The sequence below is a fragment of the Tamandua tetradactyla genome, chromosome 2 (genome assembly GCF_023851605.1).
Source record: "Tamandua tetradactyla isolate mTamTet1 chromosome 2, mTamTet1.pri, whole genome shotgun sequence".
NCBI lineage: Eukaryota > Metazoa > Chordata > Mammalia > Pilosa > Myrmecophagidae > Tamandua > Tamandua tetradactyla.
Window position 1 is genome coordinate 4,395,679 of NC_135328.1, and position 288,358 is coordinate 4,684,036.

Sequence of the window (288,358 nt, forward strand, 5' to 3'; positions counted from 1 at the left end):
ATGGGCAGGCCAGGAATCAAATTCAGGTCTCTGGCATGGCAGGAGAGAACTCTGCCTGCTGAACAGCCATGGCCCACCCCATGGTTCACTTTTTAATTAGTGGCATTTACAGATGCTGTAAAATATAATTTTTGCAGCTCTGTTCTTTTTCTAAATACAATCTTCATCCAACTTATTTGCATCTCTTCTGTGATGCAGATTAAATCACTGGTTCTTAAAAAGCAGTGTGCCTTACAAATACCAAAAAACTCTTCCCATACAGTGGCTCAGGCCTGATGCCAATCTATACCTGGTGATTCAAAAATTCCAGAAGTTTGTGTCGAGGGACTGTTGCCTTTGGGCATTATACATGATGCCCAGTGAATGGAGGTGGCTGAAGGAAGCACTGACTGAGAAACAGATTGGCGAATGAGGGTGTATACATATGGTTAAATATTGTGCTGCTACAAAAAGGAACAAAGGGGTGAGGCATGCAACATTGTGAATGAACCTGTGGGACATTTGGCGAGGCAAAATGAGCCATAAACAAAAGAGCAAATATTGTATGGTCTCATTTAGAAAATATTTACTAGGAAAAAAGGGACATGCATTGTAAGCTCTTACAGTAGTCCCATTTAGTCCAGAGTGGTAATTGCTATTTCTGGTTCTCGAGAGGCTGTTTTATATATGTGTAACCTTGTATTTAGAGAAGAACGAAGACGATCAGGTCAGTATTAAGGTAATTCAGCACACAGGGGTAAGGAAGACATTGTCTATATTTTAGAACCACATCTACACTTTGAGACTAAAGGAAGAAAGGTTTATTTTGTCTAGAACCTAAACTTTCTGTAGCACAATCTAACTCAACCTGTCTGGATAATGTGAGCAATCCAAACACAGGGAGCCCAGAATAAGAACGAGGGCCTTTAATCCTGTATAGCTTAATGTAATGCCTGGATACATCCCAGAGTATATGAAGCAAACAATAAAAAGGTATTGGCAAAGCCAGTTGAGGGATGGGAAAAAATATGAAACAATTAAACTCACCAACAGGGAAACTCTTGATACTGTGTCAAACATTAGGGACACCCAAATCAGTAGGCCTAACCCTTGGTCTTCAGGCATACTCTTGCGAAGCTTATGTAGGTAGCGGAGAAGCTTAGCTTACTTATAGATATGTTTAAAAGTTACTTCCCGGAGGACCTCTTTGGTTGCTCAGATATGGCCTCTCTCTCTCTCTAAGTCCGACTCTCCAAGTGAAATCATCACCCTTCCCCCTACATAGGCCATGACATCCAGGGGTGAAAATGCCCTGGCAGTGTGAGAGATGACTTCCAGGGATGAGCTTGGTCCTGGCACCATGGGATCAACAATGCCATCCTGACCAAAAGGGGGAAAAGAAGCATTATAAATAGGGTATCAGTGGCTGAGAGAGTTCAAATAGAGTTGAGAGGCTACTCTGTAGGTAACTCACACAAGCTTCAGTTAGACATTGCTACCTTGCTAACCCCCAACCAAAACCATTCCTGCCACTCCTAAAAAAACACCTATGGTCATTATATAAGATTCTACAAAGGTTCCGCACACTAGGATAACTTTCCAGGAACCTGCAACCTCCAGATGGATCCCTGGACCACATATTCCCTGAAATGCGGAGGGTCAGTCTCTCCAGAACATCAACTAGTTCCATCCCTCTATCCCATATTATCAACAGCCCCTCCCAATATGAAAAAGTTAGAATAGCCAGAGCCCAAATATCCCGAAGAGTGAGAGAAAGATCAAAGGTGATGGTGGGGTAATACAGAGAAGGTCGGATTTAACAAATGAATATGACTGCTGAATCTTTACACTGATATTTCTTTTTGTCTCCAGTATCTTAGAGCAGCTAAAAGTAAAAACCCAAAGTTGTGGAATTGTAACTCATACCAAACTCTGAAATCTGTTCTACAACTAATAGTTGTGCTGTGCTTTGAAACTTATTGCTTTCTTGTATATATGCTATTTTTCACAAAATAGAAAAAAAACTCATTGTGATAATAAAAAAAAAAATCCAGAAATTTGATTGACATTTACATTTAGGGTCAATGCTTTCTGAGGAAATCAGCATGAAGAACCTCTCCCTGATCTAACTGGGGAATCAAGATACAATGTGATTATAAAATATTTATATTTTACACGCCAGAGCATGAAGAGTAAAATAGAGGCCATTATAATCTCGGAAAAAGAAGCTTGATTGAAGAACCGCAGGCTTTCTGGCATTGATTGCATGGTTAATCTCATTTTCTTGTGATAGCCATGAAGTGGTTTGGGAGTTTACAAATGGGAGAGATGAATGGGGCTAGAGAATCCCAAGATCATTCACAGAGTGGCCATCTGAGCCCAACCATGAAGTTTGTAATAACAAAAACAACACACAGGTCTATCCGATGTGGCAGGCATGTACAGGAATTTAACGCGGTCATTTCTTTATGAATGTGTACAGGGGAGGATCTGATATGGGAAGAATATCACAGGCATGGATGACATTGAGGAGACAAGATCATATGGGGTTCGGCATGGGTGTTGGCAATAGAAAGAAATAAATCCTATAACGCAAAATAAGTTCATAGTGTGGTGGACACTGAAATACAAGGAATTTAAATTTCACATGAAGTAATAAGAGGCAAAAATAGTGGGGACGATAGAGAGATTGAGAGGTGCTGCAAAGGAGTATGAGTTCAAATAAAAAGGAGTATGGGTTCTCTTTTTCAGAGTAATAAAACCTCTAAAATTGACTGCAGTGATGAATGCACCACTCTGTGAATAAACTAAAAGCCACTGATTCTGCACACTGGATGGTTTGTATGATACATGAATATATCTCAATAAAACTTCTTTTTAAAAAAAGAGGCCACAATAGTGTTTTGGTTTGTTAAAGCTGTCAAAATGCAATATACCTGAAGTGGACTGGCTATGACAATGGGGATTTATTAGTTTACAAATTTACAGTTCTAAGGCCATGAAAATGTCCCAATTAAAGCATCAACAGAAAGATACCCTCTCTGAAGAGAGTCTGCGGCATCCAGGGTTCCTCTGTAAGACAACAAGGCACGTGGCCAGCATCTTCTGGTCCTCACTCCTGGGTTTCATTGCTTTCAGCTCCTGGTTCCCGTGGCCTCCTCTCTGAGCTTCTGTGGGTCCTCTCTTAGCATCTCTAGGGCTTTGTTTCTCTCAGCTCTCTCCAAACTTCTTCAGGTGTTTCTCTCTGAGCTCTGACAGAAAAGTCTTTATCCTTATAAAAGATTGCAGTAGTATTAAGACTCACCTAGAATTGGGTCGGTCACATCCCAATTGAAACAACCTATTTAAAAGGTCCCACCCACAAGAGGTCTATACTCACAGGAATGGACTCTTCTGGGGCACATAACAGGCCCAGAAATATAAATCAGCAGAAATAGGTTTATTTTGTCAGTGTAGAGGAAGAAGAACAGAGCACAGAGGACATAATGTTCACAGACAGATATTTGAAAAGCAGGAGACAAAGCTTGGAAGCAAAACTCATTCACTCAGCAAATATCCATTATAGACTCACGGATTAGTTTCTTACTTCTGCTCTAACAAATTACCACAAACATATGTGGCTTAAAATAATACAAGCATATTCTTTTACAGTTATGTAAGTCAGAACTTGGAAATCAGTTTCATCGAGCCAAGGAAGGGGTATCAGCAGGGCTGATTTCTTCTGGAGGCTCTGTGGGGAGAAATCATTTTCTTGTCCTTTTCAGCTTCAAATAGCCACTTACATTCTTTGGCTTTGGGTCCCTGCTTCCATCTTCAAAGCACATCATGACAATCTCATTTCACATTGCCTTATTATAAGGACACTTGTGGTTGCATTTAGGGCCCATCTGCTGACCCAGGATAATCTATTCAAACATCCTTAACCTAATCACAACTGCAGTCTCTTTTGTCATATAAGGTAACATCCACAGATCACAGAGATTAGGACCTGATTTCCTGGATGGTTATTACTCAGCCAACCTCACCTATACTTTGTTCTAGGCACTGGTGATACAACGTAAAACAAGGGCGACTAGAAGAAAATAATAGATGCCTAGGGAGTGGATGAAGTTTAGGAAGCACGATCAGCACCAATAAATTAAGCAGAAATACATTCCGGAAGGAAGTGGTGCCTCTGAAATGTACACATAGGGCAGGCAGAGAAGGCCGTATTGAGAAGGTGACATGACAAGATCTGAATGATCTATAAAAGCAAGTGTTTGTGGGGTATGTTTGAAGCAAATATTTACCATTTGGTGGTTTGTCTCATTTTGTCTTTACGAACTCGAAACCTCTTACAAAGCATAAAACTCTTCTTTGTAGATTAACAAACAGTATCAAGTGAACAACTATGGAGTCACCATCTAGACCAAGAAAGAGAAAATGACTGGATCTGGGAAAGCCCAGGTATTCTTTCTTGAGCACAATTTTTTCACACTTCCAGCTCACTTCTTTCAGAATTTATGGAAATCAACTTCCTTACTTTTTTTTTCCTACAGTTTCATGATCTATGTGTGCATTCCCCCCACCCTAAATACTAGTTGGCTTATCGTCTGCACTATAAAAATGGAATCGTACAGCTTTTCTATTAGTTTTTGTCTTGTTTCTTTTGCTCAACATTGTTCATCAACATGATATTCATCCATGCTTTGCTTGTAGCTCTAAGCTGGTGCACTCTCTTTGCTCTATGATGAAGATCCATGACATACCACTGAGGGCAGAACTGCCCTGATGTGAGATATTGTATTAATTTCCTTTTTTTGCTATAACAAGTTGCCACAGACATAATGAATCCAACAATACAATGTAGCATCTTAGAGCTGTGCAGGTCAAGAAGTACATCATGGGTTCCACTAAGCTAAAATCAAGGTGTCGGCAGGGCTGCATTTCTTTCTGGAGGTACTACGGCAACCACCCATATCCTAGGGCATTTGAGTTGCTGGAAGAATTCAGTTTCTTATGGTTGTAAAGACTGAGGTCTGTTTCCTTGCTGGCTGTCCCTGAGAGCTGTTCCAAGTTTCCAGAGGCCACTCATACTCTTGGGCTTGTGACCTCCTTCCTCTATCATCAAATCCAGGAATGGTTGTCCAGCCCCTCTCACGCGTCAATCTCTCCACTTTCTTCTCTGACTGGCTTTTCTGCCTTCTTCTTCCACTTTTAAGGGCTGAAGTAATTACACTCAATCCCTGTCCCCCAGATAATCCAGAATAATCTCCCTATTGTAAAGTCAACTGATGAGTAACCTTAATTCCCTTTTGCCATGTAATGTAAAATATTCACAGGCAGACCAGAAGACAAACATCATGGGGACCAAAATCCTGTTTACCATGTGGTATACCTATCTTTAACCTAACTGGATATGCCCAGTGATTTAAAAACGATCACACCAGTCTGCAGCTCAAGTGGATCAAAGTCTCTGATTCTTCACATCCTCATCCACTCCTGAATATGCCACTGCATTTCTGCCAATCTCATAAACATGCAATGGTATAGTTTCATTTTGCGTCTCTCTCATAACTGACTAGATTAAATAGCTTTTCTCATATTTATTAGGAACTTGAGATTTTCTCTTTGGGATAGTTTCTACTTAAGTCTTTTGCCCATTTTCTCGCTAGGTTGCCTCCCTTCTTCCACATAAAATTGCAGAAGTTCTTCATATAACCTGGATACTAGCCCTGTCTTGGTTCCATGTTTTGAAAATGAACTTTGCTACTCTGTGCCTTATATTCTCCTTTTATGATGCTTTTTGATGCCCACAAATTCTAAATTTTAATATAGCCAAGTTCCTCCATCTTTTCCTATATGTTTATTGACTTTTGGTCTTAAATCTTTCTCTATATAGAGTAAAAGGTTTTCTCCTACATTATCTTCTAAAATATTTACAGTTTTACCTTATAAAATTCAGCCTTTAATCTGCCCCAAACTTGGTTTCTGTTGTATGGTGAAAAGCAGAGTGTACAATGTCACTTTTCATATTAATAGTTTCTCCCAGCATCTGAAAAAGTGCCATTTTTTTCAATGAAAAAAAAAACTCATTAAGCATGTGTTTATTTCTGGGCTCTCGAATTTCACTGGCCTATTTAATTATTCCTAACACCTGTAACATTTTGTACTAGTTACAACAGCTTTATAATTTGTCATAGTATCTGATGAAGTTCTACCCCCTTGTCCTCCTTAAAATATGCTTTAACAATTTTTGGGCCTTTGAATTTTTGAATTTTCAAAAAAAACAATGTGATTTTATTTAGTAATACTGAACATATAAACACACTGAGAAGTGAGTTTTTAAAGAGAGACATCTAATCTCTGAACGTGGTATGTCATGCTATATATTTTTAATTTAATGTATTGATGCTTACTAAGACTTCTGTTTAGATATCTTGCATGGCTTTCATCATTATATTTCAAAATAGCTGAACGATAGCAGTTATTTCTTATACAGTTCTCTTCTTTCATTCAAAATAGGTTAGCTAACTCTTCTATTTCACTTAATTATCTTTATTTTCAGAACCACCTTCTGCTTTATTATTTATGCCTTTGGAATTCATTAATTTCTAACTTTAACTTTATTAGAATACTCTGCTCTGCTTAGTCTTCTTTTCATACTTTCTTACATTATAAGAGAAGTACATAAGATCACAATTTTCCCACTATGCATTGCTTTAGCTGTAGCTCAAAGGTTCTAAAATACATGGCTTTTCAGTTTTAAAAATGTGGGGATATTCCACAATTTTGATTTTGATTTACTCTTTGATCAAATAAATTTAAAAAAAAAATTTTTAAATTGTTTTAAAAAAATTACAGGAAAGAAACACAAACATTCTTAATATGTGATCATTCCATTCTACATACATAATCAGTAATTCATAATATCATCACATAGTTGCATATTCATCATCATGATCATTTCTTAGAACATTTGCATCAATTCAGAAAAAGAAATAAAAAACTGTGGCATAATTTTATTCTTGGCCTGGTGGCTTAGTCTCTTTCTCTCCCTCCCTCGCCATTTTGGCACGTCCGGTTCTTCTAAGCCTCTGAATTACAAGCCTCACCGGCGACTAGTGATGATGCAGTCTTGTCTCTCTAACCCTATTGGCCTTCTCCTTAGTCCTCCACCTACCCAACATCCTCTGCTACGGGTACACTCAGGAACAGCATCTCTATGGTCACAGTCACTCATCCGTCCTCCCTTTGTGATTGGCTACCCTCCCCTGGAGGCCACGCCCTAACTCCACCTCTCCTCAAACTGTATATAATCCAGGGCTCGCCGAGCCTCGTGGTCTTTAGCTACTGGCAGCCCTGGCATAAGCGTCTACCAACAATAAAGCTACCTCGCTTCATGCCTTAATTGACTCGGCCTCCAGTCCTTTAGACCCGCAGCGAGGTCTCCTGCGCGCGCCCCTTGGACCCAGACCCCCGGCTCGAGCCCCTTTTCTGCGTGCGGCAGTGTCGTCTAGCAAGCAGTGAGAAGCTGAGGAGTAGAGGGTCCCCGATAGTTTAGCGGTTGGGCCAAACCGCAAAAAGACAACAGAAAAATAAAACAAAAACAGAAAAAAAATTATACAAGATCAAGTAAGTTTTTAAAGACATATATTTTTGTTTTTAGATAGATAGGTTTTAAATTTTTTCACACTGTTTGCAATTTCCAATTTTCCTGAACTGTAATATTTCTACATTGTGGAATTTACCAAAATCTTTGTTTGGTAATTACAGGTCTTCTTACAGGTGCTAAATTGTAAATGCATAAAAAAAATCATAAATACACAGTTCTGGACACACAATATGCAGAGATTATTAATCATAACAAGTACAAAAAAAGCTGGGAGGATGAAGGGCTATAGGAAATGTATGAAATGTGTGTGCTCTTGAAGTCAAGTTGGTACCAAACAAATTTAATTGTTATGTATTTAGGATGTTAACTTTCAATCCCATTCATGAAGAAAACATATGAAAAATATACTCAAACAGATATGAGAAGAGACTCAAAATAGTACAATATGAAAAGTCAAATAAATATGAAAGGAGGCATTAACAGAAGAATTGAGAGACAAAAAAAAGTATAACACTAACAACGACTAAACAGTAAAGTGGCAGAAGAAAGTCCTGCATTATCAGTATTGACATTAAATGTAAATGGATTAAACTGTCCAGTCAAAAGGCAGAGGTTGGCAGAATGGATAAAAAGAATAACCCAACTATGTGCTGTTTGCAAGAGACTCACCTTCAATTCAAAGACATAAATAGGTTGAAAATGAAAGGATGTAAAAAATATACCATGTAAGCAGTAACCGAAAGAGCTGAGTAGTTATACTATTACCAAATAAGATAGACAAACAGTCAAAAACCATTATGAAAGACAAATATGGTCATTTTACACTGATAAATGTATATCAATTAAGCAGGATGATGTAACAACTATAAATATACATATGTGCTTAACTTCAGGACCCCAAAATATATGAAATAAATACTGACAGATTTAAAGGGTGAAATAGATGGTTCTACATTAATAGTAGGAGACTTTAACACCCCACTTTCAATAATGGATAGAACATCTAGAGAGAAGATCAATAAGGAAATACAAGACTTGAGTGATACACTTGATGAAGTAGACCTAACAAACACATGTAGAATACTTCACTAGAATACATATGCTTCTCGAGTACATATGGATCTTTCTCTAGGACTGGCCACACCTTAGGTCACAACAAGTCTCAATAAATTAAAAAATATTGAAATCATACAATGTGTCTTCTCCTACCACAACGGAATGAATCTAGAAATCAATAATAGGAGAACTGGAAAATTCACAAATTATGTGAAAACTAAATAATGTACTCTTAAACAACCAATGGGTTAAAGAGCAAATCACAAGGGAAATTAGGAAATATTTTGAGATAAGTAAAAATGAAAACATAACATACCTAAACTTATGGGATGCAACAAAGGAAGTGCTGAGATAAAAAATGTATAGCTCTAAATTCTTATATTAGAGGAGAAGAAAGATTTCAAATCAGAGCCCTAACTTCAAAACTGGAAGAACTAGAAAAAGAAGAGGAAACTAAACCCGAAGCAAGCAGAAGGGAAGGAAATGACAAATATTAAAGTGGAGATAAATGAAATAGAGATTAAAAAATCAATAGAGAGAATCAACAAAACCAAAAGTTGGTTCTCTGAAAAGATCAACAAAATTTTCAAACCTTTATCTAGACTCACAAGGTAAAAAGGGAGATGACACCAATAACTAACATTCAACTTCATTGAAATAAAAGGACTATAAGAAGATACTATGAACAACTGTATGCCAATAAATTAGATAACCTAGATGAAATGAAGAAATTCCTAGAAAGCCACAAACTACCTACACTTACTCACAAAGCAATAGAACTCAACAAACCAATAACTAGTAAAAAGATTGATCAGTCATCAGAAACCTCCTAACCCAGAAAACCCCAGGACCAGATGGCTTCATAGGGGAATTAACACTATCCTGTTCAAACTCTTCAAAATAACTGGAAAGGAGGGAACACTCCCTTAACTCATTCGACAAGGCCACCGTCACCTTTATACCAAAGCCATACACAAAGATATCACAAGCAAATAAAATTACATAACAATGTCTCTTATGCATATAGATGCAAAACTCAACAAAATACTGACAAACCGAATCTAAAAACACATCAAAAGAATATACACCATGACCAAGTGGATTTATTCCTGGTATGCAAGGGTAGTTCAATAAGAGAAAACCGATTAATGTAATACACCACATTAACAGAATGTAGGAAAGAAAAAACACACAACATCCTGATTGATGTAGAAAAGGCATATGACAACCCTTCATGATAGAAACACTTTAGGAATAGAAGGGAACTTCCTTGACACGATAAAGGGCATATATGGAAAAACCCTCAGCTTAACATCCAACTTAATATTGAAAGATTGAAAGCTTTCTTTATAAGATCATGGACAAGACAAGAAAGCCCACAGTCACCACTGTTACTCAACATTGTACTGCAAGTTCTGGCCAGAGCAATGAGGCAAGAAAAAGAAATGAAAGACATCCAAATTGGAAAGGAAGAAGTAAAACTTTTCCTTTTTGCAGAAGAGATGATCTGATGTTCAGAAACTCCTGAAAAATACACAACAAAGCTCCTAGAGCTAATAAATGAATCCAGCAAAGACCAACACCCCCAAATCAGTAGCGCTTCTATACACAAGCAAAGAACAACCAGAAAAAGAAAAAAACATTCTATTCATAATAGCAACTAAAAGAATTAAGTATCTCAGAATAAATCTAAGCAAGGATGTAAAGGACTTAGAAATCTATAAAACATTGCTCAAAGAAATAAAGATCTAAATAAATGAAAGGACATCCTGTGTTCATGGATTGCCTACATGACTAACCCCCATAAAACCCTGGACACCAAGGTCAGGCAAGCGTCCTTGACTGGTGGTACTGCTGGCATGTTATCACACATGGTTGCTGGGAGAAGGCAACTGGAAGTTTGCATCCGGTCTCTGCTGGACTCTGCCCTTTGCTCCTTTTCTCTTCGCTGAGCGTAGCTTGTATTCTTTTGCTATAGTAAACCACAGCGGCTCTTCTGAGTTCTGAGTGTCCTCGGAAGTCGCTGAACCTGGAAGTGGTCTTGGGGACGCCCCAAACTGCAATATCTTTTTAGATTTTATAGTTGTATAAAAAATTACTTATTCAAATTTATTTTTAGTTGACAGCTGGGTGTCCAGTGGGAGAAGCATTAAAATGGGTGAGTGTGTGTTCCCTCTACTCTCGGTAGCTAGAGAATGCTGCCAGCAGAAAATGCCAAGGCCCCACAGAAGTTCTTGGTTTCAGATTGGCCCAACTAGACCGCATTTTGCTCTTTTTTGATCAGCAGCCTCTATATTAAAACAAAATTTCAAAACTAATGGAACTGGAATTACTGATATAATACATAGAATAATGATATTAAAATCACAAAAGAATACTATGAACTAGGTTATGAAATGCATTAAAACAAATTAAACTGTTTTTATGGGAATGTAATGATAAAAATTAAGAAAAAACAGAAGTCAAGGATAAACCTATGAACATTTATTTAATGAAGTGACTCAATAATTGAAACTTTCAGGCGAAAACCCCTCACAAAGGCCACAAATAATACTTCATTATATAATTTATCAGAAAGTAAAGAAGCGGAAAGGAAACGGTGGGAAAGGATTCTAATTCCTTTTATGCCATATAAACTTGACCCCACTATTGGAATGGCACTTGAGAATAGAAAATTATAGGATGACCTAATTTGTGATTCAAAAATAAACATCAAAAAAATAGTATTAGCCAAAGGACAAAAAGCAAGTCACTATGCTCAATAGCAAGTAGGGCCTATACAGGAATTCAAGAATAAGTTGACATTAGAAAATCCATTATACCAACCCCAATATTTACAGATTAAAGGAAATTAGTTGAAGCTTTATTCTAAGATATAGGAAAAGTAAAACTCAATGCACATCCATGATTAAACTGAAATCTAAGCAAACTGGTATCTGGAAGGAGGCTACGCACCCTGACAAAGGTTATCTACCAAAAGCCAACAGCAAGCATCAGAGTAAACAGGAAAAGGGAATTGTCTATTCTCCCTCAAGATTGACTTGACCTATTTCTATTTCTCCTTTTCCACTTAATGCATGGGCCCTTACAAACTACCTTAATCTGTTACAATACAAAGTGGAGAATGAATACAGAGCTCGATGCCTTCTCGCGAACGTTCTGCTGGGGGAAAGAAAGAGGACCAGGGTCAGGAGAGATCAAACTTGTCCTGCAGCAACTAGATCCACCTCTCCAAATCCCGGCAGCTGGGGCAGAGCCTCCCTAGAGGAACACGGCCCTGTGGCGCTTGAAAAGCATGAGAATGTAGAGGCGGCAGCACCTGTGTCCGGGTGACCACCAAATAAGCCTGAGAACTGAGGACTGCAGTTTTTCCCTGGTTAAATACAAAGTCTTTTTCTATTTATTTAACAATAAGCTAGGTGTTCTTATGACTGATTAACAGAAATAACTCAGAAAACAGATTACTAAAATCAAAGCACACCAAAAAAAAAAAAGGCAATAAGCTACACCTTTATTCCAAAAGATTAGAAAAATAATTCAATATAATTCAATGCATACTCGTGACTAAGCTCAACTGGAGGGCCCTACTTACTCTTTCATTAAAAATTTACATAACAGAAATAGCATACTCAGGTTGCACCATTTATCATTTTTCCTAGCAATACTGTTTATCCCTAGAGTTAAAAGGTCCACAGAAGGCCCAGTAAAAAGGGTGGGGTGCTTTAAAGCAAAGCTTAAAAAAAATTGTTGTAACTAGAGTTGCAGTTTCTCAAAAGACTCTTAAAATACGATGCTTTTGGTAACTTACCTGTGAGAAAGGAATACGGCAGCCCTGTATTTTTCTCTTGGCTCTGTCACAAACACAGAGACTACCTGGACAAGTCACTGACTCTGTCACGCTCAAGTTCTTTAAAGCTTTCAAATGACTTCAAGCAGGTAACCCTGAAGAGCCTTCATGAACCATCACTGCGGGAGTCTTTAAGGTCGGGAAAATGGACAGCTGTCACCTGCGGTGCGGGCGAGGGGCGGGAGCAATGGGACAGGCGGACACAGGATTCCCCCTCTGGCCGGCTGTCCCTCCCGCACGGCCAGCTCGGGACCACGTGGCTTCCCCGGCCCCTGGCCTCCTCAGCGCACCTCGCTGCCCTTTGGACTCCAAGCTGGACCCGTCCCTCCCCCGCCACCCAGTCCGTCCGGTTTCTGACATCACAGGGCTGGCTCCGGGCAGTGGGTCAAGGGCTGACCGCGGATGTGCAGGGCAGGACTGGCTCCCTCCTGGGCTCTTCCCCTCTCCCGAGAGAAGCGGCGGGGAGGGGCGCTGCGCAGGCGAGCGGACCCGGCAGGGTCACCGCCCAGCCTCTCCGCACAGGCTTACAGCAGCCCGTCAGCGCCGCGGGGCCGGGAGCCTTCGCCCGCACCACGCCGAGGGGGTGCGGGAATCTCGGGGCACGGCCGCCGCGGGGCGAGTCCGGCCACGCTGTCCGCCACGGCACCGCGGGGACCCGGGTCGGCCGTCGGCTCCCGGCCCGCGCAGCCCTCCTCCTCCGGAACCGGCCCGCCCCGCCTCCGGGCTTCCGCGTCAGGACCCTCTCACCCAGGGACAGCCGCGCGGCTGACCCGCCTTCGGGCTGTCGTGGCGGGGCAGCGCCCGCGCCTTCCGCACCGCAAAGCCCGGGCACCTTCCCCACGCGCGGACTGCGCCCCTCCCCCTCCACGGGCGCTTGGTGAGGGGTGCCAGCGGGGTTCCCGGGTCTCCCCGCCTTCCCCACGCAACAGACAGCCCACCCCGCGTGTCTCCAGCCCGCGCGGAGCCCCAGCCCCTCCGTGCTTTCCCCACGGGGACGCAACAGGTAGCCCCGCCCCCTCGCTCCCCGCCCCCTCGCTCCCCGCCCCCTCGCTCCCCGCCCCCTCGCTCCCCGCCCCCTCGCTCCCCGCCCCCTCGCTCCCCGCCCCCTCGCTCCCCGCCCCCTCGCTCCCCGCCCCCTCGCTCCCCGCCCCCTCGCTCCCCGCCCCCTCGCTCCCCGCCCCCTCGCTCCCCGCCCCCTCGCTCCCCGCCCCCTCGCTCCCCGCCCCCTCGCTCCCCGCCCCCTCGCTCCCCGCCCCCTCGCTCCCCGCCCCCTCGCTCCCCGCCCCCTCGCTCCCCGCCCCCTCGCTCCCCGCCCCGCTCCTTCGCTCACCGCCCCTTGCGATAATCGGAAAGCACAGGGGCGGGGGGGGGGGGGGGGGGGGGGAGGGCTGGGCTGCCCATGCGCAGAAGGCTCAGAGAGGCCCCGTCCCCGAAGCACCGCGCCCGCAGCCGGCACGCTCCCAGACTACATTTCCCGTGAGCCTCCGCGTCCAGGTTCAGGTGTCTTTTGCAGCTTTTCCAATTTTTCATACGGCTGGAAAATGACAATGAAACTTGACTGTGGTCTGAGGGGTTGCGATATTAAGGAAAATTTTCTTCTTTCAATTATTTAAGTTATATTAGAATTAGGTAGAAAATTAAACTATTTTTAAAAGGAAACCCTACTGAAGTGTTTGAGATTGATGTATCTGTAATTTTACAAAATTTCAGTCAACAATTAGGTATAAACTGGGCAAAGTGTTGTGATTTTTTAAATGGAAGAAATAAGGATGCTTATTTCACTATTTTCTAACTTCCTATTCGCAGAAGTAAAAAGAAAAAGCAGGGATTTTTCTCACCAGTGTGCCCATTAAAGTCAGCGCTACCAAGAGAAGTCAGAGTCCATAAAGCATCGCCGAGGAAAAAGGCTAAGAAATGTAAATAAAATGGAGCACAGGACAATTCCGAAAGAATCGTATCTGTGACCAGCGTGTTTACTTCAGGAAAGAACAGTAAAAAGCTAGCTTTTCAAAGAGACATCGGCGAAACCACGAACCCAGGGACCACGAGAGTAAGAGCCGCACCTTGACGTCCTAAACCTCCGCGGGCCCCCGAGCCGGGAACTTCTTCTTACAGTACATACTTTGAGCAAGTTTAGGCAGTATTACCTGTAACCACGGTTTCTTCTCTCTCAATGATAAACAGGTAAGAACACCTACGTTTTAAATTAATATAATTGTGTGCCCCTGTTCACGCCGGGGGAGGAGAGGGGGCGTCGTAAGCAGGTTCACCCTCGGCGGCCCCAGACTCCGCCTTCCCAGTGCAGCGTGCGCGCGTGGACGGGGCTGGGCGGACGTGGCGGGGGCGGGCCCGTGTTGGTGTGGGCGTGGCAGAGGCTGGTGTGGACGTGGCCGAGGCGGGGGCGGGCGGGGGCGGGCCGGGGCGGGCCGGGGCGGGCCCTGGCCCCCTCCCGCCCCTCGTTGCGCGCGTACTCCCATCTCTTTGCTGGCGTGTGGCTCACACCGACTGCAATGGGTGCAGTCTCCCTGGCTGGGGAATCTCATCAGGTTGATCAACTCCGGGTGGTCTTGGACTTGCCCTCTTAATGGCACTGAATTTTCCCTCTTTCCAAAAATAGATTCCACTCGGCATAAAGTGGGAGTCTTTTGCGAAAGACAAAAAGGTGGAATTTTCATGAACAACTTAACAGGTTTACAAATATTCACATACCTGTCATTTAAAAAAATTTAATTAATTTAGGCCTAAGAGTCACCCCTAAGAGAGCCTCTTTTGTTGCTCAGATATGGCTTCTCTCCAGCCAACACAACAAGCAGTCTCACCACCCTCTCCCTGTCTACGTGGGACATGACTCCCAGGGGTGTGGACCTTCCTGGCAACCTGGGACAGAAATCCTAGAATGAGCTGAGACTCAGCATCAAGGGATTGAGAAAAACCCTAGAATGAGCTGAAATTGAGCATCAAGGGGATTGAGAAAACCTTCTGGACCAAAAGGGGGAAGAGTGAAATGAGACAAAGTGTCAATGGCTGAGAGTTTCTAAACGGAGTGGAGAGGTTATCCTGGAGGTTATTCTCACACATTGAGTAGATATCACCTTGTTATTCAAGATGTAAGGGAGAGGCTGGAGGGAACTGCCTGAAAATGGAGCTGTTCCAGTAGCCATGTTTCTTGAAGATGATTGAATAATGATACAGCTTTCACAATGTGACTGTGTGATTGTGAAAACCTTGTGTCTGATGCTCCTTTTATCTACCTTGTCAACAGACGAGTAGAATATATGGAATAAAAATAAATAATAGGGGGAACAAATGTTAAAATAAATTTAGTTTGAAATGCTAGTGATCAGTGAAAGCGAGGGGTAAGGGGTATGGTAGGTATAATTTTTTTTTCTGTTTTCGTTTTATTTCTTTTTCTGAATGGATGCAAGTGTTCTAAGAAATGATGAATATGCAACTAAGTGATGATATTGTGAATTACTGATTATCTATGTTAATTTTTATTTCATTTGTTGATTTTTTAAATTAATAAATTAAAAAAATTTTAATTAGAGAAATAACAGGTGAAGAGAAAAATCATGCATTTTCATATATGTGTATGGTCTATATCCCATATACCACCCTATTATCAACACCTTGCATTGGTACATTTGTTACAAATTGGTGAAAGTACATTTTTATAATTGTACTATTAACTATAGCCCTTGGTTTAACTTACGTTGTTTCATGGATTTTTAAAAACTTTTGTTTATTGTGAGATATATACAAAGAAAAGAAAGAAAAATCAATAACTTTCAACGTACACTTCAAGAAGTAGAGATTGTAGAGTTTCTTTTATGTGTCACAGTTCCACTGTTTCAGAGTTTTCCTTCTAGCTACAGCAAAACCCTGGAAGCCAGAAGAAATATCAGTGTAGTGACTCAGCAATCATACTCGTTTGTTAAATCCTATTTTTCTCTGTTGTAACTCCTCCTTCTCCTCTGATCATTCTCCCAATCTACAGGGATCTTTAAGCAATTCCTGTTTTGACTTTTTCATGTTGACAATGTGTATCAACACTGAAGGATGGGGGATGTAATTAGTTGATAATCTTGGAGAGGCTGGTCCTTCTGGGTTTCAGGATTTATCTGGTTTAGGAGCCCTCTCGAAATTATAGGTTCTATGAAAGGAAATTGTGTCATGAAACTCGTATGGAGTCTTGGTTTGAGCCCTAGATAGGAGAAATGTTAATGGGGTTTAGTGAACTGTAGCAATCAGCATTATCTAACTGAAGCTTGCATAAGAGTAGCCTCCAGAATGGCCTTTTGACTCTATTTGATCTCGCTTAGCCACTGATGACTTATTTTATTACACTTCTTTCCCCCCATTTGGTCAGGAAAGCTTTGTTGATCCTAAGGTCCCAGGGCCATACTCATCCACATAGTCAAGGAGACTTTCACCCCTGAACACATGTTCCATGGAGTGGAGAGAATAATGATTTTCCTTGCAGAGTTGGGCTCAGAGAAAGAGAGAGGCTACATCTGAGCAACAAAAGAGGTTTCCTGGAAGCAACTCTTAGGCCTTGTTGTAGGGAGTCCTAGCTTTTCCACTACAGAAATGTTTTGTGAGGGCAAGCCTCAAGATCAAGGGTTTGAACTACTTTCTTGGGCATCCCCAATGGTTGACAAGGTATGTGGGGTCTCCCAGATGAGAGAGTTTAATAGTTCCATGTGTGTGTGTATATATATATATATATATATATATATATATGTATATATATATATATATATATATATATATATATATATATATCCCCCAGTTTGGATCCTCAAGGGGCTCTACTGATATATATTTTTTGGCATGGGCAGGCTCCAGGAATCGAACATGGATCTCCTCCATGGAAGGTGAGAATTCTGCCACTGAGCCACTGTTGCACCACCCTCTACCAATACTTTTTAATTATCAGCCTACCATAGTCTGAGATGTATTCTGGTATTAAATTAAGCTATACAGAATTACAAGACCTCATTCCCATTCTGGACTCCAGGAGTTTGGGTTGTTTAAACAAACTATCCAGACAGGTTGATTTAAATTGTCTGTTACAGAAAAATTTAGGTTTTAGATGTAGAAAACCTTTCTGCCTTTGGTCTTATACAGTAGGTGAAGGGCTAGAGTATATACATAAAATCTTTTACCCTGTATTCTGATTTTCCTTAGTCCCAGCCAGACTGGCTTCATTTTTATCTCTAATTGAGGCCTGATCTCTTTTTTGGTTACTTTAACTGTTATTGTATTCAGCTATGCTAGCTTTCAGGGCTGCAGCCCTCCATTTCTGGGTCTTAGGTGTCACAGAGTTACTCAAAGTTCCAGGAAATACCAGCTGATACACATATAGCTCAGGGTCTCAGAATCTAGAAATGCATTTAAAACTTCAGACTAAATGTGGCTGCTAGAAGGGCTTATGAACCTAGGCCCCTGTTTTCTTATAAGTATTTTCTGAAAGAGACTTTAGCATATTTGTTTTTTTGTTTCTGGCTTATTTTACATGACACATCATCCCCAAGGTTTGTTCAGTTTATTGTGTGCCTCTTGACATCCTTCCTTTTTGCAGCTGCTCTATATTCCATCATATAAATGTATCATAGTTTACCATTCTACTTCATCGGCTCCTTCCATATTGGACATCATGGATAATGTCCAAAGTAAAGGCACATATCTTATAGCAGCAGCACTCTCAATTGTGGACAGTTTTCACTGGTCAATAGCAACAAAGAACCAAAAAAACACACCATCCTGTTAACTATTGGCCATAGCATGCATTTTTAGTTTACCCCATATACCCCATCTACTACTGACTTTTTGTCCATTATCAAATCTTTAAAACAGTTTATGTGAGAACTTATTTATAATTTAACTTTAATCATGGGATACATGGCACTATACAACCCCTTTCATCATGTTCACCTTCAATATGGCGGTGTTACTTATAACCCCACTAATAGTTACCACCACTTCTATCCATTCCCTTGCATTTACGTTCAACCTCGTTGGGTACCTTTCCTCCATCTCTAGCTTCTGTGTGCCTCTAGGTCTACTATATTCTATAGTGTAACCCCTGAGATTACTTTTACCAGAGTCATAATAGTGAAATCACACAGTATCTGCCTTTTGTGTCTGACTTATTTCACTCAGCGTTATGTCCTCAGGATTCATTCATGTTGTCACAGACTTTGGGGCCTCATTTTATCTTACGCTGCATCGTGTTCCATCATATGTACATACCACGTTTTGTTTATCCACTCATCTGTTGATGGGCACTTGGTTTGTTTCCAACTTTTGGCAATTGTGAATAGTGTCACTATGAACAACAGTGTGCAAATGCTTTCAGCTCTTGTGGGTATATACTGAGTATTGGTATTGCTGGGTCAGAGGGCAACTTAATATTTAGTTTTCTGAGGAATCACCAAACTGTTTTCCATAGTGGTGGCGCCATTATACATTCTCACCAGCAGTGAATAAGTGTCCCAATTTTTCCATATCCTCTCCAACATTTGTACTTTTCTGTCTGTTTAATAGCAGCCTTTTTTATGGGTGTGAGGTGGTATCTCACTGTCGTCTTTTGATTTGCATTTTCCATATACTAATGAAAATGTGCATTGCTTCATGTGCTTTTTAGCCATTTGTATTTGCTCTTCAGAAAAGTGTCTATTCATATCTTCTGCCCATTTTGTAATTGGGTTGTTTGTTCTTTTGTTGTTGAGCTGTATGATTTCTTTATGTACACAAGATATCAAGTCTTTATCCAGTATGTGGTTTCCAAATACTTTATCCCATTGAGTTGGCTGCCTCTTTACATTTTTTATGAAGTCCTATGAGGCACAGGAGCTCTTGATCTTAAGGAGTTCTCATTTATCTATTTTTTATTTTGTTGCTCGTGCTTTAGGTATAAAGTTTAAGAAGCTACCTCCTATTACTAGGTCTTAAAGATGTTTCCCTAGATTTTCTTCTAGGAGTTTTATGATAGTGGCTTTTACATTTAGGTTTTTAATCCATTTTGAATTAATTTTTATATAAGATGTAAGTTAGAGGTCCTCTTTTATTCTTTTGGCTATTGATATCCAGTTCTCCCATGCCCATTTATTGAAACTGTCCCAGTTCACTGAATTTGGGGGTCTTATCAAAGGTCCATAGATTTGGTGGTCTGTCTCTGCGCTCATGATTCAATTCCATTGGTCGACACTTCTATCTTTATACCAGTAACATGCTGTTTTGACCACTGTGGCTTTATTGTAAAGTCAGAAAGTGTTAGTCTTCCGACTTTGCTCTTCTTTTTTTAGGTTATCTTTAGCTATTCTGGGACTTTTTCCCTTCCAAATAAATTTGATACCTAGCTTTTCCAAGTCTTCAAAGTAGGTTGTTGGGATTTTGATTGGTATTGCATTGAATCTGTAAATCAATTTGGGTAGAATTGACATCTTGACTACATTCAACCTTCCTATCTATCAACATAGAATGTCTTTCCATCTATTTAGGCTATTTTAAAATTTCTTTTAGAGTTTTCTGTGTATAAGTGACATCCCTGTTTAGGCTTATTCCCAGACACCTGATTCTTTTGGTTACTATTTTGAAAGGATTTTTTTTCGATGATTTCTCCTCAGTTCATTACTTGTGTATAGAACATTATTGATTTTTGTTCATTAATCCTGTATCTCACCACTTTGCTAAATTTGTTTATTAGATCAAGTAGCTTTGTAGTACATTTCTCAGGGTTTTCTAAGTAGGATCATGTCATCTGCAAATCATGAAACTTCTTCCTTTTCTTTTTTGATGCCTTTTATTTCTTTCTCCTTTCTAATCACTAGGACTTTTAGTACAATGTTGAATAATAGTGCTGACACTGGGCATCCTTGTCTCGTTCTCAATCTTAGGGGAAGTTTCAATCTCTTTCCATTAAATATGATGTGAGCTATAGGTTTTTCATATATGACCTTCATGATTTTGAGGAAGATTCATTCAGTTCCTACCTTTTGAAGTGTTTCAATCAGGAAAGGATGCTGAATTTTGAAGAATGCTTTTTCAGCATCAAATGATATGATCATGCGATTTTTCCCTTTCAATTTGTTAATGTGCTGTGTTATGTTGATTGATTTTCTTGTGTTGAACCCCCCTTGCATTCCTAGTATAAACCCCGCTGGATTGTAATGTATAATTCTTTTAATGTGTCATTGGATTTGATTTACTAGCATTTTGTTGAGAATTTTTGCATCACTGTTCATTAGGGAGATTGGTCGTAGTTTTCCTTTTTTGTATCATCTTTATCCAGTTTTGGTAATAGAGTGATGTTAGCTTCAGAAAATGAATTAGATAGCATTCCTTTTTTCCTCAAATTTTTTGAGAAGTTTGAGCGGGATTGGTTTTAGTTCTCTTCAGAATGTTTGTTAAAATTCCCCCGTGAAGCCATCTGGTCCTGTGGGAAGATTTTTGATGACTGATTGAATCTCTTTACTTGTGATTGGTTTGTTGAGATCTTCTATTTCTTCTTGAGTTGGTATAGATAGTTTGTGTGTTGCTAGGAATTTCTCCATTTTCATCTAAGTTGTTCAGCTTGTTAGCATATAGTTGTTCATAGTATTCTCTTATGATTTTAAAAATTTCTTTAGGATCCATGGTTACGACCCCCCTCTCATTTCTGATTTTGTGTCCCCTCTCTCTTTTTCTTTGTCAGTCTACTTAGGGATCCATCAATTTACTGATTTTCTCAAAGGACCAATATTCAGTTTTGTTGATTTTTGTTGTTTTTCTGTTCTCCAGTTCATTTATTTCTGCTTTAATCTTTGCTATTTCTCTTCTTTTATTTGCTTTGGGGTTAGTTTGTTGTTTTTTTTTCTCTAATTTCTCCAGAAGAGCAGTTAAGTCTTCAATTTTTGCTCATTCTTGTTTTTTATTATAGGCATTTAGGGCAATAACTTTCCCTCTCAGCCCTGATTTTGCCACATCCCATAAATTCTGATATTTGTAGTCTCATCATCATTAATCTTCAGATATTTTCTGATTTCTCTAGCAATTTCTTCTTTGACCCTCTGATTATTTAGGAGTATGTTGTTTAATCCCCATATATTTATGAAAACTCTAGTTCTTTGGTGATATTTAATTTCCAGCTTGATTCCACTGGAATCAGAAAAAATGATGTGAATAATTTCAATCTTTTTGAAAATTTTTAAGATCTGTTTTATGCCCCAGCATATGATCTATCCTGGAGAACATTCTATGAGCACTAGAGGAGAATATATATCATGGTATCTATATATGTCTACGAGGTTTATTTTGTTTATCACATTGTTTAAGTTCTCTATTTCCTTATTGATCCACTGTCTGGTTGTTCTACCTATGGTGGAGAGTGGTGTATTAAAGTCTCTCACTATTACTGTTGGAACATTTATAGCTACTTTCAGTTTTGCTAATTTTTGCCTCTTGTACTTTGGAATGCAAATACCCTTCTTATTGATGGAATGCAATTTTCTATCTAAAAATCATTATACTTTTAATGTGGAAGTTAAATGTGTAATAAACTGTCAGTCCAGCCACATTTACTTGTTTTATGCAATCAGGATGCTCTTCTTTATTATATAGTGTTAGAAAATCATGGGTAAGCTTTATTATTATTTTACTTCCCCTTACATTCTGTACTGAACAAGTCTGTTAAATAAATGTTGTTATCCCTTAAATACTTTGATAGAGTTTTTCCTGCTTTGTTCTTTTTATGTAAATGCATTTGAACATTCACTTTAAAATTATAAACACATTTTCACCTGATCAGAATTCCCTAGTGTGCGCTGAAATAATGGAAGGTCTCTTTTCACTCTCTCTTCCACTTCTTGTACATTACCAGTGTTGACAAGGTTAATTCCTAGACTTTAGACACATTCATTTTGTAAACCACTGTGGCAGTCAAGCCAACTCATCTGGGACAGAGCAGTCTCTTCAATAAACGATGCTTGGAGAACTGGATATCCATATGCGAAAGAATGAAAGAGGATCCATATCTCACACCCTATACAGAAATTAACTCAAAATGGGTCAAAGACCTAAACATTAGAGCTAAAATCATAAACCTTTTAGAAGAAAATGTAGGGAAATATCTTATAAGGCTTGTAATAGAAGGTGGTTTCCTAGATGTTATATCCAAAGCATGAGCACTGAAGAAGGAAGTAGATAAATGGGAACTCCTCAAAATTAAACACTTTTGTGCATAAAATGACTGTGTCAAGAAAGTAAAAAGGCAGCCTATGCAATGGGAGACAATATCTGAAAACCACATATCAGTTAAGGTTACCCTTATATATACTTGAATATATATACAAAGAATATATATATATATTCTTTGTATATCCAGAATATGCAAAGAGATTCTTCAACTTAACCACAAAAAGACAAACAACAAAATTTAAAAATGGGCAAAATACATAAACAGACACTTCTCAGAAGAGGAAATACAAATGGTCAAAAGGCACATGAAAAGATGCTCAACTTCCCTGCTATTAGGGAAATGCAAATCAAAACCACAATGAGATATCATCTGACACCCACTAGAATGGCCATCATCAAAAAAACAGAAAATGACAAGTGCTGGAGAGGTACACTTATCCACTGTTAGTGGGAATGTAAAATGGTACAACCACCATGCAAGGCAGTCTGGTGGTTCCTCAGGAAGCTAAGTATAGAATTGCCATATGATCCAGTAATCCTGAATCCAGTACCTATTCAGAGGACACGAGGGCAAGGACACAGTGGATATATGAACATGTTTATAGACTCATTATTTACAATTGCCTAGAGATGGAAACAGCCCAAATGTCCATCAATGGATGAGTGGACAAACAAGCTGTGGTATACACGTATGATGGAATATTACACATCTGTAAGAGAGAATAAAGTCATGAAGTATGTAACAACATGGATGGATCTTGAGGACATTATGTTGAATGAAGTTAGCCAGAAACAAAAGGACAAATACTGTATGGTCTCACTAATATGAACTAACATTAATGATGAACTTGGAGAATTTCAGTTAAGGATACAGATTATCAGGAGAAAGAAATAGGGTAGAGATTGGGCAATTGCTGCTGAAAGAATACAGATTGTGCAACAAGACTGACTGCAAAAATTCAGATATGGATAGCACAACACTACCTGACTGTAGCACAATAATGTAAGTACACTGAATGAAGCTGAATGTGAGTATGATAGAGAGAGAAGGGCTGGAGGCATGTATGAAATCAGAAGGTAAGTTAGAGGATAAAGACTGAGATGATATAACTTAGGAATGCCTAGAATGTACAATGATGGTGATTAAATGTACAAATTAAAAAATGTTTTTACAGGAGGAAGAACAAATGAATGTCAGTATTGCAGGGTGTTGAAAATAAATGGTATATGGGGAAAAGTACAATCAATGTAAGTTATGGTCTATAGTCAACAGTAACACTGCAATATGCTTCCACTGAATGTAACAAAGGCATTATGCCAAAACTAAATGTCAACAGGTGGGGGGATTGGGAAAGGGGTATGGGTTCTTGGTGGAAGAAAAGGAAATGTCTTCAGATGGAGTATGGTTGTGAAGGCATGTCTATACACTTAGGCTGGATGGTATAATGTGTGAATAAAACTATTTAAAAATGGTCAGAGAGAAACAAGTGCTAGAGAAAATATGGAGAAAGAGATATACCTATTCACTGTGGGTAGGGAAGCTGAGAGGTGCAGCCCCTTGGAGGGCAGTGTGGTGGTTCCAAGGAGGCTAGGGGTGGGGTTGCCACATGACCCTGAAACCCTGTTGCTCAGTATATATCTGGAGGGAGTGTGGGGAGAGGAATGGACATTTGCATGCTCATGTTTCTGGCAACAGTGTTCCCAATCCACAATGAATGGAGGTGGCCTAAGGGTCAATGTTTGATGAGTGGAAGGGGGAATTGTGGTGTACACAAACAATGGACTACTGAGTGGCCACAAGAAGTTATGAAGTTGTGAGGCATGCAACTAGATGAATGAACCTTAAGAGCTGTATGTTGAATGAAATGTCAGGAAGAAAAAGACAAATAATTTCATGCTTCAATTATATGGACTAACTATAATATAAAAACCCAGTGAACTAAAGTCAAGAGCATGGGTTATCAGGTTGGGGCTTATTGTAAAGGGTATAGATTGTAAACTCTTACAGCAGTCACATACATTCAGGTGGTGTAATTGTTAATTCTAAATTCTGAGATACTGAGCTGTTTGTATTTAACCTGGTCTTTCCCAGAAACTTCGGGTATTTATGTGACGCCTGAGACTCAGAGTCAGAGCTGTGAAGCCATGAAAGTTAGCACTACTCTTATAGGAATGGTTCAAAAAGTTGAAAAAAGTGATCAGAGTTGAGTAGAGATATGAATAAAGCTGATCTGGGCAGGACTAAGGTATATCAGAAGTCTGGGTATACGAAGATATTGTCCATATCTTAAAACTTCAACTTTTGTGTGAGACTGAAGGGAGGGATGTTTATTTGGTGCAAAATTTATATTTTGGGTAGAACATTTCCTAATTTAACTTGTATGGTCAGTTTAATTGAATACCATACGTATGGGGAATCTTGAATAGGGCATGAGATTTTGTTGGTTTGTCCAGGGTAGTGTGATATCCTAATAAATCCCAGAGTGATTTGGACAGTGAATAAAGATGCATTTGCAAAGTCCTCTAAGGGGAATGGGGAGAAAGGGGGAAAGATTTAAGTTCCCCATTTGGAGAATTTCTGATACACTCACAAGCACTGAGGACAACCAAATCAATAGGCCAAGACCCTGATCTTGGGGTTCGCCCCTATGAAACATATTCCTGCAAAGGATAGGCTAAGGCTACTTAAAATTATGCCTAACAGCCACCCCCAGAGAACCTCTTTTGTTGCTCAGATGTGGTCTCTCTCCCTAAGCTGACATGGTAAGGGAACCTACTGCCTTCCCCTCCTCTGTGAGACATGACTTCCAGGGGTGTAAATCTCCCTGGCAATATGAGGCAGAAATCCCAGGATGAACTGTGACCCAACATCAAGGGATTGAGAAAATGTTCCTGACCAAATGCGAGGAGTGAGAGAAATGAGAAAAAATAAAGTGTCAGTGGCTGAGAGATTTCAAACAGAGTTGAGAGGTTATCCTGGAGGTTATTCTTATGCATTATATAGATATCCCTTTTCAGTTTGTCGTGTATTTGAGTGGCTAAAGGGAAGAACTGGAAACCGTAGAGCTGTGCTCTTGTAGCCTTGTTTCTTGAAGATGAGTGTGTGAAGATATAACGTTTACAGTGTGACTGTGTGATTGTGAAAACAGCTTGTGTCTGACGTTCGCTTTATCTAGGGTATGGACAGATGAGTAAAAAACATGGATAAAAAATAAACAAATAACAGGGTGAACAAAGGTTAAAGTATGTTGGGTAGATGGAAATACTAGCAGTCAATGAGAGGGAGGAGTAAAGGATATAGTACATATGAATTTTTTCTTTTTTCTTTTTATTTCTTTTTCTGGAGTGATGCAAATGTTCTAAAAAATGATCATGGTGATGAATACACAACGATGTGATGATATCGTGAACCATTGATTGTAAACCATGTGTGAATGTTTGTATGTTAAGAATGTTTGTGTTTGTATGTTGTTTTGTCAATAAAAATATTAAGAAAACAATAACTTTTTTGAGGGTTAGGAAACCTGGACTAAAAGTGAAATGGAAAGTAATGGGAATATTGAGATTGTAAAATAAATATTAAACCTCTCTTACTTTCTGCCTTTGAGCAAATATTATTATTATTATTATTATTATTATTATTATTTTTGCATGGTCAGGCACTGGAAATCGAACCTGGGTTCCTGGCATGGCAGGCAAGAACTCTGCCTGCTGAGCTACCATGGCCTGCCCGAGCAAATATTATTTTAATTAAATAAATATAAGAGAAAAAAAAAAGAAAAGAGAAGTGGAAGTCAGAGATCTTGTTTGGGGTTGTACCTATTCCCCGTTCCAGAACCGTCAGCACGAACTGTAGTCTTTCCAGGTGGTTGCATTGCTCTGGGTCTGATCAAGAGGGAAAACCACAGTCATTTCAACAGGGAAAGTTTAAATAAAGGATTATTAACTATAATAGGGGATTGGAGCAGCAAGGGATTGGCGAATAAAAAGTAAAGAGAGTGTGACGTTATCAAAAATGCCGAGTAAGGAAATCTCAGAGTCCATCCATCTCCAGAAACACTGAAAACCTGGTAAAAATGTTCAGACTCAACCTTATGGGAACTCTGGAAAGATTTACAGTAACAAAGCGAACACTTAACTAGGGGAAAGACCAGCTGGAAAGCTTTTTAACTTAGCCGTACCCCACATGGGCTCAAGGCTACAAAGGCATTTGAATGAACCTTGTTCCCAAAGATATGAATTTGTTTGCTTTGACCTCTCTGGGAGTTTCACGAAGGATGGACGCAAGGGGATTTCCTGTGTTTAATCTAATTTGGAATGTCGTCATGGCAGCCACTGAGCTGGCAGCCACCATGGGATGGTGCTAGATTAAGTTAAATGCCACAAAGCTCCCTTACTGTGGTTCAGCTGCTTTTCTTGATTAAGTATTTTACCTAAATGCTGCAAGTTTTTCATTACCAGAGTTCTCATCCAAAATGATTCTTTGACATTTTACTCATTGCTTCCATGGAGGGGTGCATTTTGGAGTTCCCTACTGCCACGGTTTTTGCTGACATCACTTCAGGCAGCATTACTTTTGATGAATGAGGTTATTAGGGAGACATGAGTCACAGACTAATGATGATGAGATTATTAAGGAGACATTTAATTTCGGCCTTCAGAGATGAGCTGAATTTCCTTAGTCCAGTGACTGGAGAAGCGATTTAAGGCCACGTAACTGATAGGTGAAAATATATGGACTTATCCAGTGACTGGAGAAGCGATTTAAGGCCACGGAACTGATAGGTGAAAATATATGGACTTACGTGTTCTCATTTAAAATATGAAACAATACAAAAGTGTGTTATCGTTCCCCAGTCCCACACCTCAGAGTGTGATTCTAACATCTGTCTTTTTATACATCGAGACACATACACACAATATATATACATGCTTATAATTATGTGCAGCTTTTGCTTTCACAAAATGAATCCCATTATAGATTTCCTTCTATGTCACTAGATCCAAATCGATGAATTTGTAAGCCATACCGCGGTCTGGCTGGACCGCCATGAAATTATCCTTTTAAATAGAATGATGAAAATAAATTTAATGGATGATTTCATTGTTCTCTCTGGTTTATGCACATCGGCACATACACGCTCATGTGAAAAGAAACCATCCAGGACATAGAACAGAAAGTGTCAGGCTTACCCAAGAAAACTCTTCCTTTAACTCTTTCCAGCCCAAGAGTTTTGTAAATTTGTTTCATATTTCATGTGCATCCAAGTCAGGCTGCCAAAGACTGAAAGAAAAAAAAAAAGAGCTGTAACTATTATAAGAATAAAACAGAAAAAAAAATTAATACTGATCTGTTAGAATCAGGAAGCTCCACTAGCACTGCACAATGAGATGTAAATTTGAATATTGATGAGACAAATAGATGGCATCTCTCATTTCCATAGCTTGTTGATTTTTATTCATTGTTATGGTAGAATTACTGTCCAGTTTCTTTAAGACATTAATTTGGAGGAAAGATTATTGAAAACTATGTCATATTTTCTTTCTCCACCCAAATCAAACTCTTGTATTGTATCCTAGTGACACCTACAGGCTTCTAGGATTTCGGAGTCACAGCAAAGTTTTGCTCATAAAACCAAATAGTATGTAAATGCAGTCAGTTCTTTCACAAAGTGGGAATTCGCCAAATTTCTACTCTTTTCTGTTAGGTTGAATCGTATAGAACTGCCAATATTCAATCACGTTTTGACCAGGAGAAAAGTGGCAGTTTTTTATGGTTCAAGGTAAGACATGTAGAAAAGCAAAAACTTTTAAAATTAAGGCTGTTTAACAGAAAATTCTGTTTTTACACATTCCAGTTAAGGATGTATGTCTAAAGCAGAACTTTGTAGAGAAAAGAAAGGTATCAAGCCTGCAGCCTAGTGCGCTTTTATTTTCAAAAGCCCAAGTACATGCACACTTTTATATTCAAAGCAGCAAATGTTCGTACATGAGACAAAAATATCTGGATGTGATAGTATCAAGTATATTTTCATTAGATAACAATGTTCCCTCTTAAGATAGTTTCCTACAATCAACCCGCAAACCTGCGGGCAGTTTCTAGTATTTGAGTCACCAGACATCGGCACTGGAGAGCGAAGGCGAAACAGCAGCAGCAACGCTTTACTTATCTCAGACACTTTGCGAGCCGGTGGAGAATGAACCAGCAGAGTCTCCCCCCGCTGCCAGGGCCGCGCATAAAACACGCATCGCTTTTGCAAGCTGGAAACCGCGCGGAGAAGGGGAACTTAGACCGCAGAGGGGCGAAGTGCAGGGTTTCCGGGCTTCACACTCAGACCTGTGGGGGGCACCTGTTTGGGGGGATCGGTGCGCGCGCCATGTCGGGGGTCGCGGCCACGGGATTGAACACCCCCCCCCCGCCCCCTTCCAAAGCGCAGGGCCCGAGTCTCAGGGCCCGAGTCTCAGGGCACGCGAAGCTGGGGGCTGCTGGCCTGCTGCGGCGCGCATTCCTGGCAGGCGGAGCGCAGACACGACTCTTCCCTACGGAAAAGCGGCACCGTGTGTGCTCAGTGCCTGGGGATTCAGGAGGGCCAGAAGACAGGGCTGGGGTGGGGGTGGCGCACGACTGTCCTAAACCGCAGCGCGCCCGATTTGCAGTATAAAGGTGCTCGATGCCCCATGTGCCCGGTAGCTAGTGGCCCTTTCTCCGCTGTCTCCTTCCTGCGGGGAAATGGCCAGAGACTGAAGCTCTTTTGTTCAGCTTCGCGTTAAAAGCAGAGTCGGGCTCCGCGGCCCGCCCCCCCAGCTTCACCCTGTTGCGATTGAACCCCTTCACCCCAAGGATCTCCGAGCTGCCAAGAGGGTGTGTCCAGCCAGCCTGTGGAGGACTCTGCAGGTTTCCACTCGCCTCCTGAGGTCATTCGGTGCCCAAGCCCTTGGGGCGCTGCGTTCACCTCCCTGGTGCGGAGTGCTGAGGCTGGGGACCTCCGAGGTCCTGAGAGGGTGGAGGGTGTGCCCACCCCACGGGCTTCAGAAAGGCTCTAATGATGGCTTGGGGATGTTGTCCATCCTTGGACTCGGGCCAGGAAACAGGGACATGCTTAGAACAGTAGAAAAAAGGTCTAGTCTGAACTCAAATATTTCGCCTGGAATTAGTCACCTTGTCATTGTGCTAAATTTCTGGTTAGAGATTCACTTGTTTAGCTAAAACTCTTATTCTCAGGCCCGTGGCCACTCCCACTCAGGTATGGTCAGTACGCTTTCCTGTGAACACCTCGCTAAGGCAGGGGTGTTGCTGGATGGTGGGAGAAAGGACGAGACAGAATGTTGAAGCGCGTGTGTTGGAGTCTCAGGAGTGGAGGGGGCCAGGGCTCAGTGTAATAGGTCAGTAGATGCCCTGTCAGGTGTGTGAAGAGAAAAAAAGAAAAGGATATTCAAGACCCTAACGAAGATAAAAGAACAAAGATTTACTTGGACATTTTGACCATTGTTAGCCTTACAGGGTTGGTAGCCCTAGCAAAATAACCAGTAACCATTAGAGGATCTGGAACATACATACCCAAAAAATTCCCAAAGGACCTAGGACCTGGTTCTGACTTTTGGCCCGAATTTCTCAGGTTCACGGCTGCCATTTGCAATTCAGCCACTAGGTGTCAGCAGAGCACTGCGCTCTATTTCCGCGTCTGGAAACCCGTGCGCTCTGCTCCTTATGAGCCTGGGCCCATCCGTTTTTTATTTTGCAGTAAGTGCTAGCAAGGTTTGGGGATTTCTTCCTCTCGTGGCGTGTTATCCTGTGTAGGATAAAAACAATTTCATTATTGTCTCTTCGTTTTCTTACTTGCTTTCTCCTAGGGGAAAGACCATCTTTCCCTGAAAGTGGATGGAAAGTTTATTTCCCTATAATCCACACTCTTGTCTCAGAAAAATGTTTTATTTTTAAACAAGATTATTTCCCCCAAATTTTAACACAAATTTAAAAGGAAAAATGTCATCAGCAGCCTAAGTATAAAACAGATGGGGAGGGAAATAAAATACATTTAGTTGACGGGGTTTAATTTAATTGCCCATAAAACATTTATTCACTTAACATGACTCAAGAACCTACTTTGAACAACAGGGCTTTAAAGAAATAACAATACTATTAGCTCCCTATTAGCTATTAATAGCCACAGTTAGTAAAAACTTAATGCACAATCTTTCCCCCATTACCCTTTAAAAAAAAATAGCTTTATTGAGGTACAATTTACCTACCATAAAATTCATCCATTAGACGTGGATAGTTTTTTTTATCACCACAAACATTTCCACATCCCAAAATCTCACATATCCCTTCGCACCTTTTACATTTTATTGGTACAGGAAGATGCATTTGCAGAAGATTATTTAAGATTTACTTTGTTTAATGTAAGTAAATGTTTCTCCTCCCTCTGGGAATGTGTCCCCAAAATACTTAGATAACATTGTTCCCAGCCCTTCATTACAGACCATTTGCTCTGACCGACAGATTTTTCTTGTGATCCCGCAGCATTGGGGGTTGATTCACCCTTCTGGGTCTTTGACAAAGACCTTTGTCCTTTGCCAAAGGGCCTCCTTGGCCCTGTTCACTGGCATATGTCTCTCCGTCCTCTAAACTGGGGCACACCACCTCCTGCAGGCCTCCTTGACTGTGCTCGAATGGGGTCTCACCCCGACGCCTTCTTAAATCTTCTCGTTTTCAGAATCTGTTTTCTAGGATCTGAATGCACTCCATTTCTCAACAGTTTAGGAATGTTCTGAGGTTGCTCATCAGATATACTCTTCTTCACCCAGTGTCGTCAACCTCCGGGCCTCGAGCCAATAAACCTGAGTTTGACCAACTGATTGTTGTGCAGCAGAAGGAAGATGGTTACGGGGCGGGGGTGGGGGGCAGTGGTTGACACTGCAGAATTGCAGCCAAGGAAAGTACAAAATTAGAGGAAGGAATCAATCTCCTGTGCCTACTGAACTTCTAAGAAAAAAAGGGAAAGAAATGAAATTTATTGAGGGACAATTTCCTAAACCATTTCTGCACATGTTATTTTGCATAATTCTAACAAATTTTCGGGTGAGAGACTCTATGCAACATGGCTAAGATCACGTTGTTTTAAATGTTGAAGTTCAAATTCAAACCCAGGTGTGTTTGACTGCAGAGGTCCGGCCTTTTCCGCAAATATGCCTGTCATGCCTTATATGTATCTTCCCTTTCGTGGAATTCTTCAGTCCAGCATGTCCCAAGTCACGGACAATCCTCAGTCATCCAGGAAGGCAGAAGCTAACCAGCAGCTCCCCACATGTGGAGTTCATTAGAAAATGAACCCTCAGAGGGCTGCACCTGAGACTGGGCTGGATGAGCTCACCCTTCTCTCTGCTCCAGAGGAAAGACATGCTGGGAATGAGGATATCAAATAATTATCAGCAAAATAAAGCAAGGTTATAAATGAGACTCAAATGCCGTAAGGATTCCAGGGAGAGAGAGTCATCTCTGATTGGAAGGAAAATGAAGGCTTCGTGGAAAATGAGGTGTTTTGGGATAAACCTTGACCATCGGACAGACAATTTAAGCAGAGGAAACAGTAGGTACACAGGTGACTGCAGGAGAAGTTAAAGCCGCGGCTCTGAGATGCTTTCCTCAGGAAATCCAGCTTGCAAGGTTGTCCCTCTGCTGGCATCTGAGAACTTCACTGGTATCAGTTCCTGCTACTGCTGTGAAACTTCCCTAAATGATGGAGAGGACTCACGTGCCTAGACTGCTTGTGCAAACAGAATGGCTAATGCGGAGCACCTGTTTTCCTCCTGAGGGGCTGGAGCTCTGGGTTATGCCCACACGGCCAGCCCTGGATACAATCCTTGGACCGTGACTCTCTAATGAGCTTTCCTGGCGAATAACATTTCATACATGTTGTCACAGCTCGTTGCGGAAGGAATTAAGTGTGTCCTGTGTGATTCCACGGGGAGAGGATTCTTGGAGTCTTGTATCATTTTCCTCCAGACTCTGCCCCATGTTCCTTTTCTCTTCCCTGATTTTGCTTTGTATTCTTTCACCGTAATTACTCTTAGCCATGAGTATGCCTGTCTGCTGAGTCCTCCTAGCAAATTATCAAACTGGGGGGAGGTCAATGACACCAGGACAGAACGGAAGAGTGGCAAGTCTTACCTGGAGTGCAAGGAAGAAGAGGATGGAGAATAGACTGAGATGATTTTGTAAATAGGCTCACTTACAACATCTGTCTATTTTTTATTTCAAATCACATTTTGGTTAGACAACCTACTTTGTACTATTTCATTTATTTTAAATATATTAATTTTTGTGACTTATGCTATTGTCTTTCTTAATGAATGTTCCGTATTCATTTGAGAAGAATGTGTGTTCTATTCTTGTTGGGTGCAGCATTCTAATAAATGTCAATTATGCAGTGGGTTAATGGTTCTGTTCAGTTCTTCTATATCCTCGTTGGTTTTCTATGAACTTGAACTGTCAGTTACTGAGAGAAGAGTTTTGAAGTGTCCAGCTTTAATTGTGGATTTGTCCATTTTCCTTTCAGTTTTATCAGCTTTTGCTTCACGTATTTTGAACTCTCTTGTTAGAAGCAGACACATTACGACTCTTACGACTTCTTGGTGAATCATCCCTCTTATCACTGTGTGATTAATAGTCATCTTTATCCCTGGTAATTTTCCTTACTCAGAAGTCTACTTTTTGAAATATTAACATAGTCTTTCTAGCTTTATTTTGATTAGTGTCTGCATGGCACATTGTTTTCTTTCCTCTTACTTTTAACCTACCCGTATCATTAAATTTGAAGATGATTTCTCATAGAAAGGACATAATAAGGTCATATTTTAAATCCGTTGATAATCTTTGTTTTAAATTGGTCTGTTTAGTCCCTTTTCATTTAATGTTGCTATTTGTATGTCTGGATTTGAGTCTACCATTTTATTAGTTATTTTCTTTTTGTTTCCTCTTTTGTTTATTTGCTTCACTTTTCCTGCCTTGCTTTTTTTTTTTGCTTTTGTAAAGGCAATTTAATAAGTTACAGTAGTTATTTTCTGTTTGTTCCTTCTTTTGTTTATTTGTTTCACCTTTCCTGCCTTGCTTTTTTTTTTTTTTTTTTGGCTTTTGTAAAGGCCATTTAATAAGTTACAAGTTTACAGTTCTAAGGAAGTGAAAGAAGTCCAAATTAAGGCACCAACAGGACGTTACTTTCACTCAAGAAGGGTTGATGGGTCAGAAACACCTCTGTCAGCTGGGAAGGCATGTGGCTGGCATCTGCTGGTCCCTTGCTCCTGGGCTCTGTTACTTTCAGCCTCTGTTTCCTGTGGGGTCCTTCACTTTGCTTCTCCAGGGCTGTCTTTCATCTCTTGTCTTCCCTTGGCTCTCTGCTGGTTCTGGTTTGTTTAACCTCTCATGGAGACGTCTGCTGGGCTCCAAGCATCTCTAAACATCCGTGTCTCTGTTCTCCAAGTGTCACCTGCCTTGTTTTTGATTATTTGGATATTTTTTAGTATTTCATTTTAATTTGATTATGGCATTTTACTATAACAGATTGTATAATTATTTTAGTGGCTGCACTCAAGATTATAAATTTACATGTAACATTTCACAGTCCACTCAGGATTACTATTTTATCATTTCAAGTTAACTGTAAAAGTCCTACCACACGGATTTCCCTCCCTGATTCATGTTGTAGCTTTCTTATGTATTACACCTATAAATGTTGACAACCCCATGGTGTAATGTTACATCTTTTTCCCTTTCAACCATAATACACATTTTAAAGGACATAAGAGACAAAGAGTTGTGTTATTATATTTACCCAGATATTTCCCGTTGGTGTATTTTTTCCTTCATACTCAATAATCTAAATTTCCCTCTGATATTGTTTCCTTTCTATCTGAAGAATTTCATTTAGTGTGTCTGCTGAGGATTAATCCATTCATCAGAGAATACCTTTATTTCACCTTCATTCCTCTAGGATACTTTTGCTGGATATAGAATTCTAGGTTGAAAGTTTGTTCTTTCAGCACTTTAAAGTGGTGTTGCAGCCTTTTTGTCTCCATGGCATCTGAGGAAACAGATTCTTTTCTTTCTTTTTCTGTCTGTACCCACTGTGAATTTAGCTTTAACGCAGCCTCCTCTGATTGACCAGTTTTGTTTGTTGCTTCATTTTACTTTTCAAAATAAGAAAAACTCTATGATTCTCCTGATGCTTTATGGATCTGTACTTAAAGATTAATTCTGAAGAGATTAAAGAAATGATTTATCTAGAAGTGAAGGAGCTCCAAATCAGCTACCTTTCTACCTGCCTTCTAACCATCTTTATGTGAATATTTCCATAAAATCTGAAATTTAGCATGTTCAAAGACAAAGGCATGAGCTCCAATTTTATGGAGGATGGAGTAAGCATATATGAGTCATCCTGTCTCTCCCACTTAAGCAGCTATAGACCCTAACAAAATGCATGGAGCAGCTATCTGAGGACTCTGAAAACTAAGTGACAACAGACAGATTGGGAAAGGGGACTGGAATTCAAAGTTCTATCAAAGCAGCGATAAATTTACCATTTTTCGCCTATGGTATCCCGTGTCCTGGACTAATCAGGGCAAGATGTGATAGTGGCATGGTTTATGGTGACAGTGATGCATATGAAGAGAAGTGGAGGATTAGGTAAGTTTTGTAGGTAGAATCCATAGGACTTGATGAAAGGTCGGATGGATGTGGAGGAGTTAGGAATCCAGGATGCCTCCTGCTTTTGGCTAGACAGCTAGTTGTATGGTCGTGCTGTTTTCTAACCCTCAGAAGCTGAAGGAGGCTTTATGCATTTGTGTAAATTTCAGCAGCCAATAGGACATATCATGTGAGATGGAAAGTAGGTTGTTATGTTTATATGGGTTTGTGGTTTAGGAAAGACATCAGAGCTTGAGATGAAGATTTTGGACAATTGAACAGATATTTCAAGTCATGTTATTAGGTGAGATACAAAAGGAGAGAGTGAAGAGGAGAGAATGGACTTAGGCAGAGCCACGGGGTTGGACCACATCCAGATGTATGGAGAAGGAGAGGTTACAAAGAAGGAGTATCACATAATGGGGCACATGTATTTCGAATTAGAGGGGTACAGATATTCAGAGTTCTTCTTTAGCGCACTCAAGGGCTCTCTGGTTTAACAGAAAGACTGTTTCGGATGGAGATAAATAGTCATCTCTCCCAACCAGAAACTTACTTGTACCTGGATAAAATTTGCAATTTAAAAAGTACTATGTTAGTTTAAAAAATCTGGACTTGTTATTTAATAGCATTTGTTGGTAAGGGTTGCTGTGTGGTGCTTATAAGGCCTCATAGGCTTCTTTTTTTCCCCCAAAGTAAGAATGATTCAAACCCTAAATATGAATGATAGGAATTAAGGGATCTCCAGAAGCAACTCTCAAATACCCTGACCTACTGACCAATTGCTGAGACGTCTTTAACTAGAAACAAAGCATTTCTTCCTCGATTAGAAATGAGATTTAATATAGAATTACCGCTGCGATGGGAAGCATTTTAATGTAAATTTTAGTACAACTTAGTAAAAGCAGAATAGTTTTTGACAAAGCGGAAGTGGAAAAGAACACAAAGGCCTGCGGAAATGAGAGATGGGCGGGAGTAGTAAGTAGAGGAGAGAGGCGGCCCAGGCCCTGTTTTTAGCCTGCCTCCACCCCGACTCTGAGACTTTGGGTCAGATTCTGAGCTGCCCTGCACACCCTCACATCCCCCCGGCCTGGCAACAACGCCCCTTCATGTGAGGACTCTTCCATCCATGAGCGCCCCTGGCGATGTCAGCCACAGTGCCTCACCTCCCATTCCCAGCACAGCACCTCATCCAACCAGGGGCCCCAGGGAGAGAATCCCAGATCAGCAGCTGAAGTGATAGGTCACGAGTGAGGGTGGTTTGGAGCTATGCACTCCAGGAGGCATGTTCTTATATTTAATCCATTCCTGTGTAAGCTGGACCTTCTGATGAAATTATTTCACTTAAGGGGTGTGTGGCCCCGCCCACTCAGGATAGGGTTTAATCTTATTACTGGAATCCTTGGTAAGTGGAATGAACTTAAGATAAAGAAATAAGCCCACAGAGGAAGCAGCCAGAAGCTGAAACCAACAGAACCTGGAGGAGAAGAGAAAAGCCAGGAGAGGCCACCATGTTCATTGCCAGGGGACAGAAAAGCCAAGACAAGGGTTGCCACCCTCCAGCCCCAGAGTGCTGGCTTTCAGGAAGAAAGTATCACCTTGTTGATGTCTTGATTTGGGTTTCTTTTAGCCTCAAAGGGACTAATAATTGTATTAGTTAGGGTTCTCAGAGATACAGAACCAGCAGGAGATATCTGTGAATATGAGATTTATAAAAGTGTCTCACGTAACCATGGCGATGCAAGAGTCCAAAATCTGGAGGGCTGGCCATGAGCTGGAGCACTGATGAAGGTGCTCAAAGATTCCCCAGGAGAGGCTGCTGCTGATGAGGAGAGAGATTCTTTCTTCTGACTTCTCCTTAAAAGCCTTCAGGTAATTAGATTAAGCATCACTCATTGCAGGAGACGCTCCCCTTAGCTGACTGCAGATGTCATCAGCCATAGATGCAACCAGTGTGCTGATGATTTAAGTCCATGAAATGTCCTCACAGCAACCGTTACGCTGGTGTTTGCTCGGCCAGACAACCGGGCACTGTCACGTGGCTAAACTGACACATGACCACAACCTCACAGTCCACCCCTTGCCAACTTGGCAGCTATACACATCACCTTGAACCATGCTTAATCTCTAAGTAGAACACAGTAACAGACTCATTTATTGTCCTGTATACAGCCACTAATGCACCAAACCTCCAGAATAGGGTGCAAGTCCTTGGGTAATATTCACTCTTAAACTTGATATCCTGGAACGTAAATACTGTAACATGAACAATGTAGCTTGTGACATATGATAACGGGGATAAGACAGAGAGGGAAACAAAAATGTTTGCTTTATGTACAAATACAAACATACTTGTTACAATGCAAGGAAGAGATATTCATACCATTTCAGTCCTCATTTCTGTGCTTGGCCGCGTGGCCGTAGTTCGTATTTATCACTACCTCCTTCGTCTTCCCACTCCATGTTCCCTTTAGCCTCAGCAGGCGCCTCAGCAGGCCGTGGTTCTTGGCCTGGGGGGGGGTGACCCAAACCTTCGTTCCTCAAGTCTCTGGGCCACTGGTAGTCCTGCCTGGATTGGGTCTTTGCAGTTTCCCCCCGACTTTAACCACAGAGCCTATGAGCTGGAGGAAGCCAAATCTGCTTTGTAGTCCAAGAAGCACAGAATCCTCATCAGCTGAGAGAGGAGAGGGGGAATAAATCTGGTGTGTGGAGATGGGACAGTGATGAAGAAAGAGAAGGTGACTTCAGGGCAATTCATTCTGGCCCAGTGACATGCCCTGGCACCAAGAAAATAAAATCCCCCTTTTTGACTTAAGCTGGCTCTAGAGTGGCTATTTCACTTTTAGCCAAAAGTGTCTCCTCTAACTCCAAAGTATACTTAAGGATGGTGAAAATTTGGGGGGCAAGTAGTCCCTGTTCACCACCCTTCTATAGTGGCTCCTCTGTTGTGGGTTCAGACTTCATACATCGTCACTGCAGCCCAGCACCTGGAACCCGATGTCCCTGTAGACGCATGGTGAGCTTTAGGACAAAACCAAGTCACAATTAGCCAACACTTGTGCCAACTGTAGAAACATAGAAAGGGCATAGCGCAAGCATTCAGTGCAATCTTATTAGAAAAATAAATATGATTTATTCTAACGTTAGAAAAACATGAATTAAAATGCTCATCATGTTTCTTACATTAGACTGATGGAAATAAAAGCAAATGTTGTAGAGAGCTTCCAGGTAGGAGGGAGAACTAACAAAAAAAATACATAGAGACACACACATTTATGGGATGAGGAATCCACGAGATGGTGGTATTGGCATGCATTATGCAATTCACATCAGATGCCCTGAAGAATTCAGTTACACGTTTGGTGAGGGGGAAGGAGGAAATGAAAACATGGAATTTCCTAAATGTTTTTCAAAATCCATCTTGTGGCTCACAGGAGAGCCAGTTTCTTAATGCTTTCATTTATTCCTATTTTGTCAAATGGAATGACATGATTGGGCATCTCCACTCCTGGAGGGATGTTTCCTATTCCAGGTTGCCTGAGCCATGGCAGTGTTTCCTCAGAGACATGAATCGTGTACCGTCAAATGGAGTGTGTCACCTCCAGGGAACATGACACCAACGACTCCTTCCTCTTCATGAGCTCGGATAACTCTTAGAAACCATGGAGCAGTGGCGCTGGCTGGGGCTGCTGTGAGTGAGGTCTGGTGGGAGACTCCATCAGTGCTTTGAGGTCTGAATGATGCTTTTGTCATCTCGAGAGTCAAGAAAATGGTAATAATCTGTGGTGCACTGGCTAGATTGGGGTCTTGAGAAGAAAACAAGAACTGTCCAGATTCTCATGCATTGTAACTGGGCTGCAAGTCCCTTGTTCATGTCCTGGTTTTCTTTGAGTTTATCTTCTGCTTTTCCGCATCTCTTTCCTTTTCCTTTAATCTGGGAATTGGTCCTGAGCATACTTAGCGTTGTAACTGGGCTGCAAGTCCCTTGTTCATGTCCTGGTTTTCTTTGAGTTTATCTTCTGCTTCTCCACATCTCTTTCCTTTTCCTTTAATCTGGGAACTGGTCCTGAGCATACTTAGAAGGGGGAAATTTGAAGCTCATTTATTTCTGTTAATTTTAAACTAGTTTTAAGGGGAGCAGTTGTCCAGGCATGGAGTGATAGTAGCTCAGTAAAGAGAAACTCAAGTTTTTTCCTGTTTGGGTGGCTTTAAAACACTTCCCACATACATTTTATTATAATATATGGCTGCTATTCAATTAACCTATTGAATAAATGGCTTGACTTCTTTACTCATTACTTTTGAATCGGAGATATTTTCCTGCTTTCTCCATCAAGGCATATATAGTTCAAAACAGAAGGAGTGAAGTCCTTCTTACTGTACGCAGTTCATTTAACTGGAAAAGTGTTTTTTTTTCTTAGGGTATTTGCTGTCATGTCTTAAAATTTTAGAATCTTATTGAAAAGCTTCCCTATTAACAGGCCTTAGATAATTTTGTGTAAGCTGTTCATTGTTTGCATCTAGATACATTGCTGCATATTTTTGCAAAGCTTTCTTTGGGTCTCACCCTATGAGACATATTTTTCTTTCATTGGCTCCTTCAGAATAATACCAGTTGAGTACAAGAACAGGACAGGGGCCTAGAGTGTGCTCTGCCTATAATATGACTTGTTTCACAGAATTTGTGAATTTTGGGGACTGAGAAGTTATAGAGCAGTGAAGTGTGGGAAAGAGAAAGGCAAGAGCCGGTTATGCCAATGTGTGCCCCTGGAGCCGTGAATCTGGTGATGGTGAAGTGCACTGGCTTTGGTGAAGATGGGGGTCACATTTAAAAGGGGACCTGATGTCCCTAGATTAGCTTGGCTCCCTCGTGAACGTGTTTTCACAGCACCTCTGTATTGCTGTCACCATGGATTGTTGATCTGTATTTATCGGCGTGATTGTTTGGCCATCCTCTTTCTCTCCCCCCAGGCTGTGAGCTCCATGAGAGCAAGCAAGGGCTGGGTTGGTTTGCTCACCACGTATCCTCAGCACCCAGCTCAGTGCCTGGCACAGAACAGGTGTTTATTGTGCTTGGAATAAAATACAGATCCTTTGCTATTGCCTACTCAGCTCCCCTCTAACTTCAGTACAGCCCTTAGAAATGACTCTAGAGGAAGTGTTGGTGCCTACATGGGGGACGTTTTCTTGCATGGAAAATAGTGGGTACCAGCAAAGGTGCACCTTTTATCAGATTTTTACCAAGAACTTTCAGTGTATCAGGCATAAGTGTGGCATTAACAAGCATGATTCCTGCTACACGGCTCCTGTTATTTTGGAAAGGACAATCTAGGGCTGGAGATGGCCCCAGTGTAATAGTTGAAAACATTATTGTATAAATACAAACTTAGGTCAGCCCTGCAAAATCAAGGCACAGATGTTTACAAGAGTATCTAACAGGACGTTCAGGAAACCAGGGACCGCTCTCCATAGAAAGTGACCTTGTGCTGAAGGCTAAAGGAAACCAGCAGGGGGTCTGAGTGGAGGGGGCGCTGTTAAAGTGAAGCAAAGTAGGCCATGATAGGTGTGTCGGTTATCCATTGCTGCACAACAAATTATACCCACACTTAGCAGCCTAAAACAATCACATGTCATCTCGTAGTTTCTGTGGGTCAGGAATTTGGATATGCCTTAGCTGGGTTTTCTACTTTGGGTCTCTCCTAGGCTACAGTCAACGTGTCAGCCTGGGCTGCAGTTCTCTCAGGGCTCAACGAAGGGGTGGCCACGACCAAGTTTCACTTACTTAGCTGATGTTAGACAACAGGTCCGTGTTCGATGTTGGCCAGAGACATCAGTTCATTGCCCAGCGGGCCCCTCCATGGGGTTATTCATAACATGGCAATTTGCTTTCCCTACAGCGAGGTAAAAGAAAGAGAGAAAGAGAGAGAGAGAGACGGAAATCACAATCTTTTTGTAAGCTAATCTCATAAGTAGCATCCCATCTCTTTTGCCATGTTCTGTTCATAGAAGTAAGTCACTAGATCCAGTCTGTGTTCAAAGGTGTGGGGATGACACAAGGGTGTGGATACCCAGACGCAGAAATCACTAGGAATCCTTTTGCAGGGTGCTGACTGCAGGGTGAAGAATTGATTGGAGGAGTCAGAGTGAATGCGGGGAGAAGAGACATTGAAGGAGTCCAGGCAAGAGAGGATAGGAGACTGCACTTGGACTAGACTGGGAGCACCAGTGATGGAAGGAAGGGAACATACTGGAGCAGTCCTTAGGAGGTAAAATGGATAGGTAGCAGATTAGAGATAGGGTGAGTGTAGAGGCTGAGGAAGAGAGAGATGGAATGGGGAATTCTTAGGTGTCTGCCTTGTGTGCTGGGGAGATGGTATCACATGGAGATTGGAGACATGAGGAGAGGACCAAGGGGATAGAGTAAGAGTTGAGGTTCCATCATAGAACTAATGCATTAGCAACCCAAGATTCTGGATCACCTTTGCGGACACGCTGAGTACCCAGGTGAATATTTACATCTGGAGCTCAGAGGCAAGGTCTAGTTTTAAGATAAAACATGGACTCCTTAGTATGAGATGCATTTGGGTGAGCACCACATTTCACAGTGGATAGGGAAGGCAGAGGAGGCAGGGCTGGACCAGAGAGTCAAAAGGGAAATTGGGGGTGGGGGTGGGGACATTTCAGAGGCCCAGGGAGGAGAATATTCAGGAAGGAGGGAGTGGTCAACAGCGTCAGAGGCTGCTGGGGAGTTGGGTAGGTGAGAGTCAGCGGAGGTCACAGGAGACCACCCCTTATCAGCAAATACTTTCTGAGCACCTGCTAAGCCCAGACATGGTGCTAGGCCCTGGAATGCAAAGGTGAATCTGTCTCCATCCACTGCTACCTTCCTGGCTCCCTCAGTCTAGGTAACAGATGGGAGCAGAACACACTGACACGCCCTTTTCAATTCCAAAACTGCGGAGTGAAAGCTGCCATATAAAATGTTTTCAGCTATTTTAAATCTGGTTTTCTCTGAGGGCCCTGTGGGTAGCTGGGAGGGGGTGAAGAGTCCCACATACAGGCCCTGTCTTGGCTGCACCAACATCTGGAGGTTTTTACAGGACAGAAACCTGAACTCCTAGAATCTCCCCGGGGGATTCTAAGCCAACTGGTCAAAGGGACCTAGGCAACTGATTTAAAAAAAGAATCAGCCCAAGGTTATTCTTATACACGGGCAGGTTGGAGAACTCCTCAGAGGCCTGGGTTGAATTCCAAGTCTCCCAAGTACCAGTGAAATGGGGATAACAGTCGGCCCACTAGGTTGCTGTGAGAATGCAATGGGATCCCGTTTGTAAAAGCGCCTGGGGAACGGCTCCAGAAATGTCCAATACTGGGTGGCTTAGGGGAGTGCTTCTCAAGCATATTAATGTGCAAATGAGTCATTTGCTGATGGTGTTGAAAATGCGCATTCTGGCTTAGAAGCTTCTGGAGTGGGACCTGGCAGTCTGTGTTTCTAAATATGCCCCTATGACATAATTGCTACTGGTGGAGGAAATACTCATGTGAGCTTTTGAATGACATCCAAGATGAGGTCTTCATAGATGCTGGCATGTGATGACATGACTACAAGCTTGTTTTCCTATTTGACAAATGGTATTGTCTGCAAGACTGTTACAGAAAAGCCGTATGACCCACAGGCCAGCAATTCTAGAAACAGTGAATCCTTCAGTTATACATATTCTGAACATGGAAACCAACAACCTGTCAGAGCACCAGCTACAGACAAACGGAACATGAGCTCAGACCTGTGGTTGTTGTAAACCACCGCATAAACACTGTATCTTGCGCAGGCATATAGATAAATCAACCCTACCCACTGCAAGTACAGAATATTTCAATACACTTTGTGTCAAATTCCTTTTGATTAAAAAGCTTATTCAAGAGATAAGTGTGAATTACCTCTAAGTGTGTTCCCTTCAGCTGGCTGCTGAGGAATCTAATGTTAAGGGGTTCAGCCTCTATCCATTTTATTTAGTGCAAGCCCAGGGATGCACTGTTTTCTTAAGCAGTAATTTTTGAGCATGTCTTTCAGAGCTGCAATTTTCAGCAGCACAGCCAGGGCTTTTAGGAGTGTGATCATGAGCATGAGGTTCAAGTGATTGAACGTGCTCACAATTTCAGGGGGGAAGTTTGATGTATGGTTCACAGCCCAGGATAACCTGTGTTGGATGCGCTTTAAGTGGATGAGATTTGCAACAATCTACTCTTTAGCAAGGAGGTTATACAGAGAAATAAGATACACACTGAAAGTATGCAGGTAAGAGAAACCAAGTTCTTATGGTTGTAGAAAGGGCTTGATAATAGAGAAATAAGAAAGCAGAAAGAGCAACTAGAGATCTCAAAGATGCTGGAATGGTCCCGACTTCAAATGGACAGCTCCACTGTCTCCCCAAACACCTGGCATTTGTCACGTCGAAAGCCAGGCGCTAATATTTATTTGTACTCATGTTATTTCAGGCACATTGTAGTTTTCCTCATCGAGTACTCAGAACAAGACTATGAAATAGGAACTATTATTAATTATTCTTATTTTGAGTTGTGAAACTAAGGAACAAAGTTATACGATTGGAAAGTAATAGAGCCAGGATTCGCTGTTGCCTGAAAAGCCTGTGCCACGAGTGTGACCCCAGCTCCATTCATGTATGTTTGACCAGAAATATAGCAGCACCTTGGCCAGTTTTGTCTTCATGTCCCTATTCTGCCTGTTGTCTCTTGTCACTTCTGATAGCTCAGCCACCCACCCTTCACCGAGGTCATTTCTTGTCTTGAGAGATGTCCTGATGTATTTTAAGTTAAAAAATGGAGTTTTGTAGAAAATGCATACAGTATGCTCTCATTTTTTGAAAAAAAAATCACCCTTAAGCGTGTGTGTGTGTGTGTGTGTGTGTGTGTGTGTGTGTGTGTTCCTGTATATGTTTCAGGTCCCTCAAAGTTTCACTCAACTCTGAGGAGGGAGTGAAGAAGCTGTCCTCATAAGGACAGAAGGAATTCAGGCCTAGGGAGACAGAGTGCAGAGTGGAATTTCATTTTCTGGAGAAAATGATGTGGCACTTTATGTCCAGGTTGGAATGTAGTTGGAACTTCTTACCAGCTGCATGTAAAGGGCAAGACTGAATGACAGCGTGAGTGTGTTCTCTAGGCTGGCTTTAGCTGGGCTAGCAGCCTGGACACTGAAGTCCTTTTCTGAAATCCTTCCTGTTTTTAAGGGGGCTACTGACTCTAAAAATCTTAATCATCCTCAAAAAGACTTAACTTGGAAAGGAATCCTGGAGGAAGCTGGAGTGTGCTTGCGTCTACATCCAAGATGACAGAGTGCTCACATCTTCCTTCGGGGCTGGTCTCCCAGGAATTCTGCCACATTTGGCTTTCTGAAACCTGAAATGCCATGAGGTAGAGGTTCCTTCCCAAAGCTTTGTTCCATTGTGGACATTTGTTCTTTGTAAGCATCTTAAAGCTGAAGTCTTGAGCTTTATCAGGACTTTTGTTTTGATAAGAAGGGTGAGGATTTGTAGGGAGGGGGAGGCAGAGCAGGGGGCCGTGAGTGCCTCAGAAGGAAGAGGAGAGGTCAACATGGGAAGGGGTGAAAGGCAATTCTTGTGAGCCCCGGGATAAACAGCTAGAGTCCTTTCTTCCAGATCAGAAAAGGAAACTTGGGCTAAGTTTGTATGGAAATAAAGAACAACCAATACTATATTTTATTGTGGTAGTGACAATGGAGGGGATTGGACTTAATCTGAGAGGTGAATACATTTTGGGGCCCGATTGTCACACTCAAATGGTTACTTCAGGGAACCCCAAAATAAAGCCTTTCTCTCTGCATCAGAAGAGTTGCTTTTGTTGATGTCTTTTCTAAAATGTGCTTCCCAAATGAGGGATGAATTTTGTGCACAAAATTCGTTGTCAGAAGCATCTTCCGAAGAGGAACATTAGGTAAAGTCAGCGGTGGTGGTGGGGTCTCCACTGGGTCCCCTCTGCTGCCCACTTGGGTTGGCATTCTCACCATCTTCATTTCTCGGGACCCTGGTAATGTATTACCACAACTGAACAGCTTTTAAAACGGTGGACATTCATTATCTTGCAATTCTGGGGGTTTGACGTCCCAAACCAAAGGGACCAAAGCTTCCTTTAAGGTCTGCAGGGAAGAATCTGTTCCACACCTCTCTAGTAGCTGATGTGGCTTGCTGCCAATTCACTGCCAATCCCTCTGCCTCAGTCATAACCTGGATTTTTCCTCTCTGTCTCTCTGCCTGTGTCCAAATTTCCCCTTCTTTTAAGGACACAGTCATGCTGGAGTAAGGAGCCACCCCACACCAGGATGACCGCTTTCCTACTTCTATCTCTAATGACCCTATTTCCAGATGAAGTGCCATGCTGAGGTTCTGGGGGTTGAGATCTCACCATATCTTTTTGGAAGACACAGTTCATCAGTAGCATCATCTCTTTCCTGTACCACTGCAGGAGACTCCCAACCCTTCCTGGTGTTGTCTCAAGGAGCTGCTGTGAAGACCTGCTCTGTTCCACGCAGCTGAATACTCAAGGACGCAGCCTCCTCTCACCTGTGGTGCTGTCCCGTAGAGGTCCTTGGTCGCCTCTCCACATAGCCAGGAGACAAGAGCAGAGAGGGGGGAAAGAGCTTGTTCCCTCCACGACCCAATTAGCAAGAATCCATTCATATGGCCCACTTCACTGTCACAGGAGATGAGAGACTGTGTCTCCCGTGCTTCTGGGGAGAGGAGGAGGGCGTGGGGCTGGAAGGCAGGAGTAGACTCCGCTGCAGGAGATGGGCCTTCACAAGCGGGGCCCATCCGGCCGTTTTCCTTATCTGCCCCCTGTCTCTGCCCACGGTGCTGCTTCTGTGGACAGTGCCCTTCTAACCACCTCTGGGTATGTTCCATCCAAGTTTTCCTCCCTCTCTCTTTAGAAACATCGCGTGTTAATAGGAGTTTACCCCTCCCCCAAATCCATAACCCCAGGTTCATCATGGAAAAAATATCAGACAAACTCCATTAAAGGACATTCTTACAAAATATCTGAATAATATTCCTCAAAACGATTGAGGTCATCAAAAAAAAGGGAAAGTCTGAGAAACTGTCACAACCAAGAGGAGCCTAAGGAGATATGACAACTAACTGTAATGTGCTGTCCTGGATAGGATGCTGGAACAGTGGAAAGGGACACTACGTAAGAATTAAGGAAATCTGAGTAAAGAATGGACTTTAGCTAACAGTCATGTATCAGTGTTGGTTCTTTAACTGTAACAATGTAACAATGACTCATACTATTGCAAGTTATTTATTAATAAAGGAAATTGAGTGCAATGCAGGGTATGTGGGAACTGATTATTTTCTCAATTTTCCGTAAATCTAAAACTCTTCTAAACAATAATAAAATACATAGTATTGATTTTTGATAAAAAGCTAAATCTCAGAACTTATAATACAGATTAAAAGGTCAAGACCAAACTAGACTTATTTGTTAAATAAATTTTGGACTACATTTAAGAACATAAGGAATTGGCTGTCCTTGTTCAGAAGCACCCTCCTCGTGCTGGATAAAGCACCACAGACCTGGGAGGGCCAAGGCAATAGTAAAGGACGAGCGTAAGGTTGGGGGACCCTCCGTGTTCAATTTCAAGACTTATACTAGGGCTTTACTAATGAGGACACTGGTGTTGGCATGAGGACAGACCCGTGGAGACTGGTGAATCCAGAGGTAGCCCCACACGTAGATGGTCACTCAATCTACACAAAGTCCCAGGGTAATAGAATGCTTTTGTTCAATTAATGATGTAAAACCATTGCATATCTGTAAGGCAAAAAAGTGAAGTTCGGTCTTCACCTCACCCCATCCTCAAAAACCAATGTGGGATGGATTAGTACCTCAATTTGTAGGATAAAACAATAAAGCTTCTAGAAGAAAATATAGGAGAATATTTTCATGACGTGGCATTAGGGAAGGAGTTCTTAAACCTGACCTGTAAGCAGTAACCATAAAGCAGAGATTCCTTAGACATGATCTATAACAACTGGTCATAAAGAAAAAATGATAAATTATACTTCATTAAAATGAAGAAATTCTATTTTTCTTAAAGTACACCATTGAGAAAGTGAAAAAGACAAGGTAGAATCTGGAGGAAGACAATCACAATGCATATCCTCATATTTTTAAAAAAAAAATTTAATTTAATTTTTTTTTTTTTAAAAAAAGAGTAAAGGAACTGTCCAGGTCACTTTAAAGGAACTGCCCAAGGTCACACAGGTCAAAGGGGCTGGAGCTGGGCTTCCTTCCAGCAGACTGACACCAGAGAATTCACCTGCTGCACACTGTTTCATTTTTCTACAAATTAAGCTCATTTCAAATACCAACCATGTTGAAAGTGGCAGAGCTTCAGTTCTGGAAAAGCTCGCAAAGATTTAGTGGATAAAAACCAAACAGATCAGTTAAACAAATCTGATTCCCTTTTATTAACCTTGGACTTAGGTAGCAATATTTGCTCTTAAAAAGGAGAGGGGCAGAACTTAGCAGATAAAGAGAACTGCAGCGTAAACACTGATGACATCTAAAACCTGTCTTCCTGATGTGTCCCAGAGGCCCCCCCGAGAAACTGCTGGGAGTCTGGCTTGTGTGAGAGCTTCCCCTCTGTGCTGGGTGTGGCTCAGGACGCTGTGACCAGAAAAGAGGCACTTAATACAGGGACTTTAAAAAAAAGTTTTTTATTAAAAAATCATGAAAAATAACATATATACAAAAAAAGCCAATAAATTTCCAAGTACATTTTAGCAAGTATTTATACAACAGATTTTAAAGTTTGGTATGGGTTGCAGTTCCATGATTTTTCATTTTTTCTTCTAGCTGCTCCAAGAGACTGGAGACCAAAAGAACTATCAATATGTTGATTTGGAAGTTTTACTCATTTGTTAAATCCTATCCTCGCTATTACACTCTCCTTTCTCTCTCTCTCTTTTTTTTTTTTTTGGTGTGTGAAAAATAGCATATATACAGAAGAGCAATGAATTTCAAAGTACATTGCAACAATTAGTTGTAGAACAGATTTCAGAGTTTGGTATGGGTTATAATTCCATGATTTTAGGTTTTATATCTGACTGCTCCAAGGTAGTGGAGACTAAAAGAAATATCAATATAGTAATTCAGCACTCCTGCTCATTTGTTAAACCCAATCTTCTCTGTATAACTCCACATCACCTTTGATCTTTCTCTCACTTTTTAGGGGTATTTGAACTACGGCCACTCTAACCTTTTCATGTTGGAAGGGGCCATCAATAATAATGAGGGGATGGAACTAGCTCATGTTCTGGAGAGGCTGGGCCCTTTGCATTTCGGGACTAATCTGGTCCAAGGACCCATCTGGAGGTTGTAGGCTTCTGGAAAGTTACCCTAGTGTGTGGAACCTTTGTAGAATCTTACATTTGGCTCCAAATATTCTTTTGGATTGGCAGGAATGGTTTTGGTTAGGGTTTGGCAAGTTGGGATCGGTATGTCTAACTGAAGTAAGAGTGACCTCCAGAGTTGCCTCTCGACTCTATTTGAACTCTCTCAGCCTCTGATATCCTATTTGTTACATGTCTTTTCCCCCTTTTGGTCAGGATGGCATTGTTGATCCCACGGTGCCAGGGCCAGATTCATCCCACAAGGACTTTCTATGCATATTTTTTTGGACAATATAAAAGGCAAGAAATGACAGAACAGTTGACACAAACTCAGCTCCACCATGTTTTTCTCAGTCCCAGAGAAAGAAATGCAATGAACATTGTATTCCTCGCAGTTAACTACATGAATGGTGCCGGCTTAGGCCTCTACTCATTTTCAACTTTATTTTCTATTCTTCTTCCAATTAATCCAATATCCTTTAAACATTAATTTTTTAAAAAAATTAAAGAAAACATATTTTACTTTTAATCAGAGGATTTTGTTGAAACGAAGCTTTTGGAGTTAAAATTTCAGAACTACCCTCCTTGCACTTAAGTTGCAAAATAGTCAGATGCACACTTCCCTGGTATGTTTCCATGCAATGCAATGCCTGGGCTCCTGGGTGAGGGCCACGTCTCCCTGTGGGGGGGGGGGTCAGAGGCTAACGGGAACACCTCTCTCCTTGGTCAATTACTCCTTTCTTCTCCTCCTCCCCTCTCCATCCTTGTCTGTCTCTTCCTTTGTCTTTATCTCTTTCTTTCCCTTATTCCATTTTTACCCTTGGAGATCTGGTTTATATTTGCATCAAGAAAAGAAGGACTACAAAAAGCAAAAATGTGGTTGAAAATTGCCGAATTTTCATATGGTTGGAATGTTTACTTGTTAACAAGAGGTCTTCCCATACCAGTGAAGATGGTTGGGCTATCAAAAGTAAGGCAACCAATGGATGGAGAAAAGGATGGCGTGGGGCTGTATCAGGAGATGGTACAGGGACTAATTTTAACCACCATGAAGACTGCATGAATGTTCCTTAAAAATGTGAAAGTGAAAAGCAGACCCTATGTTTGTTATAAACATGCTGTCACATTCTAAATATGGTAACATACAAAATTACTACTCAGAATCTTATTTCTATTCAAGTAGCAGTGACTGATTGTGGTAGTTAGATTCAGGTGTCAACTTGGCCAGGTGAAGGTGGCTAATTATATTGCTGTGGACATGAGCCAATGGCATGTGAACCTCATCTGTTGCTGATTACATCTCCAGTGGGCTAGGAGGCGTGCCTGCTGCAATGAATGATGTTTGACTTAATTGGCTGGTGCTTAAATGAGAGAGCTCAACATAGCACAGCCCAAGCAGCTCAGCATATCTCATCTCAGCACTTGCAGCTCAGTCCAGGCCTTTGGAAATGCAGAAGGAAATCACCCTGGGGAAAGTTGTTGGAACCCAGAGGCCTGGAGAGAAGGCCAGCAGAGACTATCCTGTGCCTTCCTACGTAAGAAAGAACCTCAGTTGAAAGTTAGCTGCCTTTCCTCTGAAGAACTAATGAAATAAATTCCCTTTTATTAAAAGCCAATCTGTCTCTGGTGTGTTGCATTCTGGCAGCTAGCAAATTAGAAGACTGATGTAAATGTATATGTTGCTTTTAGGGCTACTAATTGTTACATTATTTCAGCACATTTATCATGAGAATATTGCCACAGGCTATGACCAAGTGACACATTTTGTGCCTGATTTTTATTTCAGGACTGTATGAATGTACTATCCTAATAATTTTACTATTGACATCTTTTATGAGCCAGTGCAATAAGCTACACCCACTGTTAATTTGACAAGTAAAACATTCATAGTTTTTATTGTGGCTTAGGGACTTTTCTGTTTTGCAGTAGGCCATGTCTTGGTTTTCTATTTGGTAGTTTTGTAGTCAATACTTCATTATTTGTGAAAACAGGGACTAGAAACAGCATTGTACTTAAGGGACTGCATGTGCAGATGAAAACTTTACTTAGCTATCAATTTCGAATCTTTTCTCTACCTTGAAAAAGGGTTACTAACAACTCGTTAACTTACTCATTGCCAATGTGAAGATCTTGTTAACAGATCACAAGAGGTGAAGCAAAAGACTTGAAAAATATGTAAATAAAGAGTTAGCTTCTAAATAATCAAGAGCATCTTTATTAGGGAAGCAATAAAAAGTGTGCACCTTACTAATGGGACACATTAAAAAAATTGGTACAGCTGTCAGCAAAATACAGTGAAAAAGGCATTGGTGGAGTTAGCAATTGTAGGCAAGAATTTCACTTATATTGGTCTACATTTTCTCATTGTAAAAAGAGTGAATTGAATCGATAACCTGTAAATTCCTAAAATCTTCTTTAATTCCCAGTAGGTTAGTATTTTTCATTGTATTTCGGTTCTGCCAGCACTCAAATATGAATAAAACATGGAGTTACGGTGTTTCAGTTTGCTAAAGCTGACAAAATGCAGTGTACAATAATGGGTTGGCTTTTATAATTAGGATTTATTAACTTACAAGGTTACAATTCCGAGGCCATGAAAATGTCCAACAAAAGGCCTCGTCAAATGCCTTCTGGACCCCTCTGTCACAGGGAACAGGGCTGGTATCTGCTGGTCCTTCTCTCCTGGTTTCCTTGCTTTTAGCTTCTGGTTGCTCTGTCTGGGTCTTTCCTTCTGAGCTTCTGTGTGAGTCTTCTCTCCCAGCTTCTGTGACTTTCCTCCTCTCTAACCTTCCATGTGTCTTCTCTCTGCCCTGCGTCTTCTCATGAAGGACTCCAGTGAAAGGGTTAGGACCCACCCTGAATGAGATGAGTCACATCTCAACTTTAGATCCTCCTTACAATGGGTCCGTGTCGTTGGGAGTGGATTAGCTTTAAGAACGTGATCTTTTTCTGGGGTACATAAAGCTGCCAACCGTCACACATGGATATTCCAAAAGGGAAATTATTTGAAGTATAAGGATTCTAGTCCTGGTTCTAATAACCTCAGTGATCTTTGGAAAATTCACTAAACTCTCTGAGTCAATTTTTTTCAAGTGCAAGAAACAAGAATATATTTAATCCACTGAGCTGATTTGAATAGCAAATAATATCTTTAAAGTTATTTTGAGAAAGTCTAAAACACTATGCAATATAATAAAGTATTATCTGGTAGTTGAGATTTATGTGCTTTTGGCCCTAGGAGAGCAGAGACCTGAATTATCCATGAAACACGTGGGAATCCCTGTGCATTAAAGGGAGCAAGTTAAGGATGTAGTGAGCTTTCACTGTGTATAAACCTTAAGATTTAGAAGATAAAATGTAATTCATCATATCCAATCAGACTTAATTGAATTTTATTGTGCCAGGCAAGGAATATAATATTTGAATGTAATATGAACAAAACAGTGGATTCTCTATAATATTGATGAAGTATTTTGGCCATTTCCATGTAAATATTAGTAACATATGGGCCATATGTTACCAGTAAGTATTGAAATTATTTCAAATACTTGCTGACTTAATTTTATGCCAAGGCTTTTTCTTGGCATTCAATGTTCAAAAAGGATGACTTCCTCAACACCTGAGCATTTCAGTTTTTCTCTTTTCCAGGTTCTGTGCATATTCACAATAGTCTATGGTGAGAATCAAGTTCCCAGACCTTGAGTAACTCTCAAATTTGTGTCTCTCTTCCCTCACTCCAGCAGTAGGCTTAACCTATTTCCAGTTCCCTTTCCATCCTTCCCTGGACTCCAATTTTTTCTTGACTTTCCTGGCAGGGATGTTGAAGGCATGTGGGGCTGTAGATATACCACTGCTTAGCGAGAAGCCTTTGTGACCCTGTGAGATTCCTAAAATCCCCAAACCCCAGAGTGTCCTCATTAGCAGCGAGTGCCGGGTTTTCTTCTCTAGGAGCAACCAGGGCTGAGAACATCAGGGAAATGCTGGTGGACCCCTGACTTGGAGACAGGACCCTGAGGGCAGGATCATGCAGAAGATTCCAGAGCTGACACAGAATGGCAGGTTAGGGGCAAGGCAGGGGGAAAAGGTACTGATTCCAGAGAGGACAACCCAACAGCTCTTAAGGGGGCACCTAGTGACTAGCATTTGCTGAATGTCTGCTCTGTGCTAGATGCTGAAGCTGGAAAGGGCAGTTTTGTTGAGTGTTGGGAGCTTGGTGGCAAGAGAGGCGGCACAGATGTGGATTAGCCAACAGGCGCTCGAAGGGACTCATGCAAGTGTTTGGGAAGGGAGTGGAGGAGAGACACTGAAGGGGCGCAGCTCCTTCAGTGTTTAATGAAGGAGCAGCTGTCCTGAAGACAGAGCCCCAGCTGGGGATGCAAAGACAATCAGAAGGATCAGCAGTATTTCCAGCAGAGGTATGCTCAGTCCCCAAGCTGCAGTGTCTACAGCAGAGCACGTTCTGTTGTCTTATGTCCCCCTCCAGCACTGGCTCAGCGAGGGCAATGGCTGGGAATTTTACCTTGGAGTGAAGGCTGTGAATTCTCTGCACAGACTGCTTGATTGATTTCTAGTGAAATGTTTTCTGAAGCGGTTCAAGGCCTTCCTGCTGATTCAGAGATCTCCACTTCATGGAAACCATGCAGGGGCTTCATTTTTCTCTCTCCCATTCTTTTTTTTAGCCTAACTGTTATTCCAGGATGTCTTGAAACATAGCTATTACTCATTTTCTGGGAAAAAAAGGAAATTTACAAAGACTAGGCTATTTTTTGCTACTGTGTAGTATGATTCACTCCTAATCGTATGGCAGGTATAATAGACAGCAAGATCAGGATGGGACAACATATCTTCAAAAAGAGAATCCCTGCATGGAGAGGCAGATGTTGTATAGTTTGTTATTACTTTTTAGTTCAAGCACCACCACCCCTCCCCTGCTTTCTGTCCATAGTAGCAGTTTTCATGCTTACAATAAGTTCAAGGAGAAACTAAGGGCAGATTCCGTTTATTGACTCTTTAGTGTTTTTCAAAATTAAAGCAGATGAGGACAGCACATTTCCATCCATATTTAGTGGTTTGATCTCACAGCAAAGGCAGAGAGTGGCATTTTCTTGTGGGGCACTCATTCCTGGGAAGGAGGCAGACTCTTCTAAAGCAGTGATGGTCTGCAGCTCCCTGCCCTGTGCTCTGTGGAGCTGGACCTCCTTCCAGGACAGGGAGAACCCTGAGACTAAGTGTGTTAGTTAATAAACTGCTGGAATGTGATATTCCAGAACTTAAACAGCTTCTAAAGACAGGAATTTAATAAGTTCCAAGTTTACAGTTCTAAGCCTATAAAACTGTCCAAATTAAGGCACTGATAAGAGGTTGCCTTCACTCAAGAAAGGCCAATGCATCAGGAACTCTGTCAGCTGGGAAGGCACGTGGCTGGCATCTGCTGGTCCCTTGCTCCTGGGCTCTGTTGCTTTCAGCTTCTGTTCCTGTGGGGTTCCTCCCTTTGCTTCTCTGAGGCTGGCTTTCATCTCTCGGCGTCCCCTGGCTCTCTCCAGGTTCTGGTTTGCTTAACATCTCATGACAACATGGACTCCAAGCATTTCCAAATAATTGTGTCTCTGTTCTCCATGTATCTGCATCTGTGTCAGCTCTGCTCTGAAGTTTCTGTCATTCCTCCAAAATGTTTTCTCTTCTAAGAATTCCAGTAAACTAATCAAAACCCACCTGGAATGGGTGGAGTCACATCTCCATCTAATCAATGGTCACAGCCAAATGGGGCGCCCCACATCCCTGTCGAGATAATCTAATCACGTTTCCTAACCTATAGTATTGAATCAGGATTAAAAGAAACGATTGCTCCCACAAGAGTGGATCTGGATTAAAACATGGCTTTTCTAGGGTACATAACACTTTTAAATTGGCAGATCTAAGTATTAGATCATTTTCCTTAGTAGAGCATTTAAAGCTTTGTCAGAAGAGATTATAAACTGTCCCTTCATGGGCTCCAAGATTTTCAAATACTTTTTCATGGATTTATATTAAAAAATGAAAGAAATCTATGAAAGAAAGACATAAATCACTAAGTGATTAGAGGTTAGAGAACACTGGGGCGGGGTGGTTATTAAAGGACTCCAGGCAAACTCAAATTTTATGCAACTCAAGCTGTGTGGAGTGATTAGAAATCTAAATAGAAATGCGATTTTCTCATTTCAGACACTTCTGTTGAACTACTATTAAATTATAGATGAGTGAGAACTGGCGAGGAACAGAACAAATCTCCATTCGCTGAAAAGTCCAAAGCAGTAAATATAAAGAAAGAGATGAAAAGATGTGACTGATAGTAATAAAAGCCTGTTACTTCTCTCTGCATTACTCCAATCGTAATCTATGTTCCTTCAAAAAGTTTGGAGTTTTCACTACCACAGTTTATCAACTTTCTCTATTATTCAAACTTACATTGCTCTTTAGCTATAAATTATTAAGATCATAACAAAATAGAATAAATCAGAAAAAAATATGTTCAGGTCTTAACAGATTTATTAAAATTCTGAGACAGTTGTCTTGGTAAAATGGTCATTGATGCCTACTTTTGTGCCCAGGTGAGAGAGTCATAAAGAATCGGGTATTGGCATCTGTCTTGAGAAGGACCTCGGAAGAATGAACAGCAATGAGCCCCTTCAAATTAAACACCTGAGACCTTAGCATCTCGGCACATGAATCTCCTAACATGAGTAGACAAAGATCCCCAAGCAGGGTGGTCAAACCCAGATTATATTTTCTCAAAGGACCAGAGGCAGCATGAAGAAGTATCAACCAGGACTTGGAAAATGCCACAAATTGTAAATATATGAGATCAGAGTTAAAAGAAAAAGTGAATTTTGCTGGAAAGCAATTGATGAAATACTTGGTGGTAGAGATTCCAAAACTCCTTTCTTGTTATATCTTTTACAGGAGAAAACAATTAATACAGGAAATCAACTGTCAGGAACAATCAACTGTGCCCTTTACTTTTAGTGTGGTGACTGCTGGTGAGGACCAAGTTCTCCCCAGAATTTGTCTCCTTGATCTTCTTAGTGGGGTGAGGGGTTCTTGGGACCCTTCACCCTTGGGGAAATGACTTATTTCTAATGGCACGCTGGGCAGGGAGTGTACTGAAACCTAGAGAAGGAGTCAAGGAAGACATGGCAAGGGCACTTCCAAGTAAATGTCTAGGGGAATTGCAATCTAAAAAAAAAATTCAGGCTCACTAGAACCCATCTACTACTCCAGATCAATGGCTTCTTCCCTGCCAGAACCTCAGAAAATTAAGGAGGAAGAAGCCAAACTCAAATACCATGGCAGCCCCACTGTTGGAAAAAATCAATGCTGCTATGAACTGTCATGTTTCATGGGCTGACCCAAAAGTGATTTAATAATAATAATTGTAATAGAGGAATCAACTCTACTTGAATGTTCAGGAGCCGAAGAATAGCGGCATTCTGGCTTTGCCACCTTCTGTCCTTGTTTACATAGCAAATGAGCCTCGTATTAATGGCTCTTGGAAAGATGCCCTTTCATATTTGCCACTGAGTTCATATGGTACAAACTGCAAACCTTGAGAAAATATGAGTCTGTCCTCTCCAAGGCCACCCTTTATTACATACACATCGAGAAACACCCCCTCCCTTCCTTGTCCTTGCTGGGTCTGCGAATCACAGCTGCACTGGTAACCGTCCAGCTGAGCCAGCCGCTCTCTGGCCCACTCTTTGGATGGATCTGCATTTGCTTCTGAAATCTTTGGTAGCTGTTGATGGGCCCACTAGCCTCTCTGCCCACCCCTGGCTCACGTTAGGTCCTATGGTGAATGGGACCTTCATGCTAGATGGAGACCTGAGATGTCCCCTCAGCTGGTCTCCCCTGTTTGCTTCTCTGGGACCAAAAAGGAGCATCTCTAGCAGCACGGCAAACGGCCAACTATAAGGAAAATCAATCTGAAGTTCAACAGTTATGTCCACAGGGAACTTGTGTGTATTTTTTGCTTTTTTTTTTCCATTTGAAAAACTAGGATGATCCCAACATCTGCACTGGGGAGTGACAAGTAAATTGAGGTTTACTCTTTGAAGTGTTAAGTAGTTGGGACTCTTAAAAGTGCCCAGGTAGGGGCTTGCACATGGTGACAGGAAATGGATGCTGACATGAATGAAATGCTGAACGCTGAGCCATCTTAATTGATTATTAGGATTTTGGTGGACAGTCTTTAGGGTACTGGCCAAGTTACAGAATTATTATTCCCTTATAGACTTTGCCCCAATCTCATATCAGGGTGCCAGGAGCAGAATTCTTAGATTGTGAAAACAGTGAGGGGGCTAGGAGGTGGAGGAAGAAGCATAGTCTTTATTCATTCAACTGAATGGCCAAGTGACCAAGAGCTGGGACTCTAAAAGCCGTCACTACCATTTATGGGAAGCAAAGTCATATCTAAAGTCACACGGAAGCATGAACACATCTGCTGCAGCAATTAGAAAAAAATACATGTGAAAAATAAATCAGGCATTAAGTTGCCATTGTGGGGCAAGGAAAAGAGTGTGAGGTTTCACGCCCCAAGCCTTGGATTAGGTCCCAGGAATGGAACTAGCAAGTCTTTGGTCTTGGGTGAGTCACTGAAGGTCTCTAAGCCCCTGTGTCCCCATCTGGGAAGCGTGCATGTCAACAACATTCTCCCTCCCAGGGTTCCTGTGAAGACAATGTGATAATGTCTTTGAGGACACTTTGTAAGTGATAGATGCTCTCCTTTGAAAATTTATTGCATTTAAAGCTATGTGAGTTGGGTGTTGAGACATTTAACAATTCTTCACCACCAGCTGGTAGAGCTCGGAGAGCCCTGAATCACAAGATACTGCTTTCTCTGGACTATTTGACCAAGAGCATTGTCTGCTCCATGCATTGCTGCCACCGCTGCTAGGGCTTGGGCACCCCCTCTCTTCTCCTTTACATTTCTCCTCAAAACCAAGACCCACCCCTGCCACTGTAGCACAGACCTGTATCTTGGGCACAAGTAGATGAAACAGACTTCTGTGGTTAACTGATATACTTAAGACCCAGGCATAATTGGCCTTTCATGGGAAAAAAAAAGGATTGTAGAATCCAAAGAACTGAGAAAAAACCACATTTTTAAAGATCAGCATATTTGGAAATTGAGGGGTGCCTGGGTAATATTTTTCCATGTGTGGATGTAGCATGATTTTTCTGTCCTTTTAATTAGATAATATTCCAAGCTGATGGCAATACCCTGGCCAATGTTTAAAGCTATGAAGATCAACTGGCAAAATCGTGAAATATGAGTCCATCTACACTATTACTGTCAAAGTGTGATTAAACCGGGAGTAGAAGGGAGCTTCCTTGATGTCATCAAAGGTATCTATAAAAAAATCTGTAGATAATTATTACAGGTGAAAGCTTAGCATGCTCCCCCTAAGTTGAGAATAAAACAAGGATGTCCACTTGTACCACTTCTATTCATCATTGTACTGGGGATCACTCATGCAATAAGTCAAGAAAAACATTATAAAGATTAGAAAGGAAGAATTAAAAGTTTTTAAATAGAAGATGATTATATACATAGAAAATTCAAAGGGATCCACATGATGAAACTTCCTGAGGTGCTGAAAGTTTCTATATCTTCTTCTAGATGGTAGTTACACAATGTACATGCAAAAAGTCTCTGAACTGTACACTTGACTTGTGAATTTGACATTATATAAATTGTATCTGAAAATAAACTTTAATACTTGGTGATAAATGAGCTTTGGGCCAGGAGAGATAGCTCATCAGAATGGACATACCATACCATCAATGGATACCTGCCCCTACTCTGTAAGAATCCTCTATGTAAAAATGGAACCTTACTGTCAGCCAATCCAGCCAAAAACTTTAAAAGTATAAAAAACATTTGAATTTCTCTGCAATCACTGGTGGTTCTAAAATACGTATGCAAATTTTGACACTCTTCCCTTCAAAAGGTGGAGCTTAATTCTCCTCCCTTTGAATGTGGGCTGGTCTTAGCGACTCATTTCTAGTGAACAGAAGTGGTAGAAATGATGCTGTGTGATTTTTTTGGGAGTCCTTTGGTTTTACTTTCTAGAATAAAGAGTATAGGCATGGGTGGGCCCTGGTGGCTCAGCAGGGAGAGATCTCACCTGCCATGCCAGAGACCTGGGTTCGATTCCCTGTGCCTGCCCATGCGGAAAAAAAAAGTATAGGCATGGACCTTTTGATGATATCCTTTAAAATAACTTATCAAATGGCTTATGTGTTAGTTAGATTCAGTTGTCAACTTGGCCAGGTGAGCATACCTAGTTCTGTTCCTGCGGACACAAACCAATGGTACGTGAATCTCATCTGTTGCTAATTACATCTGCAGTCGGCTAGGAGGCGTGTCTACTGCAATGAGTGATGTTTGACTTAATTGGCTGGTGCTTAAATGAGAGAACACAATGTAGCACAGCCTAGCAGCTCAGCATTCCTCATCTCAGCACTTGCAGCTCAGCCCAGGCCTTTGGAGATACAGAAAGAAGTCACCCCGGGGAAAGTTGTTGGAACCCAGGGGCCTGGAGAGAAGACCAGCAGAGACCATACTGTGCCTTCCACATAAGAAAGAACCTCAGTGGAAAGTTAGCTGCCTTTCCTCTGAAGAACCAACAAAATAAATCCCCTTTTATTAAAAGCCAATCCGTCTCTGGTGTGTTGCATTCCGGCAGCTAGCAAACTAGAACAGCTTATTTCATGTCTCTTGATTATCAGTACTCCTCAGTGTCACTTTCAGACTTGATTAATTGGGTGAAAATTTCTGAGAAGCATAAGTAGCTTCATGACTGCTTCTTCAATTCCTGAGAATCACAATTATCACAGAAATATTGGATCTTATTATCATAAATATCTGGAAAGTAGTCAGGTTTGTGTATTATTAATTGGGCAAGGAATAGTGTCATAGTACAAGTAATTCTTGTAGATTGGCTTCCACCTGTAAAGACATTTTCTGAAAAGCATGGATATGTTAGGAAAAAAACAAAAAAAGAAAACTGACATAGACCATTGTCCTGCAGCAGTGATCACATGAAGCACATAACCTTTGTCCTCAGGGTTCCAGTGCAGTTTCTGGTCAGTATTGGTACCAAAATTGCCAGTGTACCAATTTGCTGTTGAGCAAATTGGCATGCTAATTGCACTTACTCCACACCAGAAAACCCCCACTGGTCTGGGCCAGAAGACTTGTTTGCCATGGATTTGGGGCTGCATTTGGAAGGAAAGGATGGGCTGAACAAACACATACAATGAGCTCAATACAAGGCTGGGTAGATCTTCACTGACATGCAGCAAAATTCATTGTTTTCTGGAAGTTTGCCACAATAGAAAGTCCTAAGCGACTCAGCAATCCAAGCACAAGGCCATCTTTGTGTAATCTGATGATATGATTTTCTCATGATCTTGCTTATAATGAACATAAATGACAGCAGTGCATAAAACTGCAGTGATATTTAACACTGCCCCAAACAAGCATTTTTCTGGCTGTACCAGTGTCACTGATACAAGGCAAAGCCAGGTCAATGTGGTGGAGAGATACTGCAGTAATAATGTATGAGAAGATAAAACAGCAACTGTCCAAATTACAAAGGCTGAAGGGAGGAAACTGAGGCCCTCAAGGTGTTCTGAACTTTCTAATATTCATCTCTGGCCACTCCTAGTCTGCTCCCATGATCCTGCCTGGGTGACGTGGCCCGTGACGGCTGTGGCTCCAGAGCCTGCCTGCAGGATGGAGACAAGGCGGGGTCCAATGCTACACGACTTTTGAGACTTGAGCCGTAAAATGGATGTAGCTTCTGCCTGGTTGTCTGTCTCTGTCAGCATGTTTCCTCTGTTGGGAAGCCGGCTGCCATGCCATGAAGACATTCAGGCAGCCTTGTGGAGGAGCTTATGTGGAGAGGAACCAACGTGTCCCATCCTCAACCAGCACCAATGTGGCAGCCCCATGAGTTGGCCAACATGGAAGTGGATAGCCCAGGTTCCAGCGCACTGCAGCTCTGACCTGCATCTTGATTGCAACCTCAAGAGAGACCCTCATGGCCAGAACCTCAACTGAGTTGCCCCTGGATTCCTGTCCCACAGGAACAGTAAGGGATAAATAAATGTTTATTGTTATTTTATGCCAGTAAGTTTGGGGGTACTTTGTTACTCCGAATTAGATAACGCTTGTCTTCAGAGTTAGTGGTTATGTTTGAAGAGGATACTTTAGATCAAATAACTAGAATGTCTGACATTCTTCCTACCTTATATTCTAATTTGGAAAATCAGTTTTGAGTGCTGTGCATTAAACGACAGTATTTAAATTAAAACATACCTGGGTCTGAAAATAAAAATGCAAGTAAAATTACAATATTAATTTTCCAGTTGTCTTCTTCTACCATTGGACCTCAGATTAACACCAAGCCTCCATATATTGAGAACATGTTTTCTATAGCCGTGGTGGGCAACACTGGAACAAAGTGAGTGTGTAACACTTACGACAGCGTCATAAGAAAGTTGCTCTCTGAGAAATTTAGTAGCAGACCAAGGCACAAAGACGGACCACCCATGTTTCACAGGTGACCAGGTGGGAAATGACTAGAATTTTTCTTCTACGATGGCCCTTTCCCTATGAAAAGATCTTAGCCGCTAACCAGTTGTATTTTGGTCTCATTACACTACTTCTCTTCTTTTAATCTAGATTCCAAGTCTCTAGAAATGATTTTCTTGTTTATGATTTTGAAATATCAAACAATCAGGTTTGTATTTGCCAAGTGACAAAAGATCTGGAAAGCGCAGAGTCGCCATACCCATGATTCAGAGTTTGGTTTCAGGAGCAGTTACAGCTTTGCTGATGGAACAAGACACAAACCATCCTATGAAGCATTTAATGATTATTCATAGAAAAGCACAGAAGTCTTCCTCTTTATTTAATACTCAGTAAACTAAGATAATTCAACTCCCAAGGAAATGCCATACTTTGTAGCCAGAGGATTTCTCAGAAAGGATCAGCTTAAAGAAAGCTACACAGTTGTTTATAACTCAGTTTGTTGTTCTTTCTCAATGTTGCTTTTCCATCCTTTCCATTTGTTCCATAATTTTGACAGCACGCTTGTTAAATGATCCCTTCAAAATACATGGTTAATGCTATTAAACTGGTTTAAACCGCAAATGCTAGAAACAAGTAAATACTCGACAATGGACAAGTTAGTCAAGCACAAGAATTTCACCTCTGAAATTAGCATTTCTCTATAACTGGTGGTTTTTTAAGGGCATCAGTTTTCCCTAAAAAGCAAAGGAATGTTTAAAGGACAAGAAAAATACCTGGATAGCCAGAGCCATCCTTGCCTCTGGGGAGACCATATCCCCAACATAGCCGTGTTCTTGAAACCTTTGTACACATAATATATCCTCATATTAAGCCATTATGTTAAAAAACACAGGCCTAAACACACAAACACATTCCTAAAGGGAAAAGTGAAGATGTACATATAATTAAGTGCAGAAGTCAGCAGAAAATTATTTTTAAGCTGACAACGTTAAGATTCAACAATTAAACCATTAAATTTTCATAAGAGAAAGGGTTTCATGTCAGGAGAGTTAATTTTATGCCAAAGGATGAGAGCAAACATCTGTGCTAAATAACCATTGTGACGGTGGTGATGATTTAAAAAATCATGAAAGTAACAAACGGTTCTAAAACCCTTCTAAAAAAAATTCTCCTGGAGGATTTGAAGTCCTGTCAGAACCACGGGGAAAGAGAGTGCCCCAACATTGTGGGCACATCAGATCCTGGACGTAAGAGGAAGGAGTCCTGTGGAGATTTCTTCCTTGAGTAGAGAAGCTTTGGTAAACTTGACATGGATGTGTACAACGAAAGCCTGGGGATGGTGTTTGTGTGTTGCTAGGCTATCTACATTTTGCCCAGTGGTAGCCTAGCAACACACAAACACCGGTTTGGAGAACGTCACTTGACACGAGTTTGGGCAACGGAAAGGGAAAGGCGACGCTGAGGTGACAAAGGGCAGATTTGGAGCGAAAAATGGGAAACCAAACAGGGAGATGGGAAATGCAGGAGCGTCGAACAGGGAGATGGGAAATGCAGGAGCGTCGGGCAGTTTGGACACTGGAAACTACAGCTCAGCGGGGCCAAAGCTGGTGGTAAGAGGACAGGTGTCAGCCTGTGACCTTTGAACAGGCACCACTCTCCCTTTCGTCACCTCCTGCGGCCAAGAGCTCGTGGGGTTATCGGAGCACAGCGCTGATCCCTCAGTGGGAGCACTACGCGTTTCGTTCCTCACATTGATCCAAGAGATTAGTGTGTTCTTCGCCGTGTTCTCCATGGAGAGGGTGAGGACAGGCTGGTTTAGAGGAGAGGAGACCTGGGCCCCCAGCCAACCAGAGGCTGACTTGGAAGCAGAGAGCATTCTAGTAGGTTTTTATTCCCCCAAGATTAAGTGAAACTTTGCAGAAAACCAGCCAGGCTCCAGCTCCAAGACAGTGCCTGCATCAAGATGCTCTCCACAGTCGAGGGTGATTCTGGGGGACCCAACAGAGCTCCAGGACTGTTAGGGTTTTCCCTGTTACCAGACAGTCCTGATCATCGCGCAGTGCCTCCTTCCAGACTTTGATCATCCGAGTGAACAACTATTTACTGAAAACCAGGGGATGTGCAACCAAGTGCAAAGGGTTTGATCATATTAAAGGGCCTCATAAGCACAAGCCCCATTTCTCTCTAATTCCATGGTGTTTTAGTTTGCTAATACTGCTGGAATGCAACATACCAAAATGGATCAGCTTTTATAAATGGGATTTATTAAGTTACAAGTTTACAGTTTTCAGGACTTAAATATTTCTAAACTAAGGCATACAGAAAAGGTATCTTGACTCCAAAGAAAGGCCAACGTCTGTCACATGGGAAGGCATGTGGCTGGCATCTGCTGGTCCTTTGTTCCTGGTTCTGTTGCTTCCAGCTTCTGATTCCAGAGGCTTCCTCTTTAAGTGTTTGTGGGCCTCCACTTAGCTGCTCTGGGGCAAAACCCTGGGCTTCATCTAGCATTTCCTGGGGATGGAGATTTCTTCTCTTCAGGTTCTGGCTACTTCTGTGAGTGCCTGCTTACACCCGGACTTTTCTGTCTCAATCTCCAAACATCTGTGTCGGTGTCAGCTCTGAACTCTCTTTCTCTGTGAGCTCTCTTAAAGACTCCAGTAACTTAATTAAGACCCACCTGAAATTGTTGGAGTCACATATCCACTAATCAAAAGGTCACACCCACAACTGGGTGTGTCACATCTTCATGGAAGAATTTAATCAAAGTTTCTACCCTAAGCAGTAGGTCTGCCCCTACAAGATTGGATTAGGATTAAAAGAACATGGCTTTTCTCAGGTACATAACAGTTTCAAACAAGCACACCAGGAGATCTTTATTTATGGCACTTCAAGTGTGCCATTATAATAGATGTTGCCTCTAAAAATTCTATGGTGAATGTCACAATGGAGCAATGTAGGGTGAAAAGAGCAAGAGTTTTGGCATGAAAACCTGATGCCAAATCTGGCCCATCCACTGGTTGAGGGAATCCGGGGCCAGCTACTTGCTCACTTGGCGATTGTTTCCCTTATCTGTAAAATTAGGACGATGCTGATATTGACACTTGGCTCATGGTGTTTTGAGTAGCACATAAAGTGTGAAGGGTCACGTGAAAGTCACCTGTTCTGGCTATAATTCAAGGTCGGAATCATTGCTGATGGGAAATCCCAGAATTACCCTGCTTGGCTTGTAGTTTTGCTTCTGGAGTTGGGTGTGACTGAGCTCCACATGAACTTGGAGAATGCAGATATACCTCAGATTTCAGAGAAAGCTCTCTCCATACTCCACGACAGCCCCGGGGGGATAGGAGGAGGCAGTTCTGCAGACATGGTGGGGCAGAAGCAGGCTGAGTGACTGACAGGCATATGCAAAATTAGCTCTACTTGATGTTAGTTTTCAGAAATTACAAACTGCTTTAGAAATCTGAGCTAGATTCACTAGTTTTGAAAACATAATGAATAGAAGCAATGGAAAAACTATTTGAAAACTACCAGGTGTTTTCCTCTTTTATGAGAGTTGACATTTGAGTTAAGAGTTGCAGGAAAATTGTTCCTCTGAGAAAAGGAAAACAAGAGATAACAAACAACTCATGACGGATTTTGATTTTCCAAAAGTCAAGACAAGTTTCTACTCTGGAATGGAGTCCAAGACCATGCTGAACTGCACTGTTTTCTAACAATGTCAGAGATGGTCTTTACTGTGAGTGGGATTGCATGTCTTCATTCACTCATCTACTCCTTCATTTCCCTAGTATGTCCTGAGTTTCCACTATGTGCCCCACATTCTTCAAGGCGCTGAAGGACACCAATCTCACAATCACATTGCAAAGTTCCGTGAAGCCAACGGAGGTGTGACTGGGGGCCAGGCCTGGTCTTGGAAGGCTGCCATGAAGAAGTGAATTTCAAGCAGAGATGTGAAGGATCAGCTAGCGGTTATCACCAAAAGAGGGTGGTGAAATGTTTACATTGCAGGCAGATGGAAAAGCAGGCACCAGTGCCTTGAGGGAAGAGTGAACCTGGGCTGCAAGTGCATTGAAAGGAAAGCCAGCAGGGCGGTGGGCCAGCTTTGGAGGGGGGAGTGGTTGTGGCTCCAGCCGAGGCCAGAGTCACAGGCAGAGGTAAGACCACCCAGCACCTGGCTATTGATCTCTGCCCTAAGACCCAGTGGGAAGTAATTAAAGGTCTTTACTCTGGGCAGTGACATAGTTTGTGTTTTAGAAAATGATTAGGGCTCCAGATGAAGAGTAGGTAGAAGGAGCAGAAGATGTGAGCTCACCAGCTTTAGCTAGGTATCTGAATTCTACAGGATAAGGATGGTTGCCACTTGAAAATTAGGAAGTCTAATGGCAAAACAGTTTGCTCTAGGGGTGAGGAAATGTACACGTGAGAAAGACCTCCATGTTTCTGAACGGTGGTGCTGTTGTCTGGGAGGAGAAGCACAGAGAGAAAGGGTTTGGAGAGGTGGGTCATGATTCTCCTTTAGGGCATGCTGAGTTGCTGGGCCTTGGGGAGGTTTACAGCTTCCAGTGGGGCTGGGGGTGGAGACCGGACGCACGCACCAGGCACTGGCTCTCAGAGCGTGTGCTACTTTCTGGCAGGGTCTCTGGTAAAGACAGCACCGAGTTATTCTGTGACGCATGTCTGTCACCAAACTTATAAGCATTCAGACCATTCTCAAGGGAAGACGGAGAGACCTCCCAACCTGTCTCATGCATCAGCCTGGCTTTCTCCACTGGGCAGCTGACAACCATACCATCTTCTGAAGGGCTTTTCCCTCAGAGGCTTAGGTTGGCTTAGTGTCAGACCGTGACGAAATGCATGGGATGTGGGGGGCGGTTGCCCGCTGTGCGCCCAGCTCTGGTCCTTTATGCCCAAGGGTGAGCAGGCCCCACAGTGCTTTTGAAATGCCTGCATAAAAGGGCAGATTCTGAGCACTGAATGATGGCAGTTAAATGTTACACCCATCATAGGGTCTGAGTTTCTGGGACAGACACCTTTTTATTTAACGATCTTGGGAAATTAAAAGCATATACCGTTGAGATCGACCCAATGCAGAAGTATAATTGTATTTTTGAGTTTCTCTCTTCCCTGCTCCTTGCTCTTTTGTAATTCCTAGGATCATCCCAGTCCCATTCTGAAGTAAATAACATTCTTTATGCATATTCCTCTAATGAAAGATTTGTAGAGGCTTCAATCGAACAATCAAATGTCAAGAAAACAACCTTTCAAAGGCTCCAGCTTTAGGGCATGCCATCCGGACAGCTAAGTATGTCATAAATGCCCGCAATTAGTCACACATGCCTCGAGAAGAAAACATTGGCTGGACTGAATGACAGCTTTTAAATTATGGCCATGAGCTGAGTCTGCCCACAGTGCATAGAGGTGCACAGGCCATATTCTGGGGTGAGTTCAGAAGTTTAGCTCTCCGAGTGGCTGGTCATCACGGATTTAAAAGTGTGTAAGATCATGAGGTAAACCATTCACAGTAATGACTCAGCCTCAGGTTTGATGGAAAATATGTTACTGAGGAAAATATTAATCTACCAAGATCAACCGGGATGACCTTGATACATCCTCCAGAAAACACAATGTGATGCAAGTAAGGCTACATTTTTTTTCTTTTTTTGCAAGAGCAGGCACCGGGAAATGAACCCAGGTCTCCGGCACAGCAGGCGAGAACTCTGCCACTGAGCCACCATCGCACCGCCCTAAGCAAGGCTACATTTAAACAACTAAATAAAGGCTATAAGCCTGTTTAAGGAACGCATTCAATTATGTCAATAGAAGGTATTACACACTGTATGACGGAAAAAGGGGTCAAAAAGCAAGAATGTTTGTGTTTTTGCCCCTCTCTATTCCACACTCACCCAGCACCCTTCTCTTTACTCATTTGGCTCTGCCTGCTGACTTTCCCGCAGGTGGAAGGAGGCACCAACAAGCTGGCGCAGCGGTTCTGGATCACCTAACCTAAATATTCCTTGTTGCCAATTGCCACCTTGTGATTCTGATCTAAATAAACTCCTTCACGACCCTGATTAGTGTGAGTCGGGTCCCTGGTCCCTGCACAGTTTGGATCTTCTCCTGAGCCCACATCTGGGCTGTGGCAGAACGCTGTAGATTTACCCCAGTACTTTGGTTTAAACAGATTTCTTTGAATTTGAACATTTAGTCTATTTAGAATCCCACTCCACATCTGGGCTGGTTTAAGATTCTCTTCGGCAGAAGCTCAGGCTTTCAGACATCACTAAGAAGCCCAGTCCTTGAGACGCCACTTCCTTTTTCCCTCTTTCCTAATACAAGTGTGAGCCTGCACTCAGGGCAGGGGACGGAGCCGTCCCTGTCCAGGCCTGGTCTCCTCTGGCTCTCTGCTGGGCCTCACCCCCAGGGAAGACTAGTTTCTCTTAACCTCATTTCAGTCCATGTGTTTTGCTTCTAGAGACACATGTGTCTTGGGAAAGACTCATAGGTACGTCCATTGGCAGTTTTGGTGACTGTTGAACCATTGAAACAGTATGCAACTTTCATTTTTAAGAATGAAAAATGTCTCAGGAGGTCTGAAAACTGTATATTTTTGCTGATTGGTGTCCGTGCACCAAGTATACGGGCTGTTACTCAGGATGAGGCAGAGCCAGGTGGTGCCAGCTCCCTTCTCTGATAAACGGATCCCAGGACCAAGCCTTGAGGAGGGCAAGGAGCTATTGTGAGCACTGAAGCCGATGCCTCTAGAAGACAACCCCTCCTAGCTCGTTCCTCAGAGGCGCTGCTGCTCCCCTCAGCCTGCTCCAGAGCATTTCAGGTCAGCAAGGAGCTGGCTGCCGCGGTCCTTCCTCCCTCCAGCGTGCAGCCGCCGGCATCGTCGTGTCCGCTCCACCTGCGGGGCCTTGGCTGCCCGCCTCCCCTCCGCAGCGGCGCAGGTTCTCACCCGAGGCTGCAGGTTAGAACTACCAGGTGAGGCTGGACAACATGCCCACGGCGGCCCCACCTGCAGAAATTCCAGGTAAGGCAGGCGCAGGTTGTCCTCCCGGACTCCGTGGGCGTGGCCTCGCGGCTGCACCTGCCACTGCGTCTCCCGTGGCCGCCCGGGCCAGGCCCGCTTTTTCTCCTCTTAGCTTTCCCAACCACCAGGAGAGTTGCCAGTTTGAAATGTTTCAGCCAGTTTGTCAGCTCCAATGAAGTTATCTTGAATTAATATGAACAAACCAACAATTACCCAGTTTATGAAGAACTCAACACTGTGAGAAAGGTTTTGCATGCATTTCGTTTTTAAAACCTTGCTGTTGTGAAATATGACCCACACAGACTTTATAAAACAAAACTATGGTGTGCATGGGTGTTTCAGTGGTAGAATGCTCGCCTTCCATCCAGGAGACCCGGGTTCGAATCCTGGACCATGTACCCCAAAAACCAAAAACAATGACATATCAGCGAGTGACTCTCACAAAGTAAACACCCACATAGCCATCACTTAAGGTTAAAAAGATACACAAAGTGGCTAAAACCCCAGAAGCCACTTCTACTTCCCCTCCTTCTACCTCCAATTCCCCTTCAAAGGTAGTCTCTACCCTGACATTTAAACAATAACAAGAAAATAATTTCTTTTTATTGTTCATCACCAAACATGTATGTCCGAAGTTAGTGTTTTGCCTTGCAGTTTGGGCATCTCACAGCATGTGCTCTTTTACGTCCAACTTCTTTTCCTCAATGTCACACTTGAGATTCATCTACATTGCTGCTTTTAGCTGTGATTCACTTGTCTTCATGGCTATAGACTATTTCATTGCACCAACAAAACCCATCTCGCTCCTCTATTGTTGATTGGCATCTGAGCCAATTGATCACTGACCTGGCACTGCCGTGAGCTCTCCTCTGTGTGTCTCCCTGCGCTCACAGGAACCCCTGGCCCATGGGCCATGTGCATCCTGCCCTCCACTAGACAGTGCTGACCATTTCCCAAAGTGGCTGTACCCACTCACGGTCCTAAATCCACACATGCGGTGGCCAGTCGTCCTGGTGAGTTGAACTCATTCTCATATGCTCAGTGCCCAGCTGGGCATCTGCCCTCAAAAGCGCCTGTTCAGCCCTTTTGCCCGTCCGCCCATCTGGTTATCTGCTCTACTCGCTCTTGGGACGTTCTGCACTCAAGGCCCCTCTGGCCAAAGCACCTGCTGCACTCCAAGGCCCGACCCCTCATTCTCCCAAAAGGTGTCCCCACATGCACACAGGCTCCAATACAAAGTACGCTGTGGGCATCTTCTCCTGTGATTCTTCCCACAATCCTGTGAAGTACAGTCACTGCTCCCTTCCTCGAGCTGAGGCTCCTGACGGTTGGATAATGTACCTAGTGAGTGATGGGCCTGAAGTTAGCTCCCGGCCTCCCAAGCCCACGCACTGCATCCCTGGCTCAGAACTGTGGAAGTGTCCCAGCAAGTGACATTTGGAGGCCGGAGTTGTCGATCTCTGTTCCTTCGTTAATCATTTTCTAACCACTGCATGTGATCTGTTCACTGCTTATTATTAAATATTTACTTTTAAAATATTGTAAATTTAATCCTGGGGAAAGTCTTGGCGGAGAGATATTATCAACCCACACTTGAGAAGAAAGTTAGCTCCAGTTAATCTCTGTTTCCTTTTAAACTGAGTTTAGCACTGAAACTCAATCCCTGGGCATGGTCCTCTCTGATCATAACCCTTGACTCGGGGAAAGACTAAACATGAGAATTAGGGTGTCACCTCTGTGACCCCAGCGTGTCTATTCGGCATCACCTGCAGAGCTGCGTCACTTTTAGAGCTTTGGATCTAGGGAAGGCTGAGATCTGTGCTCTGAGCTCCATTTGGGAGATCTTAGCTGGTCTGTCCAGGGCTGGCTGAGCCCTTAACAAGGAAAAGGGGGTCAGGGTCATCAGCGTTTCAGTAATCATGCCCAGGACACAGGAAGGCAGAGAACAAGTGAGTGGGAAAAGGGACACCAAGCAAACATCAGCCATAGGAAAGCTGGGGTAGAAATACTGAGAGAATAACTTGAAACTCTGTGGTTTCTTGGTTTCCCCCAACAGATATGTCCTTCCCCACGTGCCAGCCCCCTCGCCCAGCCTCTGGCATGCCCCGCCTTGCATTCTGACTTATTTTCAAACAGGCTTGCAGGCGTGTGCTTATGGCTCTTCTCTTCTGCTTATGGGCAAAGAAGAGCCACGCTCTGCCCTGACCTGGAGGCCTCCTGGGGGGGGCCACTGAGAGAAGTTTTGACTTTGACCCATCCTTGATGCTTCGCCATTGATTCTGAGGGTTTGCTCCAGGACCAGCTCTTTTCTTGAGTCCTTGGCTCTATTTTCAGTTGTCTTGATGACATTCTCAGTTACATCTCACATACATGTGCTCATTGACCTGAAAATGGACACAGATCAGCCTGAAGTCTCCACAGCTGATAGAGACTCCCTGGAGGAATGTCGGGGGTGGGGGTGGGGGTGGGGGGCTGGGTTTGGACCCGTCCCTGGTGCCCAGGCACTGGTGGCTTTGACAGGGACCCCAACAGCGATCTGGAGCACGGGTTGAGCTGTAATAGTGCCTGCAAAGAATCAAATGACAGAAAAGCAGTGGCTGACTTAGTCTTAAAAAGTCCAGCGTGAGCCTCCCCTCTCCCTTAAATAAACCAGAAAAAGGTATTAAAAGGAAAAAGAACTTACAGGAAAACATGAAGGTTTGAAGGAGAGAGGGAGAGAATCAATGTTTAAAATACTGATCCTTTGGAATAAGCTTGGTCAAATTCTGGGATGTGCTCCCCCACCCCCCCCATTCACTCAACTTTCTATCCTTGCGGTGGCTTCTGGAAAGGGGCTCTGAGGGTCTGCCTGGGGGTGTGGGGAGCAGGGAGGACACCTTTGCATTGCATTTTTTTACCATGGGTAAATGCTACTGTTTGAATTTTTAATATATTGAAGTAAATGTGCGACTGCCCACCACTGTTGGGCTCCGAGAGCCTAGGACAGGTCCACAGCCATGGCCAGTTTGGGGCAGCATTGGTTCCTGACCCCGGCATGACGCAGGCATCCCCGACTTCAGCTGCTCCAAAGCCACCAACACAGGTTTCACCACAGGCATACTGCCATCTGCCCGCTACTTGCTTAATATATATTAAAACAATATATATATGCTCACTATTTTTTTTACTTGAGTCAATGTACTTTTAAATGTAGCTTTATTATCTCAATCAGTTTTTTCCAGTATATGTGTGTAGAACGCGTCTTGATGTTAACCGCAAGGGCTTACCTATCCATGGCCGGAGAAATCCTCTCCCTGGGGTATGCCCACCAAGCCCCCAGCCCTGACTGTAACTCACCTTTGCCCATTATAACAGTAAACTCTCTGCCTCCGGGCAGAATGGACACACCCTTTTCTGAGCGTGTGACCTACGTGGAGGTATGTTGAGGTGTGATCAGGGACTGCATGTGATGAGACCAGTGAGGAAGCCCTGCTGCCTGCTTGCATCGGCCACCCAGACGCAGCCCAACCCCTGTTAAGGAACCACGCACACCTCCTTTCAGGGAGAAGGGCCTTTAGGACACGGTCCACCCTTCTCCATTCTTTGGCCGGAGACTAAAGTTCTGCTGTGCTCACCACATGGTTTCATTCTATTGGTGTGAGCGACACTGGACAGGATACCCAGAGTGGGTCAGTCACAACGCTGCCATCACCTGCCTGGGGACAGACATGCTGTCCAGGAGCCAGTCCTCCTGTGTCACATGGGGAATGATGCCCTGGGGCAAACAGGTGTCCGAAGAGATGGGAATTTTCTCCCTGGGAGGAGCTAGAATGTATTCTAGGAGCAAACCCAAATAAACAGTGTTTAGAATATGGTCCCCTTGGCAGGAGATCTCGGGCATGATGCCTGATAGGAACTTTTGATGGAGCCCGCCATGTGGAAATGCTCTTCTGAAATGCAGTGCGGACTGCAAATAGCTGGCGCTCCTGACCACCTTATCACAAGAACGCGTAATCCCTCCACATGCCCAGGCCTCACAGGGTGAGACTCTAAACACAAAGGCCATTCTGAAGGTCAGCATTTCAGAGACTGAGCTTCCAAGGGCACAAAATGAAAGTATCACAGCCCTGAATGGATTCCAGCCAAGAAGAGTGGCCACAGAGGGGAGGTCACTACCTGAACACCAGCACTGGGCCATAGCCCCGCCCTTGGCAGATGCTCTGTGACCACAGCTTACCCTTGAAGAACCTCAGCAGGGACTAAAGCCAGGTGGAGGCCAGAAGTCAAGGTCACCTTGGCTCTGGGCTGACTCCTTATCTGACTGCTTAACCCTCACCCTTCCACCATCACCACCTCTGAACCTGCCGCAGCAATGACTACAGACCATCATCCGCCTGCTTATTGCAGCTAGCCCTCCTTTTATCCCACAAAGGTGAGCTGGGGACGAGCTTCCCCAACCTCCTTAACATCTATTACAAGGAGAAGGGAGGGAATAGGACCAGGTTAAAGGACAGGGTCTCTAGGAGGGGGGATTGTGAGCCAGGATTTGTCTACTCTATGCTCCAACCCAGAACTCCAGTTCTTAGAGTTGACCCTAAGCAGATAACTAGACACGAGTATACTGTGAAAGGATATTCATTGCAATATTGCTTATTGTAGAGATAAATTAGAAAGCTTATCAAAAGGTAATTATTTAGATAAATTATTCACATCCAAATACTTTGAAGCCAACAAGCACAGATATTGATCTGTATTCATCAATGTGGAGATGCCCAGGACGTATTGTTGACAGGATAAACGGGTTATGAAAAATAATTTATGGTAAGATTTCATCTTTGAGAAATTATTCATCTATCTTCTTAAGACTGCGAAAAGAGAGATGGTAGTTTTCAAAATATTAGCAGTGCTTATTGCTGGGTGTTGGCGTGTTGGGTAATATTTGCACTCTTTTTATCTTCTTGAATTTTTACTACAGGCATGTGTACTTTTATAATAAACAGTCGAGGGGGTGCAAGGGTAGTTCAGTGGTAAAATTCTCGCCTGCCATGCGGGAGACTCAGGTTTGTTTCCTGGCCCATGTACTTCCCAATCGAACAAACAAACAAACAAAACAAAAAACCCACACAAACAAAAATTCAGCAAATGATGCTGCAATAAGGGGATACTCACATGGAAAAAGAATGAAATGTGACCCCTACCATACAGTACACACACGCAAAAAATTGAAACCAGGATTTTAAAAGGAAACTCATTATTTTCTAGGCTAATTGGAAGATTCCCAGGTTGGGAGAATCCTATCATCTCCCTTTTGAATCTGTATTCTGAAAGAAAATGTTGCAGTACCTGGGAACTCCTGGTCCCTACAGCCTCCTCTTCTGTCCTTGTCACAGCTCCTGGCAGGACCTGGCTTTGTGCCTTGCAAGCACTTTAGCAGCGGTCAGTTCTCGCCCGTTTGGGTGAGACGGCCCAGTGCTGTAAGCAGTCCTCTGGCTTACCCAATGGTCTTTGGGTGCCCATCTTCTCTCAATGCCTAGGACAGTAAATCTTTTCTAACCAGCTGCCCTCTGGCTTTCCCTCCCCCTCTGTCCACCTCCTCTGTCTCCAGCAGCAAAGCCATCGTGTCTGTGTCTCCCGGGCTGGGCACAGCATTTCAGCTGCCCGACAACAAGCAGGCTGAGGGCTCGGGAGTGGCTCAGGAGGTTTCACAGCACAAGAATGTGTCTCAATTTTACAGTTAAATTGCTTTGTGAAACTAGGGGCCGCTTTCTGCTTTAGTGTCTTCCACTGATCTGCAATCATTCTTAGTTGTCAGAAAGAAAAAAAGGACCTTTTCTTCCTATTTCTTGCCAAAGATAAATAAAGCTATGGTTTAAATTCAGTAAAACTATTTTGAACACCCTGCTAATTTGGCACAATGCAAGATTTTTCCATTTCCCAGTCAATATTTCACACCAAATTATTAAAGGAAAAGTGCTAATTAATTTTGAAACAAAAGGCTGGGCATTTAAAGAAGTTTGTGTGAGAACATAAAGCAAATTCGACATGTTTTGGTTCCCGCACTTTGTAACTGACCACAGGCTTCTTCGTCCTTTCATTCACCTTGAACAGAGTGGAGGATCACACAGGGGGTATATTTTCCAAATAAAGCTGTTGGGATAATCACCGTTTTAACAAAGACAATCCCTAACATCTGTAGAGTGCATTTTCCACTCTGCTGCCAGGGTCCTTTTACTAAGTAACTAAGACAAGTTCTTATCAAGTTACTGGCTGTTAGAAGCCTTTGATCATTCTCCATCGCCTTTGTGACAAAGTCCAAACCCCTTCATGGCCTTCCAAGGCCTTCCTCATTTAACCCTTTCCTTTCCGTTTCCCTTCTTCCATTCCCTGTGTCTCTGCACAGACGTCATTTCCTGCTCCCTCCTTCCCGCGAGCTGACCCCTCTGAGCATTAGGCCTTTCGTCCACTTCTTCAAGATCTCATTTCACCCTCTCTGTGATACCCCACTGCCGTCTTCAGGCGGGAGCCCCCATGGCACCACACGTGCCCCCTTACAGGCCTCACCCATTGACTTGCGCAAAACCGGTTTCAAAGGTTTGTCTTCTCCACTAGATTCCAAGCCCTCTGGGAAAGCACTTTCCAAGTCTGGCCAAGCACCAGGCTCCCCTGGGCGGCTGGTTAAAAAGACAGATTCCTGGGTCCCATGCCAGACTCACAGAATCTCTGGGAGGGGGGCCTGGGATGCTAGACATTTAAGAAGTTTTCTAGAGGCTTGTGACCCTCAAGCAGGTTGGGTATCCATCATCCTGAAAGAAGTTGCACATTTTCCCTGGGTCTCCTGCCCAGGGACAGCAAGGAGGAAACAGGGGTGGCTGGAGGGAGACAAGCGCTGCCATCGCCGAGGGCTGTCATTGGGCCAGGCACGGCAGCAGGGGACTTTACACGCGCCCATGTAACCTCAGCCACCTTGCATGTGAGAGAATATCATGCCCATTACTGCAGAAGAGGAAAACAAAGGTCAAGGGGCTGTGCATTTTGTCCAGCGTCCCCCTCTAAGTTGTGGAACTGTCAGCAGAACCAGCTTTGCTGCCTCTTTAAGGTCACTTTACTTAACCCAATGTTATGTACACATTAGTTAATCAAATCTGCAACTATAGGCTTAGAATCCCCATGCATGGCTCCCCTACGTTCAATCACCCCTTAAGACCTATCAACTCTATCTGCTCATCTCCATTCTCTGTCATCTCGACCTTTGAAACAACCTCCTCACTGACTTCTGGGCAGCCCCTGCTTGGATCCGTTTTCCCTGTGGTGGCCAAATGACCAATTAAACTAGCAAATCTGCCAAAGCTGCTCTGCTTATGGCACCTTTTTACCACATAAAAGCTTCTAATTTTTACTTAGGCACGTCTATCTTTTTTTTTCTTCTAGTGCTTTAATATTTTCAGACTTGATAAAAACGTTGAAGCTGGCCTTCCCTCCCTCTGGATTTATAATGCAAATGACACCAAAGGCTTTAAGGGTTCCAGCGTTGAAGAGTTTGCCCATACTGACATAGAAAGTCAAACCTTGGAAATACGGGCTATGGGGATGAGTCAATAATCCACAGGTGGGAAAATCCAACTAATGAGCAAATGAATGAAAAGGAACACCCAATCGCTAGTGATAAAAAAAAAAAGTGGTGTCACTCAGTGTCCACTAGAACAGAAAAGCTTAAAAAACAGCGATGAAACTGACTGCTGGTGGTGATTTTGGAAGAAGCGTGCACTCATAAAGTGCTGGGACACAGAATTTCTCTAGCCTTCTTGGAAAGCATGTTAGCAACATCTTAAAAACGACAGCTGCAATAGTGCTTGTTCAAATTTCCCACTCTTAGGAATCTATTTCCTAGTACAAAGACTCTGGTATTTAGAACCTGTGGGTAAGAGTGTTTGTTTGAGAGGCAAAAACCTGGAAATTGGGGGACTATCTATCTTTAAAAGAATTTTTGACTTTACTGTGGAACATCACACTGTGGTACCATCTGACACCATTAAAATGTGAATCAGAATGAATTTATTCTGGAAGCGATTTTACGAGGTACGGCTGGATAAGGGAAGCAAGAAGCAGAAAAGTGTAATATGGTTCTATTTTGTAAAATGGTAGCATGCAAATGCATTCATTAAAGTCCTTTAGTCCTAGAGAGTGTGTGTGTTTACGTTTATATGGTTCAGTGAGCATGGAGAAAAATATGAAAAGTATGGAAGGGTTCATACTGGGTTGTTAACGTGGGTTATTGGGGTATGAGGTTTGCAGATGGCAGGGGATAGAGATGAGAAGGGAGAGAGCAAGTTAAGACGAGAAAATATGGCTATAAAAACTAACGAAATCATATCAGCATGCATGATATTTATGCACTTATATCAAATTATATACACAGGTGTACACGCATTACAAAATTTGAAACGCTGTAATCAGTTCATGTTTCTACCTAAATCTGTCGATGGCTCCCTTGAGACTAAATCCAGACCCTTAAGCCTGGGTTTCCTCCTCAGCTCTTCACCCTTTCCTCCCTTCTCATATGTGCTGCAGACACATTCCTAGGATTTTCACCTCACTGTGCATCCCCTAGTCCCTGCACCTCGTCCCTCCGAGTGCCCTCCTCCTCCTCTGTGGCTCTTCACGCACGCTGCTCCCTTTCCTAGGACGCTCTCCCCCTTTCTCACTTCCAGGGTGACTCTCACTCATTTTTATGTTTCAGCTCTCAAACATCAGCTTCTCAGCGGACATTCCCTGACCCCCCAGACATGGTTAGTTACCCTCAAAATTATTCCCATAGTTCTCCATCCTTACTGAAATTCAATTTCATTATTAGCCTCCTTTACCAAACTCCACGTCTATACTCCCAGCTGTAGTTTGGGGCTTACTTGTCGCATCCCGTGTTGAATAAGAGCTGATGGCGGGGCACTGAGCCCTGCACCTTAGAGCTCATAGCTTGGGGACTGCCCACTGCCCTGCAGTTATCCCCCGGGCTAAGAGAGGCTAAAGTGAGGGTGACTTTAAATTCCAGGATTGTGGCTGAGGGCAGAGAGCTGACACTCGCTGTACGAACCAAAGGGGCTCCTGGAGAGGTAACCCAGCCCACACCCGTGAAGGCATGGCAACAAGTTTTATTCGCATCATCTTGCTTTCACTGTGCATTTCTAATTAGGCATATTTATGAAATTAAAAAAACCCACCAAATTTGGTAGGAAGAGAAAAAGAAAATTACTTAAGTTTATTTTCAAACCCTATTGTTAACAAACCCTTCTGTTAATAGTTTCATTTCTGCAAATAGTTGCATATCTGTATTCACAGAAAAGGTGGTGGTGGGGGGTGGACTTTCTTCCAGGAGACCTGGGGAAGCCCGATTCCTCTTCCAGATCATTGCTCTTGGTGGACTTGCATTCAGATTTCAAAATGAGAAAAAAATGTGGACATGAATTACGCTACATGCATCTCTGAAGCACGGAGAGTGCTAATTCCAAGAGCTTTTTATATTAAATGACCTGAGCTCCATATCCCATTTGCGGTCACCTTGTCCTCTGGGCAGAGAGGATTGAGTTGGATAATAACTGCCATTAGCACTAGGGGAGCTTTCACACGTAAATCCCCTCGCAAATGGGAGAGCAGATAGAGAGTGTCCTGGGTGTTATTTATTTATTTTTCACTTAGAAAAGTGCCCTTGGTGGCTCGTTATCTTTGGAGCTAATGAAAGCGCTCAGCCAACGACATCTGCCTGCTTTTCCTTTTCATCAGGATTGTCCAGCATTCTCAGCCTTTTCTCCAGCATCTGCTTCCATTCTTCTCTGAGCCTGAGAAAGGGACACAATATGTGTGATTGAGTGCATTTGTCTCCACATCTGTTGGTTCAGTGAAGTGTTTGGCTTTCAAAGAAGCACATGGCTTTTACACATTAATAAAGAAAAAAAAAAATCAGTAGACCAATGGGCAAAGGCTATGAATAGGCAGTTTCCCCTAAAATTTCATCCTTCCCAAATTAAACTACAGAATCAATGTGATCTCAATTAAAATCGCAGAGGGACTTTTCTGTAGAGTTCAACAAGCTGATTCTAAATTTTATATGGAAAGGGAAAAGAGCCAGATAAGCCAAAGCAGTTTTGAAAAGGAACAAATTGGGGGACTCACACTACCTGATTTTGAGACTTAATATAAAGCTACTGTGATCAAGATAGTGTGGCATCGGAGAAGGGATAAATATATCACTTGTACAGAATGGTGAGGCCAGAAATAAATTCACACAAAATATGGTCAATTGATTTTTTTTTAAACTTTTTTGTTTTTTTTGCATGGGCAGGCACCGGGAATTGAACCTGGGTCTCTGGCATGGCAGGTGAGAACTCTGCCTGCTGAGCCACAGTGGCCTGCCCCCAGTTGATTTTTGACAAGAGGACAAAGGCAACTCAATGGAGGAAATATAGTCTTTATCACAAATAGTGCTGGAGCAATTAGATATTCATATTTTAAAAAATGATCCTGGATCCATATCTCACAACTGAAACAAAATTAACTCAAAATGGACAATAGCCCTAAATGTAAAATGTAAGATGATAAAACTCCTAGGAAAAAACACAAAAGAATATCTTCATGACCTTTGAATAGGGAAAGACTTCTTAGCTACAACATTGGAGCTGTGATTCATCAAAGAACAAAAAAGAAAATTTGGACTTCATCAAAATAAAAAACTTGCTCTGAGAAAGCTACTGTTAAAAGAATAAAAGGCCACAAACAGGGGAAAAAAATCTGAAAATCAGATATCTGTGGAAGGAATTGTTCCCAGAATGCATAAAACCTCTCAAACTCAACAATAATAAAATAAACAACCCAATACATAATGGGCAAGAAATCGGAACAAACATTTTACCAAGAAGTTATGTGGTAACTCAGCATCAATAATCATTATAAAAATGTAAATTAAAACCACAATGAGGTAGCCAACCAAAGAAAGGACAGAAACAAAACCAAAAAACCTCCACCCAACCAAATAAACTGAGAAAACCCCAACAAAACACAATTCTAAGTATTAGTGAGAATGTAGAACAATCAGAACTGGTTTATATTGCTGGTGGAAATGCAACATGGTTCAACCAGTTTAGAAAACAGTTTGGCATTTCTTATGCAGTTAAACATACATTTACCATATGAACCAGCAGTCTCCTTCCTGGGTATTTACCCAAGAGAAATAAAAACTTATGTTGACGCAAAAACCTGTATGTGAATGTGTATAGCAGTTTATTCATAATCACCAAACCCAAGAAATCACCAAAAATGGGAAATCACCTAAATGTCCTTCAACTGAGGAATGTGTAACCAACCATACTGTGATATACCTGTGCAATAGGATACTACTAAATGAGTAAAAGGAATGGGCTCCTGATACACATGGCAACAAGACTAAATCTCAAATATATATTGGTAGGTGGAAATAGCCAGATTCAAAAGACTGCATACTGTACAATGCATTTAGGTGGACTGTGCTGGTCTGAATCTGTGGTGGACCCCAGAAAAGCCATGCCCTTTGATCCTCATTCAATATTGCTGGGTGGGGGCATTTTGATTCTTTCCATGAAGCTGTGACCCACCCAATTGGGGATGGTAATTTTTGATTAGATGATTTCCATGGAGGTGTGTCTCCACCCACTGAAGGTGGAGTTGCTTGCTGGAATCCTTTGAAAGAGGAAACATTTTGGAGAGAGTCCCTTTTGGTAGAGCCACGTGAAAGCCAGTAGACGCCACCATGTTCGCCATGTGCCCTTCCAGCTGAGAGAGAAACGTTGAACGTCGTCGGCCTTCTTGAACTGAGATATCTTTCCCCGGATGCCTTAAATTGGACATGTCTATAGACTTGTTTTAATTGGGACATTTTCTCGGCCTTAGAACTGTAAACTAGCAACTTATGAAATTCCTCTTTTTAAAAGCCATTCTGTTTCTGGTATATTGCATTCCAGCAGCTAGCAAACTAGAACATGGACATTCTGGAAAAGGCAAAATTATAGGGATGGAGAACAGATCATTAGTTGTCAGTGGTCGGGAACAAGGGAGAGGAGTGGATGAAAAAGAGCCAGTATGAAGGGATCTTTTTCAGAGTTCTGGAACTTCCTAAACCTTGATTGTGATATGGATTGCAAAACTCATAGAACTATTCACAACAAGAAGAGAAATTCATGCTTACAAACCAATTGAAGAAAGTAAAATTTATAGGCAAATGGAAGAAATCTATGTAAGTAGGCAGTTCCCAAAGACGAAATCCGAATGGCATCTATATTTATGAAAAGATCTCAAACAAAAGTGTAATTAATTAAATTCAATTTAAAGCAACGAGCTACCATCTTCACCTAGCAGATTAACAGTGGTTGAGAGTTTGGCAGCACGGTGGGAATGGGCACTCCCTCTGCAGAGCAGGAGTTAGCGTTAGTATTTTGAAAGCTCTTTCCTTTGCCTAGCAATTTCATTTCTGGGAATTTATCCCAGAATACTTATTCATATATGCAAAAATGTGGTTACAGGCGCACTTATTACCACATTGTTTATAAAGCCAGAAAACAAAAACACAACCTCAATAATTTTCAAATGTGATTGATTAAATACATTTTTACATAATTGCAATGGGATGCAATAAAGAAGAACAGAATGTGCTGATATGGGAAATTTCAAAGATACATTAAGTTTAAAATCAAGGTGCAGAAAGCGAGGAGAAGCATAGTTCCATTTTGCATAAAAATACAGGATAAATATTTATTTGCTTATTCAAACTGAAAATGTAGGAATAAATATACAAGAAACTATTGATGGCAGTTATCGCTAGTAGGTCTAGGAGACAGGGTAGGAAAGAAACTCACTTTTTATTCTTTTCCAATTTTTAAAGTAAATTAAATTTTTAAAGTAAAGTAAATTAAGTAAATTAAATTTTTATTCTTTTCCAATTTTTAAAGTAAAAAAAATACCCTGGTGACCTCTAATCTACTTTTGTCTCTTTGAATGTGCTTAGTTTAGTTATTTCATATAAGTGGAATCACACAGTACTTGTTCTTTTGTATCTGGCTTCTTTCATTTACATGATATCCTCAAGGATTAGCAGAACTTCATCTTTTTGTGGCTAACAGTCTATTGTATGTAAAGATCATGATTTGTTTTATTCACTTATCTGTTTATAGACTGAAGAAGTATTTTGAAGACAATACTTCTTGCATTAAAACAATGCTTTTTTTTATATAAGCCCTGTACAATTTCCCAACTTTATTTACAGGCTGGTCACTGAGAGTTAGATGTCCATGTAATGTATCATCTGAACCGAGATACTTTTAAACTAAAAGGAAGTGTAATCAATAATTACACCAGAATGATGGGTGCACACCCAACTATCCCAGGCTTGGCTTTTCTCAAATGGGCTCAATCAGTTGTTTACTGGCTCCAGATTTTCTAGGGACCCAACCCTATCTGTGCTGTGTTGCTTCTTTCTAGCTGAACTCAGAAAGAGTCAGGGGGTTTGCAGTTCTGAGGCCACCCACTGGGCTTGTGATCTGATGTCCAGAGCCTCTGCCAGTATGACCAATTAGCAGGGCAAGTGGATTCCTCCAGTCTGGCCACATTGCTCTCGGTCAGCGAACCCGCAGGCATTTGCTAGTGAATACGTCTGGGCGAAATCACTACTTCCACCCTACCAGCTTTGGCACAATTCCTTGCTGTGTTACCCCAGCATCGGGAGAGGGAGACAAGACACCAGGAGCTTTATTCTCCCATCAGCAAAGGGTTTGGAGGAATATCTTGAGGGTTTTGTCTTCTCCTGGTCACTTGGACCATCTCTTGATTGCATGATAGTTTGGATTGATCTTTTTTAGATGGAATGAAAAAGGGTGTGGAAACAAATTTTTAAAAAGGGTGTGGGTGCGGTGTATTTGCATGTGTGTGTGTGTGCACTTATGCACAGAAGAATTTGGGGAGGTGGAGCCCACAGAGCTGGAATAGGGAACAAGCGATTTCTGACGTTCATTGGTCTGAAAGTGCATGCCGAGGGATTATTACCGTGTTTCAAACTGTTTGCCCAGATCAGCAGGGATTTAAACAAATGTTCCAATAGTCTGGTTTTGATTTGAAAACATCCAGAGTCTCTTTTTCTGCAATATGGCTTATCTGGGATATGTGTGAGTGGTTTTATGTTTGTTTGTTAGCAAAAAATAAGAGCAAATCATTATGTTTTCATTCATTGTTTGCCAAATTCAGAAGGCTTTTGGAGGATTCTTGTTTACAGCCGATAAGGGTAACAGCTGTGGCAAGGGCGGGGGCCCAAGAGTGGGTGAGGGGATCACAGGAAATTGCCTTTGCTTAATTTTTTTTTTTTTTTTTTTTAAAGAGAGAGGGAGGAAAGGAAGGAAAGACAGAGAAGGAAGGGAAACATTTTTAAACATTTTCTTGTTTTATTATATTTTGTTTGTTTGTTTGTTTTTTACATGGGCTGGGGCCGGGAATCGAACCGGGGTCCTCCGGCACGGCAGGCAAGCACTCTTGCCCGCTGAGCCACCGCGGCCCACCCCGCCTTTGCTTAATTTTTACATTCTTCCTCTGCTGTGAACAATGCTGTAGCTATGTCCACACCTTAAAACATTTATTTAGGCAAGACAGTGATGAAATGTTTGATTTTATCATTGTGAAGCTTTCTACTCTTGGTTATAGAAGGAAAAGAAAAGTGCCCCAAACTTTAAAAGAGGGATTACTTCTGGGAATTTCTGCTTTTGTTCTATGGACCATTTACAATTGAGTGCCCTTTTAATAAAACTTGTTTCCTAATTACAAAATAGCACCATGCCTATTTCCCCAAATTTTGGGAAAAATAGAATGGCACAATAAAAAGGTCTGCCGTCCCACCAGTCAGAAAAACAAATGACAACAAAACCACTCAATGTCTTGGTGTATTTTCTTCTAATCTTTCTCTAATATATAAAGATAGAATGGATATAGTTTTAAAAACATTCTAGCAAAAATCAGATCATATTGCAAATCTTTTAATCCAGCATCCCAGGACTCCTGCAAGGGAAGGTACTGGTGAGCATTCACTCTGGAATCTGGCAGGCTTGTGGGCCAGGTGGGGGGCGTGGAAGATGGCAGCAACTAGGCAACTGACTGACCACCCCAGCTCTTCTCGGCACCACTGAGAATCTCCAGGACTGGATGTTCAAATATGTGACCCTTCTAGGATGTGGAGAAGGCCTGGCAGACAAGCGAGACGTAGCCAGAATGGTGGCAGAACTGTTCTCTGGACAGAAAGGCGATTTCCCCTCTGGAGCTTGAGAAATGTTTTTGGAAGTTACCATTGAGTTCAGCACATGTGAATCATGCATATTTTCAGCTCAGCCTGAATGGGCCAGATGCAGAAACATGAAATTACGGTGTCCTGCTGTCCATCAGAGCACACACCTGCCAGTCCACTTGGCGAGGGGACTCTTTAGTGGCCAGCCAGCCAGGTCCAGCTGTTCCCATTCTACGGACAGAGCACCCAAGCAGGCCCTAGAGCATGAAGCTGGCCTGTGGGCACCATTGTGAAGGCCAGCGCTGGTCCTTTCTTCCATGCAATATTGGCACACGAGACACTTGTCTTCTACCGACATCTCCTCTCAACAGATTCCTTTGACTTTGACAAGTCCACTTGCTGGTGAGGAGAGGACCACCTTACCCTCCCCTGAGAATCCTACTATGTATCATCCCAAACACAGAGTCTTTTTTTCTTTAACTAGTTTTTTACGCATACATACCTGTTGACCTAAACCCAAAATTCAGTGTAATCAAACGTGCCTGGGATTGCAACAGAGAAAATCTCTCAGGGAGAGATTTTCATTTCATCAAGATATGAATATCAAATCCTCATTATTGTTTATATATTAGAAAAAGGCTCGCCCATAACTATGGCTCTGTGTTTTTCAACCAGGGGTGGCCAGAAACGGAGCGGCTTAAAATAAAGGGGAATTTATTAAGTTGCAAGTTTACAGTTCTAAGGCTGTGAAAATGTCCAAATTAAGGCAAAGCTATGAAAATATCCAAATCAAGGCACCAACAAGAGGTTACCTTCACTCAAGAAAGGCCGATGACATTCAGGGTCTCTTTCTCAGCTGGAAAAACACATGGCAAACATGGTGACGCCTGCTAGCTTCCTCTCCAGGCTTCTTGCTTCATGAAGCTCCCATGGGAGTGTTTCCTTCTTCACCTCCAAGTTCTCTGGCTCCATGGGCTCTCCTGGTTCTTGTGGCTCTGAAGCTTTTTTCCAAAAATGTTTCCTCTTTTAAAGGATTCTGGTAAACTAATCAAGACCCACCTGGAATGGGTGGAGTCACATCTCCATCTAATCAAAGGTTAATACCCACAATTGGGTGCACCACAGCTCCATGGAGATAATCTAATCAAGCTTCCAACCTACAGTGCTGAATAGGGATTAAGAGATTTAAAAGAAAAGGCTGCCTCCACATGATGGATCAGAATTAAAACATGGCTTTTCTAGGGCACATAATCCTTTCAATCCAAGACAGGGTGGTGCTGGCATTTAGCGGGCACAGGCCAGGGATGCTGTTAAGCATAGTACAAAGTGCAGGACATCCTCCCACAGACAAGGTGTGTCTGGCCCAAAGGTCAACAGCGCCGAGCCTGAGAAAACTCTGTCTAGATGGCGGCAAGTTTCAATGCATGGATCATTAGAATAATTCAGTCTTCCCAACTTCACAGCTGGTATTTTATTGAGAAGCTTACTTTTAAGAAACACAGTAGGAAAAACAGCCCACGTACTTGCTCAGGGCACTTCTCCCACGCCGGTCTTCCTCCAGCTCTCGATAACAAGTCTGCTTGCTGATTTCTTTTTCCCAGAAGCTTTTGAGCTCGCGACACGTTTCACAGCAGAAGACCTCCCGGCGGTTGTATTGATTGTTCATACCCTGAAAAACAAAGGAAAACAAAAGCATATCCCAGTCCCTCAAATAAGACCACAGTCATTTTGGAGTGAAAGAAAGATAAGCCTTTAGATAAACAACCTGACTTTTGTACTTTTTGAGACTGTAGGCAAATACAGACACATAATGAGTCTTTTTCCTCAACTGCAAATGGAGATTATAATGTTAGAAAAAATTATGAAATGAACAAAAATAAAAGGATATTTAGTAAACCTTCCAGGTTATCCAATTCCATGAGGGCCTGCAATTTTGCAATTTTACAAATCTGTCAATTGCAGAAAAAATTATAGTAACACAAATGATTCTTGACCTTGGAAATTCAAAGAAGTTTTGTCCATTGGAGCACTGTGGATTATTGCCCCATGGACATCAACCAATTTTTCATCTACTTACATTCATTTCGGAATTGTTGATGGCCTCTATCAGTGTGTTTGAATTCTCCTTTGAAGCAGTTGTACATATCTGACTAGTATTCTCATTATTTACTGAGTTAAATAAAATCCTAGGCACATGTTCATTTTATGTTTGTATGAGAGTCATGATTTTAACTTCCTTAAAAAAATTATCCTCTGATAATTACTTCACAGTTCTGTACACGTATGTGTGCATACACACGTGTGTTTGCATATATCAAATGGGGTGGTACTTGCTGAGCTCTAAACAAAATGTACATTAAATTACAGGCACTCAACAAGCGTTATGCTCCTTTATCCTTCCTCACAGAGTGACAATAGCCCCCACTGTTAATTGAGCACCTAACGAGATAGGCATTTTAGACACATTTTTCCATCTGTACGTCACAGCTCTGTGAGATGGGTAATTCCACCCCCATTGTTCAGAGAGAATTTGCCTAGGGCCCCAGACATGACATGTCTGAAATCGGAAGAGCTGGGATTGATCCCGGGTCTACTATCTTCAAAATAGATGCTCTCTGCTCTGCGGAGCCTTCTCGTATGGAATGGCACTGTATCTGGAATTGGCTACGTCCGAACAAGCTCATTGGGTGTGTGTTTCCCACGAAAGGACACATTTAATACTCAAAAATGTTTGTTACATGGACATTGGGAAAAATGAAATTTATTATTTTGTATTTATAATATAGAATAATTTGTATTTTGCATCATATTTATAAAGATAGAATCTGACATCTGTGTCACAGAGACAGCACGGTTGTCCCACTTGGGGGGAATAGCACGTATAAAGGTCCTGATGTAGGAAGAATTTCACTTTCTGGAAGTGGGGCGTCCATAAGGATTTTACACATTTTCCTCCTAGACTCATCTTCCAATCATCTGCTTGTTTCCGTAGGTGGAGCTAGCTCTGGGCAATACTGTGCTAAGAGTACGTGGGTGGTGGCTGTGCGGATGAATGTAGGAGACTGTGAGGGGAGAGAAGGGAAAACGATATTCCACAAGTGTCTACTCTCCTCCAGGTGCTCTATGGGTGGTTTTCTACCATCATCACCAGCTCCACGGAGCCATGGTATTCTCCTTTCACAAATAAAACTGCTGCTTTTCAGAGAGGCTGATTGGCCTTGTGGTTGCCAGCTGGGCAGGGGTACAGCTGTCAGAGTCCAGGGCCTCTACTCTTCCCTCAACACTCAGACGCCTCCCTTGCAAGGAGGAAGTTTGACTTTTGTGCCGCCACCCCTCAGAGGTGCTCCGAGAACGTCCTTTCTCCACCTGAAGGTCAGGGATGTGAATGAATGACAGATGCTGAAGCATCTGCGACTTCTTAGGTAGGGTTTCCCAAAGAAAGGGGCTTGGTCCTATTTTGTGGTTGTTGGTTCTAATACATTGAAGCATATAATAGGTGTCCAGTTATTTGTTAAATTGAGTCAAATGACCTCTTTTCCAATTTTTTTTCTTCATAAAAAGAACTGATTTGGGAATGGCATGGCCCCTTTGGGGCATCTGGGACATTGAGGGAAGGTCTGAGAGAGGATTATTTTGTACTTTCTGGGTGACAGAAGCACTAATCCCTGTTGCCTTTTCTAGTCTTGCCAGGCTGGAGCTGTGCCCTGGAGCCTCTGGGAGTTCTCTGTGCACTCCCTGCTTTAGTTCTGAAGAACAGAGCTGGGTCTAGTCCTCTAGCCTGCCAAGAACGCAGGGTGACAGTGACCCCATGCTCCTGTCCTCTGTGTTTTTCCCACTTTCCACCCCCTCCCCACTGTGCTCGGCTAATGGATCCAGAGCACAAAATTCAAATACATTCCTAAACATTGCCATTGAAATAGAAGTCACTAACCAAAATGTATGAGATTATACCTTTTCATTCCTAGAACTGCAGTGTGGGATGTGCACACTCGAAGTAAATTAGTTTTCCTTTGGGTTTAGTTCAAACTTCTGTTGTATCTACAGTCTCTCATTTTCCCGACATGAACTTTGCCTGTTCAAATGTGACATAGGCTCATGGTACTTGTTTTGAACTAGAAAGCAGTTGTCAATGCAGAGTTTGAAATTTAAGTAGACAAAGGTTAATACCTCTTGCTTGCAGGGCTCATTCACAGATTCCTTTTATTACAAAGTACTCCGAAAACTTTCAAGTTTGCATTTAGTATCCAACATTTAGAGAAAGGATCATTTGGCCAAAGAGGTGCTCAATGGAGTTTTTTCCTTTCTTCAAAATTTGGAAGGGACATTTTATTCCAGAGAGCTTCATTAGGAAGCAAAGACAGCACAGCACAGAGACCAAGACGGCTCACTTCATCATGTCACTTCATATCCACTCCATTGGGGAAAAAGATGTACTTTTGGATAAGGATGGAGGATTTATTTTAGCAGGCACTGCAGTTGCACCATTACAAGCCAGGTTTAAGCTGAAAACAAGAGCAGCTTCCTCATACCCAAGGGTCTCATTAAATCAGGGTGAGTCCCACAGAAATCAGGCAGTTGGGCATTAAAAACTTGGTGCACCCTGGGTCTGCTTCCCATCCCTTCTGCGTGCTCCATTTTGGTGGGTGAGCATGAGTGCAGAGCTCCAGGCTGGATGCAGTCCCAGGGCTACCCAGTTGGCCTTCTTAAGGGACTCATCTCTGCTAAATTTTGGACTTACATCTTTCTCCCTTTACTTCCCTCATGGGACACCCTGAGCCATTTCGTTCTCTCTGCCTCCTCCTTCCTCCGGAGTCTCTCTGAGCTGCCCACTTTCCGGCCTCCACCCAAGCATACAAACACCATCAAGTCGGCCAGACCGGCTCTTGCTGTCCTCCCAGCAGCAACTGGGTTCTGGAGTCCTTCCCGAAGACTCACATCGCCCACACCTCCGAGGGGACATGGGGACACAGCTGCCCTGCCTGCCAGTGCAGCTCCAGTCCCCACCTCGCCCACTGGGCCCCGAGGCTGCCCCCGACAAGCCAGGATGGTGGGAACCGGGAAGGTACAAAGTGGGGAGTCACCACACAGATTGGCAACTGGCGACCAGTTAGCTCCCGACCTGGTCTGAGTCTCAGCTTCCTTCTCTGTGGCACGAAGATTCAAGGTGATAACAAAGAGGAAAACAACAAATGCACAGCCATTCATTCACCAGCACACTACAGGCTGGTCCAGAGAGCTGAGGCTGCCTACTGCCCGGCCCCACATCTACACCGAATTCGAACAATCACCTTCACAGATCCTGATGCCTTTAGTTTGTGCAATGCCTTGCTTTGTGTTGACTCAACTGATATTTGAGGCTTATTTATCTCTGTTGCTGGGCTATCAGAATTAGAAAGCCTTATACCCCAGGGATGAGATGTTTCCCGGCTCATCCAAGATCCAGAGTTGGCCCTCATACAGACAAGCCTTTAGCGAAAGCTTCTGGTGATGAGATTCACTCTCACGTCATTTAGGATGTTGTATTTGTGTGATCTCTGTAGGCTGACCCTATAATCTTATTTACTGAGCGACGTCCAGCATACTTAGGAAGTGACTATCTTACTAAAGTTGATCTTTGCCACCCTGCGAAAGATTGGACTCTGTCTATCCGGGTTATTGCACAGCCGAATTGTTTGCTTTACTGGAAAACCGCTGGGAAATTTGAACATCAGCTATTAGGATGATAACGCCATGCATGAACTTCTATAAGAGGAAACGCTCTTTGCTTTTAGGGGAGCTACGCCACTCCCTTTGTGTTTTGACTTGTTTGTCCCCATTTACTGTACTTACCAGAGCTGCCCTGTCGTAGCCGGTATCACCAGCTGTGTATCCACGAGAAACAGAATTGGTTGCAATTTTAGAAAAGGGTTTTTAGGAAAATATTAAAATAAAGCTGGAAGCAGAACATAAAAAGTATCCCTCTCTCCTTGGGGGAGCTGATGGGAGAATCTAAGCTGTGGTGATTCTTTCTGCTCAGGGCCTGGCTCCAGCGAGGAAAACCATCACCTACACGTTGTATTCATATGAGCTGCCCCTTGGGGCTCGAATGACAGCAGAAAGTGTTACTTTCTCAAGTGATTCAATGCCAGCCTGAAGGAAGGGGAACCCACTGATATACTATAGGATGGATCAGTGGCATATTTATAGTCAAGGAAGTAAGAAAAACGAAGGAACATGTAGGTATGTAAACCCACCAGGTATTTAAACCTCCTGAGCCTCTTTTGAAGATCTGAGTGATTAAGCTCCTGTTCTTTAAATAAGAAGCTCTTCAAAGTCAGGTGTCTCCACTCTGCTCTTGTACAACAGATTTTTTTTTTTTTATAATAAACCCAACTTTGGATCTTCACTTTCATCGTTCTAAATTTAAACACTCTACTTTCATCTCATGGTGTATGCAGACTGGAGGGGAGTAGACTTCTTGGGTGAATGTGCTTTTTAATATCCCTTAGTTCCCTCTAATCCTGCAAGTCCTTAAGAATATAGAAAAACTTCTATTTCTTGACACCCAGATAGCTACTATGTTGTCTCCCACCCCACAAGGCAAAAAAATCAGGAGCAGCAAATTGAAATGTATACTGTGGCCAGAAGTTCACCCAAATGAGTTTATCTGATTATTTTCATAATAAGCACCTAGGAATAGCATTGCTTTGCTTCTTTAAAAAAGTGTGTCAGCTCACTGCTTCTGCCATTTTGTTTCTCCAACATTTCTCTTCGTTAAGTCAGACAACAGGCTCAAGTGCATTGCTGTTCCCAACTGATGTTCAGCGTTGGGGAAACGACAGAGTGGGAGCGAGTTCAGGGGTGGGACAGACCTGCCCCTACCAGAGGGCCAAACAAAACTTGTAAGTTTTCACTTACTCCCTACAGGGCTGCTACTTTGTGATCTGGGTCTTATCTTTAAGCTCTTTACTGAGTACTTACTGAGTCATTCCTTTTTTAAAGTGCCTTGCATCTCACATCCAAGTCTCACAATAACCCTGTTCTCATTCACGTTTTACAGAGGAAGCTCAAGGAGGCAAGCCACTGCCCAAAGTCAGGTTGCTGCTGCAGAGCTGAATTCGGACCCAGCCCAACGCCAAGGCCTGCCCAGCTCATAGGAAGAACTGTGCAGCAGTATGCCAATCATTCATTGTCTATCATGGCAGAGACTGATAAATTTGTTTCCAAGGCTAGATAAACTTCCCCTATCTTATCTTATCTCTCCAATCCTTTCCACCAGAGATGCCCATTGTTAACAGTTTTAGGTCCAGCTCGATCAGGACTAAAACAACCAAATGAAAAGTGGGAGCACCGACCCCTGGCATCCAGCCCTTTGTTAATGTACCCTCCTAGCCTCCACCCAGTGCCATCCCATCACCTGCAGACGCTGCCTCTGGAGGCAACTGGGGACTCGGCCATCACTTCATTTCCTCTCAGGGGGTCTTTTTCACCCACAGAGAAAATAACTCTAGGACTGAAGTTGCCAGGTCTGGTTGCTAAGATGACCGCAAGTAACTCTGACCCTGAGTTTCTCTCCCCATCCCTCTTGCAGCCTTACTGGACAAAGAGAAAATTGAGTTGCTCTCCTCTTCCCCTCTAGCATGTCTCAGATGGAATTTGTTGTCTTAGGTAGAAGTGGTTCTCCTCAGTCCAGCGGCTTTTTTAGGAGCCATTGTTCTTTTACCCTCTCCTCCTAAATTCAGTCTGGCCATTCGAATGTAAGGGTTGCGCTCATCTCCCCAGCTTTCCCTACAATTTAGAACCACCTCTGAGTTTGTGGTATGATTTGGGTCTGAGGAAGAGGAAAGAAAAGATTGTCTGGGGCATTGCAAGTGAGTTCTTGGATAGCTGGGAATTTTAACCTAACAAGGATTTATGAGAGAAAACAATACTTATACAGAATGTGTGAGTGACAATCCAGGCACGTGGTTCCCCTGAGTTGGTTGAGATGACACGAAGTCCAAAAAAAGGACTGTTGTTAGGGAAGTAACTGTAACTTTGAGTCTGTGTGATTTTGGGAAACTTCTATAACCTTCTCTCACATAAAAAATGGATTGTCCCGAGAATTAAATGAGATACGGTAGCATGCGATGTACTTGACATAACACCTGACCCACGGAAAACACTCATCATCAGCTACATTCATATCAGAAATCTTCACTGGGTACAGTACCAAATGTTAGACTCAGCATATTGCGGTAGATGCTATTACCGTATTTACGGAAGAGGAAGTGACTTGGCCAGGTCAAATGACTTTCCCTCAACCCAGCGCTAGCAAGGGCAACGCTCAAAACCTCTCTGAAACGTTAGTTTTGTGGTGGTTTTAGCATAGAGTCTGCAGATACTTCAATACAAAACTCCCACGAAGAATCACAGCTTCATTCTGCTCGCCTTGATGTAGAATCACTTGGTGACCAACTTCTAGATGTCAGAAGGGAAAATAGTAACTTTAAGGTGGAGTGACATGCGAAGTCTCTCCTTGACCAATGCCATGGTTGCCATCATGTGTCCTCGGACATGGTGGCAGGAAGCCACCTCACCTCTGGGAATGCACTTTCCTTCAGTCCAGAAGCTCCAGACTGTTCACAAGGAAACGAGCGGCATTCCACGGAACACATACCACTGCCTGTTACCAGTGTCCAGGTCAAGAAAGACCAAAAATCAAAATGCTGTCACTGGTTGGAGACTAAGGATATACATCACATACATGTAATGTGGTATCCTGGATTGGTCTTGGAACAGAAAACAAGGACTTTATTGGAAAAACTGGGGGAATCTGAATAGTGTCTGCAGCTCATTTTATTATACCAACGTCCATTTCATAGTGTTGATAACTGGGCCATGGTTATGTAAGGTGTTAACATTAGAGAAAGCTGGGTCAGAAAGTTATTTCTGAACACTGGACTATCTTTGCAATTTTCTCTAAATCTAAAATTATTTCACAATAATAAAAAAGCCCTATACCAAGCACATACTTATCTTCCTGATGGTATTGATAGATATGAATTGTGGGCCATTCTCTTGCTGGGCAAAGTTTCCTGCACACAGAGAGATAGCCCCTCCTGAGCTTGTGGCATCACAGAACTCAACTCCTCCAACGTCATGGAAAGAGCCTGTACTGCGAGTTAGGAGAACTCAACATCTCATATGGGCAAGTTACCGCACTAAATATCTGTTGTCTCATCTGTAAATGGAGTAATATACACTTTCACAATATATTCTCTCACTCAACTTTCAGTTGAGTTTTCAACTGAAGAAGCTGCTTGTGATCCATGCTCCCAGTGGATGCAGTAAGTGCTCAATAAAATCCTGGGTTGTCCAATCTACATCCATGATGTTGATGGCTTACAGATCAGGGGCCACAGCCTGAGAAGCATGGGGGGCCCTGGTGTGTTTAGAGGACTCTGTGGGTGGCCCATTTTTAGGAAACACTGTCACGCATCTCCAACCAACTGTTGGCAGTGAGACATGGGCCACCTATTTGCAGCTATTCTGATTTTTCAAGAGAACCTGGAAATACCTATCTTTAAAAAATATATATAATCTCCTTATTTTAAAAAAATTGGCAATGATTTAGAAACATTTTGAAGCATTGTGATAACCATCCAAACATATCTGCGGGCCAGATTGGGCCTTCGGGTTACCAGTTTTTTAACCCTGACCACAAGAACTAATGGGGAAATCCTCTGAGTTCCCCATGGGACTCCCTGTAGCCCCATACAGCTATGCCTTAGATTCCAGAAGAAACACCCTGTGCCCATGCACAGTGAAAAGAAAAGCTCACAATACAAAAGCAAACAGAGTTTGGCCCTCCCTCGAACCCAGGTCACTGCTCACCACCACAGAGTTTATATTGGTTATATCTAGGCTGATTGCCTGGACTTCTATCACCTAATGGGGCCGGAAGGGAGCTGGGCAGATTAGTCTCATCCTGCCATGCCCAGAGAAGCCCCCGGGTCTGCCCAACTCCAGTGCTGCAGCAGGTCAACTCCACCAGGGCCAGGCACAGTAGGGACCAGGTCTGCATGCTCTGTGGCTTTGACCCCATGCCCTTGTCCCCTCAGCTGGACTGTACACTTTATGGGGCACGGCCCTGGCTTCACATGAACTGCCCACAGACCTCTTTGTGTAATGGAAACTGTCCCTATGATTCCCTCATGCTAACACCACTCACTTGGGGATCTGCCAAAGTTCCCCAAAGGATTTTGAGTTAAAAGTAATAACTTCTTAAGAACGTTTTATATTATGCTCCTATTGAAACCCTTAAAAAAAAGCATATTGGCTAAAAGACTAAATTTGGGTAAAATAGCATTTCTCCCCTTCCTTCCACAAACACCCAGCCTAGTTGCTCTTCGACTGTAAGTAATCAGGGTTAATTTGTTTTCTGGACAGAGAAACGGGCCATATATCCCTTGGTTGAAAGAAGGCTCTAGCCAGGGTCAAATTTCCCCAAATAGTTGGATTTCAAGAAGCATGTTTTCTCTTTTAGAAAATGGAATATCTGGAACAGAGTCTCCCTAATCATCTTTCTTGCCCTGTTGAGTGAGAATAAAACCACCGTGGTGATTGTCCCACATCCCTACACCACAGAGGGGCTTTCTAAACAACCTGGCTTCTTCTGCTCCACAAAACCTCATTCCTCAGAAACCCAAGAGTTGTGAAAGAGGCAGCTGTGTCTGAATGCCACGAAACTGAGAGGACTGTTGAGATGGGGAGAAGAAACAGTGAGGCCTATTGTCGAGGACAGCAGGCACGATTTGGTGGTGATGTTGTAGGAAATAAGACAAAAGCAAAAAGTATAGATATATCCCTTTCTCTCCCCAAGTATTTGGCAACAGATTTTTTTCTTTGTTTCCTTTTAGTCACGATGGTCCCTATTTTTCTGGGGGGTGCATATGAACATCATTGCATGGCATGATTTACTTGAGCGTTTTCATTAGAAAACCCCAAAACAAATTGGTCAAAGGATTTAAAGTTTGCACGGAGGCTCCTTAAAGACTGGATTTCATGAAAAAGTAAATGTGGTACATGCATGTGGTGAAACATTTCAAAAAGGACTGGAGGATGTAAATTAAAAGCAAAAAATTTTCTCCGCCTTCCTCACTGCTGTCAGCTACACTCACCAAAGGTATGCACTGCCAGTGATGTCTTATTTACAGTTCCATGTTAACAAAAATATACACATACACATGCATATATATATGCCTATGTAGAATTTTCTTTTATGCAAGCAAGACCATACTCTATGCATTGTTCTGCATTTGCATTTTTTGCTTGCTTCCTTACCAGTAGGTATTCTCTTTCGTGACTCCATAGTCACCTGCATATGGATATACCATTATTTATTTCACCGTTCTTATATTGGTGAACATTTAGATTAATTCTTGGTTGGGTTCATTCCCCCCAAAAATGCCATGCCAAATACACATACTTTGTTCACACTTATAAATAAATCTATAGCATAAACTCCTAGAAGCACATTTGCTACTCAAATGGCATATGCAATCAAATGTTTAACGTATAATTCCATGTTGCCCTCTGCAGTTAAGTGAATGTTGCAACGTTTATGGATTTAGGAGACCCCCTTCTATAGACATGCTCCCAAGCTCCTCTAGGGCAGAGAAGAGCAGGTTGTCAATGCATTTTGCTCTCAACAGAAAGACACAAGCATGACTTATGATCTTATACTCAGGAGAACATTCCTGAACGTCACCTAAGAGAGAACCTGGAAAATAACTGGCACTCAAAGAACATTTGCTGAATTAATAAATAAATGAATCATGGCTGTGCCGAAATGGAGGCAGTATGGGTTTCAAATCAACCACCCTTCAAACTTAAAAAGCACTCTTCATTTGAACAGGTTCACATAAACTTCAACCAGTTTTCTTGTATTCTTCAGCTAGTAGGAAAGATACACAAGTTTGGGTAAGTGAAGAGAAATGCTCTAAATCCCAACTGTAGACAGATAATTAAGTTGCAATTATCTTTCTGTTTCTTCTCTTCTCTTTGAAGGACATTTGGCTTATAATTATTTTGACTATATTGTTTTGAACATATAGTTATTTCTTGAATAAATGCTAAAATGCTTTTAATTTTATGGGTTTCATTCACTTTGTTAAAAAAAAATTCTTGGTTTGATTTTGGAGACAATGCTTCATTTCAGTCTCCTCATTGGTGAAATGAGGTGCTTAGACTAGAGGTTCTCTGAGGTTCTGGTTCTAGCAGTCCAGAAAACCTGTAAGCCCCAACTTCAAGGAAATAGTCAGGACTTTCAAAATTACAGGGCCTTTGCATTTCAGTTTCTTCACCTTTGAATGGTGAAGGGCAAATAGCAATTTTATTTCTCTGCATTACCTACAGCCCAGAATAGTTTTGACTAGATTTGGTATCTTTTGAGAGAATTAGTTTTATTTAAGGTAAGTCATGACCAATTTGGAAAAGTCACAATTCCAATGGCAATCCTTATATTTCTTTATGAATTTCATTAAGAAATGTCATAACTTACACATACTTAAAGAGTACTAGGGTTTACCACATCTTCATATCAACCTAATTAAACAACATTTATTGAACCTTGGTTTTATGTGAAGCCATAGTTATGTCTAGTACTCAACTGTATAAGCTAAAACAAAAGAGAAGGCCACGGTTTAATTTCCCAAGTCCCTATTTACTCAATCAAGTAAATGCCCTAAATTAAAGATTAATCCTTTTGACATACCAGTTTGTGAGTAGTCTCCTTGAGCTGGCATTATAATGAATGCTTCCTTGGGACTAAGTCATCTGCTAAGCAACATGAGATATTGTTTTTATTTTGTTTAATCTTAACAGAGTCTTGCTCAGTGAGACTGACACTAATTTCTAGCTTTTTGCACTCTTTATCTTGAAATTCATGCACCTTGAAATCAGAAATGGAAAAGATCTATTGGCCCAAGTTGTTCCCAAAGTGATAACAGGGTAGGGTGTTCAAAGTCAGGAGAAAATGAGCCCAAGTGTCAAAGGGCATGTTTCTAAGGAGTATATTTCTTTCAAAACCAAACCCAAAATGTGAGCTCCCATCCCTGACAGCACAACTCAACCCACTGTACCTTTAAGATGAATTTACAGGTGAACCGATATCCTCTGAGGTGCAAAGGAGGGCAAATATCACAGTCCTACTCCTGAGTCCACAGCTCTTTGATTTGTGAAAGCCGCAGGCGAGGTCCTGAAATCTCATTGCTGCAGCTCTTTATATATGGAGAAATCCCTCAGCCTTTCAAGATCAGTTAAGCCAAATCAGTAGCAGAATCAGACAATATCTTTCCAGGGACATTGCAGCCCTCCCTCGTGGTGAGAGATAGCTCTCAACAAATTCCATCTCTTGCTACCCCGCTTGCCCGGGAGTAGCTGAGCTTCTGTTTTGGCAGGTCCCATGAGTGCTATGACTTGACCTGTACCAGAGAGAAATGATTTAGAACATGTACGGGCTTATCCATGTGCCTTGCTCCCCTGTGACTTGTGAAAGGCTACACTCTGCCCCTTGGTGTGTAAAGGGGACTGGAATGGTGGGACAAGTCACACTTAGGTGTAATATTACAGGAGGACTTAGAAAGGCATCTTGTTCTTTGGAGCCATTAATCCTTGAATGGATTCTGGTGATGACATATCACGGTCTGCTTAGTTCTCTACCCGTTGGAACAAGAATCGACCCCTCCTGAGTGTTTTCCAATAAAATGCATCCAACTGAGATCGACTTCTCATTTTAGAGTGGCTCTTATTCCATTATGGAGGAGCACATTTTGTCCTCAGGACAAACATTTAGAATACTCGCTCATCTGATAACAGGAATAGCTCTGGTTTTCATCAGATCCTTCCATTATGCTACTAATTGCATACCCATTACATGGGTCAGTGGGTTATAAATGTATAACTTACATTACACAAGGAAATCTCATCTAATATTGATGTTTGAATTTTACATTGCTGAAGCGGCAATATTTGACATTGAGACTGTGGAAGTATTTTAATAAGCCCATTTGCTTTAAACTGGATGACTAATTTATAATAAAACCAACTCTTACAGTTGAGATTTTTTTCATAGAGAGGATTTAATTCTGAAGCCATTTTGCAGGATACCACTTGTACAAAGGCAGTATTTTAAAGAGAAAACAACTCAATAAACAGGTTTTCAAAGAATATGTTTATATATATTTCTGCTTGCCAAAGTGAATAATTACAGATGAATAATCGTTCCCTTCCTTCTCTTCCTCCCTCCTTCCCTCCCTCTCATCCTTCTTTCCTTCCTTCCTTCATCCAATACCCCCAAAGCTGTGAAAGTTATTTTGGTTACATGAGATTCCTCAGTCTATATTTTAGCCAATAGTAAGCCTCCAGGAGGAAGTGAAATATTAGAGAATATTTTCTGGGTGTAAAAAACTCAAACAAAAGAGAACTGTTTAGAATTAGATGTGAAAGTTTCTTTTTACCACCATTTCCTTCCATCCTGATCCCACTTTACTTCTCTCCCTAACAACGTGTTGAGTATCCTTCTGTTGCTTTATCTACACACAAACATGTAAATTATGTACACATATATTAATTTTCTTACTGAGTGGACTTATACTACCTGCTCTTAAATGTATATACTTATGCTTTTTCCACACAAATACTTACATAATTAGCACATTCCTTTTGCATTTGTATAGTCCACCTTGGTGTGGCTGCAAGAGGTTTTCAATGGGATGGAGACATTTTGTCTGCCACGTTGTATCTGTCAATGTCTAGAGACATTTCTGGTGATCAAAACAAGGGGTGAGGGTGTTTGCTTCTGGCATCTTTTAGGTAGAGACCAGAGATGCTGCTAAACATCTTTCTGTGCACAGGGTAGCACTTCTCCCTCCCTCCATCCCGCTGTGAGGCAAAGAATTATCCAACCCAAATGTTAATAGTGCTTAGATTGAGAAAGTCTAGGCTATAACTTAAAGTATCTCTTCTTTCTAGGCATTTAGTTTTTAAAATAATTTATCATACATCTGCTTACATCTTTATGTACATTGTGCAAGTCAGAAGAAGATCCAGGTGTTGTAGTATGCCTCTTACACAATACTGAAGTTGTCTTTAAGAATAAGATTATGAGATCAAAAATATAAAGTCACTGTGGTCCATGTAAGGGGACCCTGAAATTTAAGCTTCATTAGCTTCAGCAAAGAACTTCTGTTGTAAGTATTTCTGTAGGACAGACTCCTAGAGCTAGAAGTGCTTAGTCAATGAGCATACTCAATTATATTTAGGGAAATACCATCAGATTGCCTTCTAAAAAGACTTTAACTAGTTGTTCTTTCACCCCTTTGTAATTAAAAAAAAATTCTTCTGAAGGTAATTTGGAAATATATATCAACATTTTCCAAAACAATTTAATATATGAATCCCAATTCTGGAAATTAATCCCACAAAAATGAACAACAAGTGGACATAGGGATATATGCATAAGAGTAGTTAAAACAGCATTGGTTCTCATGCAAAGAACTGGAAGCCAACTAAAGTCTAGCAACATGACATTGGTTAAAGAAACTATGGCAGGAATTTACAATGCCCTAATATAGAAAGATTAGACATGTCAAGCAAGCTTTCTGCTTAGAGGGTACGTTTAGAGCCTGTAAATCTCAAAGTCTAATGCTTGGTAGCTTCACAACTGTTGGTAGACAGGGAACACTCTTGGTCCTAGAGAGCTGAGGGAGGACAGGTCTCCTCCCTGCCCCTTGGCTCTGAGAAGGCTTGTTCTCTGCCAAGCCCGTAGGATTAGAATCAGCTCAACTAACCATCAGTTTGCTACTTTCTGAGAGACATAAGTGTACTGGTTTTTGCAGGTATAGAAGAATAAACTGACAAAGATAGGACAACTTATTCACATAGACTCAGGAGCTTGTGGGAGCAAGGCTAAGCTAAACAAGCCCCTTCAATGGCCATGCAAAAGTTGTCCCAAGTTTAGCTCACCTCCCCTCATCTCCATCTGCCTCCAAGACATGCAAAACAAACCCAAAATCTAGGCAAAAACTGTGTGCCTGTCATGAAAATGCAGTATAATGTCAAATCCCTGGCCATCTCTTCCCAACCAGAGGCTGCCTCTAGTCAATTCCTGTGTAGAAATTATGGAGCTGCCACTGCCTGGATGGAACAGGTGGCCAGCCACCAGAGTCCTAAGTGCAACTGTGCAAAAAAGTAAGGAGAACTCTCAGGAGCTGCAACTATGGAAATGATCTGGAACTTACAAAAACATTACTCTGAATTTTCAAATAAATCAGTTCATAAGCTGAAAAAGAGCACGGCCACTGAATAGAACCGAACAGCTGCTCTGGATAATGCATTGGAATAAATAAAAATAAGGAGATCTGGAAGAAAATTTAGGTCATATGATAATATGGGGAGTCAGAAGGTAAAAAAGGAACAGATGGAGGTCAAGTAAGTATTAAGAATTTATGAGAAGGGAGTTTCCTTGACCTGAGAAAGTTTGTCTTTTGATGGGATAAGTCATTGTGCCCTGGGATGGAATTAATGAAAACAAAACCAAACTCATCCAGCAATATCCTGGTAAAATCCCTAAATTATAAAATATTCTAAGATTCCAAAGAGAAAGGTTAGGTTTTTTATATATATAAAAAGGAGAATACAACTAGCATTTGAACTGGTCACACATTTTTAGATCATTGGAGGAAATGGGCCAGGGTTCAGGGATTCCATGCCCATCACAGTGAAAGATGGGCATTCCAGTCACACTAACCCAAGTGTATACACTAACTGCCCTGAATGAAGAAAACTGTTGAAGAAATCTTGTGGAAAAATGGCCATTGACTCAGGAAAGTGGTCTCAAGGACGGGAGGATGAAGAGGAGGAGGGAGGATAGTGAGCAATGGATCTTGCAGAATGGACAATAACGATGACAGTAAAGATTAAGTCAGCAGTGACATTTACTCCAAGGGAAGATATAATAAAAGGAGCAAAATGAAAAATCACAAATTATTTCAGTAAAACCCAACGTTGAAAGAACTTCAGTCCTTCTGGTGGCCTCTCAGTAGTCCATTGTTTGTATACACCACAGTTCTTCTTTCCAATCCTCAGTTGCTGTACCCTTAGGCCACCTCCATCCAGTGCGAATCAAGAACACTGCCCCCTTAAACACCAGTGTGCAAATGTCCACTCATGTCCCCACGCTCAGTTCCTCCAGGTACACACTGAGCAACAGGGTTTCAGGATCATATGTCAACCTCACCCCTAGCCTCCTGTGGAGCCACCACATTGCCCTCCAAGGGGCTGCCCCTCTCATTTCCCTACAGTGAATAGGTACATCTCTTTGTCTGCATTTTTTCTAGGACTTGTTTCTCTCTGTTCATTTTGAAAGAGTTTTATTCACCACATCATATAATCCAACCTAAGAATACAGACATACCTTCACCACCATAACCTATAAGAAGACATTTCCTTTTCAACCGCAAAGAATCCATACCCCTCCTCCATGCTCCCACCTGTTGACATTTATTTTTGGCATAATGCCTCTGTTATATTCAGTGGAAGCATATTACAATGTTACTGCTGACTATAGACCCTGGCTTGCCTTGATTTTACTTTTTCCTGTATACCATCCATTTTCAACACCTTGCCATGTTGACATTCATTTGTTTTCCCTCATGCAAAAATGTATTTTTATTTTTACATTTAATCACCATCATTGTCCATTCTAGGCATTCCTAAGTTCCACCATCTCAGTCTTTATCCTCTAACTTTCCTTCTGATTTCATAGGTACCCCCAGTCCTTCTCCCTCAGCCATACTCACATTCAGCTTCATTCCGTGTACTTACATTGTGTTTCAATCAGGTAGTGTTGTGCTAACAATTTCTGAAATTTTACAACAGTCCTGTTGCACATTCTGTATTCCTTCAACACCAAATGCCCAATCTCTACCCTGTTTCTGTCTCCTGATAACCTGTATTCTTAACTTCAACTTTCAAAATTTATTCATTAATGTTAGTTCATATCAGTGAGACCATACAGTATTTCTCCTTTTGTTTCTGGCTAATCTCACTCAGCATAATGTCCTCAAGGTTCATTCACATTGTTACATGCTTCATAACTTTTATTCTCTCTTAAAGTATAATAATCCATTATATGTATATACCATAGCTTGTTTAGCCATTCATCCATTGACGGACATTTGGGCTGTTTCCATCTCTTGACAATTGTAAATACTGCTGCTATAAACATTGCTGTGCAAATGTCCTTTTGTGTCCTTGCCTTCAATTCTTCTGAATATATACCTAGTAATAAGATTGCTGGATCTTATGGCAATTCTATGCTTAGCTTCCTGAGGAACCGCCAAACTGCCTTCCAGAGCAGTTTTACCATTTTACATTCCCACCAACAGTGGATAAATGTGCCTCTTTCTCTACATCCTCTCCAGGACTTGTCATTTTCTGTCTTACTGATAATGGCCATTTTAGTGCATGTCAGATGAATCTCACTGTGGTTTTGATTTGCATTTCTCTAATAGCCAGTGAAGTTGAGCATCTTTTCATGTGCCTTTTAGCCGTTTGTATTTCCTCTTCTGAGAAGGGTCTGTTACATCTTTTGCCCAGTTTTTAATTGGGTTGCTTGCCTTTTGTTGTGGAGCTGAAAAATCTCTTTATTTATCCTGGATACTGAACTCTTATCTGGGTCTTCCCAGATAAGAGTTTAGTATCCAGGATAAGAGATAAGAGATAGTATCCAGGATAAGAGAAACTTCAAATATGGGTCTTCCATTGCATAGGCTGCCTTTTCACTTGCTGACAAAGTTCTCTGATGCATAAAAGTGTTTAATTTTGAAGAGTTCTCATTTATGTATTTCTTTTTTCAATGCTCATGCTTTTGGCGTAAGGTCTAGGAAACCATCTCCTATTACAAGGCTTATAAGCTATTTCCTTATATTGACTTCTAAAGTTTTATGGTTTTAGCTCTAATGTTTAGGTCTTCTGATGAGAAGTCAGCTGTTTGTTTTATGAAGGTAAGAGTCATTTTTCTGTTGCTGCTTTCATGATCTTTTTGCCTTTGCATTTTAGACATTTTACAATAATGTGTCAATGTGTAGATGTCTTTGTATTTATCCAACTTGGAGTTTATCGAATATTTTGGCATGAAATTTTTTACCAAATTTTTAAGCTTTCACCCATTCTTTCTTCATATTTTTTTCTGTACTCTTCCTCTTGTCCTTTTGGCAGTTTCATTAGGCACATGTTACTACGCTACATACTGTCCCTCAGTTCTCCGATTCCCCATTTATTTTTCGTCATTCTCGTTTCTTTGTTTCATGTCCAGCATCCTCAAATGGTTGCTTTGACTATTTCTTTTCCAGTTTTACAACTGTTTTTGGGGGAGAGGATTTGCCATGCTCCTTCCTTTACCATTTAGAAAGTCCACACACAACTATTTTTTTAACACACCCAAGGTGATTCGTGTGTGTATCCTGGACTGAAGACCACTGCTGTTCAGTGAGAGCTTCTCCAGGGTTTGGTCATCAATGGTGAGTAGCTCTCAAAAGAAAAACTCATATTCAAGAACCATCTGTCTCTAGAAGGTCCAATAAACGTATCTGAAATTAGTCCTAATAATATGTTTACAAACAGAAATAACCTTATTAAATGTATGCCAAAAGAAGGTTCTAATGTTCTTAAACAGGAAATTGTAGAAATTTTATTCATGAATATTTATCAAACCCTTCCTGTAAGGCAGACACTGAGCTAATAAATTCTCATGCATTATTTCATCTAAGTCAAGGTTATGGGCACCATTATTATATCCTTCCCTTCCACAGATGAGAAAATGGTGCTTATGTGACATGGTCAGCATGCCTCGCTGCTCAGATCTCACCGCATGATCCTTAATGCAGGCTCCCTCTTGAGTCCCGGCTGCGAATCAGGATTCCAGGCAGCTCTTAAACCTTCACATTCATGGGCCCCAAATCAGAACCTCTGGGAGAATGGGCCCCTGGCATTGCGGAGATTGTAAAAGCTTCCTTCCTGGTGCAGATGGGCATCCACTGCGGGGAGTCCCAGAACCTTTAGTTTATGGTGAGCTGAAGAATGTAAGGGGCCATGATTTCAATGAAATAAAACTTTACATGAGTGCCTCACCCAGATACAGAGCTGATACTAAACATTCTCGAGTTAGGGAATGTCAGTAACAATAACAACATCAGAGCATAAAATAGTGAATTCTATAGTGAAGTCTCCATTCAGTAGGGACTTTATGAACTGCCGTGTCTTTAAAAGGTGCTTCTCAAATATTTTTGAATGAATAAATAATAAAATAATGGCCAGGGCGCGGATTTGGTAAAGGTAGATGATCACAGGGGTCCTCTGAGCGCAGGTGCTACTTCTCTGGCTGGTTGTGGTGCAGAGTTCTCCATATGTCCTCAGAACCCTGGCCCCTCAGCTCAGGCTCCATGTGCTCGGGCCCCCATCAGCACAGGCATTAGCTTTGGGACTAACACAGACTCTATCCTACTCCAGAAAGGTCCAGAACCTCTCTCTTTCTTCTGTCCCCTTCTTCATGAAGTGGGTTCTGCTGTGTGGGCACCTCCAAGGACCCAACCGGTGGTGTTGTGACAGAGAGTAGCCACATTCTAGGTCCCTTCTGGCCATCACTTCTAAATTGTCATCAGGTCTTGGAGGCTGCAATCTTTTTGTACTTGGAGCCCAATATCTTTAATAGTGCTGCTCAGTTAAATCCCACTTGTTTATTTAGAGATTAAAGACAACCACCAGGAAAACCAGCTGCTCACAAGATGAGTTCTGATCAGCTCTTCAGGCAAAGTCCTCAAACCTAGTTAGGAACTTTGCATCCTGCTTCCTTCCCGACTTCTCACCCTCCTCACCTTCCTCTGGCTTTCCCTCTCTCCCTCTTTCCTTCTCTCCTTCCTCCCTCCTTCCTCTCTCTCCCTTCTTCCTTTCCTTCTGTCCTCCTTCACTACCTCCCTTCCAAATAGATGACTTCAGCTTCAACAATGGTTTGAAGGAATGTTTAATGAGAGTTAAAAAAAAAAGTTAATTTCATTAGGAAAAAGAGTAGCCAGGGGTTGTCCTGTGTAACTAACGACAGCAACCTCTCGCTTGAGAAAGCAGTATAACCCAAACAGGAATCAGTTATTATCTTTGTTTTTTTTTTTATTATTATTATGCTGGAATCACAATATTAGCTGGGCCTGCAGGAGAAAAAAAACATTTGGAGACAAATATAACAGTTCTCTCATGAGACAGAACATCTGTTTTTTCCAAAAATTCTCTATGCAATTTTTCTCATTTTTATAGTTTATCCCCATTTGAAAATGAGGGCAAACATTTTCTACTTAGTATCTTATTTGCATCTTTAACCCTTTGTTTTTTCTCATCCTGAACTTGGAGAAGTTGGGGTGGGTTTTCATGGCAGGGCTTCCCTGGGCTGTTCCCTGGCCTGTCAGCCCAGTGGACAGTGTCCTTTCCCCAGGATGCGGGGCAGGGGTGTCCCTTTGCCTCAAAATCCTGCTCATGCCCATGACAATGTTTCAGTGGCAGCTCAGGGGTTTGTGCTGGGGCTTTGGGCTGCAGCATTGCTGATTTTTCCTTCATCAACTTTGTATTTCTCTTCTCCATGGCTTTAAAAAATTATTGAAATGTGAGCCTGAAAATGATTAAGAATAAAAAGATTTTAAGAATATTTAATTCAGCTGAGAGAGTATAAATAATATATACCCTACAGTTTCCCAGTGGATGGTCTATAACCCCAAATGGGTTATAAGAAGAAGCCTGAAAAATAAAAAAAATTATTATTTTTTAATGACTGAAGTTCATAACATGAAATAAATATACAAGCAGCAATTCACATAAGCATACAACTCATCTTCAAAAAATATTAAAACTAATTGAACAGTTTATTCCTTTCATTACCTGTAGGTTTTATTGAATGTTGAAAGAGAAAGTTTTATCAAGGAGATTTAAAAACAGGCACATTCTCTTCAATTCGGAAGAACATTGATGAGTAAATTGCAATCTATTCCTAAGATTCTCTGCGGTCTCCCAGGAGCTGGTTGACCTTTGTCGTTACCTAATGTGGTGTTGTCTCCAGAACATTTTTCCAAGGCTGCTGCATGTATGAGATTTTCCCAGTGAAAGGTTTCCTCAAAGGAAGTTGCCTATAAGCACGTCTCGTATCTGAAGTTTCCTTCCCCAGACTCTGGAATCAAGGCATCAGTACAGGATGGAAAAGAGCAGAATCCCAGATACACTTTTCCTTCTCCCTGGACCATGGAGTGAGAAATGAAACGAGCCTGGGTGCTGGGATCCCAAGCCTTTTAGGGCAAGGTTGGGATTTGTACCCAAATAGCTCTCTGTCACTTGTGATAGGATAATAGGATGTCAACTTAATAAGAAATCTCAGGAAGAAGGGTTTGATGAAGGTGATGAGTCACCTTTAGTCTTTCTGCTCCCAAAAGAGAAGTTAAATAAAAGCCACCGAGTAGCTTTTCCTCTCCAACCAGTCACTCTCTCCCCACATAAACACATTCTTGTCTTGCCTGCTGATTTGTAGATTAAGACTATTCCTAACCATTGGGTATCTTTAGTTACGTGAAGTTAACTGGAAGTAACTGAGTGTTGGGAAATCTGCAGTGACAGATGAAGCAGGGAGCTATGTACTGTACTTCATGGCTCAGCTGTGTCTGAAAGCCCCTGGGCACTTGCATCCCTCAGCTGCTTCTATCAATTCAGGGCCACTCTGGTGCTAAGGGCTGCCTTGGCTCAGATTCCCTAGTGGACCAGTCCTGGCAGAGGCTATAAGGTGGCCAGAAGTTGAGGTGAAACTGGCAGCTGTTGGGCTTTGTGTAAGAGGTTGTGATATGAGGAAGAATGGTGTTTTAGGGTTTTCCAGAGAAACAGAACCAACAGTACATAAACACACACATGTATACACACATACATATACACACATATGAACTTGTAGGGTGGCAAGTTCACATTTCTTAGAGGAAGCCAGCAGGTTGGACACTCAGAGAGGACTGAAATGTGTGTTCTCTTACCTTTTTAATTTTTTTTTTTTGGCATGGGCAGGCTCCGGGAATTGAACCCGGGTCTCAGGTCTGTGGCATCACAGGCGAGAATTCTGCCACTGAACCACTGCTGCGCTGCCCTACAAGATGTGTTCTTGGTGCAGAATTTCTCCTTCTTCTGGAAACCACAGTTCTTGCTCTTAAGGCCTTCAGCAACTTAGATGAGGCTTACCTACGCTATGGAGGGTATTCACCTTTACCGAAATCCTATCTATGAAATACGCCCCAGAGCGAAGTGTAGGCCACTTTTTGAGCAAGACCAGTCAAATTCACACGTAAAATTATGGAGATAAACATAAAGGGAGTCATGGGAAGCACCAGCACCATTTAAAGTCTTTGTAATCTAAAATGTAGTCTCCTTTGGTAAATTGGGTGCTTTTCTTGCTTTCGTTTTTTCAACTGAAGTGTGAGAAGCTTGTTGGCTCTAACTTGCCTTTGTGAAACTCAACAATTAAAAAATAATATTTTCTAATATATATAATGTATTAGATAAATACCATTTCTGTGGGCAAGATGAGGTTCTCCTGCCCCAAGGGGCTAATATCGCTTGGGCTCGTCTCAGCACTTTCCTTTTCTCAGACAGCGATGAATAAACCTTGGAAGTCCCTGATCACTGGGCCTCAGGTTTTTAGGTTCCAAGCTGACTGTACCATTCAGGTAACGTATGACTTCTTCAGTCCTGGATGGAACCATTGTTAAATAATTGAAAAAAAACTTCAAAGCCATTCATACTTTGTTTGTTTGTTTTGGGCAGGCACCGGGAATTGAACCCAGGTCCCCGGCATGGCTGGCGAGATCTCTGCCTATTGAGCCACCATGGCCTGCCCTTACTTAGTTTTAAGATCTAGTTTGAACAACTTGGTTTTACAAACTTACTTGGTTTTACATTTTGTTTTCTCAAAACACAAAATGGTTACATTCCTGTGAGCGTTTGAATTGACTAACCCTAGTTGGATCCCTGCCACTTGTAGCTGTTTGAAGTTACGTAACTTTCTTAACTAGTTGAAGGCTTAATTTCTTTCTCAGTTAAATGTAGATAATACCTATTTACTGGGTGTTGCTGGATTGAATAAGGTAATATATGTAAAATACCTAGCAAAGTTCTAAGGCACATAAGTGGGACTCAATAAATGTTAATTCCTTCTCTAGCTCCATTTTTGAGGTCAGCAGTCTGGTTAGATTTCTGCTTTTCTATGCATTCAAGACATCTAGAGTTTTCTCAGTGTTTTCTACCCACCTTGAAGCAATGTTTCCATCTGTAACTTCTGTTAAAATTTTTAAGAAGTACACCTTTAAATGATAAATTTATTCAGTACAACTATGTTCTACACTTGAGTTAATCAGGGTTCTTTAGAGAAACAGAGCCAACAGGAGAGATCTGTAAATATGAGATTCATGAAAGTGTCTCAGGCAACTGTGGGAATGGAAGAGTCCAAAATATGCAGGGCAGGTTGGTGGCTCCGATGAGGGGTCTGGACAACGCCCCCAGGAGAGGCTCGCTGGCTGAAGAAGCAGTGAAAGAGTCTCTCTTCCCCCTTAAAAGTCTTCAATTGATTAGATTATCTTGTTTGAGGGAGATGTGCCCTAAGTTGAACACAGATGTAATTAGCCACAGCAGCACTCAAGTGACTGATGATTTAATACCCCAGCCTTCCAGTTTATCAACCAGCCACGAAATATCCTTGCAGCAATGGTCAGGCCAGTGCTCGCCTGATCAGGCAACTGGGCCTCATCACCTGGTCAAGCTGACACCAGAACCCAACCAGCACATACTTAGTGTATATTTTCCATTTTGCATTTTTAGGTCCCAGCACTAGACATCTAAGGACTACAAATTTATCTACCACATTTTATGTCTAACTATTTGAGTGTAAGAGAAAGATTCTAACTTGACATATCAGTCTCTACCCAGGGCGTCAAAACTCCTCTCATTCAAATAGTGCTTGATCATATGCTGGTTCCCCAAGGGTTAAAAAAGGAAAATTTTATTTTTTCCATTGCCAAAAGGAAAAGACTTTTTCCCCTCTTCCTTTTCTTAGAGACTTTCTTTGAGAAAACTTGTATTTGTAAATCCTTCTTTTGTCCGTTTGGTATGTGTATATATCTTTCTAAAAACTGAACAAGCTTGTGGCCCACTTCACCACCCAGGAAAGTTTTTCTTAAGAGTCTGGGTGGCATCTGTCTGAAGTTCCTCTCATCTCATTCCCTGCTGGTTGAGGAGATCCGTCTGCTCTCCTGCTGCCTCTTTCCTCTGCATTTTTCCACACTGGGTTATAAAGCACCTCCTGTGTTTAACTACTTCTCTCCCCGTCTAACCCTTGAACCTTCCAGGAACTGGTCTTCCACCTGTTTCTCCAGCACGGTTTCTGGCCCCTGCTGGCTGCCCTTTGCCTAAGTTTAATTTCATCTGTAACAGTCAGGAAAAATTGAAGACGATTTTACATATCAAGGCTTTGCTTTCTAAACCGCATGGTCACCGAGAAGATTGTTAAACTTCCCCCAGCGAGAACGATCCCAGAGGAAAGAAAGCAAAGTCTCATGAAAATATTCAAGCTCATCATAGGCAGTTGGGATGTTGGTTGGTTTTTAAAATAATCTGCCAGATACTAATAAGGTGTCTTGACACACTGTCTAATAACTGTTGTGCTGCTGATCCTACTCTGTGGCTAGGTGCTTTGACCTGCTTCAAGAAGGGAAACTCAGGTAAGTGGGGAAAAATCTGATTTTTAGCTTGCCAGGTTTGGGGCTCTTCCTCACCTGGATGTTGTCTTTCCTTTTAAATTCAACACATTTTTGCTGATAAGTTACTAAGTGCTAAACATAGAGACAAACACAAAGCTCTCCAAGGTCGGGTCCTGCCCTCCAGTAACAGCTCATGGGAAAGTATTTGCAAAGTCTCCTTGGGGAAATGGGGAGGAAGGGGGAAAAATTCAACATCCCCATTTTGAGAATTCCTGATATTCTCACAAGCAGTGGGGACAATCAAATCAATATGCAGAGCCCTTAGTTTGGAGGTTCACCCCTATGAAACTTACTCCTGCAAAGGAGAGGCTAAGCCTACTTAAAATAATGCCTTAGAGTCACCCCCAGAGAACCTCTTTTGTTGCTCAAATGTGGCCTCTCTCTATCTCTCAGATGACACGGCAGGTGAACTCACTGCCTTCCCCCTTCTCATGGGACATGACTCCCAGGGGTGTAAACCTTGGCAACGTGGGATAGAAATCCTGGGATGAGCTGGGACTCAGTTTCAAGGGATTGAGAAAACCTCTCAACCAAAAGCGGGGAGAGAGAAATGAGACAAAGTAAAGTGTCAGTGGTTGAGAGATTTCAGAGCTGAGAGATTATCCTGGAGGTTATTCTTATGCATTATACAGATATTCCCTTTTAGTTTATGGTGTATTGGAGTGGCTGGAGGGAAGTAGAAACTGTAGAGCTGTGTTCCAGTAGCCATGTTTCTTGAAGATGATTGTATAAAGATATAACTTTTACAATGTGACTGTGTGATTGTGAAAACCTTGCGTCTGATGCTCCTTTTATCTGTATGGACAGAGGAGTAAAACATATGGATAAAAAATAAACAAATAAAAGGTTAGAATAAATTGAGTAGATGGGAATACTAGTGGTCAATGATAGGGAGGAGTAAGGGGTATGGCATGTATGAGTTTTTTCTTTTTTCTTTTTAATTTCTTTTGCTGGAGAGATGCAAATGTTCTAAACATGATCATGGTGATGAACACACAATTATGTGACGATATTGTGAGCCACTGATTGCTTACCATGTATAGAGTGTTCGTATGTTGAGAATGTTTGTATGGTTGTTTGTTGTGTACAATAAAAATATTTAAAAAAATAGTTCATGGGAAAAAGAGAATGTGAGATTGACTCTTTACAGATGAAAAAAAGGGCTGGAGAGGGAGATGTCAATTCCAGACAGCTAATACTGATGCTGTCCAGACCTAGGAAGCTCGAGGCAGACAGACAGACCCTTTCAGAAGAAGTCTCCTTGGGATTCCCACTGTAAAGCACTTTTTCTGTTCCTTTTGTATTTGGTGCTATTTGAACCCTATTCTTACCTCTAAAATCCATTGAATACAAAATGAAGGAAGGAGACAGTGATGTAAACCCAGACTGCACTCAGAACTTATCAAATGATCTGTAGTGAAAATATATCTCACTTGCAAATTCTCCTGAGCCCTGTGAAATGTGTCCAGTGCTGTAGAGATGAGAGTGCAGTGACCCTGTGCTGCAAAGTGTTTACCAACAATTGTCTTCCTTGTATTTTCTTATAGACTTATTGTCCCCTTGGGTCAATCTGTAGGTTCCAGTAGAATGGGTCATAACCAAATCTTTTATAAGAATGAAAAAAACTCCTAATTGTCAGATGATATATTTATATTCTTGCCTTGTATTTTGGCTGCCTCTAGTTAGTTTTAAGTATCGGTTGGTGAATGATAGCGCATGTAACTTTCATCAAAGTCTGTATTTAGCACTCCACAGGTTTTCCCACAGGGCTGTCTTTCAGGGACATAATTATGCAGTTATACATACTGAATTTGGGTCCACAAATGTGTACCAAACACCTAGATGAGGGACTGCTCCAGTTACCAGAAGCAAGGACAACTGAGATACATCTCTGCTCTTGGGGATCTTCATATAACAACCATTGTAATCCCAAGCCTGGCTGTGACTGGTGTCAGGAGGTCTCATGATGGCACCTTGGGAGGACAGAGGAGGGAATGAGTGATTTGAGTAAGAGAGATAGAAAGTTCTGTGTCTCAGATGGAAAGGCATGTATGGGGTGGGTATCGTAAGAAGGGTGAGATCTTGATTAAAGAAGAAGAGGAGAGAGAAGCACTGCAGGATAGTGCCTATCTGTGGGTGTGCATTTTGGCCAGAGCATGGACTCTGCATTTGGTGGTGGGCAAGGGGACAATAGTGGGGGTGAGGTGGGAGGAGAGGAGGGGCGTTAAAGAAGGGTTAGCCAGCTCTTGTATGGGTTTGGTCATGGAGCTATGGAATCACACCTGCCTTGCAACTATGGGGACTTCGTAGAGGTTTGTAAGAGGGGGCTGACAACCTCAGTCCTGAGACAAGGGAGGATTGGCGGGGAGAAGTTTTAGAGTTGGGACATCAGTTGGGAGGCCCTTCAAATTGTGTGGATCAGCATCCTGATGAGGGTTGTAGAGCACTCAGGATATCTGAATACTTCTGTACTCTGCCTGCTGGAAAGGGAAGAGGCTGATTCAATTTTCACTTCAGCCATATGATTTCTATACTTAGCAAACTGTGATATACTGGAGCCCTGTGAAGTATTCTTGGTGGGGAGCTAGTGGAGTTGGGAAGTGAGGCACATGGGCCCCCAAACCAGCTTACTTGGGTATGAATCTTGGTTTCAGTCCTTAGTGCCTCAGTGTCCTCTTCTGTGATATGGAGAGGATCATAGCAGTCTCTACCTAGTGTTGTGAGGGGTGTATAATATAATATGATATATGATATGATATAATATAATGTAATAGAATGTAATATACAATACAATACAATATAATATAAAGTGTTCATGTGACATACAGTGAGCTCTGTGTGAGAGTTTGCTTCAATTCTCATGACTTTGTGAAGAGGGATGGCAACTCTGAAGTTTTGCCCACCCTGCCTGTGGCAGACACCAGTCAGGTGCAAGGCCTGAATTTTCAACCTCAGTGTTCCTGCTGTAACCACAAAGCAGATCACTGAAGTCAACGGTCCTCAGCCTTGGCTGCAGGTTGCATTCGGCTGGGGAGTTTTTAAAACTCCCAATGCCAAAGTTACCTCCCAAGAGACCAATTAAATTAGGATCTGAAGACATCAGTGGACCTAGATGTCAATGGATTTTTGTGCCTTCACACAAGTCCACCACCTGGCCCAGGATGACAACCTTTGCCTAAACTCCTTCATTCCTTTGAGAAACTTGGAGATGGAGCCTAATGAGTTGGTCTTGTCTTAATTTGCCAGGCGTGTTGGTTTAAACAACAGAATTTACTCTCTCATTGTTTTGGGGGCTAGAAGTCTGAAATCAAAGTGTTGGCAAGTCCATGTTCCTTCTTAAAGGGGAGAATTGTTTCCATGCCTCTCGCCTGGCTTCTGGTGAGTGGCTGCAATTCATGGTGTTCCTTGGATTGTGTTGGCAAAACTCAATCTTGGCTTCTGTTACAAGCCATCTCTTTCTATCTGTCTCTGTCTTACTAACTGTGTCCGAATTTCCTCTGCTTATAAGGACACCAGTTGTATTTGATTAAGTACCCACTCTAATCCAGTTTGGCCTCATCATAACTAATAAGATCTGCAAAGATCCTATTCACAAATAAGTTCATATTCACAGGACTAGGATTTGAACATGCCATTTTAGGGGACGTAATTCAATCCATAGCATTCCCATCACCTGGGGGCTTGCAGAATCTTGGGTCCATCCAGAACTATGAATCATAGTTGGCAGTTTAATAGATGTAGTTTGTATGCACATTAAAGTTTGCAGAGTTTGGAAGGTGCTTTGGGATCCATCGGTGCTGTGAGGCTGCATAGAAAATTTTCAGGTCCCTTCCTCCTGGCTCAGGAGATCAGGTGATGGTTGTTAACACTGAGTGCAATGGGAATGTTTTAGTGCTGTTTTCTGCTTTTGAAGGTAATAGGATGTATAATCATGGAGGAGGTGGAAAGACCTTTGAATTTAGAATTAGGATATTCAAACAGAGGTCTCAGAAATGTCTAAATAGCTCAGCGTCTCATAACCTATCTGAAACTCTGTTTCTTCAAACATCATTTAATGCCTGTCAGATATAAGAGCTGGGTCAGGTGTTGTGTAGCATACCAATACAAAACAAAATGAAACAACTGCACACACACACACTACCAACAACAAACAAGGCTCTCAGGAATTTTACAATGTAGGGGGAATGAGATACATAATTATACACCATAGAGATGAAAAGTCAAAGGACCTTGGGAAACAGAAGGCGGGGAGATATAACTTCTGCCTTGGCTTCATGTAGGACATGGTGTTTACATCTTAATGAGTAGACAGTTTTGCTTTTAGCAATGCTGAAGTTCTATGTGAGAAAAGGCAACTGTGTGAGAAGGTTAAGGGCATGTTTGAGGGAGCACAGTAAAATATTTTAACTGGAAAGTAGGATACCTAGCAATTAAAAGGATGAGAAATTCAAGTATTCACTCAATACTCTTATTCTTGAATAGCAACTGTGTTTGTGAACATCAGCTATGCAGCAGGCAGTCTTTTAGGTACTCTCCAATAAGCTGTGAAAAGATAACTGAGAAATTAGGATTTATGGGATGATTATGATTGCTAAATCATTATACAGATATTCCTTTTTGCTTTCTGGTAAATTAGAGTAGACAGAGGGAAATACTTGAAATCTTTGGACCGTAATCCAGCTGCCTTGATCTCTGATAATGATTGTATAGCCTTATCTTGTGCCTTTGTGATCATAAAAACCTTATGACTAATCTTCACTTGTACCCCGTTATCCAGTTTTTCAACTTTAGAGTCTTGTGATCACTAAAGACAGTCTCTAATGTTTATTAATGAAGGGTCTTGGGTCAGCCCAGAATTAACCCACCCAAATCCAAAGTCATCTTGATGGCCGAAGCTGGATCTAATCAAAATGGGCCCACCTGACATGCGACGTAGCTTAGACTTTAACTTGTAAGTGACCTGTACCTCATGATAATACTAAAAATCACACCCATCATCATATAAGGCTGCCACTTTCTTACATACATTCTGCAGCTAAGCATGTCATCAATCTGTGCATGCTCAGTAATTAGATCACCTCTAATTAATTAGATCACCTCTAGTTACATCACCTGGGGGCCACTGTGCTGATTATCCTAGAACCTGCCCATCTTTTGATGCTATAAAATGATCAAAATTACAGAAGTTTGTGGAGACAGATTTTTGGGCCAATAGACCACCTGATCTCCTGCTTCACACCTAACAATACACTTTTTTTCTCTTTGAAATCCTGGTGTCTCAGGAATTCCCTATATGTTTGCATCAGGCAAAAGAATCCACTGCCTTTGACAGGTAACAAAAATGCAACACAAAATTCCTTCCCTTGCAAAGTTTGCATTCTAGACAATGAAGATAGATTGTAAACCACAGAATAAGTAAATGCTATAGTATAATGGAAGCAGAATCTGGAGGAAGAACCTAGCAGGCAGAGGGAATAGCAAGTGCAATCCTCAAGGCAGGAGCATCATTACTGTGTTCAGAACAGGAAGATTTTCAACAGCTAGAATGAAGTTAAAGAGCAGGAGGATAGCAGGACATTAGCTCAGAGAGGTAATATCTGGCTCAGTTGTGTTGGGCCTTGAAGACATTGATAAAGATTGTGAGTGACGAGGTAAGCTACTGGAAGATTGTGAGCCAAAGATTGGCATAATCTGACTTAAGTTAAAAGGATCATTCTGGCTATTATATTAAGAATGGGTTTTGGGGAATACAGGGTGGAAGCTACTATAATAATCCAGATAATAAACAATGGGGGATTGGAAATGGTTACATTCTGGTTTAGTTTGAAGGACTGTTAAGATTTACTGCATGCAAGAGATGAAGTCAACCAAGGCTGACTCCAAGGATTTTGATCTGACCCTTTGGAAGGAGGGTGTTGTCATTAACTGAGACGGGAAAAAATGCAGGTGGGTTGGAAGATAGAAGTTCAGTTTTGGAAATACTATGTTTGCAATATCTATTAGAGATCCAAGGGGAATTCCTGAGTAGGAATCTGATTTCTGATGATGTACATTTTGAGAGTCATCAGTGTTTAGAAAGTATATAAATACCAAAGACTAGATAAGACCCCCAAGAGAGTGTGTGTAGATAGGACTGAGCCTGGGGGGAACCCAATGCTAAGAGGTCAGGTTGATGAAGAGCAGACAAGAAGAGATATTGAGAAGCCATGATCAATGAGAAAGGAGGTAAACCAGGAGCAACTGTGTCCAGGAAGCCAAGTGAACAAAGCTATTTGAGAAGGAGAAGATGATTAACTAAGGTAGACACTGCTGATTGGCCAACTAAGATGAGGCCAGAGATTGGGCCACTAGATTTAGCAATGTGGTAGTCATTATTTCCTCAACATGAGAAATTTCAGTGCAATGTGGGTTTAAGAAGGATGGGGAGAGAGAAATGGTAGACAGCTGACAATAGATATTGCTTCTGAGAAATTTTGCTGTTACGGGAAATGGAGAATTAGAACAATATCTGGAGGGGAGTGAGAAAGTCAGTCTATTTGGATTCCCCGAGAAGCAGACCCTGAGAGAAGGATTTGAGAGCCAGTGGTTCATTTGGAAGTTCAAGGAACATCTCTGGGAACTGGGGAGTTGGGGAAGGAAGTCAGCCCTCAAAGGAAGCCAGCTGTCATCATGGGTGAATTAAGTTCTTCCTGTAGGAAGCTTTGGGAATAGGGTACTCATGTACCAAAATTATACCTCCACCCTGGGGTAATGGAGCTGTGCTGATTATACACCAACTCCTGTCAGTCATTAGTTGAAAGCTGTTCCTGGAAGTGGTTAATTTCCTGGCGCTTCTGGATTGCTATGGGGAGGGGTAAAACTGAGTCTAGAAAAAGCAAGCCCTGGGTTGAAGAAGTACAGTTGCTGACAGGTGGACATAGACCTCATATGTGCTACAGAGTTAAATGAAGAGATATGGGCGAGGGAGAAGCAGTACCCATTCCAGACCCGGGGACGCTGGATTAGTCAGGTTCTCCAGAGAAACAGAAGCATCAGGAAATATATATATATATGTATTCCATGGGGCAGGCCACAAGCTGGAAATTCTGATAAAGGTGATGCTGAATTCCCTAGGAGAAGCGGGCTGGTTGAAGTAAAGACAGAAATTCTTCTCTCTGACAGCTGAAATTTTCATTTCCCCCTTGAAGGACTCAAATTGATTGGTTGAGGAGACTCTTCTCATTGCTAAAGGCAGTCTCCTTAGTAGATATCATCAGCCATAGATGCAATCAATGAGTGATGGAGAACAGGGAGGGAGAAATTGCTAGAGTGATATATTTAAGTACAAAAGCAAGGATGGGACCTGGTTCACAGGTGGAAGGGCTGGCTTGGGATAACATTGTGGACTGTCCATCTGCAGGAATCAGTGGGAAGGCAGCGTATATATGTGCAGATGGGTTGTTGGAAACTTGGATACATCCTCTTCTGACTACCTCTGTTTTCTGAATGATTAGGAAGTAAGGTCATGAGCTGAGCGTGAGCATGGGGTTGGAGGAGTCGGAGGTTTGCATAAGGAGGAGAAAGGGTGAAAGTCTTACCCAGCAGAGTGGGGCAGTGAATGAACTTGGGTCAGATAGTGTGATTCCTGGGTGGCTCAAAGGGGTCACATTAGAGGAACTGAGTTGTGACTTGATTGCAGAGGCCCCTGGACATTGTATTTAGAAGGTGAAGTGCTGTTTGCTGTGCCTAGGAGTTACCGAATACTTTCATTGAACAGGAAAGCAACTGATGAGACTCAGGTTTCCGAGCCTGGTGGTAGGGATGGAGGCCAACCTGGGTAGGTGGGGAGGTAGGAATCTGTTAGGATGCTTCCCCATTAACCTGAAAAAGAAAGGGAAAGGAGCAATGTGTAGGCAATTGGGCTTGACACATTCTCAGGGCTTCGTAGGTGATGAAATATTAGTGCTTCGTCGGCTTAATTGCTTGTATGCTTGCCCAATTAGTATTATCGTCAATCTTCTGTTTAATTTTTGGTTTCTGCTCAAGTATTTTTTAAAAACTTGCCTGTCTACATGAGTTTATTTAGCTAAAACTAAATAATAAGGTCTATTCATCCACTTAACTGGACACAGATAACTATGTTAAAATGCTAAAAGTGGAAAAAATGATGGTATTCCCACTCACATTTCCAGAAACCCACGGTACTGGGTATGTAACGTGATCTGACACAAGCAGGAGCAAGGGTCAGCATACATTTAAAATACAAGCAAAGCTAACATATATATTTTTTTTGATAAAAATAATTTCAAATAGAAGTTCTAATATGTTGTTCCCATACCTCATTGGATTGAAAATCCTGTGCCTTTTGCAGATTCTCTGGTCACCCCAGTGATTTTCCCAGTGGGATATGCATCACCCTGGAACATGAAAAACTTTTTATGGGATACACCGGGATGGATCATTTTAAGGAAATCAATGTCCCAATCCTCAACTTTCAGAGCTTCTGAAATAGATATATCCTGATATTTACCTGCAAGTGGTAAAAATTCTCCTTTCCTACCTTTTTCCTCCAGCTCATATCCACCCAGAGTCTTATTATGGAGCATTGCTCAGCCTATGAAATCTTCCTGGCCCTTCAACCTAAGGGCCAATGAAATAGCCCCTTTAATGCAGTCACATTAATCTCTACCCCATTCACTTCGTTAAGAGATCCATTTCCAGTAAATATCTGCTCTTTATGTTTAAAGATTACTTATCACAATGTATAATGTGCCTATGTTCTTCAGATCAAATGATTATGGTCTAATAATATCTGTCACAGTAATGTAATCCAGAAGAAAATTTAACACTCAGAGTCTTAGGGTCACAGGAAATAAAATCCATAAATTTTAACTTGTACATGCTTTATATATCTTATTGCAGAGAACTATGATAGTGATATAAATAAAAGGCTTTCAAATGTAAAATTAAATTGCATGAGTATTAAATGTCATGGAGGAAGTGAAATGAAAATACACTTTCAAAAAACAATCAGAATTGTTTAAGAGCTTTCTCATGTATTTTTTTAATGCATGCAGGTAGCTATTAATTCCATATGGTGTTAACATTTGATTAAATGCATTTAAAAGTGACATAGTTTAATTTTTTAACAGTGTTGTTTATGATATGTGAGAAATGATATTCTTTGGAACTATTTACATTTTTAGATGTCATCTTAAAACCATGTGAGAGAAATCATAATTAAAAATTCTTTTATGGAATGTGCAAATATCTGAGCTAGACTACTCTTTCAGAAAGATTTTATAAGTACTTAACAAAAAGTAGATGCTAGAGGGGCTCCAGGGTATAGGGAGACATTTTTAGTTTAACAAAAAGTAGATACTAGAGGGGCTCCAGGGTATAGGGAGACATTTTTAGTTTTAGCTTGGATTTTTAAGGTGCCATAGGTTTGAGAACATTTTATACCGGTGGGAAGAAAACCAATGTCTCTGTATTTACACTTAATTTTTTCAAGTCATAAGTCCCAAATTTAGACTTAGATATCTCATCCCATCTCAATCCACAGACCTGGAGCCACCTCAGTGGAATTGACTCTGCCCCCAAAGCACAAACGCCATCAAGCAGACTGTCTCAATTTTAGTTTGGAAGACGCAGAATGCAAGCTGACCTGGTGGGAAGTTCAACACTCTCCTAATTTCCATGTCTGACCTGAATTCCTGGAACTTTCCATTCCTGTGGTCTTTTCCATTTCCCAGTTAAAGTTCTCACCATCTCACGTCAGGTAGATCAAGGAGAGAGGGTGGGAAGAGAAAGGAGAAATCTCTGCTCTCTTCTCTTGAAGAAGAACATTGTGCTGACACATTACCAAAGGAAAACACAATCAGGTTTCTCTGGGCTTAAATATAGAAGAAAGAAGGTGCACATGCAACTTAGATAGGCCATTTTATTTGCCCCACCCGTCATTTCACGGATTCCACTCTAGTGGTACCATTTCGTATGTTAGAGAATGCCTTTACTTTTCACAATTGATTCTACTTTAGAGTTATTTTTGAGTTGTACCTCAGCAAATGCTATAAAGGTTGATTACATACCCTTAAGGAATTTACAATTTGAGTGAAAAAAACAAAACAGAACAGGTGCATCCACAAGTAATTTCTGAACTCAATTGATTTCCATAAATGTCCTTAATTATTGAGGTTCTACTGTTTCCAACACTGTGCACAGTGCAGATGATAGAAAGATGAACAAGATGCTGTCCTCATTGAATACGTGAACCCCCTGCCCAGGCCTTCATTTCCATGCCTCCTTAGACTAATCTGAGATTCTGCCTCCACATAGCAAGCCTGGGACTGACTGATACCCTGTCACACTGAAGGACTGCTGTTTCCGGGCCCCTTCTGTTAAGTCCATGCACTTCACCTCTCATCAGATGCTTCCTGAATAAAATGGCTATGGTTATGAGGATGACAATACTAGGTTCTCAGGATTTGTTTCCTCTGTAGAAATAAGTGGATTGAAAAACTGAGCAGTGGGACAGATGGTGGTTAGGGATTTGTTGAAATGGATGACAAACTGATAGGGATATGTAGAAGCAAATCAAAACCTTTAACTTGCTCTAGTCTTCTATGCTTTTGCATTGTAGTGTATGAATTATTAACTTTTTCTTATCACAACCTAGAAAGTAGATATCACCATTTAAAGTTGCAATTAGCAATAATACAATTTTGCTTGAATTAAATAATGCCTTTGAAGAGGCAGAAATTAGAGTAGTGTCTGAACTTTGGCTGAAAATGAGGGTCTTGCATTCATTGGACAAAACAGATTTACTTATCACCAGGGCAACATGACTGTGACTTTTTACCAAGGTAAGGTTATTTTATTTGCACTGTTGGTGATTTCATTGATATTACTCTATAATGGCACTATTTCATATGTTGAATTTACTAATTGATGTTCTATTAAATTGGATCCAAGGGAAAATTTCTCATTTAGTTGTTATGCTGCTGATGAGGCACAGAAAGTATAAAATATGATTGCTAAAATGGGAGAATTCCAGTGGATGAGCATAGAAAACAACCGGTTCCTGTTCTCTGTTGGCTTTTTAAATTTTAGGTTTCAGCATTACTGAAGGAAAAGCATATTTGTTTCTCCCTAGGATATTTTTTTTTTAATGAAGGTGGGTGGGTGGAGGGGAGTGTGACCCAAAGGCATAAAGACCCATCTTTCTTAAAATTTGTAAAAATGCCATTTTCTCCTTATCATTCCCTTCATCAGAAATGACGAGTGGCATTCCAAGGTTTGTGGGAAGCTGCACAAACTTCTTGATCTGGCATTTGAGATTCATTTTTCCTATTTCCTCTCGTAGGGCTTAACATAAGAGTATTTCTTTCCGAGCAGAGGAGGCAACTTACTGCCTCTTTTAATTTTTTGATGGCCCCACATTTTTCCCCCAGTGTTGAAAAGCCCAGGTTTTACCCAAGGGGTGGAGACTAGGAGGGTGGAAGTGCTGCTTTGGTGGGCAGGATGCAGAGGGATGGGCTGTTGGGTCAGAGCTCACTTGGAGGAGCCTTATCCAGGTCTGTGGATGAGTTGAGAGAAGGAAGTCAAAGTTGTCATCAGGAAAGAGCATTCCTGAATTTGAGAATTTGAGGAAAGACTTAAAGTGATAATGAATAAAGAACCACTTAGTAAGGTGTCTTGCATGTGAGAGATGTTCGGTGGGAACATATTATTTATGTGGCTTTCAAAGGTTGGAAGAAGACACAAGCCAGATGATTCCCATAGGCAGGGTTCTCAGCCTCAGCCCTGTTGATATTTTGGGCTGGGTTATTCTCTGTTGTAGGGCACTGTCCTGTACTTTGTTTCACATCTTCCCTGGCCTCTCCCCACTACATGTGACAGCCTAAAGGGTCTCGGGTCACTGCTAAATGTCTCAACCACCTCCAGTTGAGAACCACTGCTTTGAAGTAATCTTCTGTCACATTACATGGGCTCTGGCAATCTTAGAATGATGTTTCCTTTCTTCAACATTCCCTAATAAACAATGGCATCTTGTTCTGCAACACACCAAAGTGTTCCTTGCAACTTACAGCCTAATGGAACTGTCGCTCGTTAGACATAAAGGCACAAGGCAATTTGCCTGCTAAGCGATATACATCGCTTTCCCTCCTTCCTCTTTGGCAAGAGAAGTAGATGAGAAAATTGAATAGAAAAGCCAGCTGATTTATATATTTTCTGAGTGAGGGAATTTGTATCGATTCTTTGGGCAAATGAGTTGATCATTTCCATGCAAGTAATGGTGGCAAGGTTTGTACTTGAAATATATCACAACCTCACTGTGACACCACGGATAAGATCCAATATATTTTGCCTCGATGTTAATGGTTTTTCCATCCTTATGAAATATTCCTGTTGATTGTACTTAACTGGCTGACCAAGAGATATTGTTCCCTAAGACCTCTGTAGAATGCACTGCCTTACATGGACATTAAATTGCTCTGTCAGACTTGCCCTCTGGGCTCTCAAATCACTACACAACACACTGTTATTGAATTTGTCATCAAAGCAGTGGTTGTCCTGTTATTATTCATCTGAGTTCAGTTTCCTTCTCATTATTCTTTTATGAGACTTCACAATTGATTGATGCCCATATGAATAACTTTCAGCTGAATTTCTCTTCCATATGTTGCACTTGCTCACTGGGGAGAAACACATCATCTATCACTTTTATAGATTATAATGGGTTATTTACACTTAATATTTTATAATTAAAATATTCATTAAGCACATTTTAAATTATGATTTAGTCATCATGTTTTTTTTTTAAGAGTGTGGACGAAGTGAGGTCTTTGGTTTGGACAACTTATTTTTCTCACTGGCCTTTTGGGCACACGATTTTTCTAGGAAAGTGATGATGTATCTTTAAAACAAAATTTGACTTGATGCTCAAATGTTATAAAAGTCCTTCTTTTTGGAGCCCAAATCTGCCCTCTGGAGTCACTCTCTTGGTCCATTCTCTTGTTGTCCTCTGATGTGGTGATGCATAGATAGGCTCCCCCTCTACTTGACCCTCCTGCAAATATTCAGGGCATTATTAGGTTTCTGCTCACTTTGAGGGGCTCACACAGATATAACACAACAGGCTTCTTCCATTATTCCTTAAATGAATCGATGTTCAGAGGCCCAGTTCCACCTGCTGAAATCCCACCAATTCTCCCAGACCCAGTGGAACAGCTGGTCACCTCGTCCACGGGCGCCTGACAGCAGGAATTCCTGTCTTTCTCTCCGTGTTCCCACAGGACTGGTAGATTTATAGAAAAATTGCAAGCATAATACAGAGAGTTGCCGTATTCCCCATACCCGATCTCTCCTAGTACTCACAAATTACATTAGTGTGGTACGGTTTTGACAATTAATGAACTAATATTGATATGTTGTCATTAAGTCAAGTAAAAACTAACATCCTTTATCTGTTCTGGGATCCCATTTAGCACAGCACATCACGTTTAGTTTTCATTTCTCTTTAGATTCCTCTTGGCTGTGACAGATTCTCAGACTTTCCTTGTTGAGGTCCTTAGCAGTTTCAAGGGGTACTTGTCAGGTGCTTTGTGGTGTGTCCCTCAATTAAGATATGTCTGAGGTTTTTCTCACGATGAGACTGGGGTCATGTGTCTTGGGAAGGAAGACCCCAGAGCCATTTTAATCACATAATGACTGTTATCAACATGACTCTGCTATTATGTTGACCTTGATCACCTGGCCAAGGTAATACTTGTCAGCTTTCTTCACTGGGAAGTTACTATTTCCCCCCTTTCATATTGTACCCTTTAGAAGGAAATCATTACATGCAGCCCACACTGAAGGAGTCCACCTTCTTGAGGAGAGAATATCTACATAAACTATTTGGAATTCTTCTGCACGGGAGATTTTTCTATATTCCCCCATTTAGTCATCCATTTATTTAATACTTTATTTATATAATATGGACTCAAGGATATGTATCTCATACTTTAGGTTACTGAATAGATTTTAATGAAATTGAATTGTTGAATTTATCTCCCTGTCCATCCTCCTTTCTAGAGTTGTAGGGCATTTGCCCAAATTTCACAACGCTCCTAACTTTCAGAAAAAAAAAAAATTAGATGCCTCACCATTTCAAGGAGGGGACTTTTATCATATATGTATCACCATAAAATTCCTAATTTATATCTGATATTAGAGAATTATTGATAGTCACTGGCACCCCTATGCTCTCAACTCCCCTTTCACCTTAGGAGACTCAGAATCTATAGTCAACCCTCACAGGCAAAAATTCTGCATCTCTTATTCCTGAGTATTGAAAGTAAAGTGCATCCCAGCTGGCTGTTATAAATCAAATTATAAATCAATAAACTTTTTTTTTTTTTTTTTTTTACAGAGAGAAGGAAGGAAGGATAGAAGGAAGGAAGGAAGGAAGAAAGGGAAACATCTTTAAACATTTTCTTGTTTTATTGTATTTTGTTTTTCCGTTTTTTGTTACATGGGCTGGGGCCGGGAATCGAACCGAGGTCCTCCGGCATAGCAGGCAAGCACTTTGCCCGCTGAGCCACCGCGGCCCGCCCTCAATAAACTTTTAATGCAGTGAAAGACACACACTGAAGCATTTTACAGGATTCTTAAAATGTTGCATTTTTCTGTTAAAAGAGTCTGTATAGCCTTAAATGCTTAAACATCTTTTAGGTGCTGTTGGTAAAAGGTTAAGAAGAAACCATGGCTGAACTCCAAGTCTACAATGTTTTTGGGTGGCTATGTAACCCATTTTTCCTCTCACTAGCTCTCTTTCCTAACTTCCAGTTGCCAGATAAAATGCAGGATGCTTGGGTAAAACTGAATTTCAGATAAATGACAGATACAAAATAGGCTGAGCCCTCCATCTTGGGGTTCTACTCTAGGAAATTTCTTCCTGCAAAGGAGACGCTAAGCCCACTGATAATTAAGCCTAAGAGCAGCCCTCAGAGAACCTCTTTCGTTGCTCAGATGTGGCCTCTCTCCCTAAGCTAACTTGGCAGGTGAACTCACTGCCCTCCCCCCATATGGGACATGACTCCCAGGAGTGTAAATTCCCCTGGCAACATGGGACAGAATTCCTAGGATATCCATTTTTAGTTTATGGTGCTTTGGAGTGACTTGAGGGAAGTACCTGAAACTGTTGAACTGTGTTTCAGTAGCCTTGATTCTTGTGTGACTATACAGCTTTTACAATGTGACCATGTGGTTGTGAAAATCTTGTGTATTAGGCTCCTTTTATCCAGGGTATAGACATATGAGGAAAAATAAACACATAAATAATAACGGGGAAGGCTTTGGAGTAAAACAAATTGGATAAATTGAAACACTAGTGGCCAATGTAAGGGAGGGATGTATGACTTTTTTCTTTTTATTTCTTTTTCTGGCATGACTCAAATGTTCTAAAATGATCATGATGATCAATACACAACTACGTGATGATATTGTGAACCATTGATTATACATTTTGGATGGACTGTATGTGTGTGAAGATTTCTCAATAAAAAATGTTTTTTAAAAGAGATGAATACATTTTTAGTATAAATATGCCCCAAAGAGTGGATGGGGCACTTATCCTAAAAAAAATCATTTTTCTGAAATTCAAATTAACTTGATGCCCTGTATTTTTATTTGCTAAATATGGCAACCCCATGTTCATCACTTGGGACATTTAAAAAAAAAAGGTGCCTGGCTCCCATTTCCCAGCTATTGTGATATCATTGCTGCAGTTTGTGAATCGAGATTTTTCGGTACTTTCAGGGTTTCCAGTGTGCAGCCTAGGTTGAGAGTTGTGGCTGTTCTCGCTAGACAGGCGGTTATGATTAATGCAAGCCAAGAAGTCGGCCCAGCAGGAGAAAAAGAGAAAAAGGGAAGAAGCAAATGGAGCAATGTCTAAAGGTGAAGGTGGACACAGCTCACTAAGCATTGGACATCAACGATCCAAGAATGGATGAGGGCAGAAAAGACCACACTGCCCCTTCTCCCCTTGCTGTACATCACTCCATTCATGAGATGCCTTAGCATGCACAGCGGACCTCACGTATGATGCCTGGAGAACCCTGTGCTGAGTGTTTCCCATGCCCATGTTCATCTCTGAATGAGGATCATCTCTGCCCTGGCCACCTTGACGACTCCCAGATTCTTATGGCTCAGGTCTCTTCTCATGAATCCAGACTCCTAAGATCCCCTGAGAAAACTTCAGCCCGTTGTGTAACCTGATCATAGTTCTTGTCCATTCCTTCTACATGTCTCAGTTGCCTTAGTGGGTGGCTAGAATTCCCAGGCTCAGACTGACCCTCAGACACTGGTTCAATGGGCATTCTGTGCTGCTTTGGTACTGTAGGGACTCTGGTCGGCATCTCTGCAGTCTGGTTGGGAATTGGCTCCAAGTTCACCACAGGTGTAGAGTTCTGGAGATGGAATCACCTGGTCTGGAAAAGGTCTGAAATGCCTGCCAAGATCAGATTGCATGCAGGAGGATTCGGAGGAGGGCTACTTTATGTCCTAGTCATCAATGTACATATCTGGGAGCCTAGAAGGAGAACTGCTAGGAATTCTGGTTTTGCACCACTTTTAACATGAACGGTTAAAGGCCTCAAAGCAGGAATTGACCGTTGAGTAGAGCTGGCCTTGTGATGGGCAAGGAACTGTCCTAATGGCCAGGTGTCCTCAGATGAGTGAAGCCGTGGTTGTATATCGTGCTCATGATGTAGATGAGCAGATGAGCCCTAAATGGGGAAGGCTAAATAATAATAGGTCAGACGAACAGCAATCCAAAGATTCTAAAGAGTGATGGATGTGCTGAGGAGTAATGAGCTCTGTACCAGCTGGATTTAACAGATTTATGAATAATGGCTTATTTTACACACTCAGTAAAATTTCACTGTGTGTGGCTGATGAATGACTGGGTTTTGTTGATGTTTTTATCGTGCCAGTTTTCTCAGTGCAGAAGCCTCTGATTTAGTAGGGTTTTGTATAGAACCTGGAACATATTTTCCCATTGAAACAATATAGTGAATGGTGATTAAGCATTAGGAGCTGGCTTAATCCAAAAATATATTTGAAATATAGTAAATTTTCTACTTTATTTCCAGGGATTGAGGATGGTGGATCACAAATCACCTGCTTGTCACTTTTTGTCTCTAGAACAGAATCATTGCTCTATCACATTCCCCGTTTTATCATCACTTTCTTTCTCACAATAAGCGAGAAGGAACATTGATTTCTCTTTTCTAAGGTGTTGGTATCTTTTCCCCTGGATTCTCCCCACTAGATGGGAGAAGAAGGGTCTTTTGCTTGTCTCCTCCATCTCATATTCCAAAGTCCCATTGGACAGGTGGGGAAAGGCCAAGGTGTCTAAAACATCAGGCAAATCTGATTCTGGTCCTCTGCTCTCCCCTCCCTTCCTTCCTCCATTCAACGTATATTGATTAATAGAGCAAACAATATGAATTGCTTTTTTGATACAGCATGTTTGGAAGGTATTGATTCTCTACATGGAGTGCTGAGTAATCAAGTATTCTTTATGGATCAAGCATCAATATATTCAATTCTCAAGAAAGACAAGTCAGGGAATATGTTAAAATATTTGTCACGGAGTAGTGTATCAATTGCCTACTCATCTCAACAGGTTGGTTGAATATTAGGAAAGTGGAAGGCTGACAGTAAATGTGGCATGACAGGAAAATATCATTGGTAATATGTAATCAGACATAAGATCACAAACAGCTTTATATTTCTGAGACATAGGCTGGAACATTTCATCTTGATATCACCTCCCCTGCCCCCTATTGTTCTAATAATAGCAGAAAAATGAGGTTTTCAAAGCATGGCTGATATAACTGAAGTGGAGAATCCATACGTCCCCTATATGCCAATCATTTAGATTCTTTTTAAATGGGAACTCAATTAAGTGCCCAACCCATGTCTCCAGCCCTTATTGGTCTCTCTGGTACAAAGAACAGGTCTTAAATGAAGAATTCTCTAAGAGAGGATATTTAGTAAAACTCCTCACAGACGTTCAATAAATCTTCCTTTATGTTGGATTAATGGCCAGCTTAAGTAAGCCTTTGCATAATTCTACATTTTAAGCATAAGATTTTGGCTTTTATATTGGGTGACCATAGTTAAACTAAGGGAAGTAAAAGGTGAATTTTAAAAAGGAGAAGGGAAAAGAAGCAAGCTTAAGAGCCGTTTTGAACAATGAAGATCTTTTTCTCAATTTGGTACAAAAAACTGTAGAACACATATAAAAATCCATAGGAAATTGGAAAGATTTCTTATTATCAGCCTTGAGGTAATTTCAGATGCTTTTTGCAAAGCTGTTATACACTGACAAATATACAAGATGGATGGCATTATAACATATACCTAGTGTGAAAATGGAGCACAGAATGAAATGATCCATATCAAAAGGGGAAATATTTAGTTATAGACGGGCTAAGCATCTGCAAGATTTTTGAACAGCTTCAGCTCTGATATGAAAGCAAGCCCTGACTTTTACATTCATTTCCTTGAGGTTGCTTTTCCTTATTACCTCTCTCTCATGATTCTGTCATCCATGACAGCACTACCGAGTGCATTTTAAGGTGAGCACCTAACTTTGGGTAAAACATCTCCTTGCTTCTTTGGCAGATATTTAAGTGAATCCCCCTTGAAATGAATGTAATGCTACATTCGATTACATTACATTGAATGATAGTAAAAGCATTGATTTGTCTTTCCTTAGAATTCAAAATAATCTCCAAGAAAATGCAAAATTCTTTTGATCAGTATGATTTAGTTCTGTTCACGTTGGTGCCTGTTATGGGATGAATCACATCCCTCACAGCGACATTCTTAACTCTTGACCCCCAGTTCGTGAGAATAGGATCTCTGAAGATGTTCTTAGTTAAGGTGAGGCCAAACGGAATAAGGACTGGAGTCCCCACAAGCAGAGGCAGTATGGACCCAATCAGGTGAAGACAGGCAGGGAGATAGATGGCCATGTGAGAGGACAGGGATTGAATCACGGTTTGGTGCAAGCTGCGACCCAATGCTACAGACTTCTGAGAAAGTGTGACCCTGCCAACGCCTTGATTTTGCACATCTGGACTTCTAAACTGTGAAAGAGCAAATTCCTGTTGTTAAGCCAGGGCTGCAGTCGGCTCTGGATCTGTCCTTGGGAATATTCCCCTCTCCACCCCAAGTTCCTGCCCACTGATATGGTTGAAATGTTGAGGATCTTGAAGATGGAGTGCATGTGGGCAGGGGGGCAGAGGTCCCAGGGATAGCAGTGAGCCACAGACCCAGCCAGACCCAGCTCTGTACTGTGCTGGGTAGAGGCCTTTGGGCATATCTCTTCACTTACCTAAGTTCCCTCATCTCTGAAATGCCACCAAGAAAGCTCACTTTGCACAATAGCTATCAAGTTCTCATTAAATGATAGCTACAATATAGACAGTTTAGTTGTGAGTGTGGGAAAAGGTTTAGCTGATTTAAGTTCAGCTTTATTCTATCTTAGCTCTCAAGGGAGCAGGGCTAAATCTAGGAGAACTTCTCTTTGGATCAGAAGGGAGCCAGGATTTTTTTTTTACCACAGCTGGATCTTAAAGAAATTTTCAATCCCCACCTTAGCCAGTGAAGTTGTGGTAGTTAGATTCAGTTGTCAACTTGGCCAGGTGAGCGTACCTAGTTTTGTTGCGACGGACATGAGCCAATGGTACGTGAACCTTATCTCTTGCTTATTTACATCTGCAGTCGTTTAGGAGGTGTGCCTGCTGCAATGAAGGACCTTTGACTTAATTGGCTGATGCTTAAATGAGAGACCGCAACGTAGCACAGCCAAGCAGCTCGGCATTCCTCATCTCAGCACTAGCAGCTCAGCCCAGGCCTTTGGAGATACAGAAAGAAGTCACCCTGGGGAAAGTTGTTGGAACCCAGGGGCCTGGAGAGAAGACCAGCAGAGACCATCTTGTGCCTTCCACGTAAGAAAGAACCTCAGTGGAAAGTTAGCTGCCTTTTCTCTGAAGAACTAACAAAATAAATCCCCTTTTATTAAAAGCCAGTCCATTTCTGGTGTGATGCATTCCAGCAGCTAGCAAACTAGAACTGAAGTGTAAAATTATAAGTCATTTATTAATCTTGAGTTTCAGTTTCTCCCTATTTTAAATGGTGCTAATACTGACTGTCTTATCTATTTTATGGCACCCAATCTACCAAAAGGTTAGTAGAGATGAGTATTTTTAATAAGTGCAATGCCTTATTACTTACCCATTTTTATTACTATTTTTAATATGGTTACTTCTCAGTAATCATTACTTGCATTACCCATCTGTTTTTATATGTTGTTGGCTGTCCAGTTTTCCCATTAGAGTTCTTAACATATTAATCATAGTTAAATTCCCTGTCTTGCCATTCCAAATTCCCTGTCTTGTGTCATATTTGAATCTGGTTCTGATGTTTGTTTTGTCTTTTCAGAGTGTGTTTGGTCTTGTCTTTTAGCAAACTTTGGTAATTTTTTGTTGAAAGATGAACATGATGCGCTGGATAACTGAAACTAAGGGGAAACAGGCCTTTAGTATGAGGTCTTGTGTTAATATGACTGGGAGTTGGTCTAAGTCGAATGCTTGCTGTAGCTGTAGGTACTAGAAGTTTCAAATTCCTCTAGTGGTCTTGTTTATCTATCTCCTGTTGTTTTTGGTTTTCCCTAAGAACTCCTTAAACAGCACCTGTGCTTTGCAGCTCTTTCAGCTGTAATCTCTATGATTAGACTGGAGCCCTGCTGATGTGGTAGAAAGGACTGGGTGAGGAGAAGATTATGTAATCAAACTCTTAAAGCTCAGTCTTTGAGAGGGTCTGTGTAACTGGGCTGTGACCTTCACGATGTTTCTAAGCCCTCTTCTTCCTCCACCTTTGGTGAGACAAGAGGGAGCAGGAGTTGAGTAAATACCTGTGATGGTTTGAAAGGATGTATGTCCCCTAGAAAAGCCATATTTTATTCTAAATCCCATTTCATAAAGGCAGAATAATCCCTATTCAATACTGTATGTTTGAAACTGTAATCAGATCATTTCCCTGGAGATGTGATTTAATCAGGAGTGGTTGTTAAGCTGGATTAGGTGACAACATGTCACCCAAATGGGTGGGTCTTGATAAGTTTCTGGATTCCTATAAAAGGGGAATCATTTTGGAGAAGGAAGGAGATTCAGAGAGAGCAGAGCAGAATGAGGTAGTCACGAGAAGCGGAGTCCACAAGCCAGTGACCTTTGGAGATGAAGAAGGAAAACGCCTCCCAGGGAGCTTCATGAAACAGGAAGCCAGGAGAGAAAGCTAGCAGATGACGCCGTGTTTGCCATGTGCCCTTCCAGCTGAGAGAGGAAACCCTGACTGTGTTCGCCATGTGACTTCTCACTTGAGAGAGAAACCCTGAACTTTCCACCGGCCTCCTTGAACCAAGGTATCTTTTCCTGGATGACTTTGATTGGACATTTCTATAGACTTATTTTGATTGGGACATTTTGTCAGCCTTAGAACTGTAAACTAGCAATTTATTAAATTCCCCTTTTAAAAGCCATTGCATTTCTGGTATATTGCATTCTGGCAGCTAGCAAACTAGAACAGTGCCCTTCCCTGTAGTTGAGTTAAAGCTCTGGTGATGTACTTTCTCCTGAAGATGAGATTTTTTGTTACGGGAAATACTCTGGAATTATTTCAAAGTGGTTGTTTTTCCCTCTGCTAGGTATAGGAAGAGACTTTTTCTTTCCTCTTCACTTGATAACTTGATAGCATTCCTGGGTGTAAAACCCACAGAAATGTGGGTGCTCTCCTAAAGATTGCAACCCATAGGAGTTTCTTTCCCTCACACTAGTTCACACTCAACCTCCAAACTGTGGATGATGGTTTGCCTTGCAACCTCAATTCTCTGGAGGGTGCGAGAATAGTCATTGATTTTCAATTTGTTCAGCCTTTTTCTTGCAGTAGGGAAAAGAGTGACGACTTCCAAACTCTTTACATGTTGGAGCTGAAATAAAGTTTGGCTTGCTTTGGTAAATGCCTGTATTGCTGCCAATTAATTTGAATTACCTTTTTAAAAACATACCTGCTGTTTTATTTAGATATGGACCCACCAACATACCAGATGAGTAACTAGTTATTACAGATATAATTTAATTCCATTTTAGGAGCCCCTGGATTTATTATTGATGGCAAAGATCCATCTGAGAGATTCAATTCAATTTGCACATATATTAAACTTTTTAAAGCAATTGGGAATTCTGAAGCTGCCAAGAAAACAATCTCACATCTCCCCACTGGAATTGCTGGACCCCTTCCTGGGGTAAGCCATATGATAATGTGCACAGACACTGCACAAACAACTTCCTTCACTGATGCCTCCAGGGAAGACAAGGCAGTGCTGTTGCCTGAATTTACAATATTTTTCAGCCACAGTGCTTCCAACTCTCTTGCCAAAGCAAATAGAATATTTCCCTTGCTCGGTCTCATGTGCTAACGTTAACTATCTGTAGTATAGACAGATGTGTTTGGGATTTTTGTTGTCCTATTTGTTGTTTTTATTATTCTTTTGGAAAATAGTGCCCCCATATATTTAAAGTCCTTGCCATGCTCACGTTGGCCAAGTGTTGTTTTGATTATCACATTTGAAAACTTTTAATTTCTTTGTGATTTCTGTTGTTTATCTGTCTCTTTTAACAAAAGAATGCAACATTTTCCTTCTTATTGGAGCATGAAGGTGAAACTCTGGGGATAGCATAGAGAAAGAAATCAGCTTTACAGCACTAGCTTCACAACCCATGGATAGAAGGCCAGGTCAAGAACATGTCCTCAGACAGGACAATTCTTTGTGATAAGGCCAGGTTTTCATGTAAGTGTTTTGCTAGACTTGTAAAAATAAAATGGAGAATGCAAGTCTGAAAGAAAATCAATTAAATCAATTTCAAGGGACTAAAGGTTGCTTCAAGCAAGTTAAGAAGAATTTGGATAACACAAAAATTTTTGAAGCATCTTCTTTAAAAGGTCATGATACTACAGCTTTATTACCTTAGCCATTAAAGGAATGACCCAGGAGCAGGACTCATCCTGTGTCACCATTCAGCTATAGTCAGAAGGATCCATTATAGCAAGTTTAATCAGGAAGGGATTTATCACAGGGAATTAAATAGTTAGAGATTGTTAAGAGTTTCCAAAAGCAGTATGAGGTTCTCAGGACAGAGTGCCAAATTCATGTTGTGAAACTGGGTCATAAGGTACTGCTGACCCTGCCACAGTCAAGAAGCTCTAGAATCAAGAGGACACTGCTGGGGCTTCCAGCTCCTGAACTGTACAATCTCCATCTTGATTTGAAGTTAAAAATCCAGAATTTTTGATTTGTGAATCATTATGCCGTCCCTGCAGTGTTCTACTCCAGTCCAGATCCCCTCTGCAAATACCTGAACTGGCAAATACTTAATGTTAGTTGGAATTCAAGTCTTGGGTGAATGCATCTGATTGATGAATTCTGAATGGAACCTAGATAGCATCTGGGGTTCTAGCTGCCAGGAAATCTGAAGAATGGAAGTTTTAGCATTCCAAAACTTCAAAGAAAAAGTATGCTGGAAGAACCATCCATAGGATCGGCTTCTAGTGCAGGGGATTTCATTTGTCTTAGAAGCCCATGCCTCTTAGTTTCAAACTGCATTTCAAAATATAATATTTAATAGTGTTTTGTTTTCAAATTCTTTATTTTTATGAGATCTCTGCTTTACAAGTCATGGCTTTGACAATCACAGGTTTTTTTTCGTTTTGTTTTTTCAAGAATATTTTCTCTGTGGTTGGCAATACCATGGTACCACCATGGGAAGATAAGTTCAGTTTCCTTGGCCTACTTCAGTGGGCCAAAGCCAGCCAGCTGTCTGCCCTTGAATATAAAGTTTTCTTGGAGCACAGGCATGCTCATCTGTTTACATTTGTCCATAGCTGGTCTCACCCTGCAGTGACAGAGATGAGTAGTTGCAACAGAGAGTGGATGGGCTGCAAAGCTTTAAATATGTAATATCTGGCTATTTACAGAAAAAATTTGCTGACCACTGACAGTGGTCAAAAACAGACAAGAAAATTAAATCATGGAGCTAGAGGACGAGTGAGTAGTATAAGCAAGTAAGAGAAGGAGGTAGGCAAATACAATGTTTATACCTGGAAATGACTGTCTTCTCGTTACAAAGTTCTACCTCCATCTCTTGCATTTTACTGAGACCCAGAGAAATCGACTGACTTAGCTAAGTAATGTAGCTGTGTGCACTTTGAACCTGGCCTACAAAACAGATAATTGTGATTTCTAGATCACTTATGGACAGGCTCAAAAGAAATACCAGTAACTGAATAGAATTTTTGGAGATGATTTGAGGTGGAAATCTCTGGTCCTTCAATCTGAGAAGCTATAGTCTCTGTTAGCCAGCATCAATGTCCACCCCATGATCATGAGCAGAGAAGTCAATGTCCCTAGAAGTGGAAGCCACCATAAATAGCTGCCAGCTTATCTAACCCAGAACTCAGAAACTCAGAAGGGGGAAGCAAGAGAGCGCTGCTGGGTTTGGCTTCCAGGTTCTTAGCCATGACAGCAGAAAGAAGTCAAGGGCACAGCATTGCATAGAGTATGCAGATAGAAAGTTTATTGAACACACCCGTGAGAAGACTTGTGGGCACTCTCCCAAGAAAGGAAAGAAGAGAGGTGAGAGGCGCCTCCACTATGGGGCCATTTGCTTTGATAGTTAGCTTTACTTATTCCCCATCCCCCTTCTTTGTTCCAGGCTCTTTCTCCTACCTTTCCTTCTCTCCAGGGCAGTGCCTACTGTAGACAGAGCATTTGGGTGGGCTGACTGGCTCCACTCCTCTGTAGATGACTCACTTAGGTGGGGTCTTTTGGCCCCCAGGTGCTGTTTATAGCTGTTCTTCTCAGAGACACTTTCCTCCTTGAGGCTGAACCCCTTCTGGGAATTTGCTCTTTGCGCAGCCAAGCCATTGCCCTAATTCTAACCCCATCTCAAGAGAAGCCTCTGAAGGGTACCTGGTATGACTTCTTAACACAGCCCTGGAACAAAGCTTGGCTCCTTACCCTTCTGTCAGCCCACAGAGCTCTCAGGTTCAAGCAGGAATGCCACAGGTTATTCCTGTCCTTAACGTTGCTTCTGTCGCCCTCTTTGGGAGAAATGCTAAATTACAGGTCATACTTCCTCATGACAAGAGAAGAAAACATACTCTATGAAAGGAAATTTTTTAAATTTTGCATTGAAAAAATTTTCCAGCGCCTTTGCTATTCAAAGCTGGTTGCTTAGCCTCACCTGGGAGCTTGTTAGGCACGCGGCATCTCAGGGCTCTCCCCAGCCCTATGGAATCTTTATTTTAACAAGATCCCCAGGTGAATTGTATGCACATGAAAGTTTGAAAAGTACTGCCCAGTGTTATGGTACCGTCCAATTTTTTTCTTCCTTAAAGAATTACTAGAAGGTCGGCATTCTCTGGATAACAGTGTATATGGAATGTTCAGTCCATCATCGTATGATGGGGTCAATCATGGAGCCAAAGAAAAAGCAGGACAGATGTGTGGTTAAAGTGAGACAATTCCAGAATATTCCTTTGTTACCGATTCTGTATCATTTCCCTGTAGTTGCAGGTACCAGAGACGTGCCGGTAGCTGCTCCAGGTTGCATTTGGTTTTTCAGCCTTTTACATTCCCCAGGGAAGGACGCTGTTTTACATTTTTGATAGTCATTTTTACTAAGGCGTTTTCCTGATTTCGTTGAGCAGATTCCTAATGTATATTCCAGGAAGGAGAAGGAGGATACCTGGAGGAGAAGGGAGCATTATAAACACAACAGCTAGGGGCTGAAGAGATAAACCTTTTCCCTTGGAAGGGTTAGCTCACCTCCTTGTTCCTCAGTTTCCTCACTGCAAAGTGGGAATAATATAAAATAGTGCTTCTCCATGGGGTGGTTCCGATGATTTAATCAGACAATGAATGCAAGGTGCTAAATAAAGTTCCAGTAACATAGTTAGGGACCTCCAGACGTTTCTGTGCTCTCTGGACTTAGCACATGCACAGAGTAAAACATTGGAACATTACATTAAGGGGTCCAATGAAAAGGCAATCTTCCCCCATAACACCCTGGCAGCAGTTTGCTTTAGGCATAATTTCAGAAGAAAATCATACAGCTCCCTAAATGTATCTTTGTCTTAATATCGTTACCTGTGTCTATAGCATAAATTAATATGGGTAAATATACATGACAGAGGAAAATCCTATGTTCACTCTTCAATATTGTACTGAGAAATTAAGGATTAACACATGATTATGATTACCGAATCATTACACAGATGTTTTTCTTTCTCTATTGGAATACCTGAAACTACTGAAACTCAGCCAGTCTCAGCCCTGTGTATACTTCCTATGGAGATGGTAACGACTCCATCTTCCCTTGTGTGAGTCCGTAAAATCCTTGCCCACCTTAGATTCGGGGAGACAGATTTGGGGGCCCTACACACCCTCTGACCCCCTGCCGCGCGTGAAACCATAAACTCTTGCTGTGTTTGGGCCCCGGTGCACGGACTGGTGTTCTGCACGTGGGGCGGAGAACCCGCTTCTGTCCCGAGTCAGCCTCCCGCACTGCTGTGCGCTGTGAGGTCCTGGGTCGCCCGCTGGCCGGGCGGGGCCGGGCGGCCCGTTCGTGGTCAGTGGCCTTCCTGTAGGGGCGCTCGTCTCACTGGATTGTCAGGAGAATCACAGGGACCTGAGTCCCATGCAGCACTCAGACCACCGCCCCACCCGTGACAGGCACGGGTTATTATTATTACTATTACCATTATTAGTCATTTTCAACGGAATGCACCAAATCTCCTCATTCTTGTTAGCTCCTGGTTCCGGCTCCTAAATGATTTCAGCATGATTTTTACACCAGTTTTCCAAAGATTTTAGAAGTGAATTTAGTTACTTGCACATCAGACCCAGATTCTGCGGATACAGTTCCTGCCTGGGCCTGCGCGTCCTCAGCTTTCATCTTCAGACATCTGCCAGTTTGAAAAGTTTCTAGTTTAAATTTGCTTGCGTCACTGTGTGTGTGTGTGTGTGTGTGTGTGTGTGTGTGTGTGTGTGTGTGTGTGTGTGTTGGGAAGAGGCTGTGTGACCAGTAGGAACCAAACGGGAAGGCTCAGATCCCTCACAAAGGCGCAGGCTGGGTTCCAGGCGGCTGGCTGGAGCGCGGCGCGCGGCGGGACCCCCTCGGCGGTCACGGGCGCATAGGCGCGGAGTGTGGGAGGGACACTGTCCCAGGGAACAACACTCTGGCTGGTGTTAGGTGCTGATCAACACCTACATACATTGAGTGTATCCTTTCCTTTTTCCTCCCTTTTCTTCTCCTGCACGTGGGTTGTTGGTTTCCTAGGAAACGGTCCCCCTTGGTTAGGCAGTTGACCAGTTGCACTTGCCGTGGCCCGCTCACGGCTACCTCCTCCTTGCGTTGGGCTTTCCTTTCTTTCTAGTTTTCGCTTCTTGCTCCTCCCCCTTGCTACCTGGGATGGCACACAGCAATAAAATGATCGCACAAAAGCTCTGCTTTCTGAGGAACCCAGACTGGGACACTCTGAATAACATTTTCCCTTATTGATATCATAGTTTATAAACAGGGGAATGTTATTAGAATCGTTTTGGAAATGCTGCTTCCTGCAATCTTATGTAACAGTTGACCTTCAGCACGCCTTGGGTACTGTTGGAGTTATTAACTTAGAATAACTTGAACATATCTTCATCCTTTTCTAATATAAAATTCCTGTGGCCATCTAGGATGAAATAGTTCGAATGCATTCTCATCTGTTTCTCCCCCTCTCATTTCACACTACATTAATTCAGGTCAGGATCCTCTCCTGGAGGAGAAGGTATAAACTCTGACAGATACTAAATAAAAGCGAAAAACCTCAGCAACAGGAGCTCTGGGCTAGTAAAGAAAGAATGGTAAACATCGGAATAGCCAAAGGGTTTTCAGCTGTATTTTGTTTCACAGATAAATTTCCACAAAGCAGTTCAGGTTCTCTTTTCTTCAGCTTTGCCTCACGGCTGAAAAGTAGTCAAAGGTTCTTGGTACAGAGTGGAGGCGTGGTGACGAGTGATATAAAATTGCATGATGGTTTGCCCTTTCCTCATAACTGGGAAAATTATATAAGATTTTGCATTCAGCATTTAGAAAGGCGATGTGTGGTACTTCTTTGGTCGATTGCTAATACTATCACGCCATCCAGGTTGTATCGTGAGGCCTAAAATGTTGAGCGCTGCCTGCACATCCTGGAGCCTCACAGGGGCCCAGTGCTCTCTCTGGGAGCTCCCAGCTTTCACCAGACACACTGTGAGCCCCTCAAGTGCAACCCCCTCCAGGGGACCCCTTGTTATTCTGACATGACCTCCTTTGTCTTTCAGTGCTTCTTTGATATTTGGCTAAAAAGTTAACAGTTTTCATCATCCTTTCATTACCCAGTTCTGAATTAGCCATTTCTCTAAGAACTGACAACAGAGGATGATAACAAGGGTAATGAATGTATAACATACACAAAGTGTGGAAAGTGTGTTAGTATTCAGTGTGCAATTCAGTGAAATTTTACATATGTGTGTAGCATTTAATTGCCTTCCAGATAAAGATATATGTAATGGTTAAGTCCGTGTGTCTGTGACGGTTAAGTACATGTGTCAGTTTGGCTAGGATGTGGCGTCCAGCTGTTTGGTCAAGCAAGCATTGGCCTGATGGTTACTGTGAAGAATTTTTGTGGATTTAAATCGTTCATCAGTTGATTGCATTTATGGCTGATTACATCTACAATAGACAAGGGAGATTGCCTTCATCAATGAGAAAAGACTCATCCAATAAGGAGAAGGTCTCAAAGGGAGAGCCGATGATTTCAGTAGTCAGAAAGAATAATTCCTGACTCTACTACTGTAGCCAGAGATGGGGGATTCACTGAAACCTTCACTGGAGCCCCTGACTTGCAGCCTGCCTTATGGAATTTGGACTTGCCAATCTCCATGGTTGCGTGGGCCAATCCCTATGATAAACCTTTCAGTATTTACATTACCTAGAGTATAAATCCTTTGGTTCTGTTTCCCTGGGGGACCCTGACTAATACCTGGAAGAACTGCATACGTTTCTTTTACACAGAAACACGCTGACTTCTCTTCCAAATATCCCTGCTCAACCTACAAAAGCTCACCTTGTGGCCATCCATGGGGAATGCTTAGGTGAGAGCCAGACTGACATTTGCAGCTCACGCACACCTGTGCAGTGAGTAGATGGTGACATTAAAATAAGGGTGAATTCAGACACCAAAGGAGGAGCGTGATGGCCAGTCCTCTCACAGAAAGTGACTCGGGAGAGTGTGGGAGCATCTGGCACTTTGACGTTCATTTGAAATGACTGTGTTTGGAGAGTTCTTCTAGACTGAGAAGTTTTCTTTAAGGCAATTGAAATTTATAGTCAGTGACAAGGAAGGTTCATGCAGAAGGATTGTGACAAATACTGTGTGTCAGCAGAGGCCCAGCAGTGGGGCTGCCAAGAGGCTCCTTGTGAGGCGTTGGGCTGGAGGTTGGCGCAGATGCTCAAACATGCACCTACCCCTGCTCTTAGCCTGTTTAATGTTCTTTAAAAGAACTAGAAAACCACAAAAAACTAAGAAGCCTATTAGATACATAGAATAAAAGGACTTGGTGATGCTCTCTCTTGCAGATGAAATGGAGTGAGAGGCAGCACCCCAATTTCCCCCAACTGCCCTCTGGTTTCACGTCAGGTCTGAGCTTAAGGGGTTTGCAGGTCCACGCTCTGGAGACGGCCCAATCCCCTGCAGCCAGTGGCCTCCGTAGGGAGCTCTCTTTTGGGGCTGACCCTGGTTGTGATGTGGCGGGAGGGACATCTACCTTAACACACTTGTTCACTGAAGTAAAAGCTGGAACTTCCAGTTTTCTCAGTGGTTTATTTAAATCATTCCAGATCTTTTGGTCCTTTGGATAAAACATGACATACGAGACATCAAAGTTTTAACTATTGGAACAAAGAGACTGAATCATTATTGCTGTTAAAGTATATGATGCTACCATGTATAAAAATTTGGGGGGAAAAGTAAATTATTTGTGCCTTCTTCCTCCACTCGCCTGTTCACTGATCCTCTGTTTTCCACAGTCCTCCAGGAATGTCCCACGGGTGAGAGAGCCATCTGAGGTAAGGGTGGCCGGACTCCTTCCAACATTGGTCTCACCCCCAGGGCCCCTTCTACTTTGGCAAGCAGGGGTAGGATTGGCAGTATATCACTGGAGGGTGAAGAGTCCAGAACAAGTTGTGTGTTTATAGGCAACTCTGGTCTTTCAAAATGAAATAATCATAAGGGTAGGAAATCCAACAGAACTAGATAAAACAATATTTTCAAATAATAAAAGTTTGGTAAAGTGACAAGGAACAAGTTTGCACACACATGCACATGCACAAAGCAATTAGAACTTACACACCTGTATTAAAAGATATGATGGATACAAAGATGACAAATAGTATTAGCAAAAAAATGCAAACACTCAGGATTGATCAAAATAAAAACTATGTTGGACTAACATGGAGAGAATGAAAAAATGTTGCTGAAAGATCCAAAGATCCCATAAGTAATCAGATAGAAATGCTGGGTTGGGTTGAGTGATGAGCCAAGGGATATCTTTACCTGGAACCTGTAAATATGACCTTATTTGGAAAAAACATCTTTACAGGTATAATTAAATTAAGAATCTCAAAAGGAGATAGTCCTGGGTTATCTAAGTGGATCAAAATCCAGTGACACATGTCCTTTAAGAGAAAGGAAGAGGGAACTCTGAGACCCAGGAGTCACAGAGAAGAATGTGCTGTGAAGAGATTGGAGTGAAACATCAAAAGCCAAGGAACACACAGGATTGCCAAATGCTGCCAGAAGCCAGGAGAGAGGGATGGAATGAATGGATTCTCCTTCAGAGGCCTTAGATGGAGGGCAGCTCTACTGACACAGGCTTCTGGCCTCTCGAACTGTGAGAGAATGAATCAGTTTGCGAGATATCGTTACAATAGCAAACATGAATAGCAGAAAGAAATTTAGAAGAAAAGAGTAATTACGTATCTGAAGTATTATTAAAACAGTATGATAAGGAGCAATATAGGGCCATCTATCCTATATTGAAATAGGATGGACAGTCCTAAAACAGAGTAGGACATTTGATAAAGGTAGTGTCATAAATCAGGGAGGGTAGGGATGAATTATTCAATACAGCATTCAGGATTTTGGCTTTTCAGCCAAAAGAATATCAAAAAACTTTCACACTGAACCAGGCATGTGACTGATGCTCAGTCTTCTCATCTTTAAAATGAAAGGGTTAAGTTAAAGGCTCTCCATAATTTTCTTGCACTTTTAGTCTCTGAGCTAAAAAATTTTAAGGTGGGCAAATTATTAACAGGATGGGTAGATAGAAATTAGGCATAACCAAAAAGAAAAGCTAAAGTTATGGGGTTTTAGTTTGCTAATGCTGCTGGAAACGCAATATACCAGAAACAGGTTGGAATTTATAAAGGGAATTCATGAAGTTACAAGTTTACAGTTCTAAGGCCATAAATATGTCCAAACTGAAGCATCCAGAGAAATACACCTTGATTCAAGAAAGGCTGATGGTGCAGAACACCTCTGTCAGCTGGGAAGGCACGTGGCTGGCATCTGCTGGTCCTGTGGCTTCTGGTTTCAAGCAGATTGCCCTGGGACATTTTCTTTCTGAATCTCCAAATGAAAGAGTCCGCTCTGAGCTTTCTCCAAAATGATTCCCTCTTAAAGGACCCCAGTAAGGGGGCGAGGGCCCACCTTGAATGGGCAGGGTGCCCATTTGAAAGTGTTATGTACCCCAGAAAAGCCACGTTTAAATCCTGATCCAATCTTTTGGAGGAAGCTGTTTCTTTAAACCCTAATCCAATGCTGTGGATTAGAAAGCTTTGTTAAGATTATCTCCACAGAGATGTGACTCTGCCCCTTCCAGCTGGGTCTTGATTAGTTTACCAGAATCCTTGAAAAGAGGAAACATTTTGGAGAGAGTCAGAATGACAGAAACATCAGAAGCCTCAGGGCCGACAGAAAGTTCACAGTAGAGCTGACACAAATGCCATGGAGAACAGAGACATGGATGTTTGGAGATGATTAGAGCCCAGCAAACATCACCATGAGGTGTTAAGAAAGCCAAAAGCTGGAGAGAGCCAAAGGAAGCCAAGAGATGAAGGTCAGCCCTGAAGAAGCAAAGTGAGGAAACCCCACAGGAACAGAGGGCAAAAGCACAGAGCCCAGGAGCAAGGGACCAGCAGATGCCAGCCATGTGCCTCCCCAGCTGACAGAGGTGATCCTGACCCATCGGCCTTTCTTGAGTGAAGGCAACCTCTTGTTGGTGCCTTAATTTGGACACTTTCACTTCCTTAGAACTGTAAACTTTTAACTTATTGAATTCCCCTTTTAAAAAGCCACTCCAGTTCTGGTGTGTCACATTCCAGCAGCTTGCAGACTAACACACGCAGAGATTCCTCTCCATGGAAACCACTTAGTCAAAAGGTCCCACCCAAAACAATGGGTCTGCCTCCAAAGATTGGGTTAGGAAAGAGAAGACGGCTTTTCTGGGGTACATAACAGTTTTAAACCAGCACACCTGGCATACACATGCACACACTCACACAAACCTATGGGCTCATCTATGCAAAAATGGAGGGAAAAAAGTTGACCAAAATAACCATTCTTGACAAACACCAAATTGAGGTGACATGTCGTTTATAACCATTAAGCTCAAGCATTCAGCTTCTCATTTTTACCTTTTGGGTCCACTCTTCTCTGTTCTCTGAATTCTCAACTTCCTTTGTGATCCCAGTCTAGAAAATTGAGGGGGAAAAGAACAATTTGTCATAATTTAGATGCTTTCAGTGAGAGTTTTGGTGGATGTAAATTTAAAATGCCTCTTTCACAATCACCTATCAAATTGATATTTAAGACGTAAGGAAAAATAAATCTAAATATTGAAACTTGAAGATACGGTGCTAAATTGCAATAGACTCAGGGGGTGCAAGTATCTAACCTTTGAGAATTCTAAGTTGTTCCTTCTGAATGGAAAATGTGGACGCAGCTGAAGTCACTTCATGCAGGGTAATGCAAAGCAGGAATGAAACAAATTATAGCATACTGCCTTGCCTGGTGTTGAACTTCACCTAGCATCACGCATAATTTGTAGAAAAGTATGTGTAGAGAAATCAATGAAAGCCTTTTAGTCATCTGCAAAGTAGCTTCCCCGGAGGGAAGGAATGAGAAAGAAAACACTCTATCTCCTCACACAGCTTAATGCTGTTCCTGATGACAATCACCTGGGGCCACGTACAAAATGTGATGTAGTAATTTCGCGCACCCAAATAACTTCTCATTGAAAAGAAATCATTCGCATTAGTAATGGAATCAAGCAAAACAGGCACGAAGTTAAGCAGATAAATTTTATTTCAACTTTTAAGTTTCAGCCAAAGGGATAAAATGGGGAAGCCAGGCTGAGCTGAAATCTGGAGGCAGCTGGTCCTGAAGGGAGATTGGGCCAGTACTGGGTGTTGGGACTGAAGGTGACTTCACTCCATTTTCATCCATTAGCTGCCAACAGAAAGTCTAATTTCAGGTTTGCGTCTGCAGACCCTCGGCTAGTTAGTGCACAGATACTGAAGTGTCATTGGCCTTCTAGTTTCTTCAATTCAGAATGGCAAAGCCACCAAATCTGAAATGTCTCCCTTGTAAATGGGCTCCTGTGACACTCGTAACTAAGAAATTTCAGAGATATAATTTTACTGAGTGATACCTATATCTTACAGAAAAATGATCAAAAGTGTGTGCTCCTGCCTCCAAATAAAATTTGGCCTAATAGCTGTATTCAGGTAAAATACTTTGCTGCTCTCAGATCTGTCAGAACATATATGTTGCCTGGTTTGAATTATTTATGACATTTAGAAGAAAGGGAGAGAGGGAAAAGGAATTCAGGGGCTTTTGGCTACATCCTGTCTCAATCTGCTATGGAGGTGGGGAGGAGGGTGGTAATTGAGAGGCACAGATCACTTTGTACTATTAGTTTTTTGGACTGTTCATCTAATCTTAATTTCTATCACCCAAGGAATGGTTGGGAAGGGAAACATGCTGTATCATTTGCCTGCTGTTCAACTCTCATCTGTTTTAATTTTTCCATGGAATTAAATGGCAATGCACATCTCTGTCTTTCTCTGGTGATCTTGGAGGCCTCCTTGGTAATTAATTATAACTCTTCTAAGCATTAAAAATACCAAGAAAATAGCAGGGACAGATGCCAGGCAATTCTGTAAATGATAGATGGGAAGGGGATATAAGCTGGTGTATCTGATTAGGGTGGGGCTATTTGGAACTTTGAAATGGATTCATGCACTAAATTTCCTTAAATTCTGCTCTTTCAATGCCATAGTGAAAAGTAGACTTTATATTTTTAAAAGAGATGCAGCAGAGAAATTAAAGGCAGAGATTGTAAAGTTATGTATTCCTTTCACTCCCAGCCTAGCAGCTGTCTTGAATATGTGCCTTTTGATTGACACTTAGAAAAATGTGGGTAAAGAGTCCTTTTGGCCCTTTCTGAAATAGCCTTCTTCTGACTTCATATGAATTAGAGGCAAAAGCAACAAAAGTCATTGCTAGCAATATTGTATAAGCCTTCCAAATATACAATCTTCTATTTTTTTTTTTTTTAGCTCTTGACTCTAATAAAATCCCCAGATCTTTCTTCTCTATCCTTCTTTCAAAACACCTTTGTTATTTCCATCTTTTGCTTCTTTTTCTTGATCACAGTTCATGTTCATTCCTTTTTGGGAGAGATCACTGTTCTTCGTTTTACTTTTCCTAGCTTCTCCCGCCTTTAATTTGCCTTCCTTGCAGTTGGGAGCTTTAACATCAGAGAGAGAGATTTGGACATGTAACAGCGTTTATTTCCTCCCCATTTTGAAGAGGTTTCCAATTCTCCTTGGAAATTAAAGCTCCTAAATGTAGTCTTGGTGAGCTCCTTCATTTGTTCATCACTCTTAATATTTTAAGTCTTCTCTCATTCTCCAGTAGAGCGTTTCTAGTTGATATGATATCTGAATTTATATTCTCTCTCCATGATGAATTTCTGTATTTCGCGCATGCGCGCGCACACACACACACACACACACACACACACACACACACACACACACTCCACTCTCTTTTTCAGACACTCTGTACCCCTCCAGGCCCTCGACAGTGATAACTAAAAATGTCCCCAGACATTGCTAAGTGTCTCCTAGGGGGCAAAATCTCCCCTGGCTGGGAACCGCTGGGATACAGCACGGCTAAATTTCAAGACCTTTTCCAAAATGGTTCTCATATTCGCTTTCTACATTTCTCCTACTTGTTTAAAGCTCTAGGAAGCTGAGCTATATCAGGCCACTCTACTGTGGCTTCTCCTTATCATCAGATTTGTGGAATTTCCAGGGTAGCAGGCCTGGCCCTGCCCCCTGCCTCCTGCTTTTGTGCTGACGTTGTAAATTGACATTGTAAAGTGGCTCTTCTGCTCTTGCTGGATCTACTGCATCTGCTCTCTATCCATCATTCACTTCAGCCTGCTCTCCGGCCTTCCTTATCCCCACTTAGATTTCAAGTTCCTTTGGGCCAGTAGTATTGCACTCTTCTGTTTAATTGTATATAATTTCTTCCAAGGAGTACAGACTGAATAAAGACCTTTTAAATTGTAAAACAGAAACAAAATAAAGCAGCAACTTGTTGAAACGAATCAGAGCAGGGTGTTATCAGCATTTCCCCTGGACATTGTCTCTCTCCAAACAGTAAAACCAAGTGGTCACATTGAGTTTGGAGACTGAGCTGGGGTCCTAGAGTGGGTCAGTGTGGGTCAGTGTTTGGTTACCCCCGGCTCTGTACTCGGAAGACAGTGGGGAATCTGGTTAAGTAAACCCCATATAAGTAGATTTGTTCCTAAGTGTGCTAAGAAAGCATTGCTGTCACTGGACGAAAGCCATGGATTCTTCTGCCCGACACACTCAATAACCAATCCCTGAGACATCAGGGTCTCAAAGAGAGAAAGAGTTTACTACTAGGCACATAGTAGGAAAGCAGATGGCTTAGTGGTCCAAAATCTGTCTCCCTGAACTGCAGTAGTTCTGAAAGTTTTGTAAGAGAAAGATGGGCAGGTTTAGGATAATGAGCACAGTGGCCCCAGATGATGTAATTAGAGGTGATCTGATTACTGAGCATGCACAGATTGATTCCATGCTTAGGCACAGAACGTGTGCAAGGAAATGGCAGAATGAGGTCTAGGTGATGTGTAGGTTAAAGTCTGAGCTACTGCGCATGCCAGGTGGGCCCACTTCAGTTATATCCAGTCTCAGTTATCAAGATAACTGGATTTGAGGTGGGTCAGTTCTGGGCTGACCCAAGGCCCTTCATTAATAAACATTAGGGGCTGTTTTGAGTGATCACAAGACTCCAAAGTTGAAAAACTGTATAACTGGGTACAAGTGAAGGTTAGTCACAAGGTTCTTAAATCACAGGGACAGAAGAGAAGGGCTTTGCAACCATTATCAGAGATCAGGGCAGCTGGATTACAATTCAAAGATGTAAGGAATTTCCCTCTGTGTACTACAAAATACCAGAAAGCAAAATGGAATATCTATATAATGATTCAGTAATCAAAATCATCCCTTCAATCCTGATTTTTTGGTTACAAGATTATCTTTCAGAGAGTCTGAGAAATTTTTCTCAGTAAATCTGAATATATTTAATTTAATTTAACATCTCTTTGCACTGCTAATCTCTTCCTGAAGAGGAGAAAAGATTTACTTACACAGGCTGGAGAACTGGGGAGATTTCCCAAATCAGCCTCCCCGAAGTGACTGTTCAATTGGCTTTTATACCCATAAAGAAAAGAGAGATAATCATCTTAATTAACAGGTGTTCTAGTTTGCTAGCTGCAATATACCAGAAATGGAATGGGTCTTAAAAAGGGCTATGTATTTATAGGGTGGGTCACCGTGGCTCAGCAGGTTGAATGCTCACCTGCCATGCTGGAGACCCAGGTTCGGTTTCCGGTTCCTGTCTATGCAAATAAAGAAAGAAAGAAAGCAAAAAAGGGTATTCATTAAGGTGCAAGTTTGCAGTTCTAAAGCTATGAAAATGTCTCAATTAAAGCAAGTCAATAAAAAAATGTCCAAATTAAGCACCAACAAGAGGTTATCTTCACTCAAGAAAAGTCAATGAAGTTCAGGATTTCTCTCTCAACCGGAAAGGCACATGGCGAGCATGGCAACATCTGCTAGCCTTCTCTCCAGGCCTCTTTTTTCGTGAAGCTCCTCCAGGGGTGATTTCCTTCTTCATCTCCAAAGGTCTCTGCGTGGGCTCTTGTGGTTCTTGTGGCTCTCTCCTCATGGTTCTCTGTCTTTCTCCAAAATACTTCCCCCTTTAAAGGATTCCAGTGAACTAATCACCCACCTGGAATGGGTGGAGTCACATCTCCCTCTTATCAAAGGTTAATACCCACGGAGTCACATCTCCATGGAGATAATCGAATTGAGTTTCCAACCTACAGTATTGAATAAGGGTTAAAAGAGATCAACGAAATGGATCAGGATTAAAACATGGCTTTTCCAGGGCACATAATCCTTTCAAGCTGGCATGCCAAGGTTTGCAGAACTTCAGTAGTTTATCCTATCGAAGCAGGATAATATAGGACAACTGTAAATCCATGCTTTCCTATTCAGCTCTGAAAGAGTTAAAAGACAACTCCAAGTCCCTTGTTTCTTATCTAGCTTCTAAGGAACTGATACAGTGCTGCAAACTCCAGCTGCTGGGGCAAAAATTTCCCTAAATCTCTGAAACCATTGAAACCTCCCCAAACCATAAAGACTTGTAAAATTCTGGGCCCAAAGCAAACTCTTATTTAATAATAGGAAGGATAGGGTCATAAAGATTGTTAACTGTTTGCTCAAAGACAAATTTTAGGCATGAGACAACAAACCAGGAATTCTGCTAGCTATCTCCTAGAACAAAGAAGACCCTAGTATTCAAAGGTTACTATGGAAACCTGCTACCAACAAAACTTTCCTGTAAAACAAGCCGGCCCAGTCCACTCAGTGCATGTCCCTCCCTTGGGCATGTCCACGCTACCCCCTCTAACGTGTACTTTCTCTTTTTAATAAACTTGACTACTTATGCCCCCTGGCCCTTTCATCTCTAGATTCTTTTAGTTTCCAGACTAAGGAAACTGGATCGGGGCTCAACCAGCATGTCGCCAGCAGGGCACGGGTTACACTACTTCCTTCGGGATTTACATCCACTGGGACACTTGGGAAAGGTGGTTTCCAGTCTAGGGAAGGAGATGAAAGGCTTGTTCATATGTGGAAGGTCTGGGGCAATAGATGAAAGCTTACTGGGGTCTGGCAGCAGACCTCCATTTATTTGCACACTGCTGCAGCCCTTACATTTGCATATTGCTCCTTTGTGAGACTAAGTGCTCAGGTTCACAGCTTGCTTCCAGATTTAAAGTTACATTTAAATGCTGTTTTAAAGGTTACATTTTAAGGTTACTATTACAATTTCCAGCTTGCTTTTAGTTTCAAGATTATATTTAAAAAGTTACTGTTACCTGGTCAACCTAATAGCCACAATGGAGTGTATTTTCCATACATGCTGTTTTCAAGATCAAAAATCAAATTGTATTATAGCTTGAAGACAGCTTTACTAAATGATGTAGATAATGCTAGGGAAAAGTTAAAACTATTATGCCTTTCGGATTATTTCACAAACGAGACCTATTAGCGTGTTGAAACTACTGACCAAATGCTAATAGATGCTTTTATATTTTGCTTTTATATTGAGCCAGATTTCCTCAATCAATATACACTGTTCTGGGGAAATTACAAACTAGAATTTATGATTCAGGTGAACTCTCAGAGTATCTTTGTTTTATTGAAAAAATAGAGCAAATGAATTTTAGGAAAATAAAAGTGATAAAGAATTGGTCAGACAACTGATATTAATCCAAATCCCTCCTTTCTATGGTAGCATTTGTTGCTCTAAGGATTCTGAAACACTACTCTATTATTAAATATGATTGTTGAGACCTCAATTATTCTAAACGCTTAGGCAAGTGGGCAGAATACTAAGAATAATAACTCTTGAGCCTAAAGCAAACTATCGAAGGTGTCAGAGCGCTACCGGACAAAGGCCGTGGATTCTTTTGCCTGATGTGCTCCATGCCCAATTCCTGAGACACCTGGGTTTCAAAGAGTGAACGAGTTTATTACTAGGCATGTAGTAGGAGAGCAGATGGCCTAGCAGCCCAAAATCTGTCTCCCCAGTGTTTAGGGGGTCTAGGGTTTTTAAGGGTTTTAGCAAGGGGAGATGAGGTGATTTCAAATAGCAAGTTCAAAGCAGAATGGGAGACAGTGTTATCACTGTGGTTTCAAGGGGAGAACAGAAGTTGAAAGGAGGGGAGGCAGAGCTGTCGCTTCAGTACTAAAGGTATAAGTGGGAAGGAAGGGAGACAAGCTATCTTTCAGTAACAGAGTCCAGCTGATACGATTTATAAACGTCAGGGACTGAGGCTAGTTTTGGCTGACTTCAAAATCTGTATTACCATTAGAGCTTTTGCCCTACGAGAAAATGATCAGATAAAAGGAGTAACAGCTCTTTCCGTCTAAAGGCACAAGAAAAGGGATTTTACAGTCATGTCAGATATCAGGGCACCTGAATTATGGTTTAGAAATTTCACATATTCTCCTCTGTCTACTCCAATATACCAGAAAGCAAAAAGGAATAGAATGATTCAGTAGTCAAACTTATCCCTTAAATCCTAATTTCTCAGTCACAAAGGCGTGAAATAGTCCACTTGGAAATTTAGCTTCTTAGAACAACTCTTTCCTGTTAAGAAGTGTGCATTAGGGCTCCTCTCTGCTGGGGACTGTTCTAAACCATCTGCCAGGCCAGGATGTTTCCTGAGTCTCCTAACTCTGGATTGCAAGTCTCCATGTGAGGAGAATTTGTTTCTCTTGTTACTTTTGTGTTCATTTTACTTCAAATGCTGTCAAGGGCAATTCAGTCACTAGGGTTAAGAGTTTTATTATTGACAATTGAAAATCACGACGAAATAGCTTTTTCCTGTCAGTTTGACTTAAACAAAATAAATAAACAAAAAATAAAAATCCCAGTTTTGACCTGAGGCTGGGGGAAGAAAATCACTGATATAATATAAATCCCTAAACTTTCAAAGAGGAAAATTTGACAATAAATAATAATACATTTCTAGCAGTCTTTTACACCCATTGAAATCGACACAGAGATTGTACATGTAGGGATTTCTTCTAATAATTAAAAAGATAACCAAAGGTTTGGCTATTGTGGCACCTTAAACTGGAAACACGCCACATGGCCATCAAAAGGAGACTGGAATAGCAGCCAACTATGAAGGAATAGTGTAGGGGAATATTTAATGATTTAGAAAAATGTCTAACAGAGTGCTAACATGGACTCTTTGGTCCAGAAATCCTCAAAGATTGAGAACAAAACAAAAGAAGGCAAAATCCTTCATCACTATTGTTAGGCAGAACCCCTTCCCGCATGATGTGACCAACTCCTAACAAACATTCTGAGAAGCTTCCCCTGCCCATGATTTCCAGGAAACCCACTGACCTCACCCCTGCCAGGCAGCAGGCCCATGACCCCTCCTGCGTCCGTGCGGTGATCTGGTGATAACCACCCCCCTTCCCAGCCTCGGCCCCCTGGCAGCCACAACCCTGCATGACTGTGGCAATGAAGATCCACCAACTCCCCACTTATTCTCTCCACCCCCCACCCCCTGCCACCCTGGCTTCTAAACCAACCAGTGAGAACCTGCCAACGCCCCACACCCACGCTAGACGATGAAAATCCACCACTGCCCTGTCCCTACTTCCTGCCAACCATCCTCTATAAGCTGTGCCACTTTCCAGGCTCAGGGCTGTCTCCATCTCAGGCTTCAGCCGCCTGCACTTGGCCACGTAATAAAGCTCTTTTCATGAAGTTCCAGCTTTCGTCTCTTCTCTTCACAGTTAAAAGAAAAAACTATCAACTATGAAGTGTAATTCTCAGACACTTCTTTGGGTCTTGTAAAGGAGATTGCAAATAGTTTGGGATTGACCTTTAGCTCGAGTCATTCAAGGATGTCAGACAATACCCATTGAAAGGTTGGGCAGAGAAGTCAGGAGAATGTTGGATGCTATGGAAAGTCTTCTCTCCCACGGTCCTGCCTGGTGAGAGAGGTAATTGTGTGAGTTTGTAGAAGCTCCCCAGAATACGGTGTGTGTGGGGGGGGCAGCATAAGGAGCTGGTGCTTGACTCCTGCCTGTGAAGACCAAGGGCACAAGGCAAGCCGGGTAAGGAGAGCGAAGGGGGAGGAGTCTTACCCTCCCACCACATGGCAATGACCAGGGTATGTAGGTTCTCCAGAAGCTATACTGAAGGTACGTGGGCAGGAAGCAGCCGTCTGAGCTGGGGCAACCCCAGCCTTAAGGGGCTGCCCGGTGTGCTGGAGGTGATGCCCAAAAGAAGCCAGCAGCAGGAAATGCCCTGTCCAGTATGAGACATGTGACAGGGTGTACAAAAGCAGGACTCAGCGTGGATCCCACCACAGGACTCTGTTAAAGAAACAGCTGGTGGTGAACTTCTAACAGCAGGTCAAATAAGGCCTTTCCAGGCCCTTGTCTTTTCCTTGTGACCTTCTTCTCCCATACAGACGTGGAGGAGACAAATACTAAGTCTGGGAACCACGGGTGAGGAGAAAGAGGGTGGCAAGAGGAGGAAAAGGAGCTACAGGGGACGGCGCCCACTCTTCCTGACCCTTCCTACCTGAGCAGCATTGAAGAGGGCAGAGGAGAGCAGCTTTGGTTATTACATGGAACTGGACATGCTAACTATGGAAATCGTACTAGGGCTGCTCTCCACTGACCTGTGCTCGCATTGCTTATTAAAATATTAAAGGATGTTAATACTCTTGGTAAAGGGCCTGGGCCCAGGGCTCTTCATATCTCCCCTGCTCCTGGGAGTCCCTGTGGGCCCCGCCAGCACCCCTCCTGCCCCTCCCCTGCACCCCACCCCTGCAGTCCTGAGTGGGAGGGGCCACTCAGCGCCTCTCGAGACCCCTCATTGTTCTCGGGGCCCCTGGGGGAGCAGCAGTCTCCAACCGTCTCCTGTTTCAACAGCCTGTCTGTGTCTCCATCTGCGTCTCCCACGAGGAGGCCTAAATGCTAAAATAGTCCATGTGGCCACTTCAGGGGCCTGCAAGCTGGGTAATTTCAAACTTGTTTATTGGTGTTTCCTACATCTTAGGAAAACTGCTGCAGCACTTTAGAATGAGAAGACTAAACCCTTAAAGGGAAACCTGACACATCCTGACACACCTTTAAATTACAAAGCGCCCTCCCCCACTCACCTGCCCCCTCTCTCCCTCCTTTATTTTTCCCCAGCAGCAGTTATCATCCTCTAATTTACTTATTTAATTTGTTCCTGACTTGTCTCCCTCCAAGAGCATGTTAATTCTGTGAGATCCCCTGGAGCTAAGTGTCTCAGGCAGAATAGGTATCTAATAAACATTAGTTGTCTGGATAGCTTGAAACAGTTCTCTTAGCTGAGAAAGACGATAATGTGTAAATGATGCCTTGAAAAGCCACCCAAAGGTGTGGACAGGACAGGGCCTCTCCGTGGGGACTGGAGGCAGCCCAGGGCTGGAGACTTCCACGTGTGCAACACCCCACCACCACCTTCCCCCTTCCCGCCCCGAGCCCCTGGAGCAGTAGGCACGCTCTCCATTGCTTTCCTTCTCCACTGGGAAAATGGTATAACTTATTTATTCAAACCTTGAACCTGTCTTACAAGATTTATTCCTAGGTGTCTTCTTGTTTGCATAACTATTGTGAATGGCATTGTTTTTCTTATTTCACTTTTCTGACTGGTTATTGACATTATAAAGGAAAGTTCTTTTGTACAATTGACTTAATTCTAGTCAATGGAATTTTCTTATTAGTGTCTTATGGTGGTGTTTGAGTCAACTATTTTGAACTTTGTATGTTTACAGTCAGGTAAATGGTAATCTTGTCTTGTTTGCCTTGGTATTCATTTGGTTTTCTTTTGTGTTTTCTTGTCTGGCTGGAGAAACTAGAATTTTAAAAAAGATGTTGGATGAAGCAGCATTAGCAGGCCTTTCTTTGCTGCTGATTATAATGGGAATAGCTTTATTACAATTATTACATCATTTTTTATTCAGTTGTCTTGTTAAATTATAATAGTTCTTTATAAGTTCTGAATAAAAGACCTCATCAGCTTGTGTTTTAACCAATATCTTCTCCAAATCTGTGGTTTGTCTTTTCATTTTCTAAACAGAGTCTTTTGAAGAGCAGAAGTTTTATATTTTGGAGACCAGTGTGTTTTTAACGCCGCAGCGTGTGCTTCTCTGTCACTGCCCCCCGCTGAAGACGAGGCTGAGGCTGACACCTCAGGTAAGTTCAGGGTCACAGGTTTGGAGAATCCGGTCAGAACTTACTTGTCTTGATCAGATTTCCTCGAGGGCTTATTTTTCAGTAACCATTGACCCAAGCAGACCCGTTTACTCATGAGATGTTAGACACGTTTTCTCCCGGGAGGGAAGGTCTCACATGGTGTTATTTCCGGAGCCAGCACAAAGCACTGAAGGAAGCAGGGCCTTGGGCTTCTCCAAACCCCCCAGGTACAGTTTCCTCCCTTTCTGTGTGTACCTTTAGACTAACACTGCAGGAGTTCGGTGGGTTAAAGCTGCACTGTTACTGCTTCTGCTACCCAAGAATACCTAGTCATGCTATGTTTTTCCAGCGGAGCTTTCCTGTGCTTAACCTATTGGGGAGGGATAAGACAATGAGTAAGATCGGAGTAGATGCTGCCTTCACGATTGTGGGAGAGATGACTCCAGGAACAATGGAACTTATATTTACCAAAATGAGGCTTGCTTGAGGAGACAAGGTTTTTCATATGTCTGTGCATGTGTGTGTTATATTATCATATATTAATATGTATATAATTTTTTTTTTGCATGGTCAGGCACTGGGAATGGAACCTAGGTCTCCAGCCTGGCAGGTGAGAACTCTGCCTGCTGAGCCACCGTGGCCGGCCCTGTATATAACTTTTAAAAAAATTATGTAAAAGCAGTTCTCAAGTACGCATTGTGAGATGTGAAGGATATGGTCAGTGTAAACAGTGCTCAAGTTTTATTATATTCAAATTGTTAGCTGTCAAATCAAAATAACTTTTTAAAAACAGTACATGCAGAAGGAACTGGAGTCTTTATTCTTTTGTTTTAGCTGTCCTCAAAACTCTCCACTGCAACAAAATCTGGTAGCGACAATTGCTTTTCTTTACCTTACATTCTGTTCCGCATCCTTTCAACGTGACATCTGAATGTGTTGTGATTAAGGCGGTGTGGGGAGTGTGAGACCATGAACCAGAGAAGCCATAATTCCTTGTGTAGCCCCCCGCCCCCGTAAGTGCATCTTGAACACACGTGCATGCCCCTCAACAGGATGGCTGTCTTTGGTAGAACCACCCCCGCTACATGTTAATGGCCTTGCAGAGCCCACTTGGCTCTGTGTGTGCTTTGTTCTGATTTCCTGTAACCAGCCGGGCAGTGCAGAGTGTGACTCTGGGCGTCCTGTGGGTGCCCAGGAGCAGCTTTCCATTCTGTAAGTTCCCTGACTAGACCGTCACTATTTTGCTAGATGGAGCAGCCTGCTTCACTTTTCAGTTTCAAGTGTCCACCAAACGTTGGCAGAACTGATTCTGTAGGTTCATGACCAGACAGAGGGCTCGTGGAAAAAAAAAAAATCCTTCTGCTCCTGACTCAGCATTTCACTTCAAAGTGCCTATCGTCTTGCTAGAAAGGAGCTAGGATGTTTAGGTGTTTAGCTGAACTTTGATTTTCTTTATTTTCTACATTCCCTAAAATACCCAATATTTTCTTTGTTCAGCAGTTATAAAGCTCAGCCTGATCATCTACAAATGGGTCAGTAAGCCTTGTGTATTTTTTTTCTTGCTCCTTCTATTGATAAGTATAAAATGGATTTCAAACTGATGTGAATACATAGTTTATTGACTCACACTACCTAAAATTCCGGAGGTAGTTTGGAGTTCATGAACAGTTTAATCAGGGCTCTGTCTCCGTTTCTTACATCTTTTCTATGATTTGCTCTCTCTGCCCTCCTTTCTGGTCGACTTCTCTCAGAATTATCTGATGGTGCTGGCCAGCAGTAATTGGGCTTGCTCCATGCTTGCTCATACACACCAGAAGACGAGAGATTTGCTTCCCGTGGGCTTTGAACAAAAGCCCTGACTGGACGGACCCCTGGTCAATTCCTACAGTCCTAGGGATTCTGTCCTCAGGCCTTGATGGCTAGCTCTGTCAAAGGTGATGGGCTCACCCTGAGCCAGCTCTAGAGGTGGAGATTGGTATTAGTCTCCTTCAAACCACAAATTTAAGTTTAGAACATTTTCATCTCCCTCAAGAGAAACTCCACAACCGTTAGAGACCAACCCTGACTTCCTGCTTAAGCCCCACCCCCACCCTTAGCAAACACTAATCCAATTTTTGCTTCCATAAATGTGCCTATTCTGGACGTTTCATATAAATGGATGGATACAATATGTGGACTTTTGGGTCTGGATCCTTTCACTTAGCAAAAGGGCTTCATGGTTCATTGATGTGTTAGTACTTCATCCCCTTTTGTAGCTAGAAAGTATCCTGTATGGGATGTATCCCATTTTGTTTATCCATTCATCAGCTGATGGACATTTGTATTACTCTCATTTTTTTGCTATTATAACCCATTTTAACTTGTATACAGATTTTCTGATTTCTCTGCAACCTTGTCAGCACTTATCATTGTCTGTCTGGAATTATAAGTTTAAGGAGACTCACTACACTTGTCCAGAGAAATTGGGAAAACCACATAAAATAGAACCTCATGGCCAATTAGAGACTTTGGAGAATGAGCCGGTTCTAGTTTGCTAGCTGCCAGAATGCAATATACTACAAATGGAACGGCTTTTAAAAAGGAAAATTTAAAAAGTTGCTAGTTTACAGTTCTAAGGTCGAGAAAATGTCCCAATTAAAGCAAATCTATAGAAATGTCCAATCTAAGGCATCCATGGAAAGGTACCTTGGTTCAAGAAGGTCAATGAAGTTCAGGGTTTCTCTCTCAAGTGAGAAGGCACATGGTGAACACAGTCAGGGTTTCTTTCTCATCTGGGAAGGCATGTAGCGAACACAGTGTCATCTGCTAGCTTCCTTTCCTGGCTTCCTTTCATGAAGCTCCCCGGGAGACGTTTCCCTTCTTCATTTCCAAAGGTCGTTGGCTGATGGACTCTCTCTGCTTCTGGTGGACATGTCATTCTGCTCTTTCAGAATCTCCTCCTGCTTTTTCCAAAATGTTTCCTCTTTTATAGGATTCCAGTAAACTGATCAAGATTCACTCAAAGGGGTGGAGACATGCCTCTACCTAATCCAATTTAACAACCACTCTTGATTAAAACACATCTCCAGGGAGATGATCTAATTACAGTTTCAAACATACAATGCTAAATAGGAATTAGATTTTTGCCTTTACAAAATGGAATTAGGATTAAAACATGGTTTTTCTAGGGTACATACACCATTTCAAACCAACACAGGGTCATTTAGGACAATCACATTTTTCTTGTAAAAGTTTTTTCCCATTTAATTTGGTAAGATATTGTTTGAGTGATAGTGCAATCGAGAAGTCAGGGTTTAAGAGATAATTATGATTATTGAATTATTTTATAAATATCCCTTCTTACTGTCTGGTATATTCGAGTAGGCAGAGGGAAATACCTGAAATCTTTAAATTGTAACCCAGCTGTCTTGATCTCTGATAATGGTTGTATAGCTTTAATCTTGTGCTCTTGTGATTGTAAAAACCTTGTGACTAAGCATATACTCAATCTCGCATGCTCAACAATTAAATCAAATTATATCATCTGAGGCCATTGGGCTCATTATCCTAAATCCTGCTTATCTTTGAATGCTATAAAACTATCAGAATCACTGCAGTTTGGGAGATAGATTTTTGGGCCAGTAGGTCACCTGATCTCCTGCTTCACTTTTAGTAAAATAAGCTCTTTCTCTCTTTGAAACCTCCATGCCTCAGGAATTGGTCACTTGCATGTGCAGGTAGGAATCCACCACCTTTCTCCAGCAACAACAGGAAGACAAGCTTTCTCGCCCTGGAGTGAAAAGAAGTGTAACACAAGCAGGTCAGTTGGCTCTCCCAGGGACCCGAAGGCAGATGGTGCCATCATTTCTTGCTGTTGGAGGGAGTAGAGGCAGCACCCAGGTGCTGGAGAGACCGCGTCAGCACCTCCTGCCTCGGTGCCTCTCGCTGACTTTCTCTCTCTGTACAGATTGGCTTCCCCGTGGCAGAGGGTTTGAGAAACCCATTGTGGGCCATCGGTCCCATAGTCCATACACCTGCATTGTGAGGGTCATGGTCTTCTCCTCGGGCACGTGGGAGCTGCACCTCAGAGGTGAGCCCAGCCCACTGGGCAATCTGTCCACGCTGCCGTCTGGATGTTCCAGGCTTGTTACTGGCTTACTATTCATCATTCAGAGGCTTTTCTAAAATGCATTATAGACACTTAAATGAAGCATTCTGAAAACAATTTAGACTCTTTGTAATGATGTATTGTCATATTGATCTGTGTAGCAATGTCTGTCCATAAAACGTGATTCAAGATGGTTTTTTTTTTTTTGGGTCTGTGATATGGAATCTATTTTTCAGATTCCTTCTCTGATGTAAGATGTCACTCATCATTGGTGATCATATGCTTTCCCCTTTATAATTGTTCCAGTTTAGTTTGGGATTGAAAATCAAGAAACTCCCTTCTATATTTGTGCATAAACAAAGGGTAAGTAGATATTTTACTAAAAAGGGCATTCTTTCCTTTGAGAAAATTTCATGAACTTAGGGCATGGATTTTTACAACAAGCCTGATTGCTCAGAGATTTTGTATTCCTTATGATATTTTGTTCTAGGTAGAGTCAATTGTATAAAGATAAACACGGTCAGTATAATGTGGCTTCTCTGAGCACCCAGAGACATCATTTAGTTCCATGCCATGTTTTCTCTTTACGCAAATGCATTATGTCAACCTTTTGTTTCTAGGAGACAGGATTTTTGTAATGTTTGTGAACTGATGCTGATCTGAATGATTCCAACATAAGAGGCAATAAAAGTCCAAATATCCCTCATTTGATCAGTGGTCACATTTTACTTTATTTCCAGGACTTACTCATAGGTTATTGCCTTTATTTTCCAATTTGCTTTTCAGTTTGCCTTAGATTTTTCTCATCCTTTGTGTGGATTGAGTTGTGCACAGTATCGTGGTCATGGGGTGTATTGACCCCTGCTCCATGCTGACCTTGGAGTTTAGGCAGCTTCTCTGGTCTTTGTGGACTTAACATCTTTATGGCGAGTCCCGGTTTATTTCATGCATGAGCTTCATTGGCAGAAAGTCATTGTATCTTATTTCCCTGCTTAGTGTTTGGAAGACATGGGTTGCCTGAAGTGAGTCAGATGCATCTGCTTTAAACAGATATTGATGAAAGAGAACTCATGGAACCATTTGCCAACTCAACCCAACTGGAAGTCCGATTCCTACTTATGTCTTGCGTTCTACTTATTCAGGAAGTTGGAAGTTTTCCTGTACTTGTGTAAGCCCTTCAACTCAATTTAGATCTTTAAGAAGAATTGCAAACCTATATTTCATGTGAGTTTCTTATAATGTAGCTATATTTGTGTTTGACAGCATTGATGATCCTTCATTTTATTTGCCTTGCGGTCGATACTTTTCTTATAGTCCCTCTTCCTCAAGCTGACACTTAAACGTCACATCCAGGAGAAACTGAAGCATGTTAAAATAGCATTGTGGGTGTTGAACAATAAAATTTCAGCTCTTGAAAGTATGTTGAAAAATTCCTGTTCAATGTCACCATTTTAGAGAATGAAACTGAGGCCCAGAAATGTGAGAGAAAGTTGATAAGACCAGTGGCATGTCAAGAATTAGATACTTCACCTAAGAAAAGCAAAGCCATGTGATTTTGAAGTGAGTTAGGACAGGATGGCCATGGAAGTTTCCCATATAAATAGCAGAGACTTTGGAGCAAAAGTACCTCTAGGGGGCTGCATTTATTGGGTTTTAAAGAATATCATGATACCTCTGGCTAGCTAATAACATGCAGAAGAATCAGAACTGCTTGGTATTTCCACATTCACTGTTCTTTCTCTTCCACCTCGTTTGGTCTATCCCAATGCACCAACATTTTTACTCTGTGTTTTAGACCTGCTATGCCTTTTTGATAGTTTTCACATTTGATATTTTATCCATCATTGTTGTGCATAAAGAATAGAGGGGATTTTGGAAGCATGAATTTGCTGTGTTTTCTCAATCTGGAAGTACTTGCACCCTTTGTGGAAAAAAAATACAATAATATGGCATATGTTCATATATACTTAATTATTTACTTAAGTATCTCAATTGCCTTAATTTGTTCAATGAGGTCCCAAGACCTGTACTAGTTCCTACATTTTGTGACTCTGTGACAAACCAGAAGGAGTGTCTGCCTTTGATAGGAAGTTCCTTCTGGCTTTTCTTTTGCAGCTCAGGTGAAACCTCCAGCTGATAGGATTGTAATAGAATCCTGCTGTCACACTAAAAAACTTCTGATATCACGGGAGGAGGAAATATGACTGTAGAATATACAGTGTTGGAAGAATCTTCCTGACAACAAGCTAACAAAAGATACATGAAATTCGTCTTTTAATAGTACTTGCTTAGAAATTCAATTCAGTAAAACACATTTATATTTGGGCTCTTCTGTGTTGTCTACGCTAGCTACAATGCAGGTGCATTTGGAAGATGCATTTTTCTGGAGGATGCAGTTATCACAAAGCATGCACATGGAGCTGTGTACGTTTTACCTTAATGGTAAACCTACATCCTCTTTCTCCCGGGAAGAGATGAGGATCCACCAGCCCTTATAATCCTGTTTGTCTCTCTCTCCAGTCATCTGGAATCCTATCCCTGGTCCCCACCTCACCCCACACCAACTGTTGACCCATCTCCCATCTGAATTTCCCCCCCTAAATCTTTTCTCTGTGCCCTCTGGAATTCCTGATCTACAAACGAAACCATCTCCCTAGCCACACTGGCTCCCTAAACCTTCTCTCCTACCCTTTGTCTTATCTGAAAACTGGTCACCCATGACACCATTGCATTCCACCCCAGGTGGAAGCCACTTTCTGTCCAAAACCCTGTAGACCTCAAAACTATAATGAGTCCTCTTTGTGGCTCATTGTGACTTCCAAACCATCTCTACTTCTTCCACCTTTGATGCTCAAACCAAGGAGCACCATTACCTCCTCCTCCCTTCTATCTGCTTTCCCGCTGAACAGGAGCCTTTAGCTCCTCCTCCATTGCTCTTGGTAAGATCAGGACCCAGGTGGATGACCCGTCAAGGAACAGGTCTCCTACACCCAGATCTCATCTCATTTCTCAAAGCCACATTTTCAAACACTTTATGACATGACTTTGTGGAAATCTGTATGCTGAACTCTGGAGAGAAAAGAATGTTTCTGAGAAGTTTAAAATAACCAAATGAATAGTAAACACCTGATTTTAAAATTTAAATGTTAAAAGTTACATGATTTAGGGAAGGCAACGGTGGCTCAGTGGCAAAGTTCTCACCTGACATGCTGGAACCCCAGGTTTGATTCCCGGTGCCTGCCCATGCCAAAATAAATAAAAAAAATAAAAAAATAAAAAATAAAAATCTCAGTGGCTTAAAAGGGTAAAGGAGTGTTTCTCATGTTACATATCTGACAAAGGTAGATGGAGAGCTCTGCTCCCTGTGGACCCTAGCATGCCAGGCAGCAGAGGCTTTGCCCTCTTGTCACTGCCTCAGCTGGAATTCACCATCTCCCGTGGGTCACTGCAGCAGGGGAGGGAACCTGGGGGACCACCTGGGGGCTTTTATTGCAGTTGCCTCACGTCTTCCCATATTTCGCGGGTTAGAACCATGCCTGGGGACTGCAATCTTGCATGTGCCTGCAGCACCGATAATACCTAACCCAGTCCTTCTTAAAATCCCCCATGTTCTATTGACTGAACTCATGAGAGAAGAGGGAATAGGAGGAGAAAAGTAATTTGATCAGTGACATGAAGAGGGAGGGGTTGAATAGTAGAGCCTCAGGTTGGAAGTCAAGACTGTGCTGTAAGAAATCATGTGGAAGGAAAATTCTCCCGGGGAAAGAGACATTGACACGTTAGCAAGCGGGTTTTAGCACGGTTCCGTGAGCCGCTCTGCTGTGTAGTGTGGAGAACGAGATGCTGCAAGGTTAGGCTGGAGGCATGATGGTTCAGGGGGGGAGGCTTTCAATGGAAAGCTGTGCTGAATGTCAGGAGGATGAAGAGGGACCGGTGAGAGTTCTCACTGGAGAACCACTGTGGCTTCTGAGCAGGGAAGCACGAAGTTGGGAGCCAGGGTTGGGAGCTGTGATAGTTGAGGTCATGTGTCAGCTTGGCCAGGTGATGGTGCCCTGCTGTTTGGGCATTACTCTGAGGGTAATTCATGGATTCAAATCATCAGGCAGTTGATTGCATCTATGGCTGATAACATGTATCACCAATTAAGGAGACCTCCTTCAGCAAAGAGAGACATCTCGGCATCATCCAATCACTTGGACTGGTGATTATCCAATCTCCTTAAAGGGAGAATGAGCTCAGCAGTCAGGAGGAAGAATTTCCATCTCAACTTCAGCCCACCAGCTTCTCCTGGGGAATTCATCATTACTTTTGTTGGGGTTCCCAGCTTGTGGCCTCTGTATGAAATTTGGACTTGATGAAACCCCCAGTCATTTGAGCCAATTTCTGTAATAAATATCATAATATTTACAAATTATGAGAATGCTGATTAGTCCAGGGGCAGAGACTGTGATGAAGGAAATAGCCTGCTTTCCCACTGCTATGACAGGTTTATAGTTTCTTAATCACTTAATGAGTTTTTTGAAAGAATATCAATGAGAAAATGTTTGCCAAAAACTTTGAGAATCTCAAATACTTATTACAAATTGTGGTTTTCATTAGGCTGTGAGTAACTGTGTGTGGGCCTTTGGGACTTTGAAAGACCAATACTTATGTGACTTTCATAAATGTGTTTGGATGGCCTTTTGAAGGTCAAACGCACAATTATTATAATATTGGATCAGGTTTTGAAGAGGGTTGTTTCATTTCTTTTTTTTTCATTATTTAGAGAATAGTTTATTAGTTTCTGTAATCAAACCCATGTAGATGAGACCTTACATATTTAATACAGTGCATTACCCCTGTACAAATGGAAAAAAGTTAAGTTTAACATTTCTAGAACAATATAGCTGTTAATTTCTGTACAATGCCAACTCAACATGGTATAACTGGAATACTTTTTCCAAGGTCGACAACACAGGTAATGTTTCTGAAAATTCAAATTATATATATATGTATTTATATAAAAAAACAATAGCAGTATGCAATGCACCAATAGCAGTGTGCCATTTTGAAAGGATTTATGTTACCTCGAAAAGCCATGTTTTAATCCTAATCAGTCTTGTGGCAGCAGCTGTTTCTTCTAATCCCTGTCCAGTACTATGGATTGGAAACTTGATTAGGTTATCTCTACGGAGATGTGACTCAATCAATCGGTATTAAACTTGATTAGATGGAGATGTGTCTCCACCCATTCCAGGTGAGGCTTGATTACTTTACTGTAATTCTTTAAAACAGAAAGCATTTTGGAGAAAGCTAGAGAACAGCAGATGCGCAACAAGGCAGAGGCACGAGAACGACTAGAGAGTGACGGGAACCAGAACCCACGGAACCAGAGACCTTTGGAGATAAGAAGGGAAACGCTCCTGGGGGAGAGAGAGCTAGTAGATGTTGCCATGTTCTCCACGTGCCTTTTCAGTTGAGAGAGAAACCCCGTCATTGGCCTTCATGAACCAAGGTATCTTTCCTGGGTGCTTTAGATTGGACACCTCTATAGCCTTGCTTTAATTGGGGCATTTTTCAAGGCCTCAGAACTGTAAACTTGCAAGTTAATAAATTCCCTTTTTAAAAACCATCCTGATTCTGGTATATTGCATTCTGGCAGCTTGCAAACTAGAACGTAGTGTTTTTGTCTAACCATAAGGATTTTAGTTCTAAATTATATGCACTCAAGAAATGTGTGCACATATTTGTATATAAGTTCTGATTGAAGATGGGTGGCTATCGACAGAGCAGGTGTTGTATAGTAGGTGCAAGCTTGCAAACCCTCGTTTTTACTGGAGCAGCTGCTGTATGTCAGGGTAAATTGCTCCTATGTCCCCTGTGCTTCTCCAAACTCTGGACACAATGTCACAGAACAATTTACTCCTTTGGTTGCTGGCATTATCTGACTTCATTCTCCCTCTTTCCTCCCCATTCCCAACTCCAAACTCCTGCATTTGTGAATTTCATTCACTTGTTTCTTCTATTGCTTTCAGATTTATCTCTGAGAATGAACTTTACTTTAATACTCTTTTTTCCACAGCCTCAAAGTTATTCCTCAATCATTTTTGATATTTTGTGGAGGTCAAAGATAAAACTAATTGTCATGCATTTATAGACCTCACAGTGGATTTTGTCCTGAGTCTTTTTCCTTATTTAATCAATGCCACCAAATGTACCATCATATATTTTTAAAGGTATTTTTATTTGTTCTTCAGGCAACCCAAGGATGCTAGCTGCATTTGGTTGTTGGTTTTAGTTCATAAATGGAGAGTGATGATTCACAGAAATGACCTCATTCTGTGGTCACTTTAGACCAATTAAAATGCATCTGAATATATTTTATGTTTTAATGAAAAGAGAAAATGGTTCCAAACTCTTGTCTGGAATGTTTTTATCTTCAGGTTTTTAGAGTAAAAAAAAATCAGAAGAGAGAAAAGTAGGTTGAACTATGACAAGCTATGGGCTTTGTAAATGATAGAGAAATTGAGGTCTGTATTTTTTAATGGAAGTGTTCAACATTTGAAAAACCTTTTCTCTTATAATCCATCAATTTTTTGAACAAAGTTGAAAAAAATAGCCTGTTTCATATTGCTGTGCTAATTCCTTATTTATGCGATGCTTGGTATTATAGCAATTTTTACTGGCTTATTGATTTATGTCTGGTCTATTTTTCCTTGTGACAAAGACCTAAATTTGAAAAATGACCAGCATGAATTAGGGATGCACATTGTATCCAGGATGTGCAAAAATCTCTGGCTTAAATGAGAATCAAACCATTTGCCTCATTATTGTTAACGCAGTGCTTACATTCATTCACCTAACCAGATCCACTCGTTTAACTTAGCTGCCTATGAATTATTGCTGCTTTAAAAAAGAGGTATAGTGGCATAATAATTTTTAGAGTATCAATAGACTAAAAATGGTTTTCATTTATTTGTTTTTGGAAGGACTATAGCAAACTTGCTAATAATTTTAAATAATTTAGGGCAATACAAATGCATCGCCAAAAAGGAAGAAACAAGCTGTCAGATTAGAACTAGAAAGGAGTTAACATTTTCCCGTGGATATTACCATATGTATGGATTGTTGAGTTATATTATGAAATATCTTTGCTGAGGTGTATTTTCATAATCTGAACGAATGTGTTAGAATGGTACAAATGACACATGTCAGTGGGGATTTTTCCACAGAGCACTCGATTCAAGCTAGATATATCATAAGTGTGGCACAATTGATCTTGTTGAGGAGAAAGAACAGTCTGGTGAGAAATAAAGTGAACTGAGAAATGTTTTTTGTATATGTGTTTGGTTGATAAATTCTAAAAGCTGCCTCAAGATTCCATGCCCTAATCCCTCTGAGCTGGGGAGTATAATGAGATATCATCCCCATGATTGCATCTCGCTGTGTGCACAGCTGACCTTTAAGGCAGAGAGATGATCTGGGTGGTCCTAATGTAATTGCACCATCACTCACTTTGAGCCAGAGGGAGAAGGACTTTTCCTGAGGGTCTCCAGCCTAAGGAGCAGGGTTAGGGAGGTTAGGAGAATGGGACGCAATGCCAATCAAGTCACTTCTCTGTTCAATGCAGTTAAATGCTCAGTTTAATCTGGGCATGTGGGTGGGTCAAGGGGGGGACAGGAAAAGCATTGTCCTTCATTTCTGTTGTGAATCAAGAGACCTCCAGGAACTGATTCACAGTTTGGAGTTTTCTTAAATGAGACCCTATTACTAACGGTGATGAAGAGAGTATCTTTCACTTATGTCGTCCTTTCTGCTTTACCAATTAATTTCTCACAGATTTGTTTGATTCTCGATTCATATAATGTTGGTAGGGGTTTATGTGTTTTTTTAAGCTGGAGATTGTAAGAGGCTTCAATATGTAGGAATACAAATGCATTAAAAATTTATATATATATATATATATATCACAAAATTTCCTGTTTTATCCACTTACATGCGTACAGTTCAATGATATCAACCAACTCACAATACTGTGCCTACACCACCACTGTCCATTACTAAAAAGTTGTCATCACCCACAATGAAAACTCTTTACCCATTCATTGTTTTAGTTTCCTAAGCTGCTCAAGTAAATACCATGAAGTGGTATTTACTTTAATAGTGGGTTGATTTGAACAACGAGAAATTTTTAGCTTTCGGTATTAGGCTGAAAGAAAGTCCAAACCATGGTGCCATCAAAATGATGCTTTCTTCTCAAAGACTGTAGCATTGTGGGGCTAGTGATTTGGGTCCTTAGCTTGTCACATGGCAAGACATATGGTGGTGTCTCTTGGTCTCGCCTTTCTCTTCTGGATTTTAGATTCTTGCCTCTGTGGTTTTCTCTGTTTCTATCTGAATTTCACTCTACTTGTAAGGACTCCAGTAAGAGGAGTAAGACCCATCCTGATTGAGGTGGGTCACACCTTAACTGAAGTAGCCTCATCCAAAGGTCCTACTTACAATAGGTTCACACCCACAGGTATGGATTAGATTTAAGGACATGTTTTCTGGGTACACACAGCTTCAAAGCTCTACACCCATTAAGCAGTGACACCTCATATCCGCCTACCCTCAACCTGTGGTAACATGTAATCTACTTTAGTCCTTATGACTTTTCTTATTCTAGGTGTTTCATATACATGAAATCATACAGTATTGGCTTCCTTGTGTCTGACTTCAGTTACTCAGCATGAGTTTTTAAGTGTCATCCCTGTTGTAGCATCTATTAGAACTCTGTTCTTTTTACAGCTGGATAATATTCCATTGTATGCATGCGCCACATTTGTTTATCTATTTGTCTGTTGATAAGACACCTGGGTTGCTTCCACCTTTTGGCTATTGTGAAAGATGCTGCTATGAACATGACTGTACAAATATCTGTTCAAGTCCCTGCTTTCAATTATCTTGGTACTCCCCTGAGATAAATTTCTGAGTTATATGATAATTTGACTTTAACTTTCTGAGGAAATGCCAAATTGTTTTCCACAGTGTCTGCACCATTTTGCATTTCCACCAACAATGCATGAGGGTTCTGTTTCTGAGTTTCCTTACCAATAGCAGTTATTTTCAATTTTTTAAATCATAGCCATCCTATTGGGTGTAAGGTAATGTTGCATTGTGGTTTTGATTTGCATTTAACTAATGGCTGAAGATGTTAAGAATATTTTCATGTATTTAATGACCATTTGTATATATTCTTTGGAGACATGTTTATTCAAGCCCTTTGCCCATTTTTAAATGGATTGTTGTCTTTTTGTTGTCGACTTATAGCAGTACTTTATATGTTCTGGATATTAAATCCTTGTCAAAGATATCATTTCTAAATATTGCATAGGTTGTCCTTTCATCTTATTGAAAATGTTCTTTCATGCACGAAAGGTTTACATTTTGAAGTCCAATTTGTCTCTGTTTTCTTTTGCTACTTGTGCTTTTGGTGTCATATTTAAGAATTCATTGCTTGGTATAAGGTCCTAAAGATTATCTCTTATGTTTTCTTCTAAAGGTTTTATGGGGATAGCTCTTATACTTAGATTGTTGATTCATTTTGAGTTAATTATTGTATATGGTGGGAGGTTGGGGGCCAATTTCACTGTTTTGCATGTGCATATCCAGTTTCCCCAGAATCATTTGTTGAAGAGACTATTCTTTTTCCATTGAGTGGACCTGGCACCCTTGTTTGAAAATCAATTGGCCAAATATATTTGGATTTATTTCTGAACTCTCAATTCTATTCCATTGGTCTATTTGTCTGTCCTTATGCCAGTATCATACTGTTTTGATTACTGTGCTTTGTAGTAAGTTTTGATATCAGGAATTGTGAGTCCTCTATGTGCTTTTTCAAGATGATTTTTGCAATCTGGGGTCCCTTTGCATTCTATATGAATTTGATGATTGCCTTTTTAATTTCTGAAAAAAAAAGCTGTTGGAATTTTGAGATATTGCATCAAATCTGCAAATTAACAATGTTAATTCAATCAGTGAATATGGAATGTCTTGCCATTTATTTAGGCCTTCTTTCAGCAATATTTTATAGTTTTCAGCGTATGAATCTTTTATATCCTTAGTTCAATTTATTTCTAGATATTTTATATTTTTTAGATATCATTGTAAATCAATTGCTTTCTTATTTTCATTTTCAGATTGTTCATTGCTGGTGTATATAAACACAACTGACTTTTGCGTGTTTATCTTGTCTTGTACTCTATATCTTTGCTGAATTTCTTTATTAGCTCTAGTTGCTTTCTTGTGGGTTTTTCAGATTTTCTAAATATAGGATCATGTTATCTTTGAATAGAGATTTTTTTCTTCTTCCTTTGCAATTTGGATGCCTTTTATTTCTTTTTCTTGTCTGATTGCTTTGGCCAGAATTTATTGTACAATGTTGAATAACAGAGGTGAAAGCCAGTATCATTGTCTGGTGTTCTTAGGGTGAGAGTTTTCCATCTTTCTCCCTTGATTATGATGTCAGCTGTGGGTTTTCCATAGAGGCCCCTTTTCATTTTGTGAATGTTACCTTCTATTTCTAGTGTTCTAAGTATTTCTATCAAAGAGTACTGAATTTTGCCACATTTTCTGTGACAATTGAGATGATCATGTGTTTCTTTTTCTTCATTCTGTTTTTGTTGTATATTATGTTGATTTTCTTATGAAAAGGAACCACACTTCCTTTCCTGAGAAAAATCCCTCTTGGTCATGCTGAATAATCCTTTTAATGTGAGGTTGAATAGTTTTTTTTTCTAGTATTTCATCAAGGAGTTTTGCATTTATATTCATAAGGGTTATTTGTCCATAATTTTCTTTTCTTGTAATGATTTTATTTGGCTTTGGTATTAGGGTAATGCTGGCCTCATGGAATGAGTTAGGAAATATTCCTCTGTCTGATTTATTGGGGAAAGTTTGAGCAGAATTAGTATCAATTCTTCGCTGAATGTCTAAGAAAATTCACTAGTGAAGCCTTTTGGTCCTGGAAATTTCTTTGTTGGAAAGTTGTTTTTTTGTTTTCTTTTAAATTGCTCCTGTATCTTTATTTGTTATTGGTCTGTTCAGGTTTTTATTTCTTCTTGAGTCAGTTTAAGTAATTTTTGTGATTTTAAGTTTTTGTCCATTTCATCTAGGTTATCAATTTGTTAGTGTACAATTATGCATATCAAATAATCCATTTTATTTCCATAAGGTTGGTAGTAATGTCTCCATTTTATATTTTTGAATTTAATTATTTGCATCATCTCTGCTTTTTTCTTTGCCAGTTTAGGTAAAGATTTGTCACTAGTCTTGATCTTTTAGTTTTCATTGGTTCTATTGTTTATTGTTTTTCTATTCTCTATTTTGTGTATCTCCGTTTTAGTCTTTATTATTCCTTCCTTCAGTTCACTTTGGTTTAATTTGCCTTTCATTTTGTAGTAACTTCTTTTGAATGCAAGCATTTATGGCTATACATTTCTCTCAGAGCACTACCTATGCTGTAGCCCATACATTTTTATATGAGAATGAGACTCTAAAGCAGCCAGTAGCCCAGAAACTTCAATGGGCAGATTTAAGAAGTCCCAGGAAAAGCCTGCTGTCTCTGACCAATGGGCTGAGAATGGGACAGTCTAGCAAGATGGGAGTCTTTTAAATAACTCTATTGCCCCATTCAAACACCCTGGAGAAAAGAAGTGGCAGCACACCTCCAAATATAGAAATGGGCAACCAATTCATGGTTGCTGGGGGTTAGGAATCATGGGGAAGGGATCACACTAAAAAAGGGTAGCACTGGGGAGAGTGCTGTGGTGATAGAACAGTCAGTTCTGTGTCTTGATTACAGGGATCACGTGATAACACGACACCCAGTTGTACACCCATGTTGTGTCAATGGGAAAATCCTAGCCCTGATACAGTCCTGACAAATTTTAAGACTGACACAGACAACTTTGAAACATGAGGCAAAAAGAAAACACATGGAGCTCACTTCTGAATCATTCTCCAAGTCCCAGGTCCCTAGCTGGTCTGCCTTTTTCTCTTAACCTTTCAGAGTCTTTTTTATTCTTGTTTCATATACAATATTAATGCTTTAGTGGTACTTAGTGGGAGGATTAGGGAAAAGTATTTTAACTTCATCTTTCTGGAAATATGTTAACCTCTCTGTAATGAATATTTTAGAATATCTTTACATTAATCTACCAGTCCATTAATTCCCTCTTTAGCTACCTCTAATCTGCTATTAAATCCCACCTTTAAATTTTAGATTTCAATTACTGCATTATTAATTTTTACGTCTAGTTTGTTCTTTTTCAAATATGTTTGGTTGCTTTCCAGATTCCCATATTCTTAGCACTTATTTTATTAAAGTTGCATTTTATTCATGTAAACAATCAACTGTTTTAGTTTGTAAACTGCCAGAATGCAATATGCCAGAAATGGAGCAACTTTTAAAAAGGGAATTTATTAAGTTGCAAGTTTGCAATTCTAGGCCGTGAAAATGTCCAAATTAAGGCATCCAAAGAGACCTTAACTCCAAAGAAAGGAACTTACCATGAATTCAGGGTCTCTCTCGCAACTGGGAGGGCACAATGTCTGCTAGCTTTTTCTCCTCATTTCATAAAGCTTCCCCAGGAGCATTTTCCTTCTGCATCTCTAAAGTTCTCTGGTTTGTGGGTTCTGTCAACACTGAAGCTTTTTCCAAAATGGTTCCTTCTTAAAGGGCTCCAGTTAGCAACCCCACCTTGAATGGGTAGAGACACATCTCCATGGAAAGCATCTAATCAAAAGTTACCACCTACAGTTGGGTGGTTATATCTCCATGGAAACAATAAAAAAGCTCCCACCCAGCAATACTGAATGAGGTTAAAAGGACATGGCTTTTCTGGAGAACACAACAGTTTCAAACCAGCACATTAACCATAGTCATTTTAAAGTCTGAGTTTTATGCCTCTACTGTCTAAAGTCTCTGCAGGTTAATCTCTTCTGTGAAATGTTCCTGCCTGTTCTTGCTAACAGGTCTTTTTTCTTTTTCTTATTTTATAAAGTGGGGGTTCCTTTAAGTCTTAGATGATATCAGGTTTATCAAACACAGGATTTATGTTTACTTCTGCTGGGTGCCTGGGTTACTGCGAGTTTGGAATCTCTTTAAATTTGTTACTACCTTAAGATATTTTTGAACACTCCAAAAGAGAGAATTCATTCTGCACCTCTATGTGTGAGCTTGCTAATGATTCTAAATTCTCAGGAGTGAACTGCAAACTCCCCACACAATTAGTTGTTTTCCTTTGGGTCACCCGGGAATGACAGAGAGGGGAGTTTACGTTCTGATTTATATTTAGACTGAATTTGCTGCCATTGTGGGTTTCTAGCTTTGTGGAGGAAGGCTCTTTAGATTTTCACCTTGGGCAGACTCTGGTCTGTTGTCCTGTTTCTTCTACTGTAAGACCTTGTGAACTAAAGAGTTAGTTTAATTTTTTTACCACTGCCTACAGAGTAAAAAGTGTTTCTAATTCTCAACCTAAGCTCTGGGTGCCTTCCTTTCTTGGCCCACATCTTAAAATTCCTCATTTCTTATGAGCTCATCAAAGCTTTAAATAATATATATTATATATTAAATAGAGATTTTTAAAAAATGCATGTATTTTAATCTAGGATTTTAATTCTGATTCAGAGTGTCAGTCCAGGTGTTTAGCCCATAATACAACTGAGTTTTCCTCTGTGTATGTCTTCCCTAAGTTAAAAAAATGAATTTCTTTGCTTATTTTCAGTTTTCTTAAGCATTAAGGGGAGTATTTAAAAACAGAGATATTTCTTTTGTCAACTTCAGAACATTAAAAAAAATTAGGTTACACACCTAATAATAAAAATTATAAAAATGGTGTTTGGTACCACTTTTAGAGAATTTTTTACTGGATTAACCAGTAGGAAATTCCCTTTTAAGTTTATAAAGGTCAAGAAAATCCTCTATATGAGAAACAATTAAGCCTCAACTAAGTTTTATAGATCTGTAACAATGCTTGACTATAATATAAAAGGGTAAAATAAAGTGAAATGGGTTTATGTAATACCTTGCCATAACCTTCAAGTCAGAGTGTAGCTAAATATAAAAACATTGCTGAGTGGCCTTAATGTCTTGTCTGAAAAACTGGCATAAAAGCAGTGTTCAAGTTTTTGGCATCTGGCTATTTTGGCACATGTCAGGTAGGCTCAGTTACATTTCAATGATTTGAAAACTCAATAATCCGTCAAAGAAACAATTCAATGGTATAATATGGAAAAAAAAGTGTAGGGGCTTAATCTTAAAAGCATTGCCAAAAAACCCTACTTCTTATGTCTGCAAAAAATTAAGTGATTGACTCAAATCTTTTTTAAGGCATGTGTTTTCTTACTTGATGTGAAAGCAGAATCTTTTATAAATATTTAAATACTTTATTAAAGTTAGGAATAAGCATATAATTAAATACAACACAATATTCCTCAAGGATCAGGCTGCATTCCACCCACAGAATGAAAAAATTGCTGTAAATACTTGCTGATCAATAGGAACTTTGGATTTTATTTTTTAATACTTTATCTCAGTAGTATTTATTGAATGTCCAGCACATGATCTTGAAATGTCTACTCAATAACAGTGAGCTTACAAGACAGCTCAGAGTTCTGGTAATTTCCTTACTTTCCTCTTTGTGTTTAAAATAACGCCAGTGCTCTACAGTTTTCCGGTGGGTAAATCCCTTCCTTGTCTTTTGTCTTGTTTTCATTGTGTACATGTGTGCATATGTGTATGTAATGCTTGTAATTTTCTGCCCACTCAGGAATTTTCAGGTAGGGACATTACTCTTAAACAGTCTTCCAGTGTATATTTTCACAATGCTGCTCATTTCTCCAAATAATCATTATTACATGGCAAAGGAGAAGAATGATCAAATTTCACTATGACAACTACATCTGAGGGATGTTCTAGAGAAAGGCAGTAGTATATAAAAAAAATTTTCTCTTTCAATTTGGCAAAATTTGACTTCATAATTTTAAATGCCATCAGTAAGATATAGCACATATTAAATTAATTAATTAACAAAAGAAAGGTGACTAAGTACAAGGAAAATATTTGCAATCTATATAACAATGGGTCAAAATTTATAATATAAAAAACAGATACAAAACTATGCTAAAACGACAAATATACCTGTCCTAGTTTACTAGCAGCCAGAATGCAACATACCAGAACTGGAATGGCTTTTAAAAAGGGGAATTTAATGAGTTACTAGTTTACAGTTCTAGGGCCGAGAAAATGCCCCAATTACAAGTCTATAGAAATGTCCAATCTAAGGTATCCAGGGAAAGATACCTTGGTTCAAGAATGCCAATGAAGTGCAGAGTTTCTCTCTCAAGTGAGAAGGCACGTGGCAAACACAGTCATGGTTTCTCCCTCATCTGGAAGGGCATATGGTGAGCACAGCGTCATCTGCTAGCTTTCTCTCCTGGCTTCCTGTTTCATGAAGCTCCCTGAGAGGCATTTTCCTTCTTCATCTCCAAAGGTTGCTGGCTCATGGACTCTCTGTTTTGTGGTGCTGCAGCATTCTCTGCACTCTCCAAATCTCCTTCATTCTCCAAAATGCTTTCTTTTTTATAGGACTCCAATAAACCAATCAAGACCCACCCAAATGGGTGGAGACATATCGTCACTTAATCTAGTTTAATAACCACTCTTGACTAAATCACATCATTTGGGGAGATGATCACAGTTTCAAACATACAGTATTGAATAAGGATTATTCTACCTTTATGAAATGGGATTTTGATTAAAACATGGCTTTTCTAGGGGGCATACTTCCTTTCAAACCAGCACAATACCCATAGAAAAATGTTCAAATGATATGAAAAAATTCACTAAATGGCAGGTGAGATCTTTTTTTATTTTCTATTTCATAAACTTCTGTTTTTTAATATTTTACTTCTCCTTATTTGTTTCAATTTTTATCTAGCTTCTTGAGCTGACTGCTCAGCTCATTTGTTTTCAGTCTTACTAATCATCTAATAAATGCTTAAGTCTGTGTATGAATAATTATAAAAGAAGATTGACTAATTAGAAGTATTTCTTTTAATTGCAAAAGCTAGGATAATTAAAGTCTGAAATGGCATCTATAAATCTACAGATAATTTTGATGTTTGATTTTACAGACTCTTTCTTTTAAACTATTTAAGAAATTATGCATGCCGCATCCCAGCCCAACCTTAGAGAAGCCTCTTCTATTGGAATGAAGTTTGCTCAGTGAGGGGTGGAATTCTCAGCTGGTCTTTGTATCCCAAACTCTGTATTGGCACTTCCAGCAACTCTGATAAGGAAAATCACCTCCAGTCTCAAGTAGGGTCTTTTATAGCATAGCTTATTATAATTTTTGAAAAAATTACTTATTTCTTAAATGATTTAATAGAAACTCCCCAACAGTATCATTCCGTTCCACTCATATATTCACCCAAACCAGACCTGGTTAAACACCAACAGGGAGCCAGTCTTATGTTTGAAAAAATAAAAACACAGCACAACAAAAAAAAACTTGAGTCTGTTATGACTGGAGTTGTATTGTGTTAAATGATTTTAACAATACATTTTATAACAGTTATTTTAACCATGAGAATTCATGTTGTTTTGTAAACTAGTTTATTTTAGATGTGACTTCCCTGAAGTACAATTGGGAATATACATAATACATTAAAATAATAGTAATAACAATTACTCCTCTAGGCTGTCAGCACCAAGGAATATGAAATAAGCTTCTTTATCTCATTAAAAAAAAAATGAAAGTCTGATGAGGAAAAGTTAAAATGATTTTACCATTAAGCAGTACTATGTCCCCCACCCTTTTAAAAATTGTTTTTTCTTTTTTTTAAGATTTTGAAGCTTGTAGACTCCTTTTCCCCTCTTCCTCTTTCTAAGAGGGTCATTAAAGAGATGATAATAATAATAATAATGAAAATTCACATAGCTTCTAACATTAAGGCAACTAGGGAGAATAACACTAGTGGCCCCAGGAGGGTTGGTGTATATTTTGGGGTGAGAAGCTCCAGGAATGGCTAATCTTGGCAGCAAGAGAAGGTCATGTCCATGGATGACAAGGAAGGACTGTGCTTTGGGGTTTTCCACAGGAGGGAGCTCCCCGGACCCCCTCTGCTGGCAGGATTCCGGATGGGCTTTGCCATAGGAGACCTGGAGAGGCCGATCCCCAAGGACCGCGGTCTCAAGTGGGGGCGGGGGTGGCCCATGGTGTGACCTGCCAGGACCGAATGTGGTGGTGGTGGTGGGGTGTGGTCCATGGTGTGGCCTGCCAGGACCAAATGTGCAGCCCCTAGAAGTGCGGGACTCAGTGGAGACCAGATCTCCAGCAGTGATGGTGCCCACCACACAGGCACACCCAATCCTCCTCGTCCCACAGGGAGGGTGGGGAAGCCTGGTCATGCTGGGATAGCAGTTTGTGGCCTTCAGAGTCAGTGAGTCAGTTCAACTTGACTTAGAAGATGAAGGAGCACGCGACTCACGGCAGCCTTCTGCTGTGACTGAAGGGTCTCGGCCAGGACCCCTTGGGTGGTGTCCTGGGTTGACCGCTGTTTCCCTGGGCAGAGAGGAAGCTTCTTCCAGGGACAGGGTCTACAGCCCTGCCAGGGCCTCAAGTCCTGGTGTCCACCGACCAAGAACCAGTGGCCAAGCCAGGGCAGGCACCATCCCGTGCTGAGAGTTTTCTAGCAATTGCCTAAGCATTTGAAGAAAGAGTTGGGACGGATCTCACAGAGCCCCTGGGCTCTTGCTTCCTTCAACTCCTTTCCTGTTAACTCCTGAGGAGAAAACTCAACTTCAGTTTGACACAAGATGTTAAAAAAAAGATGTACAATGGTTCTTTTTAACGCAGGAAATCATGTAGATAATTTATTTCCCCTTCTCTCTATCTTTATTTTTCTTTGTATGTAAATTTCAGTTTAAAAGTTGAGTTTATCAGATGATATCACAGATATAGGAGACATATAAAATTACAAGGTGCCTTTTTTTAACATGAGAATTATTTTTCACACTGTTTTAACCAATGCAAGCAAATCCCAAATCTTTTTAAAGGACACAATTGCAGCCATTATTGCAAATTCAAAATAATGGGGCTGTAACTTCTCTAAGGATAAATATGTAAAACACCTGTTTTTGACTCATTGTGCAAAGTGGGGTGTAAATGGAGGGCCATGCCAGGCCTGGAAGAGGCAGGAATATTTTGAAAATTACTCTAATGTTGAATAAAGTAATATTCAACATCGACCTGTTCGATAAGATGTCAAAGTACAATAAGTGACAAATTTCCCTCTGGCAAGATAGAGTTTTCCTAGTGCCATTAGCTGTCTTTTAGCATATCAAGGACTCACATCCCAGTTCTACCAACATGGAAGAGGAAATATCCACATTTGCTATCAAGGCATGACTGGGAGTTGTGTAGATGGAAGATCTGATGGAGGGGAGCTAAAAGAAAGACCCACTCATTCCCGGTCCTGAGCAGGAATGTTAAATAAGTGAAGACGCACTCAATCTCGCTCTCCATTCATCTTTAGGCGTGGCTTCATGACCAGGACCCACACCCACCTTGGGCTTACATTTGGTGGCACAGTGGGTTGGGAAGTGGGAGGTCCTGGCATAGCCTGACCTTTGCCTCTTGGCCCCTGGGGACACATGTGGGATCTTCTTGCAGGGAAGGCTCAGCATCGGGGCTGAAGGCTGCCCACCTGGGTCAGATCTGAAAGGGGGAGGCACACTTGGACGCTAGCAACATCTTTAGGGAAGGAGAGAACCTGGTAGGGCCACTCAGCCAGGAAGGCCACTGAGTATGGACTCGGGCGAAAAAAGCCACCCAACGTCCAGCCCAGATTTAACTGATTTTGCTATTAGGGCAAGAAACACCTCCAAGGAGGGACACTGCAACCTCGGGCCTTGACTCTTCCCCTTTGGTTTAAGGTGCTGTAAGCTGGTTGCTTTCATGACGGATTTTCTCAGGACCATGCCAGATGCTCTCCTGCTCCAGGGCTTGTGAACCCTCTGGAATTCCTCTGCCTGCAGGACTGCTTTCCTCTGGCTGGCCACACCGCTGTGCACATCCCCGTGCCCACTTGCCACCTTAGCAGGGTGGCCTCCTTGAGCATGTTTCCCCAAATTATACTCCCTTCCCCACTTTCAGTATATCCCCCTTACCCCATGCTTGTTTTTCACACCTTTTACCACAAGACACATGTTATTTATTTATTTACTTTCTTCACCTCCTGCTGATTCAGAACAAGGATTTTGATATTTCATACACAGTTTATGTATAAAGTAACTGATATTTGTTATTGATGAGCTCTAGCGGCCGAGAGTTAGGAGTCATGGAGAGGATGGAAGACTGAGAAATCTCAAGAATCAGGTTTTTTTTTTCCCCCTTTAGAGACTGCACATTAATTGAAAGCCTGTTTAAATTATTGGAGTTAATGTTTCAAATCTCAATGGATAATTTCTCCTTATAACTAGTAGGGGCCTCTGCAGAAATAAAATTAGAGTAGTTATTAAAAATGGAGATATATTTTCCCTGCATATTTGAATGGCTGTTGTGAGTGCTTCTGCCTCACATGACAATCGAGTTCCTCCTTTGAAAATTCTCTCTGCACACAGTAAGATTCAGTTCTCGATATTTTCTCACGTCCTTGAGCTTCATTATTTGCACTCAGGCTCACTAGGGGACCTTTTGTCATTGTTTGCAGGTCCTCTAAGAACCCAAGTGTGGCAGCCCAACGGCCTAAAAGCCCATTACATTTAGCCAAGGACAATGGCCAAAAAAGTAAACAATCTCCCTGGAGGGGAGGATGTAATTTCAAGTGTAAAAATCCATTGATTGCATTTTAGTCTTAAATAATAAACTTGGAAAACATCAGGTCATAGGTCCCTGTCCTGATTATACTTCATACATATGTCTTTGCTCTGAATTTACATATTGCCTTGAGCATTTCTGTTCCCTTTGCAGAGCACTGACTTCTCAAACAGCCACCAACAGAAAAACCTTCTCCTGCCTATAAGTCCCAATAAACCCATGTTCACTTCTGTGCCTGGTGTGCTTTTGGTCCAGGAGCTGCCCCTCCTGGGCTCTGCAGGAGCTCGTTCTGGACCCAAACACCAAGCTTAGAGGTTTTCACCACAGAGAAAAGAGGTTATTCTACTGTTTTAGCTGGTGAACGATTTTATATATTTGTGAATGATTAAATACTTGCAATATATATATATATATGTACAGTCAGGACAACTTCCATAAAACTTGGAAAATCTAAGTGCCATAGAAATTTAGAGGTACCTCTTTCTTCTAGATTAACAACTTGATCATTTTCATCAGAAACTTGAAGGGTAAGAAATGATGATTGAAAGACTTTCCCCCTTTTTAAGTTTCCAGATGGTTTTGTTTAGCACTTATGTCCAAACTACTCTTTGCTCCCAAAAGAGCAATCATTTAGCATTTTAATTCTGTTGATAAACTTGGAATGGAAAGTGTAATGATCATATTCAAAAAGTTAATACTTGGTGAATGAGGACAAAGGTCTTAGTTTTACACAGTAGGACTTGTCATAGTGCTGATGTCATCCTGAGTATTTTATAAGTGAATGATGCAATTCACTTACTTGAGTGCATAAGACCCAATGCCTACCCACAAAAATTAGATGATAGCACTAATAACTAGGAAGGGCACTCAAAATAACTTTTCAGTAAGGACAAATCTGATGATCTGAAGGGAAGCCAGAATATAATCCTTATCTAAGAAAGGAGAACTCCATTGGAGCCCAGAGATCCACATTAATCAAATGCCCTTTGACACTAAAGTTATGAAATTTAAAATTTGAGATTCATAAAATGTTTACACAAGCAAAATAAGAACTGAACTTAAGTTTCAATGATTAACAGATTTTTAAAAATGTATATCTGCAGTTCCCCAAATATTTTATAGTAAAAATTAGTGAGGATACAATGAATGAACTTTGAAATAATCAAGTCTATATAAAGGACCATAATAATATTAATAATGTAATAAAACTGATGTATTACACCACTAAAAAGAAACCTCACGATTGGAGCTGTGCAAAATGTTATATACACATACAAGCAAATATATGTTAATGATATTCTACCTTCATAATTACTAACAACAACTTTTTCTTCTGATCATAAAATAATGCCAGTTCACTAGAAAATTTGGTAAATATACAGAAAACTCCTGGAATGGGGTCAGAGTCACTCATAATGTTAATATTGAGATATATTCACAATTAATAGTTTGGTGTTTGATATGTTGAGTTATACTATATTATATTTTTAAAATATTTTAAATTGTGAAATGTAATATACATACAAAAAATTAATTTCAAAGCACATTGTAACAAGTAGTTATAGGACAGAGACTTCAAAGTTTGGTGTGGGTTACAGATACACAATTTCAGATTTTTCCTTCTAGCTGCTCCAAGACACTGGAGACTAAAAAGAAATATCAATATCGTGATTCAGCAGTCATGCTCTTTTGTTAAATCCTATGTTTTCTGTTGTAACTTCTCCTTTGATCCTTCTTGCAATCATTAGAGGTATTTGGACTCTGCTCATTCTAACTTTCTCATGTTGTGAAGGGCTGTTGACAGTGTGGGATAAGGGAATGGAGGTAGCTGATGTTCTGGAGAGGTTGGCTCCTCTGGGTTTCAGGATTTATCTGACCTATACAAGTTTCTGGAAAATAATTTATAGTGCATGGAACCTTTGTAGAATCTCAGATAGAACCCTAGAACAAACAGAAGGGCAAACAACACAATTATAAAATGGACTAAAGATATGAATAGATATTTTTCTGAAGAGCAAATACAGACGGCTACAAAGCACCTGAGGAGATGCTCATTTTCATTGGCTATAAGGGAAATGCAGATTAAGACTACAATGAGATACCACCTCACACCTATAAGAATGGCTGCTAATAAACAAACAGGAAACTATAAATGTTGGAGAGGATGTGGAGAAAGTGGGACACTCAAGCACTGCTGGTGGGATTGTATAATGGTGCAGCCACTATGGAGGACAGTTTGGCGCTTCCTTAGGAAACTAAATATCAAGCCCCCTATGACCCAGCAATAGCACTACTTGATATATACCCAGAAGAGCTCAAACCAATGACACAAACAGACTTTAGCACACCGATGTTTATAGCAGCATTATTCACAATCGCTAAAAGATGTGATATATACTTAAGATAACAAAATGTGATATACACATAAGATAAATTATTAAAATCAATTTTACCTGTCTCATTTTATTTTTTCAATGTGGCTTCTAGAAAATTTCAAGTACACACATTGCTTGCATTATACTTCTCACATTGTAAGTTAATCTCCATAATTAACTTATAAATTCTGTAGAAAGTTGATACAATTTTCAGCGGTACACTTTGGAGGGAATATGGTAGGGTTCACGTGGGAGAGTAAATGGATGGTAATACCAAGGAATTACGAACAATTGTAACTTCTCAAGAAGACAATATGCATGAGCTTTTCCCATAGGGAGTGATGTGTGGCAGTGGCAGATATGGATAATGGGGAAAGATTGATAAATGTTCCATATCTTTCTCTATTTTAGGGATATGATCCTCCTGAAGGTTTGAACTACAGCATAGACTAGCCAGTATCCTCATTAGGATCTTTGTAGATCGTCTCCGTTAAAAATTCTTGTTTTCCTCTAATAGCTGCACATGTAGAGAAGCATATGTCATATTTTTGGTCACTTAAGATTGTTTATTTATTTTGGAATTGTCATATACTCTATTTTTTTTGAGATATATTCACATACCATATGATCATCCTAAGTGTGCAGTCAGTGGCTCACAGTATCATCATGTAGCTGTGCATTCATCATCACAATCAGTTTTAGAACATTTTCATTACTCAAAAAAAAAAAACGAAAATAGAAAAAAATAACACCCAAAGCATCCCATATTCTTCATACCCCTATTATTTATATATATTTTTGTCTTTGTTTTCTCACTCCACTATCCATCCACTGGATAAAGGGAGTGCCAGTCACAAGGTTTTCACAATCACATGGTCACACCATGAAAGATATATAGTTACACAATCATCTTCAAGAATCAAGGCTACTGGGTTATGGTTAGACAGTTTCAAGTATTGTCATCTAACTATTTGAATACACTAAAAACTAAAAAGGGATATCTATATAATGCATAAGAATAACCTCTGGATAGCCTCTTGACTCTGAAATCTCTCAGCCTTTGAAAACTTTATTTTGTTTCATTTCTATTACACCTTTCTGAAAGAAGGCTTGCTCAACACCATGATGCCAAGTCCCGGCTCATCCTGGAAGTTCTGACCCACATCACCATGGAGATTTACACTTGGGAGTCGTTCCCACCTGCAGAGTTGGGCTTAGAGAGAGAGGACACATCTGAGCAACAAAAGAGGTTCTCTGGGGGTGACTCAGGCATAATTATTAGTAGGCTTAGCTTCTCCTTTGCAGGAACAAGTTCTGTAAGGTCAAGCCCCAAGATCGAGGCCTTGAGCTATTAAATTTGTAGTACCCAGTGCTTGCCAGAACATCATGAATTCCCTAAGTGGGAAAATTTGATATTTCCACTTTCAACTCCATCCTTCTAGGGGACTTTACAAATACTTTTTTATTTTCTGCTCAGATCACTCTGGGATGTACCGGGGTATCACACTATCCTGTACAAACCAACAAGATCTCACACCCTATTCAAGGGTCCATGTAATCATGGTGTTTGAATGAACTGATTATACAAGTTAAATCAGATATTGCTCTACAGAAAATATAAATTTGTACCAAATAAACACCTCTTCCTTTGGTCTTTCACATAGATATTAAAGTTTTTAAACACAATCAATATCAGCTTTTTACCCTTTAGTCTGACTTATCTTGGTCCTAACTAGATCAGCTTCATTCATATCTATAATTGAACTCTGATCTCTTTTTCAGCTTTCTTTAAATGCAATTTTATTGAGGTATATTCACATACCATATAATCATCCAAAATATATAATCGATGGTTCACAATATCATCATATAGTTATGCATTCATGCATTCATCACCACAATCAATTTTAGAACATTTTCATTATTCAAATAAATAAATAATAAGAGCACCCAAAACATCCCACACTCCTTATTACCCCTATTATTTAGGTATTTTTTGTCTTTATTTTCTTACTAATCTGCCCATACACTGGATAAAAGGAGTGTCAGCTACAAGCTTTTCACAATCATCTGATCACACCATAAAAGCCATATAGTTATACCCTTATTATCAAGAATCAAAAATGCAGTTCAACCATTTCATGTATTTCCTTCTAGCTATTCTAATACACTAGAAACTAAAAAGTAATGTGTATATATATATATAAAATGCATAAGAATAACATCCAGAATGACCCCTCTACTCTATCTGAAATCTATTAGCCACTGAAATGTTTTTTTGTTTCATTTCTCTTTCCCTTGTTTGGTCAAGAAGGTTTTCTCAAGCCCACGATGCCAGGACCAGGCTCATCCCTGGGAGACATGCCCCATGTCAGGAGGAGGAGAGTGAGCATATTTGCAGAGTTGCCTTAGAGAGAGAGGTCACATCTGAACAACAAAAGAGGTTCTCTGAAGGAGACTCTCAGACATAATTTTATGTAGGCTTACCTTCTTCTTTACAAGAATAAGTTTCATAAGGGCAAGCCCAGAGATCAAGGGCATGGCTTATTAAATTGGTAGTCCTTAATGCTTTCCAGAATATCAAAGAAAAAGGTTAATATTTCTACATTTTCCCCAGCCCCTCAAGGAACTTTGTAAGCAGTTTTTTATTTTGTGTCCAAATCACTCTGGGATGTATTGGAGTGTTACATTAACCTGTGCAAAATAACAAGATCTCATTCCTTAGACAAAGTTCCAGGTAATTATATTGTTTGAATAAACTGACCATACAGGTTAAATTAAGTAGTTTGCTACAGAAAATATAAATTCTGTACCAAATATCTCTTCCTTGGTCTCACACAGAAGTTGACGTTTTAAAATACAGCCAGTACTCCTAGGGATGAGCCAGGACTCAGCATCAAGGAATTGAGAAAGTCTTCTTGACCAAAAGGGAGAAGAGAGATGAGACCAAAAAAAGCCTCAGTGGTTGAGAGATTTCAAACAGAGTTGAGAGGTTATTCTTATGCATTATACAGATATCCCTTTTTAGTTTATGGTGTATTGCAGTGGCTAGAGGGAAGGAACTGAAGCTGTTGAACTGTATTCATTAGTCTTGATTCTTGAAGATGATCGTATAATGATACAGCTTTTACAATGTGACTGTGTGATTGCGAAAACCCTGTGTCTGATGCTCCTTTTATCCAGGGTATGGACAGATGAGAAAAAAAATTAGGACAATAATAAATAAATAGTAGGGGGAGCTAAAGGATGAAAATTGGGTGGATTGAAATTCCATGAGTCAATGAGAAGGAGTGGTAAGGGGTATGGGATATATGAGATTTTTTTTAAATTTCTTTTTCAAGCATGATGCAAATGTTCTAAAAATGATCATGGTGAAGAACACACAACTATGTGATGATATTGTGAGTCATTGATTGTGTGTGGTTGGACTGCATGTGTGTGGATATTTCTCAATAACAATAGTTTAGAAATACAGTCAATATTGTCCTTTAACCTGTATTCTGATTTATTTTAGTCCTACCCACATTAGCCTCATTCATATCTCTAATTGAAGTCTGAGTTCTTTTTCATCTTCTTTAACAGTTGTGATGTGGGGTAATGCTGACTTTCAGAGCTACAGAACTCTAACATTGAGTCTCAGGTGTCACATAGATACCCAAGATTCCAGGGAACTACAAAGTTATACACAAAGAGCTCAGCATCTCCAAATTTAGAAATAACAGTTTCAACTCAGTAACAGATGTGACTGCTATAAGAGTTTATAATCTAGGAATCTTTACAATAAACTTTATTGAACATTCTGTACTCCTTAATCATCAATTGCCCAATCTCTGCCCACATTCAATTCTCAGAGTTTGCACATTGTTTAGTCCATAGGAGTGAGGCATTATAATATTTGTCTTTTCATTTCTGCCTTATTTATTCAACATACTAACCTCTAGATTCATTCACCTAGTTGCATGCCTCACGACTTCCTTCCCTCTTGCAGCCATTCAATATTACATTGTACATATACACCACAGTTTGCCCTTCTGTTCATCAGTCGATGTACCCTTAGGCTACCTTCATCCATTGCAAATTGTGAATACTGCCTCCATAGACACCATTGTGCAAATGTCCATTCCTGTTCTTGCTTTCAGCTTTTCCAAGTATACACCTAAAAATGTGGTTTCAGCATCATGTGTTGACCTTGTACTCAGCCTCCTACGGACCCACCACACCCTCCAGAGGGGCTGCCCCATTTTAACTTGCCTATGAACAGTTAATAGGTATCTCTCTCTCCCCACATTCCCTCCAGCTCTAGTATCTTTCTGCTTATTGTTTGAACAGTTTTATTCACACACCATACAATTCTTCCTAAGTAGATAATCACATAGTTAAATATTCACCACAACAATGCATACGAGGACATTTCCATTTCTTTTGCAAAGAAAGAAGAGGGAAAAAAAGAAGTATAAAAAATTAAAAAATAAAAATGAGAAACAAGCACAATACCATGAATCCCAGACCCTCCCTTATATTCCCCTCTTAATGACATTTAGCTTTGGTATATTGTCTTTGTTATACGTAATGAAGCATAATACAATGTTACTGTTCACTCTAGACCCTCGTTTGCATTGATTATATTTTTTCCATATACCATCTCATTTTCAACACCTTGCAATGTTGACATTCATTTGTCTTAAAACAGTCTTAAATTTGTACATTAAATCAGCATCATTTTCCAGTCCAGGTTTTGCTAAGTTATACAGTCCCAGGCTCTATCATCTGTCATGCCTTCTGGTGTCATACATGCCCTTAGCCTTCCTCTTTCAGCCTAATTCACACTCAGCTTTGCTCATTGTACTTACAATATTGTGCTACCATCAGATAGTACTGTGCTATCCATTTCTGAATCTTTACAGTCAATCCTGTTGAACATTCTGTGCTCCTTCAGCATCAGATGCCTGATCTCTACCCTATTTCTATCCCCTGAAAACCTGTGTTCTCAACTTTAACTCTGAAATTGCATCATTAATGTTCATATCTGTGAGGCCATATACTGTGTGTCCTTTTGTTTCTGGCATGCATCATGACTTTACTCTGTTCTCTTACTGACAGTCTTCATTTCTGCACTCTTCTACAAACCTCTTCCTCTTGTCTTTTTCTATCTATCTGTAGTGCTCCCTTTAGTATTTCTTGTAGAGCATGTCTCTTTTTCACAAATGCCCTCAGTGCCTGTTTGTCTGAAAATATTTTAAACTCTCCCTCATTTTTGAAGGACAGTTTTGCCAGATATAAAATTATTCATTGGCTGAATATTATTTCAGTATCTTAAATAATATTATACCACTGCTTTCTTGCCTCCATGGTTTCTGCCAAGAAATCCATACATAGTCTTATTGAACTTTTTTGGTATGTTCTGGATTGCTTTTTTCTTGCTGCTTTCAGAATTCTCTTTGTCTTTGACATTTGACAATCTGTCTTGGAGTAGGTTTATGTGGATCTATTCTGTTCTATGCTTCTTGGAGTAATTTTATGTCTCTCATAACAGATGGGAGTTTTCAGTGATTATTTTCTCCATTATTATTTTTTTGCACCTATTCTAGTCTGTAAGCTGCCAAAATGTGATATACCAGAACTGGAATGGCTTTTTTAAAGGGAAATTTATTAAGTTGCAAGTTTACAGTTCTAAGGCTGTGAAAACATCCAAATTAAGGCACCAAAGAGAGGTTACCTTCACTCACGTAAGGCTGATGGCATTTGAGGTTTCTCTCTCAGCTGGGAGGGCACATGGTAATGTCTGCTAGCATTCTGTCCTGGCTTCTTGTTTTATGAAGCTCCCGCAGGGTTGTTTTCCTTCTTCATCTCCAAAGATCACTGGCTGTATAGCCTCTGTTGGTTCTGGTTTTTCTGTCAGTTCTAGTGGCTATTGTGCCTCTTTCCAAATTGGTCCCCTCTTAAAGGGCTCCAGTAAGCAACCTCACCTCGAATGGGTGGAGACACATCTCCATGGAAACCAGCTCATCAAAAGTTACCACCCATAATTGAGTGGGTCACATCTCCATGGACACAATCAAAAAGCTCCCACCCAGCAACATTGAATGAGGATTAAAGAACTTGACTTTTCTGGGGTACATAACAGATTGAAACCAGCACACCCCCTTTTCCCTTCTCTTCTTCTTCTGGGACACTCATAACATGTATATTCCTGCACTTCATGCTGCCATTCAATTCCCTGAGACCCTGCTTATGTTTTTCCATTTGTTCCCTATCTGTTCTTTTGTGTGTAGAATTTCAGATGCCCTGTCCTCTAGTTCACTAATCCTTTCTTTTGCCTCATCAACTCTATTGTTGTAAGTCTCCATTGTGTTTTCCATCTCTTCTATCATGCTTTTCATTCACATAAGTTTGCCATTTGTCTTTTCAAGCTTTCAAGTTCTTCTTTTTGATTGCCCAATATCTTCTTTATGTGCGCCAGCAATTTTGCCATCTCTTCCCTGAACTCATTGATTTGCTTTTTTATTTTATTTAGCGTATATGCTTGAACATCTTTAATTAGTTGTTTCAATGCCTATGTCTTGTTTGTAGTGTTAGTTTGTTCCTTTGGGTTGTATCTTCATTTTTCCTAGTGTGACTCATATATTTTTGCTGGCATCTAGGTTTCTGATTTCCTTGATTAGTTTATTCTGGTGATTGCTTTTGCTCTTTTGCTTAGGGTTTTCTTGTTGGTTGGCTTTGTTCTCTCTGTTCTTTGGCATTCAGTTCAGCTTATTCAAGACCTCTAGCATAGCTTCTGTTTAACTGATCAGAATTTTTCAGCTCATGTTTTTCTGTTTCTTGTCCTGGGTATATGGAACATTTTTTTATTTGAAGAGGGACTCCCCACATATGATCACTGAAAGCAGTAACTATAGTTAGTAATGAATAAACCAATGTGGTGGAATTTCAGAATCAAATAGTTGATGAATTAAGGAATTCCTTCAATTTACAGCACTTAAAAACTACCCAAGGGATTCATGTTCTCAGTAAAGGACCAGAGTATGATGCTGCAGCTGGCTCCGACAAAGGGAGAGAAGAAAGAGTCAGGAGGTCTGGGTGAGGCAGAGAGTTGGGAAATGCTCACCTGGATCTTACCAGTGAGGGCTGATGGATGGGTTCTACTACTGATCCACCTAGAACCAGGTATCCAACAGCTGAACAATTAAAAGGTTCTGGAGGGGTGGGGGGCATGATGGTGAGAAAGTAACCAGGAAATGGATGCTGAATGAATCACTGAAACTCTTCAGCCACCCCATTTTTCTCAACTATCAGACTGATTTTCTGGAATAAAAAACTAGAGAGAAATGGAAAATACAATAAGAATGAGTGTTTAGAAACCAGTTTCAGAAGAATGATGCTGAACTATTGTATTTTAAGTGCTGTTGAATTGTGAACTGAAATCTTTAAAAAGCCTAAGAGAGCTAAGATTATTTAATAAGACATGCAAGTTTTATGTTTCATTAGGGGAAATCATCCTTTGTTTTCTAAAAGAAAAAATTAAATTTCCTATTGAAGCTGTGAAAAGATTTGCTACAAAACTCATTATGATTAAATACGCCAACTTATCTCTGATAACGCTGACTACAAAACAAAATTACTTTAGGGTATGAGGTTGTGAATGTCATAAGGACATTAAGCAAAAGATGTTAAAGAGAAACAAGGGAGTTTTTCTGATTTGTTTGGCTGAATCAAATTCTACCTTCCATTTTCTTTAATCATAACACCACCTATCTATGCTTGTAGTGGACATTGACCCATTTTTCATCCCCCAACCTATGACCACTTTCCAAAGCAGCTGCCTCCCTAATTCATAGAAGTTTCCATTTCTCTTTTCTCCCATCTTGGAAATCCCTATCTATACACCTCATAGAGACTTCTTGTTCTTTTTTTAAATTTTTTTCATTTTAACATTTGTTCCCCCTATTATTTATTTTTATCCCATATGTTCTACTCATCTTTTGACAAGGTAGATAATAGGAGCATCAGACACAAGGTTTTCACAATCACACAGTCACATTGTGAAAGCTATATCATTACACAGTCATCATTAAGAAACATGGCTACTGGAACACAGCTCCACATTTTCAGGCAGTTCTCTCCAGTCTCTCCATTACATTTTGACTAACAAGGTGATATCTACTTAACGCAAGAATAACCTCCAGGATAACCTCTCAACTCTGTTTGGAATCTCTCAGCCATTGACACTTAATTTGTCTCATTTCACTCTTCCCCCTTTTGGTTGAGAAGGTTTTCTCAATCCCCTGATGCTGAGTCTCAGCTCATTCTAGGGGTTTTCTCAATCCCTTAATGCTGAGAGAGACGTCTTGTTTTTAACAGCTCCAGCTAGACTAGCCTTAATTGGCTTTAACTGCTAAGACATGCACAATTAAAAAGAAAGTTAACCTAAACAATAACAACCACAAAAACCTTTGCCTAATTATAATAACAAAACCACACTCTCTGAACTGTGACCTCGAGGTTGTGCTTTGCAGATGCTGTGCTTGGAAACAGCACCCAACAGCTTCTGACTGATCTCACTGGCATCCCCTTATCTTGTTCTGCAACCCTGAATTTGGGTGTCCTTGCATGTAGCCCCTTAATGTTTAATAGACATCACCTCAGAACCAAACACCCAAGATTCCTAAACTGTCCTGCTGAACCAAGCCAGCACTAATCACAGTGGGCTGACCTGACATGCACAGAAGCTGAAACATGCAGTTACTCTAGGCTAGCTCAGTAATGAGGCTGTCTCTGACCTTGTCATTTCGAACAGCTTTGCTTATTATCCTAAGCCTGCCTGCCTTCATTTGAATGCAATAAAATACCAAAAGTGTCCCCAGTTTCTGGAGACAGATTTGAGGGGACCATCCTCCTGTCTTCCCGAGGCTAGCCTTTGCTAAATACATGTTTTCTCAAAATTCTGGTGTCTACTGATTGACTGTGTGCAGGGGGCAAGAACTCACTTTTGAACATAACCCCACCCTTCCACCAGGGAAGACACAAGAGCTTTTCTTCTGCAGACAAGGCCCCTGCTGGAGGCATTTCCTTTTGAAGAGACTTATTCATTTATTTATTTAGGTTTAATTACTAATCCATTATTCTCTTCCACCCGAAAAGGGATATCATTATCTACCTTTATATTATTTGCCTGGCTTCTGAAGACCACCTCCCCCAGGGCCCTAAGGAAGTGTGGATTTCTTATATCTTTAAAGACTTCAGGTAACAGGGTCCTGGCTCCATCATTTGCTCAGTGTTTGGCTGCCTGGGAATCAGGACACCCGTGGGCATGAGCCTGGGGGAGATTTTTGCCAATTGTCCCCAACCCCAACCCTCCTACACACCTTTGGCAATACCTGGACACATTTTTGATTCTCACAACGGGGAGGGGAGGGTGCTGCTACTGTGTCCATTGTGTAGAGACCAGGGCACCTTCCAAATTCTATAATGCATAGGACAGTCACCCACTTACAGCAAAATATTCTGTGGTCCCAACTGCCAGCCCAGCTAAGGGTGAGAAAAGCTGCTCTAAGTTTTTGAGACATGATGTGATGTTGAATGTGATGGCAATAAAAGTGGCCTGACCTAAAATGTCGGCTCCCTCCCCCCTTTTTAAACTTCTGTTTGATAAAGTACATGCACAGCCAACTTCTCTCTCTCTGTTTTCCTATTCATTTCTGATGCTTTAATCTTATACCTTTCCCTGAAATCTTTACATTTTAGTTCTTGTCACATTTATTGTAGTCAAACTTAGTTGAGGGATGACATGGCCAGTTTCTCAACAATGTCACTTGAATAACAGGTGTCATTATGTTGGCAATATCTGCTCTGTAGGAGCTGCAGACCTGTGCATTTTTCTGCAGCAACTATTTTGTTATATTTCCATTGCTATTGTTAGTATGAGTATTTTAAGATAAAATATTTGGAGAAAAAAAGTAACTAAAAAGAAATCCTGGATTTTGGCTATCTACCCAAACACAGTGATGTAAATGTGAAGATTCTAAAGTCCTTTAAATGCAAGAAATGTTGGAACTGGAAATAAGGAGACCAACAAGCAGTTATTGTTCAAGAGTCACCGGGACTGAAGGGAAGACTTAGGGGCATCCTAAGATGTTGCCTGAGGTGTAGATGAGAAGGAGCCTCCTTGTGCAGGCAGAACTGAGCATGCTGATGTCCAGTCTGAATTCAGTATCCTAGCAGGGCTGCTGCATAGACTGATTTTAGGTATCCACTGAGCATCACACCAGAAAATAGAGGCAGGTTCATAAAGAGCTAAATGTAGTTATTTTAGTTACAGTATTTATGAAGATGATTTTTTTTACTTTCACTGTAAAGTATGTTAAGTAATTGGACAGGTCAGTTTCAGGGCCCTCTTGATTTGAGGGAGCATGTGGTGAGGAGAGCATCTGAACTGGCTTTGTCCTGACTCAGAGACACCTAAATGTAGGCAAATCCTTAAATGATACTTAGTCCTACTACACCCCCAGGTGCAGGTACTTATTTTATAATATCTTTAGCAGTAGTTCTCCTAGAATCCACTTCAGCATTTCCAGTGATTAGAACTCCTGGTTTACGAGGCCGCCTGCCCCGTTACTGGGCAGCTTGAATGGTCACCACTGAGTTTCCGACTGGGTAGGGTAGGAAAATGTCATAGTCCTTTGTCACCTCCTAGTTCCTCTTTTATCCAAGTTAACATCTTCCCTTCCTTAGTCATTCCATACCTGAAAAGGTATCCCACCATGCTGCCTACCTAATCTTCGGACACTCTGAATTTGTCTGTGTTAGCGTTAAGGCCAGGACCTCAGAACAGAACATATTTCCTGAGATAATGTAACCGAGAAAGAAGAGCAGACCCGCCAAGTAATCCCGTGTGTTCTTGCAGTGCCGTGCCTCCTTCCCTGCTTTAATCCTGGCTGACACTGAGCTTGTGGTTAAATAGTAAAGTTTTAAATCTATTTTATTCTTATATTTTATATTATATTTTATTTTATTAAAATTATATTTTAATTTAATAATTTAAAAATTATTTTCAGTTGGGGAAGACAAATAGGTGCTTAGCATTTTGCAAGGACAGGAGCATACAAAGGTTTAATTGACATGGACACCTCCTTCTTCCATGCCCCAGAATTCACAACTTATTTGGAGAGAGATCAGTGCAGACAAGTGATGCGTTGCAGTCTAGTCATTGGGTAACAGGTACTAATGGGTGTTCGCAAATCAGATGTGTTAAAAGGAGTTCTCCGTTTTATCATAAGAGGTTCCCTGCTTCCAATAAGTCTGGAGTAAAATGTTAAATGTCTATCCGCTGAATCCAGGGCAATCTAATAAAGAGCCTTATCCCTCAGCCTCTTCTGCATTTCCAGCCCAGACTCTCCTTTATTAATCTCTCTGACTGCAATACGGCGAATCTTGAGTTCTGTAAACCCTTTGCTTGTGTCCCTCAAGTAAGGTCGCCAGATTTAGCACATGAAAATTTAAGACATTCTTGAAAGTGAATTTCAGATAAACTATTTTTTCTCATATAATCCCAAGTATTATACTGTATTTTATTGTGTTTTTTTCTGACAGACCCCCTCTCAGGCTTGCCTCCCAAACTTTCTATCTCCCAGCTCCTGTGCAGACCCAGGCAGGGAGGAGAGGCACCCTGGGCCCTCATATGGGTTCCCTGGGGTCCCACAGATTGTGCAGGTTGAGCCCCTCCCAGCCCCCTCCACGTGTCCCATGCACTCCTGGGTGACCCTTGTTTACAGCTGCCCTTTGCCATCTGCCCTCTGCCCGGTGGGGGCCTGGGCACCCCATTGCCATGGCAACCCCCAAGGCTCACAGACGCTAGATGGGTGCTTAGCAATGGAATTCACATATGGTAGCTACTTCCAAATAGGGAGAGGGCAAAGCAGACCAAAGAGGAGAATGGATAGCCATGTGTTTGGGCGAATCAGAACCCATCGTGAAATTATAAAGAGAGGAGATGGTCCTGTAGGGGGATTCTACTAGCTTCCTCTGCAAATGATCAACCTCGACCTTCAGTGGGGTCTTTTTGATTAAGTTGTTTCCATGGAGATGTAACCCATCCAATTATGGGTGGTGCCTTCTGATGAGATGGTTTCCATGGAGATGTATCTCCACCCATTCAAGGTGGGGTTGTTTACTGGAGTCCTTTAAAAGGGAACAATTTGGAGAAAGCTTTAGAGCCAACACAGCCTGAGACTTTTGGAGATGAAAAAAGAAAATACCCCCAAGGAAGCTGTTTGAAATGAGAGGCCAAGGACTCCAGCAGATGCCAGCCATGTGCCTTCCCAGCTGACAGAGGTGCTCTGGACCCATCGGCCTTTCTTGAGTTAAGGAATCTTTCTTTGGATGCCTTAGTTTGGACATTTCTATGGCCTTAGAACTGTAAACTTGCAACTTAATGAATTTCCTTTTAAAAGGCTGTTCTGTTTCTAGTAAATTGCATTCTGTCATCTTTAGCAAACCAAAACACTACTGATGTCCTCATACCACAATTTCGCTTTCTATCTGAAATGACCACATTGCAAATGATGCTCTCTTCTGATATGTTTTCAGCAAATATCATAGTCACTTGAACAATCAAACATGAACTAGTTTTATGGTTTGGAGAACAGTATTAGAAACAAGATACCTGCAATTAACAAATAAATCATTTCTCACTATGCTTGAGGGGTAAAATTCAGCATATTTATGTTGACTATGTGCCAACCAATGTGCAAGTTGAGCAGCCAGGGAAACATTATAATTTACTTATTCAGAAATAACTGTTGAGAACTTTCCATGTGCCATCAGTAGTCTAGGCATCAGAGAAGAAGCCATGAACAAAATAGACAAAATCCATTTCCTCCCCACCTGCCACCTCCTCCATGGACCTGTTTTCTAGCAAGTACAAATGATGCTTAAAGCTGTGAACACAAAGAGGCAGTGACACTGATTCCAATCAGGAGGCCAAGGGAAGATGTAAAGCATGATGTGGGAATCCAGCTGAGCCATGCAGGAAGGGGAGGCTGTGTATAGGATGAGAGGAAGATAGCCTGGTGGGGGAAATGCCCATTCTACATAGGGGAAGCGATAAGTGTATGGATACCTTTGGGAAGCCAAGAGAAGACTAGACATGCTGCAGTGTAGACATTTGAAATCTTTGACACATTCTTTTTGCTTTGGCCTCTAATATTACATTATAATGCTTTTTTCATTTGAAAGAGTGGTTCTGTAGATTGCATTTTAATGAGCTTACATCATCCAATTTCATAGATTCTAAATTTCCCACCCTTGGGTGCCATATGTGAATGTATCCACAAGGTGTTTGCCACATGGTAGGATTGCAATAAATTTAAATGATATTAAAAAGAATGCTTCTTTCACTGTTAACCTTGGTTTTACCATGAATCTGGGGTACACAGTCTACTGGGCAGGAAGGTTTGCTATATTAAGTATGGCTTAGAAGCTGAATACAAATATGTTTTGCATAATTCTGTGATTTCTGTTAGAGAAATATATAGTCAGGGTGCTTTGTGCAATTTCTCGGATGCAGCTAGCCTGAAAATTGGTTCTTCTGGTGGGAATTCATTTGACTTCATGAAAATTACAATGGGCTACACAAGCAACCAGTTTTGGGCTGCCCTGTAGTCCCTTGCAGAATTCTCCTAATTCTCTTGCAGAAGTCTCCTAATGGGACAGACTTTATTTTTTACATATTTAACAGGGAAGAATGTCTAATAAATTATCTTAAAATTGAAGTATGCACTTTTTAAAAATAGAGACAGTCCACACAGCCTTTCTCTATTCCAACTTAGAATTTCAGATGGATTGAAGCACTTTGAAAAAATCCAATACTAGACTTAGGCAGTTCTTTTAAGTGCTTACCTGCTTTTTAGGATTTCTCTGACTAATGCAGTACAGACTTTCCCTTGATTAGAACAATGATACTTGGTCTCAGTGACTGCTCTGAGAAGGTCATGGGCCCCTGACTGAACTCCTCATATCATGGAGGGCATTTCTCTTTAATCAGATGGAAAATCCATAGTCTCATCTTCAATAGTGTTTAATACTCATGTGCCTCATTTGTTACTTTGCCGATATCTCCACAAATGAAACATTCTGTGTTATTAAAATAGTGCATATGAGATTGATAGACATTCTTCTTGAGAAGTGGTTCTCCTTTAATATGACACTGAAATAAGGACTAGGAGATATTTGGTGACACCCAGTGGGAGACCCAGTCATTCAATCATTAGATCTTTCTACCTGAAAACACTGAACATCTGTAAACACCAACATGAGAGTCATACATACCTGCTGTGAGTTACCGAAGCTTCCGTTTTGAATGATGAGTGTCTGTGCAGTCTGAACGAAACGTTTGCCACCACTCTGGTGATGACTCCTTCTTTTCTTTCATAAAGTGAATGCAGATATTTGAGTGGATGTTGTTAGAACGCTTTAACTAGCATAGGAATTCACAACTAGGTTGCCGTGATCTGAGCTGTAATTTTTTTGTATATTGCAATTATTTTGATTTTTAAGACTGAAAATTTTCTTCCATTTAAAGAGCTGGAGAATTTCAAGGCTTGTTAGTACTAATTAAAATTCTTATTCCCCAAACACACAAGAATGTCAGTCCAGGTGCACAAACTGCCTGTCAATCAAATCTCATCAGAAGCTATGTGTCTTGGCAAGGGGACCGAACACGTAAACATTGTTTTTTAGAGAAGTTCTTTCATCAATTTGTGCTCTTTTTATCCTATCATATTATCACAATTCCCCTAAATGAAAACCACGAGAGGCACTACAACAAAAAATACACATCTTAGTACGTTTTAAAGATGATATAGAACATGAAACTTTTCTTGAGTCCTAAACCAACTTCTTAAACATCAGAGTTTATCAGAATCACGAAGAAACATTGCAAAAGAGCTATTGTCACCAGCATCATTGCTTAAAAGAGCCCTTTTGTGATGCCTATACTAAAAAGAACAACATAATATCATAATTGTATTTTCTACTTTCCCAAAGGATAAACCAAATTCTGTCAATGGTTGAGTGAACTGGCTCATGAGAGAGGAGGAGGTGGTTACTTAGGCAAAAGAATCTAGCTGAATTAGGGTGATAAAAACTTTTTCCTGCTTGATTTAATCTTTTAATCTATACTTATACAGACTTAAGCACAAGTTAACCTTTCTTTGTGCCTGCTTACCAAAATTTGGGATTTCTAAATGTATCAAGATAGACTGGTGAGATGAGGTTGTTTTTGTCATAGGACGTATTGCTATTTGAAGTTATCTTATGAACTTATTTATCTCGGCTACAGTTGTTGATCTTGTTCACAGCAGTATGTGGGCTATGAAAGTTAAGATCTTGTCTTGTCCTTGGTTACATGCCCAGTATGTAGAATACTGCCTGGCATGTAGGAGATGCTCAATAAATAATGATTGCAGGAAAGTTAATAAACAAATAAATGAATGGACTTTGGCACGTATTTGTGTTTTATTTATAATGAATTTTACAACTTTTCTGGTAAAGCCCCCTTCTCTGTTAGATTTCTGCAAAGGCAGTCGTCTCAGGCAAAAGAAATCGCAGCATAAACAGTTGAATTTGGAACTGTGTCCTGTAAGACCTGTTTGCTATTGCAGATTTAGTTCATCAGCCAGCTAGTACTTACTGGAGATAGCTGATTGCAGAGTTTTCTAATAAGAAGGGTAGTGGATTGGTTGAAACTTCATAATCTGACTCAATTCCCTCTCCATGCATCATTTTTTTTCACTAACTATTTACATCTCTCCCAGAAACAGGCAACACGATGTCCTAATGAACTGATTAGTTTTCAAATGTGCATAAAAAAATCACTTAGACTCCTTGGCTGGTTTTTTTGCCATTTACCTGGTTGCAATGAGTGAACAGATGCTGCCAATGGTACTTTAAGTGAATGTTAGGATCTGAAGTGTGAATTTTATTAATTATTCAAATTAAAAACATTTCTTTGAGATTTAAAAAAATCAGGTTGAAAATCTCTAGTAGATTCAATTAATATACAAAATTTATTTTCTATATATTGAAGGCTCAAATCTAATAAGTCAAGTCAAACTTCTTGACATTTGCTACAGTTACAGAGCCAAGGTCACATCTTTAGCTACCTTCTATTATTAATGAAAGAAAGCAGCCAGTGACAAAAATGTCAGCTTACATTTTCTCTTGCTACACACCTAAAGTCTTTTTGGTAGCCATTCTTCACTGCATCTCTCTAACCTCAGGGGATTGTTTAGCTAGTTATAAAACGTCTGGCATTTTTTCCCCCAGACTTTATATTCTAAAATACTTTTCTAAGTGAGAAGTAAGAAAAAATAATTCACTGTGGTATTTGCTTGGCACAGAACAGCACATTTAGTTATTATTGCAAATATGACACCAAACAACAGCATATTTCTGGACCTCTAGCTGAGACATGCATTTGTTGATTGGTCTTTGAAATTGTATCCAGATACCCTGAAGATATTTAGAGTCCAACTAAATTATTTTAAATACAATTTTATTGAGATATATTTTCACATACCATATAATTATCCAAATTGTAAAATCAGTGGTTTGCAGTATCAACATATAGTTGTGCATTCGTCATCCAATCAATATTTTTAACATTTTCATGACTCCAAAAACCTCCCGTCCCACATCCCTTATTGTTCATTTATTTTTTGTCTTTTTTCTTTACTTATCTGTCTATACACTAGATAAAGGAAGTGTCAGTCACAAGGTTTTCACAATCACACAATCATACCTTAAAAGCTCTATAGTTATTCAATCATCTTCAAGAATGAAGGTTGCAGTTCAACAGTTTTAGGTCTTCCCCTCTAGCCAATCTGATACACTAAATACTGAAAGGGAATATCTATATACTGCATGAGAATAACTTCCAGAATGGCCTCTCAGCTCTGTTTGAAATCTCTCAGCCATTGAGACTTTATTTTGTTTATTTATCTTCTCCTTTTGGTCATGAGGTCTTTCTCACTCTCAAGCTCATCCCCGGGAGTCATGTCCCATGTTGCCAGGGAGATTTATAGCCCTAGGAGTCATGTTCCATGTAGTGTGGAGGGCAGTGAGTTTGCCTGCCGAGTTGGTGTCACCTATATTTAATATGCTTGCTGGTATATGGGCACTGGAAACATCCCACTCTCCATCCAAGAGTCATGGGACTGAACCAGCTTCTCTGGTTCTACAGAGGAGTGTAAGCAAGACAGGGCAGGGCTGTACCTCTCTATTTCAGATTTACAGCTCCAGCACCCTACCTACTGCCTGAACCCTGTACGTGCATGTGTGTGCATGTGTGCAGGCATGTATATAGACAGGGAAACAAATGGATGTGTATGTTACAACTAACCTAACCAGAGCAATCCCAATTAACAACAGATTTTGAAAGTATCGACCAAATAAAGAATAGTCACATGCATGAACAAAATATGACCATTTGGGGAAAAAATCCTTGTTGAGACTATGTACCAAATAAAGTATCTTCCATCAAAAGTTTACATATAAAGTGCAGGTAATGCAGATTGGTGTTTCTTTACAGCCAGCTTTCTCAATCTCCAGACTACTGACATTTTGGGTCAGATACTTTTTTGTTGCATGCCCCTCAACAACATCCTAAGTATTTTGTTTTTTTTGGGGGGGGGCATGGTGCATTGCTCAGGAATTGAACCCGGGTCTCCTGCATGGCAGGTGAGCACTCTACCTCTGAACCAGCCATGCACCCCAACAGCATTGTAGGATGCTTAGCAGCACCCCTGGACTCAACCTGCCCAACGTCAGTAGGCCCTTACCCTCCCCAGTTCTGACAATCATAGAGGTCTCCAAATATTGCCACATATCCCTGGGATGACGTGTGAGAGGGGAGCAGGAATCGCCCATGATGAAAATCACTGTTGTGCAGACAAGTACAATAGGCAGTAAATATAATTTGAAAGCTTAAGCACACTTAAAGTTTGCGTCCCACTGGGAACATTTGGATTGTGCAACATTTTTTTCCACATGTATATGTTATATACTGAACTTTTTAACATAATTTATTCCTCACGACCATACTTTTCAGATAATTTGGCTTACTGAAGGAGGAGGAGAGGGCAGCAACATTTATCGTATGCCTACGGAGTGTAGTATTCTAGGCTGAGGGCTGCGCGTGCCCTATCAGGTCCGCTGTGGGAGGAAAGTAGTGTTATTTCCTAAGTGAAGAATGTAGAGCACAAGGAATTGAAATTGCTCAATATTATGTCCTGATAGTCAAGCTGGGATTTCTTTTCTGCTCTTTCTCTGCTTCTGAAGCCAGTGTTCTTTTTAGCACAGCCTCTTGGAGAAACTTTCGCTAACTTTACAGATTCTTATCTCCATCCTTTTATATTTCCCGCCCAGCTAAGAACAGATCACATCCTATTGCTGGCCATTGATGTGTTACTTTGGAGTAGAAGCAAAATCAGATGCCAGAAATGATTTGTAGAACATGGTCTCCTCACTCTTCTCCTTGTGATATGTAAGTGATGAAATAAACTAGCCTGTACTTTTGGGGTCAGCAGAAGCATCTGGGGCTCTATTAAGAAAAAGACAGAAAGTTCCAGAATCATGTCTATAGTAAGAGGCTCCCCAGCAGGGGCTGGGGTGATAGGGCTCCAACAAATTCTTCCCTCTTCGTTCAGCAAATGTCACAGTCACAAATGTCACAGTCCCCCACACACTATGAGCTGCACCTTAGTTAGAGGGTTAATAGCTTTCACTCTTGTGATTAGCTTCTCTTACTGGGGTTTTTCTAATAGTCTTCTTATGAATTGCAGCTACATGCCTTTAGGAAAAAGATTTTCTTCCCATTTCCTTTCAATGGGTGTGAAACACAGTTAAGCGTTTCTCTCGGGGATGGGGTTATTCATAGCCATAAGTTTTTAGAGCATGTTTGGAAATTAGAACGGTTGGGGTGGATATTAACATTGAAAAAATACTTCTTTAATCCCAAATAAAGAATTTGCAGCTTCCGGTCTAGGGCACAACTTCAGATAAGAATGACGATCAAGAGCGAGGCTGGTTTCATTTTGAGAGAGCTGCGAAGAAGCATTTTGGCAATTTTGACTTGGCCAGGGAAGTTCTACTCTTTGCTGTAGTAACTTAATTTAGTCCTATCCTATGAATTATCTCCTTAGATATGTGACTGGAAAGAAGATTTACAATGATTCTATCTGAAGAAATTCAAATCTACAGACTTGGTTCTCTCTAGCTAGATTCCACATCATTGTCAAGAACCCGGAGGAAAGAAGTCGCACTGAAAAAAGGCTTGTTGGACGTACTGGCTGAATCGTATGGAAAAGCCTTTAATTGGGACTGAAACATGTTTGTTTGGTGATAAACAATTTTATTAGCATATTGCATGCAATTAAAATTTTTCACATGAACCCCCCGCACTCCCATATTAGTAGGAGGGCAGACAGCACTTTCAGGCAGTTTCTCAAGTCTGTCTTCTTTCTTACAAATGTGAGAATTAAGAACTGCTATTATTGTCGCTCTGTGCAGACTCTTGTCCTGGAATCGTCTTCTTCTCACTGTATATGCCGTGTTCATCTCTGGAATGTGTGTGACAGTAAACAAGACACGAGATGAGAGCCGGGGCTTTGATGGACCTTCGTCCGTGTGTCCACAGCGTGTGGAGGGGACATGTGCCCACGCCACAGTCAGGCATGCCGAGGCTATTTTTCAGGGGTTTGAGTTTACTGTTTTCCTCAGGAATCTTAGACAATGTTAAGACACATGGAGACTTTCCCTGTATACTGTATGTGCATGTCCTCCCAAAGGAGAAAGATGGGCAGACTTTCTTTTTGTAGTAGAAAATGTCTGATTTCTCTGTGGAAGGAAAAAATACCAACTTGAGAATCATCTCAGTGCACATCTGTTCTGACCTCTAAGGTGCATTCTGGGGCTCTGTGAGGCTTATCATTGAATTGCCTTATATAGGCACTAAGAAAAAGAAATTTAAATGTTTGCTGTTTCTCCAGAGGGAGATAAAGATCATTTTTAAGGAAGTTCCCTCTTTCCACACTATATTTTTAGATTATATCCTCAGTGAAAAGCGTCTGTTCCTGGTTTATGGCTAAGCAAATGGAGATTAAGAGAGGACTAAAAAGTCTAGAAGCATTTAAGATTTGTGAGATTCCTGGTTAAATGCTGGAACATCTGCAGAAAGAAGACCTATTATTACATAAGGTCTGCTCAAAAAATCTTCAGCAATCTCTTATTGCCCAAAGGGGAAAAAAGCTCCTTAGAGCTGTGCTTATTAATCGTAGTCCATAGCGAACTATTTCACTTGTTTGATTCAGTATCTATTTCTGGTCCCACCCCTGACACACTGAATTAGGCGATGTTTTGTACTCTCACCTGAGAGCTACCACCCCAGGACGGGCGCGCCAGCCTCTAGCTTCACGCCCTCCTATAGAAAGCGTCCGCTCAGTGGCCTCTGTTTTGATGCTCAGCAGCATTAGGCGCAGGGCGAACATTTCATGTGCCTGGTCTCCACCTCCAGAGACCTAGCTCTGTCGTTCTAGATGAGCACCACGGACACGAGCATTTTGATTTAATTTTTAAAAAAATGGCTCTATATATCATTCTGATGTGTGCAAAGTTGGGTTCTTATCCTGCCGATCTGGGAGTGAGTGTATATGGTTTTCGCCGTGGCCCTGCCATTTCCCCTCCCTGGTCCTGGGTGCCTCACTGAGCAACTCTGAGTGGTTTCTGCTCTGCTGGCTTCTCCCTGCGGAAAAGGAACATAACTGTCCCTGTGCCGGCTGCCTCGCAAACGGTGGAGGGAAGCTCCATGCACAGATCTGTTCAGTGCGAGGTTCTTGCTATATGCCGTCCAGTCTTCAAGTCACTGAGTGTTAGCCACGTGTCAGAATAAAACAACAGAGCTGCACTCAGAGTTTGCCACATGACCAATGACTGCCCAAAGCTCCTTCTTTGTTACCACTGATCTCTTCTTGGTCTTGAGGTCACACATGTGGCTGGTTGTGAATTTCCTCATTGAGTCACCTTGGGTCTGCAACTGCCCACCTTCTCCAGATGCTTCCAGACCCATGTGTGTCCTGAGCTCATGCCAAAGGCCCCCAGTGCTGCCGGACACCACATCGTCAAGGCCTCAAGCAGCAGGAAGGGTCATGGACTTTAGTCCATCCTCGGGGACCAGCTCATATCCTGTCCGTGCTCTCCTCCACTTTATACCCATAGCTCCTTCTCAACTGTCTGCCTTTGGACAGCAGATTCCAGTGTCAGACACAAAGATAACAGCTTCACAGAGATTGCCTAAGCAGCCCCTACAATTATGGAAAGTCAAATCCCCATAAGAAATACAATAATGAAATTAGATACAAACTGTCCCATTGGTTTGGTTTCTCTGACAGAATCATAAATGATACCATATGAGTAGTATAATATCATTTATAAGTAAACTGCAATTAATTAAAGACATGTTTTAAACTAAGAAAACTGCTAGAAATTTTAAAAATTAGTATAAATAAAAAATCAGTAATGGGGACAAAATGGAATTATAAAAAGTACTCAATCCAAAATCAGGAAGAAAAAGGGAGCAGAAAGAACAAAGAATAAATGGGAAAATAAAAAACAAGAGAAATGATAAGTTAAAATCCAACTCCATATATATCAATAGTTCAGTTAAATTCAATGTAATGGTGACCTAAACACACCAACTAAAACCAGAGATTATGAAATTGGATACAAAGCAAGAACCAACTCTACTCTATCACAACACATCCATTCAAAATATAATGACATATAGATTAGAAGTAAAAGGATGAAAAAATATATCATGCAAACACTAAATAAAACTGTAGTTGCCATTAGTATTAGACAAAGTAAACTTCAAAAAAAAAAAAAGAATATTACCACTAATAAAAAGGGACAACGTATAGTAAAAAAAAGATGAATTCATTATGAAGACAGAATAACCCTAAATACGTGTATGTGAGGACAAAATTTTAAAATGCAAGGAACAGATACGTAGAACAGAGAGGAGAAATAGACATATCTGAACTTGTAGTTGGAGATTTCATCGCTCCTCACTCAGTGACTGACAGTTCAGGCAAACAGAAAATTGGTACATTGCACAGGAGATCTGAACTACACTGCCAACCAACGCATTCTCTGTGACGCTCCAAGGGCACTCGGCTCAGCAATAGCAGAGCACACAGTTTTTACAAAGGCCCATCAGTCATTGACCAGGATGAGTAAATGGCCATGTATACTGGGCCATACAACAAACCAACAAATTTAAAAGGACTGATATCATACGAAGCATGTTCTCTCACCGTAATGGAATCGTGCTAGAAGGCAAAAACAGAAAGCTACCTGAAAATTTTCAAATATTTGGAAATTAAACAACACACTTCTAAATAACCTATAAGTAAAAATGAAAGTCGCAAGGGAAATTTGATGTATAATGAGTAAAACTGAAAATATCAAATATCAGAATTTTGGGGGGTGCAGCAAAATCAAACCTTAGAGGCAAGTTTATAGCATTAAATAATGATAATTGATAGAAAGGAAGTTCTTAAATGAATGATCTGAATATTCACCTGAAGAAACTAGGAAAAAGAAGAGCAAATTTAATTCAAAGCAAGTTGAAGGAGTACAATGACTGAGATAAGTGCAGAAATCAGTGAAATTGAAAATGAAATTGAATTGTATTATAGAGAAAAGCAATAAAATCAACTTAATTCAGAATGCATTCATCATCACCTTCTGGGTAAACAAGAAGGAAATTTTTTCTTTAGTGATTATATTTAAGTGTGTATTGTCTTTTCTTTCTTTTTTTTTTGTATGCTGTATGGGGGGGGGGTCACATTTTATTCTTTTTCCACGTAAGTATCCTGTTATTGCAGCACTATTTGTTCAATTTTTGTTTGTTTAGTTTTTTTGTTTGTTTGCTTGTTTTTTGGGGAAGTGCATGGACCAGGAATTGAGCCCAGGTCTCCCACATGGCAGGCGAGAATTCTAACACTGAACTACCCTTGCACCCCCCTAAACTGTCTTTTGGGAGCGATTTTCAGGTATGTTAGGGTAGAAATTGAGCAAATAAACAGCGACTACACAGTGTCATGAATTGTATTTAACTTATCTGCAATTTTATAAGTATTTACTTATCAATATCTTTTAAAGACACAACTTCATGGAATTTTTTCCCACAATCTGCAAATATTTTCTCATTTTTAAACTGAAATCAGTGTGCTGTATATGGACCCTGTAAAGCAAATGAATCACAGCTCCAACAAACCCTACGTGACCATTTCCGATGGCACCACTGACAGAGTATACTCACTTTGTTGAGTACAAGCAGACAGTTTCAGAGTTAACAAAGGATGAAAAATGCAGACTAAAGCTGTGCAGCGATCATCTCCAGGGCTGGAATCTACCCATGCATTTATTAAGTCACAGTTTTCGGGGCTCTCCATAGCCTGAGGAAGTTAATTCTGTTGTAAATTTCACTCTGACAGTCAGACTCCAGGAGGTTGTCTCTTAATCAATTGAACAATTTCTAGGTTGGGTCGTCAAATTATGCCAACCCTCCTTGGGACACATTTCGAGGCTCTCTAACAGCAAATCATTGAACTGATGAGTCTTCCAAAAGTCAGATATCCCAAGGCCAGCATTAAATTTACTTGTCTACTTAATATTTTTCATTGACCTCATATATTTTCCTTGGAATATAAAATATATATATAATATTAGTTTATATATAATAAACTAACAATATATATATATATATAAACTAATAATATATATAGTTTTAGTACATACACTCCTAGAGCTAGTAATCCATTTTCTCTGTTGTAAAAGCATGCTCATGATTCCCTGCATCTTAGCCTTATGATAGAGCAGCCAGTGACATGTCAAAGAGTTATAGATGTGTTGGGGAGAAGGGAGCCCGCAAAATATCTGGCCCATGTTTTCAGGTAGGCAAGCGCAAGCACTGCTAGCAGTGATTTTCAACCTGGATTTGCATTAAAATCACCTGGGGATGCCTTTAAAAGGTACTAATGCTCAAGTGTCATTTTTAGAGATTCTGATTTAATTGTTTTGGTTCAGAGTTCAGTTCGGTGATTTTTTATTATTTATTTTTGTTAAGGTGATTATTATTTAAAGCCAGAAAGAAGAACTACTGAGTCTTTGTAGAAATAGGAAATTCTCAGTAAGTTGCAGTCTCTTACAACATGTAGATTCACGGTATTAAGCATATTTAAATGCCATAAATTTTAGTATAAGTAAAGTTGAAAAATAGGAGAACAGTTATTCTACTTTAAATCCTGAAAATCTAAACTTTTGTAGATAATTTAAAAGGTATGTGTCGATCTTTATATGTAAAGAATACTCTATTAGCCCATATTCAGTGGGTATTAACATCTAATTTTATTTTGTTAGGATTTTTTCATTGAAATGTTGCTGTTCCCTCACTCATTTTCTGAGTCATGAGGGAGGACCGTACATCAGTCAGGAAAACAGAAACTCTTTTATTTCAACTGGGAAGGGATGTTAGTGCCTGCGTAACTATTGTTAGGGCTGGGGGTGGGGAATCTAGAGAACTCTAGAGACCCTGGAGTTCAGGTTAGCTGCCTTAACTAGCATCCAGGGGGCTGACTCTGCTGCCCAGCTCAGAATATTACAGGAACTCGCCCCTGGGTCATAGTTTCCCTGCTATGCTAGAATCACCAAGACAGTAACCCAGGCCCACACCGATGGCTGCTGAGGCCAGCAGGGCCATCCAGATACTACTGGAGGAGGAAGTCTGCAACCGTGTGGGCCATGCTTCTGACTTCCAGACCCCAGGCACAATCATCTCAGTGATGGGATGTCCGTTGGGTTGACAGCCCTAGAGGCAAGGGAGCCCAGGAAATAGAGTTCCAGCCTTCCAGCTCTCCATTACAGGCAAAAGTACATCAGAGAGATTGGGAATGGATTCTCATGGCCAAGCAGAAGTGAATCAAACTAAACATCATTTTATAGCAAAAAGATGATGATGAGGCGGTGCAGTGCCCAGAACATTCTGGGCCAAGATATCCATGGAGTCTGTGGAAATTGAGCCAAAGCTTTCTGGTTGATGGAACCAATATGATAACAGAGTAATCATAATATGTGTGTTTTAATACATTAATATATGTTTTTATGAATGGCATTTATTATCCGGATTGCAGCCTTCGTGAGCTGACTGGTGGCCATCTTTTGTCCTTGGCTTTTCTATGACATGGCAGTACATAGGGCAGCATCTGCTCCTTTCTCTTCAGGTCCCATTGACTTCCAGCTTCTGGCAGCTCCCATGGCCTCTACCTCTGTTAAGTTCACTCTGCTTATGAAGGACTCCAGTCATCTGCATCACAGCCCAAGCTGACTGCGTGGGGCCACGCTCTAATTGAAGGAGCATCTTGAAGGGATCTAATCTATGATGGATCCACACCCATCAGAACGCAGACCAAGACCAAGACACGTGCAAACTGGGGTATGCAATCCAGTCCACAGCAGGCTCTCATCTTAGAGGCGAAGGTCTGTTAGCAAACAGAGTGTGTCTGGTCTTCAGGGCTCCTTAAGAGCAGCTCTGGACATTAAAATACCTTTTTGACATACCCATTCAACTGTGATATTTGCTTCAGTTTGTAACCTAGCATCTGAGATTTGCTACAAGTGATAACACTTACCGACAGTTTCCCCTCCTAACAATGTGGGTTAATTCTTTTTCTCTTATGAGTCGGCAGATAAAACAAACAACAAAAATCAAACAATTAGTAATCCCAAACCACCTGTCACTTAAACGAGGAATAGCGCATTACCTAAGCCAAAAAGACACACATTGGCAGAGAAGAGTTGAAGCTATTATTACTTCATGGCTTGTCTTGCCATTTACTGTGTGTTTGTGAATGGTGAGCTATGCAGCCCATGCCCCTGTCCTGTCCATATGGAGTCAGGAAAGGGAATGCTGTTTTTGTGCTGGTGGATGATGAGCAGACTTAATAGTTCTTGACTCTGATGATTCCTTCAGTATTTTGGTTTGCTTCATTGTACAGCTTTTGCAGCATGTAAAGTTTTAATAATACTATTACTAGTATTAGCTTGCAATTGGAGATGGGGTGCTGAAATCTAGTGGCTGGATTTAAGGAAGCAGGAAAGGATGGGATGTGGTGTTGCAATTTCTAAGTTTGTCTAGTTCTTTAGGATGGTATGGGGGCCAAAGAGTTAAGATTAGGTCAATCTTAGGGAAGCAAATCTCCTGTGGTCTTTATCGGTTGGTAAAGTACGCTACCAATCTAGTTTTGTCCTGACGACTGGAGTTATTTTATGGTTAAAAAGATAGGGCCAGAATGCCAGCCAGAGAATATTAAACTGCAGGTGCAAAGCTGTCCTCTGGATGGAAAAGTGGGCATTCAAGTTTTTGAAATAGGCATCTTGGGCCATATCCTCATTGCTTATCATTGATTATTTGTATCTGAGTAAATTCTCAGCAGCCATTGATGTACCAACTGCATCATTCATTTAAAAAGGAACTGAAATCAGGGGCGGGCCGCGGTGGCTCAGCGGGCAAAGTGCTTGCCTGCTATGCTGGAGGACCTCGGTTCGATTCCCGGCCCCAGCCCATGTAACAAAAAACGGAAAAACAAAATACAATAAAACAAGAAAATGTTTAAAGATGTTTCCCTTCCTTCCTTCCTTCTATCCTTCCTTCCTTCTCTCTGTCTTTCCTTTAAAAAAAAAAAAAAAAAAAAAAAAAAGGAACTGAAATCAAATGTTTGTCATTCTTCCCAGCCTACAAAGGACAATTAGCTCTTGAGCTCAAAGGCTCATAAATACTTCTCACTGGAAATAATTGCCTTCCCATCAGCTGTGACAAAGAATGTGCTGAGCTTGCCTTCCCGACGCCTTACGAGATACATGAATGCCTTATGAATGGATTTCATGGGCAGCAGATGTACACTTCAAGGATGGTGTCAAAAATATGATCATTATGCCCTGGCTCCTGGCCAAAGAAAGAGTATCCAAGTTGTTTTTTTTTTTTTTTGCATGGGCAGGCACCAGGAATCGAACCGGGGGCTCGGCATGGCAGGCAAGAACTCTACCACTGAACTGCCCTTGCACCTCCCTCCATCTTACTTCTAAAGGGAAGAGGCACACTCTTCATTACTTCTTTATGTTTCCCACGCCTGTAATGCAGACCCAGAAAGTACAGAAAGGAGTCATCTTAGACTATCTAGATGAGGGAAATACACCACAGGAGCACAAGAAGGAAAGAGCCTGCATCCCTGACACTATTGTGCTGCCATAGCAGCCTTGGATTGCTTATCTCCAAATATCATATGGGAGAGAAAAAAATGTCTATGAAATTCAAGCTATGTTTTCTGGTATCTTTTTAACAGCCGCTGAACCTGTATCCTACCCTATTATTTAGCACAGTAGGGTAAATACTATTCCTTCTTTTGTAAAAGAAACTTATGCTCTACTGACTTATGCAAAGTCACATAACTAAAAAAAACCTCAGAGTTAGTGTTCTCTACCAGGTTATCTAATTTCTCTTACATTATTTTGCATCTCAAATCAGTTAAGATGTATCGCATCTAGTTGGTGATTCTCGCAGGGGTGCATGGCTACTCTTCACTGAAGAATGGCCCTTCTCTAAGTGGAAAGATTTTTCCTTGGAATAAATGGCATTGTTTGGAGAGAGAAACATCTGGAGTAGGGATGGTGAGATACCACCTGAGCAGCCAGTGAAACAAAGTGGTATGTTAGGAGTCGTGGGTTTGTAAGAGTGCAGAGAACAAAAATAAACTAAATTCAAATACTTGCATTTCCACACAGCTGTGTGTTCTTTTTAATTTAGTATGCTTTACTACCATTGTGATGATTAAATCCACAAGTCTGAGGGAATGTCTTGGGTTTACAGACTATGTTTCACTCACTTTACAGTGTCTAAAACACAGCACAAGTACAGTGACTACTCATTAACGTAACTTTTCTAAGTTGTAGCCCAAATCGATATTAGTCAAAATAATAATGTTGATATTTCTACTAATTCTGTAATTAAAATTTTGTTAGAGCTCCATGTCTCCTCCTAATGCAAAGGTAAGAAAAAGAATATAATGTGATATATCATTAATTATGATCTTTCTTCAATTAAGTATCCTTCTTTATCATTTATGTGGCTAAAATCTTTCATCATGGAAGAATAGTATTAATCTTTTCCTTATTGATTGTGGATGGCATAACAATAATAGTTTCTTGTTTCTGATTTTTTGTTACCCCTGCCTAGATTCAGTCAGTTTATTAACTCAAATCCTTAATCTAATCGGTTGGATTAATTAATGTTTTAACTGTGGGTTCTCTACTGTCCCAATAAAAAAGCACGAATGGCTTAGGAGTCTCCTGAGAAGTCTGTTCTTTTCTTTAAAGCAATAAAATATTCTGGCCACTCTGATATGAGGAAATGAGGTAATGAGTAAGCCCCAATCTAAGAATTGCCACTTCCTCTTTTCACTTTTTGATGAAATGCTCAGTTTCAGAATGCTTCATCCTGCTAACTTTTGTTTTTCATTTTATTCAATGTTATATCTGATCAGAAGATTTAAAGATGTTTTTCCGGACATTTCCTCGAAACTAGAGTAGGGATGGGGAAAACCCGAAACATTGCAAGCTGGCAAAGACGAAAGATTTCTTAATTAAAAAAATTAAATCAAATTGCACTGCTCATTGGTTTATGTACTTGGGCTCTGGATGTAAAGGTTGGTAGAATGATAGGATAGCCAAAGAGAAGACAAGCTACGAGGAAGCATTGACCACAGCCAACAGCATTAGCCGCACCGGCACCATGAGGGTATTCTCTGGGAGCCAGTGGGAAGGAAACTTCAGGCTCCGGGATCCAGGATCCAGTTACTTTGCAATTTTCTTATCAGGAACCAGTCTAGTAGAAAATGTTTTCTTTATTCCCACAAACAGAACAGAATTATCAGCACAGGAGAGGGTTATGCTTGACTGCAATCGAGCTGAAAAGGTGACTGAGGCTGGGTCTGGAATGCCGTTAATGTACTTCCAGATATTTTTGTTGAAACTGATTTTGTTTTTGCAAAATAATCTTTCAAGTAATTTTAATTCCAAGGGATGGTAGGGTATCTCACCTGCCATACCGGAGACCTAGGTTCGATTCCTGGTGCTTGCCCATGCAAAAAAAAAGAAAAAAAAAGCATGAAATTCAAGTAAAACAGCAATGTGGTATATTAAAATGGTAGATGAGGTGAGAGAAGTGAAAAGATGAGAAAATTGTCTCCAGATCAATTCCAGCCTAACTAAAAGCTATCGGAATTAATCAGGTGAAGGGCAAACTCAATGAGAAAAGGAATATATTCTAAGGCTCTTGAGTAATGGGTTCTAACAGTACGCGAACACTGGATTGCCGATATTTAATATTTTCTAAGTATGGTATGATTCAACAGTGTGGGTGGCTTCTCTTTATAAGAGTGGTTTCTTCTTGAGAATTTTTTTCCTAGATATGGTGCTGAGGGAGAAAGACGAGGCAGGAACTGTGGACAGCTTGGGGATCTGGTTTGGGGAAGACACTATGAATTAGCAGGATACCAAATCACCAACAAGAGTTTTTTAGCATCTGTTTTGTACCCAAGCCTATGTACTCGGGATGCAAGTAGTGCATGCAACATGGTTCCTGGACCCCAGGACCCTTCAATTGTGGGCGTCCTGTGTTTGAGATGCTAGACAGATGATGGAGAAGAAAGACAAGTAAGAAAGGGCAAAGTCACCCTGGACAGAGGGCAGTAGGGGACAGATGGAGAGTCCTCCCCGGAACAGCCTTCCTGTTTCCTTTGGCCTAGTTAACCCCTCCTCATCTTAGAAAGAAAAGCTCTATGTTCTCTTCTTTACAGCAATTTTCCAACTTTCCTGACTAGTTAATATTCCCTTCATCCATTATATGGAGCCCTTATCACAAGCAACATTTCACTCTTTTTTCTTGGTTATTTGGTTAATATTAGTCTTATCCAGTAGACCATAAGATTTATGAACTCAGGGGCCATGTTATTTTTGTTAACTATTCTCTCTCTAACCCCGAGCCTAGCATCCAAAAGGTGTTTAATCTTTCTCAGTGAATGAGAAAATTACAAGTTATTTTTCAGTTTAAGTTTTTCAGGAAATTTTTCACCTGGAGAAAATATCTTTTATGCTTCAATCATTTCGATGATAGAGAATGATTATGATTTTCTATGTTCCTTCTTGTTAAGTCTTCTTAAAGCCATGACTCTGAATATAAACTTGCTTCTTTCTTTTTTTGGTCAGGATATGGAAAAATGATCTTTTATAAAATGCTTGAGGGTGGGCCACGGTGGCTCAGTGGCAGAGGTTTCACCTGCCGTACAGGAGACCTGGGTTCGATTCCCGGTGCCTGCCCATGCAAAAAAAGCATGAAATTCAAGTAAAACAACAATATGGTATATTAATAAGTTTCATTACTGTTCCTGGAAATCTGAAGTCATTCAACCGAGGAGGCCACTACAGAGATCAATTTACACATTATAGTGAAAAGTTGGGATTTAAACCAAAGTGTTCTAATTTATGTATTTGATCAGCAGTAATAAACTAAAATATTTTGCAGTAATAATAGATTCAGTAATTTCGCTTGGAACCTCTCATAAATTAAATCCCAGAATTATTGCTGAACAGAGTGATTGCAGGGTCCCTGCTCTACTATGACAGAGAGCAAGCTCCTCAGCTCCACGACAATTGGCCCCCCAGCTCAAATGTGCAGAAGGAAAGAACAAGCCGTTCCTGCTCTCATAAGCATGTCATCTATCAACCAACGCAGTACATTCACTTCTGACCCCAAGTACAGTAATTTTTGATGCACCCTGAAGTTTGGTCAGGCTTTGTGGGTTCAATCATGAGACTGCACTCGCTTCAGATACCAGCTGCAATTTTGGGGGTTACAGGGCCACCCACACTTCTGACCAACTGGCTACAAATTTGGGATTCTGCCCCATCCCATTTCTATCAGGTTTGGGGATTTGCCAGAGTGACTCGTGGAGCCGAGCAAAGTGCTGTGCCTATGATTATATCCGTTTTATTATAGCAAAAGAATACAAATTAAAAGAAGCCAAAAGAAGAGGTGTGTAAGGGGGTTCTGGGAGGGACCCCAAATGAAGCTTCCTTGCCATCCACCTCTCGAGTCTGAACAAATCAGCCTTCGGGCACATCTGTGTGTGTCACCAATTAGGGAAGCTTTCCTGCGCCTCTGAGTCCAGAGTCTTTGTTGGAATTTCATTATGTACAATTGATTGAATCAATATCTGTGTGGCTGAATTCAATCTCCAGTTCCTCCCCTTTCTGAGCAGGCTGGGCTGATAAGAGGAGGCTGAAAGCCCCAAACCCCTAATCACATGGTTGGTTTTTCCAGCACGGCTAGCTCCCCACTCTAAGACTACCCTACTCCCACTTCAGTTTAAGAGTAATATGCGGTAAAACCACCGCCTTGTTGGCATTTGCTCTCAGGTGTGGCCTGGGGCTCACCATGAGCAATGAGACACTGCTATCAGGAATCTCCTAGGAACTGGGGGAAAAGACCAGCCAGATTCTTTATTATTCAACCAGGAAGATTTTAAATTGCTCAGAGGCAGAGCCAGGTGTTCCAAATTGGAGTTTTGAGAGAGGCAGAGCTCGTTATTCATTCTGTGCGTGAGACTACTGGTAGCAGAGGTGGAGACAGCTCATATGTGTTGTTCTGCATCAGAGAAGAGCCCTCTCCAGGACTCAAAATCAAGTAGTATTTTGCATACTGCTATATTCTAGGCCTTTGGGGAAGGGTCAAAGAAACTGAGCAATGACTGGAGGCTGCAGAATGCTACATGAAGCACCTGAGAACAGTAAGTCGTGTAGCACTGATCATAATTACGACAGAGCTCGGAACTGTGGACTGGCATGGCAAGAGGCTTAGCTCTGGAACCACAGAAAAGTCCTAATGCGCCTTGCCCTCCCCTTATCACACTATCTAAGCCACAGGTTTAGAAGGTGATTCCTAGCACCTGATTTTCCAAGGTTAGTGGGGTGGAGAGGGTGGGGAAATCACTGAAATTTCTCAGGCGAATATGCTGTAAGGAAGGGAAACTTTGGAGCAGAGAGTAAGAGTCCTGGGCAATGACTGACGGAATTGGTGAGGACGTATCAGTGTGATCCTTTTGGTCTGTAGCCTAATAAGTCTCCACGATGTTAATCTGAGGATGAGGTCAGGACGTGAGGCATTTTGGATCTGGTTCACAGATTGCATATTGCATCGACATCTTGTCAAGCATTAGACATGGTCGTATTTTCTTTACATCGCTTTTTCACACAGGTGTGCAAGCAAATACAAAGGGGTATGTGGGTGTGTGTATTTGTGTCTGTATAAGCTTTTAAAAATATGCAAGAATCTGAGAACCAGACTATGACTGTATCTGTGAATCTGAAACAATTGCCCAATTCAGGACAAATGAATTTGTTCAATAATATCCATTTAGTCAGTAGTTCTAGATGCCCCATAAGAATATAAATTGTGCAATGATCTACAGAGATAATCAATCAGATAGGCAAGGGCAATTCTAGGTTACCAGTTAGTTAAATACACCAGAAGAAAAGGGTCCGTTGGATGGCATGCACGTGCATACACTACCCGTCTTTTCCACTCAGTTTATAACTTCAGGACCCTGGCATTGTTTTTTATTGAAATAAGTCTTAGAAACTGTAGAGTTGTCTTTGACCTAGTTGGAAACCACTGAAATAGATGAGAAACTGTTAGAGAGGGCAAAGTTGAATAGAAAAACGTATCAGAAAGCTGCCCAACTCTACCAAACTTATGGTGGAAATGCTTGTTTAGGGGCATAAAAGAGATTTCCCCCAGGGTAATGGCCTTCCAGTCCAACCTCCTCTCAATTTTTTTGCTGTCTAAATTTTTTAGAATACTGGATCCTAGGAATTAAATCACATTGTGCATTTTATTTTTTTCACCATAGAACCAAAGGACATTTGTTTTATATACTGGAAATAGGAAAGGAAACAGCTGTACAGATTATGTTCAGACCTTGTGGAGAAAAATACAGCTCATTTTCTCCTCATGGCAATCGAACATAACACCTGGGATTTATCAGAACATGGCCACAAGCAAAAGCAAAATGCAATTAAACAGATTAGAATGAAAGTGCTGTAAATGGAAGACAGAATAACAGCCCGTGTTCCCTAAGATGCCCTCTACCTAATGCCCGGAACCTACGAGCATGTAATTTTACATGGCGAAGAGGAGTTGAGGTTGCAGTGAAATTAAGGTGACTAATTAACTGACCTTAAGACATGGCGATGATCCTGTCTTAAGTGATTAAAGGGTCGATTAAAGACCCTGTCTTCATCAGGGGCAGTGTGAGTCTACGTGAAAGGGACCCAACTGTCGATTACCAGCTTTGGAGATGGGGGAGGGTCTACCAGCCGAGGGCTGTGGGCAGCCTCTAGGTTATGGAAAAGGCAAGAAAACAGGCTCTTTTAGAGACTCCAGAAAGGACCAACTCAGCTGACGCCGTGAGTCTGGTCCAGAGAGAACCATTTCAATCTTCTGACCTCCAGAGCTGTAAGAGAATACATTGTCACTGTTTTAAGCACTAAATTTGTGGAAATTTATTATAGCAGGAATAGGAAGCTAATATAAACACCAAAAGAAACATTTTCTTAATGGAGAAAAATTAAAAGAAGGACTCTTTGTCAGGAACTGTAATCTTCATCTTTAGTCTTTCTAACATTTTATAAAAATGAATAGAACTTTAAGACTAGCTGGTGTATATTTGAAGAATAAATAATTGCAGCAGCATTATTTGTATAAATCCAGACTGATGAAAAAGAATATGACTATCCATGGTAATTTACACGGCATTCTATATTATTGATTTATTGAATATCCCTGTAGGAATAGCACTCGAGTATATCATTAAATAAAGAAAAATTTAATAAAGAGCAAACATCGTAAAGATATTGGTATAAGAGAAATGGCACTGTGTGACTAGACTCAGATTAGATAAAATAGAAAAATAATAAATATCCCTAATTCTTTTATATTGGTGTATAAACTATAGAACCATCTTGAAAAATCGTGAAGGGTAGAATGTCATGATAACAGGACAAGCTCTGGAATCCTCAAACATTAAATGGCTGTGAGGGTTTAATGAAATTGTATATATTAACATACCTATATAACATAATATATAGTAATATACATATATATACAATGAGCACTTTGGTGCATAATAGTTGAACCAAATGCATAATAGGTGCTCACTAATTAATAGGTATAGTCATTAAAAACTTATTCCTTCACCTGGTAATGGGTATTGAGAAGAGTGCTACGTTCATGGTGTCTAATATTTTCTTTTCCATTCCAGCTTATTATAAACTGCTTTTTACCAAAGTAGCAAGACAGGAGACTTGCAGATCTTGTTCCGACCTCAGGGCCTTTGCATTTGGCATTTCTTTGGCTGGGAATGTTTCCCTCCATGTATTACATGGTTTTCTCATTTCATTTGGGTCTGTGCTCCCAAGTCACCTCACCCCAAAAAGCCTTGCTTGACACTATTTTTTGAAGTATTTCCCCAAATCTTACTTACCTTACGGAGCCTCCTTTCTTCTTATAACACTTACTGCTACTGATACTGTGTTGCATACATACTTGTTTATTTACTCGGCGCCTTACTCCACAGGGCTGGGACTTTCTCCTGTTCTCTGATCCTTACCAGCAACTGGAACATTATCAACCCTTTAGTGGGTGCTCAAAAAATGTCACGAGTGAGCGAATGTCAGGTCCTGGAATCTAGTTTTCTTAAACAAAAAATGTCCATGCATTTGATTCCTTCTAGTAGCATATATTATAACTGTAAGGAAAGAAGTGCTAATTCTAGTGCTCAGAGCTGGACTTTGAGTTCAGATTCCTTCTGAGCTTCTGATGACTGGATGTGCTATCAACACAGGTTCTCCCTGAAGGCTCCAGCCAAGTGAGCTGGGGGTTGGTGCCTGCTAACTCACCTCCCTATTTCCAGAGACCCCTGCGGGAGGTTTTGGGGGTACTGGGATGCAATGGATGGAGGACGCTTTATCAACTTTGTTGATAATAGTGCTCGATTACGGACTTATGCCAGATGCAAGGCCAAATAATTTCTTTCTATTTATTCTTCAAGTTTAAACTTTGGAAGAGCTGACCCAAGAAAGAGCCTTAATTTGCATAACAGACACCTTAAAGCCATCTAACTGCAAGAGAGGATTGCTGCTTTCCCTGCTGGGTGACAATGTGGACACAGAGAAGATGACCGCACATTGACGAAACATTCCAAATCCTTAACTGCGCTGAGTCAAGACCTGTGAATAAATGGAGCCAAACAGTTGCTGTTGATTAATCAGACAATCCATTTCTCCCATGGCTGGGAAAGAAGGACTAGTGTCACTATGGGGAAGACAGCGGAAGAGAGTTTGCCTTAACATCTTCCATGCTTATCAAAGTGCATTTCACATATGACTTTGTTTACTCCTCTTAGAAACGTTCTGATTTGGGCAGGAAGACCAGGACAATTGAGAGACAGCCTCAGTGTCACTCAGAACATAAATATGTCCATGTGCAAATCACAGTACTTCGTGGGAATCAATGGGAATTTAAAAATAGCTTGCATCTATTTTTCAAAAAGCCCATATTTTAACATTAAAATGCTAACGAGAGAGAAATGTGATTAAAATGTTAACCCATTTGTTGAGATGAAAACCAACATGGATTATTACCTTTTCTTCTAGATTGTTTAGTAAATCCATGTGATTTGTTTTTGGTAGGGAAGTATTTCCAGTGTCATTATATAGCAGTAATGATCAGATCAACTTCCAAAGTACTTATTAAATTCCATTATCAGTGTTTTTTTCTCATGGCATTCTTGTCTAATTAGGATGGAGGACTATTCTGTTAGATCTTAGCTGGCACAGAAGATGAAAACCACCAGAACAAACAAGGGAACTTATTGCTCCAGGCCCAGGTCCCCGCATTTATACCTCTTTCTCGTATTTTGAGATGTCGTTATCAAGAAATTATCATAACTGGCCATTTGTCGACCTCCTGAAAACTCTTTTCACATGGAAGCTTGGAAATAATATATGATGGAAATGGAATCACCTCCCTGCCCCTGTAGACACATCATACATCTTCCCTCCCCACCCCCGCCACGGTTAGCATTTTAAAGAATTGTAATTAGATTCTGCTGGGTTGCTCTAAGTGAGACGCAGGTAACAAATCTCATCTGCAGGTGGAGGTTTTGGGATGAATCCAATCACCCCAAATTCTCAAAATGTCGGGTTTTTGCATTAAAGCCCAATGAAATGCAGTAACAACCCTCTGCGGAGTTCTCTGGGAGATGCCAGTGTGAGGACGAGTGTTGAAGTAAGGTTTTCGCACATCTCTATTGCTTCCTAGGGGTCCCCTGGTGACCGGTGGTTTACCCAGGATCCAGGCATCCGCCCTCTTCCCCTACCGGAGTCAGCTCTCGGGGGAAAGGGCCACCTCTGATACGTCTTGGCCTACAGCGCTCACGGAGCATGAATTTGTGGAAGGAAAGGTAAAAACAGTTTGTATGCTGTGACAGTGACTCAGATTGGAGAAGGACAAAAGTCATGCTCAAGGACCCAAACCACAACTGTCCCAAGTCAGAGACAACAGCCAGGGTGGGAGGCTTCCCGAGGATCCTCTCATTTTCCACCTGCACTGTTTCATTTTTAGATCCAGGTCTATTTTTTTTTCCCACAGGTAGAGCCACCCACATACATGCCACAAAATTGCTTTTATTTAGCTGAGGATCTGCTTTGAGAAATGTGAGAGGATGCAGTAATCCTTTTGCCAGAGGCTGTCTCGTAGAGTTTTACCCCATGTTTCCCTGTATTAAGATGAAATGATTTAATATATGCAATGTGCCTGGGACAAGCTCTGGCACCTAAAACAGCCTAAATAAATGGCTTTTTAAATAAATATGTAAATGTGAAGTTATCTGCTCAAGAATCTCGACCTGGAGGATCTTAAGAATTACATTCCCCAGATCTACCCCTGACAACCACCACTTCCCTCCCCCCAACGCTTTCTCTTTCACTCACATGCAGTTGAGTTTGGGGACAGACTAGTGCTGCCTTAATGCACTTTATACATTTAATGCCTCTAACAGACGTGTGACGAAGCCTGACTATTATCCTCATTTGTAGAGGCGGAAACCCAGATCTGGACTGGTCAGCTAATTGTCCTGAGTCCAGGTGGCAGAGCTGGATGGCTCATCTGACCCATGGGCTGCAATCCAAGGAGCCCTGGGGCCTGCCTGTCTCAGCTGCCTGGGGGACTAGCGGCGGGAACTCTGAGCACGGAATCTGTCACTACATCTGCGTTCCCTTCCCCCAGTCGTCCAGGGGACGGCCTGTTGGGCCAGAGGGGAGATGCAACTCCCGGGACCCATGCTCAGGCATCCCAGGGGCTGGTCTCTCCTCTGTCCCTGGTCTCAGGATGGTCACAGGAAACTCAGGACAGCCTCAGGGTCTGGGGCCTCGGTCAGGGGTTCTGCTTGGAAACATACGCGGAGTGTTGTGTCTCTCTCGCGGAGCTTCCCAGCATCCCTCATCTGAGGTCAGGAGGAAGTGGACCACTCTAGCTCCTGGGATGTGCCTGCCCTGCATGCTAGGGAATAAATAGGCTTCCAGAAAACTCCCCCACCCTGGGAAGGGTTGGGCTACAGGGGATTTCGTTTGCTTCTAAAGAGATACAAGAAAACAGACTAAATCAAAATATTGGGAGCAGAATGAGGGAGTTCTCTAGAATTGACATTTTTACAACTATCTAAGAATTAGTATCTGAAGATTAAAAAAAAAGCTCAGTGATAATAATTTATTCAAAGCCTGCAGATTGGAGGGACGATTGGAATTCATGTGTTGCTCTGTTATGTTTCTTGCTGAAACGTCCACTTCCCTGCTGATTCTGGACATGAGTTAAGTATTAGAACCTTTAAACAGCTGCAGCTCACCACTTTAGAAACTGGACTGGGAACAGCACAGGAGGTTTGCTGTTTTGCATCAGCAGAGGGTTTGGTCACTGCCATTTGGGGGTTAACGGGAGGGTGGAGTGAGGGGGAAGCCACAGCCGGATGTTGAGGGAACTTAAATCGCTGCTAAGGGCCCCTGATAGTGCAGCTGTTCACAGCAGTAGATGATGCAAGATAAATAAGGACCAGGGTGTCTTCTGTTGGCTGCTTGGCCTCCGGTTAGGAAATGCTGGAAACATCTACCAAAACGGAGGCTGCCCCATTACCAGCTCCTATAAATGGGCCAACGTGGCGGCTTCCCCATGACCCCTTTTGCACATCTTGAGGACAATCACTTCATCTTCCTGTGCTCCGAGGCCCCTGCTCTGGAATGACTTATTACCCCAGCCAGGGGATAATGAAGCCATTTTTAGAAGGAGAGGTCAGTGCAAGGGTCTAAGGACCCTTCTGTACATAGGAAGATGTAGTTATGGATGCATTCATTTTTCGGGACGAAAGACCACATATTCTCACTGTGCAGCGAGTCCCTGACAGTCTCTTATTGCCATGGATACGCTCCTGGAGACCGAGGAAGCGTTTCCAAGAGCAAGGAGCTGTGTTCCTGTAAATAGCATGGTTCCTGCTTTGGCTTTTGATTTCGCAGGGCAAAGAAAAAGGTGCAATTTCTTACTTGGGTAAAAACAAAACAGAATGAACAACTAATGCAATTCCGAAGTAGAGACAATTACTGGAAGCATGAGGCTCTTAAAGGAAACAATATGACTCCAAAAAGGCAACAAAAAGGGAACAGCTGCGCTGAAGAGTCAGTGCTGGCTCTCCAGATGGCTTCACCTGACCCCTCTGAATAGGCCGAGGCCCACTTGGCACAGAGACCTGCTTTGAGGGAGGGATTTTCTTTTTCCTGGTGAAATAGACCCTGTCTAGATCCACTGGGGCTCAGTGACATTAACCAGAAAAACAGATCCATCCCCTCACTGGTTCATAACCTTATATTCACAGCACCGATAAGAACAGAAGTAGTAAATTTTAATCTATACAACTCTCAACCTCGGTGCATTTTTCTTTATGGACTAACGTGGTTATAAATGTACAGCCAACATTTGTAAAGTGTTCATTGCATTGTGCACTTATAATGTGCAAAAGCCAGCTCATTAAAACTTGAATTCTACATCAGTTGAGAAACTATTTCCATTAAATTCCTTCATAGTTGGCTATGCTTCATGAATATAGAAGCAGGAGAATAGATTTTCAATGAACTCTAATCACATTGATTAATTTAAAGTTTATGGCTACTTAGTAATGGCAGGATTATATTTCATCATTATTAAATTTGTTTTTTATATTTTTGTTTCTAGTTCATCATGAAGACAGTAAAAGCTGATATTCCCTCAATATACTATGGAATATGGATTATATATGTATATGTATATATACATTCACAAACACATGACCCACATAGATTTAAATTTAGACTTCCATTTGACATAAATTAGGCATTTAAAGGAAACTCATATAAACATTATTCAAATCTAGGTGTACTAGATTAATTATTACTGCACTTTGCAAACTTTAGTATTATTGTTGACTGTATTTTGTTTTGTTGTGGGTATTAATTTTGATTTTCCTAGAAGGGTGATCTCCAGACGTGCCCTTTGACTTAGCTTTGGTGGTTAGACAGATCCTACTTTCGATGTGGGGAACAGTAATTATGTCATGGGAATGAAGGCTCAGTTCTACCAAATGTGAGTCGGACCACGGAACCTTGCACGTGTTCCTGCAAGCCTTCTGGATGGAAGTGTTTCTCTACCAATGTACCAAGCACAGGGCAGGATGGAGAGCTGAAGGTCTAGAGTCAGCCTTCCTGGCGGGATGCCCAAGTCTGACGTTCAGAAAGTTGGGCTAATTATTTAACATCACTTGGCTTCAGTTTCTTCACTTTTAAATTATAAATAATGATAACTCCTAGGGCTTTTGTGAGGGTTAAAGACATCATATATGTAAGGTGCTATGAACAGAGTGAACGCATGATAAATGTTAGTTGAGACTAACCCTGTTGTTACAATGATATTAACCCTTTTGCCGTATGATCTTGAGAATTTGATCTGGGAGTGGGACATGAGTTTCTTCGTTTGAAAAACAGGTGGGTGGAATGAGCTAGCTTATGATAGTATGATCCTTGTCTTTTAAGGTAATAGCTTAGAAATAGGATATCATCTCACTCTTCCCTCTGACATCCTGTCTTAGGCTGGGCAGTGACCTCGGCTCTCTGGAAGGGAGGCCAGTGCTGTGTCAGTGCTGCCAGATTTGATGGGGAAAGGGTGGAACTCTCGAGGGCATCAAAGCTGCTTCTTGGAGGGATGCAAAAGTGAGATTGTTTTGCCATGAGGATTTCAGAGCAAGTTTTGCTTTCGAACTAGCTGCCCAGTTCCTGAGATTGCCTTTGAAAAGACACACGCATTTCTTCTTCCATCATAGATAGATAATGAGTGAGAAGCTGGACTGAGAAAACACACAGAGAAACAAAACCCAGGATCCTGTGTGGTTAAGGCCTGGACTTGGACTGAGGGTGCTCTTCTGGGGGATTCCCCTTTCTCATGGATGGAGGCAGAATGGACCCTCAGTACATAGCCTGCCCCTTACCTCCTACCACTTGTCCATATAGCCTCTCTGCCCTCCACCCCCGCTGCAGTCCATCCCTGGCTTCCTTCCCTGGGTATCCCTCAGGGCCGGTCTGTCAGTCATCAGAGAGCAAGACCCTCCTCTCCCCTGGGTCTGGGAAATCACCAAGAGGCCTGGGATCCCACAAAGGATCAGCGACCCCCACGTCAGCCGGCAGGTGCGAAGGGAACTGTGCTTTCCCATAAACAGTTCATGGGAAACAACCATATTTGCTGGCATCTAGTGTTTGAATAGGAAGAAAGGTCAAAAAAGAATGGGGTCATAAAACATGACTCTATGTCTCAGCCCCCCGAAGGTCTTTGTGACGGACTAGGACTGAGTAAAGGGCAGGTGGCAGAGGGTCCCCAATCACTGCACTGTGCTGAAGTGAAGGCTGATGACCGGAAATAGTTGGTATTAAAATCATGGCTCAAGAGCTATTGGACAACAGAGGCACAGTCTCAGGAGTGTGGCGAGCAGCGGAAATGGACAGAGTAATTGGATGTGCTGGCTTGAGTCATGTCATGGGCATCTGTAGAGAGAGAGAGACAGAAAATTGCTGGTGAGAGAAAGCAGTAACTGGTGGTAATTCTACCTACACACAGCCTGGAAAAGAGAGTTGGCTACACACAGGAAAGTTTCACCCACCACCCTACTTCTCAATTTTATCTGTTGCAGAATCTTTAATTCAAGAATATATACAATGCTTAAAATCTAGGATAAAGGAAGAATGAATTTCTGCACTTCCACACCTCTCTTACAGATTTAACTTTATCACTATTTGGTTGCCACCAATCCTGATCATAAACTAATATGGGAAGTAAAAAGTGAAGGGGGAAATGAGCCATACCTATGCATTTCATATATTAGAGCTGGAAAAGGAAGGCAGAATAGATTTAGATCCTGAAACAGATTTTATATTTACTTTGATCATGAGATTGTGGCAATGGTCTTATATTTTAAATATCTTAGAAGAAACATTCTTGGAATGTAGCATAGTGCTTTGTACAGAATATCTGCTCATTACATTTGTTGAATTTGATGCGCCTTTCTCTTTTTGCCCTCAGAATAAGAAGATACCACTCTACATCTACTCAGAGAGATATTATAGAATAAGCTGCCTTAAGAAAAGGGAAAGTGATTACCGTGGCTTTTGAAAATATAAAGAGAGCGGACAAATCCTTGCGTGGTAGAGATACTCCCTTCTTCTGTGTTAGTTTCTAAAGTTGATTTTACTAACGAAGGTACAACAGTTTGATCAACAAGATTTGAGCTCCTGCTTTGGGAAAATGATATTAAGCATCAGCGAGCGGCTAGCGAAGGTGGGAGGGATACGGATGGGTCAAGGATGAGGAGATGCCTTGTTCTAGTTTGCTAGCTGCCAGAATGCAACACACCAGAGACGGATTGGCTTTTAATAAAAGGGGATTTATTTTGTTAGTTCTTCAGAGGAAAGGCAGACAACTTTCATCTGAGGTTCTTTCTTACGTGGGAAGGCACAGGGCGATCTCTGCTGGCCTTCTCTCCAGGACTCTGGGTTCCAACAACTTTCCCTGGGGTGATTTCTTTATTTCTTTCTGCATCTCCAAAGGCCTGGGCTGAGCTGCGAGTGCTGAGATGAGGAATGCTGAGCTGCTAGGCTGTGCAACATTGCGCTCTCTCATTTAAACACAAGCCAATTAAGTCAAACATCATTCATTGCAGCAGGCCCACCTCCTAGCCAACTGCAGATGTAGTCAGCAACAGATGAGGTTCACGTACCATTGGCTCATGTCCACAGAGATAGAACTAGGTGCCTTCACCTGGCCAAGTTGACACCTGAATCTAACTACCACACACCTATTTCTGATAATGTGAAGTGTGGGGAGGCACAAAGGGGCACAGGACCCTGGTTGCCGGCTGGTGCTATGTAGCACGTGCTGTAGGTCGTACTAAGCTATAACCCAAGGTCAGTCCCTGGCACCACCAGGCCCAACCTGAGGGAGCACACTAAACCCTGAGGGTCTCCTACCTAGGGAGAGATTGTAATATGGAGAAAAGGGGGCATGGCCGGGCTTCTATTTCTTTGTCTACTGCACTCTGAATTAAGCATTCTGTTTTAAGACCTGGTGTCATCCGTGTTGAATGGGAGTGTTTATGAAATCATGTTTCAATCCTATATACAGTTAGACCTTACAGGGCTGCTGGCACCAGCTCTGGGATTCACCCTGAGATAACACTTCCAGCTTGGCAGGGGTTGCACCATCATATTGAGGCAAAGTAGGCAAACGCTGAAAACTTGTGAGTCTTGGGTTCCCAGCTTTAATGCACAAACATAATAAGTAAATTGGGAGGAGATATTTGAATAAAGACCAAGAAAAATAATTCTTGAGGATTTCATGTGATTTGGCAGCATATTCCCAATCATGGGCTGGAAGTCACTGTCCAGTGGTGGAAGATACTGCCCAAATATATGAAATATTTACATGGTTCAAATGTCAAAACTGTGAAAAGGTAAACTCAGATATGTTCTGCTGTCATTTCTCTTCTTTCCTTCTTGTTTCCACCTAACATCAACGATTGTTCTGTATTTGTGGAGTTGTGCCTTCCAGACTTATTACTAGTCACGGCTTCACTAAATGCATATGCATTGGAGGTATTGCCAAATTCCTCTCCACAGAGGTTGTGCCAGTGTATTACTCCAACCAGAAAAAACATGGTTATTCCTGTTTTCCTTCAGCCTTTTCGATAGAACATTTTCTCACTTTTTTGATGGAATTATTGGGAAAGTCTTTCACTTTTAAAAACATAAACAGATATGGCTCTCATGTGAGATGATGAATGTGTCGTTCCAAATGAAAGGAAGGCATTCTTTGTGGATGGAAGACATAATTTGAGGGTAATTAGCATGGATTTTTAGCAGAAGAAATTTCAAGGTAAATGTGGAAAATGCCATCTGGTTGCTCTTTGAAGTTATAGTAAAATGCAAGAGGAAAGAGATAAGTTGAGAACTGAAATTTTGGGTATAAAGAAACCAGAAGTTGATGATTTAGAAATATCTGGGCTTCTAGAAAGAAGACCCCAGAGAATAATGGTCCATCTGAGGATTTAACCAGACATGGAAGCAGTCAGCCATTACAGGAAAAGCCTGGATTGGAGATGGAGTTATCCAGGAAAGACTTGTGGAAACTCCTTTTGTCTGATGGGCATGGTCTGAGCATGATGCATAGAAAACCAACAAGAGTGTTGTGGGAGCTGTGTAAACAGAACCACTGGCAGTCTGTGCTATGAGTCCAGAAAAGGGACAAAATGAAGGTAAAATGTCTTCAGAGGCCGAACCATGGAGGCTGAGTTCTGAAGTCAAGAAGCCAGGAGAGTGACCAGGAGAGTGGACCCACCCATATAGGTGGAGAGAGTGAGTTTGCCCCAGAAGCAGAGAGTGGGCTTTCCACCTCCTTGCAATAGAAGAGTTGTGCCACCTCAGGCCTTGGAGAGGGTACAGTGCATTCCTTGGGGATTGGAGAGAACCTGGCTGCCACCACTTTGTTGTGAAGGGGTTGAGCATGTGCCCTGGAGATGGCAGAGAGCCTGGGTGCAGCCCCGATGCTTGGAGAGGGTGGAATGGAGATAAGGGTGGTCTCCCCAGTGTTGCCCAAGGTTGCATTCGAAGAGAGGTGGGCCACAGTGTAAGCCCTTGGAAAGGTGGGACTGCTGCTTTCTAAAGCCCTGAAAATAAATGTCTCTCAGACTTTGAAATCTAATGACCTTTGTCCTGCAGGTTTCCAGACTGCTTGGTCCAGTGACCCTTGTGTTCCTTCCAGTTCCTCCCTGTAAAAATGGGAATACGTGTCCTATGACTGTCCTTCCTTTGTATATTGGCAGCAAATAACTTGTTCTGAGTTTTACAGGTCCAGAGCCAGAGGAGAATTTCACCTAGGACAGACCATGCCTGTAGCTGACTTTGATGAGATTTTGTATTGTTTCTGACTTTGTATTGTGTTTATATTGTTACCAAAATCATTTAAGGCTTTCTGATATTGTTATGGAATGAATGCATTTTGAAAGAACATGTTTTTTGGGGGGCCCAAAGGGATGAATGTGCCGGTTTGAATCTATTCTAACCCCAGAAAAACCATTCAGTATTGCTGGGTGGTACCTTTTTGATTGTGTCCAACCAATTGTGGGTGGTAACTTTTGATTAGACGGTTTCCATGGAGATGTGTCTCTACCCATTTTGGAAATAGCTTTAGAGCCACCAGAACCAACAGAGTCCACACTGCCAGAGACCTTTGGAGATGAAGAAGGAAAATGCCCCGCAGGGGAACTTCGTGAAACAAGAAGCTAGGAGACAAAGCGAGCAGATGTTGCCATATGCCTTTCCAGCTGAGAGAAACTTGGAACTTCATTGGCCTTTCTTGGGTGAAGGTAACCTCTTGTTGGTGCCTTAATTTGGAGATTTTCACAGTTTTAGAACTGTAAACTTGCATTGAATAAATTCCTCCTTTAAAAAGCCATTCCATTTTTGGTATAGCACATTCTCTCAGCTTACAAACTATAACAGTGTTATCCCTATACCTCTCACCTTTCATATTAAAGTGAGGTTTGGTCATTTCTTCCCATAAGACTGCAAGGGATGATCTGAAGGGAAAGTCATATTGTTTGCCAAGAAAGGAGATGACGTTGGTTAGTTTTGAAATATATGGACCAGAGAGATCCAGTGTAGACTTAAGAGTAGGAGAGTGATGAAATGAAAAACATAAAGTACAATAATCTTTCAAGTTTATATAGGAAAAGTTAATCTTCAAACCTTCTAGGTTTAGCTCCCTGAATATTGTTTATAAAAAGCTCTTTTCTTGTCTTTCTTTCTGTTTCCCTTTCATGCACACACAACTATGCATAAATGTATCTGTAGACTTTTTTAAACAATTTTTTTATTGTATGGTATAACATATATATAAAGCAAAGAAATAAAAAAGCAATAGTATTCAAAGCACTCTTCAACAAGTAGTTACAGGACAGATCCCAGAGTTTGTAATGGGCTAACATATGATCCTCTCATGTTTTTTCTTCTAGCCACTCCAGAATATAGGAGGCTAGAGGGCTCAAATACTTTTTATCATCACAATTGACTTTTTTCCTTCCTTTTCTTGTGTAAAATAGCATATATACAAAAAAGCTATAAATTTCAAAGCATAGCACCACAATTAGTTGTAGAACATATTTCAGAGTTTAACATGGGTTACAGTTTCACAATTTTAGGTTTTTACTTCTAGCTGCTCTAAAATAATGGAGACTAAAAGAAATACCAATTTAATGATTCAGCAACACATTCATTTGTTAAATCATATCTTCACTGTATAACTCCACCGTCACTTTTGATCTTTCCATCCCTGTCTTTAGAGGTATTTGGGCTATGGCAATTCTAAATCTCTCATATTGGAAGGGTCTGTCACTAATACAGGGTAGGGAGATGGAACTGTCTGATGTTCTGGAGAGGCTAGGCTAGGTTTCAGGATTTATCTGGACCAGGGATACACCTGGAGGTTATAGGTTTCTGGAAAATTCGAAGCCTGGAACCCTTGTGAAATCTTATATATTGCCCTAGGTGTTCTTTAGGATTGGCTGGAATGGTCCTGGTTGGGGCTTGGCAGGTTATGATAGGTAGCAAGGTCTACCTGAAGCTTGTGTAAAAGCAACCTCCAGAGGAGCCTCTCGACTCTATTTGAACGCTCTCTGCCACTGATCCTTTATTAGTTACACTTCTTTTCCCCCTTTCAGTCAGGATGGAATTGTTGATCCCATGGTGCCAGGTCTGGATTCATCCCTGGGAATCATCTCCCATATTGCCAGGGAGACTTTCACCCCTGGATGTCATGTCCCATGTAGGAGGTGGGCAATGATTTCACTTGCAGGGTTAGGCTTAGAGAGACTGAGGCCACATCTGAGCAACACCAGACGTCCTCCAGAAGTAACTCTAAGGCATGCCTATAGGTAGTCTAAGCTTCTCCACTACTTACATAAGCTTCACAAGAGTAAACCTCATGATTGAGGGCATGGTTTATTGACTTGGGTGTCCCTAAATTTTGACACGGTATCAGGGGGTTCCCTGATGGTAAGGTTTAATAGTTCTATATTTTTCTCCCTTACCCCAGAGGACTTTGCCAATGCTTTTTGATTATCTGCTTAATATACTTGAGGATGTATCCAGGCATTACAATAATCTGTACAGGATTAACGGACCTCTTTCTTATTCTGTGTTCCCTGTGTTTCAATTATTCAAATGAGCTATACAGATAGGTTGAACTAGATTATGCACTACAGAAAATTCCAGTTCCAGACCAGATAAACCTTTCTTCCATTGGTCTCAAAGAGTATGTGTGGTTCTAAAATACAGACATTATCTTCCTTGCCCCTATATTCTAAATTACTTTAACCCCAACCTGTTTGGCTTCATTCTTATTTCTAAACATCAGGTTATATATATAAAACAGCCTCTCAAAATCCAGAAACAATAATCACCACTCCGGACTTAATGTGTCTGCTCTAAAAGTTTATAATCTAGGCCCCTGTTTTCTTATAAGCATATTCTAAAGGTGACCATACCATTGTTCTTTTGTTTCTGGCTTATTTTATCTCACTTAATGTTCCACATGTTCATTCACTTCGTTGCATTCCTCACAACTTTGTTTCTTTTTGTAGCAGCACAGCCTTCCTTCATAAGTATACACCATTGTTCGACAATCTACTTCTCTGTCAGTGCATCCTTCAGCCATCTGCATTCATCGCACATCATGTAGAGGGCCCAAAGTCCACAGTCCATCAACACTCTCAATTTAGATAATTTCAGTGTTCTCAAGACAAAGAAAACCAATAAACACACCCTCACCAAATAGAAAATCTAAGTCTCCTTTTAACTTTGTCCCTTCTGCCATTATTTACCTCTGCTGTTGCTGTGGTAGTGCTGATGGTTTCCTTTTGAACATGGCTCATAGCATGCAATAGCAGTTTTCCCCCTGGGCCCTGGACTTAAACATTCTTTATACAAGAATCATACTTTTGAAGTAATTTTTGTGAGAGTTCATATTTCTAGTGTTAGTCAGTGGGACATGTAGGTCTATACAACCCCTTTCAATCTTGTTCATATTCAATATGGTAATATTACTTACAGACCCACTAGAGAACCACCTACACTCCTCTCTATTTTCTTACGTTGGAGTTTAACCTCATTAGCTAATGGTTCACCCATCTCTAGTTTCTATGTATCTCTAAGCCCCTGTATTCTGTATTGTAAGCCTCTGATTTTACCTTTATGCTAGTCATAAATGTGGAATCATACAGCAACTATCCTTTTGCGTCTGGCTAACTTCACTCAGCATTATGCCCTCAAGCCTCATCCATCTTTTCATGTGCTTCGGGATGTCATTTTGTCTTACTGCTGCATAATATTCCACCGTATGCATATACCACATTTTGTTGATCCACTCGTCTGTTGATGGGCATTTGGTTTGTTTCCAACTTTTGGCAATTGTGAATAATACTGCTATGAACATTGGTGTGCAAATGTCTGTTTGTGTCATTGCTTTCAGTTCTTCTGGGTATATACCAAGTAGTTGTATTGCTGGGTCATAGGGCAACCTGATATTTAGTTTCCTAAGGAACCGCCAAACAGTCTTACATAGGGACTGCACCATTATACATTCCCACCAGCAGTGCATGAGTGTCACAGTTTCTCCACATCCTCTCCAACATTTATAGTTTCCTGTTTATTTAATAGCAGCCGTTCTTACAGGTGTGAGGTGGTATCTCATTGTAGTCCTGATCTGCATTTCCCTTATAGCCAGTGAAAATGAGCGTCTCTTCATGTACTTTTGAGCCATCTGTATTTGCTCTTCAGAAAAATGCCTATTCAAATCTTTAGCCCATTTTATACTTGGATCGTTTGTTCTTTTGTTGTTGAGTTGTATGATCTCTTTGTGTATACAGGAAATCAAACTTTTGTCAGATATGTGATTTCCAAATATTTTCTCCCATTAAGTTGGCTGCCTCTTCACCTTTTTGACAAATTGTTTTGAGGTGCAGGAGCATTTAATTTTGAGGAGTTCCCATTTATCTATTTTTTCTTTTGTTGTTTGTGCTTTGTGTGTAAAGTTTAAGAAGCTACCTCCTAATACTAGGTCTTGAAGATATTTTCCTACAAGTTCTTCTAGAAGCTTTATGGTGCTAGTTCTAAATTTAGGTATTTGATCTACTTTGAGTTAGTTTTTGTGTAGGGTGTAAGATATGGGTCCTCTTTCATTCTTTTAGCTATTGATATCCAGTTCTTCATGCCCAATTACTGAAAAGACTATTTTGTCCCAGTTCAGAGGATTTGGGGGCCTTGTCAAAAATCAGTTGACCATAGATTTGGTGGTCTATTTCTGCAATCTCGATTCGATGCCATTGGTCAGTGCTTCTGTCTTTGTGCCAGTACCATGCTGTTTTGACCACTGTGGATTTATAATAGGTTTTAAAGTCAGGGAATTTTAATTCTCCCACTTCGTTCTTGTTTTTTAGGATGCTTTTAGCTATTTGGGGTCTCTTTCCCTTCTTGATGAATTTGGTAGTTAAAGTCTCCAAATTTTCAAAGTAGGTTCTTGGAATTTTGATTCGTACTGTGTTGAATCTGTAGATCAATTTGGGGAGAATTGACATCTTAACTATATTTAGCTTTCCTAAAGGAATGTCTTTCTACCTATTTAGATCTCCTTTGATTTCTTTTAGCAATGTTATGCAGTTTTCTATGTACTAGTCTGTTACATCCCTAGTTAGGTTCATTCCTAAGTACTTGATTCTTTTAGTTGCTATTTTGAATAGAAGTTTTTTCATCTGTAGACTTTTATATGGGTTAATATTAAATGATGTTTCATGTTCTCTCTATAAGTAAAGAAAACTCTTTATATACACAGATTTGCCAGAGGCCAGAATATTTAGTATTGATGAATTAATGGACTTACACACAAGGATCATCTCATCAAATGTCTTAGTTTGCCAGGGCTGCTATGATGGATTGGCTTAAATGAGGAGAAATTATTGGCTCACAACTTTGGAAGGTAGGAGTACAGCATCAAGGACCTATAGGCAGGACTGTAGTTTCCGGCTCCTGCCACATGGAGAGCTCTCACTCCTGGTTTCTGCTCCGCTGACTTCTGGCTTCTACTCACTGACTGTGTCCAAGTTTCCTTGGCTTATAAAGACTCCAGGCACAGGGATTAAGGTCCTCCTTGATTTTGTTGGGCTTCACCTAACAGGATCTTTGGAGATCCTACTCACAAGTGAGTCCATACCTTAATTAATAACATTTTGGAATGCCCTATTTACAAATGGGCTCTCACCCACAGGACTGAGGCTGGGACTTGGTCATGACTTTTGGGGTATGTCACAGCAGGTCTGCTTCTAACTTGGTGCGTTCAGACCCTGCCAGCAAACTCCCTGCTAAATGCAAATGGTCCTTTTCACTTGTGTGGACGAGAAGGACTTATACTCCTAGAAGCAGTCACACTCCTGGGGCATTACACATTTTACTTGCTGAAATATCTATTGGGTAAAAAAAAAAAGCCAGGTAATTATAAAGCCAGGAACAACACATGGCTTTTTTTTTTTCCCTTGCATGGGCAGGCTCCAGGAACTGACCCTGGGTCTCCGGCGTGGCAGGCGAGAATTCTGCCACTGAGCCACTGTTGCACTGCCCCACATGGATTTTTATGTTTATATCCAATCCAGTTTCCATTGAAAATTGAATGTCTGATTTAGAGAACACATTAAAAATCTGGGCCATGTTTTCTCTTCCCAGGTATACAGCATGCTGGATACTGCCACATAACTGTCAATTAATTGTTAAGCCTTTTAGATCTTTTACTACTATCCAATTATTGTTTATGGAGATTTTTTTAGTCTATAATAACCATTCATTTTAGTTTATAAATAATGCCCTATTTGACTGTAAAATATCCCTGCAATTGACAGATGATTATATTCCATCCTGTGTATCCTGCCATGCATAACAAACTTTGATCAACAGGTCTCTGCCAGATTTGGTTTCCCTTCATAGGAATGATGATGTCTCCAAACCCACATCTAGAATTATTTGGCACCTTAGTGCCCACGTAGTTTCAGTTACAATAGACATTTGAAGGGAAATATGATACTTTCCCTACAAAAAATATTGGCCCATACATGAAATGTTGAAAACATTGAATGAAATTGCTTCCTAGACCAGAGATTCTTTTGTTCAATGAACAATGGGGATATCAAGCTGGCATTTTAAGACTAAATGAAATACTTTGTGTTAGAGAAGTTCTATGCCCAAATTGTGTAGTCCTAATAGCTTATAGTTGGTTAATTGAAAAAAAAAATTCGGCAGATTCACATTGCTTCTAGGATAGAATTGAGATATTTTATCAGATTATCTACAACTTCATTTAACTTGCTCATGGACTCATTTTTCAGAACATACACACCTTCCTAAATCATCAATGATTTAAATTTTTGAATTAGGTTTTTTTTTCGTGCTGCATGGAATAAATATTTACCTAATGCAGGCTCATAGTTTAAGCTGTACTTTGAGAATTAAATGAATTCTTGATGCAGCAGGAGTCTCTAAGTCAACTGCACATCATACTAGGCCCACTGCATATGACAGCAATCATTTATGGCTCGGTGGGAAGTCAGCCAAGTATGAAACCAAATTCTCCATTAATATCTGACTCAGGGAGATGTAAAACAATGGTTCTCAAACTTCAATATGCATTAGTCTCACCTGGAGGTCCTGCTACAACACAGCTCCCTGGGCCTGCCCCCAGGGTCTCTGATTCAGTAGGTCTGAGATGTACCCTGACAAATGACATTGCTAACAATTTCCCAGGTGATGCTGACACTGTCAGTCCAGGTGACACTTATAAAACCACTAGAGTAGGAAGAAATGGGGCATGCCTTTGTTAATACAAAATACAGAATCTATGGGATAACAAATGTGGTTTTAACCTCCAAAAATAAAATAACAGTAGCATAAAATTCACCACTACTCATATAAAGATTGATTCTGGTTCTTTTACGTCTTAGGCTTAAAGTCTATGGAAGAAACAAACCTCTTGATGAGTGATGGAGTGATCAATGGTCTAACTTATTGAGCTTCTCATTTACTACAAAACTATTATCGCATGTGTAGGGCAATATATTTAATACAGGATCAACAAAAGTTGGGAAAATAAACAAATGCTTAACATACCTTACCAGGGTAAGTGGCAAGTAATGCCCATTCTCGATGGTCTGGGAAGTCACTGGGAGTGGTTCAACAGAGGGCGCATGGCTCTGTCCATTGAGACTGGAGAGGAACTGGACGGTGGATAATTTTCAAAACTGGTTGGATGGTGTGGCCCTTTGGAGCAGGCCTCCTGTGCTCAGATCTTAATCAGCTTGCTTACTTCCCCTGGGGCATGCCATATGCACAATTTTACTCAATAAGAATCACAGGTGCAGACCACTTGAGGTGACACACCACAAATGCACACCCAGGGGTGGTGAAACCACTGCTTTAAGGCACCCGGTTCACTGCACTTTTGCCCAGCACATTGAATTAAGCATCACTACCCTGGAACAATGCATTGAACAGCTCCTGGGATGCCACTGAAACTAAGTTATTTTGATGACCTAATGACACATTATTTATTATGTATAGTTGGCTATATTTCCAGGTTTATGGCCACTCTATAGAACAGGATACAAGGAAATCACCATCAACATTAGGAGACACTCATCTTATTTTTAAGGTGCTGTGTCCTTCCTTAAAAGATACAAATACTGGGCGGGCCACAGTGGCTCAGCAAGCAGAGTTCTCGCCTGCCATGCCAGAGACCCGGGTTCATTTCCCGGTGCCTGCCCATGCCAAAAAAAGAAGATACAAATACTTTAATAAAGTGTAGTTTCAATCTATGTTAATTCAAAATGCTTTAAAGTTTATCTTCATATTTTGAAGTTTTTTTAGTGCAGAAAATTCCTTATTTCAAAAAACAGCTACTTCTTTAAAAAAAAAATTATTTCCAAAGAGAAGAACACATGACACAAATTAATTGGAGAAAAGGCCAATTTAACTAAGTACGAATACTACACTTTGCCCTTTGATGAAATGAAAAGACAGATAGAGGTTCTGTCTTATCATGATAAATATTTATAAACAAGTATATGCTTCCAGAGACTTTGGAAAGACTGTCACCTAACCATGATTCATATACCTCATTTACGTCACTAATCTCCTTTGCAAATCGTTTATCCCTCCTCTCCAAAGCAAGATGAATCATAGCTATTTCACAGAGTCTGTTGAGAGAAGTAAACCAGATAATCCATGTAAAGTATTTATTGAGTCATTCTACCCTATTCTATCCTAATGCTACTTCTCTACCCTGTCCATTCATAGCTATTGATAGGGTCACTCCTCTTTTACTTTGGGACACCCTGCATGGGGAGGCACAACAGATACAAAAATAAATGACCCTGTCTATTCTACTAATTAAACACTTCTCTCAAGCAATTGTCTGAAATTCATTAACCTCCTGTTTTTTGTTGTTTTTTGTTGTTGTTTTTTTTTTTTGGTATTTTTAGGTGACTACAAGTTCTTCAGCTAAGGAATAAAGCTCTAAATTGTGTAATGTCACAATCAGCCAGGATTTAGAGAAGGCATACTAAGCACTGGGATAGAAGGGTGGCTGCAGGAAAACCTGCCCTTGCAAGACAAACTCAGGACTGAGCTGTGAGACTGCCCTCCCATAAATATTGTGGGCAGTGGCATAAGAGGTTTTCTGGTCTACCCTGCAGCAGGAGTAATAGCACATCAGCTCAGTGAGCTAAATGTTATAAACATATCCACCTTTGTATCTTTCCAAAACTCTTTCTTCAGATAAACTTGTTTTGTGAAATATGATACTAAAATGTATTAAGAACCTGCTTTTTCAGCAAATTCTCTAAAATGCCCTTCCTGTGCATTTACTTAATAATTACATTTTCTGATATCATTTTGCCATTGGACACATTTTAAAAACTCACTTCAATTGAATTAAGTTCAAGCTTATTTTATTAGTCTTTTTGCAAGTTGTGTGCAAACACTTGCACAGTTATTCCACCATGTTCTAGTTTGCTAGCTGCTGGAATGCAATATACCAGAAACGGAATGGCTATTAAAAGGGGAATTTAATAAGCTGCTAGTTTACAGTTCTAAGGCCAAGAAGATGTCCCAATTAAGCAAGTCTATAGAAATGTCCAATCTAAGGCATCCAGGGAAAGATACCTTGATTTAAGAAGGACGATGAAGTTCAGAGTTTCTCTCTCATCTGGAAAGGCACATGGTGAACACGGTCAGGGTTCCTCTCTCATCTGGAAGGGCACATGGCGAACATGGCTTCTTCTCCTGGCTTCCTGTTTCATGAAGCTCCCCAGAGACATTTTCCTTCTTCATCTCCAAAGGTTGCTGGCTGGTGGACTCTGCTTCTTGTGGCTATGTCATTCTGCTCTGCTGTCTCTGACTCTCTTATTCTCCAAAATGTTTCCACTTTTATAGGACTCCAAGAACTTACTAAGACTCCCCAAATGGGTGAAGACACATCTTCCCTAATACAGCTTAACAACCACTCTTGATTGGGATACATCTCCAGGGAGATAATCTAATCACAGATTAAAACATACAGTATCGAATAAGGATTATTATGCCTTTACAAAATGGGATTTTGATTAAAACATGGTTCTCTAAGGGACATACATCCTTTCAAACCAGCACATACTATATACATTAACTTCAGTTTTTTGTTTTGTTTTTCTCTTCTCAGAGTTAAATCACTGGACTAGCAGTAAGGAGAACTGAAATCTAACCGTGGCTTTCCTGAGTTTGCTCTCTGATCTAGAACAACCTCCTGTCAGGGTTTTGCTCTCCCTCTCTACAAAGTAAACATTTGAATTGAGTGACCTATAAACTTCCTTCCAGCTCTAACCTTCCAAAAGGGTGATTCTACTCCAAGTTCAGAGCTGCTCTTCATTTTAATAGGAAGCCCTCTGTCAGGCTGTCACTAAGGGGCAATGTGCCAGATGTGAAAAAAAATTACCAGATGTATATGTGTGCTGTGAGTTATCAGCTGAAAAATGCCCTTGATTGTAGAAATACATGTCTAGCTTCAGAAGAAAGGTATATAACTTAAGGTAGTGTGCTATGTAAATTGATGGATCACTATTAACACAAGTTAGTGTGGGTCATCAAATTAAAGAATGCAGGTTAAATCTTTGACCTAAATTAATGAGCAGAAAAGTAATAATGAGAAGAGTTTAAAAAGAAGGCAGAGTGTGCAGCTGTGAAAATGATTGATCTCGTTCAAAACCCAATAGATGGATCAGTAGTGGGCAGTTCAAGCCTCATGATGATGAGGCACCTGCAGAATGCATGTCACTGTTGCATGGTTTATCAGGAAATGTAAAGGAGAGAAATGATAAAGGCACAAATGAGCATCAGACATTACTAATGAATGAAGACGAAAAGGATGAGAATAAAGGAAGACACTCTAATGCTATAATGTTGACTTCTTTGACAGGATTTTATCAAACATATCTGCCAACTGATGAAACACTGCAGTTAAGCAAAAGGAGAAAAAGATACCCAGTTAGTTCCTTAGGCTTTGAAACTTAAAACTAACACAGCAGGTCCAGTGCAAGATCTCAAGCATCAGAGTTGATTGATGTTGGATGACAAAAGTAGAGTAAAACTCAGCATTGGTCAGATTTAAACTTCTCATCATCAATATTTTTAAGACCTATAAAGGTTTGAAACAGGATGAGTCCAAAGGTTAAAAAAGTGAAATTACAGAATATTTCTGATTAGCTAGTGTCAGTAAAAGTAAGTAAAAGCCTCCCAACCATCTATCTCTCACCATTTCCTCTGAGCACTGGTTTTCCTTTCCATTCTGGTTGCACATCCAGGGTTAAGTCTTGCCCCATATCAGATGCCCCACTTCTTACCACCCCTTTCCCAATGCACAGCTGATCTTTTCCATAACTCTTTCTTACATTTCTGTTTTTTACATCATGACTTTCTTTCCTTCCCTTCTGGCCGGAATTCTAGTTGTCATCCAGGACGAGGGTGAAAGAAATAAGGCAAACTGGGTGCAACAGTTAAAAGCACACTGCACTGCCACGACCCTGAAATCAATGGCCTTCCTAAATTTTGTGTTCTAGATGCTCCACTTGCATAGTATCCGTTGTGGTCACCTCCCCTTCACCCTGTAGTGGGAGCGGGTTGGACACCGACACCAAACACTGGACAGATCAGGTAGAAAATGGTCCTTGAGTCACATATGCTCACAACTCAGGGAAGGAGGTCAGTGCACGCCATACGGTGCCACTCAGACATTGCACTCCAGAGCAAAATCAAGTTGAGGGAGGCAGGCTTTGCAGCGACGAGAAAGTGGGTGCCCCCTGGTTTCTACAGGAGGATGTGATTGGCTTTTGAATGATTTCATGGGTGGCAGGGAGGTGGACCCCACCAAGCTGAGCACCCCATGGAGTGCAGCTCGTCTGGCCAAGAGGAGCTGGCAGGAGGGGAGACTTCCTTCTGGGTGCGTGGCATGTCTTATAAGAGCAAGGTCAATTTTAGGTCTTAAAATAACCCTCATCCTGACCCTGAGTCATGTCACTTCTTACTTCAGAATATCACTTCGATGTACTTGGCTTTTCCATTTACAGTGCCTGCTGGGCTGAGAAAGTAATGTCTCCTGTGAAGACGTTTGGTTGGCAGATAAACCACAACAAAGTGGTGTATCTTTTCCTCATGTATACCTACTGCAAAATGTGCATCCCCACTGAACTCACATCCTAATTCCCTAAAAAAAAATAAGGGCCACTGCTATAAACTGGATTTACACTCCTACAAAGACTCTTTGACTGGAACATTCAAGGGGAGAAACCATTGACAGAACTACATTCGGAGCTGCTCTATAGCACAGTAAACACCCCCATTTCCACCCCAACAACTGCTCCTAATAGGAGGTGGAGGCATTCTCCATGGGAGAATAGGAGAAAATTTGGATCAGGGGAGAAAGTAAACCCAGATCTAGTAAGATCTAGCAATGGTAAATAATATTCTAAATGACTTGAATCAATATTGAATACACTGGAAACAAATGATTATTCACTTGGTCTTAAAATCTACTAGAATGAAGACTAAGCACATGGGTAACTACTCAGTTATAGAATGAAGACTAAGCACATGGGTAACTACTCGGTTATAGAATGAAGACTAAGCACATGGGTAACTACTCAGTTATAGAATGAAGGGTAAGCACGTGGGTAACTACTCAGTTATAGAATGAAGACTAAGCACATAGATAACTGATACATTTGTTTCAGAAAATACCAAAATCTCGTAGGTAGATCAAGACTCGCCTTATTCCATGTCTTTATCATCCCACACATAGATACTTTAATGCATACACACCTTTCTCTTTGAGCTCTAGTGCTAAGATCTTAATTTTTTTCCTATCTCTTTTGCAAACAGCAGGTGAAGAGTCATGCTAAAGTGCTACTGGCTCATGTACATTACTCTCATACACAAGATTAGACAAGGAACCCATGTTTTACCTTATGGAATATAAATGTTTTTAATATATTTATACTCTATTTCATTATGAATATTCAACCATTTATATAACTAAATATAGTCCATAAGATTAAACAAAGGAAATTAAGACAAAGATAAAATGAGGATTGATCAATAAATAAAAGCTAGAGTGTGTTGGTCCCCAGAACATCAGGCCATAAGAACTAACACAGCTGCTGATTTTAGGATAGCAATTCAGTACTGAGATCTTAAGGTGGCAGAGGGAATAATAAAAGAGTCAGTTATGATATCTCCATTGACCACAGGTAACAACACACCTGTTACTCAAGGGAAGGAAGCAATTAAGAGGAATACTTATCCATGGCATGATGTGGAAGACGGTGCCTCATCAAAATCCTTGTGAGACATACAAGTTGTTACACTGACCCTTATTTCAATCCAAGTGTCTGACTTGGCTCTGAGTTTTCTGCATGCGTTAGTTTGCTGGGCTGCTATGACAAAAATACCATACAATGAGTTGGCATAAACAGTGGGAATTTATTGGCTCATGGTTTGGAGGCTAAGAGAAGTCCAAACTCAATGCGTCAGCAAGATGATGCTTTCTCCCCAAAGTCTGTAGCATTCTGGTGCTGGCTCTCAGTGAACCTTGGGGTTCTCTGGCTTCTCTCTGCCTTGCCTCACGTGTTCTCTCCTTTCTAGTCTGAGTTCTGTTGACTTCTGGTTTCCGGCTGCCCCTCCAGCTTTCTGTGTATAAAGTCTCCAGAAATCCCAACTAGCACCCAACCTCATTGCGTTGGACCATCTTAACTAAAAATAACATCTTTAAGAAGTTTTATTTATAATGAGTTCACACCCATAGCAATGGAGATCTAGAACATGTCTAAATTCAGATCTATAATTTAAGTTACCACATTGTATGAGTTTGGAAACCTTGTAATGTCAGGCCACCACCCCCTGCTCCACTTAATCCTTTCTCCTTCTTGAGTAATTTTTCCAATGGCTTGTTCATGGGGAACTTCATCTTTGGGTTCTTTGTGAGAAATAGCCCCAGGTATGCTGAAGAATGAACTCATCATGATGGAGAGAACCTAAGGCTGCAGAGAGAGAGATGAGGAACTATTTAAGGTGGTCAAATTAACCTTAGTAGCTACTGATATCGTTGACACCTCTGATTTCTCTGTTTTACTCTTTCAGCATTTTGATGGTCAAAAATTGCAGACTCTGATCTATAATGATTATCTTTCACCCAGAATATTTGAGCAGATTTCCAGGTGCCTAATTGGTATATGTTATAAACACATTTACTGGTGACTAGAGTTTTGGCAGATCATATGGATGTGTAGAGAGGCTTTTCTTTATTGCCATGACTTATTTGGCATAAATACTGTAAGTGGGCATATACTCTTCAGGAAATTATATAGGGAATGAACTGAAATAAACCCAATGCTTTACTCTCAGTACCTATGAAACCAGTTCACAGCATTCTTTCAAAACTTCAGCCTCACAGTTTTTAAAGGCAACACATAAAGCAGTCGAGTTTGTTTGGTACAAAGGTATCAACAAAATAAGTAAGATATAATTAATCTATTAAATTCATCTTTTCAATATAATAAGTGTTATAAGGATAAAAAACCATTTCCTTCACTTTTAAATCATACAACTTCTCATTGCCTAATTTTGAAAATTAAACCACAAAGCACCTAAACTGAGTTATTGCCGTCTGAATATACTGACGACTCTATCACTCATGTACTCATGTACACGTCTTAGAAAGTTTAGTGGAGGAAGATTATTAGAGAAAGTACCACAAATTAAAACAGCATCCGGCTTCTAACAAATAGGATCACTAACCTGCAATGCCCTCTTGACCCTCATTTGGCCAATCGGAATTGCTGGAAGTTGTGAAGAAAACGATGAAGGTTCTCGTCTCTCTTGAACTCAGAAGCCTGCTGCTAACAGCTGAATGGAGAAAGATAAGCGTGGAAAGGCCAGTACTTGAGCAGCAAGTTTTATGGATGGAAATATAAGGCAGACAGGAACAATTCATGAGGTAAAATGTTTAGAAAATATGTTTTCTTCAATCAGAGCGTCTGTGAATAATACAATGTATTAGTTGTCAATAAGGATATTTTAAAAATTGTGCCAAATTGGTGGTTAAGGCACAGAGCTGAGAACAAAGCATTTTGATTATTGCCACCTCTCAGGACACCCAGCTCCCCATGCTTGCTGAGAGATTCATGTTGTCTAGAGAAGGGGGCAGAAGATAAAAGGTAGACTCGAGAGAGGAGTACCAAGGAACACTCTGCATCTCTGTGTCATTCTGTGGATCGAGTGGGTGCCGTAATAGAAGGCGGAGACTGAGACAGCTTGCTGATCTCCACTGCAGGGGAAATGCCCCCTGAGAAATGGTGTCTCCTCCAGAAGGAAATACGGCCAGAAGCTGGAGTGGGAGGAGCTGTCTAGTTGGAGAAAAATCTCTCTGCTGTCTTAGTTTTCCTGGGCATCTATGTCAAACGCCACACAGTGGGTTGGCTTACACAATAGGAATTTATTGGTTCACAGTTTTGAGGCTCAGAGAAGCCTGCAATGAAGATCTCGGCAAGGCATGTTTTGTCCCCAAAGACTGGAGCATTCCTGTGCTGGCTTCTGTTAAACCTTAGCTTGTATTTCTGACTCCTCTGACCTATTCTTTTCCCACTCTTTTCTTGATTCTGTGACCTCTGATTCCTCTTTATAAAACCTCTGAAAATCCAGATTAAAGACCCAATCTCATCAGTGGGGACACATTTCAACTGACGAATCATCCTCAAGAGGGTCTAATTATAATGGGTTTGTACCCACAGGAGTTCAGGTTAAGAATAAGGGTATTTTTTTCTGGGGTACATGACTCAATCTACCACACATACCAAAAAATGAGGCCCCAGCCTCAGAGGACCTTGCAAAGACCCCTAGATTCCACCTCCTGATAGAGCCATCAGTTGTGCACCTGCTGTAAAAGGGAATGAACACAGGGTCAGTTAAGAGAGCTGCACCCATACACAGGTAACCAGGCAGGAAGCACCTCTGTCTCCCTCCTCTTTCTCCTTCCTTCCCAGGCCTCCTCCCCTGAATACCAGCCCCCATCCTGCCAGAGAGAGGGCGGGATATGAGGCAGCTGAAGATGCCTCCCCATTTCCACTACACACACACGCACACGCACACACACACACACACTCACATCTGGTCTGTCCTGGCTAGAAGGAGGAGGGCATCCACTTGAACACAAGAGTGAAATTTAAACCAGACAGAATGCTAATCACTCCTCCCTCAGTTACAACAATAGAAAAATAGTTTTAGACATTGCCAAATGACCCCTGGGCTGTGGTATCCCCCCATTTGAAAGCCTCTGTTCTAAGGAAAGTCCTTAGCACTGAGAAGCAGTGACTTGTTTTCTCTTTTATCTATCTTAGACATCCTACGGTACAAAATGAAAATTAAAGGCGATAAACCTATTGACAAGCTATAGAAAGAACTGACATTTTCTGGCAGAGGTAGGTAAAAACCTAACTGGGCACTGGAAATTCCTAGAGTTATTTCTCTATGGGAGAATTTTAACAGGCAATGCCGGAAGTAGTGGAGTGACATGTGCTTAATTTTTACGCCAGATATCTACTGATTTTCTTAGCTGTCTTTCCGTGGCATTTCTCACACAGTATCCAGACCTAGTGGGAAACTAACTTCCCTTTGCACATAAAGTGGACTGTAGATATGGTGGCAATGGATACAGAAACAGTGTTAAATTGTGTACTCATTAAGTTTACAGCCTAGGCTTGTGCTTCTATGTTCTAATGTTCTTCTCTCCTTTCTTGGCCATTAAAATAACCCCTTTGCAAGACAGTTCACATGTGACCCCCTTCTGTAGGGTGATTCTGACCCTATAGGAGCATAAGAGTCTATTACTTCTCTGGGCTTTCCCAGAACTTTGCCTTGGCTATTCTATAATTATCTGGCTGTGCATACATCCTTCCCATTAAATTATAAACCCATGTCATAGTCATATCTTTCTACCAAGAAATTAGCCCATTTCCGGGTACAACTAGGTGTCCAACTAGGGTTCATGAAACTGAATGAATGAGTAAACAAAGAAATTTAGAAAATATATCACCAGCTGCAATGCATGCACATCCAAGGTTCTTCTATGCCAGAGATGGTGTAGAACCCTTTTCACACTTACACAATGACAATCTTTTTTCAAACTGGGGTATGGGCCATCTAAGGGTCTCGTCCTTATGTTTGCTCAGCTGGCCAGATGTTGGCTGGTGAATATTACTTGCTGGCCTATAATCCACAGTAAGTGTGATCTGGTCTACACATTCTCTGCCCCCCAATAATCTCCCTTTCCTTTTCTCGGAATGAATGCACATCGGTCAGACCCAACTGGAGGGTTAAGCTGCTATACTTTTGGTTTTTCCACATGGCCATGCACCCTCTCCCAGGCCGACCCCTCTTCCTGTCTGTCAGAACCTTGCTTCTGTCCCAGTGTCCTGAGAGAACGTGAGTCAATCCCCAACCCAGAGGCAAAATCTGAAGCGTCTACACAACTCATGGTGCTTCCATTATATGTGGTTTATTTATGGGGGTCTTGCAACCAAATTCTCCCACTGAGATATGAGGCGAAATCTGGGGAGCCAGGAAAATGGGAGAAGAGGGACATTCCTTGCAGTTACCTCTGGTGCTGCTCTCTCAGGTGACTCTCAAGAATTGCTGCAACCATCTTCTGACCAAGAGAGGAGCAGCTGGAGGCCAAGGTCCTCACTGCGGAGAGCAAAGCAGAGATGTAGATGCCTGTCTCTTGACCCCCTGCCAGGACTCGAATGAATGTTCCCAGGCTGTCGCCCTTCCATTTAGACCAGTTAATTTAGGATTCTTTTTGTTAACTTAGAGATAAATCACTGTACATCACAATAAATTTCCTGAAGGATTCTAATAACTGTTTACAGGCTCTCCTGACTCAGAAGGTAGGCAGAAAAAAATTCAGATGAGTCACTCACACTGGAGCAAAATGTCCCTGCTCGTGCCTCTGAAACGGATGGCTCCTTGTTTCTTCTCTGATTATACCTAAAAACATTTGTAACACCAGTTCTTTCCACAGGCTACCTGGGAAATATGAGAATACACTAGCTGTTCAGTGTGTATATAAGAGAGAGAGAGGAGAGAGAGAGGTGTTAAGGACTGCAATGGGCAGATGGAGTTACAGCGAAAAAACAGAGAGACACTGAGTCTCTTGCCAAATTTACAACTTCCTGTAAACGTTGGCAAGCTTCAGGGCTCAGCGCTTGTCCTCTTCCCTCTCCTTGCTCATTCCCTGTGTGATCTCACCCAGTGCTGCAATCTTAAATCCCAGCCTTAGGCGAACATCTCAAGGCTCTCTCGCTTCATCTCTGGCTCCAGGATGACCCATCTTCCCATATGACAGCCTCCACTCGGATGTCTCTGTGTCATCTCAAACTTAGCATGTCCAAAAAATGAACTCCTGGTTTTTCCTTCTAAGATCTTTTTATTCTCTTCAAACATAGTAGGAAGCAGCTATTCCATCCACCCTCCCACTCAGGACAAAGTGTTACAGTCATCCTAGCTTCTTCCCTTTCTCTGAAGTTTATATCCAATTCATGAGTGAAATCTATGGGCTTTAACGGCAATATTCTTCTAAACTCTTGCCGCGTTTTACCGTCTGAACTACATGAGATCAAGTCACCATCTTCTTTTGCTAGGACTACTAAAGTAGTTTTCTAACTCGTGTCCCTGCCTTCGTTTCTGCTCTTTGCTTTCTGTTCTCCTGCAGTGCCCCACTTTACCATTCTAACTCATAATTCATATGAAAGCTCTGCACCGTAATTGTATCACACTTAGAACAAACTGCAAAGTCTTTTCCTTACCATGCAATACTGAGAGGTACTCTAAATAGTATATTGCCTTGACCCTAATGAGCTGGGGGAAAGTTTTATGAACGGATATATAGATATTCCTGGATTGGCCACTGGCATGTCAATTCTTAAGGACGTGTACTTTCTCTAAAGAAGTAATGCAATGATTCACACTCAGTCATGGAGTGATTGACGCTTAGCACTTTTTTAGCAACTCATCTATTGATTCTGTTAGGAACCAAGATATCTGTTATGGTGTTATATTACTCTAATGAGCCTTGCAGAGACACTTGTTTATTATCCATGCTCAAAACACTGCTAATGGACTACCGTCTGAGTAAAGGATAATACCAATTAAATCAGTGACTAGGAATGCTTTTCTGTATTCAATCCTTTCTAGTCACTGAACGTTTCTGCGCTGTTAGTCCAGGTGGCAATAAACTATTTCTCCTCCAATCTGGAAGTGTGACAGATCACTAAAATCTAACAAAGTTTTGGAAAAGTTCCTCAAATTTCTGAGTTTCAGACAGGCCTAATTATTTTGCCATTTCTCTTGTCGTAAATGTAATTGGAAGGCAATGAATGGCAGCCCACAGGGACGCTCTTAGTGTCCAGACAGGCTTTTCCTTGTGATGAACTGTACTTCTGCAAATTAATCGGTACTTTCAACCCTACCAGCTTGTTAGACAGCACACAAATAGAACTGATAATTTAATGTGAAACATCTACCCTGGCATGGTAATTTAACATTGAATAATTTGTGTGCACTCATTCATACCCCAACTCTTAAGCTAAAAAAGGAAAAAAATAATTCATATAAAATGCAAAAAGTTGACTAGCTGGTAACTGCTTAGTCATTTTTGAGTAAAATGGTTACATTATATGACTGGCCTCTAGGAAGTACTATATTTGGGAAAATGCCTGTGTAAATGGGAGAGTCCATCAATAGATACTAATATTCAATTTCTATAAACCCAAAAGATTTTAAGTGGAATTTGCATTACATTACATAACCCTGGGAGACTATTACTAATAGAGAAAAAATAAAATAAGATTTTCTCATATTAGATTTTATTGTTGAGTGTCATTTGCTTGAGCAATATACTGTGGGAAGTTTGAAGACGTTTATGGGTTGGTTATGTTGCATACACTAAGAACTGGAGGTCAATCAGTAATTATAAATTATTTCTCTTTGCTTTTTATTCGAACTGGTAATAACTCAGGAAAAATACCAAGTGTTTATGGTAATCCTCCCGACTTCGTTCTATTCAGGGAACAATAAAACCACGTAGAAAATACAGTTTTTGATAATTGAGAAAAATAATGTTCCCAAGCTTCTCTTATTTAGTGAAAATTGATTGGAAGTATTGATCAAGATCTTGCTTTTCCATTTGAACTTCGCCACATCTATACAGTTACTGGACAGTGACACTTCGGACTATCTAAATGATCGTATAAAAATACTCAAGATTTGGAAAGATCTTGTCCTAAGGTCAGTGATTTTTAAGACTTAGTTTCTGCTGCAGAGCATGTCATGTCAATGAAATGTCACCTGCAAGTTCAGTGAATAAAGCAGCTTGCAGCCGAGGCGGCCGGACCAGAAGAGTGCTGGGATCTGGACTTCCACGCCCTTCCCTCCCCACCCACAGCAGGCACAGGGGGAATGCTGAGGAGCAGCCCCTGAGAAGCAGTGCCCGCACCCCTGCTGCCAGCCCAGGCCTTGCACCGAGAGCTTACCCACCACCAGCGACGCCGTCACCCCTGGCTCTTCTCAGCATCGGCTCATTAAATTGTCTTCCTTAAAGCATGCTTTTTGTTATTGGATTTAAATATAGTACCCTATAACTAGTTAAATAGCCTAACATTAGCAGTGCTGCATCCACCCTATAGGCTGACATGACTGATTTCTAAAGTGCAATGGTGAAATATGTGGTGAAATAGGTTCTTTATCTACGGTATGCAGCACTCAGTAACCATGGAGGTGACTTTGGAAATGAGGTGTATTCACGTCATAGCTGTGACATTCATAGTAACACAGCATTATATGTGCACGCAGGTGTGTTTGTGTAGGAAATAGGAAATGAACATGATACTGCCAAACATAGCTTCAATCTGAAAAAAAAATTGTAGGCATTTTCTATAGATACAAAGACATTTTTCTATATATACTTCTATATCTGTATCTATATATATTTTCTATAGATACAAAGACCAATACAATTGAGGGTGGTGGGTCCTCTTGCTAGAAGGGGCGGGGAAAGATCAGGAAGAGGTACAGAGAACACTTTATGGAGAATGAATTTTTGTTTTTCAAAAACTGGATTGGTTCATTCATGCACACCATGTTGTCACTGGATATACATTATAGAGAATTAATGAATTGTATTACTTTGTATCGGTTCCTACTTTCTTCACTCTCCAGTTAGAATTACATATGTTCTGTTCCTAAATGGTATATTTACCTATTTTAGCAGTTTATATAAATGGAAGTACACTGAGTATAATCTCATGCACCCCACATCCTCAATCAAGATTATGTTCTTGATTTTCATCTGTATTTTTTTCTCATAGCAGTAATTGATTCGGTTTCACCATGATATGATATTCTACTTTGTGCCTATATCACAATGTATTTACCCATTCTACTGTTGATAAGCACTCACATTGTGTCCCTTCCTTTGATGAAAATGAACAGATCTGCAGTGAACATCCTTGTACATGTCTCCTGGTCTGCAAGTTTTCTCTAGGGACAAATCTAGGAGAGAAAGCTCTGGGTGTGAGGATATGTTAGCCTTCCACTATTTCAATAGAAATTATAATGAAAATTGTTTTCTAAAATTCTTGTGCCAACTTGTCCACCCTCCAAGAGTATGTACGTGTGAGTTCAGGTCGCTCCACGTTCCTGTCAGGACTAACATTGAATTTTTGCCAATCTTGGTGGGTGCCTTAGTGGAAATTAAAAGTTAATTTTTCTCCTCCCCCAAAAAGTTAATTATGGGGGGCTAGAATTCTCGCCTGCCATGTGGGAGACCTGGGTCCAATTCTGGACCCATGCACTTCCCCAAAACAAAAAACACTAAGCAAACAAATAAACAAAAACACAAAAAAACAAGCTAACAAAAATTCAACAAATGGTGCTGCAATAACAAGATACTCACATGCAAAAAGAATGAAAAGTGACCCTGCCATACAGTATACAAAAAAAGTTAATTGTGGGAATTTATCATCCATGTAATAAACAACTGTAAACTAAATCTCATCGTCTAGGAGAGACATTGTTTAAATTACCCTGAAACATCATTTGTTTTAACTTTTAAAAATAATTAGGGCAGTGCAATGGTGGCTTGGTGCAGAATTCTCACTTGCCATGCTTGAGACCCGAGTTTGATTCCTGGTGCCTTTCCATGCAAAAAAGTAAAATACTTAAGCACCTTTTATGAAGAAAGGATTATTATGGATTAAATCATGTCCCACTCAAAGACATGTTCAAGTTCTAATCCTTAGCCCTGTGGGTGTGAGCTCATTTGTAAATAGGATCATTGAAGAACATGCTGGTTTGAAATTATTCTGTACACCAGAAAAACCATGCTTTAATCTTGACCCAATCTTGTGGGGGCAGCCATTTCTTTAAATTCTGCTTCATACTGCATATCAGAAACTTTTGATTAGATTATCTCCACAGAGATGTGATGCACCAAATAGTGGGTGTGACCTTTTGATTAGGTGGAGATGTGACTCCACCCATTCCAGGTGGGTCTTAATTAGTTTACTGGAATCCTTTAAAAGAGGAAACATTTTGGAGAGAGCTCAGAGCAGACAGAGTGGACAGAAACTTCACAGCAGAGCTAGCACTGATGGAGACACTTGGATAACAGAGACACGGATGTTTGGAGATGCTTGGAGCCCAGCAGACATTGCCATGAGATGTTGTTCTAGTTTGCTAGCTGCTGGAATGCGATATGCCAGAAATGGAATGGCTTTTAAAAAGGGAAATTTAATAAGTTGCAAATTTACAGTTCTAAGGCTGAGAAAATGTCCCAATTAAAACAAGTCTGTAGAAATGCCCAAATTAAGGCATCCAGGAAAAGATACCTTGGTTCAAGAAGGCAAATAAAGATCAGAGTTTCTCTCTCATCTGAAAAGGCACGTGGCAAACATGGTGTCATCTGCTAGCTTTCTCTTCTGGCTTCCTTTTTCATGAAGCTCCCCAGGAGGTGTTCTTTTTCTTCATTTCCAAAGGTCGTTGGCTGGTGGACTCTCTGCTTCTTGTGGCTATGTCATTCTCTGCTCTCTCAGAATCTCTTTCTCCAAAAAGTTTCTTCTTTTATAGGATACCAGTAAACTAATCAAGACCCACCTAGAATGGGTGGAGACATGTCTCCATCTAATCCAGTTTAACAACCACTCTTGATTGAGTCACATCTCCAGGGAGATGGTCTAATTAAAGTTTCAAACATACAGTACTGAATAGGGATTAGAAGAAACTGCTGCTCCCACAAGGCCGATTAGGATTAAAACATGGCTTTTCTGGAGTACCTAAACCTTTTCAAACCATTGCAGATGTTAAGCAAACCAGAACATGGAGAGAGCCAAGGGAAGCCAAGAGATGAAAGCCAGCCCTGGGGAAGCAAAGTGAGGAACCCCCACAGGAACAGAGTTGAAAGCAACAGAGCCCAGGAGCAAGGGACAAGCAGATGCCAGGCATGTGCCTTCTCAGCTGACCACGATATTCCTGACCCATCAGCCTTTCTTGAGTGAAGCCAACATCTTATTGGTGCCTTAATTTGGACACATGCATTTCCTTAGAATTGTAAACTTGCAACTTATTAAATTCCCCTTTTTAAAAGCCATTCTAGTTTTGGGTAAATCACATTCCAGCAGCTTGCAAACTAGCACAAAGATGTTATTAGTTAAGATGAAGCCCAACTGAATCAGGGAACTTTAATCCTCTGTGACTGGCAGCCCTATGAGCAGAGGACATTTGGACAGTAAGAGGCAGCAAGGCTGGTGGCCATATGACGGAGGCAGAGGTTATCACGGATTGGCTACAAGCACCACCAAAGCGCTGCAGACTTGAGAGAAGGTTCGATCCTGATGACACTGTTATTTTGGGTTTCTAGCCTCCCAAACTGTGAGCCGATACATTCCTGTTAACCAGACTGTGGTGCCTTGTTACAGCAGCTCCTGCAAACTAAAACAGAGGCATTGCTCCATTTGCTGTCTGCTAATATCTCTGACAGGAGGACAACCACCGCTGAGTTGCTTGAAGGAGGTTCTCAGGTAATCTGTATTAGTTCACTAGAGATTCCCCTCAGTGAAGAGCAGTTTGATTCAGGCTACCCACCAAATGAGTAACACCCACATGTGTGCACACCCCCACCCCTGTGCCCCAGGGGTGTTCCACACTCACGTGAGCTTGCAGATGACCACGTCCTCAACTAAGTCCTGCTTGGTGGAGATGTGATGTAAGCGCACAGGGCCTGGGTTTGGAGAAAACAGCTCTGGTTCTATCACTTACCTGCTTTGTAACTTGGGTAAGGTCTTCTCTCTATACAACGCAGGCTCTGCATCATCAAAGCGGAGATACCTTTGCTTACCTGTTAGCACTCCTAGAAACATTACAGAAACCGTGAGTGCTGGTGTTTGGAGAAGTGGTTGGCTTGATACATCAAGTGCTTGTTGTATCATCAAAGTGAATTTTTCAGGTGCGGGAAACATCCTGAAAGCACTGAATCATAATGCAAAAAGTGGGAATTCAGTTGAGAAATTCCTGACAATCTATCTGAATTCAGGTCAGTGACTCTCTACCCCCTCAAGGCCTAGTAGCTTCCAGACATGCCTGGTGGATCCACCCATAGCCTTGCTGAGTTTCATGCTGAGTGCCTGAGATTTCATTTCCAAAAGTGGGAGTCATTTCAGCAAATCTCTTTGAAACTAGAAAGATTTTATCAAGGAATTTTAGTAAATATTGGTTTTCATTAAAGACAGTTCCATGCATTGATTTATGTATTCATTCCTTTATTCAACACATATCTATTAAGTCCTTATTTGGTGCTCATATTGTGTCAGAGAGAAGAAAATATAAAACAGATATGAGCCCTCTTTGTGCCATTTACTATTTAGTGTTGGAGACCATCAATAAACAAATCAACAGATGAGAACAAATAATCACAATTATATTTGATGGATATTATGATAGAGAATAATGGAAGAAGAGTGTCAGTGTGTTATTCAAACCTGGTTGAGGCATCTGCTGTTGTTTCATCACAGATGTTTTTCTTAAAATCCCAAGTCTAGGAATGCCCGTTACTACATGAAAGTTTCATTTCAGCTAGAAAATAGTATTTTCTTAAGGCTTCTAAAATATCCAACCAAATAATCTTGCTGATAAAGGGCCTTCAGCCTCTCCAGTTCCTGCTTTCTCCCAGTAATGGCCATAGTTCCAAAGAGGGGCAGAGATGGTGTCTACTTTGGAGATACATGAGAACCTGGTGTGTTAGTTTGCAAGCTGCTGGAACGTGATATTGAAAAGGAAAATTTAATAAGTTACAAGTTTAAGTTCTAAGCCTATAAAAATGTCCAAACTAAAGCACCGACAAGAAGTTACCTTCACCCAAGAAAGGCCAATGGGTCAGGAACACATCTGTCAGCTGGGTAGTCGCATGGCTGGAATCTGCTGGTCCCTTTCTCCTGGGCTTTGTTGCCTTCAGCCTCTGTTCCTGTGGAGTTTCCTCACTTGGCTTCTCCAGGACTGGCTTTCAGCTCTTGGCTTCCCTTGGCTCTCTCCAGGTCCTGGTTTGCTTAACATCCCATGGTGACATCTACTGGGCTCCAAGCATCTCCAAACATCCGTGTCTCTGTTCCTTGAAGCAACTGTTCTCCAAGTGTCTACATCTGCTCTCTCTGTTGGCTCTGAGGCTTCTGTGATTTCTGCCTCTCTCCAAAACGTTTCCTCTTTTAAAGCATTCCAGTAAACTAATCAAGACCCACCTGGAATGGGTAGAGTCACGTGGCCACCTAATCAAAAGGTCACACCCACAACTGGGTGTGTCAGTCTCCACAGAGAATCTAATCAACAGTTTTCAACCTACAGTATTGAATCAGGATTAAAAGAATGAGCTGCTCACACAAGAATGAATCAGGATTAAAACACGGCTTTTCTGGGGTGCATAATATTTTCCAACCAGCATACCTGGTAAGGGAGGCTTCTCCAGAGTCACATAAAAGCTTGCTCAAGGCCCAGATAACATGGTCCTTGAGGTCTCTCCAAAAAGGTTGTAAAGTCAAGGTGGGAAGTATGGTAACAGGCCATGTGAACACCAAGGATGCCATTCTTACAAAGGCCAAGGCATGGACATGAGTGTTGAGACATCCAAGAGCTTAGCCTATTTGGGGAACTACAAGGTGAGTGTGGCTGGAGTGGGAACAGCCAGGAACAAAGGTGCAGAGGCACAGCGGATTATGAGCTTCTTCATAACGCATGGTGAAAAGCTTGCAATTCATGCAATTAAATGGGTGTACCTAGTCATTCTAGATTTTACTTAATTTTTAATCCACAAATGCATATGCTGCTGTTGCCAAGTAATGGGTTTGCTGCCCGATGAGCATAGAAGCCAATACTGCATTTTGAGAAAAGAAAGAGTTTTCCTATGAGACTGACAGGCAAGGAGACGGGAGGCAAGCTGTCAGCTGTCTCTCTGATCTGAGAATTGAGGGAGTTTTATGGGATGGGAACAAAGGGAGGTGAGGACAGTGTCGGGGATTCAGGTTGGCATATTCTGATGGGTGGTTTCTAGAATTGCCCATACATGGTAGCAATGTGCCCGTGGATCTTTCTTGTTGCAGGACCGCTTGTATTTCATTTGCTTCTAGTGTCTCCTCAACCTCATAATTCTGGCTCCAAGGAAGGTTGTTTCCAGGGTGTGAGGGATCATCTAAGGGACAAGAATCTGTTTCTGTGCATGCCCCAGTTTAAGACTTATAGCCAAGCTTGGCTGCCTGTAAAACAAGCTCAGGATATGGGAGGGGAAGGAACCCTGATAGATGGGGCTGGCTTAAATCCTGAGTTTGAGTTATGACAATAGTTAGGGACTCCCAGCAATCTCACCCATGGTTTCACTCTCTACTCACTACCTGAGAAGTAATCTCAGACTCCAGGAAAAAAATAAGTAAATAGACACGACTGAAATGCTGAAAGAAATGTTAATGGGTTTTGAAGGAAAAAACATCCAATTAAATGATGGAAACAGACTTAGATGTTAGATGTTACTACACGTTTAATCTTTAGCACTTTACTGACAAACATGCCTAAGTGTAAGTAAAACTTGGATGTACTGATGTGACGCGTTATGTGAAGATGCGGTATAATGAAACAATATGAAAAGCAAGTCAGAGATCACTCACGGAATTGCTAGTAAACAATGTGATTGTGTAATGTATTTGTCCACCCTGGGTCTTACACACTCAAAAAGGGTTGGAAAATTGGGTGGTAACTAAAAGAATTATAAATGGATTACGCCAGATGAGGTTAGCCATCAAGTCTGCGAGATTAAAGAAGATTCCACTGAACTGCCAAATACCCCAATTATGTTGTGTCCCCTTTTTAGGAAGTTAGTGGTAAGTGATTTTTTTTAAGTTAAATCAATAGTGTGGTTAAATAAAAACTGTCAGCAAGACCATTTTTCAAGCATCATTTTAACTGTCCTACCCTCAGTCTTAAAAAGACTCTTTGTGCAAATTTTTTTCTTCACTCCTACCTATCCTTCAGGGGGGAACAGTATGTTTTTTCTCTCTTGCAAGTCAAATCCTGCCACCCGAACATTATCAAACATTAATTCTCACCCAGTAACTCAATCCTCACCCAGTAACTCACCATTTTTCAAATATCGATAGAATCCCTGCAATGTGCAACAGGAAATGATGGAAGGGATACAGTCACCGGCCCCAAGAAATAGAGATGCTGGCGAGAGAAAATGCACCCACAGAACTAACTGCAACTCTGGTCAGGAAGTGACTGCCAACACTAAAGAGATCCAGAATACTTGGGGTACGATGCCTGTTTCAAGGGCAGTTGCAGCGCTGAGTTTTGATTATGGACATGGTCTGGACAGGGGGGTTTCCTGTGCACCTGCTACAAACAGCAAGGGGCTGGATTAGAGTTCCAAGGCTGTGATCACAAATCACAGACTTGCTGGCTTCAAAGGACAGAAATGTATCCGCTCACAGGTCTGGAGGCTGCAATGGCTCTAGGGATGACTCTTTCCCTGACTTTCCAGCCTCTGGGGGTAGCTGGACATTCATGGTGCATCATTTATGGCATGTTTCTCTGTCCTGTGCTCTTTTCTTCTTAAAAGAACGTTATCCTATTGAATTAAGGGGCAGCCCTACTGCAGCATCATTTCAGCTTAACCAATTCCAGCCGCAATGACACTACTTCCCAATAAAGCTACATTCTCAGGTACTGGGGGTTAGGATTTCGATGTATTTTTTTGGGGGGTGGGCACAGGTCAATTCACAACAGGGTCAGAAGCATGCATAGCAAGCAGGAGACGAGTGGTCTGGTGATTTTAGATTTGGCCATCTTCTTTTTTTTGTGACTGAAACCAGTGTTGCTCAGCTTGATAACTCACTCATCATCACCCAGGTAAGAAATAATTTGGCTCTTCCCATGAATGAGTCCATTCTTAAAAAGATTAAATATATATTAACTTTGATAGATCTTTTTATCTTTATATTCTTAACACTCATCGCATGCCCAACATAAAATAGCTCCTAGTAACTGTGTTTGGAGTATATGAATGCATGCATGAATGAATGGAGAGTTGAATAACTTAATAATAATTTTACTAGATGCATTTCTTTGGGGTCCAAAAGCTTTCTCCTTTTTATATAGGGCTCCTTTTATGTCTAATGGACCAAAAAATGGTTGCAATAAAAACTTTATCTGCCATGATCCATTGAACTTGTCACTCACCTCCCAAGTAAGACGCTGGATTTCCAATACTGCTGTTTGCTCAGAAGATCCAGTTAGGATGGAATCATCCTCTCTTCTTTTGCAGCTGGTTGTATTAGATAGAAGCTCTCCTTCTTATTTATGTTTTGCACAAAGATGACATTTTCTTTCATTCCACAGATAAAATTGGAAAAATGAATCATGAGAGAGAATGGTACCAAGTGGGTTTCCTAGATATGCTGGCAGCCCTTTCCAGCTTTGTCTTCTGTGTGGTTAGGATGGTTTAGATGTAGGAAGGATAGAGATCACAGAACTTATATCGCAGGTGCTGTTCATGCCTTGTGCAGGCAGAGGGGCTCTGCTTTTTTGTTTGTGCCTTTGTTTTTTGTTTATTTATTTATTATTTCATTTATTTTTTACATGGGCACATACTGGGAACTGAACCCAGGTCTCCGGCATGGCAGGTGAGAACTCTGCCACTGAGCCACTGTTGTACTGTTCTATATTACTTTTTAATTGCAAATTTATATCATTATATATATATATTTATATTTTGCATGAGGATGCTCTGGGAATTGAGCTCAGGTCTCCTGCATGGCAGGTGAGAATTCTGCCACTGGGCCACCGTGGCTCACCCTGTGCCTTTTGTTTTTAATGATGATGCTTAAGGTCTGGGTGTTGGCTCATTTCCACTCCTCATTTTAGCATCCCTTTTTTAAGGACTTCACCTCACAAGGTGATTGACCAAGAAACTTACCTGTGAAGTACAGCTGTCTGACATGAAACGGGCAGCACTCGGGATAAACCAGAATCAAATCCTAAATTTGTTATAAAATATTGAGATTGTGAATGCAAATTCTTTAAAAATTATGTGCATGACTGCATTTTTTTTTGCGTGTGTGGTAGTATGTAGAAAACTTTTTATTAGAGAAGTTGTGGGTTTACAGAACACAGGGTTTCCATCTACCACCTTACTGACACCTTGCATTGGTGCGGTATGCTTGTCACATTTTTATAATTGTGATACTATTAACTATCATCAATGGTTTAACTTAGGAGTCACTGTTTGTGCTGTACATTTCCATAGATTTAAAAAAAAATTTATTCTACTAAAATACATACTGTTAGAAAGAACATCTTCCTTGAAAGAGAATAAGTACTCACCCGGTTGTGGAGAAGAAAAGAATTTATTCACCCTCTTGCAAGAAGGGGCACCAAACAATAGAATGCCACAGGTATTTATACCTTAAGCTTAGCACGCAGGCCCCTCCCCCGTTTCTCTGCTGATGGGATACTCCAGAGGTTACAGCCTGTCCAGATAGTCTAACTAATTCAAGTTTCCAGGTTTCCACTTTTAATTATGCTTTACATTTCAATGACTCGGGTAGTTACCTATTTAAACTTTGTTTCTACCCTATTTCCTGCCAATTCTAGGCTTATGTCAGAGGCACTTTCCTTGCCTGCCTGTAAAACCGGTTTGAATTATTCTGCAGCCCTTTCCTGCACCATCTTGTGTGAAAACTAAACTTAATTTTCTTACCTATGCATCCTAAAATTTCCCCTTTTACCCACATTCACACATATGATTTGGTGCTCTTAGTTATGTACCTGACGTTGTGCTACCATCACCATCATCCATTACTAGAACTTTTCCAGCCTTCCCAACAGATCCTCTGTACATTTTAAGCCTCAACTCCCTATTTTTTACCCCCATCCTGTGTCCTGGTAACCTATAATCTAGATTCTATCTATGGGTTTGCTACATAGTTTAAATCTATTTTAGCTCATTGCTTTCCCTGTTTCAAACTTGCTTCCCTTTTTGGTAAGCATGGTAGAAAATAATCTAATCAGTAACAATATAAAAATAACAAGAGGGGAGCAGTGATGGGCTGAGCTCTTTTTTTTTTTTTTGCGAGTTTTTGGGTAAATGGCTATTGGATCGATGAGGAGTTAGAATTATACTGAAGAGAAACGGTGACTTGGGGAGCAGATAACGTAGTTGCCAGGTAGGATGAGGTGGGGTTGGGACCAGAGGAATAGAAAGGATGTAAGACAGAATTGAGATTTAAAGAAAAAAGAGGAAAGCAAAGTGAGACTGATGCCCTCTCTGGAGAGATTTCAGTGTGAGTCTTTTCTATTGTTGGCAGCTAAAAGGAATTAGCATGGTAATGTTTTTTTTTGAGGTCCCAAACTGAGATGCAGGGTTCTGACACGGGGTCTTGCAGACTGATTAACCCTTCACGGTCTAGGATACATGCTGACACCTAGGCGCAGCAGAGCATGGAAGTGAGGTGCTCAGTTTTGAGGGACAGAAGTGGCTCTACCTCTTAGAAGCATGTTATTCAACCTCTAAACCTTGGCTCATTCATCCTGAGTGTAAAATGAGCATTTTAATAGTACAGTCTTATATTAAGAGCTAATCCATATGTAACATTCAGCACGCTGTCTGGTAATACCAAGTATTTACTAAATTTAATCATTACATTAGATATAATTCCTAAAACACATATGCTTGTGTTTTAGAACATGTACATATGCTTATAGTCTTTGGCAAAGATACTCAAGCTTTTTAGCTCGTTTAAATGATGGATTGGGGTTTAAGAAAGGGATGGGGCACTGTATTTATTTCAACAGTGTGAATCATTGCAGTGAAATTCTAAAGAGCACATATGTCACGCATTCTTCCCTTTGAATGAAATAGAAAGATTCTCCTTCGAGCCTTCTTTTGACTGTGAGAAGTACTTCCACACAATAGAAACGGCTATTTGAATGAGAAAATACACCTTTGAATTTATAAGAGGTTCAGGCTGTGTTCTTTGTTTTCTTGAAGGTGAGAATAGTTCTTAATTGCTTTTTTTTCTTTTCTCATTTTTAAAGAGCACAGAGTTCATAAATAATATGCTTAAATGGCAGTTGGCAAGTGCTCTAAACCTCTCAAGATGTCTCTCATTATTGAAATGGGAAGTCTCAAGGTGAAGATGATTTTTAAGGATTCAAAAGTATTCTGAAATGCCTTCTGAGCAAGCTGAGGGTGACAAGATGACACCTTCTTCCCTGCCCTTTCTGAAAAGAGAAGTGTGTGTCACTGAGAAGCCTCTACTGTATGTTTTCTAATATGTGCATATACAATCTCTAATATATATGCACACCTATATCTGTGTATATGTGTATGAATGTGTGTGAGTATATGTGTATATATATGTATTTCTCTAGATAGTCTTTAAAAATAAATTTCTCAGTTATGTATAATATTCTGTAAAATACATTGTGTGGGCTTCAACAAATAATTGGTAAAAATCCTGTTTAATAGTTACATAATTACAAAGAGATAGTAAAAACTATCGCAGCAATATGTGAAACATATTTAGAGCAGATTCCATTTTAAGTCTGACAGCTACTTGGTCATCAAAAATATGCATCCTCAGTGGAGGCCATATTTCCCTAAAGACACAGCCAACAAGACTCGACAGACCTGACAGAGCCAACAGAGATCCAGACGTTTGGAGATGCAGTAAGAAGAGGCCCCTGGGGAAGCAGTTTGAAACCAGAAGGCAAAGGACCAGCAGGAGTCAGCCACATGCCTTCCCAGCTGACAGAGGTGTTCTGGACCCATGGGCCTTTCTTCAGTCAAGACATCTTTCTCTGGGCACCTCAGTTTGGAGATTTTAATGACGTTAGAACTGTAAACTTGCAACGTAATAAATTCCCGTTTTAAAAGTTACTCCATTTCTGGTATTTTGCATTCCAGCAGTTTTAACAAACTATTAACATGCAGTTATAATCCAAACATTAATAAGCAACAAGAGGCAAACTAGTCGACTGTTTAACCAGGGTATTTAGTAAGAAAGACCTTTTTGAGAAGATAATATTTGATCTGAAACTCATTGATGAGAAGCAACAAGCTACATGAATGATTTAGGAAATCTGAGCAGAGGGAAAAGAGAAGACCTATGGTGGGCTAAGTTTAGGTTCTTTCTGAGGAAAGACAAGAAAGCTGGTCTGACTAAGGTATAAAAACAAGGAGCAAGAGAGACAGAGAAAGGTAAGAAATAAGGTAGAGACCTAAGCAGGGGCACATCCTGTGGTTTGGGAGGCCAGTCTTAGGGGTTTGGAGGCCATCTTAAGTGGCAAGGAAGCCATTCAAAGGTTTCAAACATTAGATAGTATGATCTGATTTATAGTTTTAGAAGGATCACTCCTGTTGTTTGTAGGGGAAAATGGAAGTGGGAGACTGGAAGAGGGGTCACAACAGTGGTTCAGCAAGAGATGATGCTGACTTGAGCAAGACATTCGGTTTGGATTGGTGAGAAGTGGGTTGTGTGTAGGAGTCAGTGCAGATGTGAGGTCTTAGGGAGATAAGGAAGAGGGACGGAGAGTAACGAGAAGGAGTTACAAGTTTTTGACTTGAAGGCTTGCACAGAAGGTGGTTTCACTAACTGCAATAGAGAAAACAAGGGGAGGAGTAGTTAGATTTGCAACTGGTGTCATGAATCTAGGTTGACTTTACCTTTATATGACTGGGGGAAGGGAATGTCATCTGGTGCTTTGCTTGGCTGAGGGAACTCAGGTAGAATGGGGGTAGAACACTGTGTTGGGTCTAATTTTGGCTCTTCCATTTGCACCTTTCTGAGTTCAGATGTGTAGAAACCCTTTAAATATGTTTCAATGATGGTGAAAATATCTGGCATTCTTTGGCATCACTGTCTTATTTCCTTTAGCTTCTACTAGGCTGTGTTCTGTGCCAAAGCTTGCAAGCATGAGCTGACTCAGCATTTGCTGAGGAAATCAGAACTTCACAAGACATGCTGAAGTTCTCCATTAATAAAGTCAAGATTCTTTGAAATATGTGTGCCTTGCATTCATTCCTCCTATTGAATAATATTTTTTGCATTGTAACATGGAGGATAAATCAGAAGATAGCTGTGTTCCCTCTGACTGACATAATCATGGTAAACTGTTCTCCAGGTTGTGGACTCTAGACTGTTAAAAACAGGACCTGAATTTTCAAAGTAGAAAAGTTAGAGCAGTCAAAAATTGTGGTGACAGTTTTTACGTCTGTTACAATTGGATGTTGCTGCTGCTGCTGCTGAAAACAAGGACTTATATTGAGTAGTGAATCTGTATCTTTAGCTTTAAGAGTGTGGAGATGAGAGACTTTTGAGTTCAAAGTAGGTTATAGGAAGCAAGAAGCTGAAATGGAACCAGCAGAGAAGGAAGAGACCAGGAGATACAGCTATGTCCCTTGCCATGTGACAGAGGAGCCAAGGATCACCAGCAGCCAGCCCCAGAATGCCACAGTCTTCAGGAAGAAAGAGTTACCTTGACAAAGCCTTGATATGGACATTTTCCCAGCCTCAAAACTGTGAGTGAATGAATTCCCATGGTTTAAGCTGAGCCATTTTTTGGTATTTGCTTAAGCAGTCTCGGAAACTTAAACAGACTTAAATGGTACTGGTAGAGAAGAGACAATAAATTATGTTTGTCTCATTCTAACTCTCCCGTAAGGTCATGTTCTAAAGAATCTATGCTTTCTCTCAGTATTTGACAGCTTGAAACTTTAAAAACTTGTATTTCTTATGTGAATTTTGATATGTGGATAATTTTCTACTATAAGAGTGTTGACTGGTTTCCAAGACTGCCTCTGAATGAATCAAGTTCACTGAATGCCAGAGTAATGGCTGATTGCAATTTAGTGGTTTTCTACAAGTCATTCTAATAATACAAGTTACACTATTAATATGCTAATGATGGTCCCTGCAGCAGGGCCAAGTGTGTGAGGTAAATGCCTCAGTCACCTCCAGCAAAAAATTAAGGGGAGCCACAAACTTTGTAATGAATATGAACATATTTTAATGCAATAGTTTTAAAACTTAAAATTAATGCCCACAATCCATGATGTAAAAAATACCGAAATTTTAAATAAAGATGGTATCTGATAGGGCCAGAATTACTGTAAGACTAGTGAAGTGACCAACACTTTCAGGTACTGTGATAAGCACTGTAACATATATTAGCATTTATTGTGAAATTGCCATTTTTGCTAAGAAAAAAATAATTGTATGTCTGCAATTTCATCCAGCTCCAACTAAATATTTCCTTTCGTAAATTTCATCTTTGCAATAATCCTCTATCTCAGGGATCATTTCCTCATAAAACAATGACCCTTTTAAACTAACTCTTGTTAAAATAAAGGAACTGAATTTATTGTAAAGAAATGGAGAGGGCTACTGGGAACCACAGGGAAGGTTGGCTGGCAGCCTCCTAAATGCCTGGAAAACATGATCGAGGTATGGAGCTGAAGCTCCTTATCTTGGCTTCTCCCACAAGGTACTACTGAGGGAGCTAAGACTCGGAGAGCAGGGAGAGAAGGTACCATGGAAAAGCCATCGAGCAAGGACAGTTAATCAAGGTCAGGAGGGCCTGTGTCCACAGACACCCTGCCCAGGGGCTACCCACTTATGGGAAATACCTTTGGCAACCAGTGACCCACTCAAATGCACTGCCTACCACCAGGCACCACCCTGGAGAGAAGGGAGGGTAGAGGAAGGACCTCGAACAAGGGAGGGGGGAAGTAAGTAAAGTGAAGCAATAAAAGCAGATGGCCCCAATGTTGGGGACTTCAACATTGTGACCTCTTATCTCTGTCATCTTACGAGAGTGCCTGCATGCTTCCTCTCTGCATGTGTACACAATGAATTTTCTATGCTGAAGTTCTGTCTACTTGCTCTGTCTGTGCTTTGTCTTTGAATTCTTTCTCACTTGCAGCCTAGAACCTGGAAGCCGAATCCTGCAAGAAGAATCCCTTTTCTCTCACAAATGGGCTTTTCTGCTCCTCATGTGCATGGGTCCCCATCATTAGGACCGCAGAGGGGTCCCAGAAGTCAGCTCAGGTCCTAGTCCAGGCACCTCATGCTGAAATGACCCATGCGAAGTCTCTGCTTTGAATTCTGGAGAGAGAATGCCATGAGCCTCAGCTCCTCTGACTTGGGGTCTACCCTGTCTCGGTCTGGGGCACTGGGACAACAGTTTTGTGTAAAAAGAGGACAGCAAGGGCTGACTTTTATAAGAAGTATCAATAAGAAATGGGTAAGGAATGAGCCTGATTCTTCCAGTTATGTAGGTATAATTATAATTATAATTATAATTTAGCCCATTTTATATATTTGAGGAAACAGGAGATCAGAGAAGTAACTTGCCTGAGCCACAGAATAATGGCTTTGGGATCACACACACAATCCTTATATCTTTGTAACCATGAATGAGTTAATTAATAGCTATGAGCCTGACTATTTCCATCTGTAAAACAAGATGAAAATACCATCAAACCCACACATATATGGACAGGTGATCTCTGACAAAGGTGCCAAGGCAATCTGATGGGGGAAACAATAGTCTTTTCAACAAATGGTGCTGGAAAAATTGTATATCCATATGCAAGAAAATTAACTTTGGACCATACCTTGCACCATATACCAAAACTAACTCAAAATAGATCATAGACCTAAATATGAGCTAAAACTATAAGACTTCTATGTTAAAACATAGGAAAAGACTTTTATGACCTTGGTTTAGGCAAATATTTCTCAGATATGGTACCAAAGGCACATTCCATAAAGGAACAAATTGATAATTTGGACTTCAAAAGACACTGCAACAAGAATGAAGCTATAAGTTTTAGTCTGTTCTGTACTGCCTAAGCAGATAATCAAGCGCACTTGGATTACATAGACACATGTATGTTGGAATAGTGAGGCACCTACGGCTGAAATTATGCCGTAGGCTATAGATGTATATATATATATATCATGAATTATATAGAAGATACGGCCTCCCAAGATAGACATCAAAGGTCTCCACTTTTGCCCCTTGTTAAATGCCAAAGATTTGTTATAGCATGTTGGCATCTGATGAGGGGCTGAACAGCAAGGGGACTGGACATGTTGTAATACGACCAGGTATCTCTAAAATAATTTAGAAAGTTTGCTCCAAGGAGTCAAGCCTGAGGTGGAGCATCTTTCTCCCAAGGTACTGTGAGAGTGTGGAGGTTATAAATATAAGCCTGTTGCTCTCTATTTCTTTATGTTAACATATAGGTTGTTAAAATTGGGGTGGGCTCAGTATATGGAGCAGGGTGAAAAAAAGCATACTAGTGTCAGAACCAGAGGGTTTGGAATTGTATCTAGAATGATAAAGTTCTAATAGATTAAGGGACCTTTAATCTATTTGATGCAAACCAAGCACTTTGTTTGCTTGATATTCAACCGACATTCACCTAATGGGTAAACTACAAAGCCTGAACATTTCCTTGAAAGTTGCAAGCAGCCATCAGGGGATTTTTAAGCAAGGGTGAGAAGATCAAATTTGCATTTTAAAAGATTGCTATGGACAGTGGCACGGTGGCAGAGTTCTCCCGTGCCATGCCAGAAACCCTGATTTGATTCCCAGTGCCTGCCCATGCAAAAATAAAATCGCTGGGAGGGAAATATTAGAGGGACCCAGGACTAGAGGCCATAAAAGTAAAAAGTGCTGAGAGTCTAAATTCAGAAAGGAAAGAGCTGTTAAGGAAATGGTACTCATAGAGATGGGTAATCAATTAATTGTAACAAGTAGGGGTAGAGTGGAGAGTGGTCTGAAGGAAATGTTAGGAAGGGATGCTGTTGCTAGCCAGCAGAAAGGGAGTTCAGGGGCAGGAGAAGAATTGAGAAAACCCACCTAAATTGAGAGACTGAGAAATACCTAAGTGGATTTAATTCAGAAGATAGGCAAATATTCAGATTTTGTGGCACAGCAGAAAAGCCTGGACTAGAAATTTATGTATTTGGAAGTCATTTTATGGATGGTAAAATCAGGCCATTGAAATGGGCAAAAGATTCCAAATGACAAACTCAAGGTCCAAGACAAAATAAGACCACGACATGTCTCCTGACTTCACTACAATGCTGATATTTATGTTCAGGCTTAACAGAGAAAAAAAATCTTGTCATTAAGCTGCCTTGACCTTTCAAATTCTGAATCTGATATTTGAAATTGCCATGTTGCTTAAATGCTTAAATCATAATAGCCCCTCTTTCATGTTCCATATATGTTCTATATTTTGCCCTATTCTTAGAGAACTACCCATACATACTCTAGTAATTTATTTTAGTGTAACAGTAGTGATAGTTTTAGATTCAAAAAGCAATTCCTTGACAGAGTTGATATATTATTATAATATTTGTTCAGAAAAGTATCTGAAATAGTCATGGACTGGTTGAGTAATCTGGATTATGGAAAATTGGCCTATACCTGACTTATCTACTTGACAGTAGAACTTCAAGCACTGTAAAACTCAATGTATCCGTGAACATGAAATTCAATTGACTTGATTTTTTACAGACTTGCTGCACTACTATTATTTAAAACTCAATTATACATGGTGTCCAAAATAAAGTCATAGCTGTCTAGCAGCAACCTTGCTTCACTTAAAGCATAACAATTACAATTTTGCGAGGGTTATGTATTGCATGATTTTTTGATTTTTTGAGTGAAATGAAACCACTTTAAACATTTATAGTATACATCTAAAATACACTTGAGCTTTGCAGTACTGAGGAATCTATGCTTCCATTGATAAGTGAAGAATTTAAATGACCGTCAAATACCAGCAGGAAAAGCCCTGTACTCTCTTTCTCCATTAGGAGCATGAACACTTTTTACATTCCAGTTACTCTAAGGGGTGTTTTGTGGGCACATCTTTAGAGTTATACATTAAAATTCTAGTAAATATTAACACCCATATAATATAGCATCTGAAGTAATCTTGCTCACCAGAAAATGTCAATACACTTTTTAATATTCCATAAAAAACAAAGAGCAGTGCTAATAACTGAAATCTTTCATCTTGACATCTTTATTCTCACAAGATGTTCAGAGTCCTTAACTGTGTTTTCTCTCCTAATCAATTCAAGATGTGAAATTTTAAAATATGATTTTAAACTTTCTGTGCAACTGAAAGTGATCTTTATTACTTCAATGATGAAAATAAAGATAAGGAGGAAGTGTAAGAGGAAAAGAAAATAAAGATAAGGAGGAAGTGTAAGAGGAGACGAAGAAGAAAGAGGGTGAAGGGGAGAAGGAGGAGGCAGAGGAGAAGGAGGAGAAAAAGAAGGAGAGAGGAGGAAGAAGAAGGAGGAGGAGGAGGAGGAGGTGGTGAAGTAGTAGTAAAAACCAGTGACCCTCCTACATTTCTTATAAGGCAGCAAAATCAGCTGAAATTTGTGAGGGATTCAAGCATTAAGACAGATTTTCACATAATCGGAAAAAATGCCCACTTTTCTCAAGGCAGGAAGGCACTTTCCTTCAGTGTACATGAGATGGCAGTGGATCTGTGGGGCCATCCTTCAGTATCCTCTAGTTTCTATGGTGAGGACAGGAAGATGCAGATGGCTAGCCAAGCCTGCAGGATTCGGACTTGCATCCCACATGCTGTTCCTCTCCTCGTCTCCGAGGCTCAGCTAAGGGATGTTTCCGTTTCTGAGGGAAGACTGCGTCTATACATTGTTTTGTTTGCTCTTCATTAGGAAGTGATTCTCCCCTTCATGGGAGCAAACCATGATCCTTAGACTGGGATAACTCCATAGATTATCTCACACTTACCCAATTCTGCTTTGTCATCATCCTGCTCTCTTTTCTGGGTGGGAGCCTAGTGTTCCAGCTCTTGGCTACTCTCAACTCAAAGGATGTTAGGGTATGGAAGTAGGTGAGGAAAAGGGGACTCAAACTACTATTCATTGAGAGCCTGACATGATCCCAGCATTGTGGAAACACCCTCTACATCTATTATCCTGTTTCATCTTCATGGCAAACCTTTGGGATGCCTATCATTCTATTTTCAAATGAGGAAAGATAAGCTCATGAAAAATAGGTACCATGACTGGGTCATTTATAGCTAATATATAATAGAATAAGGATTTACATGGACTCTTTGGCACCAAAGTCCACCTTTCTTCCATACTTTCTCATATGTAATGTAGAAATATTTGACTTTTCAATAATTTATTCAGTTTCGATTTCCAAATGGGATCTGAGGTAAGTACACACACACACACATGAATATAGCATAGTTAAGGATAAAGTAAGACAGAAAGCCGTTTAGAGAAATGGGAAAATAGTTATAAATGAGGCAAAGCATAGGATAATCACCAACATTAAGTTTAGTTTTTAGGTTTCTGTCAAGCAGGAGGAAAGAAAGAATGGTGAGCTCCATGGTCAGCTCCATGGTCAGCTCCATGGCGAGCTCCATGGCAGGTTCCATGGCAGGTTCCATGGCAGGTTCCATGGTGGGTTATATGGTGGGTTCCATGGTGGGTTTCAAGCAGTTCCATGGCAGGTTCCATGGTGGGTTCCATGGCGGGCTCCATGGCAGGTTCCATGGCAGGTTCCATGGCAGGTTCCATGGTGGGTTCTATGGTGGGTTCCATGGTGGGTTTCAAGCAGTTCCATGGCAGGTTCCGTGGTGGGTTCCATGGTGGGTTCCATGGCAGGTTCCATGGTGGGTTCCATGGTGGGTTCTATGGTGGGTTCCATGGCAGGTTCCATGGTGGGTTCCATGGCAGGTTCCATGGTGGGTTCCATGGCAGGTTCCATGGCAGGTTCCATCGTGGGTTCTATGGTGGGTTCTATGGCGGGTTCCATGGCAGGTTCCATGGCAGGTTCTATGGCGGGTTCCATGGTAGGTTCCATGGTAGGTTCCATGGTGAGTTTCAAGTAGTTCCATGGCAGGTTCCATGGTGGGTTCTATGGTGGGTTCCATGGCAGGTTCCATCGTGGGTTCCATGGTAGGTTCCATGGTGGGTTCCATGGCGGTTCCATGGTGGGTTCCATGGTGGGTTCCATGATGGGTTTCAAGCAGTTCCATGGCAGGTTCCATGGTGGGTTTCATGCAATTCCTTGGCAAGTTCCTGAGCAGGTTCCTCAGCTCTCTTCAGTTGCTCAAGGATCTATCATAGGCAAACCTCGGGTGATGATCTGATCTCAGAAAGGACTCCAGGATCCTCAGGAGAGACTTTTGTCTATTTTGTTTAGTTTAGGGCTCTTTTTTATGACAGCAAACCATAACAGGAATTTATTCTATAGAAAGAAAACTGGTGAGAAAATACAATGGTTTTTCATCATTAAGATTTTCCAGGATAAGTAAATTCTTTATTTCAACTTTGATAAAAATTAAGGGCAGTTTATTAAATCATAGGTTTTGTGAAAGTACTTTTTAAAATTAACTGATTTATTTCAGGCCAAATTATTTGCTATGGAGTGATTTAACGCAATAAAAAGAGACAATCTGGAGGTTCCAGAGAATAGACAGTTTACACCTTCCTCAGTTGGGGTAAGATGTTTAACTTCCAGGCAACCACATGTATTCTGCAGGAGTCAGGAATTTAGGCACCAGTACACTTTTGCTCTTTACAGTATAGAATGTGGCCTCAATGGCCCTGAAGCACACATTTCAGGCTATAATTACCTATGGGCTGGTTCTAAATAGGCCACATAATGCCTATTAGAAAATGCAGTCAAAATATGGTGATATTTCAAAAAACAGAGAGCATCGGCATTTCCGTCATTATGACAAATTATATGGTCCACCCTGTTTAATCCTGATAACAATGCTATATTGGGGAGTTATATTTTCCTGGTTTTTCAAATGAGGAGAGGAAGGCAGTTGCTGGGATCCAAACTGGGAAGTCTGACTTCACAATGGGTGTGCTGAATCACTGTGCCATATTGCCACCCCACGTCTTAGCTTGAGTATTGTAGTCTGTGATAAGTGAGTTTGCAAGAGGTGGGGGGAGAAGAGTGGAGGGAAAATGGAAAACCTTAATCCAGATTCACTCACTCAAGAAAATATGGCTCACATTTGAAGTCCCACAGAAGAAATTTATTTTAGAGCTAAGTGCTAAAAAAGCATTCCTTTCCCTGAGGAAATGATACCCTTCTCTCTTTGATGAGAAGAACACTGTGTTAATTATGTGTCCTTTCCTTTGGTTGTTATGGCAATGGCATCTTATATCTAAGATGTCCCTAATCTCAACGCCAGCCCAACTCCCCCACTTTCAGTATTTTTCTCCTATTCTAGTTCATATTTTCCCTGATTCTAATGTTTGAGTTTCAATTTATTTCAACATTTTCATATACTTATATTTTTGTTCACTGGCTTTGGAAATAAGGACAAAGTGGTAGACAGAATGATGGATTGCTGACACAGAAGACTGACAGAAAGGGAGAGATGGATGGTGGTACACAGTCAGATGAAAGCTTTTCCCAGAAGCAATGAACAAGGGTCACATCTCCCAGGACTAAGCGGGCACTGATGGGAAAAGTCCATTAGATGTTCCACAAGAATGGCTACGCCACTGATTGAGATGGGAAAATGACCGTAATAGGTGGACCTAACAACATTCTTCCCTCAAAGAAAAATAACCCCTGCTACTAAGATTACCGCAAAATGTTGAGCTCAGAGAGCAACCTTGATTTTAGAATTATATAAAAAATTACTTCAGTAAGGATAAGCTGTGAAATAATTAATTCAACTGCTACTTGCTGAGCCCTCAGTTAGGGTTATTTAAGACTGCAAGAAATAGGTGAAAGCTCAGTTCGTCATAGGGGATGACAGTTTGCTGCATAAGCCAATTCTTAACTTCTGTCTCAGTTTGCTTTTTTCTCTGGCTTCTTTCAATGTCAATAAAAACCCTCTCCTAAGTCTCCTTGCAAATGCACATTTCTTCTCTTTGTCATCACTATCTCTGCAACTTGTATTTATTGTTCCTATTCTGGTGACACTTGGCTCTCATCCATGCAAATCCCTGGGTCCTTTTATGTTGTTTATATTTAAGGCTAAATAAAATAAATGTTAGTGGGTTGGAAAGTCACTGCCTGATACAAATGATCTCTGAGGACTGGGTTCTTTCACCAGACTTTATGCCAGTGGGCACTTTGGGGAAGACAGTGGCAGTGAGAGTGCCACGAAGATGTACTAAAAAGTATGGTGTGACGTGCCTGAGGATTTGCTACTGACTGCATTTATCAGAAAGAACAGGTCAGTGTAGACACTTTAGAAGGGGCAGCAAATGAAGCACATAGAAGAAGAGAAAAAAGATCCACTGTTGTCGAGTACCTGCCCATGCTAAGCCTGTGGTCTTCAAATGTTAGTCCACATTGGCATCGTCTGGGGAGCTTTGAAAAAGTGACCTATGCTTGGTTCCCATTCCCAGATATTTTGATTTTCTTATTAGGGAGTGCAACTGAGGCATAAGGTTTCTTTTTTGAAATCTCCCCTGGTGATTCTAAATGTGCAGTTAAGGTTGGGATGTGTCAAGCTTGGCCATTAAGTCATAGAGGGGAGCTCAATCCAGATAAGTTGCCTGTTTCAAAGAGTGAGTAGTGAAATGGATTTGCAGAGTTGATTCATCAAGTATATAATCCTAACTCCTGGGTTCTTTAGACTTTTCCACACTGGTTGAATCCAGGGGGTTTAGAGGAAGTAATATTTTCTGTTTAATTCCCTAAGTGCTGGTGGCTAGTAGAGAAGCTGAGTTAATTTAGTGATGGGGAAAACAAAAAACAAAAGACAACAACAGAATATACCACGAGACTGTTTTTAAAAGAAGTAGCTTTTTGGTTAGGAGCAGACAATGAAAACTATTATAAATTTCCAAGGATTTGCAGGTCAGGCCATGCAAAATGCATGTCCCTGGGAGTCTTTTTAAAAATTAAAGTCTGCCCAACTTACTATATCAGGAAAGTGTAGCCTGTAAATAAGCAAAGAAAGTGTGCATGAATGCAAGAGGTGCTCTGGGACTTGAGATGTTCATTTTTGGACAGCTGAACCAGGATGGGCAAAGGGATCTTAAAAATTTCCATTTCATCCCTTTGGTTTCCAGGGTAAACAGCCCTAAATCCTTAACACAGGCCACAAATCCCTCAAGAATCTTTTCTTTGTTGAGTGTCCTTCCTTGCAACCTAAAGTGCCAGCATGCCTGGAGCCACAGACCTGGCTGTTGGCATCAGTTAACTTCTCTGTAAAGCTTCCCCGACAGACTCCTCTCACTAAAATTCATGCTATCTTCCATGTTTCTTCTAGTCAATCAGCTTTTTAAAAATTTTTATCACAAAATCTTGGAAGAGGAAGTTAGTACAGAACAATGCAAATGACAAGCAGAAATCTGAGAGGAGCCGGTCAAGGCATCACCTTTCTATCATGAATTAGAATCAGGACACTTAAGGAACATCTTTTGATAGAAACTTCAGAAGGTAGCTACTCCAACCCCTTTATCTCACGTATGTGCATCTGGGGCCCTGAAATAATCTATGGTTTTCAGGATTCTAAATCTCATCAGTCTCAGATGGGTGCTTCCACCTCAGCCCATCTGTACTTCTGCTTCTGCCACCTTCGCCCAGCACTGAAGAAACGGACTCGTTCTCGGAGGCTTTTCTCTGGGAGATACTCTCTTGACCGATGTTGGCATGCTAATCCTTTTTGTATCCAGAAATGTTCCACTGGCCAGTATAATACAAATACTACTTCAGTGCTGACAATAATTCCAGGACTCTGTTTTGGTAGAGATTACTGTTGCCAAACTTATCTTTTCTGGCAGCCACTGGTTCTGCTAGCCTGAAAAAAAGCAAAGCTCATCGGATTCAAATATGTAATAAACCTCTAGAACAGTATAGGTATAATTAAGTGAATCTTAAGTGCTAGTACAAAAGCCCTGATCTGACTTCTCCTGTAAGGTAACTACGAAGTTTATAGAATTCCAAAGATAATCCACTAACAGCAGCTTATAGGGACGAGGGACATCAGAATTACATGGATACCTTTTTTTGAAATTTGCATGCCCAGTCCCAATCCTTGTATTCAGTTGGTCTGGTGTGAGGCCTCGGAATCTATATTTTAGAAATGGTTCTCCCTATGAATCTGATGATTAACTCTAGATAAGAGCTACTCCTGTCAAACTTTAAATGATGATCAAAGTGGAGATGCCCTGACATGAATGATCAAAGTGGAGATGCCCTGACATGAATGACCATCTTTGATATAAATGATTTTGAGGCTTCTGTATCGAATCCTTCAGTACCACTCTCTCTGGTTTTCTCATTGGATCTTATCCAAGTTCCCTGGGTTTGGAAGCTTCTCCTGCCTTCTTCTCTAGAAGATGTTTGTGGTTTGCCACCCAGTGTCTATTGCCCTTTTCTTGTGAAATTAGGGGAGGTTCATTTTCTCCCCTACTCTCAGGCCCTGTCGTTTTAGTGATGCTCCCTTCACCTTCAGTCCAAGGTGGAAGAATATATTCAACTCTGGTTAGAGTCTAACATTGTTTTACTAAAGCAATTGGTTCAGAGATGGAACAAGATCACGTCAGAGACAATGAGATATCGGGAGCCTTGTTGTGAGACTTCTACAAGGGAGATATGTGTATGGTTTCTCCCTTCCCAGGAATGAAGATTAGAGACTATATGTGGTGAAGCTGATGCCATCATCTTGCTTGCATATGGAATATGAGATGGGAGCTGACAGCGAAAGGCAGGGCAGTGAATCCTGACGGTACTATTTGACCTCTGAATCCAAGCATATCCTGACTTAGAAACCTTATCCTTGTACTTTTCACTTACATGTCAGTCAATTCCCTTTTAGCCTTACATTGGGTTTCTCTCTCTTGCCACAGAAAAGTCATAGTTTTTCTGCCTTATTATAAGGTTTTTTCCCTTTACTTTAAAAAATGGTTAAAAATATGGAGATAGTATCTTTTGCTTTTAGTAGTTTGAACATGATGATAATACACCTGGGTTTTCTGCTGACCTCTGCCTGATGTTCTCTTGGGTCTGTGGTTTGCAGTCTGTTGCTATTTGCTTATTCTGGAAAATTCTTGCCTATTGCTTTCTCAAATATTCCTCTAGTCCCATTGTCTCTCTGTTTTCTTTCTTGGATTCCAATTATGTGCACATTAGGCGATTCCCACAAGTCTGTTCTGTTTCTTTTTCCATTTTTCCCCTCTGCATTACAGTTTGGGCAGTTTCTATTGATCCACCTTTAAGTGCAATGATTCTTTCTTAGATGTGTGAAGTCTACTGATGAACCTAGCGAAGGCATTCTTTATCTTTGTTACCACGGTTTTTATTTCTAGCATTTCCACTTGATTCATTATTATAGCATCCATACCTCCCTTGAATTACTCATTTGATCTTATATGGCCCCACTTTTTCCATTAGAGACACTTTGACATATTACTCACGGTTTCTTTCAATTCCCTATCAGAAAATTTCAATACCTGTGTCAGAGATGAGTCAGATTTTTCTTGGTCTCTTGAGACTGTGTGCCAGTTTGAATCTGTTGTGGACCCCAGAAAAGCCATGCCCTTAAATCCTCATTCGGTATTGCTGGGTCAGATCTTTTTGACTGTTTCCATGGAGATGTGACCCACTCCTTCAATTTGAGATTGCTTACTGGGGTTTTTTAAGAGGGAGTCATTTTGGAAAAAGCTTAGAACTGACAGAACCCACATAGTCAGAGACCTTTGGAGATGTATAAAGAAAATATCCCTAAGGAAGTCATTAAAGGAGCCTGGAGAGAAAGTTAGCAGATGTTCGCCATGCGCCTTTCCAGCTGAGAGCGAAATCCTGAACATCATCGGCGTTCTTGAACCAAGGTATCTTTCCCTGGATGCCTTGGTTTGAACATTTTTATAGCCTTGCCTTAATTTGGACATTTTCATGGTCTTAGAACTATAAACTTGCAACTTAAAAAATTCCCTTTTAAAAAGCTGTTCCATTTCTGGCATTTTGCATTCCGGCACCTTACAAACTAAAACAAACTGTGTGGCTGTTTCTTGCCCTTTTGTTTAGCTTGTAATTTTTTTTTTTTTTGAAAGCCAGGCATATTGAATTGGGTAACAAAACCTGGGTAAATAGTTTTTAATGACTGAAAATGGGTGTGGCTTTTCTTCTGCTCAGCCTTTAGTTTGGAGTTTGATTAGGAGTCAGGTATTGGGTTCATGAGAAATGTGTAAGTTATGCTTAATTAACCTGCAATTTTAAGAGTAAATTGTTTGCCTTATTGGTTCATGGCTGCTTGTAAGCATTTTTTTTTTTTAAATCTTCGTTTCACCAAAATCTTCAATATGCTTGAATTTGAATATTTACTCTTGTGGTAAACCATAGACCTCTGAGCTTGCTTAAATGTCTATGGTAAACATCTAATAAGACAGTTGTAATTCTCATTAAATTCTTACTAATTCATTTTAAAAGACTCTTCCTTTTAAAATGCAAAAGCTGTAAAAGAAGTCATTGCAGAATATACAGCTGGTGGCAGACATTAACCTTCTTTGTTACTGGCTTTTAATTTTACTGAGCACCGATAAAGTCCAGGAAGTCTTAATCGGAAGCCCTTTCCTTTCTCTAATAATGATCAAGTCTCAGGGTTTGGTTTTAGCTGAGTTTACTCTCTGTATGCAAATAAACAGAATTCTTCTTAATCCTTTAGCACAAAAATTATTAAGATGCCCCTCATTTCCATCACTTTCATCAGGCCCCAAATAGGCTCAAGCTTTCCTCAAGCTCCTGATAATTTCTGGAAGGTTCTTCAGAGAGGTAAGTTTAGAAGATAATTTAGCAAATGTAACCTACACGTATGCTAATATACATGACCAAGGTCAGAATTCCTTTTCTTTAGTAGCTGATCTTTGTGTATGATCCCTTAGTGGGTCTACAAATGGAGCACTGGATCCATCAGTGGATGTGTAGGTTTTCTTGGTGTATTTTCCAGCCAGATCCTGCAAATGCATCACTTTCCCTGATGTATGGAGTGCTGCTTTGAAAAATTACATACCCCAGAAAAGCCATGGTTTAGTCCTGATCCAGACTTGTGTGGGAAGCTGTTTGTTTCTTTTAATCCTAATTCAATACTGTAGGTGAAAACTTTTGATTAGATGATCTCCACGGAGATGTGACACACCCAATTGTGGGTGTGACCTTTGACTAGATGGAGATGTGACTCCACCCATTCCAGGTTGGTCTTGATTAGTTTACTGGAAACTTAAAAGAGGAGATATTTTGGAGAGAGCCCAAAATGACAGAAACCACAGAAGCCTCAGAGAAAACAGAAACTTCACAGCAGAGCTGACACATGTGGAGAACACAGTCATGGATGTTTGGAGATTCTTGGAGCCCAGCAGACATCACCATGAGATGTTAAGGAAGCCAAAAGCTGGAGAGAGCCAAAGGAAGCCAAGAGATGAAAGCCAGCCCCGAAGAAGCAAAGTGAGGAACCCCACAGGAATGGTCTGAAAGCAACAGAGCCCAGGAGCAAAGGACCAGCAGATGCCAGCCATGTGACTTCCCAGCTGATAGAGGCGTTCCTGATTCAAACGTCTCCTTTGAGTGAAGACAACCTCTTGTTAGTGGTTTAGTTTGGACATTTTTATAGGATGAGAACTGTAAAGTTGTAATTGTTTAAAATTTCCTTTTTAAAAACTGTTCCAGTCCTGGTATATCGCATTCCGGCAGCTTCCAAACTAGCACAGGTGGTGAAAGTGGGCATGGCCACTGAACTTGGTTCTCAACTTGGTTCTCAGAGGTAGAAGCCTGCCTGTGAGTCCAGGTTCTGTACTCCTGTGGGAGTTTCTACAACTCACCATGTTTTCTCAACTGTGAAAAAAAGACAGCTAGACTAGATTCTCTTTACGGCCCTCTTCAGCTCCATAGGTCCCACGTCCCAGAAAAAAGAAGGTAAAAAACCTGTTACCCTCAGGAGTTTGCAGTCTTCACTGAATAAGCTTCATGGGGAAAATGAAGCTTCCTTTCACAAATGTTAGAAAGCAGTGGTTGAAAAAATAGCATTTGTCAGTGTCTGAGTCTTGGAATTTTGTTATAAATAGTAATCAGAAGGCTTTCAAGAAAACAGGTTAATAGAAGGCAGCCAGATCTTCATATTTAAGGAGTAGAGGGGCAGGGAGAATATGAAAATAAGAAGTGACCTGACACAAGGAAGGAGTTATCCCATAGTATGGAACATAAGATGCTACCCAGAAGTTCCATTTGTGGACTGGGATGAGACATTAGGAGACATAAGATAGAGAGATAGAGCTGGAGATAGCTAGCTAGAGATAGATTGTAGATGGTAGGTAGATAGATGGATAAATAGATAAATTATAGGGGTAGAGATAGAGATAGATGATAGATAGATAGATAGATAGATAGGTAGAGAGATAGACAGATGAGAGAAAGAGGGAGAGAAAACATTCAGAAAGCTGTAGGTAAAAGCATCTGCTTGATCCTGTGGGACCAAAGGCAGGTCTCTCAGCCCATGGCGTGGAAGGAGGCTCGTCCTCGGTTACACGACCTGGGCATGTCTCCTCTAACTGTGTCTCTCCTCCCTCTGCAGAAGGCATCGTCTCCATCTCCAGGTCTGTCTCCCACCTCTATATCATGGCTTATAATAAAACACTCTACTCTGGATCAGCCTAGTTTGGCTTTTAATATGCAAGGGGAATTTTGGGAACTTGGTGTCCCACTTTCTCTCTCAACAAAATTCACCTTTGAACCCTATTACATTGTTGAGGTCTCAAAAATTCTATTGTGGAAGTCAAAAACTGAGCACTGATATGCCTACCTTAATAATGGATGCCTTTGGACAAATAGGGAATGGATTTCATAGAAGAAAAGCAAGAGAGAACAGCATGTTAATTTAATTCCACATTTAATCTTCTGTAAGTAAGCAGTTCCCTGTAGGCTTAAACAATGCCCCAATGTCTCCTTTTTCCAAAAGAACCTTTTTGCTCCTGGTTCAGGCTGCCTTTTAAGCAAAGCTTGAGTGTCATTTCATCTGATTTTCATACAAATGATGCCAGCAGCAAATGATCATTTTCCTTCTGGGCCCCATCACTTCCAGGGATGAATAGCATTTTCTGAGGGTCAGATCTGTGCCCAATTTGTACTTTCTCTATGTTGATTTTTCCAATCCTCTCAACATCCATATATGGGAAATACTGTTATTATCTCTATTTTACAGATGAGAAAAATGAGGCAAAGAGAGGTGGAAGAACTGTAAAGAACGTACACTTAGAAGATGGTGACGTTGGAGTGGCTCCCAGAAACACATGCAGCCTTGCGAAAGCTAGCAATGCTGCAGCATCTCAGCAAGAAAGGAAACATTTTCCCTCCATCTTTTCTTCTTAATAATAATAAAAATAAAATAATAATCCATTCATACCTCACAAGTCTGTGCACTCACAAGGGCTGCTGTTCTTAATGATTTTCAAAGTTCTTGAAGAAGCAAAGCTGCTTTTATTATGCCTCATATAAAAGTTTACTATATAAAGTTTATAAGTAAGAGGTGTTATCGTTGCAACTGGGGCGGGTGAGGGTCTGATGGGATGGGGAATGAAGATGCGCCGCTTCACCTCCTCCAGGCCAACTCCGCTGGGATCTTAAGACTTTTCAGACCACAGGTTCAAACTGTTCTCCGTTTCTGTGGTTCCCTACTACTAACATATTGTCCAGATAGCGTGGCAAAACCACAAAATGTGTGGCATGGAACGAATCTCCAAAGATCCCTTGGCTCAATGTCTACTCAAGACGGGCTCAGGGCAGTCCTCCCAAGGCTCATCCCACTTCATCCTGCACTGTTCTCTAGGCAAACCTTTCTTATGGAAACTGCCCAGGACTCTAAAAACAGACGTGGACTCCTGGGAGCCTTCAAGCTAAATTTGGGTGCAAAGTGCGTTTAGCAACACAGGTGTTTTGACAGTTTTTTGGATTGTAGATGCCTTTAATCTGATGTGACTTTCTTGTTCCCCCAGGACAGTTGTTTCTAATTGCCCTACTCCCTGCCTGCCTTTACTTACGTGAAACTTCTGCTCATCTAAGCCATTCGGGTTGGCAACTTCTGCTTTATAGCCGCCCTGCTTCCTGATGGGCTTACAGAAAAGAAATGATGTTTTCGACAGCTTGCACCTTCCTTGAGAGCAATGATGAAGTCTGTGTGGTTGCCCCATGTGATCCCAGCACCTGGTATAGTGAGACAGAGCAAGCTCTTAACAAATGTCTCCTTAATTAAGAGGCACCTGCTAGGGCATATTTGATTTAGTTCCCAATGCACTAATTGAGCTGAGGCAGTGGATGAGCTTTCTCAAATTCCTAATGTCCTGTATGGAAAACTATTGACCATTAGGCTGGAGACCCGGACATTGTTCCACCATTGACATAAGCTCAGGAGGCTGTGCGGGAGGCTATAGAATGAACTGTGTTATCTGCCTGATTTGGATTGTTCACCCAGTTATCCAATAAAACAAGATCTTGCAGCAAGGCATTATGCAAACTTGCAAATATCTTAATGTTTTATATTCCCAAGAGCAAGCTACCTCATCTTCCACTGACACAGTAGAATGAGGACAACATGGTTTGCTTTGGATCCGCCTCATGTGTGCTGCCCAACCAGATTTAAATCCATTTATTTCTTGGAAAAGATTTCCAGTGTTACTTTTAATTAGTGTAAATCTCATTGAGACAATAGCCATCATCTGCCATTTTTCTATCATTTATAATTGAAAGAGACATTTTTAACAAGGTGTTTAAGTATCTCAGAAATATTTTCTACTGGTGACCGTGTGCTACAAAATTCAGCTGTCTTATAAGCCAACCATGTGGTAGTGAGTCAGTAGGTGTGAAAACAGAAAGCTGGCTAATTTAGATTCTATGTTCTTATAAGGTAGGTTTCTCTAAGTCGTGCCCTTGTTTGAAAAGAAGGATTTTTTTTAACCTTATAACTGATGTAGTTACTATATTTTATGCCAGCCTCATGTTTGAATTTAATGTCCCATTATTAAATTCTAAATGCCAGAAACAGCATGCCAAGAAGGAAATGTGTCCATTTATCTGTGTTTTAATGTATAAGCTTTCTTGGTAATTGAATAAACATATTCAAGATTTTTATTACAATTATTGATATTTTATTCATTTGTTCAAATGAATTTTAATCTTTTTAGCAAATGCCTATTGCACCTATGGAACTATTTATAAGGTACAATTGAAACTTTTGTATATGTATATATAATATTATTGCTATATGTGTTATATATATTCATTGTTTCCATTTTCATGTGCTATTTCTTCAATAATATCCATGTACCCCAAGAGTTCATGCCTTATTTTTCACTGCCTCCATAGGCACATATTTGTAACTCAACACTTTTAGTAATTTCTACCATTCCTGAGATATTTAAGCAGCTTACCATCATTAGCAACAGCAGCAGCAGCACCTCACCATCATCCTCATCATCTTAATGATAAAAAGGACAGTAGTGACCAGCTCTTGAGTACCAGCCTGATGCCAGGTCCTCACAAAAGAATCTCTAATTCTCATGAGAAATCTTCAAGGTCATGCCAGGAATCAAATGCAAGTTTGAAGATTGAAAATTTCCCTGTTTCCTCTTTACTGTGCTGGATATTTAAATTAAATCCTAATGAAATATATTGGCCTGAATTTCTTTAAATATTTTGTATACTTTTTTCAGGTTGAATACTCTTATGATATATTGAAAAAATAGAATTTCACAAAGATTATTTAAACACAGATGCAAAAATTGCCTTTGCACTGTCACTCATGTCCTTAAGACTTTTAGATCTTTCCTGTAAATGTAATTGAAGCCCCTGGGGAAGCACAGCTCTTTATACAAATACCACAAAATCAGAGGGATTTCTTTGCCAAACGAATCTTCACTAAGAAAAAAAATTCAAGGTTGACCCCAAAAGCTCCTTTCCTGCTTTCAGTCAATATTATGCCTTTTCACAAACATCAAAACCTCATTTGCAATTATAAATATCTTTGAAAAGGTCAAAATACTATGTAATGTCAAATTTACTTGTGCTTTGTTTATTCTTCCACTCAATGCCCCCCAACACACATGGCCAGCCACAGCAGCGACTTCCCTTTCGAATAAATGAAGTAGCTTGGCAAGACCTTTGGAGACTCCATTCAACAGTCTGTCCAAGAATTTCATCATGCATGGTGTAGAGGGTGGGGTCAGTTGTTTGATCTGTTTCCTTCTTTAGAATATATGCAGTGGGGTGTTGTGTGGTTAAGGATCTGAGTTTTGAATCTTAATGTATCACTATGTGTCCTTGAACCACTCTCCCTATCTCAGTTCTATTCTGCATACATTTGGGATTAAAAGAGTGTCCTGTATGACTTTTAGCCACAGTATCTGATACAGAGTAGATGCTCTAAACACATCATTGTATGATCTGATCAGAGGCAGACATCATGTTATTTATCTTTGTGTTTACGGGGCAGAGCACATTAAAGGGGTTCCACAAAATGCTTTAAATGGAATGTTGTCGTGCTCCCATTAGTGATGTGTGCACATTTCTGTTGTCTGTGTTATGGGGAAATAGAGCTTTGTCTTGACCTACATCTGAACTAAAAAAGCTCCCTCTTAATTAAGAACATATTAAAACTACACAATAAAGACTCTGATTACTATGATGTGTTCTTTAGTTATGACACATAAACAATGAGTTAACTCATCAAATTTCCCTTATATGATATAACTCTTATTTATTGAGCTGGTCCATATGAATACAGAGCCTTTGTGATTTTCAATAAATGGAAATGTAACAAATAGAAAGGGATGCATCAGAGAAAACTGTCTACTTTTTAACCTACACAATGCTAATTATTCTTTTAGCTGTGATAAAATTTAAACATACCAGACTTGCAAAATGCCATGACTCCCTGTACCAACAGTCTTTTTCAGAAAATACATTCATTCCATTACACTGCACCTCTCCAAGCAGGGACATCCCACATCCTGACTTACTTTCTTTATATCAACCTCATAGTTCTTCCCTGGCATTGTCTCTCAGAACTTATGTCACAAGTATTTGTTCAATTTTATAGCCCATCTCTCTATCAAGAACAAAGAAGAGTCTGAAATTTTACAGTACTTGCAAGCCAACAAGTTAGCCTGCACAGTTTCATGGATGCTGGGAGAAGACGTGCATTTCCTGGGTCAGAAATGAAGGATTTTATTATTCGTGATTCAACAAGCAGCATGAAGCTCAACACATCAGTTCCATTTGCCCCCAGTTCCCATGGGGATAGCGTGCATGGGCCGAGATGCGATCACATGCAGTCGGCTGCATTACAGGAGAAGTCTGAGCCTAGGGAGTACAAATCTCTTATAAAGGTCAGTAAGCATGCCTTCTTTTTGCTCCAGAGGGTAGTATTATCTTTACTACACTGGACAGGAAGCATGCCTATCCTTTGCTCCAGAAAGGGACACTAACATACTTGAAAATATACTCCAGAACAAAGAGAAGTCGTTTTTCTGCTCTTAAATGTGTGGAAATGGACCACTGGGAAGTTGTTTCCCAATACTTTCCCTCCCACATTAGACAAGTGAGCTTGTGTGTTTATGGCACAATAGATAAAATGCTATATCAGAACTAGTCAGGAAATTCAGACAAAAGCTGTTTCATCAAATAATCATACGCAATTAAATAAATTAGTATTTATTGTGTGGCTAGCAATGGTTCATAGGTCTGGTTGCATCTAACATATCCCAATGCCCCAGCCCTATCACAGTCCAATTAAATGAGAATTTGTGGGAGAGGGGTCCAGATGTCTATATTTTAAAAGCTTTCCAAGTTACTCAAATGAGAAGTCAGGACTGAGAAGCAGTGAGCTGAGGTGAACCTAATACCACATAAGGTCTTTTCAGAAGCAGAGAAAAAGCAAGTACCCAAACTAAACTGCACGGGACAGTTTCTATAAATGGTGGAACTAATAATCGTTGGCAGGGACAACAGCAATTAAACTTGTGTGTTGCCTAGAATTTTACTACAACACAGACATTAAATAAGCTCTATGGTTTAATTCCTGTACGGAAAGATACTTAAAATCTGGGGGAGGGGGAATATCAATTAATTCATTTTTTATGCATATGACTAAAATTATAAAATATTTTAGAATGGCAATACTGACTTTCGTTTAAAACTGTGAGCCAACTTTAAAAATAGAGCTTTCTGCACTTCTCAATCCTATATGTAGAACATGTTTTCTTTTTCCTGTGACAGTCTTAATGGCATGTCATCCCTAATATCTTCTTATACCAATGGCTAATCTTACATTTCTGCTTTGCCCATTTATTGATACATAAGGGAAAACAAGTCACAGGTCACGATAATCTGCTAGTATAGTTCTCAACGAGAATATAGAATACCTTCTATATTTGTCAACAAAGAGGACACCTCTGGATCACTGTTCCGATTTCAGAACAGCCAGTTTGGGGCAACTTTCTGATGACCAGGTGGTCAGCTCTGTAGCAGAGGCCACACACTGAGCTTCAAAGAACACAGAGAAGTAAAGAGACATGCATTGTGGGTGCCTTACCCTCTGTTTCCAAATCATTTGGGAAGAGGGATTATTATTAATTGGCCTCTCATTTCCTTATAGAGAACTATAGATGCAAGTAAGCAGCCATAGCTAGCTGAATTTTATTTCACAATATGAGATATGGAGAGAAATTAGACAAGATGCACACTTACTATATTTTATTAAACAAAGAAGCTCCTTATTTTATTAAATGCAAAGAGAAAACAAACACTCAATTCTATTTAATTCATGTAGCAGTTTAACTACAGCCCTGGTGCTGATTTCACTTATACTAGCTATTGGAATCAATAAATTAAATTATTTGAGTCTCATACAATCAAATATTTAGATGAGATTATATATGTGTGGTATTATTTAGCACTGGAAAGTTTGTAAAAATAATAGTTTTACAAATATTATTTCTTCAACATTCATGAGAGATAGATTTTCTTCTTTTAATATAGGCATCAAAGTTGGTTGTTTAAAACATTAGATGCATGTTATTTGTTCAGGCATAAAACAAATACTTGACATAAATCTCACAACATTGGGAAACTAGGAGCAAAACCAGTAGCAATGCAGTAGGAAATCTACTGCTACTCCCTTGGCTTACATTGCCCCAGCCACCACAGCTTCCTGCTCAACCCAAATCTTCACAAGGCTGACTCCTACTTGTTATTTCAGTTCTCAGTTTACATCTGCACTCCTCAGAGAAATTGTCTCTTACAGTACAATCTAAATTACTCACTTCCTGATTGTTCTGCCACTTTATCACTATAACATTACATTGCTAATTGTTTCTTTTCATATGACCTTCCCCACTGGAATGGAGGTTCCCAAGGGCAGGCATCTCATCTCTCTTGTTAGACATTATTTTCCTAACACCTCCTGGAGGACCTGGCCCAAAGAGGACTCTTAGTCAAAAATTAGATCAATATGAATGAATGAATGAATGAATGAAGCCCTGCTACTATATCAGGTCTATGTGATGAAAGTGAAGTCATAGCTACAAAACCCAATGTTGCAGTATGGGTAAGATGGTGGAGTTGGGGGCTCCAGGGCAGCTAGTAAACAGCCAGAAACTGTCTGAAACAACTGTTCAGGGGCTCTGGAGACAAGAATAGTACTATGCACCATCCAGGCAGGAGTGGAAGTAAGAAATTGATAAACTGTGGTGAAGAACACTGACAAATCTGGAGCCCATCCCCCGTCACAGAAGGCTGACTCAGAACCCAGTCCCTGGCTGGACACAAAAGTTCTCTTCTCCAAGCACATGGTGGGGCATGGCCAAACACTGTTCACAGCATCAGTTTAGTGAACTCAGGTCACAGGGTCCCAGCTCTGCAGACAGCTGTAGTTCCAACACACCCAGGACAAAGTACAGCTGGTAGCATCTGTTTCCAACCTGCTCCCAACAGGAGTGGAAACAGGGGTGATTTGGAGATATCATGCCTTCTTGGGGCTGTGGGGAAGAGTTTGCTGAAGGGCAGCTTTTCCCAATGAACTGGGAGGGGCACAGTCAAGAACTGATCATGGCTTTTGAAGAGTGAATTAAAAATGCTGGATCCTGGCTTTGGGGGAAGTTACAATTTCATCCTGCCCAGGACAAAAGTGGTTGGCAGCCAGGGTTTGGACCTCGCTTCTGACAGAGGCAGAGTTAGTGGAGACTTAAAGGCACAGTACCACCTTAGACCTGCCGGGAACAGTCTGCTGAAAAGTGTCATATGTTGGGAAGATCATGAAAGCACTGATTCAGGAAGCCATCAAAGAAAAGTGTGGCATTCTTCTGGGTTTCCTCCCCAGAGCACTTTGGAATGAATCTACAACTCCTGTGTGGGTCCCTGGCCTTGTTTTGCATGAGAAATACCTACTTGGGGAAGCCCTCTCCAGGGTGACCCCAGGGAGACACCCTACTAGAATTTGCCCTCCAGGCAAAAACAGGTATAAACAAAGAAAGGAGTGTTAAACAACCACAGAGACAAATAAAAAACAAACAGAACAGATCAGCATTCCTGGAGAAAGAACAGGGGAAGGGAAGCTTTCTCCTGGGGGTGAAACAATTGCACAAATAGTGCAATCTCAAAAATTGTACTGTATAACCAGGACAAGAATCAGATGAATACCAAGTGAAAAAACAAGTTCAGTTAGACATGAGTTATTCTAAAGGCCTATAATAAGTTGAATAAATGTCTAAAGGTCTATAATAAGTTGAATAAGCCTTAGCATAAGTCAATCAACAAAGAAACCCTTGGCAAGAGAGAGGATCTGACCTCCAGAGTAAATGCATCAAAATAATCAGACGTCTGTGAAAAGTTACAAACCATACGAAGATGCAGGAAGATATGGCCCAGCTGAAACTTCAGAGGAGACACAGAATTTGAAACAACCAGTCAAACAAATCTCCTACATCAATTCAAGGAGATAAAGGAAAATATGTCTAAAAAGACAAAGGATATAAAGAACATTGTGTGAGAACAAAAAAGAATTTGAAAACATATAAAGGAACATAACAGGAATGATGGGAATGAAATACACAAAAGAGGAGATAAAATACACTAAAGACAATAAAGAGCAGATTAGAACAAGCAGAAGAAGGAATCAGTGAGGTAAAAGACAGGACAGTTGAGATCTTATAGCCGAAAGATACAATAGAGAAAAGAATGGGAACAACTGAACAGAGTCTCAGGGATTAGAATAATAGCACAAAGCATACAAACACATACATCATAGGCTTCCCAGAAAGAGAAGAGAAAAAGGGCAGAAAGAATATTTGAGGAAGTAATGGCTGAAAAATCCCCCAATTTTATGAAAGACATAAATATTCACGTTCAAAAAGTGCAACATACTCCAAACAGAATAAATGCTAAAAAAACTGCTCTGAGACACATACAAATCATAATGTCAAGTGCCACAGATAAAAAGATAATCCTGAAAGCAGCAAGAGAAAAGTGATCCCATCACATACAAAGAAAGGTCTGATTTCTCATCAGAAACCCTGGAGGTGCGAAGGCAGTTGTATGATATATTTAAGGTAAAGAAAGAGGTAAAAGCTTACAGCACAAAATTCTTTATCTGACAAAACTGTTCTGTTATGTTCCTCAGAAATGAGGGAGAGTTTTAAATACTCACAGATAACAAGAAAATGGAGAGGTCATCAGCAATAGATCTGCCATATAAGAAAGACTAAAGGAAGTTCTACAGGCTGAAAAGAAAAGTCAGAAAAGAGATGTTTGGAGGACAGTGTAGAAATGAAGATTATCAGTAAGGGTAACTAAAAGAGTAAAAAGAGAGACAAAAATTAGATATGACATGGGATCAGCAATTCCATCCTGATCAAAAGGGGGGAAAGAAATGTAACTAATAAAGTATCAGTGGCAGAGAGAGTTCAAATAGAGTTGAGAGGCTCCTCTGAAGGTTGATCTTATGCAAGCTTCAGGTAAACATTGCTACCTATCATAACCTTCCAAAACCAAGAACACCTAGGGCAATATATAAGATCCTACAAAGGTTCCATGCACTAGGGTAACTCTTCAGAAGCCTACAAACTCCAGATGGGTTTTGGACCAGATAAATCCTGAAACCTAGAGGGCCCAGCCTTTCCAGAACATCAGCTGGCTCCATCTCCCTACCCCATATTATTGACAGCCCCTTCCAACATGAAAAAATTAGGATGGCCATAGCCCAAACACCCCTAAAGAGAGGGATACAAAGATCAAAGGTGATGGTGGAGTTATACAGAGAAGGTAGTGTTTAACACACGAATATGATTGTTAAATCACTGAATTGATATTTTTTTACTCTCTAATGTCTTAGAGCAGCTAAAAGTAAAAATCTAAAATTGTGGAATTTTAACCCATACCAAACTCTGAAATATATTCTACAATGAACTGTTGTGCTCTACTTTGAAATTTATTGCTTTTTTGTACACAAAAAAAGAAAAAAAAAGTCAATTGTGGTGATAAAAAAAATCTATTCTTCTGGTCTCCTATATTCTAGAGCAGCTAGAAGGAAAAATCTGAGAGGATAGTATGGTAGCCCATGACAAACTCTGGAATCTGTCTTGTAACTACTTGTTAAAGAGTGTTTTGAAAACAATTGCTCCTTTCTTTCTTTGTTTTTAATATATGTTATATTATATAATAAAAAAGTTAAAAAAATTAGGTATGACATATAAAAAACAAAAGATAAACTGGCTGAAGTAAATACTGCCTATACATTAATATCACTGAACATCAGTGGATTAAACTCCCCAAATGAATGACACAAATTGGCAGAATGAATAAAAAAGTATGATCATCACACCCTATACAAAAATTAACTCAAGATGGATCAAAGACTTAAACATTAGATCTAAGATCATAAAACTTTTAGAAGAAACTGTATGGAAATATCTTACAAAACTTATAATAGGCAGCAGTTTCCTAGATCTAATCCCAAAGCATGAGCATTGAAGAAAGAAATAGATAAATGGGAACTCCTCAAAATTAAACACTTTTATGCATCAAGGAATGTTGTCAAGAAAGTCAAAAGGCAACATACACATTGGGAGACAATATTTGGAAAAATATATTAGATAAAGGTCTAATATCCAGAACATCCAAAGAGATTGTTCAACTCAACAACAAAAAGACAAGCAACCAAATTACAAAATGGGCAAAAGACATGAACAGACACTTCTCAGAAGAGGAAATACAAATGGCTAAAAGGCACATGAAAAGATGCTTAACTTCCCTGGCTATTAGGGAAATGCAAATCAAAACCACAATGAGATATTTTTGTGGCCATTATCAATGAAACAGAAAATGACAAGTACTGGAGAGGATGTGGAGAAAGAGGCACACTTACACCCTGTTGGTGGGAATGTCAAATGGTACAACCACTATGGAAGGCAGATTGGTGGCTTCTCAGGAAGCTAAGTAGAGAATTGCCATGTGACCCAGCAGTATCATTGCTAGGTATCTATTCAGAGGACATGAGGGCAAGGACACACATGGATATCTGCACTTCAATGTTTATAGCAGCATTATTTACAATTTCCAAGAGATAGAAACACCCCAAACGTCCATCACAGATAAGTGCCTAAACAAGCTGTGGTATGTACATGCGATGGAATATTATGCAGCTGTAAGACGGAATAAAGTTATGAAGTATGTAACAACATGGATGGACCTTAAGGACATTATGCTGAGTGAGATTAGCCAGAAACAAAAAGACAAATACAGTATGGTCTCACTGATATGAAATAACATTAATGAATGAACTTGGAGAATTTCAGTTAAGAACAGAGGACATCAGGAGATAGAAATAGGGTAGATATTGGGTAATTGGAGCTGAAGGGATACAGATTATACAACAGGACTGATTGTAAAAATTCAGAAATGGATAGCACAATACTATCTAAATGTAGCACAATAATGTAAGTACACTGAATGAAGTTGAATGTGAGAAGGATAGAGGGAGGAGGGCTCGGTGCACATATGAAATCAGAAGGAAAGATAGATGATAAAGACTGAGACGGTATAATCTAGGAATGCTCAGAGTATACAATGATGGTGACTAAATGTACAAATAAAAAATGTTTTTGCATGAGGAAGAACAAAGGAATGTAAATATTGCAGGGTGTTGAAAACAGATGATCACTCATATTTTAAAACTTTAACTGATGTACGAGACTAAAGCAAAAAATGTTTATTTGGTACAAAATTTATATTTTGACTAGTGCATGTCTATTTAACTTAAATGGACAGTTTAATTGAACACCATAAGCACATGAAACCTTGAATAGGGCTTAAGATTTTGTGGGTTGTCCAGAGTGATATCCTGATAAATCCCAAAGTGATTTGAACAGTGAACAAAAAATTATTTGTAAAATACCCTTGGGGGAATGGTGAGAAAGGGAGAAAATTCAACCTCCCCATCTGGAGAATTCTTGATGTTCTCGCAAGCAGTGGGGACAACCAAATCAATAGGCCAAGCCCTCAAGCTTGGGGTTTGTTCATATGAAACTTATCCCTGCAAAGGATAAGCTAAGTCTACTTAAAATTAGGCCTAAGAGTCACCCCCAGAGAACCTCTTTTGTTGCTCAGATGTGGCCTCTCTCTAAGCTGATACAGTAAGCAAACTCACTGCCCTCCCCCTCTCTATGTGGGAGATGACTCCCAGGGGTGTAAACCTTCTTGGCAACATGGGACAGAAATCCTAGAATGAGCTGGAACTCAGCATCAGAGATTGAGAAAACCTTCCCAACTGCAAGGGGAAAGAGACAAATGAGACACAATAAAGTGTCAGTGACTGAGAGATTTCAAACAGAGTCTAGAGGTTATCCTGGAGGTTATTCTTACACATTATATAGATATCCCCTTTTTAGTTTAAGGTGTATTTGAGAAGCTAGAGGGAAGTGCCTGAAACTGTAGAGTTGTGTTCCAGTAGCCATGTTTCTTGAAGATGATTGTATAATGATATAGCTTTCGTAATGTGACTGTGTGGTTGTGAAAACCTTGCATCTGATGTTCCTTTTAGCTATGGTTAGACAGATGAATAAAACATATGGATTAAAAATAAGTAAATAATAGGGGGAACAAACGTTAAAATTAAATATATATATATATATATATATAGGGTAAATGGAAATACTAGTGGCCAATGGGAGGGAGAGGCAAGGGGTATGGTATATATGAGTTTTTTCTTTTCATTTCTTTTTCTGGAGTGAAGCAAATGCTCTGAAAATGATTGTGGTGACGAATATACAACAATGTGATGACATTGTGAGCCAGTGATTGTATACCATGTATGGAATGTTTGTATGTTAAGAATGTATGTGCTTGTATGTTGTTTTATCAATAAAAATTTAAAAAGTATGATCATCTATATGTTGTCTACAAGAGAATCAATCATCTTAAACCCAAGGACACAAATAGGTTGAAAGTGGAAGTTTAGAAAATGAGATTCCACACAAATAGTAACCAAAAAAGAACAATACTAACAGCAGATATAACAAACTTTAAATGAAAAACTGTTCTAAGAGACAAAGAAAGACACTATATACCAGTAAAGGGGCAATCCACCAAAAAGAAAGAACAATCATAAATATTTGTGCAACTCACCAGGGTGCCCCAGAATACATGAGACTAACACTGGCAATACTGAAGAGAGAAATAGACATTCTTATAGTAATAAGTGGAGATTTCAGTACACCACTTCATCAATTCATAGAACATCTAGACAGAGGATCAATAAGGAAAAAGAGAACTTGAATGATATGATAAATGTACAAGCTCTAATAGACACATCCAAAACATCAGGATATACATTCTTCTCAAGACCTCATTCTTCAGGAAAGGTCACATGTTTGGTCACAAAACAAGTCTCAATAAATTTTAAAAGATTGAAATTATACAAAGCACTTTCTCTGACCATAATAAAATGAAGATGGAAATCAACAATAGACAAAGAAACAAAATTCACAAATAAATGGGGGTTAAACAATCTTTCTAAAAAATTAAGTGGGTCAGAGAAGAAACTGCAAGAGAAATTAGCAAATACCTTGAGACAAAAATGTAACAGAACATATAAATATTTATGGGATGCAGCAAAGGCAGTGCTGAGAGGGAAATGTACAGCCCTAAACCCCTACATTAAAAAAGAAGATGGGCTAAAATCAAAGATGTAATTGCCCACCTGGAGTAAGTAGGAAAAAGGACAGCAAACTAACCTCAAAGCAGAGTACAAAGAAAGAAATAACAAAGATTAGAACAGAAATAAATGAAATTGAGAATTTAAAAAAATAGAATAAGCAAAACCAAAAATTGGTTCTTTCGGAAGATCAGTAAAACTGGAAAAACCTTAGTTACACTGACAAAGAAAAAGAAAGATATGAAGCAAATAAAAATCAGAAATGAGATGGAGAACATTATTACTACTGACCCTACAGAAATAAAATGAATCATAAGCAGACACTATGAACAACTGTATGCCAACAAACTAAAACCTAGAAGAAATGGACAAAGTTCTAGAAACACAATCTACAATGACTCTAGAAGAAATAAAGGACCTCAACAGACCCAATTACAAGTAAGGAGATTGAATCAGCCATCAAAAACCTCCCAACAAAGAAATTCACAGGACTCGATGGCTTCACAGGTGAATTTTGCCAAGCATTTAATAATGGGGTAATATTGATCCTGCTCAAAATCTTCCAAAAAACTGTAGAGGAGGAATCACTAACTAATTCATTCTATGAAGCCAAACAGCACTCTAATACCAACACCAAATAAAGGTACTAAAAGCAAAGAAAATTACAGATCAATTTCTTTAATGAATATAGATTGAAAAATCCTCAACAAAATACCTGCAAATCGAATTCAGCAGCCTATCAAAATAATTATACTCCATGATCAAGTGGATTTTACCCCAGGTAGATATAAGTGGTTCAACATGAGAAAATCAATTAATGTAATAAATCACATTAACAAATCAAAGGGAGAAAATCACATGATCATCTTGAGTAATGCACAAAAGGCATTTGACAAATCTAGCATCCTTTCTTGATAAAAACCATTCAGAAGACAAGAATAGAAGGAAATATTCTCAACATGACAAAGGGCATATTTGAAAAACACAGCTAACATCATATTCAATGGTGAAAGACTAGAAGTTTTCCTCTAAGATATGGAACAAGGCAAGGCTACACACCATCACCACTGTTATTCAACATTGTGTTACAAGTTCTAGTTAAAGTAATTAAGTAAGAAAAAGAAATAAAATGCACCCAAATTGGAAAATAAGAAGCAAAACTTTTACTATTGCAGAAGGCATGATCTTTTATAGAAAGTCCTCCCCCAATAGACAATAAAGCTATTAGAGCTAATAAGTGAGTTCAGCAAAATACCAGGATGCAAAATCAACACACAAAACCAGTGGTGTTCATGCAGCAACTGTTTGAAAGGTTGAAAAAGTGATCAGACTTTGACTAGAGATATGAATGAAGCTGATTTGGATAGGACTAGGGTAAATTAGAATACTAGGTAAAAGATGATATGGTCCATATTTTAAAACTTCAACCATTGTATGAGACCAAAGAAAGAGATATTTATTTGGTGAAAAATTTATAATTTTGGTAGTGTATTATCCAATTTAACTTGTATGGTCAGTTTATTTGAACATCATAATTACATGTAATCTAGAATAGGGCATGAGAACTTGTTGGATTGAACAGGTTAGTGTGATGCCCCAGTATATCCCAGAGTAATCTGGGCAGAGAATAAAAAAGTGTTTGCAAAGTTCCCTTAGGGGACTGAGAAGAAAGGAGGAA

At 40.9% G+C, this 288,358-nt stretch overlaps 1 protein-coding gene, 1 long non-coding RNA gene and 1 pseudogene across 3 annotated transcripts; 1 reads left to right on the forward strand and 2 right to left on the reverse strand.

Annotated features, from left to right (window-relative positions):
* The first annotated feature begins 14,146 nt into the window (after positions 1 to 14,146).
* LOC143658881 (uncharacterized) lies at positions 14,147 to 156,876 on the forward strand. Of its 2 annotated transcripts, none has more exons than XR_013163352.1 (3): positions 14,147 to 14,660; positions 152,969 to 153,084; positions 156,778 to 156,876. It is a non-coding gene; the product is annotated as an uncharacterized LOC143658881 (long non-coding RNA). The 2 variants fall into 2 exon arrangements; XR_013163353.1 differs by lacking the exons at positions 152,969 to 153,084; positions 156,778 to 156,876 and adding exons at positions 15,094 to 15,165; positions 15,257 to 15,947.
* On the reverse strand, positions 59,716 to 60,635 carry LOC143664906 (DNA damage-regulated autophagy modulator protein 2 pseudogene; annotated as a pseudogene).
* LOC143664909 (protein FAM240B-like) lies at positions 78,090 to 85,299 on the reverse strand. The gene is made up of 2 exons (XM_077138356.1): positions 85,157 to 85,299; positions 78,090 to 78,183 (listed from the first exon to the last, which is right to left on the reverse strand). The coding sequence occupies exons 1-2, from the start codon at positions 85,297 to 85,299 to the stop codon at positions 78,090 to 78,092; spliced, it is 237 nt and encodes a 78-aa protein (XP_076994471.1).
* Positions 156,877 to 288,358: the final 131,482 nt, after the last annotated feature.

Bases quoted from the DNA above. Each gene is read 5' to 3' on its own strand.
- LOC143664909 (XM_077138356.1), bottom strand. From the start codon at position 85,299: ATGAACAATCAATACAACCGCCGGGAGGTCTTCTGCTGTGAAACGTGT. The intron at 78,184-85,156 runs GTACGTGGGCTG...TCCCTTTCTCAG, and splicing joins GGGAGAAGTGCCCTGAGCAA to GCTCAGAGAAGAATGGAAGC.